This window comes from Galleria mellonella, unplaced genomic scaffold, assembly GCF_026898425.1.
Source record: "Galleria mellonella isolate WM207_F2 unplaced genomic scaffold, CSIRO_AGI_GalMel_v1 utg139, whole genome shotgun sequence".
NCBI lineage: Eukaryota > Metazoa > Arthropoda > Insecta > Lepidoptera > Pyralidae > Galleria > Galleria mellonella.
Window position 1 is genome coordinate 2,152,797 of NW_026441995.1, and position 235,590 is coordinate 2,388,386.

The 235,590-nt window shown below is 35.4% G+C and overlaps 4 protein-coding genes across 8 annotated transcripts; 1 reads left to right on the forward strand and 3 right to left on the reverse strand.

The window, feature by feature from the left end:
* The first annotated feature begins 7,983 nt into the window (after positions 1–7,983).
* On the forward strand, positions 7,984–196,801 carry LOC113509559 (uncharacterized). 4 transcript variants are annotated; one of them, XM_052903347.1, is made up of 12 exons: positions 7,984–8,252; positions 57,656–57,890; positions 60,591–60,743; positions 180,383–180,446; positions 186,980–187,137; positions 187,869–187,973; positions 191,855–192,004; positions 192,264–192,396; positions 192,823–193,089; positions 193,656–193,820; positions 194,145–194,310; positions 194,393–196,801. In XM_052903347.1, the coding sequence occupies exons 2-12, from the start codon at positions 57,733–57,735 to the stop codon at positions 195,907–195,909; spliced, it is 3,036 nt and encodes a 1,011-aa protein (XP_052759307.1). In that variant the 5' UTR covers positions 7,984–8,252; positions 57,656–57,732; the 3' UTR covers positions 195,910–196,801. The 4 variants fall into 4 exon arrangements, with proteins under 4 accessions (XP_052759307.1, XP_052759310.1, XP_052759308.1 ...); XM_052903350.1 differs by lacking the exons at positions 7,984–8,252; positions 57,656–57,890; positions 60,591–60,743 and adding exons at positions 74,587–74,753; positions 106,077–106,110; XM_052903348.1 differs by lacking the exons at positions 7,984–8,252; positions 57,656–57,890; positions 60,591–60,743 and adding exons at positions 74,620–74,753; positions 159,899–159,937.
* A 34-nt stretch (positions 196,802–196,835) lies between these two features.
* On the reverse strand, positions 196,836–204,845 carry LOC113509561 (lipase 1-like). Of its 2 annotated transcripts, none has more exons than XM_026892898.3 (5): positions 204,665–204,845; positions 201,592–201,796; positions 200,839–201,209; positions 200,317–200,466; positions 196,836–199,100 (listed from the first exon to the last, which is right to left on the reverse strand). In XM_026892898.3, exons 1-5 carry the CDS (start codon positions 204,809–204,811, stop codon positions 198,705–198,707), a joined length of 1,269 nt encoding a protein of 422 aa, XP_026748699.2. In that variant the 5' UTR covers positions 204,812–204,845; the 3' UTR covers positions 196,836–198,704. The 2 variants fall into 2 exon arrangements, with proteins under 2 accessions (XP_026748699.2, XP_031765303.2); XM_031909443.2 differs by having other exon boundaries at positions 201,592–201,713; positions 204,665–204,821.
* A 1,620-nt stretch (positions 204,846–206,465) lies between these two features.
* LOC113509562 (lipase 1-like) lies at positions 206,466–214,096 on the reverse strand. Its single transcript, XM_052903489.1, has 5 exons — positions 213,830–214,096; positions 209,126–209,330; positions 208,327–208,697; positions 207,761–207,910; positions 206,466–206,919 (listed from the first exon to the last, which is right to left on the reverse strand). The coding sequence occupies exons 1-5, from the start codon at positions 213,971–213,973 to the stop codon at positions 206,524–206,526; spliced, it is 1,266 nt and encodes a 421-aa protein (XP_052759449.1). The 5' UTR covers positions 213,974–214,096; the 3' UTR covers positions 206,466–206,523.
* Positions 214,097–216,677: 2,581 nt separating this feature from the next.
* Positions 216,678–227,491, reverse strand: LOC113509563 (lipase 3-like). Its single transcript, XM_052903473.1, has 5 exons — positions 227,309–227,491; positions 220,866–221,070; positions 219,550–219,920; positions 218,971–219,123; positions 216,678–217,901 (listed from the first exon to the last, which is right to left on the reverse strand). Exons 1-5 carry the CDS (start codon positions 227,450–227,452, stop codon positions 217,509–217,511), a joined length of 1,266 nt encoding a protein of 421 aa, XP_052759433.1. The 5' UTR covers positions 227,453–227,491; the 3' UTR covers positions 216,678–217,508.
* Positions 227,492–235,590: the final 8,099 nt, after the last annotated feature.

Consider the following 235,590-nt stretch of genomic DNA (forward strand, 5'->3'; position numbering starts at 1 on the left):
ATAAAAGAATAAATTCAGAGATAAAGAGAAAACAAAAAACTCTTAACAATGGCTTTTTTTTATGGGTGAAAATGATATGGTAACCCCGCCTACGCTAACGGGATACGCTGGCGGAGCTCCAGTGAAGGGTGATAGATGAGAATGAAAACAGGCCAGTTAGCCCATCATGATGAAGTCATCAGGAATTAACAATGATAGTTTCCAGGGAGAACCGCGAGGAGGTCGACCTGGTTGGGTATATTGCTAGCAATAGGATTCTCAGTCTTCATTACTAACAATCCCTTTCCCCCCTCTTAACAATGGTTAATAAGAGAAGAACGTTGACTGAAATGATTGAGACTAGAAAAGATGGCGGATAAACCAAAATAGTAAATGTTTTAAATTCGATTAGGTATATTTAGATAAATAGATAAATAAACACTTTATTTGAGCCATTTATGATACATGTATATGAACAAACGAGTTCATACAATCAAATTAATTCCTTTTTTTTTAAATAAAAAACAAAAGATAAAATACGAAAATTTGTTTTCGTCATGTACGTCGCAGTGACCCAAATATTTTATGTGTATGTTACACCACCAGAGGGAAACTTTGTACAAAAGTCGATTGCTTGGGTACCTCTGTCCCATTCGTGTTTCAACCGTGAAATAGTTGTGTTTGCATGGCTGTGTTTCGGTTTGAAGGGTCGGATATGGCGTGAATTTACAGGGTACAGACGAATAACACCTGAGTCCTCAGGAATGGCAACGCATAGGGGGTATCACGGGCGAAACAGTATACTCTGTTATGTCCATGGTACTGCTCATATCTATAGGCGACGGTTACTACTTTCCATCAGGTGGGCCGTCAGCTTGTTTGCCATTCAATGTTGTATAAAAAAAAACACAATCTTTCTACTAATAATGCTCCCGGCCTCGGATGATTTTGAAAATAAAATACTACATATAAGAAATAATTTTTAATAACAATTAAGTATTTATTTGGTTTATTTACAAAGAAAAATCTTTTTTCCTTTATAATATCAGTATAAATTTATTTTTAAGAGAAAAGTCTACGAATATCTTTGGAAAAAACTGTGAAAGCAGTTCACCTTCATAATCATCACTTTGATCTCTATCGTTGTTTATTTGTGTTATCGTATATAATCTATAAGTAGGTATATTTATATATGTATATTTATATTTGTATATATGTATTTTTATTACATATTTGTATATTTATGTAATATTTGTTTAATATATTCATGTATGTATATTTATATAATCTCTATTGTATGTGTTGTAATTTTTTTTTTTCACCGCATATTAAAATTTCTGTTTAGCCAAAGGTTGACTGTGAGAGAATGCTATATAGTATTAAGTCCGCTTTTTGTACCAGACATTTTTTTGTAATGTGGTCAATAAAGCATAAATAAATAAATAAATAAATTATTATAATGTATTCTTTAATCATACTAATACTGTACTCAGTACTGTACTCTTTAATCAAGTCGGTACTCCCCGTATATCACTATATCACCGTCACTATATCACTATATCCCCGTATATCACTTGACATATTACGCACTCAAACTAATAATTCAAAGATTGCTGTTCATTTACAAGAAACATATGAACATTATAATTATGTAGGCACCTTTAGAGAGTTTCAAAGCTTATTAGCACTGCTGTTTTTGGATTGGTCCAAGTGAAACGCTTCGAGCGTTTTAATATATTTGATATGGTTGTTAGAGATAATCAGTGAATGATTTAAATTATAGCAGTTATATTCTGTACATAATATATGTGTTGTTAAAAAAGAAAAAAATATTACATTAAAACTGTTAAAGGAATTCATACATCGTGTTTAAATAACTGTTAAATATGCATATTGTAAGCTGATTTTTCAAAAGATTAAAAAAAAAGGAGGTTCACAATTCGGTTGTTTTTTTTTGTTTTTTTTATGATTTGTTAAATTCATTTTTTAACTGGAAAGATATATATATATATATATACGATTGGTTTAAAAAAAATTATTAAAATCGGTTCAGTAGTTTAGTTTTTTAATCAAAATAACTGTTTTTGTCACAATTGAAATTGTTTTTTCTTTGTGTAAAATTACTTTGAATTATTTTCGCTTAGTATTATGATTAAAATTTTGTCAAATCCCTCTCTAGCAATATTTGAGCCGATTTCAGCCGATTTTAACAGAACAACAGTTTGGTGTAGGTACGTTATCCAATGTCTCCTTTTTATTACAATTTCAAAAGTATTAATTCAAGTATAATTAATTGTATTTAAAAATTATTCCCAGTTTACTAAACTATATTTCATAACTGGTTAATATTAACTTTTAGTTAATAGGTTTTGGTATTTTCTTTTTCATATTATGTTACTAAATCGGATGTTAGATATTAAAGATAAATTTGTTTTAAATCGTAAAAAATAATATAGGCATCTAAATATGTTAATATAAGTTTCTTTTATCCATAAAAAATAGGGACTTTGATTGTAATAAAATAAAATATTAGTATCGGTAGATAGATAGATAATTTATTTGCATTACTTACAGCACACAAATTACAATACAAACATACACATAATACACAGTAAAAGAGATAAAAGAATGAAAAACAAAAAAGCAACAAAAAAAAAAAAAGAAACTAAAAGCAAAATATATAAAACAACAATTTCCTTTTTTCATGCGTGTACCACAGTAACACAAAATAGACACAACTCAATTTATTGCTTTGTCCTCAAAAGAACAAAACCCTGATATTCTTGAAGCCAAGAGTCAGTCGCGAAATTCCTTAACAAAAATTATAATAAAATATAAATATTATATGAATAAAATACATTGTGTGTGTCCATTACATTTGCCTCCATTTGATATTTTATTCTAAATAATTAACACATAATAGAATGGTAACTTCACCTACGCTAACGGTATACGCTGGCGGGGCACCAGTGAGGGATAATAGGTGAGAATAAAAAGGCAGATCAGTTAGCCCATCATGACGAATTCACTTGGAACTGAACACGATAGTTTCCAGGGAGAACTGAGAGGAAGTCGAGCTAACAGGGTGTATGAGCAATGGGGATACTAATCCCCATTATTACCAATCCCTTCTCCTCGACATAAAGTAGTATGTAAGTATACTATATGGATAAATAAATAAATAGTACATATGTAATAAATAGAATAATAGAGGGATAAATAAAGGGATTGAATACCCTTCCCAAGATACATAATTTAATATTAACGCTATTAACTTATCAATTGTACCGTACAACTATCCCGTTAGTTCATAAGGATCTTGCTGCCTACTGGCACACTAGCCTGCACTAATTTTGCTGCAACCATGTATAGTATTTACTCATTAAACTGTACCCTGATATTTACAACTCGACGCCAGTTTATTCCCCATAAATAAATGGATATATACTCGTAAACTAATTATCTAGGCAATATAAATCTGGAGCACCATAAAGCTTTTATGTTCTGGAATTAACTGTCTAATTAGAGAAAAGTGTAACTACCTTACTTTGCAAAATAATTGACTTCCTGTATCAAAAATGATATATGATGTGATATTTTATAGATTACTTACATTAATGGGTTTTTTATACAACTTAAAAGGGCAAACAAGCTGACGGCCCACCTGATGGGAAGTGGTAACCGTCGCCTATAGACATGAGCCGTACCATGGACATAACAGAGTATACTGTTTCGCCCATGTCTCTCCCCCATGCGTTGCCATTCCTGAGGACTCAGGTGTTATTGCTCTGTACCCTGTAAATTCACTGCCATATTCAACCCTTCAAACTGACACACAACCATGCAAACACAACTGCTTCACGGTAGAAACTCGAATGGGACAAAGGAAACGATTTTTGAACAAAGTCTCCCTCTGGCAAAGACGAGTTCTAGAGCTTTCTGAACCGCCGTGTAAAAATGAATCTTCTTATCAGTCATCAATTGTCCATTGCTGAACATAAGCCTTCCCCATAATGGGAGTTATGCCAGTAATTACCACGCTTGGCAAGTGGGTTGGCAACCGTAGTTAGGCTTTAGAGATGTTTTAAATGGGAAGCTGCTGTCCATCCCTCCACTATAAGCTTATCCAGTAGATTAAATAAATAAATAAATTAGAATAACATATGTTAGAATAAGAAATGATAAAAGCTGCCTTATATCCTTCGATACCGTATCAAGCGTCACCAGAGAATTAGATACGGCGTTATTCTCTCTTGTAATATCATAGATAATCATTAAATTTATCTAAATATGAATTAACTAGCGGCCCGTCCCGGCGTCGCACGGGTGGACATTTTTAACATTTCCCTTCACTGCTCTGCTCCTATTGATCGTAGCGTGATGAAAAGTATACTATAACCTGCCCAGGAGTATGAGGAATAATTGTACCAAGTTTCGTTAAAATCCGTCGAGTAGTTTTTAGGAAAATTTTACTGATTGCATTTTTGGCATCATTATCGCCCCCTGATAGTTATTTTGGAAATATATTTCATGTACAGATCTGATCTCTCTACAGATTTATTATAAGTATAGATTACATTGTATCTTAATATAATCAATTGATTAATAATATCAATCGAAAACACACATCCAAGTAATGCAATTAATAATCGACTCTATAGCACATTGTATTAAGATGTTATATTGCCATGACGGCGCGTAAGAACAGCAAGTTATTAGATTTGTGATTTGCCTGCGAAGCCGAAATAAAGGGATCTGAAGCTATTTCAAATTGAATCTGGTAATTTTGTGAAATAATCATTGCTATCGTCAGCTATTCGTTGCGCGTTTTGTAACGACATAAAACAAAAAAAGAAAGAAGATTTTTTGATTCGTTTGTACCCAAAACTTTGTCTTTCGTAAACTGATTTAAGAATTCTTTTTTTTTTTTTATCTGAAGGTAATATATTTAGATTGTCTATGCGAGATACTTTGTCGAATTCCGTTCTGTAAATTTTTAAATGAACAGTCGAATTCGGTATTTTGTTCTTGTGGATGTCCATATTGTACGTGTATACCAAATTTCAGTTATTAATTAAACTTTAAATACCCTATATGGTAACAAACAAACAAACTGACCTTCACACTTATAATATTACTAAGGATTGAAACAAATTAATTAACAAAAATCGCTGTGTGGTCCCGGCATAGAATAGGCCACCCCTTCCTTTCCTGTGGGTCTCGTAAGAGTCAACTAAGGAACCAGAGGGAGACTTTGTACAAAAATCAGTTGCTTGGGTACCTCTGACCCATTCGTGTTTCTACCGTGAAACAGTTGTGTTTGCATGGCTGTGTTTCGGTTTAAAGGGTGCGATATGGCGTGAATTTACTGGGTACAGAGGAATAACACCTAAGTCCTCAGGAATGGCAACGCATGGGGGGTATCATGGGCGAAACAGTATACTCTGTTATGTCCATGGTACTGCTCATGTCTATAGGCGACGGTTACCACTTCCATCAGGTAGGCCGTCAGCTTGTTTGCAATTGTAAGTTGTATAAAAAAAAAGTGGTAACTGTCGCCTATAGACATGAACAGCACCATTGATATCACAAAATATTATATTGACATAAAGGCCACATTCTTGTTACATGCAATTAAAGTTCTTGTTTGTATCTTCATAGTATTTTGTTAAAAGAGGGACTGATTGAAAACAAACATTGTACTGGGACACTCACAGCATCAGCTGAGCCGGTTCCTCCGGACACAGCCATGCGGCTGTGTTTCGGTTTGAAGGGTGGGATATGGCGTGAATTTACTGGGTACAGAGAAATAACATCTGAGTCCTCAGGAATGGCAACGCATGGGGGGTATCATAGGCGATACAGTATACTCTGTTATGTCCATGGTACTGCTCATGTCTATAGACGACGGTTACCACTTTCCATCAGGTGGGCCGTTAGCTTGTTTGCCATTCTAAGTTGTATAAAAAAAAGGAAGGGCGAGGGATGGGCAGCAGCGTCTCTCTTAAAACATCAGTAAAAGCCTAACTGCGGTTACCAACCCGCCTGCAAAGCGTGGCAACTACTGGCAACAACTACCTCTTATGGGGAAGGCTTATGTCCAGCAGTGGACAGTTAACGGATGAAATAATAATAAAAAATACAATTAACAATAATATTTTACGTAAATTTTTATTGTAACTCTTTATATGTATTTACCTCCTTCTTACCTCATTAAAGGTACCCACATTTAATAAGGTGAGAAAAAGGAAACTTGACACTTGTCTTCGTTGCAATGTAATGTAAACAAACTTTAAAGTACGAGGTAAACGTGTCGAATAAATTAATTACAAGTAACTAAGTGTGCTGCGGCCTTATTAGTAGCAGCGCAGCAGGTTGCGCGCGCGCATCATTAGTGTATGCTTTTCTTTGTATACGGAATCGAATGGAGATTTTTGTAGTGGGATTTATAAGGTTTGATACTTGGTAAGTTTTTTTTTTTAATCGGTGATAATGAAATGGTATCCCCGGCTGCGCTATCGGTATACGCTGATGAGGTACTAGTAAGGGATGATTAGGAGACGATGAAAGCAGGTCAGTTAGTTCATCGTGACGAATTTCAATAGAATAAACTACGATGGTTTCTAGGGGGAACCGCGTGGAGGTCGACCTGTTAAGGCGTATTGCTAGCAACGGGTCAGTAAGACCCCATTACTAATAATCCCTTTCCCCCCTGATACTTGGTGATTATTAATAATAATTGTAGTGTCATAATTTACGGTGGTGTATTTTTTTAATAGGATGAGTATGGAATGATAACCCCGCCTGTGCTATAGGTATACGCTAGCAGGATACCAATGAAAGGTGATAGATGAAGGACGATGAATAATTGGTCCATCACAGCGAATTCACTAGATATTAACCATGAGGCTTCCAAGAGAACCGCGTGGAAGTCGATTTAACAGGATACATTGGTATCAATAAAAACTGCCTTTCTTATAACTAACAATCCCTTACCCGCAGTGTGAGATGGGAGGGTCAGCTTTTATAATCTGTAGCTTATAGAACTTTTCTAGTTTCGTACCATTTTCTAGTGACATTTTTAGATTATATCAAATTTTAATTAAATTTAATTGGTAATGAAATTTATACAAGAATGAGTTGTTTTGTTGGGTTCTTAAAGTCGTTGAAGCGAACATCGGATGCTCAGTAAGTATTTTTTTTATCTTTTCTATGATTGATTGAATTGATGATGATGATTATGAATTGCCAATATTGCTGTCCAAATGAATTTTACAAACTATGTTCTACAAGTTTCAACGATATACAAAGGAAATGTTTCCTTAATTCTGTCTGCAGGCACTCCGGTAGTGCAGAGATTTGGCACTGAAACAAATCACTCGGTTTATAGTTATTTTATAGTTTGTGTGTTTGCTACCTCTTAGCTCCTTAACGGCTTAACCAATTGCTATGAAATTTGATTTGTATATATGTATATAATATGAGATGGTGAAGAATATAGGCTATTTTTTATTCCAGTTATTAAATCTTGGTAAAGGGAATGACTGGGGTAAAAGCTAGTAGTTTTATATTTTGATATATATTAATAGCTGTATGTGTGTGTAATCTATTGTTATTATAGACATTAAAAAAATCATAATAAAAAAAAGTTACAATAATTTTATTTTTATTTATTTATTAGGAAGACCGACAGCTTTCTAACAACGATAGTAAAATAAGAACCAGATATTTATTTAATATAATAAATTAATAATGATTTAAAAAAAATTGCTTATGTGAGGGTGTCGCCCTATGGTTTTATAGAAATACTTTTTTTTAAAGGCTTTTTCAATGTATCAAAAAGATCACGTCCATGCGTTAAGCGCGTAACTCTGAACGGATTTCGCCTTTGGATTCGCGTTCTTTTGTAATCGCCACGGAAGATCGATGCAAGTGTCAATACCACTCAATCCTACGATATTCGAATGCTCACCCGCAACAGTGCGCATGCGCAGGCGCAGACCACTTCGCTATCAGTCAGTGCTTCGGGTCATTCCGTTGGAAGCGTACGTCTTGCACGCAACCGCGCCCCAATACGAAATTCAAATGCATTTCGATCGCGTATCATCTCGCAATCTCTGATGGTGTGATTTATGAAAATTATAGTGTCTAAAGAATAGCAGACGGCATTAAGTGTAACTTTTCGTTTTTAATTACATGTTGTGTTGTGTTCGTGGTACAGGAGAGAGCAAGGAATGTGTGATACATTTTGCATCATTGGATTCGCAGTATAGGTAATGTTTACAGTTTTTTTTTCTTTTTATACCGCATCGGTCGCTAATATACGGCCAGTATTATGATAGACTGGTGAACTTGTGAACGTGGATAACACCAGGGGTGTGACGGGGGTCGTTAACCCTAAAGAAATATTACGAGCTACGTAATGAATTCTTTGCTGTAGACTGGTTTCTTTAGAGTTTTGAGTATATATACCTAACTTGTATGGTCGCGGAAAGAAACTCTGGAGGAGAGAGCCATAGTCCCATTTGGATTCTCAAGAGTTTTTCTATCTATGGTACGTAGGCAATGCGACAATAGAAGATATAAGTGATATCGGAACTTGGAGTAAGGGATTGTTAGTAATGGGGATTAGCCGCCCCATTTTATAAAAATACCCTGTCAGGTCGACCTTCACGCGGTCCTCCTAGAAACCATAATGATTAATTCTAGATGAATTCGGCACGATTGTCCAACTGACTTGCTTTCATCCTATATATATATATATATATATATATATATATATATATATATATATATATATATATATATATATATATAAGAAAACTTTAATTTTAAGCCTCATTTGTTGCATTAAATAGTGAGTTTTATCGTCCATGTGACGACGAGTAATTTTGCTTTATTTTTTTAACTTCTTAGGTATTAAATAAAAAATAAACCGGAATTTTTCGAATCGGTTTCTAACTGAAGGAGTTATAAGGCAACAAACATAAAAAAATTGCTGTGTGATCCCGGCATAGAATAGATAGAAGACTGAAGGAGGACGAGCGATGGGCAGCAGCGTCCCTCTTAAAACATCTCCGAAGCCTAACTGCGGTTACCAATACATCTGTTAAGCGTGGCAAACAATTGGTAAAATCCCCCAAGGGGAAGCTATTTGTCAGCAGTGGACAGTCAAGGGCTGATATGATGATGATCATGAAACAAAAAAATACAACGGAGTTGAGAACATCCTTTTTTGAAGTCGGTTAAAAATAAAAACTACAAAGCAGTAGGCCCTGGCGATTGAAAAAAGAATTATCGACACTAGTAATAAATACAAAGAATGCCTACAGGAAGAATTGAAAACTTTTCGGAATCATTTAAAAATCATCCGTGAATGCAGTGGAGCAATGAAGGAATGCGCTCAAAAATGCTCTGTCTCGTAAAATGCTCTAAGCACGTTTCAAATAAACAAAAATTACACTCCGTAAATTCTAATACGTTCAAATATTTTCGTTTAATCGATCGAACATTTTGAACACTTGCTACAGTTATTTTAAATTTTTGTCAACCTTCTAAAAGGACTTTTTATTTGTTTATATTTTTTATGTGTTCCTTTTAGGATCACGTTGGCAGTTTTGAAGTGATTATGTAATTTTTTTTATACCACTGAGGTGGCAAACAAGCACACGGCCCACCTGATGGTAAGCGGTTACCGTAGCCTATGAACGCCTGCATTACCAGAGGTATTACGCGTGCGTTACCGACCCTGAAGAAACCTCTTTGATTCTTGATGAATATGGTTAATATTGCTTATCCGAGGGTAGGTAGCCTGGTTTCCACTTCATCCGAGCGCCCGGTAATATTTCACTCGATGCAATATATTGGATATTCTTATTTGCGTTTTATTTTACAAAAAAGTTCGTGTGTTATAAATTATACCGATAACTCACTATGTACTCGCTATTAATCATTGGGTGTGAGCAGATTACGCGTTACTTTTTGTCGATTACTGTGTTATTTACTTATCTTATTTATTTATTTAACTCTTTATTGCGCCATAAACAAAAATATACAATGACAAGTGAACAATTTAAGTGAAATACATAAATATAGATTAAAATATATATATAAAGGTACAAAAGGCGGTCTTATCGCTAGGGCAATCTCTTACAGACAACCTTTGGTTGAAGGAGAACAGATAGAATCTTATTTATATAATAAATGAGAAAGTTTACAGGCTACAGAGGAATAACACCTGAGTCCTCAGGAATGGCAACGCTTAGGGGGTATCATGGGCGAAACAGTATACTCTGTTATGTTCATGGTAATGCTCATGTCTATAGGCGACGGTTACCACTTTCCATCAGGTAGGCCGTCAGCTTGTTTGCCATTCTAAGTCGTATAAAAAAAAACTAGTTATCATAATAAAAGCTTTTGTCATAAACAATTTCCTTCAAATAGTCCACTACACATGTAGGCAAGTATCACCATAATTCAACCGGTTTTTATCAATCATATGTCGATAAATCAAATTGACCGATATAACTAAGAATTTACCGATACGTACAGAATCGAGTTTATTGAAATTTAATTGATTCCAATCATCATTTGGAATTGGAAATGTGACTTATAGTTAACGTTTTTATTCAATTTGATCCGTGAACGTTCTGGTAGTTAGGAAAAAATAGCGTAAATAGCTGACAGCAAGTATGTGTTGCCATATGGTCCAGAGGGGCCTACCATGAAATATTTTCCGTAATTTCGGGGACGATCGAAACATAAATTTGATGTTACAATTACATAATACATGGTGTTTAAAATTATTAAAAATGTTAAAATATCATTCCTCTGAACTATTAGGATAGGATTTATGATGAACGAAATGTTAAGCTCTATTTACTGGGTCGATTTCGATACAAACAAAAACACGAAATTGAGCCCGAAAATTTGAAATTTCATTTCATGATAGACCACCTGGCATAAAATGGGCCGTCTCTTTCTTTCCTGTGGGTGTTGTATCAGGCAATTAAGGGAACGTAAAGGTCGAGGGATGGACGGTTGTATCCCTCTTAAAACATCACCAAAGCCTAACTGTGGTTACTGTGTGGTATATATATATATATATATATATATATATATATATATATATATATATATATATATATATATATATATATATATATATATATATATATATATATATATATACACATAATTACTCTTCTCCATCCAAAGGTTTCCTGGAAGAGACCGCTTTTAGCGATAAGGTCGCTCCTTCTATTCTCAGTGTGTACCTAATTGTTTATATTTATAAGTTTACTCCTCTAATCTCTTGCAGAGAACAGTAAAGAATATCTATCTATCTCACTCTTTTTTAAGCCGCACCCTAATTGTTTACTATCTGGACACGAAAATCCCATGGATTCAAATCTGACAGATACCAAAAACTTTGTGTCAATTAAAATTTCCAAACAACTTTCTGGCTCCTGAGAGAGAACACAGCTAACAAATTTTAATTAATCCGCTAGATGGCGGTAGTCTCGACCCGCGCTGCATTCAAATTTGTTAACCGAAATAACTACAGAACGACGAAATTTGATTAATACCACTGGCTAATCCCCCTCGGATTACAATCGTGAGTATATTTTTGAGCGACTTCAAAAGCAAGAGTTTCTCGATTCGTTCATGTTTTTTTTTTTGTGATTGTATTACGCGATTACGTCACCAATTCGAAATCAATCTTTTTTGACAATCAATTATGACAATTAAAGCTACCATTTCTTTTTGCAGAACAAATAAAACTGTTTTGTTGTGGAATAAACTAATCCGGATAAATGGACGCAATTAGTGTTGCCAGTAAACTAAATATCATATGCGACCGCTTCTTTTAAGAATAAGAAGAATTTTCTCTGCTCTTATATATATTTGTGCTTGCACTGCAGCTTGCTTATAATTCGGGCTACGTCGATCACTTTGTTTCTTCTACGGATATCCTCATTTCGGATTCTATCACGTCATAAAACTCCGAGTAAGGCCCTGTCCATAGTTTGCTGAGTGACTTGAATCTGTTGCATACATGACCGTAGCTAGGGGCGGGGAGGGGGGCATTGAGGGGCAATGCCCCATCTTAAAATGAAAAGCCCCCAAAAATTAGACAGACCGCTTTTTCGAAGTTACTTTTGGCTTCTGCTCTACCTTAAACTTGGGTGTATCTACGGCCCTGGTTGCATACGTATCACAACCATGTAACCCATCGAATACTCACCAACAAATACACATTACGTTCGGCATGACGTGAACATTATATTCTTCATGATGGAAAAAAAAACTCGGCACGAACGAAGAGTAAAGAGGCTAATTGGATCCGAATTCAATCTTGTATTAACACATAAAGCTGATTCAATTGATAAATAGCTATACAAATTAATATTAGATTAATGGTTTCATTTCACGAAGAAATTGTAAAGTGAAATGTGTACGAGTATGCAGGGCCGGATTAAACATATTCAGGTCCCACTTTATATATAATTTCTTTATGTTCTTTGCTATACTTTCTATATGTTTTCCTTTAACCAAAGGTTGTCAGTAAGAGATTGCCCTAGCGATAAGACCGCCTTTGTACCTTTATGTGTATATTTTAATCTGTACTTCACGCTACTGTATTTCAATTGAATTGTTTATATGTCATTGTTTATTTTTATGTTTTTGGTGCAATACAGAGTTAAATAAATAAATAACTTTAAAAAAAATGTAAAATTTACATCATTGTCATATTAGTCAGTAGGATGGTCAATACACTGCTGAATATAGGCCTTCCCCTATGGGAAGGTTATGTCAGTAGTTGCCACGCTTGGCAACTATTCTACATAATAACTTGAAATGTGTTATAAGATACACTGAAATATGACGATAAAATATAAAAAAGGCAATTATATTTTCATTTGATGGTTCGTTAAATAAAATTTTTCTGACGTCACTTTCACTTAAAGGAACAGTTTACCTGAACTTATACATGGTATCTTTTAAGTTTAAATTTATAAATATCTGTTATGTCCAAATAAATAAATAAAAACAAAATTTTTCTAAAACATATTTGCCGGGGCGCGGGGCCCCTACCTAATAGGGGCGTCTAGGCAGTTGTCTTCACTGCCTAATGTTAAATCCGGCCCTGTGGGTATGAGAGAATGAGTTGTTCCCACGAGAGATTAGGCTTCATTCACACATCGTCGAATCATTATTCCAGATTACGAATTGATGGTTTGTTATTATTTTGCAGTGGCTCTTAAACTCTTTTGATTTTTCAACTTACGAGTTCTAAAAGAAGTTTTTTTTTTATACAACTTAGAATGGCAAACAAGCTGACGGCCCACCTGATGGGAAGTGGTAACCGTCGTGTATAGACATGAGCAGTACCATGGACATAACAGAGTATACTGTTTCGCCCATGATACCCCCCATGCGTTGCCATTCCTGAGGACTCAGGTGTTACTCCTCTGTACCCTGTAAATTCACGCCATATCCCACCCTTCAAACCGAAACACAGCCATGCAAACACAACTGCTTCACGGTAGAAACACGAATGGGACAGAGGTACCCAAGCAATCGACTTCAGTAGTAAGACAAAGTAGGTTCAGTTTTTTTTATGTTTATTACCATATGACTTTGTCAGTAGTAAATCGATTTGGGTTTTTTTATCTGTTAATATATACTTACATAGAAATTTTATTAAAATCCCTTTTGTAGTTTAGTTTTTAATTTAAAATAACTGCAATCGCCACTATTTTTTTTTGTTGGGTGAAAATGGTATGGTAACCCCGCCTGCGCTAACGGGATACGCTGCCGGAGCACCAGTGAAGGGTGATAGATGAGAATGAAAACAGGCCAGTTAGTCCATCATGATGAATTCATCAGGAATTAACCATGATAGTTTCCAGGGGGAACCGCGAGGAGGTCGACCTGGTTGGGTATATTGCTAGCAATGGGATTCTCAGTCTCCATTACTAACAATCCCTTTCCCCTAATCGCCACTAATGAAGTCACTTTTTTGTGGTTTCATAGAATTTTTATGAAAATTAGTTCAGTGGTTTAGTTCTTAAATTGAAATAACTGGCTTTGCCATGAATGAAATCAGTTTCTCTTTGTTCTTTTTTTAAACAATCTTAATTATATACAAGCTCACGAGCACTAGTAAAGAATTTTGAATATATTTATATCTGAAAACATAAATCCATTATGTACCGAGAATTACTATTAGGCTTCATTCGTGCGTGGATTTTTTTTTTTTTTTAATGGGTGATAATGAAATGGTAACCCCACCCGCGCTATCGGTATACACCGGCGGGGCACCAGTGAAGGATGATAGGTGAGGATGAAGCAAGTCAGTTAGCCCATCGTGACGAATTCAATAAGAATTATTCACGATGGTTTCCAGGGGGAACCACGTGGAGGTCGACCTAATAGGGTAAATTGCTAACAATAGGGCTGTCAATCTCCATTACTAACACTCCCTTTCCCCCCTCGTGCGTGGATTATTATTTATCATTATATTATATCGTTATTTATTAATTGGTTGTTATTTTTGTTGCAGTCACCCATAAACTCTGACGGTCGTATTTACATGTTTACATTAAAAAATAATTATAAAAAATAAATATTAACATAATATGTTTATTATTATTATTATTTCAGCCTTTAATTGTCCGTTGATGAACATAAGCCTCCCCTTTGCGGGGTTTTGCCAGTAGTTGCCACGTTTGGCAGGCGGATTGGCAATCGCAGTCAGGCTTTAGAGATATTTTAAGAGGGACGCTGCTGCCCATCCCTCGCCCTTCCTTAGTCGCCTCTTACGTCACCCAGAGGAAAGGAAAGGGTGGCCTATTCTATGCTGAAACCACACGGCCAATAAATAATATAAATATATAAATAATAATATAACATTAATGTATAAATAAAACATAATAATTTTCATATTGATATTACAACCAAGCATCAAAAACCTTACACGCTAAATCGGTTTATCCGTTTGGCAAATCACTGTGAATTTACAAGTAAAACTTCCAAGTTTCCAAACATTTAACAATCAATTAAAAAAAAAAGTGAAACATATTTACAATTTAAACAAAAAAAAAAAAAACAAATAGTCGGACTAAAGGAACTGTAGGCCTACCATGAAATGATTTCCGAAATTTCGGGGACGAACGAAACAGAAATTTGATGTTAAAATTACATAATACATTCCGTTTAAAATTATTAAAAATGTTAAAATATCGTTCCTCTGGACTATTAGGATAGGATTTATGATGAACGAAATGTTAACCTCCATTTACTGGCTCGATTTCGGTACGAACAAAAACACGAAATTGAGCCCGAAAATTCGGAATTTCATTTCATGGTAGACCACCTGGATTTGAAATCGATTGAAAATCTAATATCGGCTCTTCCTCGTTACGAAGAAAATAATTAAGCACTAACAGCATTCGTTAAACAAACCCAATGACTTCCTCGTACACGTAAATGCACTAGCCGTTGAAAGCTGACAGCTGACTACAAATGAAACGCCCGTAACTACTTCTTGTCATTACAACTTTGTTAAGTAATATATGTACTCGTACAGTATACATACGGAAACGATTACGCCATCTTTTTGTTTGGTTTCGATGAATCACGACAAATCATCAACATTTTTTGGACGACAATTACACAGCCCGAAAGATAAGCAAACTGAAGTGGCAATGGGCTGGTCACATAGCTCAAAGATTCGACAACGATGGAGAAGAGAGGTTCGTGAGTGACGACTCCGTATAGATAAACGCAGAGTAGGACAATCCCACACTGGACGATCTCGACGCATTGCAGGGAGTCGATGGAGCATCCACAGCAAGTGGCTTAAGATTATGGCAGCCTGAAATATAAAGAATCAATGCTTTGGTGATGTTTTAATAGAGACGCAGCTTTCCATTTCTCGATCATTAAGTTCGCTTAGTCGTCTCTTATTACACCCAACGGAAAGAAAAAAAACACATACTCAACTACATTGATTGCATTTAATTTCATTGCCAATATTATATTTTTAACCATTAATATAAATTTTGAAATGGGAACACCATTTCAAAACTAGAACACATTTAAATTTTGAAGACTATTATCACTAGTTCAACAACCGGTCCGCGTAGGGTTAACTGTCAAATGTCAACAACCGTTGGGATTCGAACGCGATTTGAAATTCAAATATGGAAGCACGCGGTAAACATGGTCTTGAACAGGCTCTGATGGGTGTTGGCTATGTAATTTAGAAAAAATTGGGACAAATAAATTTAAAAATACATATATGAAGAACGGTAAATGATTTATGATTTTGTCCCACAAAAGATATTTTAAACTCTACAATCTTGTAACAGTCGTAACTGAGTTAAAAACTCTGCTTGTTGCGAAGCGAAATCTATGTGATTCCACGTTCTATATTTAAATATTAAAATGTAGGGTATCTACGAAATATCTCACAGTTTATTACTATGCATACATTTACGTTTAAAGTCGTTTTTCCGCGGAACAATGGAACGATAATATGTACTTTTTACTAACAGCCCAACCCAAATCACCTCGTCTAAAATAAATAATTAGTTTAGCTAGCATACCCTATGTTATGAGGAATCAGGCAACAGACATCTGTTTGGGTACACCTTAGAACACCCAGATCCGAGCTAATTCAAAGAAATTAGTTTATCCAATTACCCGATTGACAGTCCTCTGTGTCGAGGCTGTTTTGACGCCGAAGAATTGACTGTTCACGTAATCCTAGAATGTGTATTTATGGAACGTTCAGAAATAAGTAGGGAAACAGATAAGGTCGCTGCGTGAGATCCCAGGATGCTTCTGTGCTTCTGGGCAGAGGTAGGCTGGCTGTACCAGATACGACTCCACACGTACAACAGCCCAAATAGGAGGTATAGCGCGAAAAAGAGACTTCAATTTACGTTTACTCAATCGAGTCTTGAATCCGCAACTACATTTACGTTAAGCACCATGCCATGACTTCGCCATATAGGACATGGTTAAACAATGTTGATAAAGAAGATTGAATCAGACAAGAATAGAATAGAAATAAATTTTATTGAAATAGACTTGTTTCCAAGCTTCTTCTTTCTTCTTCTTCTTTTCTGTAAATCGTCTTTTTTTAAAGAATCTATCACTAAGTTCTGAATGTCATTTGCTGAGAAGAATCTGTAAGAAATACAACTGTTACTCTTTTTTTTTCTAAATACAAATCATGTTTATTCGAATAGATTTGAGTCTTGACTTGGGCGCTTTTAAATCGTATTTTTTTTTTAAATCTACTGCAGGGTTCGGAAAAATGTTATCCGTTGAGAAGAGCCCGCAAGAGACCCAACAGTTACTCTTTCAAATCATTATGTGTATTTAATTAAATGTACTATGTCTAAAATTACATGGTCATTAAAAAGCTCAATTTTCAAATTGTTTATGTACAAAATAATTTTAATTTATTAATACAAGTACCTTTAGATATATTTACCAAAGGGAGACTTTGTACAAAAGTCGATTGCTTGGGTACCTCTGTCCCATTCGTGTTTCAACCGTGAAGCAGTTGTGTTTCGGTTTGAAGGGTGGGATATGACGTGAATTTACAGGGTACAGAGGAATAACACCTGAGTCCTCAGGAATGGCAACACATGGGGGATATCATGGGCGAAACAGTATACTCTGTTATGTCCATGGTACTGCTCATGTCTATAGGCGACGGTTACCACTTTCCATCAGGTGGGCCGTCAGCTTGTTTGCTATTCTAAGTTGTATAAAAAAATAATTATACATTAGTATAAACTATAAATATAACTAACGAGAAATTAATTTTTAATTAATAAATTTAGTGATTAAAGACAATATATAAGATAATATAACTATTTGATTGGCATTTAACCTCGTCGTTTAATTTAATGGTGATATAAATGTAATTTACACTAATCGTTATTAGAACTGAACCTTGGACGTTTATTCGATAGTTACTTACGGTAAACATGCAAAAAATGTTTACACTCGATTAAATCTGGTTCGACCTTTACTTCTACAAAAACATTAATTCCTCTAACCATAACAATTATCACGGCGTATGTAACTTTCAAGGTAAGCAGAGAGATCAAGTAGTGAAGTTTGTGATGTTCACATAAATTCACTTCATCCATAAAACAAACGAAAAGAAGCGGCTAAGGAACAAAATATGATTTACCAATTATTATTTATTATATCAGCTGTTTTCTGTCCACTATTGAACATAATCCTTTTGCATAAGGGGATTTTTGCCAGTAGTTGCTAGTCCAGGTAGCCGGATTGGCAACTACAGTTAGGCTTTAGTCACTTTTTTATTGGATAAAGGAAGAAAATTCTAACTACACGATGTCTATTTGAGATATTTAAGAGAAATTGATGTGTGGACTTTTAATACGAGCAATAGTAACCAGAACTATTTTTTTTTTTATTTTGTTTATCTGTATGTTTGTTTCGGTTTCACATAAAAATTACTGCACGAAACTGGGTGCGGTTTTCACACTTATGTTCCTCCTGAAGGTAAATTTTTAAAAACTGTTGTGTTTTATCTTGATACACCGAAGAAGATCTATAAGTGATCTATTTTACTGTTTTTTAACCGACTTATAAAAGAATGAGGTTCTCAATTCGATTGTATATTTTTATATTTATATAACAACAATAATGCATGTTACATAGAATAGTCATTATTATAATTTATTACTGATTTCGAAAATAAGGTTTTTAAATTGACTTTTTATACGACATCTTCCCCAGTTTGTGTACCGATTTTACTTATATTTTTATTAATTAAAAGAAAATAGATGTACAATACAGTTGTATATAAAATTTATTAAAATTTATATATTTTTCTCAGAAACTGTTACTGAACTCCCAAATATGGCTGTACATAAAGAAAAATAACGCTGTTATGCAGATGTATATAAAGAAAGCGTAATTATTAAAGTAATTAAAAGAAAATTGTACTTTCTTTACTACTGCAGTAGTATTAAATGGCATACAATAATCGTGTCGTTGTGGTTTGATTTTAATAAGCGTAATAATAATAAGCGTTTGACCGCAAAATTGACAGCCTCAGGACATATTTTCCGAAGAAAAGAGACGAAGGTATGCATAGAGAGGTTTTTTAATGAGTGATAATGGAATGGTAACCCCGCCTGCGCTATCGGTATACGCTGGCGGGGCACCAGTGATAGATGATAGGTGACGATGAAAGCAGGTCAGTGAGTCCATCGTGACGAATTCCACTAGAATTGACCACAATGGTTTCCAGGGGAAACCGTGTGGAGGTCGATCTGACAGGGTATATTGCTAGTAATAGGTCAGTTAGACCCCATTACTAAGAATCTCCCCCGCCTATGTAGTTATAGAATGCAACAAACGAATCATTCCTCTTATTCTGGCTAAAGAGACTGGCAAAAACCAGAGGTGCAGGTTACCTCTCAGTGAGTGGCCGTATGGAAAGAGATAGAGTTGCAGTGAAGATTCTTTAAAACCCTTCACGGGCCGACAACACGAAGATTTCCGTGCACTAGCTACAATTCGGTGATCTCTTCGAAGAGACCTAGGGTTGTGTCTGTGGACACAACCTTAACCACTTGAACCTGTACAGCACACTGTACAGGATCAGGTGGTTAAGATGGAAACCACCTGATGGAAAGTGGTAACCGTCACCTATAAACATGAGCAGTACCATAGACATAACAGAGTATATTGTTTTTCCCATGATATCATCTCCCATGCGTTGCCATTCCTGACGACTCGGGTGTTATTCCTCTGTACGACATGGGACAGAGCTGCCTAAGCTTTTGTACAAAGTCACCCTTTGGTAAATTGTGTAATTGAATTATGTGTTTTTTTTTTAAAACGTTTTGCTTTAAATAAATTAATAACGATTCCATTAATAAATTACTTTACACTTTGTCTATGGGGATCGCATTCAAACGTTATCCAACTGAACTGTCGCCTCTTACTTGGCACTGAACTATCGATGTAACATAACAATGCAGAAAGTAAATCACGTTTTGAACTCATCTGTGACATTTGGAAGAAGGCGAGGAACGACTCAGCTTCGTGTGTCGTGTCTATGTGTTTCTATCTAAATGTTATCTGCAGACCTTAGTCTTATCTAGTACCCACCTATGGGTGGAAAGGGATTGTTATTAATGGGATTTAACTGCCTCATTGCTAACAATATACTGTATCAAGTCGAGTTCCACGCTGATCCCCCTGGAAACTATCGTGATTAATTCTTCTGGAATTCCAGACAATGGACTAACTGACCTGTTTTTATCCTTAACTATCGTCTTTCACTAATACCTCGCCAGCATATACCAATAGCGAAGGTGGGGTTACCATTTTATTTTTATTCATTAAAAAAATGTACCTACCTATTGCAACTTAGAATATCAAATAAGCTAACGGTTCATCTGGAAAAGTGGTAATTGTAAATTATTGTAAACAATAGACAAATTAGCGAGAACGTTGTATAATAGACAAAAAAATACAGGAGAGATTAAAGTCTCCTTTTTGAACTCATTTAAAAAGAGAACGAGTTAATTTTCCGTTTCAAAATCTATAGGTTCAGTAAAACTATCCAATACTATTCCGATACCATCGAACAAAAAATTACTTCGTACAATTCGTCATATTAACTTAGTATTCTAATTTTGAAATTTCATTTTTTAAATTATTCTTTTGTAATTATTATTAATTTATTATTTCTTTTTTAATCATTAATTCAACTGGTGTTTTCATTTCAAATTTATATTTCAAAACATTTCTTTTCATTGTTTTTTATTTTTATTTATTACTATAAAAAGGTTTACACTAAATAAAAGAAAATATATGTAGATACTATTTTATGAATTGTACTCTATGTCGCCGTGTATTCCCATCACAGAATGGGCCGCTCCTTACTTTCCCGAGGGTGTCGTAAAAGGCGACTAAGATAACTGAATAGTCGAAGAATTGGCAAAAACGCTATGGGGGAAGCAAATGCTCAGCATTGGACAACAGCTGATATGATGGTGATGGTGATTCTAATTATGACCTTTACTGTTATGACTTAGTAAGCTACAAATGTCAGATATTTCCCTTAAATTACTCCACCCACAATTTGGAAGTGGCAAGCGGTGTGTGAGAATCTGCATCGATGATATTTTATTACACAATACCTGTGTTCCATCCTTATCCGATATTGGTGGGTAATCACACATTTTGTTCCATCAATTTTGTAGTTAACTGTCATCAGTGGATATTGCGACGACACTTGTTCGGTGAACACCTGGCAGAGCGTCCGTGAGCGCCTCCTCTACTGATTCAAGTGAAGTGTGAACGTTACACAATACGTAACATACTGATAGCCTTCCGGAAGCCGTGCTTACCGTGTTCGGTACAAATAAGAGTGTTCTCCTGTCCAACATTGAGAGGCTGCTACTCCAAACTGCTAGTGGATCGCCGTGCGTGTTCAGCAGAGCTTCGTACATCCGTGGTGAACGTGAGCCTTAAGGTTGGTGAAGCTTCTATTACTCACTAATTTGGACGAGGATCATCCTAGATACACTCATTCAATCTATATATACAGTCCAAATATCCATTCGAACTAGTGACCTTGAACTACCTCAGTGCAACAGTCGCACAACCTGGATTAGAAGTAAAACAAATCTCTATGGTGTAACAGTAACGGGTAATATGTACCTAGAAGGAGAAGGGATGGTTTGTTTTTTTTATTTTTTTTTTATGGGTGAAAATGGTATGGTAACCCTGCCTGCGCTAATGGGATACGCTGGCGGAGCACCAGTGAAGGATGATAGGCGAGAATGAAAACAGGCCAGTTGGACCATCCTGATGAATTCATCAGGAATTAACCATGATAGTTTCCATGGGGAACCGCGAGGAGCTCGACCTGGTTGGGTATATTGCTAGCAATGGGATTCTGTCTCCATTACTAACAATTCCTTTCCCCCCACGGATGGTTTGTTAGTAATTGGTATGTTAGTCCCTATTTTATTGCAGCCCGTCAGGTCGACCTTCGCACGGTCGTACTGAAAACCATCGCGGTTAATGCCTTGTTAATCCACCACGTTGGACCAACTGCGCTGACTTTATCGCCATCATTTTCGTCATTATAGCCGAATGTATCATCGGTAGATCTTCATCCATTAAAAAACACATACATAGTACATATTATAGATTGGGCGGCGGTAGTCACTTACCATCAGGTGAGCCGCATGCTCGTTTGCCCTCTGTGTTGTAATAAAAAAAAGATTGATTTAATGGTAATTTAGGATTTATTTATATAAAAAAAAACATCGATGCTAATTGGGTCTAAATCAGTTATTTTGATTTAAAAAATAAAATACTGTACCAATTTTGATAAAATGTCTATGGGAACAATACTCAAAATATATATTTTCAGATAAAACATTTTTCCAAATCTGTTTATAAACGACGGAATTATGAAGGTAACAAACATAAAAAAATTCGACCGAATTGTGAATCGCCTTTTCTGAAGTCGGTTTAAAAGGTGATCAAGTTTTATTGAAATAACCGCAGAAACAATCTCTAAATGAAATAAGTAACAAAACGCAAAATTCAATTAATTAATTGATTTTTGATTTGTACAACTATTGAATATTAGCAGATTTATACGACGTCTTGTTAAGTGTCCATTTGTGTACATTTTTTATGCAACTTAGAATGTCAAAGAAGTTGACAACCCACCTTATGGCAATCACCAGAGGGAGACTTTGTACAAAAGTCGATTGCTTGGCTACCTCTGTCCCATTCGTGTTTCAACCGTGAAGCAGTTGTGTTTGCATCGCTGTGTTTCGGTTTAAAGGGTGGGATATGGCGTGAATTTACTGAGTACAGAGGAATAACACCTAAGTCCTCAAGAATGGCAACGCATGGGGGGTATCATGGGCGAAACAGTATACGCTGTTATGTTCATGGTACTGCTCATGTCTATAGGCGACGGTTACCACTTCCATCAGGTGGGCCGTCAGCTTGTTTGCCATTCTAAGTTGTATAAAAAAAAAGTGGTAACTGTCGCCTATAGACATGAACAGCACCATTGATATCACAAAATATTATATTGACATAAAGGCCACATTCTTGTTACATGCAATTAAAGTTCTTGTTTGTATCTTCATAGTATTTTGTTAAAAGAGGGACTGATTGAAAACAAGCGCTGTGCAGCTGTACACATTGCACTGGGACACTCACAGCATCAGCTGAGCCGGTTCCTTTTGCCTAATATGAGACACTTATATAATTATTATATTTTAATATTTTCTGTTGTAACTATGTAGTTTTCACGCAAAAAATATTTTCTATTATTTCTTTATGCAACTTAAAATGACAAACAAGCTGACAGCCCACCTGATGGAAAGTGGAAACCGTTGCCTATAGACATGAGCAGTATAATGGACATAACAAAGTATACTGTTTCGCCCATGATACCTCCCATGCGTTGCTATTCCTTAGAACTCAGGTGTTATTACTCTGTACCCTGTACATTCATTGCCATATCCCACCCTTCAAACAGAAACACAGCCATGTAAACACAACTGCTTCACGGTAGAAACACGAATGGGACAAAGTCTCTCTCTGGTAAAATTCTATTCTGAAATATACATTTTCATTAACTTCAATTGAAACATATTAAATTGAGGTCTCACTAAATCCCTACTTATATATTTTTTTTGATGGGTGAAAATGGTATGGTAACCCCGCCTGCGCTAACGGGGTACGCTGGCGGAGCACCAGTGAAGGGTGATCGATGAAAATGAAAACAGGTCAGTTAGCCCATCATGATGAATTCATCAGGAATTAACCATGATAGTTTCCTGGGGGAACCGCGAGGAGGTCGACCTGATTGGGTATATTGCTAGCAATGGGATTCTCAGTCTCCATTACTAACAATTCCTTTCCCCACTTATATTTCGAGATAAAAAAGTGTAAAATTATCTAAGAGTACAGCTTATAGACCAGTGCAGCTAGTAAGCATAACAAATGGTACACGCCTAACGTAATTTCCCGTTTACCATACGGATGCGCATGCGCACCGATTATGCATTTAACTTTCCAACGTTAGATCATGGTGAAATTGATAAGAGATGCGCGATTTTTAATTAAAACTCTCACCTGAAAAGTGACAAGTTTCTTACCGCTTGGCGCCATCTCGGCTTCACCAATTTCTTTGATATTTGATGTACACGTACTATATGAGATGGAGAGGGATATATAGATACTCTTTATTGTTTCCTCCAAAAAGATTACAATAGTAAACTTATTCTAGATATAAACGATTACAAGAAATAATCACAATGAGAAAACAATGGCCAACCTTGTTAATAAATCGATGGGATATAGACTTTTTATCCCGGTTAGTAAACATATCACAGTCACGCGGACAAAGTTCTGGGTAAAAACTAGTATGCAATAATAGCACAATAATAAATGCAAGCTGATTGCTCAGGGGGGAAAGGGAGTGTTAGTAATGGTGTCTATCAGGTCGACCTCCACGTGGTTCCCTCAAGAAACTATCATGGTTATTTCTAGTGGAATTCGTCACGATGAGCTAAATGACCTGCTTTCATCCTCACCTATCATCGCTCACTGGTACCCCGCCAGCGTATACCGATAGCGCAGGCAGGATTACCGTTCCATTATAACTTATTAAAAAAAAAAAGCTGATTGCTCAAACAGTCAATTACACAGTTCATTTTTCAATTCTCTCTTACTTACCTATCATGTATATATATGCGGACGAAGTAGCGGGCATACCTTATCTATAATATGTTACTTATGACGTTACGACGAACTTATGAACATTATAATAGAAGGTTAGATAGAAGGAAGGAGGGGAAGAGGGAGACCGAGACATAGTTACATCAGGCAGATCAAGGAAGGAGTTGGTGTCGTGTCGTATCAAGAGGTGAAGAGACTCGCTGTAAATCGTAGTGAGTGGCAAGAGCTCCACCGACAAGAGCGCAGCTCTTAAATAGGATAGATAGATAGACGTTACGAGGGGGGTGAAGAGATTGTTAGTAATGGGTATTAGTAGCTCCATTGCTAGCAATATACCCTATCAGGTTTATTTCCACGCCGTTCGCACTGGAAACGATCGTGATTGATTTATTGTTGAATTCGACACTATGGGCCAACTGATCTGATTCATCCTCACCTATCATTCCTTCCCTTCATACACTGCCTCACTGATGCCCCGCCAATGTACACGGATATTAAAAAAATTACAGTTCCATTGGTCCGAGGGGAAAAGGCTAGTTAGTAATGAGGTGAAATAGTCCTATTGCTAGAAATATACCCACTCAGGTCGACCTCCACGCGGTTCCCTCTGGAGACGATCATGGTTGATTCTTGTTAAATTCATCGTAGTGAACCAACTGACCTGCATTCATTCTCACCTATCATCTTTCACTGGTGACCGGCCGGTGTATAACCGATAGCGCAAGCAAATTTATTATTCCTTTATCATCTATTAAAAAAAATCTGCAAACAATATAATTTACAGTTCCATTGGCGCCATTTCTATTCCTATCGTCACGCCGATAATTTTTTATGGCACCAAAATACAATTATTTTTAGCCTTCAGCGTATAACTTGTACCAATCAGATCGTAGCGTTCAGTCATACACTGTCACTGAGTAGGTATGAAAGAAAATAAATAATACGACTAAGAGAACAGCTGTTACATTGTTTAGGGAATGTCTCATAATATTGTTTATTTTTTTTATTTTTCTTTTTTTATACAACTTAGAATGGCAAACAAGCTGACGGCCCACCTGATGGAAAGTGGAAACCGTCGCCTGTAGACATGAGCAGTACCATAGACAAAACAGAGTATACTGTTTCGCCCATGATACTCCCCATGCGTTGCCATTCCTGAGGACTCAGGTATTTTTCCTCTGTACCCAGTAAATTCACGCCATATCCCACCCTTCAAACCGAAACACAGCTATGCAAACACAACTGCTTCACGGTTGAAACACGAATGGGACAGAGGTACCTAAGCAATCAACTTTTGTACAATTTATTCATTTATTAAACTATTATTTATTGTATTTATATATATATTTACCAGAGGGAGAGTTTGTACAAAAGTCGTTTGTTTTGGCACCTCTATCTCATTAGTGTTACTACCGTAAAGCAGTTGTGTTTGTATAGCTGTTTCGGTTTCAAGGGTGGGATATGGCAGTGAATTTACAAGGTACAGAGGAATAAGATCTGAGTACTCAGGAATGGCAACGCATGGGGGTATAATGGGCGAAACAGTATACTCTGTTATGTCCATGGTACCATTCCAAGTTGTATAAAAAAAAATTATGTATTTATGTATGGAATTAATTGCGCATATTTACATATGTCTAGCGTTACATTTATTTTTTTATGCGCCACCCATCCATTTGTTCTTCACTTCCTTCTACCTAAAGGTTGTCTGGAAGAGATTGCTTAGCAATAAGACCGCATTTTGTACTATACTATACATATTGAAAATTCTTTAACAGGTATTGTTATATTGGTGCAATAAAGTGTTAAATAAACAAATAAATAATCATTAACACAACTTGACGGTGTAAATAGCGAACTTAACACTATATGGCGTAGGGGGAAAGTGATTGTTAGCAATGGAGTTTGACAGCCCCATTGCTAGCAATATGCCCTATTAGGTCGACCTCTACGTGGTTCCCCCAAAAAACCATCGTGAACAATTCTTGTTGAATTCGCCACGATGGGCTAACTGACCTGCTTCATCCTCATCTATCATTCTTCTCTGGTGCCCCGCCGGTGTATACCGACAGCGCGGGTGGGGATACCATTCCATTATCACACATTAAAAAAAAACACCATATGGCGTTATCGACCAGTCAACCATAAACAGGAATAACAGAAAAGTATGTTTTTTTTCATTACACCTGCTCTGAATATACTACTAACTAGCTTATACCCGCGTCTTCGTCCATGTAACCGGGATATGTTCATGACCAGGGCGAAAAGTAACCTATAATCCATATTTGTATGCTGTATGTATGTTTATACCAAATTTTATGAAGATTGATTATGCCGTCAAAGCATTAAGAGGTAAAAGCAAATAAACAAACTTACTTTCACATCTTATTTGATTAATATTATGAATGCAAAAGTTTGTAATGATGGGTGAATAGATAGATACATAGATAGGATGTTTGTTACACTTTCACATAAGCCTTCACCATAAGCGGAGTTTTGCCAGTAGTTGCAACGATTGGCAGGCGGATTGGCAACTGCAGTTAGGCTTTTTTTTATGCATCTTAGAGTGGCAAACAAGCTGACGGCCCACCTGATGGAAAGTGGTAACCGTCGCCTATAGACATGAGCAGTACCATGCACATAACAGAGTATATTGTTTCGCCCATAATACCCCCCATACGTTGCCATTCCTGAGGACTCAGTTGTTATTCTTCTGTACCCAGTAAATTCACTGCCATATCCCACCTTTCAAACCGAAACATAGCTATACAAACACTACTGCTTTACGGTAGAAACACGAATGAAACAGCGGCACTCAAGCAAACGACTTTTGTACAAAGTCTCCCTCTGGTATAAGCTTTTAGAGATGTTTTGAGAGGGACGCTAGTACCCATCGCTCGACCAATAAGTTCCCTTAGTCGCCTCTTGCGACACCTTCGGGAAAAGAAGGAGTAGCCTATTTGAAACCTGGATATTTTTTTTACAACACAGGGGGCAAACGAGCATGCGGCTCACCTGATGGTAAGTGACTACCACCGCCCATGGTCACCCACAACACCTACGGCATTGCAGGTGTGCTGCCGGCCTTTTAAAAAAGAATATGCTCTTTTCTTGAAGGTTATGTTGTCGTATCGGTTCGGAAATACTGCTGCTGGAAGTTGATTCCAAAGAGTGGATTACACGAAGTTTACTTATAAATGTCAACAAATACGAGTAACAATATTAAAAATCAATTTACATTCATCATTTTACGTCGGAAATGCCGCGCGGCAAAGGAATGCACTGCAATGGCATTCCACAGATAATAAAATAACTCGTTGTTTATCAAAGAGAAACACAATATTATCCGATATTGGAGTGACAGAAATATCTTACAATAAATTCTTGAGTCCACAAATTTGGGTATTTCTAAAATGAAGAGCAAGTAAATAATCCCACTGTATTGTATAACAGAATCAAATTAATGCATTCAACTTTTTATTTCGTTATTTATTTATTTAAGGCAAACAAACAGCTAGAACAATACATAATTATATACTTAAATAGTAATTCGGCAGCCACTAAAATTTGCACAAAATACAAGTAAAGGAAACACAAAATTAAACAATACTAAATTAAACAAAATTTACTACTAGAAAACTGCATTTTGACTGCATTCGCGTACCTCCACGAACAAATATATATATTTTTTTATTTTTGAAAGTTGGCAATCAAACATACAGCCCATTTGATGGTAAACAGCCACTGTCGCCTATGGACGCCTGCAACATTAGGAGTTATTTTTAATGGGTGATAATTGAATGGTAACCCCGCCTGCGCTAACGGTATACACTAGCGGGGCACCAGTGAGAGGTGATAGGTGAGAATGAAAGCAGATCAATTGGCTTATCATGACAAATTCAACTAGGAATAACCATAATGGTATCTGTTTGGGAGTATGATAAATTTCCCAGTTTTATGGTGAATATTAAATAAAAATATAAATGTCTTATAATAATGAATTGCTTACGTATATCTATCAAACGATAGAAAATTTTGCAATGAAAAAAGAAAAAAAAATCAGTTACATAAAATAAAAATATATGGCTATAAAAATAAAAAAGGTTGCAATCTTCAACAGTATCCAGGATGAACCGCATGGAGGCGAATTGACCCAACAATTATATACCAATAATTATATACAATATTTACCAACAATCTCAAATTAAAAAAAATCCGACTCCTCTTCCTATTTTTTCAAGTCGGTTGAAAAAATAACACAGATAGAAAACTATGATGGAAACCACGGAAAGATATTCCATGTCACATAAATAAAGCAAGGTGTACACTGAAAACGCTTGTCCATTGAAGCGAGGCGGTTACACGGCGTGGTTTGTGTTACTGTCAGTGCCGGCCTTAGGGGAGGGGCAGGATCAAAGAGGGCGAGGTACAAAATTCGACGCTGGATTGAATTTTGTATCTCCAATGAATTTATCTCTGGTTCCAAAATAGTACAAAAGAATTAATTGTTTATTTTTAAACTTTATTTATAGTGATCAATGTTTTTTTTTTTATACAACTTAGAATGGCAAATAAACTGACGGCCCACTTGATAGAAAGTGGTAACCGTCGCCTATAGACATGAGCAGTAACATGGACATAACAGAGTATGCTGTTTCGCCCATGATACCCCCCATGCGTTGCCATTCCTGAGGACTCAGGTATTACTAAAGACAATGTGGTACTAAAGACGGACTTAATGCTATAGGCATTCTCTATCAGTTGACCTTTAGGAATCTTTATTTTCGCTTTATCTCAGAAACTACAAATACATACTATCAATTTAAATCCGGTACAGTTTTTAATATCGTTGGCTTATATATTATGATATATTAGATCCCAAAAGAGTAAATAATGATATTATTTACATGTATTACTCTTTTCGTCCTCCTATATCGCAATATATATACCAAATTTTGTCTCATATCGTACGGAACTCTCGATATGTGAGTTCAACTTGCACGTAACCGTTTTTTTTTCATCATCGTGTAAGACACCGGGTGCCGTCAAAAATTTGGCTTCAAGATGAATTGTGGTGACCTTGTTTTTTTTTCGTCGTCTATTAGGACACTGTGAAATATTCGCCCCTGGGCGTTAGGTAGGCTAAAGCCGGCCCTGGTTACCGGTTATTTACGACACTCGAGTGTAACTACTAACTACAGTTGAGAAAAACAACTGTATTAAGTAATAAATTTGCTTCAGTTTTAATTGACTAAACGGGTAAAGTATATAAAAAAAAAGCTATAGTGACAAAATTACAAAAAAATCCGAAAGTAAAATAACTGTGACATTGAAATTATAAATTGTTATTTTTTAGTTAGTTAGTTGATGGAAAGAGTTTCCAGTTTTATCAAAACATCTGTAAAGTAACTTAATAATAATTGCTTACTAGCAAAACGCCACGGCGTTGCGCGGTTTTCTTTTTAATAGGCCCGTGATTCTCGTAGACATAGTAACCTTATTGCAGGTGTTCATAGGATACGGTAACCACTTACCATCAGGTGGGCCGTATGCTTGTTTGCCACCTCAGTGGTATAAAAAAAAAACTATTGTAATACAGCGAAATTGCACGAAAATATATATCTAATTGAAGGCATTGGTGTCTAAGATACAGGCTAGGCCTAGCTTAGACACTAATGTGCTGGACATAGTGTTACATTTTATACATATATAATTCACTTTGAGATTACTGTAAGCCCATGATTGTACCTATATTTTTATGTGCAATAAATCTTTTATTATATTTTTACAAAATTCACATCTTCCCTCTTAAGGAGAGGAGATGGCAACTAACCCCCAGCAGAAGCACACTCGGCCGGGGTTCAGGGCCCTAGGGAGAGAAACCGGCGTACAATGCGAGCAGAATCTAAAAGCACTGCTTTCTGCATCTTTCCCGGGAGTGAGCCGCCTCGGAATCCCAACTGTCTGAGATGTTGTTCCAGACTGGCTGGGATAAGACCGTTCACCGACAAAACGATTGGAATGATTTCGGTGGATGCCACCCCCCACATTTCGGTCACCTCGTGAGCCAGGTCGAGATATTTTCTCTTTTTCTCGGTTTTCTCTTTTATTATTATTATTATTATTATCATACAGGTTATTTTTATCCCGGTCAATAAACATATATCAGTCCTGCAAACAAATTCGCGGGTAAAAGCTAGTATTTATAATTTTTAAGATGCAAGTAGACACGTTTGATACCTCGCCACTCATTACTCAAAAAAAAAAAGAAAACAGATTTCGTTTGACGAATAAATAAAAAAATTAACTTTAGTTTTACATAACCATTACGGTTATGTAAACTGTGTAATATGTATTGCGAATTTATTATATTACCGTGGATAAGAAATGGCTGTCATATATATAGGTAGGCAACACAGTGTACTCTGTTACGCCCATGGTACTGCTCATGTCTATAGGCGACGGTTATCACTTTCCATTAGATGGGCCGTCAGCTTGTTTGCCATTCTAAATTACATAAAAAAAAAAAGTTAAAATGGTCCGCAAAAAATAAAAACATGTGGATAGTTTAAGTAACAGTTAATCTGGTTAGTTAACCAGAGGGAGACTTTGTACAAAAGTCGATTGCTTGGGTACCTCTGTCCCTTTCGTGTTTCAACCGTGAAGCAGTTGTGTTTGCATGGCTGTGTTTCGGTTTGAAGGGTGGGATATAGCATGAATTTTCTGGGTACAGAGGAATAACACCTGAGTCCTCAGGAATGGCAACGCATGGGGTGTATCACGGGCGACACAATATACTCTGTTATGTCCATGGTACTGCTAATAACTAATAAACGTAGGTTAAGGCGACGGTTATCACTTTCCATTAGACGGGTCGTCAGCTTGTTTGCCATTCTAAGTTACATAAAAAAAAAAGTTAAAATGGTCCGCAAAAAATAAAAAGATGTGGGTAGTTTAAGTAACAGTTAATTTAAATTACCATACGTAATGTACACATTCAAAACCAGATGATGACCATGAGAAATCAAAGAAACGGCGCAATCATCATTAGTCAAGGTACCACGTTATTAATGATGGAACGTTTTTAGAGAACGAGCTGAGAAACAGACAAAATCGCTTCAATCCAGGGGGTCTACCATGAAATGAAATTCCGAATTTTCGAACTCAATTCCGTGTTTTGATTTATACCAAAATTAACCCAGTACTCGTAAATAGAGTTTAACATTTCGTTCGTCATAAATTATACCATAAAAGTCCAGGGGAACGATATTTATTATATTTTAAATATTTTTAAACGGTATGTATTATGTAGATTTAATATCTGTTCTGTCCTGTCAAAATCCTTATGAGGGAGGGCCTATGTCCAGCAGTGGACAATTCCTTGCTGATATGATGTTGATGAATATAAAATATTAGCGGCCCGGTACGTGCTTCGCTTTTTTTTTTACAACACAGGGGGCAAACGAGCATGCGGCTCACCTGATGGTAAGTGACTACCGCCGCCCATGATCACCCACAACACCAGAGACATTGCAGGCGTGCTGCCGGCCTTTTAAAAAGGAATATACTCTTTTCTTGAAGGTTATGTTGTCGTAACGGTTCGGAAATACTGCTGCTGAAAGTTGATTCCAAAGAGTGTTTGTGCGTGGAAGAAAGTGCCTTGAAAAATGTATAAAGTTAAAAAAAAACAAGTAATTTGGTTTGGATAGGTGAGCCCGTTCTTGAGTTATAAAATTATAACGAAAAGTGGCATTAATTTTTATAAATATATAGATTAGGTTTAATGTTACAGTTTTCACAAATAGCCATGAGTATTCAACCGTGAAGCAGTTGTGTTTGCATGGCTGTGTTTCGATTTAAAGGGTGGGGTATGGCATGAATTTACTGGTTACAGAGGAATAACACCTGAGTCCTCAGGAATGGTAACGCATGGGGAGTATAATGGGTGAAACAGTATACTCTGTTATGTCCATGATACTGCTCATGTCTATAGGCGACGGTTACTACTTTCCATCAGGTGGGCCGTCAGCTTGTTTGCCATTCTAAGTTGTAATAAAAAAAAAGCCATGAGTATCACAGTATATACTGTGACACCTATATATAGACGACGGTTTCACTTTCCATCAAATGGGCAGTCAGCTTGATTGACATTTGAAGTGGTCATAAAAAATTCAGTAGTTAGTTAAGTCATATAAAACAATTAATAATTATTAAGGAAGGAATAAATAAAATATTAGAATCATCTTTAGTTTTCATCATTCGTTTACTGGCAATAAAAATAATGGCGTAATACGTAAGGTAAAATTAAATGGGTAAAAGTTATTTGGTATTAAATGGTTAACATTCGCCATTTTATAACATAACCGATCAAGAGCGACTTGCACTCTATTAATTGGGTTCCGTACGTGTTTAATTATTTATTCACTAATTTTTACTCGCCACTTTCTCGATGTGATTAGTACAATATTAAAGATTGCGTCCTGCAAAAGACGACTTCAGTTGTGATAAAACCAGTTATTTTTATCTAAGAACTAAACCAAGCTTGTCCATAATCAAGTAACATCATGCACATTTAAAATACTAGTAATCGTTCAGAGTGTGATAAACTTTGTTGAATATTTTTTTTATTCAACTTAGAATAGCAAACAAGCTGACGGCCCACCTGATGGAATGTGGTAACCGTCACCTATATACATGAGCAGTACCATGAATATATGTTTATTATTAACTGTTTTAAATTTATTAAAATTTGAATCCAAAATGTCCTTCAGTATCTTATCACATTTAATATCCATTCCCCTTAAAAAGACCTATTAACTTTTTCTAAACGATGCTTCGGAACTGCAAGTTAGTATTTGTATCTAATGTTAAGATTATTGATATTCCCATTTTTAAAAAACCTAATAATGTGCGTTATTACATTATAAACCTGTATATTTCAAAATAACTACTACCTCAAATAAAGAAATATTGTTAAAAGAAAACTATTTTAATGCCACCTAGCTAAATTAAGTACATAGATTTTTTTTTAAACGACTTTAAAAAGGCGAAGTTTTTCGATTCGGTTGTATTTTTTTTTTATGTTTGTTACCTCGTAACTCCATTAATTCTAAACCGATTAAGATAATTCCTTTTTTATCTGAGAGGATATACTTACAGATCAGTTTAAACGACATTTTATCAAAATCGGTTTAGTAGTTTAATTTTTAAATAAAATTATAGGTTTCATCACAATTGATCGAGGGACACGATCTTTATTTATCGTAATTTAGTTACGGAACCCCAATAATCGGTTGCCATTAAACTTTATGGTTTAGATGTTCTTCATATAAATGGATGGGTGCAAATTTAATTTAAATATATTTAGTAATATATTTCTGCACATTATAATAATATACGTAATTTACATAATGGATTATTGAATTAACATAAAAAAACTACACAATTTAATATCGTCGTTAAGCATAAAATAAAAGGAAAAAATTGTTTATGCAGTTTATAAAAACATTCTGTGAGAGAAATCTTAAATGTATAAAAACAAATAACAGTTTATGCTTGATTGTTTTTTTTTATGCAACTTAGAATGGCAAACAATCTGACAGCCCACCTGATGGAAAGTGGTAACCGTCGCCTATAAACATGAGCAGTACCATTGACAGAGTATACTGTTTCGCCCGTAATACTCGCCATGCGTTGCCATTCCTGAAGACTCAGGTAATATTCCTTTGTACCCTGTAAATTCACTGCAAAATCCCACCCTTCAAACCGAAACACAGTCATGCAAACACAACTGCTTCACGGTTGAAACACGAACGGGACAGAGGTACCCAAGCAATCGACTTTTGTACAAAATCTCCCTGTGGTGTTTGTGTTGGTATGGTTTGTGTTGTATTTGTGCTAAAACTAGTAACTCGCCCCAACTTCGCGCGAATGTCTTTATGTATGATTTTTCATAATCTTTTTTTTTATATGTCAACCATATCCTGATAATTACAAACACAAAAAAATAGTAAAACAGCTGCAGCCGTTATAAGGTGTACTTTTTATTCCGTTCAATACCCCGGTCGGGAGGAAAGGGATTGTTAGTAACGGTGATCTAACTAACCCATTGCTAGCAAAACACCCCATTAGATCAACCTCCACGCGGTTCCCCCTGAAAACCATCATAGTTAATTCTAGTGAAATTCGTTACGATGAGCTAACTGACCCGCTTTCATCATCACCTATCACCTGGTGCCCCGCTAGCGTATACCGATAGCGCGGGTGTTACCATTCCATTATCACCCATTAAAAAAAACATACCCCGGTCATGCGAACGAAATCGCGGGTAAAAGCAAGTAATTATATGAAAAGACATCCAGTCAGACAATAAACCCCCGAGTGGTAGGGTGAGCACGCCATCCACCCTATCTTGAGAGAGGAGACCTGCTGTTACCATCAGGGGGCGGGTCGCTGCCGTCGGAGATGTGGTGAGTGCGAAAGCGAACCCATGTCTCCGACATATGGCACCTCGAGGGTATATCGTCTGGTTTTTGGTGGGTACACCCCCACCTTACGGGGAGATTCCCACAGTACCCATTCACCCCCCACAAGGTGTATGGGTCTGCATAAAGCATTTTACAGACGTTAAAAAAAAAGTCAGACAATAAAACAATTAAATAACAACTGCTTAATGACTAGTCCATTACCCAAATAGCTTCAATTAGAGATATGTGATGGTATTTTATAGTGAACGGAAAATTTGTACAGAAGTCGATTGCTTGGATACCTCTGTCCTGTTCGTGTTTCAACCGTGAAGCAGTTGCATGGCTGTGTTTCAGTTTGAAAGGTGGGATATGGCGTGAATTTACTGGGTACAGAGGAATAACACCTGAGTCCTCAGGAATGGCAACGCATGGGGGTATCATGGGCGAAACAGTATACTCTGTTATGTCCATGGTACTGCTTATGTCTATAGGCGACGGTTACCACTTTCCATCAGGTGGGCCGTCAGCTTGTTTGCCATTCTAAGTTGTATAAAAAAAAAATTGGAATAAAAAAGAAAAGAAAATTTGTTTATTTGTTATAATAAACTTTTCTATATGCGATTATAGTAACTTTGCTATGTTTGATAGAATGCTACTAAAATTAAGTCCGCCTTTTAAATAATATTTTCTTTTGATAAAAAAAAAAGTTATTTAAAAAAAAATACACTAGTGGAATTGAAGAAAAAAATAAACTTTAGGTAAATTATCGACATATTTTTATATTTTATTTTATATTTTAAGTTCTATTTATAATCATTTGATTGTATGAATTTAGTTGTTATATTTATATATATATATATATATATATATATATATATATATATATATATATATATATATATATATATATATATATATATATATTTATAAATATATATATAAAATATAAATTTTATATATATATATTTAAAAAATACTGCATTCTACATTAAAAGACAGCGGCCATTTCTCCCATGGCGGCTACGACATGCAAAACATAACCTACATAACTACTGTACCTTGCTAATAATAGAGCTAACATGGTATTTAACATTTTCAATGTACGCAGTGCTGCCACACTCGTGTAATTAGAAACGTTTACTTTTAAAAATTGATGTTAAATAGTTTGTGCATTAAATTTAGGATTAGCGACTTCCTATTTGAACGACCTAGCTTTACTAATGTAATTTAGTAGTCAGAAGTAGTCTTGAAGTCGGTTAAAAAAAAAGAAACAATGACGTTAAAATATTTTGCGGCTCTTTTTTCGACCAACATCGGAAAGGAGTACTTAATTTGTTTGTATTTTTATTTTTTATTTTTTTTAATGGGTGATAATGGAATGGTAACCCCGCCTGCGCTAACGGGATACGCTGGCGGAGCACCAGTGAAGGGTGATAGATGAGAATGAAAACAGGCCAGTTAGCCCCCATCATGATAAATTCATCAGGAATTAACCATGATAGTTTCCGGGGGGAACCGCGGGGAGGTCGACCTGGTTGGTTATATTGCTAGCAATGGGATTCTTAGTCTCCATTACTAGCAATCCCTTTCCCCCCGATTTGTTCGTATTTGTTTTATGTTTATTAACTAATAGCTCCGGCAGTTGTAAACCGATTTGGAACATTCTTTTCTTATCTGATTTATAAAAAGGGAGAATTTGTACAAAAGTCTTCCTTTTTTATAAAAGGAAGACTTTTGTCTTTACATTGGGGTACCTCTGTCCCAGATTGGTTAAATTGTTAAAACATAGCACTTCGAAATAATAACAAAAACATTAGTAAAGATTACTAGAGGGAGACCTTGTACAAAATAATTTGTTGGGGCATCTTTGTCCCATTCGTGTTTCTACCGTGAAGCAGTTGTGTTTGTGTGGCTGTGTTTCGGTGTGAAGGGTGGAATATGGCAGTGAATTTACAGGGTACAAAGGAATAACACCTGAGTCCTCAGGAATAGCAACGTATGGGGGGTATCATGTGCGAAACAGTATACTCTGTTATGTCTATGGTACTGCTTATGTCTATAGGCGACGGTTATCATTTTTCATCAGGCGTTCAGCTTGTTAGCCATTCTAAATTGCATAAAAAAAAATCTAAAAAGATATACTTACAGATTGGTTCTTTAGAAATTTTATCAAAATTAGTCGAGTAATAGTTTAGTTTTAAATCAAAATAACTGTATTTTTCCGTAATTGAAGTCGTTTTTTATTTTTGTGGGACACAATCTTAATTATTATCTGTGGGAATAACGTGAACATCGGAACAAAAATGCTATTAGAAATGTCCAAAAATAACTCTGATAAATGGAAATTGTCGTGAGAGAAATTTGTTCCTTTGTATGATAGAGAAAGTGGCTCCGATGGCGTCAAACAAAAACAAATGCTACAATTAAAATTCAAATGCTCTCGTCGATCGGTTGGATTCTTTAAAAAGATGCCGAGTTGCGTTAAATGTGTATTTTACGGTTTGTTTTTAAAATATTTACAAAAGGAATTGTTTCTCAATACTCGACAGCTTTGTGATTTCTAAACCAATTTAGATAGTTATTTTTCTAATAATTCTCTTTGTGCAATCTTTGTAAATTATTTAATTATTAGGTATTCTTCTTCCCACCCTTATCCCAACTATTAAATAGTGTCGGCGTAACATGTTTATTATCCATATTACAAAAAGATTTGATTTAGTTTTACGACCGGCCGCCTGCCTAACGTCAACCCTCTCTGGGACGGGGGAAAAGGATTGTTAGCAATGGAGTTTGACAGCCCCATTGCTAGCAATATACCTTATTAGATCGACCTCCACGTGACTCCCCCTGGAAACCATCGTGAACAATTCTTGTTGAATTCGTCACGATGGGTTAACTGACCTACTTCATCCTCACCTATCATCCTTCATTGGTGCCCCGCCGGTGTATACTGATAGCGCGGGTGGGGTTACCATTCCATTATCATCCATTAAAAAAAAAACCCTCTTTGGGAATGCATTTATTATTATTATTATTTAACAAAATTCACATCTCCCCTCTCAAGGAGAGGATATTGCAAACTAACCCTCGACAGAAGCACATTCGGCCAGGATTGAGGGCTCCAGACAGAAATCGGCGTACAATGCGGGCAGTATCTAAGAGCATCGCTTTCTGCGTCTTTCCCGGGAGTGAGCCGCCTCGGAATCCCAACCGTCTGTGATGTTGTTCTAAACTGGTTGGGATAAGACAATTCACCGACAAAACGATTATTATTATTACTATTTCAGCCGTTAACTGTCCACTGCTGGACATAAGCCTTCCCCATAAAGGGAGTTAAGCCAGTAATTACTTGGTAGACGAGTTGGCACTGCAGTTAGGGTTTAGAGATGTTTTAAGAGGGACGCTGCTACCAATCCCTCGACCTCCCTTAGTCGCCTCTTACGACACCCACAGGAAAGGAAGGGGTGGCCTATTCTATGCTGGGACCACACAGCATATATTTAATTATATCTTATCTTAATTAATATAATAAAATTGTCATTAGATGATGTCTGTATATGGAAAATATTTGAGAAAAAATAATATGAGCGGTTTTAATAAGAACAATAGGCGTTAAAATGATTTTTTTATTTTGTCTATCTGTCTGTATGTTTGTTCCAGCATTTTGACTTACTGCATCAAATTGAAAGGTGTTAATGGTGTTTCTTATCATCATCATAACATTAATCATTAATTGTTCACTCACTTAGACTTCCCCTATTGGCTGCCAAGCGTGGCAACTATTTGCCATTAGTTGCCACGCTGTCAGAGATACAGGTTTTATAACCTAGTTCAGACACAGATGTTTAAACTGATCCAAATGTATAAATTAATTCGTACCTACTTTTACTGTAATTTCCTGTGCTGAATTTGTTACAATCATGGTTATGCAATAAACTTTATTATTATTCTTATTAGTTGCCACGCTTGACAGGCAGGTTGGCAAGCGCAGTTAGGCTTTGGTCATGTTTTTACAGGGGCACTGCTGCCCAACCTTCGACCTTTAAATTCCCTTAGTCGCCTCTTACAACACGTGTATTTTTTATCTTGATACGACATTTTCAAATGGTCGATTTAATTGATTTTCCTATTTCTGAAATCCATTCACACGAAATAGCAAGTAAGTATTATATGTTCAGTGTGAACATAATTATTACAATAATGCCATCTATTCTGAAACTAAGCAGAGCTTGTATTGTAGCTTTTTTTTATACAACTTAGAATAGCAAACAAGCTGACGGCCCACTTGATGGAAAGTGGTAACCGTCGCCTGTAGTCATGAGCAGTACCATGGACATAACAGAGTATACTGTTTCGCCCATGATACCCCCCATGCGTTGCCATTCCTGAGGGCTCAGGTGTTATTCCTCTGTACCCTGTAAATTCACGCCATATCCCACCCTTCAAACCAAAACACAGCCATGCAAACACAACTGCTTCACGGTTGAAACACGAATGGGACAGAGGTAGAGGTTGTTGAGTTGATCAAGGGTTCCCAAACTTATTTTGTCTACTGCCCACTTTGAGAATAAGTTATTTTTTAGCGTCCCCATTTTTTCACCTACTCAAAAACCACTATTACTTCAAAATCAACAAATCACCCTCCAAGCCTCTATAAAACGCTCCCATTTTTTTCTGGTTCTCTTATCGCCCCGATTGAGCCCTGCTGCGCCCACAAGGGGGCGTTATCGCCCACTTTGGTAAAGGCTGTACTAGATACGTGACGAAAACCAAATACTTTTTTTGTGAGACAGATAGATTACAGGAAATACCCAAACCGATACAAACAGACATAATCATGTGATTAGAAGATTAACATTATTTTTGTACAGGCATCGAACCCGTGACCATTGGAAGATGAAACGGTTTGGTAATCCGCTACACGACCGACTCATTCCACTAATCCCCTTTACTGTTGTAAAGTCATCCATTAAAAACGCTTCAAAGTCGTTTAGAATGTTGATAATCCGACGTACTAATGGAACGCCTAGTATTCCAAATATTTAACGTTTATCAAACGTGTTTAGATAAAAAACTAAACCATAACATACAGGATTTATTTATTCATTTATACGGCGTACTTAATGCTAAATTGCTTGGGTACCTCAGTCCCATTAGTGTGTCTACCGTGAAGCAGTTGTGTTTGCATGGCTGTGTTTCGGTTTGAAGGGTGGGATATGGCGTGAATTTACAGGGTACAGAGGAATAACACCTGAGTCCTTAGGAATGGCACACACATGAGGAGTATCACGGGCGAAACAGTATACTCTGTTATGTCCATGGTACTGCTCATGTCTATAGGCGACGGTTACCACTTTTCATCAGGTGGACCGTCAGCTTGTTTGCCATTCTAAGTTGTATAAAAAAGCATTCTCTCCCAGTCAAACATAGGGAAGTGTCAGAATACTCGAATGCGGTACTAGTAATTATTGATATACATACATACATACTAAAATTCGCAGTCGAAGTATACAAAAATACAAACGTATATTATTCCATTTTCAACCTCAATACAAGTACATTTTGGTACAAAAAAAACCACAGACTTCGGTCGTGTCAAAACCAGTTATTTTTATTTAAAAACCAATGCACTGAACCGATTTTAGAGAAGTTTTTATGAGACCAATCTAAAAGTACATCTTCTGGGATAAAAATATAATTTTCCAAATCAGTTAACATTAAATGATGAAGAATTGAGGTAAGAAACGTAAAAAATAAGCGGATTGAGAATCTCATCCATTTTTGAAGTCGGTTAAAAAACGGACTGCTAACGTCAAAATTACGTACATAGTAGGTACATACTAGTATTATTATGTTAAAAGCACACCAATAATTGTATTTTCCTCGAAGAAGTTAATGAAGTAGGTACCTAAGTAAGCCATTCGGTTTTATAAAGAATGATGTTCACTGGAAATGTAGAGGAAAAACAAAGCTCGTAATTATATATAATCAAGTGAAATGTGTTTATTTTATTCTATTACGACGTACGTACAGACCTTACGGATGGTATCCCTTTTTTTTTCTGATTTTTTTATACCACTGAGGTGGCAAACAAGTATACGGCCCAACTAATGGTAAGCGGTTACCGTAGCCTATGAATGCCTGCAACACTAGAAGTATTACGCACGCGTTGCCGACCCTGAATAAACCTCTTTACACCCCTTTTGAAGAACCCCATGCTGTAGTCTCTTGGGAAATCCTCAGCAGGGAGCTGATTCCATAACCTGAGTGTTCGAAGCAGAAAACGTCTGTGAAACCGCGTTGTACACGACCATCTAAGCTGTTGTGTTCTATACACAGAAACGTCAATTGCTAAGCAATTGCATAGTAAAATGAACAATTATGGTTATAATTCATCATAATAATGAGAACTGTATTCAAAAACATTATAATAAGTTCATTTAAATATACATATATTATTATTATTTTCTTCTAATAAAATATATGAAATACAATTAAACCGTAGATCATATTGTATACATGCATCTAGATGGAGCAATGGGTGTCGAAAAACGTCTTATAAACGGCCAGCGAACAATTACTGTTTAGATGACAAAAATTAAAAAAAAAAACGCGTAATTATTTAGTGTTGCAAGTAATTCTTTTAGGATTAATTATGTAATTATCTCACAATTAATTATTATTATTAATTGTGAGAATTATTCTTAATTTATTGTAAAATTTATAATATTAACTGTGAGAGAATTACTTGAAATATTAATTTACTTATGTAATACTAGTTGTATCCCGCGGCTTCGTCCTTGGTCCTATCGTAATGTTGAGTAATCTATTATCTCCTTCAATAAATAAGCAATCAATTGTAATTGTTAAATACATATTGTAAGTATTTAATACAAATAAATATGCATGTATCAAAATGGCTGCCACATTAAATGATTCTGATAACGAATGAATATTTCAAATCTCTTCTCAACAATTTACCTAATTAATCGATGAAGACAAGAATTTTGGTGATGTGTTTTAAATATAAACGTTAAAATATAATTTTTATCCCACACTAAACCGATCAATAACTACATTCCAATACCCCTGTTCACAACACGCTCTGTTTTGACAAAGCGTTTATAATGAGACACTTTATCTAAACGGTATTAGTCTGTGATAAATTAATTATTTGTATCTTGACACTAATGAAGGCAATCTATTCAGAACATCTATTATATAATATATATTTTTTTCATAACAAGGAGATTCGATGGGTTTCTAATCCATGTTAAATGTACTTATGTAAAAATATGTTAAAAACTGGTACGATATAGTTTTTTTTTTATCTAGAAATATTTCCGTCTTGTAGAGAAACAAACAAAAAAAAAATACATCAGAATTAAAATAATATAATCACTGATCTTATCGGTACGTAATCCTTAATAATATTGTAAATATGAAAGTAAGTTTGTTTATCACCTTATAATGCCTTAACGGCTTAACCTATCGCTAACCAGAGGGAGACTGTACAAAAGTCGATTGCTTGGGTACCTCTGTCGGTGTATTCTGTTAAGAAAATCAATGTTATTTGCTTTTAAAGTCTAGTAAGTTAATTTATTACATTAATTTACTAGTATTCAATATGTTGACTATTGACATAATATGTTTCCCTGATTTAAGTATTTCAAATTGATATTTCACAGAGAAATAATTAATCTTACATTACTGCAATGTATCAGAGCTTATCAAAGCTTTAGGAAGCTTGCCAAAATCTCGTTCACATGTCGTACATCGTACCACATTCATTACATAAAGTAAGCTACGGTGCCCCGGCATTTGGCCGTTCATGCAACGCGGTGGCATAGTGCAATGCAGGTTTCAGGTAAATTGATGAGTTTAGAAAAGAGAAAAAAGAATTATGTAATAGAAACCTCTAGGGGGAAATGGATTGTTAGTAATGGAAACTGAGAATCCCATTGCTAGCACCTCCTCGCGGTTCTCCCTGGAAGCTATCATGGTTAATTCCTGATGAATTCATTATGATGGACTAACTGGCCTGTTTTCATTCTCATCTATCACCCTTCACTGGTGCTCCGCCAGCGTATCCCGTTAGCGCGGGCGGGATCACCATAGCATTTTCACCCATCAAAAAAAAAAATAGAAACCTCTTTTAGGATTAATGAAATGAGAATGTGTATCGATAATAAGTTACTCCAAAACATTACAGTAGTACTGTAATGTTTTGGAGGAAACAATAAAGAGTATATATAAGCATCGCTTTTAGGACATCACCAAGGCCTTACTGCGGTTGCCAACCCGCTCGTCAAGCGTGTTAACTGCTGGCAATCAGTACCAGAGGGAGACTTTGTACAAAAGTCGATTGCTTGGGTACCTCTGTCCCATTCGTGTTTCAACCGTGAAGCAGTCGTGTTTGCATGGCTGTGTTTCGGTTTGAAAGGTGGGATATGGCGTGAATTTACTGGGTACAGAGGAATAACATCTGAGTCCTCAAGAATGGCAACGCATGGGGGATATCATGGGCGAAACAGTATACTCTGTTGTGTCCGTGGTACTGCGCATGTCTATAGGCGACGGTTACCACTTTCCATCAGGTGCGCCGTCAGTTTGTTTGCCATTCTAAGTTGTATAAAAAAAAAAGATAGAAATTACTTTTTTTTTTTTTAATAAGAAATTAATATTCCAAATTGACTAGCTACAATTAATATTGATCGTCTTTCAAAACAAGTAACAAAAAAAAACAAACCTAAAACGAAAAACTAATGGAACGTAAAGAGAAAGGTTGTTTTTGGCATAAATTAAAAAGTATTAAACGAAATATGCTACTGATATCATTTAGGATAATCAAGATTAATTATATAAATTAATCAAACAAAATAATGTTACATTTGCATAAAAGCTGCTGAGCGAAATTTGAAAATATTCAGAGCAAAATAAATACGCTGTATTATATAATACCAGCTATATCCCGCGGCTCCGTCCGCGTGCATCAATACTTAAAGTATTGTATATGCTAAGTTAGGATATAACCTTAGTTAATAGATAAATAAGTTAATAGACACTTAGTTAATAGATAAATAATTAATAGTTTGTGTCTCAGCCGTTTATTGTCCATTGCTGTAGCCTCCTCCATTACGGGAGGTTCTGCCAGTAGTTGTCACGCATGGGAGGCGGGATAGCAACCGCAGTTTGGCTTTTAGAGATGTTCAAAGAGGAACACTGCTACCCATTTTTCGACTATAAGCTTTCTTAGTCGCCATACGACACTAACGGGAAAGGAAGGGGTAGTCCATTCTATGCTGGGACGTACATAGCAGTACAAAGATTAATAATTATTAATTAATTATGTAAATTTTTGTTTAGAATCGGTTAAAGTTAAGAAGCTGTTATATTGCTTATTAGGTAACGTTCTTGTAAACTTTTCGCTTGGAATATTAGCAAGTTATTATAACAAAGATAAAAGTTTTAACGAAGTTTTGTTTGTTGCCAACTATTTATCGAATCTATATAATTTAAGCTATATCTTTAATTAAGTTCCCTTAGTCGCCTCTTACGACATTCACGGGAAAGGAAGGGATGGCCCATTTTATGCTGGGACCACACAGCGACATTTCTCCATAATATAATAAGATTATGCTTTATTAAATTCCAAAATAGATAAATAAGATATATTTGATTATAAGAACTGAAGATCGTTATAAATTATCTGTTAAAAATATCATAGTGAAGGTTCATTTAAATTAATTAATTTGTTTTAGACAACTCGGATCCATTTTTGTTAGTTTAATACATTGGCGAAATCCGTTATTAGAAATTTGCACAACATTAAAGAACGATAAACATCATCGTCGTAATTATGTAAATTTATAATCTGATTTCACATTCAAGATCGCTTCTAAAATCATCACACGAAACTGTCATTACATCCGTTTTTGGAGTTGTTTTGAATTTAAAATAATACATTTTTTATGCAACTTAGAATGGTAAATAATCTGAGGGCCCTCCTGATGGAAAGTGGTAACTGTTGCCTATAGATATGAACAGTACCATAGACATAATAGAGTATGCTGTTTCGCCCATGCATAGCCATTACTGAGGACTCAGGTGCACACATCCAACCCTTCAAACCGAAACACAGCCATGCAAACAACTGCATCACTGTAGTAACACAAATGGCACATAGGTACCTAAGCAAATAGCATAAAGCGAATCTCCCTCTGGTGAGAAATATATATAAATGCATCCTTTTTTACATCCTGTCTAAGAATTAAATCAGTTTTAATAACTAGCTGTAACTGGCGGTGTTCGTCATCGTCATCATATGAGCCGTCATCCGTTCGCTGCTGAACATAGCCTTCCACCATAGACTGCCATAAGGAACGGTTCTAAGCCACCTGCATCGACTGACTCCCTGCGATGCATTTGAGGTCGACACTCCATCTAGTGGGGGGAGGTCATCCTACACTGCGTTTCCCCTAAAGGGTCATCACTTGAGAATCTGACCAACCCTTTGCCACTGCAGCTTGCTTATCCTTCTAGCGGTTTTACTCGCTTAAAAATAAATATAAAAAATAACGTATCCTATGAATCACATTAGGCGTAACATTGTAGTCCTCAGGAATGGCAATGCATGGGCATAATAGTTTGTTTTGTTATGTCCATGATGCTTCCCGGGTCTATAAGCGACGGTAACCACTTACTATTAAGTGGGCCGTCAGCTTGTTTGCCATTCTAAGTATCACAAGTCGTATGCCTACAGTCAGCTGGCCCTCTAGACAGGTGGTAAGCGAATTCATCGATGGAATCGACATCACATTGTATCTTCGAATCGACAACCGTTATTATGGGGGGAAAGGGATTGTTAGCAATAGAGTTTGACAGCTTCATTGCTAGCAATATGCCCTATTAGAACAATTCTTGTTGAATTCGTCGCGATGGGCTAACTGACCTGCTTCATCCTCACCTATCATCCTTCACTGGTGCCCTGCCGGTGTTATATTTTAATTCATAATGTAATTCATTAGTATCCCGTGTGGTCCCGACATAGAATAGGCCACCCTTCCTTTCCCGTGGATGTTGTACTCGTAAGAGGCGACTAAGAGAGGACGAGGGACGGGCAACAGCGTCTCTTTTAAAACATCTCTAAAGACTAACTGCGGTTGCCAATCCGCCTATCCAGTGTGCCAGCTACTGACAAAACTTTCCTGGAGGAGGCTTGTGTTCACCAATTGATAGTGAAATACTAATATAATGATGATCATGACTGTAGTAAAAAAAAAAGATACATTCTTTTTTATTTCGTATAAAAATAAATTAATAATGTTTGTTTAATACTGAACAGACACTACCAGATAATATCAGAGGGAGACTTTGTATAAAAGTCGTTTGCTTGGGCACCTCTGTCCTATTCGTGTTTCTACCGTGAAGCAGTTGTGTTTGCATTGTTATATTTCGGTTTGAAAGGTGGGATATGGTAGTGAATTTACAAGGTACAGAGGAACAATATCTTAGTCCTCAGGAATGGCAACGCATGTTGGATATTATGGATGAAATAGTATACTCTGTTATGTCCATAGTACTGCTCATGTCTATAAGCGACGGTTATCACTTTTCGTCAGGTGGACCGTCAGCTTTATTGCTATGCTAGGGTGCATAAAAAAATCTGAACATATTACTACACAGCCATGTTATAATTTAATATATAATATAATTTATTACCATTTAGTTACTAAGTACATTATACTCGTATATTTCTAAATTGTTTGTCAGACAGCCATGTTGGTTGAAAACATAACACCATCTCATTGTACTAATGTACTTATCTATTTCTGTATGTAATTGATGTACAATATATATCTTTGTCACCTCATTGATTACTTTTCGAGTCTCTGAGATTGATGGGAAGGGAGCCCCATGGGAATTTGTCCGCCATTGTGTCCCTTTTGTTGTACATTGTATGGGTATTACATAAACAACTCAATGTACTAGAACACAATATATTGGAAGCAAGGGATCAATTAATGGATTAATGCGAACTAGCAATATACCCTGTCAGGTTGACCTCCGCGTGGTGTCCCCTGGAAACCATCGTGCTGAATTCCAGGTGTATTCATCACGGTAGGAAAACTGACCTGCTTTTCATTGACTGACCCTCACTGGTGCCCCGCTAGTGTATACCGTTAGCGCAGGCGGAGTTTCCATTTCATTATCATCCATTAAAACATCATCTTCCTACCCTTATTCCAATTATTATTTGGGGTCAGCGTAATATGTTTTTTATCCATACGAGTATAACAAAAAGATTTGGCTTATAGTTTTACGACCGGTCGTCTGCCTAACGTCAATACTTTTTTTACCGGCCAGTGACCATATTCCGGTCACTCAAATGAAGTCATGAGCAAAAGTTAATATTGTATACATGAATACTTAAGCGACTAGTAAGTTATTTATCATTATTCATCATTACAGCTGATAATGTTCTACTGCTGAAACTCTCCCATGATCTATAACAGAGTATTCCTTATGGTTTACATCAACGGTAATATATTTGAGGTCGTCACTTCAATTAGTGGGAGATCTTCCTGCACTCTAACATATTGGTTTGTACGAGACTCATTACAGAAAAGATAATCTTACTTTTCTTGGTAATTAGGTAAATAGTAAAAAAAAATTAAACACTAGAAAATATGGGATCCATCTATACCTACCGGAGGATACAATACACCGCTAAAGGCCACAATAACTCGCTAACTTATGTGACGGACATATTTAACTCTTAACAAACATGTACGCTTGTACTGTAGATAGTAATCGGATAAGATTAGCAAACAAAAACAGTTACACGCGAAAAAATATGGGCAACAACTGTACCAAAGGAGACAATACACCGCTAAAGGGCACAATGACTCGCTAACTTCTTAACAAACATGTACACTTGTACTTTAGATAGTAATAGAATAAAATTAGTAAACAAAAACTTAGTTACACGCGAGAAAATATGGGGACCAACTGTACCAAAGGAGACAATACACCGCTAAAGGGCACAACGACTCGCTAACTTCTTAACAAACATGTACACTTGTACTTTAGATAGTAATCGAATAAGATTGGTAAACAAATACTTAGTTATACGCGAAAAAATATGGGGACCAACTGTACCAAAGGAGACAATACACCGCTAAAGGGCATAACGACTCACTAATTTTATATTCTGGACATATCAATTAAAAATAAAATATGTCTTTATTGCTGTTTATTATAATTTACAATACAATATTACATTTATTACCGACGATCGATTTTTTTCAACAACAGCTTGTCCTTCGACAAAAGCCTCTTCCAAAGATTTCCATCTATTTCTGGACATATCTCTCTTCAGTCGTACACTCTTGACAGAGTAGTCGTGGTTTTTATGATAATAGTGGATCGTCGATGAGGCCCTCCTTCGCAATTGAGGTTCTCGCAATGCGTCTCCATATACTTCTGCTCACAGCCGAGCGGGAGACTCAATAGACTGCTGTGTGGTCATTCTGATGAGGACATATCTGTCTTACATCAAACACTTGTATGCCTAATTTATATAACCGAAAATCATTACTATGGCTTCAATCACGATCGATTGAATAAGTTAACAAAAACATATTACGTATATGTTTAAATTTGCCGCCTTCTGTGTTGTTTTGACGTTTACCATAGATCATATAGTTTTTTTTTTAATTGGTGAAAATGGAATGGTAACTCCGCCCGCGCTATCGGTATACACCGACGAGGCATCACTGAAAGATGATAGGTGAGAATAAATGCAGGTAAGTTGGCCCACCATGATGAATTCGACGAGAATTAAACATGATTGTTTGACAGGGGGAACCGCGAGGAGTTCGACCTGGTTGGGTATATAACTAGTAATGGGATTCTTAGTCTCCATTACGAACAATCCCTTTCCCCCCTAGATCATATAGTTGGTTGAGACTTTTGACATATTCTCTCTAATCTGTATTGTTCACTTTAAAATAAAATGGTTTCCTGCTATTTACTGAATTTAACGTCTATTTTCAATAACAAAATAGATTAAACAAAATAACATTACGCTACGAAATATGAAACCATCTGTACCTAAGGATACAATACATCGCTAAAGGCCACAACAACCCGCTAATTTCGCAGGCAAAGCGATCCCATTCAATTGGTAATTTATTAGGCCATTGTCTGTACAAGATTTACACCCGGTATTGTACAGAGAAATTAATTTAACTAATGATACCGCACGATGGATCGGTGTGAGAAGATCTATGTTGCAAAGTTAAGGATAAATTTGTTAAGTCTTTTAACATATATTCCTCTTGAAGCACATTAAAACGGCTCCCAATCTGTCAACGTCGTGATTTTTATATTTTATTTTTCTCGTATTCTGTACTGTGTAATTGCTCCTCCCAATTTTATCTTTGCGAGCGAAACAATTTCCTTGTTCCCACTGGCATCTCTTTTTTTTTATGGGTGAAAATGGCATTGTAACCCCGCCTGCGCTAACGGGATACGCTGGCGGAGCACTAGTGAAGGGTGATAGATGAGAATGAAAACAGGCCACTTAGCTCATCATGATGAATTCATCAGGAACTAACTATGATATTTACAAGGAGAGACCGCAAGGAGGTCGACCTGGTTAGGTATATTGCTGGCAATGGAATTCTCAGTCTCCATTACTAACAATCCTTTTTCCCCCTCCACTGGCATGTCCAACAGGTCGAGTAAGTTCCTCATTCTAAAAATCCCTCCTCTAACCTCCTAATGCTATAGTGACTCATTTACGATTCCACAGGAAAGGAAGTACATGAAATATTATTTAATAACAAAGTTTCATACCAACCGTTTGGGTAAGTGGCGATCCTCGACCGTTCGTACATTTATAGATGGCGTATCAAGGTTAAACATGTACCAGATTTTACGTTAAACCCTCAGAAACCCAACTATAAAAACCACATTCAACATGCTTTACTTTTTGCGTGATATCGGAATAAACATATATACAGACATACAGATAAAAATTCTAAAAATTATTATTTTGACTTCTATTACTCTACAGAAGGGTAAAAATGTTGGGACACTTGATACGACACGACGAACTTATGAACATTATAATAGAAGGTAAGATAGAAGGAAAGAGGGGAAGAGGGAGACCGAGGCATAGTTACATCAAGCAGATCAAGGAAGGAGTTGGTGTCGTGTCGTATCAAGAGGTGAAGAGACTCGCTGTAAATCGTAGTGAGTGGCAAGAGCTCCACCGACAAGAGCGCAGCTCTTAAATAGGATAGATAGATAGATAGGTACTCTTCATTGTTTCCTCCAAAAGATTACAATAGTAAACCTATTATAAATATAAATAATTACAATGAGAAAATCATGGAAGACCTTATCGCTAAAAGCGATCTCTTCCAGGCATATATATATATATATATATATATATATATATATATATATATATATATATATATATATATATATATATATATATATATATATATATATATAAATAGGATAGGATACATTACTTTATTATATATGATATGTACAGACATCGTTCAATTACAATTTTTTATTAGTAAGATAATGTGACAGTATGTTTATTTATTAGCTACCACTTGCCATTGTGACAATTTATATAGTATAATATTCGTTTAATGTTAGTATATAAATATTTTGGGTAAAGAAAAATTTAGACTACTTCTTATCAATGTTAATCAATTGTACAGGTTACGCAGACGAAGTCGCGTGTGAAAACTAGTTTGATATAATATATATGCAGGAATAACAACCACAATAATTAATAAAGCTACACAGAGTAATAAAATGCAGTATATTAATTACTGTGTGAGTATGCGTATAGCTGTGTCCCTTCACTGGACTTTCCAACTGGTTTCCTTTCCTAGCACTTGCCTAGATCAGCAGGCACTTTCCCCACGCCACTTACTTCTGTTACTGACACTAAATTATTGGAAACTAGCGGCCCGTCCCGGCTTCGCACGGGCGTACATTTTTACAACATTTTAAAAAGCGATTTATGTGACATAACTATAATAGTTAGGCATATAGTATCGCGAAGTTTTTTGTAGTTATTGATATTTTCTTCAATATTGTAGAACATACTTTTGTTCTAACACCGATAGTTTCCGCAGCACACGCGACGAAAATATATTTTATAACATGTTTTTACACCTTGAGTTACGTTACTAAAGCTTTAGTAAGGATCCCTAATCTTTTCTAGCAATAAATATAGCCTATGTTACTTAGGGTGAATGTAGCTTTCTAATGGTGAAAGAATTTTTGAAATTGGCAAAATGGTTTTTTTTTATACCACTGAGGTGGCAAACAAGCATGGCCCACCTGATGGTAAGCGGTTACCATACCCCATGAACGCCTGCAATACCAGGGGTATTACGCTCGCGATGCCGACCCTGTAGAAACCTCATTACCCCCCTTTTGAAGAACCCCATGCTGTAGTCTCTTGGGAAAACCTCGGCAGGGAGCTCATTCCATAACCTGAGTGTTCGTGGGAGAAAATATCTCTGAAACCTCAACCTGACGGTTACCACTTTCCATCAGATGGACCGTCAACTTGTTTGCCATTCTAAGTTGTATAAAAAAAAAATAGTGGTCAATACTAACAATAATAATAATAAAATGGTTCCTAACCAAAAAAAGGTTGGGAACCCCTGCTGTAGCCTATGGACACTTGCAGCACTAGGGGTGTGTCACGTGCACGTTGAATTTCTAGAAAAACGAGGAAATTTATACGCGCGAAAAAAGCGCCCCCTATCTCGCAAGCTGTAACGGTGACTCGAATTATATACAGTACAGCAATATGAAAATAAATCGTACAGCATTAATATCGTGTTACCGCGACTCGATTGCACCGTCGCACAGTGGGAACTTTAACTCCTTTTCATCTCATAAATCTATAACTTCCGTATTAATAAAGATATGTACATGATTTTTTTTCCTGATAATCTTAAATATATATGCTTTTAAATTATGTATGCGTTGTGAGTAAAAATGTATTTCTAATAGTTATAAATAATATAGGAATACAAGAAATATAAAATTTGTAGGCTTACATTTATGTCCTAAGAAATTTATACAGGAATAAGTAAAAGTATCTGCGTAAAAAACAAAAACTCTTATAAAGATAACTTAGAAGTCACTCAAGAGCTCCTTTACTTCATCAAAAAGTTCTAAATATTTTTTATTGGAAGGTTTTCTTAAACTTGTATGTATGGGTCAGAGGTATATAAAAGTGCGTGTAGAACATCTTCGTTGGTGGCTACCCTCGAACATTGTCTTGCATGATGAAGCCTGAACTGTTTATAGTCTTTGTTCCGTGACTCTTGATCATCTTCTAAAAGTTGCCCAAAAGGCAAGACAGAAAAGTAACGTATCACACTTTCACAATGAATCAACACCTTGTGATTTTGCGGATAGCAAGATTCTGTAACTTCACGAATCAACTTGTATGATGGAAACAATAAGCAATTCTTTGCTATCAAACAACTCATCATATTTTCTTACTGTGCCTTGTTCAGATCCAATTCTATAAAAATGCTAAGATCTTCATCTTTTGAATATGCTGTTATATTTGTCGGTTCATTAAGAAAATTACTGCGTATTTCACTCTTTTTTTCTGACGGCCATGCTCGTAAAATATCAACGATGAATGCTTCATCTACTTCACCACGTGACCTTAAACCCTGTACATATGAGTTCAGTATGAAATCAAGTCCATAGGTATCAAGCAGTCCCTTGTTTTTCCGTTTCTTTGTACTCTCTGAACTGTCATTGTATCTTTTAGAAGGTCTTCCTCTTTTCTCTGTCGAAGTAGTAGGTTCAGGTTCGCATGTTGTTTTTTCTAGATTTACAGTGAAAATGACATTAAACCAATTGCTATTTTGATTTAAAAACTGTTCTTTCTTTCGACCACATTTCGTATAGCGTTGACGAAACTGAGTTATGAAGGACTTCTAAATACTTGCGAATATAGCAAAAATTCTATATTCACATCTGAAGATTCGGTAATATTATTTCGTACATAGTTTGAGATATAATCAATATAATTTGTATCACTTTCAACAATAAGAGACTTAAGTCGCGTCCGGTACACGAGACTTCACTTATTGCGGAGAGATAAGTAATTAACAATTGTTTAGAAATAACAAATGCTTATAAAGAACTGTAATATTTCATATGTAAATGCACTATTTTATACTTAATAATGATCATAGACGTGTGCAAAATTACTTCATTTAAAAAATTCATCATTATGCGGTTATGCGGTAAAGAATAGGTCTGTATGGAAATGGGAACTAAATACTATGTGAAATACTTGTTAAAAGTAACGTAAAAGATAAAATATAAAGTAATAATTGAGACAAAAGTATTTTTTTGAGTGTCCAGACAGATAATCTCAAATAAAGAAAAAAATCTTAATATACGTACTTAGAAAAAAACATTCTCACCATGATATTATACTAGATTTAAATATATTACGCAGTAAAACTGCAAAAAAAAATCTTTTGCCCTCAAATTACATTATATTTCCTAATAAATTAAACCAAAATCAGAACTTCGGCAAGCTTCGGCAACTGTCAAATCTCCAACTGAAAGTTTGAGAAAAGAAAATAATACATATAACGATATATGGTTCTTTGGTTAAGTAATATTGTACTAAACTAAATATATTTTTATTTTATAGTAAAGTACACATTCTAAGCATTTTAAAATGGTATCACACTATATGACTTCTATTGTTTTGATACTATAAAATTATACCAAACGAAATTTAAGTTTCATAATTATTTTTGTATTTTTTTCATTCCTTGACTTTAGATGCTCTGTTCTATGAAGTATGAACAGTGACAGATTTGAATCATACTTATAATGACAGAGTAACTCTTTAGCTACAATTTGAGGTATTATACATGCATATCCACAGAGTTTTAGAAAAAGTATTTATGAGATGGCTTTCTTAGGAGAGTTCCCACTGTGCGTCGCTGGTATCACGTTATATTTTTTTCTATTAATCTAGAAACAAATTGGACGATGTTATAATTTACCTCAGCTCTAGTGATGGATGGATAATATCCAACAATAGGGGGGAAAGGGATTGTTAGTGATGGAGACTGAGAATCCCATTGCTAGCAATATACCCAACCAGGTTGACCTCCTCGCGGTTCCCCCTGGAAACTATCATGGTTAATGCCAGTGGAGGAGGAAAAAGGATTGTTAGTAATGGAGACTGAGAATCCTATTGCCAGCAATATACCCAACCAGGTCGAACTCCTCGCGGTTCCCCCTGGAAACTATCATGGTTAATTCCTGATGAATTCATCATGATCGGCTAACTGGCCTGTTTTCATTCTCATCTATCACCCTTCACTGGTGCTCCGCCAGCGTATCCCGTTAGCGCAGGCGGGGTTACCATAACATTTTCACCCATCAAAAAAATATCTAGCAATATCTGTATATTGCAATTATAATTTCTATATATTGGCCCAATAAATAATATATTAAATTTTGATTATCCAATATATAATATAAAAATGAAATACCCAATCGAAATAAATATAGGTAAATGACTGTTATGGGACGATATCAAAATGAGTGACGGCCGCCCGTCCAACGGTGGCAATGACATAATGATCTCATCTGCATTATCGGTATACATTGGCAACAGATACTTTGTACAAAAGTCGATTGTTTGGGTACCTCTGTCCCATTCGTGTTTCAACCGTGAAGCAGTTGTGTTTGCATGGCTGTGTTTCGGTTTGGAGGGTAGGATATGGCAGTGACTTTACAGGGTACAGAGTACAGTTTATTTTTTCAGCCGTTAACTGTCCACTGCTGGACATAAGCCTTCCCTATAAGAGGAGTGTTTCCAGTAGTTGCCACACTTGGCAGGCGGGTTGGCAACCGCAATTAGGCTTCAGAGATGTTTTAAGAGGGACGCTGCTGCCCATCCCTCGCTCTTATTCGCCTCTTACAATACCCACTGAAAAGGTGGCCTTTTCTATGCCGGGACCACATAGAGATTTGCCTCTATAGTGGTATAAAAAATAATTAATAGACGAAATTAAGAAAGATCTTTTGGAATTTACATAAAAAATTTAGGAGTACTCGCCACAAGTTGGTCATAAATACTCATATAAAAACATCTTGCGCGCTCGCCTCGCATTTCTAATGTAAGTATTCAAAACTTTTCAGATCCAAGTCTTTAATTAAGTCAGGTATAACTCCGCGGAAGTTCATTACATTAACTACTGAATTAGTGTCATTAAACAAAGTGGAGTTAAACGAAATAGCTGCCTGTTAAACTTTGGAAGCAGGTTCAGTTTCAAACAACTAATCGAGAACCGATTATTACTATATTTTTAACTGGCTTTTGAATAACGAATCTGTTTTAAAGTATTTTTAAAGACTAACTTTTATATTGCAATCCAGAATTATTTTTTAATGGATGATAATGTGGACGAATTTGTCCGCCGGCTGGCACGCGCTATGTTCAGCCGGGCGGATAATAGCGTCCACCCCCATTTAAGGGACCTCGCCCCACTCCATGCGCGTCCCCCGGACGCAACGCGCGCATTGCCGCGAGATCTCCTGCGCACAGCAGACACAACGCAGGGCGACGGTTCAACCGGCCCTGCACGGTCGACGACGTGAATAAATTTCCCCATTTCCCATTTCTCCCACAAGAAATGTTTCCCCTAGCCGACACTATTCACAATAGTGTCGGCTCGGCCCCACGGGTCGAAAACATCGACGCGTAGGCGGCAGCCTACGCAGTATGCGCCCGGGCAAAGAGCGATTGCTCGAGGCCCGCACCTGCAACCCCGTAAAGGGCTGCGGATGAACCTTTGTTGTTGGATGATAATGGAATGGTAACCCTGCCTGCGCTAACGGTATACGTTGTCGGGTACCAGAGGGATGATAGGTGAGTCTGAAAAGGCTGGTCAGTTAGCCCATCGTGGTAAATACACCTGGAATTCAGCACGATGGTTTTCAGGGGGGACTATGTGGAGGGGGACCTGACAGGGTATATTGCTAGCAATTGGAGTGGTGGTCCGTATCACTAAAACAATTCCATCCCCCCCTCACTAATTCGTGGTTTTAGAATGTCGGCCATATTGAATTTAGTGTTTTTTATAACACGGGGCAAACGAGCACGCGGCTCACCTAATGGTAAGTGACTACCGCCGCCCATGATCACCCACAACACCAGCGGCATTGCACGTGTGCTGCCGGCCTTTTAAAGATTGAATATGCTCTTTTCTTAGTGCTTATGTATTGTATTGTTTATAATTACTCCTCTCCATCCAAAGGTTGCCTGGAAGAGATCGCTCTTAGCGATAAGGTCGCCCATTGTTTTCTCATTGTGATTATTTTTTGTAATTATTTATATTTATAATAAGTTTACTATTGTAATCTTTTGGAGGAAACAATAAAAAGTATCTATCTATCTATCTATATTGTATTGTATCCGCCATTACTTGCACCTGTAAAAGGAATTTGTGTGCAAACGACACGAGACGATATAAATATCTGTATTATGGCTCACCGCAAATAAACCTGAGTTTACTGCATCCACTTAGAAATATTTTACTTAGTAACACTTTCATATTGTTAATGCACATGGCTTGCTTTTTACACAACTGCATAAAATGGGAGTATAACGTTTTCAGGGATCGTATATGTGAGTTTCTTTATGCTATCATAACTACTAAATACCTAAACAGATTTTAATGTTTAGAGTATCGTTCAGAACGAGTATCGTTCCTTTCATTATTAATTCGTAAGTGATAATATTAATTTTTTTTTCTTATGAAAACAAGAAAACTTGCAAAATTGTTTCCTTTAGTGGGGGGGGGGGGAGGTCATACTACGTTTCCTCGTACGTGATCGCCACTAACGTCCTCATCGGTTGTAGTTACTAAAGCTATGTGACCAGCCCATTGCCACATCAGCTTGCTTATCCTTCGGCCTATATCGGTGACTTTTGTTCTTATGCGGATTTCCCCTTTTTGGATTCTGTCACACGAAGAAACTCCGAGCATAGCTCTCTCCATAGCTCGCTGAGTAATTTATAATATGCTTTATAATAATTACTTTAAAAGCACTTTTTAATAATCAGGGGCGATTCAAAATTGGCGAATTTTCGAAAGGTTCCTTTAATAAAAATGAGATTAGAATTGTCTTTAAATATAGATTATAATATTTTTTTTACTACTTATATTAAAAATATATAAATATAAAAAAATTATACTTCTATTACAAGCATGTTACACTATTGTGTGTTTCGTATATGTGGTATCGACTTTTACATCATAATTATATTATTAAATAATTAACATTTTTATTCATTACAGATCGTCTGGTCACACGTCCGAACTCTATCAACATGAGAATAGAAATGACGAAATAGTTCGAAATTCAAATCGCCGACATGGGAAGTGGGCTCAGTAGTACCAACAGCAAAAAATGGCAAGGCAAGAAACGGGAGGTGCCCCCACACGCGGAGTCCTCCAGAATATTGTTTCTTCTATACCTCATACACAGAACATGGAATGTCGTTCTTGAACATGTTGACTCAAAGAGCGCGAGGTAAGTTGACCGATTTTTATTTTTATTTGTGACTTCTATTAGCTGTAAAATTATTGTGAAAATATGACAATTATATTGCAATATTTATTGAATGACTAACTTTTACCCGCGACTCTGTTCGCGTAACCGAGATATGTTCACTGACCGATATAAAAAGCAGCCTAGGTACTCTTTTATAACCTCTTACCTAATTACGTGTATACCAAATTTCATAGTGCTTGTTTAAGCTATTATGGCGCTAAGAAGTAACAAACGATCAAACAAACTTTAACAATAGTATATGGGGGGAAAGGGATTGTTAGTAATGGACACTGAGAATCCCATTGCTAGCAATATACCCAACCAGGTCGACCTCCTCGCGGTTCCCCCTGGAAACTATCATGGTTATTTCCTGATGAATTCATCATGATGGGCTAACTGGCCTGTTTTCATTCTCATCTATCACCCTTCCCTGGTGCTCCGCCAGCGTATCCCGTTAGCGCAGGCGGGGTTACCATACCATTTGTACACATAAAAAAAAAAATATTAACAGTATTGAGTAAAGACTAACTGTAGAAATCTTATTAAAATATAAGTGTGACGTATTTATTGGTTTCGGGATGGTTTGTGGGATCATCGGCTGTAGTGTTCGCACAGTATACGTACAGTGCGAGCATTGTAGCGGATGCACCATACTAATATTGTTATGAAACCTGTAGGCCTACCATGAAATGATTTCCGAAATTTCTGAGACGAACGAAACAGAAATTTGATGATAAATTTACATAATACATGCCGTGTAAAATTATTAAAAATGTTAAAATATCGTTCCTCTGGACTATTAGGATAGGATTTATGATGAACGAAATGTTAAGCTCCATTTACTGGCGCGATTTCGGTACGAACAAAAACACGAAATTGAGCCCGAAAATTCGGAATTTCATTTCATGGTAGACCACATGGTTTTATTTGCTTAACGGATGCTTATGTTTTGCGCTGTGAATAACTATAATTGGCTAATACGTAGTAAATGTAATTTAATATGTATTTAATTTTGTAAAAAGCTGTTGTTATCACAAATAAAATAAATAAATAAAAATAATAGTCCAATAGTATAATAAAGTGATTAAAAGATTTTGAACAGGGCAAGGTTTGAATCCCGCACCTTCTACACTATGCTGGGGTCAGTGCTTTTACTAGTTTCCTTTTGTTTTGACGGATGAAAATGGAATGGTAACCCCGCCTGTGCTATCGGTATACGCTGTCGGGGCACCAGTGAAGGATGATATTTTTTTTTATACTATTGAGATGGCATGCAAGCATACTCACCTTCAGGTAAGCGATTACCGTAATCCGTTAAGGTAATCCGTTTGTTGAGTCAACAAAACCAGCTCTAGTTACAGGTTACTCAATAGTTATTATATCTTATAATGCTTATCGTTGTTTTAATTTATGTATATGTATGTATTATGTATGTGTATATATATATATATATATATATATATATATATATATATATATATATATATATATATATATTTATATATTATATTTATATATTTCATATGTTTTAGTTTATCCATATATATTAAAAGTAATGTTTATGTATTATATGTGCATTTCTTATGTGTATATTATATTTATATTGTGTATTGCCTTAATGTGTTACTATAATTGTCACATATTTTTCACCACATCAGCCCTTCATACGCTTTCTGTTTTTACCCAATGGTTAGCTGGTAGAGAATGCCATATGGCATTAAGCTCGCCATTTGTACAAAATTTTATTGTACAATAAAGATTAAATAAATAAATAAATAATCTATGAACGGCTGCAATACCAAGAGTATTGCAGGCGTTTTATTATTTATTTTATTCTGTATCAGCCGAAAACTGGACTCTGGTCCTCTCTACTTTTTTTGAACTATCATCATTACCATCATCATCATCATCGTATCAGCCTTTAACTGTCCACTGCTGAACATAAGCCATATCCCCCTTGGGGGGTTTTCCCGGTAGTTGCCTCGCTAGACAGACGGATTGGCAACCGCAGTTAGATTTTGATAACGTTTTAAAAGGGACGCTGTTAAACAATATTTTTAATTAATTAACTGAGATTTCTCAGTTTCTGTGCTGATGGTTATCTTAGTTATAACCGTTTAATAACCGAAGTTAATCCGTTATCTGGTTAGGATAAATAGATGATTTATTATGTCATAAATACTGAACTAACTACTCGTATAAGAGAAAGATAATGCTTCGGTATGATATATTGTTTTATATTACGTATTATACAATAATACTATGGTTAATAGTTAACTAGTTACATTTTACGGCTTTGTCTGCGTGATTTAGGACAAATCGCCTGAGAGAGGAATAACATCTCAGTCCTCAGGAATGGCAACGTATAGGGGGTATCATGGGCGAAACAGTATACTCTGTTATGTCCATGGTACTACTCATGTCTATAGGCAACGGTTACCACTTTCCATCAGGTGGACCGTCAGCTTGTTTGCCATTCTAAGTTGTATAAAAAAAAGGAACGATGTTGCCCATTCCTCGACCATTAAATTCCTTTAGTCACCTTTTGCGACATCCATGGGAAAGAAAGGGAGTGGTCCATTCTACGCTGGGAGCACACGGCTTCATTTGACCTTTCATAGCGAATTTTCCACAATCCTCCTCAATGTTACATTAAAAATATTGACTGTAACGTTCCAGATGGCGGGGCTCCCACACAGTGCCGAGTTCCGCCGAGGGCCTCGCCCAGAGATTCGATTCTGTCAGCCTCGCGGACTCCGACGCTGGTTCCTGCTACTCAACGTGCAGCTGCAGCTACTGCAGACTCCGGGAGTGCGCCCAAGATTGTATCAGGTATAATTCATTGAAAAACTATATACTTTCCATAAATACATATGTGAATTTACAAGCGCAGTGTGGGACGACCTTCGGTTAGGTGGAGTGAAGGTCTGTGTAAGGTGACCATGATTATTCTAGACAAAAATATGAATGGTTTCGTGAAATAAATTACCTTCTAAAGAGATAAACGGTATTTTTTTGACGGTGACGACGCCGGTGGGCTGATGATATAACAGAATATACATGAAAAGACTGGTTTGTGATAGGCAGAAACAGAGAGTTGTGGAGAAAGGTGGAGGAGGTCTTTACCCAAAGAGCGGTTCATATCCAAGAATTAAAATAAGAATTGTACTAACAGTTAGTTATTAAGAAAAATTATAAATAGATTAGATACTAACAATACTGTAAATATATTAGGGGTATGAAAATAAATACTAATAATGCGACGATATATTAAAAATGGAGTAACTTCTCCCGTTTTCCCAACATTTCCGTTCACTGCTCTGCTCCTATTGATCGTAGCGTGATGAAAAGTATACTATAACCTGCCCAGGAGTATGAAGAATAATTGTACCAAGTTTCGTTAAAATCCGTCGAGTAGTTTTTGTTTCTATAACGAACATTTAGACAGACAGACAAAAATTTTACTGATTGCATTTTTGGCATCAGTATCGGTCACTAATCACCGCCTGATAGTTATTTTGGAAATATATTTCATGTACAGAATTGACCTCTCTACAGATTTATTATAAGTTTTTTTTTTATATAACTTAGAATGGCAAACAAGCTGACGGCCCACCTAATGGAAAGTGGTAACCGTCGCCTATAGATATGAGCAGTATCATGGACATAACAGAGTATACTGTTCATGTACAGAATTGACCTATCTACAGATTTATTATAAGTATAGAAGATAGATGTCGTCCATTTTACTTGAAAAATAATCTTTCAGTGTATAAAAACATTTTGTAATTAACCATTTACATAAAATGACTTTAAACCTTTTCAAACACAGATCAGTAAGCGAATTTGGTAGTTTGAATTAATTAGAATTATTCTCTTCTTTTCCAGGTATGTGTCTACTTATGTAACGAGATAGCCTTTAAGAAGACTAATTACATCTGTAAATGACGTAATGAAACATCAAAATTCATGGATATGGAGAAATGAAAATTCTCGGAAATATCTAGAATTTACAGCGACAAGAACTGCTGAGAAATAGCTGAAATCCTTGTATTACAGAATCGTTAATATTATAAATGCGAAAGTTTGTTTGCTCGTTTGTTACGCTTTCACATTTTAAACCGCTGAATAGATTATGATGAATTCTGCTATAGAGATAGATGGGATCTTAGAGACGATTATAGGGTACTTTTTCTCCCTGTGTTTCTGTTTGAAGGGTGAGATATGGCAGTGAATTTACAGGGTACGGAGGAATAACACCTGAGTCCTCAGGAATGGCAACGCATGGGGGGTATCATGGGCGAAACAGTATACTCTGTTACGTCCATGGTACTGCTCATGTCTATAGGCGACGGTAACTATTTTCTATTAGGTGGACCGTCAGCTTCTTTGCCATTCTAAATTGAATAAAAAAAAAAGCTAAACAAATTTTAATCTCTCACTCTTTTCAGTGTTATCATTAATTCATTAATTTCTTACTCAAGAGAATACGACGACCATTGCCTTATTATCACAACAGAAAATTACCTAAAAGGTGTTTTAACTCAACATTTAAAAACGCCCTTTCATCTCTGTCCAAATGATGGATACGGAAAGTTTAAATAAACCCAGATCCAGTGACCAGATAACGAGTTAAATTTCGACCGACCATTTTTCCTGTGAGATTTAGTTTTTTTTTCGAGGAAATTATTTTAAAGAAAGACATATAAATACCAGAGAGAGACTTTGTACAAAAGTTGATTGCTTGAGTACCTCTGTCCCATTCGTGTTTCAACCGTAAAGCAGTTGTGTTTGCATGGCTGTGTTTCGGTTTGAAGGGTGGGATATGGCGTGAATTTATAGGGTACAGAGCAATAACACCTGAGTCCTCAGGAATGGCAACGCATGGAGGATATCATGGGCGAAACAGTATACTTCGTTATGTCCATGGTACTGCTCATGTCTATAGGCGACGGTTACCACTTTCCATCAGGTGGGCCGTCAGCTTGTTTGCCATTCTAAGTTGTATAAAAAGAAGAAAAAAATTGTATAGTTAAAAATATTTATTTATTTTAACTCTTTATTTCACCAAAAAACACAAAAATAAACAATGATATATAAATAATTTAACTGAAATACAGTAGCGTGAAGTACAGATTAAAATATACACATAAAGGTACAAAAGGCGGTCTTATCACTAGGGCAATCTCTTACAGACAATCTTTGGTTAAAGGAGAACAGATAGAAGTGGGCAGGTGGTGCAAGAGTGAATTAATAATTTTTACATATAATGCACAAAAACATCAAATTGTTCATTAAATATACCGCAGTTAAAGTGTTTTAAATAGCTGATCTCAGTGACTAAACCTCTGGATTTTTACTGTCTATTTTTTTATTTCAATTGCTCTGATTTCTTGTTATTCGCCCGTTGTAATATGATTTCTCGGGGGGAAGGGATTGCTAGTAATGTGGATTATCAGTCCCATTGCTAACAATATACCTTTACAGGTCGACCTCCCCGTGGTCTCCCCTGGAAACCATCGTGCTGAATTCCAAGTGTATTTATCACGATGGGCTAACTGGCCTGCCTTTTTTCATTCTCGTCTATCATCCCTCACTGGTGCCCCGCCAGCGTATACCGTTAGCGTAGGCAGGATTACCATTCCATTATCATTCATTAAAAAAAAATGATTTCTCAGGGGTAGAGGGACTATCGGCCCCAATGCTAGCAATATACACTGTCAGGTGCAACTCTATAGAACCCCCACCATTTTGAAACCATCGGAGTAAATTCTTATGAATTCATCATGATGAGTCAGTTTGCCCCATTAACCTGCATTCATCCTCTCCTGTCATCCCTCATTTGTGCTCCGCTAATGTATAGCCGATAGCTCAGGCTGACTGTTCCATTATTATCCATTAAAAAAAAAGTATGATTCCTTATAAAATTCGAATTAATTCTAAGAATAGCAATTTTTTTAATGAATGATAATGGAATGGTAACCCCATTTGCGTTAAAGGTATACGCTGGCGCGGTACCAATGAGAGGAGGATAAGTGAGAATGAAAAGGCAGGTGAGTTAGCCCATGATGTGGTGAGTGCGAAAGCGAACCCATGTCTCCGACATATGGCACCTCAAGGATATATCGTCTGGTTTTTGGTGGGTACACCCCCACCTTACGGGGGGATTCCCACAGTACCCATTCACCTCCCACAAGGTGTATGGGTCTGCTAAAGCATTTTCCAGACGTTAAAAAAAAAGTCGAGTTAGGCCATCGTGATGAATTTACAAGAAATTTCGCACGATGGTTTTCAGGGAGGACCACGTAGAGGTCGACCTGATAGGGTATATTGCTAGCAAAGGGACTGGTAATCAGCATTACTAACAATCCCTCCCCTCCCCCGCCCCTGAAAGTTTCTAGCATGACTTTACTCAAACTCAACTGGTTTATGAAGTAATCAAAACTGAATATTAGGACCGAGATTGCAACATATAACTACAATTGTAGGTCCAATTTTGGTAGGAGATAGGTTCTTAATTCACTTAAGTGATAGATTCTGAATTCACTGAATTTAGGGTTGCCAGAAGAGGTATTTGATTTTTGCCCAAAAGTTGAATATTTTTTTCTCCAAATCAATATGATTTCCTCTGCTTTTAATCACACACAGCATTGTGTCAATTTTCACTATGTTTTGCCATGAATCACAAAACGAACGATGAAAAAAAAACCGCTCTTCCGCGTAATTCTACTTTTATCTTCTTACTGATACTTTACTACTTACCAATACTGCCAAACAATTGCAACAAACAAATATACTCTGTTATGTCCATGGTACTGCTCATGTATATAGGCGACGGTTACCACTTACCATCAGGTGGGCCGTCAGCTTGTTTGCCATTCTAAGTTGTATAAAAAAAAAATTAACAGAAATTTAAAAGATTAACTGTTGAATTTCTTGTGAACCCTTCTCAGCAGATAAAAACTTTTCTAAGTCTGCAACATAAAAAAAAATTACGTTTTGAAAGTGCTTGTACAAGAGTTTGTTTGAATAAAGTCGATTTGAATTTGATAATTTGATTTTTTTAGTCCATTTCACTTACATACATACATACATACATACATATATACATACATACATATCTGTCACGCCTGTCTCCTATTAGAGTAGGCAGAAACAATGGAACGCCAAATGCTTCGATTCAAACAAACCTCTTTCGCTTCTTCCACATTCATGCATTTCACTTCTCTCCAAAAATTTCATTTCTCTAAAATTTTGCGAACATAAATTGTTTTACCCAAAATAGCGAAAAATAAAACCAATCTGGCAACGCTGACTTAACTAATCCTCGCGCGCTCCCTTTGATATATACGCAGTAGCGTCGGATATGTAGTATAAGCTCTCTCATAAATGAACAAACACAGTTCAAAGCTGCAGTTCCATTCAATCGATTTAAATCACTGAAACAAAAGGTTTTAACGACTTCCATGTTGCAGACTATTATGCGAGTAACTTATGTCTTTTACACAGATATAAAATGAAATAGATGTCGCAATTACAATAATGTTATTATATTTTTTTTATTCTTAAAAGTTCAACCATTCGAACATACATACATTTACATATATAATTTCTACAAACAATGTTTATTATTACGACACAGATTTTTCACCTTGTTTGACTTTATTTTGCAAATGTTGTATTCGAAATTAATTTTGTGCTAGAACGCAAAACAACAATTTGAGGTTAACATTTTTAATGTATTTATTTATTTAACTCTTAATTGCAGTAAAAACATAAAAATAAATAATGACATATAAACAATTCAGCTGAAATATAGTAGCATGGAGTGCAGATTAACATATACACATAAAGGTACAAAAGGCGGTATATTAAAATATTCATATAAAAGTACAAATGTATAGTGTATCAAATAAAAAAAATCACATTTTTTTTGCCTGGTAATATAAGATGTTACATACATATATAGGTACAAGTAGGCACATAACCTGCAGCACCCCGTAGAAGGAGGGAGACTTTGTACAAAAGTCGATTGCTTGGGTACCTCTGTCATTCGTGTTTCAACCGTGAAGCAGTTGTGTTTGCATGGCTGTGTTTCGATTTGAAGGGTGGGATATGGCGTGAATTTACTGGGTACAGAGAAATAACACCTGAGTCCTCAGGAATGGCAACGCATGGGGAGTATCATGGGCGAAACAGTATACTCTGTTATGTCCAAGGTACCGTTCATGTCTGTAGGCGACGGTTACCACTTTCCATCAGGTAGGCCGTCAGCTTGTTTGCCATTCTAAGTTGCATAAAAAAAATTCGTTATTATATACCAGACCAGTATATACATATTGTACCTAAAATATATATATATATATATACATATATATTGCTATTCTAAGTTGTATAAAAAAAAGTATACAAGTATTAAACTGTATTTAGTGTCTACATTTTATTAAGTTGTTAAGTATATTACAATAATAATGTACAAAAGCTTATCAAAATACAGTATTCTTTATGTAAAATCTAATATATAAAATTCTCGTATCGCCATGTTTGTTACCAAACTCCTCCGAAATGGATTTACCGATTTTTATGAAATTTTGTGTGTATATTGGGTAGTACTGAGAATCGGCCAACATCTACTTTTCATACCCCTCGACGATAAGGGTGACCCTAAATATTTTTTTTTATTTTTTAACATTTTTTTTTAATTTTTATTTTATTATGATTTAGCATTGAAAAATACATACAATTTCAAATTTTCACTTTTTTACGATCAATTCCTATTTTTTAATCGTGATTTTTATATGCCGCAATAGGATTGTAAGATGGAAATCGAATATAATTGTAGTACGATATATTTTCATGTATAGTTATAGAAATAATGTAATATGGTAAAACAACGTTTACCGAGTCAGCTGGTTATTATATAAAATTATGAATAAAAAGAACATATAAACTGGACCCAGACTCCGTGCATTTCTGAAACATATTCCAATGTTAATTTTTAATCTTTATCATAGCATGGTTTAGGATTTATATGAAAGAGGGGAATTAACGCGATCATGGCAAACTATGACTATTTATATGAGTTATCTCGACGTTGTCGAAAAATTTTTTTTTATGAGTGAAAATGGTATGGTAACCCCGCCTGCGCTAACGGGATACGCTGGCGGAACACCAGTGAAGAGTGATAGATGAGAATGAAAACAGGCCGGTTAGCCCGTCATGATGAATTCATCAAGAATTAACCATGATAGTTTCCAGGGGAACCGCGAGGAGGTCGACCTGGTTGGGTATATTGCTAGCAATTGGATTCTCAGTCTCCATTACTAACAATCCCTTTCCCCCCTGTCGAAAAGGTTACGCCAGCCCTGGCCGTCTAGACAAGTGCCAAGTGAATCCATCGATGGAATTGTTATCACAAAATATATCGATATTGCTATATATATATATATATATATATATATATATATATATATATATATATATATATATATATATATATATATATATATATATATATATTGTGAATTGTTTTCATTCAAATCTTTATTTACAAAATAAACATACTTTATTCTAAGTGAAGTTATTTTCAACAATTTAAAATCCAACAGCATTTAGAGTGGTAAGTACATAAAAGTGGAGAGCTTGAACAAACGCGTCTGCACCTCGTTTTATTTCGTAAAATAGTTCTTTAAGCTTTCAAGTACTATCCGTAATGAAGCCCGCATTTCTTCTTTGTTGTGTTCCTTTTATTCTTTCTTTTCCAATTGTTATTTATCTTCTGCTATACGAAATGTAATACGACTGGGGGGGAAAGGGATTGTTAGTAATGAAGACTGAGTATCCCATTGCTAGCAATATAACCAACCAGGTTGACCTCCTCGCGGTTCTCCCTGGAAACTATCATGGTTAATTCCCGATGAATTTATCATGATGGGCTAACTGGCCTGTTTTCATTCTCATCTATCACCCTTCACTGGTACTGTGCCAGCGTAGCCCGTTAGCGCAGGCGGGGTTACCATGACATTTTCACACATAAAAAAAAAATTTAATACGACTATGTTGAGACATTTTGTTGTCGAACCACTTGCCATCAGCAGGGAATTTATGGTTTCTGGGAAGCTTCCTTCCACGAATGTTCTGATTGTGGAATAATCTTTATGCTGAAGTTATCTTTAGAGACTGCAATTCGGGGTTCTTTAAAAAGGGCATTTTAGATGAAGTTAGACTCAGTCAGTCTCTCGTTCGCATTACAACCGCTCAAGACTAAGGGTCCCGAATGGTCCCGAAAATAGTCGAGATTTTTCGACCAATTACATGTAAGTTAAACCGGAAACTGGTAGATATTACATTCAACTTTTTTTTTATACAACTTAGAATGGCAAACAAGCTGACGGCCCAGTGTACCATGGAAAGTGGTAACCGTCGCCTATAGACCATAGACATAACAGAGTATACTGTTTTGCCTATTACACGCCCCATGCGTTGCTATTCCTGAGGACTCAGGTATTATTCCTCTGTATCCCATAAATTCACGCCATATCCCACCCTCCATACCGAAACACAGTCATGCAAACACAACTGCTTCACGGTAGAAACACGAATGGGACAGAAGTGCCCAAGCAATCGACTTTGAATGACATTTCAAATACACTTAGATCCTATCCTAAATTAACATTATATGGTATTTTTTAATTTAATCCACGTGGACAAAAAAGCGGGATGCAATTAGTTTATGCTCCATATATACTTCGTCCGTGTGGTCCCGGCATAGAATAAACCACCCCTTACTTTCCAATGGATGTCGTAAAAGGCGACTAAAGAAACTTAATAGTCGAAGGATAGGCAGCAGCGTCCCTCTTAAAACATCACTAAAACCTAACTGGTGTTGCCAACCTACCTGCCAAGCGTGGCAACTACTGGCAATACCCCCCTCATGGGGAAGGTTTATGTTCAGAAATGGGCAATTAATGGCTGAAATGATGTTATACTTCGTTGGTATATAGTTAGAACTCGTATTAAGTGTATAAATTAATTGCGTCGATTAAACGCAAAAAAATACACCAAATGGGTAACGTTCCGTGAAACATGTGAACGAAACGCAATATGGCGAGACGTATCGTTATCGGAAAATAGAGAAATGTCTACGCCTTTATATGACTTTCTCATTACTGAGCGTATTCATTGAATAAACTGCTATATCTATCTTCACGTCATGTCCTGTACGGAGTTAACAGAGTGAACAATATTTTGTAAAAAGTATATTTTACAAAGTATATATCGCATATGGCGGAAGGCATTAGGAAAGGCCTATGTCCATAAGAGTAACATAACTAACTAACTTTTAGGTAACTTCGCCCGCGCTATCGGTATACACCGGCGGGACACCAGTGAGGGATGATAGGTGAGGATGAAGCAGGTCAGTTAGACCACCGTGACGAATTCCATTAGAATTAACTACGACGGTTTCCAGGGGGAACCATGTGGAGGTCGACCTGATAGAGTGTATTGCTAGCAATGGGTCAATTAGACTCCATTACTAACAATACCTTCCCCCCGGAAGCAGGTATAATTACGCTATAAATATATTAAACCAGAATACGGAATCGTTATGTATTCACCAGGGAGCGATTTTTGTACAAAAGTCGTCTGCTTGGGTACATTTGTCCCATACATGTTTTTGTCGTGAAGCAGTTTTTCGTTAATAACCTTTCTTGTTACAAATTTATATATGATAAACGAATCTGCATTTTGTAATTTCTAAAATCTAATATTTCATACGCCATCTAGTAGTGAATATTTGCATTAACCGAATATAACAAGCAGCCTTCTACTTTCACTTTGCTTTACTTGGTTGCTTGTAATTTTTCACAGCACTCATTAGTAAAAAGTATAGTCAGATGGCGCTGTTCAATTTTATATAAATTGTAGTAATATTTACGGCGACATGCTGAAGAAGGGCCAAATTAAAAGTACCCGTAACCGGCGAGCGTGTATGAAAAGATTGATGAATGTGGAGGAAGCGAAAGAGGTTTGTTTGAATCGAAGCATTTGGCGTTCCATTCAAAGATGCTTTCCAAAAGAAACCGCATCGAGACCGACCTGATAAGCTGTACTGGAGGGAAAGGTATTGTTAGTAATGCGGACTGTCAGTCCCATTGCTAGCTATATACCCTATCAGGTCGACCTCCACGTGGTTCCCCCTAGAAACTATCGTGAACAATTCTTGTTGAATTCATCACGATGGGCTAACTGATCTGCTTCATCCTCACCTATCATCCTTCACTGGTGCCCCGTCGATGTAAACCGATAGGGCAGATGGGGTTACCATTTCATTACTCCAAATACTTTTAATTCGTCAATTTTTAATATACTGCAGGGTTCGGAAGGTTGTTATCTGTTGAGAAGAGTCCGCAAGAAACTCAACAAATACTCTTTTAAATTTCTGTTAACATTATGTGTATTTATTTAAAAGTTCTAAGATAAAATTACATGGTCGTTAAAAGCCTGTGCATGATCGACTAACACCGTGCACATTGGTCAATCAAGTAATTGTTTAGAGAGTGTAATAGGCTTTGTTCTATAAATGTTTTTAATAACAGTTTTAAACTTATTAAAGGACAGATCTAAAATATTCTCTGGTATCTTATTTTAACATTTTTTTATGAAATTTAGAATGGCAAACAATCTGACAGCCCACCTGATGGAAAGTGGTAACGGTCGCCTATAGACATGAGCAGTACCATGGGCATAACAGTGTATATTGATTCGCCCATGATACCTCCCATGCGTTGCCATTCCTGAACACTCAAGTGTTATTCCTCTGTACCCTGTAAATTCACTGCCATATTCCACCCTTTAAACCGAAACACTGCCACGCAAATAACTGTTTCACGATAGAAACACGAATGGAAAAGAGGTACCCAAGCAAACGACTTTTGTACAAAGTCTCCCTCTAGTAAATTTTGGTTAATTTAATGCCCATTCCCATAAAAGACCTTTTAACTTTTTCTAAACGATATTTTCGAACAGCCAGTTTGTATCTAGTGTTAAAAATATTAAGATGGCTGTTTTTAACTGTCTAATCAGTGTTTTTGCCGTCACAGACCTTGGCAGTCTTCTATTATCATGCAACATTACACGATGCCAATTACTTGTATGTTATTCTCACAAACGTCTCAAAACACACCAATTCTATTGTGAACTATTATTGTGTATGCCGTTTAGATTTCACAGAGCGATAAAGTAACTATAATGAGTTTTGTTTTCTGTTTATTCGAAATCAAAAATGTTAGATCAAGCGTCGACAATACAAGGGTCTAATTTTGTTCTCTCTTGTTAGACAAACAATGAAATTAATGGATTTTGTTTTTCTTGTTTCGTTGTTTTATCTGCATGATTAATTATTAAGTGTTAATGATAATTAAAGAAATTTACTAATCAGATATATATGAGTGACGCTAGGACGTTACGTTGCATCATCGTCATCATGTCTGCCGTTCACTGTCCACTGCTGTACATAAACTTTCGTGTGGAGGTTTAGTACAAGTAAAAGTAATACTTAATTCTTCCAAAAGAAATTTTATATATATATATATATATATATATATATATATATATATATATATATATATATATATATCAGGAATGGCAAATCATGGGGGTATCATGGGCGAAACAGTATACTCTGTTATGTCCACGGTACTGCTCATGTCTGTAGGCGACGGTTACCACTTTCCATCAGGTGGGCCGTCAGCTGTCAGCTTGTTTACCATTCTAAGTCGTATAAAAAAAGCCATAGTCTCACCGGGTTAGGGGAGGATTGTTAGTAATGTGGATTACCCTGTAAGATCAACCTCCATGTGGTCCCCCGAGGAAACCATCGTGTTGAGTCCCCGGTATATCCATCACAAGAGCTAACCGACCTGTCCTTTCATTATTATATTTGTCTGTTGACTGTATATCTATCTGTTTACTGTATGGATAATCTGGTAGTATTATTTTATTGTTACCTCATTGCCTTTGGCCGCAACAGAATATCAGTGCTTTGCTCTTTTAAGGGCGAAGCAATAAACTGAGTTGTGACCATTTTATATTGGCACGCGAACAAAAGGAAAAATTGTACTTGTCTTTATGTATTTTTTTAACAATTTCTCTTATCTCGCTTTTTATGTATATCTCTGTCTGTTATAATTTGTGTGCTTTAAGTAATGCAAATAAATTATCTATCTATCTATTTCATCATCTCGCTGGTGTCTCGTCAGCGTATACCGACAACGCAGACGGTTTTTTTTAATGGGTGATAATGGAAGAGTCTCCATCTGCGCTATCGGTATGCACTGGCGGGGCACCAGTGATAGATGACTGATGAGGATGAAAGCAGGTCGTCAGGATGAGCTAACTAGCTCAACTACTAGAATTCAACTAGAATTAGCCACTATGGTGTCCAGGAGGAACTAAATACTATTTCATTTTCAAACACAAAAGCCATAGTCGCACCCACTATTTCTGTGCTGTGAGTTGCATTAGTAAATCACTGAACTATGACGCCCTCACATAAACATACTTATGAATATACAAACACAATTTTTAATAAACAATTCCAACAAGTCTGGAGTTTTTACGACCGTGAAAGAAATGTGCTTAACAGTAACCGTGGCCAGCGGCGGTAATCAATGTCTCGTATGTATATCGTTATAAAATCGTTACGATAACGAAACGATATCGCTTGGATAAATAGATGTGTTTGTTTCTGTTATATATTATAAAGTAAAAGAAATTACATTGGATATTTTTTCGTATTTAAACTATTGTAAAATTTTAGACTTTCGCGTTAAATTTTTTTTTATTTACAAAAAATGTAAATTAACGCAACCATTTGGGTTAACTGTGATAATATACCATGATATTTTTCGATAATTTGGGGCCGATCGATATACAAATTCGATGTTAAAATTATATAACACATACCGTTCAAAGGTATTAAAAATGTTAAAATATCGTTCTTTTGAACTTCTATGGTAGGATTTATGACAAACAAACAAACTTTTAAGCTGTATTTACTGGACTGATTTCGGTATGAGCGAAAATAGGAAATTGAGTCCGAAATTTCATAATTTCATTTCATGGTAGAGTCCGTGTATTATCGCGACGTTTCAAACAGGTTACACCGGCCATGGTCACGAGTAGACTGATGTAGTGTGGTCATGTCTCCGCTTCCGAGACAGAAGATCATGTTTCTGTTTATTTGCCATACCTGATCAAAACATTGTCGATTTCAACATGAACATTCAATAACCTAGTTCTTTTACCAAAACTAGAAGAGAGCGTTTCATTGTACGAGGTCTGTCCGGAAAGTTCGTATAAAAGTGTTCTGGAATGCGAGAAAGAGGAGTGGGGAGGCCAGGTAAGCGCAGGACCCCTTCCTTATGTCCCTAACAATGCTTCAGTTCTGGTCTGACCGCCGTGCGGTGCGAACTGGCTTGTCACGCCATCTGTGAAGTTACCTCTTAACGAAACCCCGTCGGCATGGAGCCCGCTTCCGTTGAAGAGCAGCGCGTCGTAATCAAGTTTCTCTCGAAACTCGGCAAGAATGGCCGTGAAATTTTTGCCGATCTCAGAACAGTTTATGGGGATGATGCTGTGAAGGAACCAACCGTCCACAAGTGGCTAAAAAGATTCAGAGAGGGCCGAGAAAGCGTTCAAGATGACCCACGTTCAGGACGTCCTTCCACTTCACATTCCGACGAAAACGTGGAAAGAATTCGAACTTGTGTTAATGGGGACCGTCGTTTAACGGTCAGACAGTCGTGTGGCACGAGTTCGTCCAGAATTGGCGCGAGAGGGGCGTTGGATTCTTCACCACGACAATGCCCCTGCCCACACCTCTCTTGTTGTCCGTGAGTTTTTGAGTAAAAATTCCATTACGGTGACCGAACACCCCCCCTATTCGCCGGATTTGGCCCCGTGTGACTTCTTCTTGTTCCCAAAAACCAAATTGGTACTTCGGGGGCGGCATTTGGGGGACATAAATGAGATAAAAAAAGCTACGACGGGGCAGCTGAGAAACCTACAACCAGAGGACTTTCAAGGAGCCTTCTCACAGTGGAAACGGCGTTGGCACAAGTGCATTATGTCACAGGGGGAGTACTTTGAAGGGGATAAAATTGATTTACCTGAATAATTGTAAAATAAAATTTTTAAAAAACTTTTATACGTACTTTCCGGACAAACCTCGTAGAGTAGATTTTCTATCTTTGATTATTTAGATCAATATTTCAAGAAAGATCAAGGGAAAGCTCTTTAAAATGACCAAATCAAGTTTTATCATTAATCATATATCATTATCATATATATAATTTCTTTCTTTTTTATACTCGCTTATTTTTCTATGAAGATTTCCGTTCTTTTTTTTTCTTAATTTAAAATCCATATTAAAAGATTAATCGATTTTTGTAAGATCAATCTTTAAAATGCCAATTTTCCCGTCGTTCATACACTTCTAGATTTGAATCGACTCAGAAGATTTATATATTTGTAAATAAATTTCAGAAACCTTATTTTATTATCGATTCTAAAAGCTTTATTACGATATAAAAACGATAACAAATCTAAAGTCCATTTACAGAATAAGACCGTAAACTTGAAACTGTCAAGTTCAAGCTACCAAGCAGCTTCAGTTCGATTGCTACCCGCGGCGCGTGCGCACGTTCCGTAAATGCCGCGTGCATCCGTCCGTGAATAAAAAAAAAAATGTGTGCGTGATTGAAGTAACTGTGTTTGTATGTGTATTTGTTTGGACTAATGTAAAAGGAGTATTGATTTTTGTATTGATTTCAAGATTTGGTAAGTTTTTATTTACACGCATCTTGTATTAGTGCATTCTGTTGACAGTAAAACTGTAATTTGATTTACTTTTTGTTGTAAACCGTTATTTTGTCAATAATATGGTCTGATTTCAAGATAATCCAATAATATAGCTTCCCACTGTTGGGGCATGTGTTTTTCTTTAATAAGAGTTTATTTCCAGTATTTTTTCTCTTGCATTGCGTTCGTCTATTAATCTTTGCTATCCTAGTCACCTCTATCGAGAGTCCCCAGAGTACTGGGGATGAAAAGTAGTGTTACTACGTGTGTGACATACTGTGACGTTCCCTAGAGTTGATATTTTTCATATTTTTCATCCCCAGGATTAAATATTACTGGAAGCAAGGGATTGTTAGTATTGGGGTTTAACAACTCCATTGGTATTACTTTATCAAGTTAATTTCCACGCGTATTCCCTTGGAAACCATCGTGGTTAATTATTCTATAATTCATCACTATGACCTAACTGACCTGCTATTATCCTGACCCACCATCTCACATTAGTGCCTCGCCAGCTGACACCGTTAACGCAACGGCGTTACCATTCCATTTTCACCCAACAAAGAAAAAGTATAACTATATCTGTGACATACTCTGATATTCCTTGGGGACAAAAAGTAGTATTACTACATGTGACTTACTTACATGTGAATTACATCACACGAATTTTCTAAGGTAATAATAACATTATTTATTATTGGCGTTTGGTATATATCACGTGATCGATAAACAATTTCTACTGTCGCCTTTCTCTGTCGTGAAAACACGAAGATTGTGTTATTGCATTTATTAGTCACGTCAACTATAAGAATCTTCCGCTTTACTTTCGTGCGGCGTTTTATTCGATTTCAGAGATGTGACGTTTGTTTTTGACAGAATGGTGTCTTACAGACACTCAATATATTTATTTATTATTATTATTATTACAGCCGTTAACTGCCCACTGCTGGACATAAGCCTTCCCCATAAGGGGAGTTTTGCCAGTAGTTGACACACTTGGTAGGCGGGTTGGCAAACGCTGTTAGGCTTTTAAAGACGTTTTAAGAGGGACGCTGCTGCCTATCTCTCGCCCTCCCCTAATAGCCTCTTACGATACCCACGGGAAAGGAATGGATGGCCCATTATGTATACATGTTCGCAAATGAGATACTTTTTCAACCGACTTAAAAAGAAGGAGGTTCTTGTTTTAATTGTATTCTTTTTTAATTTTTATTACCTCATAACTCCGTCAGTTATAAACCTATTTGAAAAATTCTTTTTATTTTTATTTTAAAGGGTTCTTACAATTTGGTTTCATAGAACTATCAAAATCGGTTCCGTAGTTAGTTCGGTTTTATCACAGTTGCAATTGGTTTTATTGTGAAACACAATCTAAAATATTTTTGTTACTTGGAATGGCAAACAAGTAGACATGAGTAATATGGATACCGATGCGATATCTATATATTGGGTTCCCTGGACATTGATAAAGGTCATCACAGATTTCAATATGGGCCATATCCGTAGATTAGATAGATAGATACTCTTTATTGTTTCCTCCAAAAGATTACATTAGTAAACTTATTATAAATATAAATAATTACAAGAAATAATCACAATGAGAAAACATCTTATTTCGAATATGTTAAAAGTTTGTTATGCAATATTATTTTTTGGATAACAGAAATTTAATATATTTGTTATTGGACCAATATATACATATTATAACTAAAATATTGTTATATATTACTCAGAGGGAGACTTTGTACAAAACTCGTTTGCTTGGGTACCTCTGTCCCATTCGTGTTTCAACCGTAAAGCAGTTGTGTTTGCCTGGCTGTGTTTCGGTTTTAAGGGTGGGATATGGCGTGAATTTACAGGGTACAGAGGAATAACACCTGAGTCTTCAGGAATGGCGACGTATAGAGGGGTATCATGGGCGAAACAGTATACACTGTTATGTCCATGGTACTGCTCATGTCTATAGGCGACGGTTACCACTTTCCATCAGGTGGCCCGTTAGCTTGTTTGCCATTCTAAGTTGTATAAAAGAAAAATATTACCCAACTCTAGAAATAAACTGACGGCTTACCTGATGGAAAATGGTAATTGTTGCCTAAAGATATAAACAGCATCTCGGAGATCGCAAACCAACAGTAATTCCCATGCGATCTCATTATTTTGGACTATTGAAAGACAAGCTTTTTCAGGCAGAATAACCTGTAACACTGCGACCTTTTAATGATCTTTTGTACTCGCCCTTTTTTTAAAGTTCTCTGCTAATTCCTATCAATGATAGGAATTTTAAGATGCTCTTTGTAGCGACGTTTTTCATCTTCTCAGGGTATGGAGTGTGTTTTCCAAAGGAGATATATCGTTTATATATGAGTGAGCTATAGCCACACATTGAGTACTGCGGCGTTTCTTCCTCGTTGTGACAAAACCTGCGAACACTTTTGGCCTAGTTGGGCCATATGCTTGTTTAGTTTTCAGTATCCAGTAAAAGCCCTTGTACATATATTATTTTTACTAAAAAGAATTAATTTCTTATACTTTAGACTAAGATATTATTACATTTTTGGGTAAAAGTAGTTTTTTTTTATGGGTGAAAATGGTATGGTAACCCCGCCTGCGCTAACGGGATACGCTGGCGGAGCACCAGTGAAGGGTGATAGATGAGAATGAAAACAGGCCAGTTAGCCCATCATGTTGAATTCATCAGGAATTAACCATGATAATTTCCAGGGAGAACCGCGAGGAGGTCGACCTGGTTGGGCATATTGCTAGCAATGGGATTCTCAATCTCCATTACTAACAATCCCTTTCCCCCTGGGTAAAAGTAGTTAAACCCTGCTTGCGCTGTCAGTACAAAAAAGGGGTATCAGTGAGAGATGATAGATGAGAATGAAAGCAGCTCAGTTGACCCATCGTGACGAATTCAACAATAATTTACAACGATGGTTTCCAGGGGGAACCGCGTGGAGGTCGACTTAATAGGGTATTTTACTAACAATAGAATTGCTCTATAATTGTTTATAACAATACTACTATTTGTTTAGATATTTATTAACTTTCATAAACACAGTTTAACAAATAACATAGGACATATTATTTGAAGGCTATGCAGATCTATTTTATAAATTATAACATATTTTCCATATATTTACAACGCAAATAAAATTTTGCAATAAATTTAACTTGATTTATATGCAATAAATGATATTTGGCATTTTCACGCAAACATGAAAGTGTCTAATAATACGAGCATGAGATTTCGTCATTGAATTTCTAGTTATTAAAATTTTTAATATATTATTTATTGCATAAATACAAGTCATTTATTGCATATATTGGCCGTGTGGTCCCGGCATAGTATAAGCCCCCCATATTGAGTAGTTTTGTCAGTAGTTGCCACGCTTGATAGGCGGGTTGGCAACCGCAGTCGACCTCCACGCAATTCCCCCTGGAAACTATCCTGCTTAATTCTTGTCGAATTCATCATGGTGGGCTAACTGACCTGCATTCATTCTCACCTATCATTTTCCACTGGTGTCTCGTCGGTGTATACCGATAGCGCGTATGGGGCTACCATTCCATTTTCATCAATTAAAAAAACCGCAGTTAGGCTTCGGAGATGTTTTAAGAGGGGCGCAGCTGCCCATCCTTAGTCGCCTTTTACTATGCTCGTAGAAAGAAAGGGCAGCCCATTCTATACCGGGATCATACTGAGACTATGTATTAATTTTTTTTTTCTTTCGACAATTCTATAAGAGATGGCGCTATTTCGATTTTTAAGAAAGGCTCTCTGGAGAAATGATGCTTAAAAAGCAATAAAGATCGGATCAATTAATGGATTCTGTAATTGAAACTTTTCACTTTTTGATAAGTGAAATGCGGTATACGCGCTTATAATGCATTGATGTCTTGATTTTGTTGAAATGCTTGAAAATATGCTCAGTGGCAAATCTTGCTTTTTTTTATGCAACTTAAAATGACAAACAAGCTAACGGCCCACCTGATTCATCTCAATCATCAGGACGAGTGGCGGTCCTCCACCGTGCATTTTTCAAGGCACTTTCTTCCACGTACAACCATTCTATGGAATCAACTTCCAGCAGCAGTATTTCCGAACCGATACGACAACATAACCTTCAAGAAAAGTGTATAATACCTTTTTAAAAGGCCGGCAGCACACCTGCAATGCCGCTGGTGTTGTAGGTGATCATGGGCGGCGGTAGTCACTTACCATTAGGTGAGCCGCATGCTCGTTTGCCCCCTGTGTTGTAAAAAAAATGGCAACCGTGGCATACAGACATGAGCAGTACCATGGACTTAACAGAGTATACTGTTTCACCCATGATACCCCCCATCAGTTGCCTTTCTTGAACCCTCAGGTGTTATTCCTCTGTACCCTGTAAATTCACGCCATACCCCATCCTTCAAACCGAAATACAGCCATACAAACACAACTGCTTCACGGTTGAAACACGAATAGGACAGAGGTACCCAAGCAAACGACTTTCGTACAAAGTCTCCCTCTGGTATTATATCCTTGCTTGGATATATCCACAATCTTTATTAACTCACCTCCATATTTTATTGTATTGAATGTAGGTTAAGTATTAAAAATGTCATGTAGAATCGACGCGATCTTAATTAAAAAGTTTTTGACCGTTAAGTGAAGTTTCACTTATAGTAGTTATGTTATATTAAATACTTAAATAAAATTTATATTTTCCTTAATCTTAAATGGCATTTAATTGAAGTTTAATTGCCTTTACAATAGGCATACATGCATACGGCCTTCCTAGGCGAGTAACAGTGGAATCTGTCAATACGTATATTAGATAAAAATGGACAGCAATATTCGGCATCTTGTTCCATGCGTACGCTATTGAAAATTTATCTATTGAAATATTCATTTACCACCTATATGGAGGTAGGGGGAAGACTGTAATTAAAAAAAAATAGTTAAGCTCTATAGATTCTGTCTGTACAAAATTTTACATGAGGTTAAGAAGGAGACCAGAGGGAGACTTTGTACAAAAGTCGATTGCTTGGGTACCTCTGTCCCATTCGTGTTTCTACCGTGAAGCAGTTGTGTTTGCATGGCTGTGTTTCAATTTGAAGGGTGGGGATATGGCGTGAATTTACAGGGTACAGAGGAATAACAACTGAGTCCTCAGGAATAGCAACGCATGGGGGGGGGGGGGGTATCATGGGCGAAACAGTATACTCTGTTATGTCTATGGTACTGCTCATGTCTATAGGCGACGGTTACCACTTTCCATCAGGTGGGCCGTCAGCTTGTTTGCTGCAAGTTGTATAAAAAAAAAGGATTTTCCAATATTTTTTTATACGTATACCTATATTACGCGATAGATTTTAGTTATTCTATTTTTTTTTTTTGCTAATGAAAGAGTTTTATTACACTACATTAAATTAGATAGTTCTCTAGTACGAATACTTGTCAAGAGGATTAGATCATTATTAGTGATTATTTATTTATTTTACACTTTATTGCACCATTTATAAAATAGTAAATACATTTAATTGTAATGAGAAATGATACAAAAGGCGGGCTTATCGCTAAGCAATCTCTTCCAGACAACCTTTGGGTAGAGGATTTGATTAAGTACTAACATGCGCCATGTGATCCCGGCATAGAATAGGCCAGCCCTTCCTTTTCCGTGGATGTCGTAAGAGGCGACTAAGGGAGGGCGAGAGATGGACAGTAACGTCTCTTTTGAAGTATCACCAAAGTCACATCACCATCATATATATATATATATATATATATATATATATATATATATATATATATATATATATATATATATATATATATATAATTTTAGCCATTATCCGTCCACTGCTGGACATAGGCCATTCTTTATATCTAATCGACAATAATCCTTGAAATATATTTTCTATTAATAAAATACAATTAAACACAAAAAAAAACTATATTTAGTTAGAAATTTGAATATACAATATTTTATTGTTGCAAAACACGCTCAGCTACCAATACTTCAAAGTGAGCAAATTACAAATTACGTCGCCCCATGAAATCTCGATTTCATAAGCTAAATTCTATGGTAATTTTCTGAATTGGCAATCATTAATTGTTTAATTTCATACTTTTTTTGTTGCGAAATATAAAAATAGGCATATTGCTCTAGATATGTTACAAGTGTTTGTGTTGTATGTATCAAGACTTTCAACATTATTTATTATCTAGAATATATTTAAGAAAGTAGAAGATTGGGTTTGATTGAAAGCACAAACTTTTGAAAATCCTAGACGATTTTGAAAAATTCATTTTGTTATTAATAGCTTATTTCTTTATGAAAGTTCTAGGCTATTCAACATTACTATACGACCACGTGTGAAGCTAAGGCATACAACTAGTTCGCTACAATATATTCTTGTTAAATTTGTTTCATTGATATGATATATGTTTATATTTAGGTGTAAAGTTAAGTACTAAAGAATTATTTCTTTCTTTCTTTCTTTTCTCTTTCATTTATTCTTTGTTTCTATAATCTGTGCCCGCCACTTGCTTGGTCATAAAAGGTGTTTTTTTTTATACAACTTAGTATGGCAAACAAGCTAACGGCCCACCTGATGGAAAGTAGTAACCGTCGCCTATATACATGAGCAGTACCATGGACATAACAGAGTATACTGTTTCGCCCATGATACCCCCCATGCGTTGCCATTCCTGAGGACTCAGGTGTTATTCCTCTGTACCCAGTAAATTCACGCCATATTCCACCCTTCAAATCGAATCACAGCCATGCAAACACAACTGCTTCACGGTTGAAACACGAATGGGATAGAGGTACCCAAGCAATCGACTTTTGTACAAAGTCTCGTAACTGTAATTTAATACATAATGTACCATTTTTAAATTAACTAAATTTTTTCGTCACAATTGACATATGTCTTGATCTTAGAATATATAAACAGAGTGTTTCCATATAAATGCTTCGAGAAAAGCGGGTCAACTTGCGGGTCAAATTTTTTATACAATTTTACATGATAAATAGTGTGAGTTATGAATGTTTCCATTATAAATTTTATATTTATTTTGTTTTATAATTTTTGCATTTTTTTTATGTGTAAAAGTTCATTTTGTTTATTAAATAATTTAATATAGATACGTCAATGTATATTATGTGCGTAAATATATAGAACACTGATAAAAAAAAATGAAGTCAGCTAATTTGACAATTAGCTGACAAAGAGTATTCTGACACTTCCCTATGGTTGACTGGGATGCTTTTAGCATTAAGTCCGCCATGTACACATATTTGTACTAATGAATAAATAAATGAATAAATAAAGTTGATCAGTTTTTGAGAGTCGATGCCCTATCTATATAATCTAAGGCCGAGATGTTGTACCTTACCCTAGCGTGATGGGGTAATGCATTATTATATGATTCGTTCGACTGGTTGTATTGTAATAAAATTAAATAAATATTAAATTATAAAATTCAGTAAGCCAAGCAGAGGTTCTCTTGAGCAAAGAAGATAGCCAATAGATCGGGTTTGTTAAGACCAATTCTTAACATCAGCAGGTCGATTCCCACGCAATTGCCCTGGAAACCACCGTGATTAGTTCCTTATGAATTCATCACAGTGGGTCAACCGACTTGATTCCATCCTCACGGGCAGGATACCGGTGAAGGAAGATTCCTTCACTAGTACCTGCCCCTGTATACCGTATATACCTACCGTTAGCGCAGTCTGGGTTACCATTCCATTTTTTTTAATGGGCGAAAATGCTCTCATTAAAGATAGAAAACAAAACTCAACTAACAGAGACAGGGGAAAGGATTGTTAATAATAAGCAAGCCAATCCTTATTGCCATAAATATACCCTATCAGGTTGACCTCCATGCGGCCCCACCAGAAACCATCATGGCTTATCTCAGGTGAATTCATCACGATGGGCGAACTGATTTGATTTCCTTTAAATTCAATTGTGAAGAATAAAACATGATGAAAAAAAAAATGAATTAGATTGTAATAATAAATGGTTACAATTTGTCATTTTATCTATCTATCCTATTTAAGAGCTGCACTCTTGTCGGTGGAGCTCTTGCCACTCACTACGATTTACAGCGAGTTTCTTCACCTCTTGATACGACACGATTTGTCATTACGGTAACCATAATTCGGTACTGTATATCACCACTTGCAGCTAGTGACACTGATATATCTATGTGGTCAGAAATAGATAGACCTATACCCAAACTAAAACAATAAGTCCAATGAAAAATAACTTCTATTTTCATTACATCTTTGTTCTAAATCGATTGACCACTCGAACGTTTCGGAAATGACGCTGTTATGCAATTTTTTTACTTACACGCTTTGTCACGTAACTAGAGCTGCTCGTAGTTTGTTGCAGAACAAATTAATAAGTAGGCAGATTAATTAAAATAATGGCCGTGCATTTAATCATTTTTCTTAGCCGACCTTAAATATAGGAGGTCGTGTGTTTTACACTATATCATAACGTGAGGTTTATTCTTTTAGAACTATTTCATTGTTTTGTTAACTATATGAGTTTACTGCTTGCATACATATAATAATCGACTATGTACTTAAAATATATACACGCCTATCTCCCATTGAGGTAAGCAGTATAAATGTAATGCCAAATACTCTGGTTCAATCAGATCTCCTTCGCTTCTTTCACATTCATCAATCTATTCATACACACTCGCCGATTACGAGTGTTTTTAATTTTAATTCGAAGAAGGCTTAAGCATTTTTTTTATGCAACTTGGAATGGCAAACAAGCTGACGGCCCACCTGATGGAAAGTGGTAACCGTCGCCTATAGACGTGTGCAGTACCATGGACATAACAGAGTATACTGTTTCGCCCATGACACCCTTATTCACGTCACCTAATTGGCCGATATACGTCCATCTAAGGCAGATCCTACCGATATCTCCATTCATTTGTACTCGATAAATCTCTTCCGTAATTCTTCTTTTATCCATCCTCTAGTAATCATCAAACCAACGTAAAATGTATTTAAAATGTTTAACGTAAATAAGGCCCCATATTCGATTCTCACTGGGACTAATTTAGCAGTCATATTGCATGATTATTGGTTATGTCACTAAAGGAAGACTTTGTACAAAAGTCGATTGGGTACCTCTGTCCCATTCGTGTTTCAACCGTGAAGCAGTTGTGTTTGCATGGCTGTGTTTCGGTTTGAAGGGTCGATATGGCGTGAATTTACTGGGCACAGAGGATTAACACCTGAGTCCTCAGGAATGGCTACGCATGGGGGGTATCATGAACGAAACAGTATAGTCTGTTATGTTCATGGTACTGTTCTAGTCTATAGGCGACGGTTACCACTTTCCATCAGGTGGGCCGTCAGCTTGTTTGCCATTCTAAGTTGTATATAAAAAACACAAACAACCTGACATTTACATTTAAAATATTAATAAAAATTGTTTATAACATTTATGAAAATCATCTACCGTCCATATATTATCCGTTTCCTTCAATAATTGTGCAATACTTTTGACCTTAGAAACATTAATCTAAATAGAAATAGTTTAATATTACTATATTTAATTGCACGCCTCTCTTACATAAGATCCGCTATGTATTTCAACTGTGCATGCTCGTGTTTGAGGTATTATGCAAAACGTAGACAGACTTCCGGTGCTTGTGGGCTATTTTTAACTATTTCTTGATTGACACGGCTTATCACATTCACTCGAGGTCATGAAACTTGCATTACTGAAGTGCATCAATGATTTGAAATCATCAAAAGGAGACTGTACAAAAGTGGTTAGCTTGGATACCACTGCCCTGCGTTTTTCGAAATGAAATGAAATGAAATGAAATGAAATGAAATGAAATGAAATGAAATTTAAATGAAATGAAATTTAGAAATTAGAAATTTAGTTTGAAAAGATAAATATGGCAATGAAACTGTTAAGTACGGAGGTATAACACCACAGTCCTGGAGGGAAAGGGATTGTTAGTAATGGAGACTAAAATCCCATTGCTAGCAATATACCCAACCAGGTCGACCTCCTCGTGGTTCCCTACTATCATGGTTAATTCCTGATGAATTCATCATGATGAGCTAACTGACCTGTTTGCATTCCCATCGATCACCCTTCACTGGTGCTTCGCCAGCGTATTCCGTTAGCGCACGCGGGGTTACTATTCCATTTTCATCCATCAAAAAAAAAACACCAAAGTCCTGAATGAAAGGGATTGTAAACTATGGATTCTAACAGCCCCTTTCCTAGCAATATACCATATCAGGTCGACTTTAACGCGATTCCCCCTGGAAACCATTGTTTATCATCAGAATTAACTAATTCTTGTTGAATTATTCACAATGGGCCATCTGACCCGCTTTCATCCTCACCAATCATCTATCACCGGTGCCCTGCCAGCGTGTACCGATAGCGCAGGCGAAGTTACTATTCCATTTTCTCCCATTAAAAAAACACCACAGATATTGGGGGAAAGGAATTGTTAATAATAGGTTCTAACAGCCCCATTGCTAGTAATACACACTCTTATGAACACTTCCACGTAGTTTCCACTGAAAACTATATTCATTACGATGAGCTAATCGACCTACTTTTATCCTGATCTTCACAGACGTGTACCTAATCAGCGTATACCGATATCGCAAAACGATTTCATTTAATTTATATTTTTTTCATCCATTATTATCTATTAAAAAACGTATATTTTATTATTATTATTATTAATAGTACCTGCGATTTTGACACATTTTTTTTTAATCATAACAAAGCGCGCCCTTTCTCTGTGTTGCAAGTATTTGCATTAAAAAATAAAATTACTTTTTTGACAAAGCACATATGATTTCAGTCCTCGCTTAACATAATTGACACAATGTCCGTCGTCTAAATTTAATTTTTTTTTATACAACTTAGAATGATAAACAAGCTGACGTACCACCTGATGGAAAGTGATAACCGTCGCCTATAGACATGAGCAGTACCATGGACATAATATACTGTTTCGTCCATGATATCCCCCATGCGTTGCCATTCCTGAGGGCTCAGACGTTATTCCTCTGTACCCTGTAAATTCACGCCATATCCCACCCTTCAAACCCAAACACAGCCATGCAAACACAACTGCTTCACGGTAGAAACACGAATGGGACAGAGGTACCCAAGCAATCGACTTTTGTACAAGGTCTCCCTCTGGTAATATAAATTAAGAATATAAGGTAATATGAATTAAGAATCTCCAATTAAAAATATGATTTACATTCGTCCACTGATCTATCTCTAGCAACATTATTTATTAACTTTGTTTTTTATAACAGCAACACCGCGGTCCCGTTCTATGCATAATTTATCATAAATCTCAAAGCTAGATTTTGACACGTCTATAAAAGAAATTTCACCCGTCCAATATGCATAAATTAATGTATTAATTGCGTAACGCGTGAATTTATTTAAAGTTTTTCGAGAGAATCATTTTGTTATTCGTTACTTGCTTATCTATTCACATATCTTCTTTATTAAGACAGATACGACAACACTACGGAAATGTGTACAGTAATTTATTAATCATGTTCTTTTTCTATAGATAAATTGAAAATTGGCATTAAAAATATAGTATTTTTGATGTCAATATCAAGTCGTCTTTTTTTTTTTTTTAATATCACAAAGCAAACAATTATACAGCCCGTCTGATAATAAACGGTCACTATAGACTATGGATGCATGCAACACTAGTGGTATCACATGCGCGTTGCTTGAAGTAGCCTTAAACCACCCATTTCGAGGAACCCCATTATAAGAATATATCTTTTTTTTCCGAACATGCACGAGGATCTTGAGAAATTAATTGATTTATTATTATTTGATATACTATAGGAACAGTATTACTCCCTGTCATCATATTATTTTATTTATCTAAGGTTTTTTTTTTATTTTTCGTTATGACGTATCGCACACATTTATCGGTTGCCAGTTTGAAACTTTCATTCAAACATTTCAAACATGTGCGGTAATTCTAATTTCAAAATTATTAAATTTTTTAAGCTATAAATGTACGCGTTTACCAGAATTAAAATATAAGATGTTTTAAATCTTTTTTTTTTTTAAGCCGTACCCATCACTTTCATTTAAACTCGAATAACATATATCCCCCGAAAGACATATACATTATTCCCAGCGTCGTGATAGCTCAGAATAACTAGTTTGAGCTAGTTTTTAACCTCTCACTTTATAACATGTTTTACAGCACACTATAGGTACAATTTCTCTATTAAGCAATAGACTAGATCTTTTTTTTTCTTAATTTACATGTAACAAGTCTTAATTTATATAACTCGTTATTAACTTGTACTTGCTAATCATGTATAATAATAATTATACATTTTGTCTATAAATATAATTTATCTATTTTTCAAAGTGTTATATAAATTTAATTATAATCTCGAACAATCTAAACGAGATGAAAGATTAAAGCGCTATCAGATTGATAAATTATTCCAAGTATAATACTTAGTAATCAACCGAGTAGCAATTTTTTTTTACACATGCAAGCGTTCGATCATGCTTGTTATCTGATGGTAAATGACTATCGCCGCCCATGAACACCCGCAACACCATAGGAGTTGGCAGGTGTCTCATCTGTCTTTTAAAAAGGGATATACCCTTTTTTTAATGATTACGATGCCATATTGATACGTATTTCTGCTGGGGGTTGATTCCAAAGTGCAGATATCGATGGAGCATCGAATATAAAAAAAAAAGTCTGAGGATAAAACTATTATAATATATAGTCTGCGCATTGCGGATAGGGGCCGTGGTCGCCGTTCTGGTTCGTATCTGGCTCAAAGGATATCTCTGGCGATCCAACGCGGTAATGCCGCAAGTGTCACGGGGACCTTCGGGTCGGGTACGCATCATGAATGGGACTGATCATTAATTGAATTGTTTTTTTGTGATTCTGTGAAAAGTATTAGTTTTATTAAATATTTTTAGTTATTAAATAAAAATATATTCAGTCGTATTTGCATATTTAGTTATAATATACAGACATAGATTATTCATTCATATTTTACAAAATTACACGTCCACTTTCAATTAATCTTGTCATTTCCGTTGAAAATAACAATAAAAATCACGTCATTTCAAATTGTAATTATATTGAAAAATTTCAGAATAAGAGAGTGATCTCTAATGATCTCGTCAAGAGGGGCTTCTATTGTTTTTGAAAAATTATAGACGCCTCTCTCGACAAGCCAGTCTTTCAGTTTATTTTTAAATGAATTAAATATTCAAAATATTAATACCTACATGTACATACGTGTAAAATGATAAGGACTTGATGGTATGATAAATGAAGCAGTGATCACTTCAAATTAAAGGTCTGTTTAAAGTATACACGACGACGCATGGTATCTTGCACTATAACGATTTCCGCCAACCATTATAAATGGCTGCCATTATATATATTAAATTATCGTTCGCTGGAAAATTATTATTCTTGAATAAATCTTGGACAGATGTTTGTGGATTTTAGTGGTTGACTATAAGGAGGTATTAAAAAAGGGGAAGAAAGCTTGTATTTTTGTGTTTTTTTTTTTGCAACTTAGAATGGCAAACAAGCTGACGGCCCACCTGATGGAAAATGGTAACCGTCGCATATAGACATGAGCAGTACAATGTATATAACAGAATATACTGTTTCGCCCATGAGAACCTTTTATTTTTATTAAAAATTAAAAGTCTTTTAATCAAAATAAAAGAAATGAACATAGGACGCTGAACATAATCACCAGAACAATAGCGATTGTAAGAAATATTTGTCCTAGTTCTTCGTTGTGGCTTCCACGTTATATCAGCTGTATGATTGTTTATGGAAATCTGGGTTATGGTGTTATAAAAATTAAATGGAAATATTTGATTGTGGTGGGCGATTGATTACTTTTATTTATTTTTTTTTGTTTGTTACCTCTTAACGCCTTTGCTGTGATCTAAATCTTTATTAATATAATAAAAGTTATAGTGAGTTTTAAATTTAGTATACATATAGTATATGTATATGTATTTTTTTTTGATGGGTGAAAATGGTATGGTAACTCAGCCAGCGCTAACGGGATACGCTGACGGAGCACCAGTGAAACCCTTTACTGGTGCTCCGTCAGCGTATCGATGAGAATGAAAACAGGTCAGTTAGCCCATCATGATGAATTCATCAGGAATTAACCATGATAGTTTCCAGGGAGAACCGCGAGGAGGTCGACCTGGTTGGGTATACTGCTAGCAATGGGATTCTCAGTCTCCATTACTAACAATCCCTTTCCCCCATGTAAATGTATTTATTTATTTATTATTAATTGACTACATAAAAAAATCTGGTACAAAAAGTGGACTTGATACTATGAAAAAAAGGGAATATAATAAAAAAGAAATGTAATTGTGCGATGAAAAATTGAAAATTGTTGTTGATAAACAGTTATAGACGTATCTATATTGACTTACAAGTTGTATGTTTTATATTTATTTGTTATGTATTATGTATGTATGGCATGGAAAAGGACATAGGTTACTTTTTATTCCAGTCAGTAAACATATCCTGATCGCGCGGACGAAGTCACGGGTAAAACTAGTGACTTTATAAACAGATTATTTTACGCACAATTAAATAAGAAAATGTAAAGGAAAAGCCGCAAATCGAAGCATTTACTCGACTTTAGTATCCATAACCGAGTCAGGCATCACGTTTCTGTCCGCAGTATAAAATTAAAATGTGATTTTAGTTCTTCAGAGAAATATTAAAAACTGATTAGGTTAGCTAATATTTTAGAACCCTTATTGCGAGTTACAGATCTCTGTATTAAATTTTATTTTATTTTTTTATACCACTGATGTGACAAACAAACGTACGGCCCACCTGATGGTAAGTGGTTACCGTAGCCTATGAACACCTGCAATCTCAATAGTTCAACATAATTAGAAGTATTTACAACAGACTTCAAAAAGAACAAGGTTCACAGTTCGGATGTTTTTTTTTTGTTCGTTACCTAATAACTCCGTTAATTATAAACGTATTTGGATTTTTTTTGAAAGGTTATATTTGCAGATTAGTCTCATAGAAGTTTCATCAAAATCGATTCAGTAGAACACTTTTTAAATAAAAATTTTACCACGGTTTTACCACGATTGAGATAGTTTTTTTTTTAAAGATTTTCTTATCTCTATCTGATTGTTTCTTCATTTCAAAAATTGGCATTTTTTATTTATGTATTTATATAATTATTTATTTTATGATAGTTTGTTTTCCTTCTGCCTATAATTATTAATATGTATCCTAGTATTGGGTACATATTTGATATATTTAAAGGCCGGCAGCACACCTGCAATGCCGCTGGTGTTGTGGGTGATCATGGGCGGCGGTAGTCACTTACCATCAGGTGAGCCGCATGCTCGTTTGCCCCCTGTGTTGTAAAAAAAAAAAAAAAATATATATATGCATAGGATTATATAATTTTGTTGATTGATATGTATATGTATGTGTGTGTATATATGTATGTGTATGTATATGTATATATATGTATATATATATGTGTGTGTGTATGTGTATGTATATATATATATATATATGTATGTGTATATGTATGTATATATATGTATATAATTTTTATATATTTTTAATTTGCAAAAGATGCTTTTTTAATTATAAAGCACTATCATACCTACTTGTACAACAATTAGTCCATTACTCTAAGGTTGTCTTGAAAAGATTGCTCTCAGCAATAAGACCGGCCTTACTGTACTTATACAATTGTATCGTTGTGTTTGTAAATTGTCTTGCTTATTTCCTATATTGTATAATGCAAATAAAGTATACTCATTTCTTCTTTTTGAAATCTATTGAAACGCGTTCCGTTAGCGAAGCAAAACGTTAATCACGCAAGGAAGCACTCTTATTGAAGTATCGTTGAAAATTTGAATTTCAATGACAATAATGTAATATGAAAAATTCCAAACCATAATATGAAGTAGTTTCAAAGTTTCTGATGTTCGATTTCTCTGCAGAATATTCAATTATTAACGTTAGTTAGTTCCCTAACAGAGCACTTTATAAATAACCAGTCAGAAACGTTAAAAAAAAATAACATTGTTTTTGAAAATAAAAAAAGAAATGACGTTACGACACTTCAGTAAACATAAGTTATTAACGCTATAAAAGATAGTATTATTAACGCTTAACTATTTTTTTTATACAACTTAGAATGGCAAACAAGCTGACGGCCCACCTGATGGAAAGTGGTAACTGTCGCCTATAGATATGAGCAGTACCATGGACATAACAGAGTATACTGTTTTGCCCATGATACCCCTCCATGCGTTGCCATTCCTGAGGACTCAGGTGTTATTCCTCTGTACCCTGTAAATTCACGCCATATCCCACCCTTCAAACCGAAACACAGTCATGCAAACACAACTGCTTCACGGTAGAAACACGAATGGGATAGAGGTATTCAAGCAATCGACTTTTGTTTTGTACAAAACAAAAGTCGATTGCTTGGGATTTTTGTGATTTTATGCTTAACAGAGAAGATACTAACTTCTCTACGCATAACCGAAACTGCTTCATATAAAAATTGATTGCAAACGTCAAGTTTAGGTATTACCTACACCAAGCTCTTCATTAGACAGCGGCCTTACCGCAGCCCTAATCAAGAAAGCCTACATTGACCATAGCTAATGCATTGACAATAAAATACTGGACTAGCAGGTGGTGTCCACACCTGCTGTCAATAGGCAAGGAAATAACTCGTTCCCAGTTCTATTGTTAGTATTGAATATCTTTTTGTATATGAACGACCGGTTAGCAAACAAGGAAAATATATTCGTGAATAGAAAAAGAAAATTTTGAGGTTTTTTACTTGTAGGTAATATCGTTGTTTTTTTTTTAGAAACAGAAAAACTGGTCAACCGTATGCAATATAGATTTTCACAACTTTAAACAAAATAATACATATAATTACGTAATAATTGTGTAACGTAAGTATGCACGCACGCGCGCACGCACGCACGCTCGCACGCACGCACGCACGCACGTACGCATAGACGCACGCACACTCACACACACAATAATTAAACTTTACAATAGGGTTTACTCCTTTTTCTTTGCTGAGTAAAATTATATTTGTTATAAAGTAAAATATCCCAGTTATCTATACTTATAATAAATCTGTAGAGAGGTCAATTCTGTACATGAAATATATTTCCAAAATAACTATCAGGCGGTGATTAGTGATCGATACTGATGCCAAAAATGCAATCAGTAATATTTTTGTCTGTCTGTCTGTATGTTCGTTATAGAAACAAAAACTACTCGACGGATTTTAACGAAACTTGGTACAATTATTCTTTATACTCCTGGGCAGGTTATAGTATACTTTTCATCACGCTACGATCAATAGGAGCAGAGCAGTGAAGGGAAATGTGTCTGTTACATCAAAACCACTGAACCGTATGGAAGGACATAGGCTACTTATTTTAAGAAAAACGACGGAAACGCGGACGAAGTCGTAGGCAACAGCTAGTTATTTAAATATAATTGAAGTCGCCGTTAAAAACATTGTGTGCACAGCAGTGCTAAATGTATGGAATTGGATGAAGTTAAAGATGTATGTAAAATTATTCAATATATTTAGTTTTATAAATATATAAAATTGTGTTCCATAAAAGTAAAAAATACTCCGATTGTTGGAAAACCAGTTATTTAGATTTTAAAACTGGACTACTGAGCCGATTTTGATAAAATTATTACGGGAAAAATCTATAGGTAAATATATCCTTCCAGATAAACAAAAAATATTCCAAATCGGTTTTCAAACTGAACTAACGACAGAGTTATGAGGTAACAAACCAAAAAAAAACAACAAAATGGAATACCACCTTTTTGAAGATTTAAAAAAAGAATAATTTAAACTAATAAAACTTTTTTTTTATTTTTTTGGCTCAAAAATAAAATAACATTTTATTTGTTATTTTAATAATTATAATTCATATCGTGCTAGTAAAATTAATGGCAAGCAATCGTTTTTCATTCGCTCGCAACTCGAATGCTAATGGTATTAAAAGAAATAATGCACATAAGAGCAATAAGGTTATATTTAAATAACACTTTGAAGCGGTCAAGCACTCAATACACTTTTCTATTATTAAAAACTTTTTGTGGTTACGTCAATGAAAGCGGCGACTAAATTATGCCAAAGTGTTATTATTTGCCGCGTAATAATACTGGCAATGGGAGGAAAGGGATTGTTAGTAATGGATACTAAAAATCCCAACCAGGTCGACCACCTCGCGGTTCCCCGTGGAAACTATCATGGTTAATTCCTGATGAATTCATCATGATGGGCTGACTGGCCTGTTTTCATTCTCATCGATCACTCTTCACTGGTACTTTGCGAGCGTATCCCGTTAGCGCAGGCGGGGTTACCATACCATTATCACCCATAAAAAAAATACAGGCATTATTGATTAATAGAGCCATAAGATCGGTATTCACTGCGAACCTATTTCACATTTAACACATCTATTGTACGATAAAAATTGACTTATTTGTAATAGTTTTTTTGTGAATACACTTTATTGATTTTTTACTTTACCTTTCTTTAAACAACATTGTTATCGTTAACGGTTTTTTAAAGTGGTTACAGTATTTTTCGCTTTATCTCACGATGAAGCTAGATCAACAATCAAATTGATATTTAAACGGACTTCAAAGGAGGCTTCTCAATTCGTCTGCATTTCTTGTATTGTATTGTATTGTAAAAATCTTTATTGTACATAACTCAGATTAAATAATCTTGTTGTGATGTATAACTTCGTTAATTCGTGACCGATTTTAATAATTCTTTTTGATATCCATAGGGTTCGATTGGGTGTATTCCTTTTCCTTTGCTGAGTAAAATTATGGTTGTTGTAAAGTAAAATACTCATACAGGTACACCATTTTACAACAACAAAAACGCACAACCACTCTTTGAAATCAACTTCCAGCAGCAGTATTTCCGAACCGACACGACAACATAACCTTCAAGAAAAGAGCATATTCCTTTTCAAAACGCCGGCAGTACACCTGCAATGCCTTTGGTGTTGCGGGTGATCATGGGCGGCGGTAGTCACTTATAATTAGGTGTGACGCATGCTCTTTTGCCCCCTATGTTATAATTGCCCCCCGTTTTTGCATTGCAAAATGTATGAAATTGCATGAAGTAAAAGATATATTTAAGGATTTCACCCAAAACCTTTTGATATTGGATTCTCTCTGTCTACTCCGCAAAGGTGGGGGGAAAGGGATTATTAGCAATGGAGTTTATCAGCCTCATTGCTAGCAATATGCGCTATTAGGTCGACCTCTACGAGGTTCCCCTGGAAACCATCGTGAACAATTTTTATTGAATTCGTCACAATGGGCTATCTGACCTGCTTTATCGTCACCTACCATCCTTCACTGGTGCCCCGCCGGTGTATACCGACAGCGCAGGTAGGGTTACCATTCCATTATCACCCATTAAGAACTCCGCAAAGGTGATGACGTGATGATAGATAGGATAATTAAGATAGTGTTCAATAAAAAAAAAATGTTAAATTGTAGCAGTACCAGTTCTTGGTTCCATATTACGCATGCTTAAATTTTTTTTTAATTGATGATGATTAAATGGTATCCCCGTCTGCGTTATCGGTATACTCTGGCGGAACACCAGTGAGGGATGATAAGTGACGACGAAAACGGGTTAGTTGGCTCATCGCGGCGAATTTGACAATAATTAATCACGACGGTTTCCAGGGGGAACCGCGTGGAGGTCGACTTAACAGAGTGTATTACATCTATACATATATGTCACGCCTGTCTCCCATTAGAGTAGGCAGAAACAATGGAACGCTAAATGCTTCGATTCAAACAAACCTCTTTCGCTTCTTCCACATTCATCAATCTTTTCATACACGCTCGCCGGCACTTTTAATTTGGCATGGCCCTTCTTCAGCACGTCGCCTATTTGATCGACATACGTCCGTCTAGGGCGGCCCCTACCGACATCTCCATTCATTCTTGCTCGATATATCTCTTTCGTAATTCTTCTTTCATCCATCCTCTCCAAATGGCCAAACCAACGCAACATTCCTTTTTCGATTTTTGTCACTACATCGTCTTTCAGTCCACACTTCTCTCTAATCACACTGTGTCTTACCCAGAAGTATATCAGAGTATATTGCAAGTGGTTAATGTCCTCATTACTAACAATCCTTCTCCCCAAAATTAATTAAAACTGTAACTACAATATACATATATTGCTACGAGTGTATATCACCCATCTCTATTGCTCAGTTCAGTCGACAAAACTATTACACATAAAATTCAAACGACGCGATGCCCGCTTGAAACGGTGAACTGGCTGCTTGAAATACTTTCACGTCCACCGCCACGTCCAGATATGATGGATGTACTTTTTATATACATATTTATATGCTCGCGACTGTAATCCTGGTGAAGTAGATATAGGTATTAATTTTTTTTTATACAACTTAGAATGGCAAACAAGCTGACGGCCCACGTGATGGAAAGTGGTAAAGTGGTAAAAATTTGGGAAATACACGGGTACGATATATCCTAACTTAGCAAATAGGATATTTTATGTACTGCTTGATGCGGACAAAGTGTAGGATAGAGCTAGTCGTACATGATCAGGCATACATACATACACATATATATATATATATATATATATATATATATATATATATATATATACATACACAATAGATATTTATCTAACAGATGTTCAAAGGACGTTGTCCGGTACTTTTTTATTCGCCACAAGAACGAGGCTACATTCCTTAGACTTAGGTAGCCACAGTCTTGTGGGCAGTCCGCAAATAGTACAAATAAAAATCGGGCAAGTCAGAGTCGAACTCGCTTGCAAAGGGATCCGTACACTCAAAAAATCATAAATACAGCCTGAAACAAAAAAGGTAAGATTTACATTTCCGTATATATATATATATATATATATATGAGATTGAATGATGAAAAAGATTTCGTAATTTCGGTTTTAGCTATTGAGCGTCATCGCGTCATTTCAGTCATTAACTGTTCATTGTTGAACCTAATCCTCCGTCACAAAGAGGGAGTTTACCAAAGTTGTCATGCTTGGCAGGCGGGTTGGCAACCCAAGGCGTCTGGTGATGTTTTAAGAGGTATGCCGCTGCCCATCCCTCAACCAAGTTCCTTTAGTTACCTCTTATGAAACTCACAGGAAAAGAAGGTTAGCCTATTCTATGCCGGGACCAGACGACAACTAAAATAGATACGTAGTTATGTACTATTAGTGAGAAGATGTGCTACATACAAATATATATATGTATATAATAAAAAATAAAAAAAAAAACTAATATAATAAAATAGTTTTTTAAGGTGTATTTACATGGGGCATATTTAAGAAAAACTCATTTTATTTGTCTGTCTGTTTGTTCCGATATCACGCAAAAACTACTGCATTAAATTGCATGTGGTTTTCACGGTTATATTCCTAAAGGTCTGACTTAAAAACTAGTGTATGTTTTTCCTGCTGCGCCATTTAGAATTTATCTATTTAATTGATTTACTACTTCTGAAAGAGGCAAAAAGCTACTATATAATTCGATCAATCAAGATATCTAAGCGGACGAAGTCGCGTGTAAAAACTAGTATCTATATAAATAGAATAGAAATAAAGTGAAACACTTGACATTTGGTCGAATTTCGATCACAAATTCTGTTTTTTCAATTTTTTGTTCCCGAACGAGAGGTCGCCACACCAACCACGCCTCGCCCCCGGGTGTGCGTCTGCGCACGACTCGAGTCACGCCACGGTGCCGCCAATACGATCTTAGACTTTTGCATCTGTTAATTCGTGCTTTAAATTATATGTTCTTTGGGTGAGATAAGACGCCTCTTAACCGATTACGAGTAATTTACTGGGGTTTTTTAATTGATGGTAATGGAACGGTAACACCGCCTGCGCTATCGGTACGCTCTGGCGGAGTATCACTGAGTGATGATACGATAGGACATGGGTTCCCAAACTTATTTTGTCTACTGCCCACTTTAAGAATAAATTATTTTTTAGCGCCCCCATTTTTTCACCTACTTAAAAACCACTATTACTTCAAATTAAATTAATCAATTATTGTGTAAATTGTGTAAATTAAACAGTTTTTTCTGGTTCTCTTACCGTCTCCCTTTAGGCCTGCAGCGCCCACAAAGGGCCAACTAGCGGTTGCCAACCCGCCTGCCAAGCATGGCAACTACTGGCAAAACTCTCCTTATGGGGAAGGCTTATGTCTAACTGTCCTATCAGCCTTTAACTGTCCATTAACTATTAACTGAACATAAGGCTCCCCTTGGGGGGTTTTGTCAGTAGTTGCCACGCTTGGCAGGCGGTATGGCAACTGCAGTTAGGCTTTGGAGATGTTTTAAGAAGGACGCTGCTTCCCATCCCTCGCATTCCCTTAGTCGCGTCTTACAACACCCACGAGAAAAGAAGAGATGGACTATTCTATGCCGGGACCATGCAACGATTATTTGTTTATTTGTCTGTGATGAATAAACTCAAAAACACTCAACTACGGTTTAAAAAAAATATTTGCTATGTTATCAACGAGTAACATTCTTACTAACATTGTAAATGTGAAAATGAGTTTTTTTGTTATTTTATAACGCCTTAAAGGCTTAACCATTCACTATAAAATTTAGTTTACACTTAATATGCTATATAAAGGATATAGGATATTTTTATCCCGGTCAGTTAGCTATGTTGCCATTCTAAGTTGTATAAAAAAAAAAAAAACCGGTCATGTGGATGAAATCGTGTGCAAAAGCTAATAAACAATAAATTATTATTAAAAATTCTATCTACATTCACCTAATTCTATGTCCAGGGGGGAAAGGGATTGTTAGTGATGGGGTTAACTGCCCCATTGCTAGCAATATACCCTATCAGGTTGACGTCCACGTGGTTCCCCCTGGAAACCATCGTGGTTAATTCTAGTGATATTTATCACGATGGGCTAACTGATCTGCTTTCATCGTCACCTATCATCCCTCACTGGTGCCCCGCCAGCGTATACCGTTAGCGTAGGCGGGGTTACCATTCCATTATAATCCATTAAAAAAAATTCTATGTCCAACTTACATATCGCTATTTGTATATACTGTGCCAGGGTAATGCATGAAATTCGAAACCTTATAACAGGTTCTACAAATCAAAGTGATTTGTATAACCTGTTATAATGAATCCTCAAATAACAGTGTTAATTAATTCACTGTAATTAATTTTAACGAATGGCGTACGTTGCAACAGTGAAGATATTTCTTACCTACGTAGGTATCTAAATGTTTTGAAATTGAATAGAAATATCTGTATTCGTATTTTATTCATTTCAAACCATTTATATTGCGAGTCGCCGCAGTTGCGATGTTATTGTAATTGGTCAAACACACCGGGCGTTCTCGCTCACTAATGGTTCAGCAGTTAAAACGGTACAGCCGCTACTGGGCGGGGTCTTAACTCGACGGCTAGGTGGTAGAGATTGAAGAACCGGCTAAAATGAAATAAACGTTATAACGTTTAAACGTTTAACGCGTTATCAAAATATAAAGTTGAAAAAAAAACAGTTTTAAATAGAAATGTTTTTTATTTAACTAATTTTAATTTTATATATTTGTAAATAATAATGTATAATTCTACTAGCTAATTCGAGATACAGTTTTAACTTAACAGAATGTACAAAAAAGTATCCGAGATGCTTATTTCAAAAAAAAGTTGAATGTTAAAACTTATTTTTGTTATTCAATTTACTTAATAACTGTTATATTTATTACCTGTGACTTAATATTAAATACTTATTCAAAGCCTTTCAAGAAAATATTTCATCTTTAGATATAAAGAGGTACAGAGAAAAGGAAAAGCGTACCTACAGTGTTATGTTATTTGAATGTCATGATTAATAACCAAAACTTTTATCAAGAAGCTAACACCTAAATAACAAATGCCTAAATAATAACATATAGATAATGCCGTGATTTGTTGAATAAAATTATATTTCCTTGTAATATAATAGGACACAATTTATAATGACATTAAAAAATCAAATTAAATCTGACACGCTTATTGTAATAAGCGTTAAATAACGCTTATATCGAATAACATACTTTTAAGCGGTTTTCGTTTAAGTCAACACCTGTTCTAGATAGTGAGAATTATCTCGACTTTGCTGCTTATATTTAGACCACACAATTTTACAATTATTGTACGAAGCTCGGACGTGGTAAACCAATATATCTTTTGTGTGATTGAGGTATGAAAACATGCTTTTTTATCAGCGAGGCCAATTTGAGAGAGATAGGTTTTATTTCACTGACAAGTTCGTGTGGTCCCAGCACAGAATAAACCACCCCTCCCTTACATTTAGTAATAAAAATTCTTAATTTTACATCAGTAATTTGATAAGGAAGCGCAATAGAATGACTAATCATGAATTATCACATCATTCGTATATAAAATATAATTGACGTTCCCTTGCATTGGGTGCCGGATGGAGAAATTGTTAAAACGGTATCGCTTAGTGAATCAGCTTCTAGATAATAAGCTTGCATTATCATAATATCGGTCTACTAGCTGCTAATGTGTAAAATATTCATTTTAGTGCTTCTAAGAGTTTCGTTTTAATATAATCATCTTTTATAGAGGATATCAGCGTGTTAATACTACTGGTTGGGCTTAGTATAGAGTTTTATTTCAAGATTAGAAATCTCCATTACCATACAAGGATTCATTCTTAATGATCTTCTTGGAATGAAAGTGGAGGTGAAATGTCAAAGTAACCAGGTAATGTAGTTTTTAAACAAAATTAAAAGAAAATGTAACGAAATTTGTACAGTCTTTAATTGAAAACCGCTTTAATTATATAAAACCATACATACATATATACCTGTCTCCCATTAGGGTAGACAGAAACAATGGAATACCAGATACTTTGATTCAAACAAGCCTCTTTCGCTTTCATCACATTCTTTTATACTCGCTCGCCGGTTACGAGAACTTTTAATTTCGGCCTTTTTTAACGTGTTTCCTGTTTGGTCGACATATCGTCATAGTCGTAGAATACCGACGGATCTGATGAAGGTTACATATAAAGATCCGTCAGTATTCTACGACTATGACGATATATCCACCTAGGGTGGTCTGTACCGATATCTCCCTTTAGTCTTGCTCGAGAAATCTCTTCCGTAATTCGTCTTTCGTCCATCCTCTCCAAATGGCCAAATCAATCTGAAACCTAATATGAAACCAAAACGGGTATAAACTACGCATGAATTTTATGAATATCGATTAGATATCTAATTATTCGATTTTTTTTATACAACTTAGAATGGCAAACAAGCTGACGGTTCACCTGATGGAAATTGGTAACGTATATTTATACTTGTTCAAGTAGAAATATTGTTATTCTATAATGATATGTCGCAGCGTCGTGTGTGCATCGGATTTTAAAGAAATCAAGCATTTCCCGCGCAATACCGGTCCGTAATGTTATATCTAAATTCAAATATTATGTATAGATAAAGGTTTAAATTGATATTATGGTAATATTATGTATATTATGGCTGTCTTGTTATATAAACGTTACGTGAATTTTAGTTTATGGCAATTCATAATTATCACTTTCTTTTTACGATAAAACTTGGGATTTGTATATTAACTACGGCTGTTTAGAATTTTGACGATGTTGTTACAGTAATTTATTAAAAAAAAAAGCTACTCAATTAGCTGTCACTCATTCGAGTATTTCTTTTTTATTTCTTTTTATGCGACTTAAGAATGGAAAGCAAGGTGACGGCCCTGATGGAAAGTGGTAAACGTCGCCTATAAACATGAACAGTAGCATGAACATAACAGAGTATACTGTGTCGCCCACGATACCTATCATGCGTTGCCATTCTTGAATTCTGTACCCTGTAATTTCGTTGCCTTATCCTACCCTTCAAACTGAAACACAGTCATGCAAACACAACTGCTTCGCGACAGAAATACGAATAGGACAGAGGTATCCAAGCATTGACTATTTTTACAAAGTCTTTCTTTGGTTGTCTGATTATTATAAAAAAAAAAAAATCAATTTCATAATTAGAACTCTCCCTTAAAACGTTGCAAATGTTTTCGATTGAATTATGTGCATAATAGTATAATAGGCCTTAGAATAATTATCTAATATTAGATTCAAACATAGGATGTTATTAAACTATCTTTCCCATTTTCCATTTTCAAGTTACGTAAGTTATGTAACTTGCTGCGTATAAGTAATTAAGATATATTAACTTCATTGCGTTACGAGAAGTCGTTAGTAAACGGATACGGATGGACGGAAAAACTTGATATATGCTTACATATAAAGGTGCAACTAAATACGTTCATATCTGTAATTGTAATTAAATTAATTAGGTAATCGGTGTTCTTTTACTGTTTGAATGTGACAGAAAGTGACCTCTGACTACCCCTCATCTAATTGTATCTGTTATTTATTTTACCAGAGGGAGACTTTGTACAAAAGTCGATTGCTTGGGCACCTCTGTCCCATTCGTGTTTCAACCGCGAAGCAGTTGTGTTTGCATGGCTGTGTTTCGGTTTGAAGGATGGGATATGGCGTGAATTTACTGGGTATAGAGGAATAACACCTGAGTCCTTAGGAATGGCAACGCATGGGGGATATCATGAGCGAAACAGTATACTCTGTTATGTTCATGGTACTGCTCATGTCTATAGGCGACGGTTACCACTTTCCATCAGGTGGGCCGTCAGCTTGTTTGCCATTCTAAGTTGTATAAAAAAAAAATATAATATCAAATGGATACAAATGTAATGGACACACACAATGTATTTTATTCATATTTCTTTTTTTATTATTATTTTTATTTAGGAATTTCACGACAGACTCTTGGCCACAACAGAATATCAGTGTTTTGCTCTTTTGAGGGCAAAGCGATAAACTGAGTCGTGGCCATTTTGTGTTACTGTGGCACACGCATGAAAAAAGGAAATTGTTGTTTTATATATTTTATTTTTGTTTTTTTTTGTTGCTTTTTTTATTTTCATTCTTTTATCTCTTTTACTGTGTATTATGTGTATGTTTGTATTGTAATTTGTGTGCTGTAAGTAATGCAAATAAATTATCTATCTATCCATCTATCTATCTATCTACTCGCATTGTTTAATCATCATCATCATAACGGGTGACGTAAATTGTTCACTGCTTATATATGACATAGGTCTTTTCCATAAGGGAGGTTTTAGTAGTTGCCATACTTGGCAGGCGAGTTGACCGCAGTTAGACTTTTGGTCATGTTTTAAGTGGAATGCTGCTGCTCATCCTTCGACTTTTAAATTCCCTTAGTGATATATTTAAAATCACTTCGTCTTGTTTTATCAATATTTATTTATCTGCCGTTTTTTTAATCACTTTCCCGTGAGAGTCGTAGGAGTTGAATTAGGTAACTTAAAAGTCGAGGGATAAGCAGCAATGTCCCACTTAAAGCATCACTAAAAGCCTAATTGCGGTTGCCAAACGTGGCAACTACTGGTGAAATCCTTCTTATGGCCTATCTTCAGCAGTGGGCAGTTAACGGCTTATGTGTAATATTTATATTTTTTATAATAGCTTGGAAAACAATAATTGTATAATTTTCAGCTTGTTCGGTAATTAAATTGTTTTATTTTTATCCATTATATAATAATTTAATTCAATCTTCTATTTTAATTTTATTTTTAATTCGATAAATAATACAGAAGATTAGAAGAAGCCAGTCTCACAGACTTAAAAGCACCTAAGGTATTGCACTAGTAACAGTACAGCGTAGCGGTTCGTTCTCGCATCAAACAGCTATCATACTATTACTTCGAATGGCTTGCAACAACCAAGGAAGTCGCATCTTCACATGTGAGTAAACGACATAACTCGAACTATCAATATAGTTCGAGTTAGTTCGAGATTGCGATGTAACGATATGCGTTTGACTCAGATTAAGAACTAGTTGAACAAGATCATAATTTACCTTATCATATTTAACCTTAAATAAGATTGTTTCACAAAAATTTGTGAAATTAGGATAAAATCTGTTATTTTGATTTAAAAACTAAACTATTGAATCAATTTTGCTAAAATTTCTATGGAACCAATCTATAAGTATATCCTTTCAGATAAAAAAAAAAAAAAAGAATTTTCCAAATCGACTTACAAATAACAGAGTTATGAGGTAATAAACATTGCTATTCGTGTTTCAACCGTGAAGCAGTTGTGTTTGCATGGCTGTGTTTCAGTTTGAAGGGTGGGATATGGCAGTGAATTTACAGGGTACAGAGGAATAACACCTGAGTCCTCAGGAATAGCAATGCATGGGAGGTGTCATGGGTGAAAGAGTATACTCTATTATGTCCATGGTACTGCTCATGTCTATAGGCGACGGTTACCACTTTCCATCAGGTAGGTCGTCAGCTTATTTGCCATTCTAAGTTGTATAAAAAAAAAACTACTTCATTTTGAAATCAGCAGAAAATATAAATAAATATATCTCATACCCTTTTTTGAGTGAATCAATGGGGTTTCCATTAATTAATTTATTGTCTATTAATTTATCTTTTCTTTCTAGTTACACACAGAATAAAAAAACAACCCTAATGATATTGATTATATGTAACGATTTCATATTATCTCTCCGCCTGTGATCTCTGATCTTTAGTCAATTAACAGGGAATATTCTCAGGGAATTTATAAGCGTTTACTTATTAACATCGTTTTATATCTACGCTCGGCGTGTTCACCTGCTTCTGAGGCCAACATAACTTTAAAGGAATGCAATGTAACATCAATAAATAGTTAAATAACGTCGATAAACTGAATGTAACGAGACTCCTACCATACGGGGCGGCGAAGTATTTGGTTTTAATGGAAAAATTCCATAAAAGGTAGCGGCTAATGTTGCTATTTCGTCAAACATTGTAGGTAAACATCTTCTTTATGTGATAATTGACTTATATATACATATAATGATTAATATTATATATGTAGGGGGCAATCGAGATAATTAACTTATTTTTAATGTAACTGATACAGTTATAAAAAAAACATAGGTCAGAAATGACAAAAAATTAAGCCTTATTTATTTTGCCTGCTGATTTTCACCTCCGTACAACCCATCATAAACTAAAATTTCATCCCAACCATTTGGAGTGGCGGTCTTCCACCGTGCGTTTTTCAAGGCACTTTCTTCCATGCACAACTACTCTTTGGAATCAACTTCCAGCAGCAGTATTCCCGAACCGATATGACATCATGACCTTCAAGAAAAGAGCATATTCCCTTTTAAAAGGCCGGCAGCACACCTGCAATGCCGTTAGTGTTGTGGGTGATCATGGGCGGCGGTAGTCACTTACCATCGGGTAAACTGCATGCTCGCTTGCCCCTTGTGTTGTAAAAAAAAAATATTTAACTCTTTATTGCAATTAATGAATAAAAATGTGCAATAACGATTAGAAAATACAATTAAAAAACAGTAGGACAAAGCACAGATTTATATATAGACATAAAGATGCAAAAGGCAGTCTTGTCAATAAGGTGATCTCTTACAGTCTACCTTTAGTTAATGGAGAACAGATCAAACCTACATTACACACGATTCAAAAATTTGAAAATTAACCACATAATTGTTAAGATAATACATTTATTATATTATATTATGTCATTTTAATGATATTTCTATAAATAGAAGCTGCCTTGTAAGTACTGTATTGGGAAACGTGACTGAACAATCAATAAACATGAAATAAATCCTACAAAGGAATAGATTAAGCGAAATTGCTTCAATATACTCGTGACCTTAAATTAAGGACTATAAAACATAAGTTCACAACACAAACATCTCGCCATAGACAAACTGACAATGCTCGACAATTTGAATATAATAGAAAATTACATTCAAGATGGCTGCCGAAATGGCGAACAAAATGGCGGCCAATTTATATGCAAAAGCGTGCTTCGCAAAGGGATGCATCTGTCGGCATTTAAGGGAATAATTGCAATGGACAATGCGTCGTTTATTTTATGCATTTATGCATGCGAGTAATCACTTGGTTATGTTGTATGCAAATCTGATTGGACATATTTTTGTTACCTATATTCTTGTTATAAATTAAATTATACGTATAACTTCTTCCATCTGTCACTAATTTAGGATAATACTTTTACAAACGTATATATTTGTATGTGTATATATTTTTCACATATATATATATATATATATATATATATATATATATATATATATATATATATATATATATATATATATATATATATATATATATATATATATATATATATATATATATATATATATATATAGTCAGACAATGCTCGACAATTTGAATATAATAGAAAATTACATTCAAGATGGCTGCCGAAATGGCGAACAAAATGGCGGCCAAATTATATGCAAAAGCGTGCTTCGCAAAGGGATGCATCTGTCGGCATTTAAGGGAATAATTGCAATGGACAATGCGTCGTTTATTTTATGCATTTATGCATGCGAGTAATCACTTGGTTATGTTGTATGCAAATCTGATTGGACATATTTTTGTTACCTATATTCTTGTTATAAATTAAATTATACGTATAACTTCTTCCATCTGTCACTAATTTAGGATAATACTTTTACAAACGTATATATTTGTATGTGTATATATTTTTCACAATATATATATATATATATATATATATATAGTAGTTCTGATAGTAATAGTTATTGTTAATCTTTGAGTTTTGACAGTCACACACATACTAATGATAGCGGAATTCTAATCAAATAACCAAAATTTTTATTTTTTGACAATTTTTTTTATTTTTATTTTATTATGATTTAGCATTAAAAATTACGTACAAATTCAAATTTTCACGCGTTTACGATCAACCCCTGTTGTTTAATCGCAATTTTTATATGCCTCAATAGGGTTGCAAGATGACAATCGAATATAATAATTGTAGTATGATATATTTTCATGTATAGTTCTAGAAATAATGTATATGGTAAAACAACGTTTACCGAGTCATCTAGTATTATATAAATAAAAATATTTTTTTATGTATGAGCACGCGTAACTTTTCACAGTATATTCTGATTTGAATATTTTTTAATGCAAATATGAATTGTTGTTACAGGTAATTGCTATAAAAGGCAGACTACATATTGCAGGTAAATTATTGTAAAACAACAAACAAAAAATCAAATTAACAATGGACAAGAGGGGGAAAGGGATTGTTAGTAATGGAGACTGAGAATCCCATTGCTAGCAATATACCCAACCAGGTCGATCTCCTCGCGGTTCCCCCTGGAAACTATCATGGTTAATTTCTGATGAATTCACCATGATGGGCTAACTAGACTGTTTACATTCTCACCGATGACCCTTCACTGGTGCTCCGCCAGCGTATACCGTTAGCGCAGGGGTTACCATTCCATTTTCACCCATCAATAAAAAAAAAAACATTGTACAAGAGTCATATGAATTAGTACCTTTATCTCACTTATGTTTTGCTTCCAAGCAACTATGTTAGCATGGCTATAATTTCAATTTGAATGCCGAAATGTAGCGGTTAAATCACTAAGGAGAAGTAACATATTAAATCCCAAAAATGTCAACAAATCAATGGATATCAATGGCATCATAGCGTATTCTCTGATGGCTAAGATCCTATTCATATCCATAGAGGACGGTTACTATTTTCCACCAGATAGGTCATTATCTTGTTTGCCATTCTATCTGTACAAATATTGTAAACAGGAAAAACTTGGTTATTTCCATGGGGGACCACGTGGAGGTCGACCTGACTAGGTATATTGTTAACAATGGGACTGATAATCCGCATTACTAACAATCCCCTCCCCGCCCCGTCAATTTTGCAGTAGATATACATGTTACCTGAAAACGTATTCAGTGCAGGAACATTCGAAGAATCCTGGTACGGGCATACGATTAAATATGATTTGATTTGATTTAATTTGCGTCGGTCGTGATACTGTGATGGCAGATATAAATATGTAATGCTGTTGAACGAATTACTGGATAAACTACTAGTTCATACATTAACAGATTGTTATACGGCCGTATAACCCAACCAAATTCAGATACAACCTGCTTGCGTACTTTCTACATAAACTGTGTCGAATATATAATCCAGTAATGTAAAATTTGTTGTTGACAAGTAATTGACATATCAAACATTTTCTACAAAGTGTGATTACATGCTGAGTTTAAACTGCTAAGGTACGCGCAGTAAATTTTTTTTCTTTTTTTATGTAATACTAGTGATCCGGTAGCACAAGAGCGTTCTTTATGCCAGCCTATATGGGAGGCCTATTTTTAGCAGTAGACAGTAAACGGTTCAGGTGATGGTGATGACGATGAAAAGAAAACAACCTGATAACGATATTTCGGCATAATTTAACCCTTTTAGTGCCATTGATTTTTACTCATATCTACTTAAAAATGCCAAAGAAATCTTTGTCGTGTTGATGTCATTTACCCTTGTCTCTAAAAAAACTGTATCTCCTCCAAAAATTATCCAATTTTAATATTGTTTTTGCAGCAAGCTAAACAGCGACTGATTTTACGAGCGCTATGACGCTCGTGGCACTTTTAGTTGCAATGCGCACTAGCGCGATGGCGCTCGTCGGCACTCAAAGGGTTAAAGGTTTTGATAATATTTTATTATTGATTAATATTAGGATTTTATTATAGATCAATTGAAAAAAAAAATTAAAAGAGCGACGCAATTGCGTAACGTAGATACAAAATAAAAATCAGACGAATTAACTTCTCAATTCGTTCAAAGAGATTCCTCTTTCTACTTTTTCTTTCTTGAAAGTGGTTTTATCATAAATAGATAAATATGTAGACTCATATATATATATACATAAATATTTATTAGTATTGTATGTATAAATTAAAGATAAAAAGATTTATTAAGTTGTGTAAATATTTATAATTGTTATTTAGACATCTATTTTGTACTACTGTTGCCCACTCACTACTTCCTATGCCACTATGTTTTCTTCATCAGAGATCTTTGAGACGTAAGTTCATCATTGCTTATAGTATTTCTTATTCTTATTATTACTGTATATTACTATATAGTATTTAGTCTTAGATTATATACATAGAGTCTCGAGCCTCAAAAACGGCTCAACTTTTTGTCAACTAATAGTCAAACTCAATTTTTTTATCAGTATTATATACGTTTACGCATAAAATGTATCTTGATGTGTTATTTAATAAATAAAATGAGTGTTTACGCGTTAAAAAAAATGCAGAATTTATAACACAAAATAAATATAGAATTTTTTTTTAATGGATGACAATGGAATGGTAACCCCACCCGCGCTATCGGTATACACCGGCGGGGCACCAGTGAAGGATGATAGGTTAGTATGAAGCAGGTCAGTTAGCCCATCGTGACGAATTCAACAAGAATTGTTCACGATGGTTTCCAGAGGGAACCACGTGGAGGTCGACCTAATAAGGCATATTGCTAGCAGTGGGGCTGTCAAACTCATTGCTAACAATCCCTTTCCCCCCAAATATAGAAGTTATAAAGTAACACTAATAAGTACTTACGAGTATCAAGATCAAGTGTATGAAAAAAAGTTGACCCATTTTTCTCGAAGCATTTCTATGGAGACACTCTGTCTGTATAATCTAAGATTTCAGTATAATAAACAATATTATATGGATTACGTCATAAGTTACGAATTTCCGAATTCGTCCATCGCCTCATGTTACATTAACTGACTGCGAGTTACTGTAATTATTATCAAAACTACTATAGAGCGATCTAAAGTGTCAGTAACCTATACATTACGACGCCTTACATTGTTCATATAAATCACGAATTTGTAATTAAACCTATGATTTTGATCCAACACTTTCTAATGTTATAATTTTTTTTTTCTATAGACATTATTAAATAATAATATATAATAATAATAATTTTTAGATTTTTTGGTCCATTAAATATAATATGTATTTTAAAATTGTTAGTGCTACGCATTCATTTCAATCTTGTATTAAGTAATCAAAGATTACAAAGGCAATTTTGATGAGTCATTCTTTATGTATATAATTTATATTTGCTATAAAGTTCCGGCATAGAATAGGCCACTCCTTCCTTTCCCGTGGGCGTCGTGAGAGTCGACTAAAGAAGGCGAGGGAGGACTCTTTAAAATATCTCCAAAGCTTAACTGCGATTGGTAGGGGGGGAAAGGGATTGTTAGTAATGGAGACTGAGAATCCCATTGCTAGCAATATACCCAACCAGGTCGACCTCCTCGAGGTTCCTTCTGGAAACTGTCATGGTTTATTCCTGATGCATTCATCATGATGGGCTAACTGGCCTGTTTTCATTCTCATCTATCACCCTTCACTGGTGCTCCGCCAGCGTATCCCGTTATCGCAGGCGGGGTTACCATTCCATTTACACCCATTAAGAAAAAACTGCGATTGCTAATCCGCACAAGCGTGGCAACTATTGGCTTAACCCTCTAGGAGGAGGCTTTTGTTCGACAGTAGACAGTTAAGAGCTGATGTGATAATTCTTTATCTAATAAAATAAAAAGGCAAGTAGACGAAATCTGTACATAGGAGATGTTTCTTACATTATGAGTCGTTTTAACAAGACCAATATCGAAAAATAATTTGCAAAAGTATTGTGTCTGTCTACCTTATGCTTGCTTCAGTATCACGCAAAAAATATTGCACCAAATTAAATGTTATTTTCATGTTTTTTGCTTTTAATGCTTTTAACATTAAGTCCGCCATGTACACATGTTTGTACTAATGAATAAATAAATAAATAAATAAATATTTTTGTACCTGAAAGTCTAACTTAAAATCTGGTGTATGTTTTATCTTAATATATGACCAGAGGGAGACTTTGTACAACAGTCGTTTGCTTGGGTACCTCTGTCACATTCATGTGTCTACCGTGAAGCAGTTGTTTGCATAACTGTGTTTATATTACCCACCCTTATAAAATACTGTAATGTTGAACTACTGATTGTTGAACACTGTGGCAGATGTTTATCCACCTTGGTTAATGGCAGGCTAAATACTTTAATCATATGATAATACCTAATTTAATTTGACCACATTGTGAAATTCTCGTGAATATTAATTAAGATACCGTAATGAGTCGATACATTGGAATCAAGATGGACCCACGGTTAATTGACGATAAACCGCGCACCGGCCACGTATCTCAGTAACGCAATCTCTGAGCGTAATGAAATGGAATAGATAAATTAAGGATGGACGGCCACGTGAGTGGAATTCTTTACCCACTTCAAAAAGGAAGAGTTCTTAGTTTTTATGTTACGTTGGTGTCTTCGATAGCGAATGTAAATTTTATTGAATACAACAAAAGAAAGTCTTCGGTGGTAATCTGCTTGCATATATTTTATTTTATTTAAATAGGATTAAATGAAAATGTAAACAGAGGGAGACTTTGTACAAAAGTCGATTGCTTGGGTACCTCTGTCCCATTCGTTTTTCAACCGTGAAGCAGTTGTGTTTGCATGGCTGTGTTTCGGTTTGAAGGGTGGGATATGGCGTGAATTTACTGCGTATAGAGGATTAACACCTCAGACCTCATGAATGGCAACGCATGGGGGATATCGTGGGCGAAACAGTATACTCTGTTATGTCCATGGTACTGCTCATGTCTGTAGGCGACGTTTACCACTTTCCATCAGGTGGGCCGTCAGCTTGTTTGCCATTATAAGTAGTATAAAAAAAACTACTTATTTATATTATTATCCAACATTGTTGCAGTCGATGTTACAAAGTGGCCGTTCTGCCTTGACCGTTGTCACGGTACGGATAATGTTTTTTTTTATTTCACTCCTCACGCGGCACGGGAAACCCACTTGTTGGAATCGCACGCGATCTCGTAAACTGTCTGTTTAATGTAATGAAGATAGAAACGGTCTTAAAATAAAACTTTAATTAGGGTGACTATTATTCAGACTTCTAAAAAAAGATATTGTCGATTTGTCTGTTATATATATATATATATATATATATATATATATATATATATATATTTATTAAAAATAAGACTTCAATTCATATTACTCATTGCGTCATAGACAAACATTACGCTCCTTTTGTTGAAAGTCATAGATACATAAAGATAGCCAATAACGCGTGATGCTTGACGCTTATGAGGGAGCGAATTGACCGATCTTTTCACATACAAAGTCGCTTATGCTCCGGCATATTTCCAAAAAGCCCATCATTGCTACAAAAGTGTACTAAAACTTGTTTCTATACTTATAAAACACAAGAAATTCTATACTAGCGAATAATTCAAAATGTTACTCTAAATTCTAATTTTAAATTAATTTTAATAGTGTTCTATATTTAAATACCACAATTGTTCTAGTACCGAGATTAGTGATTGACGTAACAGTATTTTATACATTTATCGATATTTAAAATCGTGTCAGATTGATTCGATATAAAAATCTCTCTGAACTTTGGCTTCATTATATTAAGAAATACGTATTATAGATTAGTATATTTCATGAACATTTTGTAGATATTACAATTACGCGAGCAATGAGAACCAATGTATATCGATATCGGTTTGTAATGACAATGCTAGCAATCCCTAGATCAATAGATAATGTCAAGTTGACACTTGTCATATGACAGATGAGTGGCGACATCCGGTCCCCATATAAAGCGCATAGATAGAGCGATGCCGACGATCGACTAGAAAGACGTTTTTCAAACGATACCTAAATATTTCACCATCGCCGTGGATATTGTGCTAAATTCCGTTCCGCCGAGTCGTCACTTGCGCACTACTTACACACTGTTTACGCGCTTTCCCTCAAATCATTTCGTCAAATCATATCAAAAGTCATAAGTAATAAATGTATGTAACTTGGCGGATACGAGTACAATCTTTAGCATTAAGGGTGTAATGTATCAGAGAAACTGGGTTTTACTTTTCCAATTTATTTTCCAAATAATTTAAAGAAATCCACAAAAATTGATAATCTACTTTTATTTTGTTATTCTTCATTGTCCAACTGTGTTATTGTGTTATAACAAAGTTGGACGCACTGTGTTAGCAGGAGGGTGTCAAAAGTTAATAAATAATATTTTTTTTTTATTAAAGGTAACTAGGAACCACACAATTTTGGCACAATATTAATTTGTACCAAATCTAAACCATTAAATTAAATTAATATATTAATTGACGTCAATGTCAATATTAATGTTTTGTTAGCCAGCATTTATTGTTTTACTATCTGTATTTCTTTAAAATATTGTAATTCACCAGTAGTGAAACTGAACATTTTTTTCCAAAGAAAAAATAGTTTGGAAAACTTCTGTATCACCGGTAAAAGTCTCTTGAAAGGATAATTATTACGATTTCACTTTGTATACATATTTACATGCACATGTACACCATAAATACATACAATCTCTACACATCGTCACTCTGGTAAATATAGAATTATTAAACGAAATTTGCATCATAAACGCGTCGGAAAGCCACAAACCGTTTTCACCTTCATTCATACCCGTATTTATATCTTATTCAACTCGAACAATACTCGTGCCTATTAACCTTAGAAATCGAAAATTACTTTTTTCAATCCCTCTCTTTCTTGCACACTGTTATTCAGATATATCCGTCTTGTTCTAAGGTCGCAGTGAGTCGTCACTATTTCGGATGTTCTTTCCTTTTATTTGACAGTGACTTGTCATTTGTACAGAGAAAGTGCCATAGTCTCAAATATGTGCAATATTAACCGCAAATTTTGTTAAATACCCATTAAGATGGTTTTTGATTAACATAAACTAAGTTTTTAGTTCAAATCGGTATTGAGGTTATTGTGGTAATGCTATAAATTGACGATGTAAAGACCGGAGAACGTTTTTAGTTTTCTTAAATCATGTATCAGAGGGAGAATTTGTATAAGCCTTTTATATGCATACATATGTCCCACGAGTATTTCTGCTGTGAAGCAACTGTTTTTGCTGACTAAAGGATGCGATCATCTATACCATCGCCATATCTGTTGAATCATTATCATCACGGCTGAATATAGGCTTCTCCTATAGGGAGGTTTTGCCAGTAGTTGCCAAGCAAGGCGACTTGCCTGTCAAGGTGAGTTGGCAACTGCAGTTAGGCTTTGGTGACGTTTTGAGAAGAACGGTACTACCTTCCTTCCTTCATCCTTCGAGCAATAAGTTTCCTTCGTCGCCTCTAATGACATCAAAGGGTAGGATATAAACGTGAAATCACAAGATACGAAAGCATATCATTCAAGAATGAATAGTCATCAAGTATAGCAACCCAATGTGGGACACCATGGATGTCACAGTTTATTCTGTGGTATCTATTGTGGTATTCATGTTTATTCCATAGTCGACAATTACCACATTTCTTCTGGTAGATCGTTAAAAAATTTGTCGTTCCAAGTTCCAAATGTTTGTGCGCTTTTTTTTGTTTTCTGGCCGTTAATGGAATGGTAACACCGCCTGCGCTATCGGTATTGTCTGGCAGACACAAGTGAAGAATAATAGATGACCACGATGGTTTCTAGGAGGAATCGCGTGGAGGTCGACCTGATAGGGTGTATTGCTAACAACGAGGCAGTTAGACTCTATTACTAACAATCCCCTTTCCCCCTTGAAAAGGCAAGTCAGTTAGCCCATCTTGATGAATATACTTGGAATTTAGCATGATGGTTTCCAGAGAGAACCATAGGGAGGTCGACTTGGTTAGGTATATAGCTAACAATAGGCAGTAGTACACTCTATTACTGACAATCCCTTGACCCAAGTTTGTGTGCTTTTTTTTTATTGGATGAAAATGGAGTGGTAACCCCGCCTGCGCTAACGGGATACACTGGCGGAGCACCAGTTAAGGGTGATAGATGAGAATGAAAACAGGCCAGTTAGCCCATCATGATGAATTCATCAGGAATTAACCATGATAGTTTCCAGGGGGAACCGCGAGGAGGTCGACCTGGTTGGGTATATTGCTAGCAATGGGATTCTCAGTCTCCATTACTAACAATCCCTTTCCCCCCTCGACCTGGTATTTCTGGATTGAGATGTTATCGCTCTAAGTTCCCAAATAATATGAACATACTATTTTAGGGAAATTTGTTTAGTTTCATGAATACTAATGGCTTTTAGTTTGTTATATCCATTTTATAATATTGTATAGCTATACAATTGATTGGGTACCATATAAAGATGCCATATCAAGTATTAATCTACGTATAATATATTACCGGAAATGTTTATGCACTTACATAATCCATCTCAATGCAAATTAAAACAAATTAACATAAAAAGATTTTTATTAATTAAACATCGTTAGGGCGCGCGCCCACGGACGCTCAGTCGCGTGACGACTTTTTATTTCATGTTCTTGTTCGATTGTAAATAATTTTGTTTGAAATACTACAGTATTTAAAAGCATTGCCGGAGAAAGACGTGAACGTTGCCTATATGCATCTGTGACATCAATACTATATAAACGAAAGCATGTTTGTTTGATGATAAATAATACCTGAGTCCTCAGGAATGGCAACGCATGGGGGTATCATGGGCGAAACAGTGTACTCTGTTATGTCCATGGTACTGCTCATGTCTATAGGCGACGGCTACCACTTTCCATCAGGTGGGCCATCAGCTTGTTTGCCATTCTAAGTTGTATAAAAAAAAAACATTTTACTAAAGTTAAAACGACTGAATTAGACAAAAAAATGCAAAAGCCTATAAAATGTTAAAAATATTTTAATACCAAACCTTGCTTTTGAAAATCATAAATTATTAATAGGTTAAAAACATAACTTCCACTAAAACTGTAGGAATAATTTACTGATAGTATTTCTACTGTAGTATGTTACTGGGAATACACATAGCTCTCATAGTAAAGGGATTCGATTCGATGGGATTCGAATCCCATCGAATTGCCAGAAGGTATTACTTCAACCTGTTTATAGTTTACCCTATAACATGTCCTATGCTGTATGAAGTCTCCTATTATCTTTATAATCACTATATGGACACATGCAATGCCGTAGGTGTTGTGGGTGACCATGGGCGGCGGTAGTCACTTACCATCAGGTGAGCCGCATGCTCGTTTGCCCCCTGTGTTGTAAAAAAAAAAACGATCATTTTGACACAACTAAATGATTATACTACTCAAAAGAATTATATTTATTTACTATTATAATAGGTTAAAATGCAATCTGGATAAAAATGTAGTTGTTTCTGAACCCTTCATACACCGTTAACGTAACTGCGCTCTTTCTTTTGATACAAATGTTTCATATCGAAACCACAAATTGCCAGTATATTGGGAATTGATAAACACTTTTAGATATAAATGCGAGAGTTTGTAAATATGGATGTTTGTTATTCTTTCACACAAAAACTATTACACATATTCGAATGAAATTTGGTACACAGATAGATTATATCCTAACTTGGCATATAGGATACATTATATACTGATTTCTGTGTGAAAAGTCATATAATACACAAAATGGGCGAGTATAATCAGGACTATCCGAGCGCACGTACCAAACCGGTTATAAAAAGACACCGTTTGTCGTATCTCCTCACTTTCAGAGCACTTCTCTCGATAATAAGTCGAGTCTGGGGATTCTTGGCGTCGATATATCTAGCGACGTCCAGTTTTGCGGTCATCTGGAGGAAAAAGCTAAGTTAGCTTTCAAAAAGTTGGGGGTGCTCAATGACATATTATAATGGCATATATGGGCAGGAGCGCCACAGTACCAACTCCTTCCGTTAGACCACATTCAAAGTCGGGCAGCTCGAATTGTTAACGATTGGCGCCTTACAGTCCGGCTCGACCCACTGAAACTGCGTAGAGATGTTGTATCTCTATGTATCTTCTATCGAATTTATCATGGTGAGTGCTCTGAGGAATTGTTCGGATTGATACCTGCTGCTAATTTTCACCATTGTTCAACCCGCCATAAACTAAAATTTCATCCCAACCATCGGACGAGTGGCAATCCTCCACCGTGCGTTTTTCAAGGCACTCTTCCACGCAGAACCACTCTTTGGAATCAACTTCCAGCAGCAGTAGTTCTGAGCCGATACGACAAAAAGGCCGGCAGCACACCTGCAATGCCTGTGGAGTACAGGCCACATATATTATTTATAGCTATATTATTATTTACCAAATTCGAAATTGACACGCATATCTATTGTTTTCCTTTTGGCTTCCCTTTACGGTCCTAGTCTTCTAAGTTCCTTTGACTATTATATACATATTTCCAATTTCCATTCCTGGTTTCCTTTGTCGCCCACAATGCCGTTAGTGTTGTGGGTGATCATGGGCGGCGGTAGTCACTTACCACCAGGTGAGCCGCATGCTCGTTTGCCCCCTGTGTTGTTAAAAAAACAGGTTATTATGACGGAATTGAAAAACTGCAAGATCAATGTAATAATAAATAAAATACAAATAACGTTATTACTTCACGCTTATACCATCTGTTGAGCATTCACAGTCTGTTTGACATTTTCATTCTGTAAAAAAGTCGCGTGTCACTGCGACAAATCGCCCACGTGCGTTGCCCTTTCCCCTCAGTGTCGTGAGCACTATCGCTTTTTTAAATCACCTGTGTTAATCATTCATTCTGCATATTATTTTAGAATGATAAAAATCTTACCATTAATTCAACTTAATTTGCATTTAAGTTGACCTAATCCGTTATAAAAAATGTCTTTTATTCAACTTTATGTCTTAGTTAACAAATGTATGTCTATGTTTACTTTTTATAATGAATTAAAACACGTTAATCGTTATCTAGTATGAAGCTTATATAAGCATAAAGTTGTTTTTTTTTTTCTGTGGATGATAGTGAAATGGTAACCCCGCCTGCGCTAACGGTATACACTGGCAGAGCACCAGTGATGGATGATAAGTGGGAACGAAAAGGCAGTTCAGTTAGCCCATCTTGACAAGTTCAACCATAAATTAGTCATGATGGTTTTCAGGGGGAACCGCGTGGAGGTCGACCTGATAGTATATATTAATAGCAATAGGGACTAACCTCCCAATTGATAACAATCCCTTCCCCCCTGTTAAATCAGTTGTTATTACATTAAAATAGATCCAGATCCATAAAGCAGGTCAGTTGGCCCATGATCACGAATTCATTAAGAATTCATCTAAATGGCTTCCAGGAGAAACCGCGTGGAGGTCGACCTGATTATACCTGACCTATTAGAGCCCCAATACTAACAATCCCTTGCCGCCACAGTTATTACATTAAAATATTCCGTTTGTTTACATTTTTCATTAAATTCGATTGAAACATACTGTAACTGCAGTAATTTGATGCTATTTTTTCCTCTAAAGGAAAATGGTATTTAATTAAAATGAATTTCCTTTCCACTCCTATTATATAATCTACAAAATTGATTAATTAAATTATCGAAATATTGATCCTTATTTATATGAGCCTTAAAGTCGAATATCACATACGGATGCGTTAATCCTTAATTTTTATTACATAACTATTATTAAAGTTTCACAAATAAACAAGGAAATACTGATTTCCGTCAATTTTATAAATCGAACACTCTTGAATCGTTATTACCACTTCCCAATATTTTTTTACTCAAGAGAGACGAACTATGAACGCATTATTATTAACACAGCCACGTGGTCCCGGCATAGAATAGGCCACCTCTCCCTTTCCCGTGGGTGTCGTAAGAGGCGACTAAAGGAAGGCGAGGGATGGGCAGCAGCGTCCCTCTTAAGACATCTTCAAAGCCTAACTGCGGTTGTTAATCCATATGCCAAGCGTGGCAACTACTGGCAAAACTCCCCAACGGAATGGCTTATGTTCAGCAGTGGACAGTTAAAAGCTGATATGATGATGATGTAGTGACCTTCCTGAGGACTCAGGTATTATTCCTCTGTACCCTGTAAATTTACTGCCATATCCCACCCTTCAAACCCAAACACAGCCATGCAAACACAACTGCTTCACGGTTAAAACACGAATTGGACAGAGGTACCCAAGCAATCGACTTTTGTACAAAGTCTCCCTCTTGTGCAGTCCTTCGTTTTTCTTGGAAACTTTTTGGCCATAAGTCACCGTATTGAGCAAGCGGGTTGGTGATTGGAGTTTTTATATTGAAAGGGGTGTGGAGGAAGGGATGGGATGTCACTATGTGGAAGGATGTGGATGTTTATGTTTTATGTTGGCAAGCCATCAAGTAACGATACCATATTCCCACGAATACCTTAAAAAATATAGTCGAATTGAACCCCCTTCTTTCTAACTCGGTTAAAATTAACCATTAGATAGTAATAATCATCCATTTGACCCAAGTATACATTTACTAAGACCGCACGCTTCAAACGACCATAATAATTTAGTATATTTGCTATAATTTCTTCATTACAAGAAAATTATAGACATAAATGCTTTATAACTTTTTGGGGTTCCACAAATAGTTCGAATAGGCCACAACGAACATTATAGAATGCTGCAACATTTTTAACGAGATTTTTTATATGATAACCTAATTTTCTATACTTAACACAATTAGTAAAAGAAAACAGGTTCATGTTTTTTACAAGTCTGCTAATTTACCTGATTACCTATTTTTTTAAATATAGATCATTAAGTTTAGGTAACAGGTATGATAATAGTTGAAAAAACGTACCTTCCTACAGCTCAATCCAATGGGAATCGAACCCATATCTTTAACAGAAGGAAAATTTTTTTATGGGTGAAAATGATACGGTAACCCCGCCTGCGCTAACGGGATACGCTGGCGGAGCACCAGTGAAGGGTGATAGATGAGAATGAAAACAGGCCAGTTAGCCCATCATGATGAATTCATCAGGAATTAACCATGATAGTTTCCAGGGGGAACGGCGAGGAGGTCGACCTAGTTGGGTATATTGCTAGCAATGAGATTCTCAGTCTCCATTACTAACAATCCCTTTCCCCCCACAGAAGGAATATTATCAGTTGACAAACTTTTAATATGTTATTACATTTAGTTAATTAACTTTGCATTGTTTACATATATTTTAAATAGACAATCGGAACTTAACGTCGGTAATAAAGAAGCAGGTATGTAGGTACTATTTACCTGTAAAAGCTTTTACATCGCGTTAAGTCGCGATTGCGTATTTTAAATATATTTTGTATATATTATGTTACGTTTCTCTTAATCAAGATAAAGCCTATTAACGATTCAACCTATTATTTAATAACAATTTGTCTCGGTTTCCCACGGGTAAATATGCTCTCCAAAAGAGTGTATTAAGATTACTTTTTTTTTTTACAACTTAGAATAGCAAACAAGCTGATGGTCCACCTAATGGAAAGTGGTAACCTTCGCCTACAGACATGAGCAGTACCATGGACATAACAGAGTATACTGTTTCATTCATGATACCTCCCATGCGTTGCCATTCCTGAGGACTCAGGTATTATTTCTCTGTACCAAGTAATTAATTCACGCCATATCCTTCAAACCGAAACACAGCCATGCAAACACAGCTGCTTCACGGTTGGAACACGAATGGGACAGAGGTACCCAAGCAATCAATTAAATAGATTGCACAGTAAGTTGAGATTTTTCATGAATTTCATAGGTCAGCGTAGAGTACACTGACCTTTAGCTGTCTCAACACAAAGCGAATTAGGGTCAATTTTCAAGCTTTGCACTTTTGTTATATATTCACACATATGTCTGCACACTCTCCTTAAACGTCGACTATTTTCGATTGTGAAATTCACATATTATAATTCATTATTGTAGCTTTGAGAATAATAAATTTCATGCGGAACCCATTCAATTTGTTACACTCTTTTTTTTTATTTAATAGTGTATAACATGCGAAGAGGTGTTTAGTAACGCGTGCTCTATTGTTTTTTATGGGATATAATTTTGTAAATTCCACTTATTACATTAAAACTCTTTATATTTTATTCTAAATGGCAATGAAGGTTAACATTTAACTTGATTTAAAGCAAATTACCAAAGTACCGTATTGCACCAAGTAAAACGATTAGACTTGAAACCCAGAGATGGACATAAAATATTTTATGGCGCCATACTCGTTAATAGCACACAAAGTCGCGGGTATTAAGTTTTAGTAACAACATCCAAACATTTATACAAAAATTTTAATGGACTTTACAACTAAAGGACTGGATACTAATTAAACATTTTAATTAGCATTAATGGGGAATAATGGCCTTGCTCATCATATCATATCAACTTTTAAATGTCCACTGCTGGGAGAAAGGAATTGTTAGCAATAGAGTTTGACAGCCCCATTGCTGGCAATATGCCCTATCAGGGCGTATTTTACCTTTTTTTTAACATGAGGAGCATGACGTAGTTCTACGATATATATATATATATATATATATATATATATATATATATATATATATATATATATATATATATATATATAATAATAAAATAATATTTATTAGGACGATACTATAAATCATAATATTTTAAAGTGAATATATGTATAGAATGGAACAATTTTTGTGTTCTTCTTAGCTGAAATTGCATTCCGAACTGGGCGGTAGATTCATAAAAAATGACTAATTTAAAATTCTTAATTATAATAATTCTTAATTAAAATAACTTTAAATAAAAACGATCTTTTCTTTCTTTCTTTAAAAATAAATAAAAAACAGGCAACATCCTACAGCCTAAATGGTCGCGTACAACGAATTTTCAAAAATGTTTTCTCCCTCGTACACTAAGGTTATGGAATGAGCTCCCTGCCAAGATTTTCCCAAGAGACTACAGCATGGGATTCTTCAAAAGGGGGTAAAGAGGTTTCTTCAGGGTCGGCGATGCGCGCGTTATACCCCTGGTGTTGCAGGCGTTCATAGGCTATAGTAACCACTTACCATCAGGTGGGCCGTATGCTTGATTGCCACCTCAGTGGTGTAAAAAAAATCACGACACATGGCCAGTGTAGCATAACTAGGTGAGTGGTGGTGTCGAACAGTTTTGTCATACATTAGCTGAACGTGAGAATGTGGTCTGTGTCCACTCGCGCGCACCGACATGTGTCGTGCCAATACTGTCTTGCCTGCAATGACTTCATGACCGACAGATTGAATATTACATTACTTTAATGAATTTTAATAATAATAACGATGAACGGTCTTATCCCAACTAATCTGGAACAATATCTCAGACGGTTGGGATTCCGAAGCGGCTCACTTCCAGGAAAGATGCAAAAAGCGGTTCTCTTAGACTCTGCCCGCATTGTACGCCGGTTTCTCTCCCTGGAGCCCTGAACTCCGGCCATCTGTGCTTTTTCCCGGGGTTAGTTTGCCATCTCCTCTCCTTAAGAGGGGAGATGTGATCTTTTGGAAAAATTTAAATAATAATAATACAATAGCAGAGAAAATATCCAAATACACCGAACTCCAATACAAAATAACCCGGCTGTGGAACTTACAAAAAGTGACAATAGTTCCAATTGTACTCCACAACAGGTGTGACACCGAAGCAACTGCATCAGTTGATAAATGCCCTAAAGTTACCACCCAGTACGTACCATCAAATATAATACAGAAAGCCATAATCCTAAATACATGCCGAATTGTCACGAAGTTTCTGCAAATTGGACTAGAAGTTCCTGGTACATCTACAGGTTAACAAAATATTATAAACAGGGGATATGGGATTGTTTAGTAATGGGAATTACTGGCCCCATTACCAGCAAAACACTCTGTCAGGGGCACCTCCTCGCGGTCCCCCTTGAAAGTTCTGAATTCTAGGTAAATTCGTCAAGATGGACTAACTGACCTGCCTTTTCATCCTCGCCTATCTACCCCCGCTATTGTCCCGTCATAGTATACCATTAGCGCAGGCAGGATTGCTGCTCAAAAATCATCTAATAAAAAAATCATCCAAAGTTGTGATGATAACAATGATGGCAATAAAAATATCTCTGTTACCCCAACTTTTGATACAAACAAATTATATTTATACAAAAAAACATAGTACACAGTTATGCACTTGACTTAAGCCCGTGTACACCTGTAAAGCCATTTTTAAGTCTAAGATATCGTAAATTTAAAATATAATAATAACTTATAAAATATAATAGTATATTGTATAAATCAGCTTACAATTTTCTTCTTTCTTCTTTTCGTTTAAGAGTTTCCTCCTATCGGTGCAACTAATTCATGCATCTTCCTCCAGCCAGCTCTATCCCAGGCCATATCCTTTATCTCCCTATACGACATGACGCCTAGTGTTTCCTTTATCTGTCCCATGTAGTTATTCCTCGGTCTTCCTCTTCCTCTTTTGCCCTCTATCTTTCCTTCTACTATGCTCTTAAAAAAATCGTCATGTCGTATAAGGTGGCCCAGCATTTTGCCTCTTCTATTCTTTATTATTTCAATCAATGTTCTCTTCTCGTTCACTCTTTTTAGGGCTATTTATTTTATAGGTTCGTTAGTTTTTCTGTCCAGCTTACAATTTTATGTAGTCCTAATTCCTGAAATAGCATTAACTGAGTATTAAAAATCAACTCTTGCGCATGTACAAATCAATTCACAACAACAACAGTGTATGATACAAAACAATCGTGGTATGCATAATAGCTTAACAAAAAAGACAAATGTGGGACAGAAGTCCCCATGGCGAAGACCAATGTACCTTGTGTAAATCAATGTACATTAGTAGGTTACGATGATGATGGACTTCGATTATTAGATTACATAATATTGTTGGCTTAATTCGACGTGTTCCGGTCCAACATATCGGCTGTTACTGACTCGTCATATAGGCGGTGATCATCAATCATTGTCTTGTCATAACTGGTTTTGTTAATTTTAAACCTATTAAGGACATCCGCAGACTATTCACTTTTAGGTACATAACCTACTTAAATGGTTACTGGGACGTATTTTAAATTAAAAGTTCCACGTGTGAATTTTTATTATCCCATTTTTATTTTTATGCACCTTTAGTAGATTCTAAATTCCTTTGGATTGTTCTTTTGATATCTTCACTGTTTCTGAACAAATTTTGATAATGTTTTCATTCAAACGATAGTATTGCATCTACTATACATTCTAATTTTATCAGAATCGAGGTCACTGTAAGAATTAAAAATATTACATTACTTTCACATTATTTGACTAATACTTTACCAGAGGGAGACTTTGTACAAAAGTCGATTATTTGGGTACCTCTGTTCCATTCGTGTTTCTACCGTGAAGCAGTTGTACCCTTCAAACCGAAACACAGCCATGCAAACGGCTGTGTTTCGGTTTGAAGGGTGGGATATGGCGTGAATTTACAGGGTACAGAGGAATAATACTTGAGTCCTCAGAAATGGCAACGCATGGGTGTATCATGAGCGAAACAGTACACTCTGTTATGTCCATGGTACTGCTTATGTCTATAGGTGACGGTTACCACTTTTCATCAGGTGGGCCGTCAACTTGTTTGCCATTCTAAGTTGTATATAAAAAAAAATAGTATTGAATATAAATCAATTTCAAAAAACTAATATACATATTTACATGTTAATAAATCGGATTTAAAAGGTCACCATTGTTAGCAATTACAATGAATATCGCTAAGGCCGCATGCAGACAGTATTCGAGTTGAGGTATTAACACTATTTCTAATCCGAATTTAATTATTTTTAATTAGTTTAAGACTTGATGAGTATCATGGGCGAAACAGTATACTCTGTTATGTCCATGGTACTGCTCATGTCTATAGGCGATTTTTGCAGTGATTTCAAAACTGATAAATGTAATACTTATAGAGGTGACATTTAAAGCAGAGACATGTTTTCTAACTGCATTGGGTTGACTGCGGACTTATCCTTTAATTTTATTTTAACCTTATGATTGGCCGTCGGTTTGTTTCTCATTTCAAATTACATAATAAAAATGTTACATGATTTTTATATATATATTTTTCTTTGTTTCAGGTAAGCGAGGTTTTATCTTCAGATAGCGGAATAACTTATTCTAATTATTCAAAACAAGTAAGTAGCTATTTGTAAGATAGATAATATAAAAAAACTGATTAAGTGCGAGTCGGACTCGCGCAACGAGGGTTCTGTACAAAATCATCAACTTTTCTTGTGTGAAATTACTACATATTTACGGTTTTCGAATTATTTCCTTCATTAATGCTACACGATGTTGCTTCTTGCTAAATTTTATGATACTATATCAACGGGAAGTACCCTATAGGTTTTGATTCCTTTTGCGAATGTCAAAATATGCGATATAAATGGAACATAAACAGCCGTATCTTTTGATTGCATCGATTTAGAAGCTTGATTTTTTCGCTGCTTTAAGAGATCGCACATCTGAGTATATGATATTAATTTGAACTTGATACCTCCACGCGTTCCTGAGAAAAAGCGTCTTAACAGACAGACAGACGGACGGACAACAAAGTAGATCATAAACAGCATAATTTGTTATAAATAATTGATGTTAGTTCTTATGTCATCCGTATAAAATATATTCGAACAAAAATGTTTTAATTATGACCAACTTTCTCATTCACGTTTCTAGCACATGATCTATAGGGGTTCCGCTTTTCCTTTTGGAGGTACGGAACCCTAAAACTAATTAAATTTTAACTAAATATTTATTACACGTGAAACCGTATATGTAACATGTAATTATACATTCTGGAGTTAGTTTTTACAATTTTATGGACATATTATTCATAAATTGAATATGTAAAGGCTTTAGAGGTGGAAAAATTTCACGTCACACGAATTTCCATTCAAGTTTCCTATTTTAATTTAATTTCCATTTAACATAAACTATATATAAAGTTATATAATTTAATAGTTAATCTATGAGCGTATTTTTTTATAAATAATTGATGATAGGTCTTATGTCATCCGTATAAAATATATTCCGACAAAAATATTTTAATTATGACCAACTTTCCCAGGTTTCTAGCACATGATCTCACCAGAGGGAGACTTTGTACAAAAGTTGATTGCTTGGGTACCTCTGTCCCATTCGTGTTTCAACCGTGAAGCAGTTGTGTTTGCATAGCTGTGTTTCGGTTTGAAGGGTGGGATATGGCGTGAATTTACTGGGTACAGAGGAATAACACCCGAGTCCTCAGGAATGGCAACGCATGGGGGGTATCATGGGCGAAACAGTATACTCTGTTATGTCCATGGTACTGCTCATGTCCATAGGCGACGGTTACCACTTTCCATCAGGTGGGCCGTCAGCTTGTTTGCCATTCTAAGTTGTATAAAAAAAAAAGATCTATATAAGCAGTTTTAAATTTACAGTTAACTTGCATAATCTTATATAACTTGCATTCGACTCATCATCGTCATATCTTTTTTTTAATGGGTTTATCACCCATTAAAAAAAAGGTTGGAATGGTAACCCCGCCTGCGCTATCGGTATACACTAGCGGGGCACCAGTGAGGGATGATTGGTGCGGATGAAAAAGCAGGTCAGTTAGTCCATCGTGACGAATTCATTGATAAATTAGTCACGATGGTTTCCAGGAGGAACCGCGTGGAGGTCGATCTGATAAGGCATATTAACAGCGATGGAGACTAACCTCCCCATTACGAACAATCCCTTCCCTGGATGGATAGTTGGATGTTTGTTACTCTTTCACTCAGAAACTACCAAATTGGTTCGAATGAAATTTCACACACGGATTGGACCTTAGCAAAGTATATTTTATGTACTGTTTCGTGCAGGCGGAGCTGCGGAATACAACTTGTTAATTATATATAAATAATTTTATGTATAATCATGAATCAAAAACACTAGTTATTTTCATTACCAGGACATCATAAAAGGGCACCAAGAAATAACATATATGGCAGCGGTTCCCAAACTTAATTTGTCTACTGCCCACCTTGAGAATATATTATTTATTTAGCGTCCCCATTTTTTCACCTACTTAAAAACCACTATTACTTCAAGATCAACAAATCACTCCCCAAGCCGCTACATAACGCTCCCATTTTTTTTGGGTCTCTTACCGCCCCCTTTCACAAGTGGGCGTTATCGCCCACTTTGGGAAAGGCTGATGGGAATTTAAAAGTTTATAAATAGCAAGTTGATAAACCAATTAGTTCAATCTACATAGTTTAAATTTGAAATAAACTAAATATACGGTAATAAATCATGATCTCGTAATATCATATTTAATAGTCTACGCTCCAGTGAAATTTGAAACTAGTGAAAATAAACTTGATTGGAAAATTTTTATGTTAGTATTAACCAACGTTTTAAACAAGATCTACCGGATATGAGGGCGGTAACTCTTATAAAACTATGTTAAGTACTTATGTATATTCACTTTTTTTTAATCCATAACTAACAAGCTGACCATTTGATGGAATGTGGTAACCATGACGGAAATACATCAGCAGTATCATAACTACAAAGTATCGGGGGAAAAGGGATTGTTGGTAATGGAGACTGAGAATCCCATTGCTAGCAATATTTCCTAACCCAACCAGGTCGACCTGCTCGCGGTTCTCCCTGGAAACTATCATGGTTAATTCCTGATGAATTCATCATGATGGGCTAAGTGGCCTGTTTTCATTCCCTTCTATCACCCTTCACTGGTGCTCCGCCAGCGTATACCGTTAGCGCAGGCGGGGTTACCATACCATTTTCACCCATCAAAAAAAAAACAAGATCTACCGGATATGAGGACGGTAATTCTTATAAAACTATGTTAAGTACTTACGTATATTCACTTTTTTTTAATCCATAACTAACAAGCTGACCATTTGATGGAATGTGGTAACCATGACGAAAAGACATCAGCAGTATCATAACCACAAGGTACTTTGGCGTCCTATTTTTTGATTTTACCTAAATGTGTTTTTAAACGGCTTCAAAAGGAGATTTTCTATTCGTTTATTTTTGTGTTTGTAACTGCGTTACGTAGTTACGTCGATTGTGGACTGATTTTGACGACTCTTGTATTAATTGAGGATATTCCCATGATATCCATCCATACCCCCATAATACAAAATAATTCAGCTTTACGGCCAAATAAAAAACGTAAATGTATGGAATTTATTTGTATCTGTACCTAATACTTAGATACAGGGGGGAAAGGGATTGTTAATAATGTGGTCTAATAGCCCCATTGCTAGCAATATATTCTCTCAGCTCGACCTCCACGCGGTTCCCCCTGGAAACCATCAAGGTTAATTCTTGTCGAATTCATCATGGTGGGCTAACTGACCTGCATTCATTCTCACCTATCATCTTCCACTGGTGCCTCGTCGGTGTACGAGTATACCGATAGCGCGGGCGGGGTTACCATTTCATTTTCGCCGATTAAAAAAAAAAATACTTAATTGCTAGTTTTTACCCGCGACTTCGTCTGAGTAACAAATATAAGCTAACAGGGTTACCCCCTGTTTTGAATTGTAAGTAATGAGATCTAACATCCCCATTGCTAACAAATATATAACCTGGAATTCAACATAATGAATTGGAATTCTCATAATCTCCTCCTCATCACCCCGTCACATCATTCCGGATTTATGTCCAATTCTTTTACTGTCACCGCTATCAGCCTTTAGAATAAAACCCCTGTAGATCTACGCAGAGCCTCAAGTAAAGATATTTTTAAAAGAAGACTTTCAAATTATTTGTTGAGTCAACAAAACCAGCTCTAGTTACAGGTTACTCAATAGTTATTATATCTCATAATGCTTATCGTTGTTTTAATTTATGTATATGTATTAATATATATATGTATGTATATATATATTTCATATGTATTAGTTTATCCATATATATTAAAAGTAATGTTTATGTATTATATGTGCATTTCTTATGTGTATATTATATTTATATTGTGTATTGCCTTAATGTGTTACTATAACTGTCACATATTTTTCACCACATCAGCCCTTCATACGCTTTCTGTTTTTACCCAATCGTTAGCTAGTAGAGAATGTCATATGGCATTAAGCTCGCCATTTGTACAAAATTTTATTGTGCAATAAAGAACAAATAAAAATAATGGTTTCCAGGGGGGACCACGTGGAGGTCGACCTTTTTGGGCATATTCCTATGCAATGAGACTAGTAGTCCGCATTACTAACAATCCCCCCTCCCACAAGGGAGCAGTTAAACCCCATTACTAAAAATTCCTTTCCCCCTTCCCAACTCGTAGACGTGGTTACCAGTCCATTTTCACCTATTTAAAAAAAAAACACAAACTAACAAACATACTGAAAGTATGTTTATTAGTACTAGTAAAAATAATCAAGCTAAATTATCTAAAATAATATTTTTAAATTCATTTATACATAATTATTTCTCGCGTATACACGTGCTAAGATAAATCAAGATTAATCTATCCGCAACAAAACACTAATTGCTTGTACGAAAATCGTTATTAAAAAAAAAAAAGAAAAATGAGCAATAACAAAAGATCGTGTACAGAGTACTGTAGCATCATTATCAACTTTCAGAGTCGGCAGTTCTCACGAGAAACTGTTCATATTGTTCATACGATTCCGCTTTATCATTTTTAATCTTTCAATTTGCTATGTGGAACGAAAGTTGAATAGTTTCAAAGAAATTGGCTGTTTACGAGCAAAGTGTGTGTATAATTTTGCATTATTTTTATTAGAACACAGGGGGCAAACGAGCATGCGGCTCGCCTGATGGTAAGTGGTAACCGTTGCCTATAAGACAAGAGCAGTACCTTGGACATAATAGAGTATACTGTTTTGCCCACGATACCCCTATGTGTAGCCATTTCTGAGGACTAAGGTGTTATTTCTCTCTACCCAGTAAATTCACGCCATATCCCACCCTTCAAACCCATGCGTTGCCATTCCTGAGTACTAAGGTGTTATTTCTCTGTTTCCTGTAAATTCACTGCCATAACCCACCTTTTAAATCGAAACACAGCCATGCAAACACAACTGCTTCACAGTAGAAACACGAATCATGGGCGGCGGTGACTATCATCCATAACACCAACGGCATTGTAGGTGTGCTGCCGGCCTTTTAAAAAGGAATATGCTCTTTTCTTGAAGGTTACGATGTCGTGTCGGTTCGGAAATACTGCTGCTAAAAGTTGATTCCAAACAGTGGTTGTGCGTGGAAGAAAGTGCCTTGAAAAACGCACGGTGGAAGACCGCCACTCGTCGGCTAACTGACCTGCTTTTATTGTCACCATCATACTTAACTGGTGCCCCGCCAGCGTATACCCATAGCGCAAGCTGGTTTACCATTGCATTATCACCCATTAAAAAAATACTTACATACAACAGGAGAGAATGACGAAGGAAAATGTAGAGAGAACACAGGAAAATACTACCAAAGGGGTAGGGTAGGATTTAACAGAGGTTTTGAAACTAGTGAGAGTTGGAGCGCACCGAATGGAAGCAGGTAGTGAGTTCCGCAGGCGAACAGCCTGGACAGTGAAGGAATTAGAATAAAAGGAAGAAGACTGAGCGGGAAATTTGAGCCTACTCATATATTTTATATATTTGCAAATTTACTATAAATCTGAGAAAATATTCAAATATTATTACACGTGTGAACCCATGACTCTTGCACGTGAAGCGACCACTCGCACCGCTAGATTATCGGGTACAGGGTTTAATGACATCACCGGACATACTATGTCATTACACATCGTCATATAAAACTGGCCGGTGTGTATGGTCACGTCTGTTGACATGGTTAACATTGCTCGGCGTACTGACGAGTGGCCAATGCTATTTATTCATTACTTGAATACCAGAGTAGACAGAAATATGTCTATAATATATGACGTCAAAGTTTTTACAGTTTTTTAAAAAAAACTGCAATTAGGCTTTTAGAGATGTTTAAAGAGGGACGCTGCTGCCCATCCCTCGCCCTCTCGACACCCATGGATAAAAAGGGATGGCCCATTCTATGCCGAGACCACACGGTAATTGAAGCTTACTAGTAAGAAAATACCTAATATATATATATAGCTACCTATATATATATATATATATATATATATATATATATATATATATATATATATATATATATATATGTATATATAGCTACTATGCTTGAAATCTGATCACCAGGTTTATTATAAACATACTGTAAATCTAACGGTACGTCTCTAACTGATATTTTATAATTTGTAATAACAAGATAACGCAGATCTAGATATGAAATAAATGCATCAGACTGCAATCAGAAGCGAAAGTCGACTATAAGTGTTTATTGTCATACTAGCTTTTACCCGCGACTTTGTCCGCGTGACCGGGATATGTTTACTGACCGGAATACATCATTTCAGCCGTTAAACGTTAATTGCTGAACATAAGTCTTCCACATAAGGGGAGCTTTGCCAGCAGTTGCCACACTTAGCAAGAAGGTTGGCAACCGCAGTTAGGCTTTTAGAGATATTTTAAGGGGAACGCTACTGCTCATCTCTCTATAATTAAATTCCCCTAGTCGTCTCTTATGAGACCCACGGGAAAGGAAGGGGTGGCTTATTCTATGCAGGGACCACGCGGCCAAGACCAATGTGATCACGTGATCACGATACTTAAATGCCAAATTCTATAGTGATTGGTGAAGCCGTTAAGGCGCTATAGAGTAATAAACGAATACATTTTCACATTTTAAAAATGTTAATAAGCATGTACGTCAAATTAAATGTCTAATATCTACATATATGTTGACCCAATAACAGATATATTAACAATTGATTATCCAATATATAATACAAATATATTGGATGTATTCTCTTTATTGCAAGGGAATCGAATTCAAAACCATTGGAACGTGACGAAGTGTTTTTTTTTTGATGGGTAAAAATGGTATGGTAACCCCGCCTGCGCTAACGGTATACGCTGGCGGAGCACCAGTGCAGGGTGATAGATAAGAATGAAAACAGGCCAGTTAGCCCATCATGATGAATTCATCAGGAATTAACATGATAGTTTCCAGGGAGAACCGCGAGGAGGTCCTGGTTTGGTATATTGCTAGCAATGGGATTCTCAGTCTCCATTACTAGCAATCCCTTTCCCCCGTGACGAAGTGTAAAGCCATCAAAACAGGTACATACACCATGCACATAGGTATCGAAATAAATACACACGCATCGTATCCATGTAATTCGATCCGCTTAGATAATATCATATGTGATACCAATATGACCAACAAAACTATTATATGAGTAAGCGCATTTAGAATTAGAATTAATCCACTGAGAAGTGGGTACTCACGTTTTTTACTTATTGTGTCAACAGCCTAGTTCATTCTTAATATAATATTACCAATAAATAATCATACCAAAGTAGCACCTAATGCAAAAGGTTTACGGTTCATATTTGTATGCAACTATTTTACGCGTTCAAGTAACGGTCAGCCACCTTCTAGTTGCTCGTGAGCGCCTGGTAGCGAGTAGCGTTGTTCAGAAAAAAATATATCAATATCACCGTAACCGCTGTTACGTCACCTTTTTTTTTATTGGTTGATTTTTAATGAGGACGGTATTAGATTCCCATAAGAGGTCGAATGTTTATTTTTTTTTTCATTTTGTCGTTAAGAAGGAAATTATGTTATAGTCACGATTTTATAAGATGGATTTAGATCAAGCGAGCAAATATGCTAGTTCTTCCCTTTTTTCCAATGTTCGTTTAACATTTACAATTCTTTCGTTACGGGACTGCATTTCTGTATAATGGTGTAAATTACTCAAAACCAATTTTATTTAGTTTAAATCTATATTTATGTATGAGAATAAATGGTCGCCAAGGAAAGTCAACCCTAGTGACATTTTAGGTAGATAGATAGATACTCTTTATTGTTTCTTCCAAAAGATTACAATAGTAAACTTATTCTAGACATAAACAATTACAAGAAATAATCACAATGAGAAAACAATAGGCGACCTTATCGCTAAAAGCGATCTCTTCCAGGCGACATTTGGATGGAGAGGAGTAATTATAAACAGTTTGATATAGGTTGTTCTTAAATTAATTTTATATATTTATCAGAGTTCCGTACATCCTAATTAATGACTGAACATTTGACCCTTATCATCCTCATCATCATTCCAGCTGTTAACTTTCCACTGCTGAACATAGGCATCCTCAATAAGGGGACGTTTGTCAGTAGCTACTACGCTTAATAGGCGAGTTGGCAATCGCAGTTAGACTTTGATAACGATTTAAAAGGGGCACATTAAGTTCCCTTAATCGCCTCTTAGAACACCCATAGGAAAGTAAAAGGTGGCTCATTCTATGCCAGGACTACATTTTTTTTATACAACTCAGAATGGCAAACAAGCTGACGGCCCACTTGATGGAAAGTGGTAACCGTCGCCTATAGACATGAGCAGTACCATGGACGTAACAAGGTATACTATTTCGCCCATGATACCCCCCATGCGTTACCATTCCTGAGGACTCAGATGTTATTTCTCTGTACCCAGTAAATTCACACCATATCCCACCCTTCAAACCGAAACACAGTCATGCAAACACAGCTGCTTCACGGTTGAAACACGAATGGGACAGAGTACAGGTACCCAAACATACTACATGGCAAACATTTGAACACTCAGTGTGAAATACCTTGCAATTTGCGACGCGTTAACCAATAGTTGGTGTAATGGTTTTAGTGTCGTTTTTTGACACAATAGTGAAATTACATGGTACAGAGGCATAACACTAGTTCGCAGGGGGGAAAGGGGTTATTAGCAATGGAGTTTGACAGCCCCATTGCTAGCAACCATTAGGTCGACCTCCATGTGGTTCCCGCTGGAAACCATCGTGAACAATTCTTGTTGAATTCGTCACGATGGGCTAACTGACCTGCTTCATTCTCACCTATCATCCTTCACTGGTGCCCCGCCGATGTATGCCGCTAGCACGAGTGGGGTTATATATATATATATATATATATATATAACCCCACTATGTTATTTAAATTAGATACGCCCTTTTACTAACACCTTTGAAAGGGATTTGAAAGTAAAAAATTTTTACCCGTAAATAGTTTGAAAATAAGTACAGCAATGCATAATTTTCTCTAAGTGCCATCATGATCACGAATCATCATCGGAACGTCATTACCATCTTGCCATCGAGCGGTGCTCCAGTTTATATGGACTTTCTAACTTTACCATTTCACCTTAATTGTGTAGTAACTACGTTGCTGCTATACAGTAATACATAATTATTATTATCGCATAATAATAATCATATGAAACGGTACTCTTAGTAGCGTAACTAACTAAAAAACTAAGTAAACTAGTTAAATAACACAACATAAATTTTTGAGTGTATCAATAAAATAATTCCATTAAAAAATCAAACAAACGAAACTATTAATATTACCTATGCGTTTAATTTAATTACCATTAAAATCATTACTAAGTAAAAGAAAATAAAACAATTCATTACAATTCATTAATAAAACAATTCCAATAAAAATAAAACATTCCATTACATTATTGCCTACGCATGTAAATAAAACATTTGCAAAAGTAATGAAATAAAACAAATCATTTTGAATGTAAAGCAGACAAATAAAACACTCGATAATAAATTACAAAAAAAAAACTTTGTATAAAATCTTACGCAACTGTCATTATTGGCGACCGGCCGCTTGCAAACTCTTTAGACATTATTATACTTTTTTATATACATTTACTTTTAGAATGTTCTTATTATTTGTAATTTCAATTTTATATTTTTTGACATATATCATATTGTTCTGTTCCTTGCCCACTATTTAATACATTTGTATCGCTACTAAATTCGGTGTCTACATCATTTCATCATCTCATCACAGTCCACCGCTCAATTATCAGTTTAGATTTATTTTTCCCACCAATAAATATAACAGTAATAATATTAGCTCGGTGATCAAGATGGAACTGTATAAAAACAAATATAATTCACATAAAAACTTACGATGCAACTTGTAGTAACGATGTCAAAAAATTAAAATGTAATGAAAGTACTAACGAACTACGTTAGTAGCAATATATTTTGCCAGGTTGAACCTTCTGGAAACTATTATAGTAAACTTTTGGTGAACTCTGGTTAAAATTATTCATACGCAACCTCGTCCTCGTATTTCGTTAGCGCAGCTCAAGTCGTGCTACCATTTTTATCCATTTAACATGGCGAATTTCTTAGAATAAAACTCTGTATTCTTGAATTTTACATACAAGATATTAAGTAACTTTTAAGTATTATAATCAGTGAAAATATTAAACTAACTTCTGTTTAGCACTACTACTGACCACTCACTACTTCCTATGCCACTGTGTTAGGTTGACTGGAAGAAATCTCTTTTAGAGATAAATTCGCCTTTGCTAACATTGTTATTAACTTATTGTTGTTACTATATATTTTAGTGCAATAAAGAATATATATAATTACTTGCTTCGGCTTCACGCCGTTTTTTTTTTAATAATAAAATACAGCCTATATTTCTTGATGATAATGTTGCTTTATATAGATGAGAGAATATTTAAAATAGCTTTAATTTTTTTTGTGTTCATTTATCACAAACAAAAATTCTAATCTTTTTTCTTTATAACATTAATTTAGACAAGAGATAAACTTTAAAACAACATATCTCGTGTATTATTCCAAGTAAACCTAACAAGAATACTGTAATTCTCGCAAATCGCTTTCGCGTACGGTTATAAATTTTGATAGTACAAGATTCTTGAACTTACATGAACTAGCAAAAACATTTCTGAGAACTCGAATGTACCTGACATTCTTTGTTGTTTATGTTCTAGGAATTACAAAAAAATATTTCTAAAAATAATAATAGCTCTTGACTCGGAAAAAAAAAACTATATTTTTCCATTTATTATCAGTGTTGGGACGTATACCGATTTATGAATTCCAAAGGTCATGAGTTCAAGTCTGCATGTCACCAAAAACTTTGTATGACAGACTAAATTAGACTTTAGTCCTCAATAATTGCAACGCATTATGGACATCATGGATATATGAACTCCATACGTCGTGAGTTCGAGTCTGCATATCAACAAAAGCTTTGTGTAGACAATTAGACTATATTAGACTTTAGTCCTCAGTTATAGCAACACATTAAGAATATCAGTAACATCACAGTCTACATATACACTTTACTGTACTATCCAGAGTCTTGACCTAATAGTATACTTCATTTTATAAACTCCAAAGGTCGTGAGTTCAAGTCTTTATGTGTATCAAATACTTTGTGTGACAATTAAACTAGACTTTAGTCATCAGTAATTGCAACGAATTAAGGATACTATAGATATAACAGAATACTAGTACATTTTACTGTGATATTCAGACTCGCGATCAAATGGAATACTTACTTCGATTGCTAAACTCCAAAGGTCATGACTTCAAGTCTGCATGTCATCAAAAGCTTTATGTAAAAATTGGACTAAATTAGACTTTAGTCCTTGATACGTATTAAGGGTACCTTCACATAAGGATCATCGCAGAATATATTTTATTGCAATTTAGAGTGACAAACAAGCTGACGGTCCATTTGCTGGAAATAACATGCTGTGGTGTCTAAGGTATCTAATAAATTTATTATCATATCGCACACTTCGAACTAAAATACAGTTATGCATAGCTACTTCACGGCTGAAACACAAGTGGAACAAAAGTACCCAAGCAGACTTTCAAATAACCTTTAAAGTCTTCCACTGATGTTGATAAATGTATATATATCATTAGAAGGGATTTCCTCAAATTACTGGTTAATCGATCAGAATTATTTTATTGGGATATGGCGTGAATTTACTGGGTACAGAGGAATAACACCTGAGTCCTCAGGAATGGCAACGCATGGGTGGTATCATGGGCGAAACAGTACTGCTCATGTCTATAAGCGAGGGTTACCACTTTACATCAGGTGGGCCGTCAGCTTGTTTGTCATTCTAAGTTGTATAAAAAAAAAATTCCTCCAATTTTCATAAATTTGAGAAATAACGCTAAAGTCGTGAAATGAAACTGGCGTAATATATTGCAGATATCAGTTCCGACAGTGGATGATAGCTTATAATATATTGAATATAGGAAGTAGGAAAATATTGCAGTTTCCATGGGAAAAAATTAGGGTGTCATGCAAATAGGAAACAATGAATTGAAACAGTTGCAATAAATTGGGTGCGAAGACAAAGCGATACGATTCCTTGAATCAATTTCGTTGGCGCTCGTATGCACTGGCGAGAACAAAAGTGACTTCTCAAAATAAATTCCTATTTTTTTTATTTTTTTTCCCTATATATAATATTAATTTTATTGTTAATTTACATATATGACATACAGAAGACTCGAAGAAACATTTATTCATCTATCTATCATAACATTAATATATTTTATTAAAATAAAAAATCCATTGCAAGTATTTAAATTTAGAACGGTTGCCTAGAAACACTAATGAGGTAAAAAATTATCTTTTTCTCTATCAACCCCTGTAAAGCTGGGGCAGATCTTTTTTTTTTTACAACACATGGCGCAAACTAGCATGCGGCTCACCTGGTGGTAAGTGACTACCGCCGCCTATGATCACCCACAACACTAAAGGCATTACAGGTGTGCGGCTGGCTTTTTAAAAAGGAATATACTCTTTTCTTGAAGGTTATGTTGTCGTATCGGTGCGAAAATACTGCTGCTGGAAGTTGATTCTAAAGAGTGGTTGTGCGTGGTCACTAGTTATATCTAAAGAAAAGGACTGTCATTGTGTAATTGTATTCAAAACAATATTATATTCTATTACTGCTTCTGAAAATCAGTTAATGAATACCTACAATTAAACGAACAAATGCACATCGTATCGTATGAGGTTCTTTCCAAACTGTCGAAACTTTTTAATCACCTTCCAGTAAATATATCATTCATTATCCTACCTTTATCCCAATTAGGGGTTGGCGTAATATGTTTTGTGTCCATATTACAAAAAGATTTGGCTTATAGTTTTACAACCGGCCGCCTGCCTGACGTCAACCCTCTCTGGGATAAGGGTAGGATAATGAATGATATATTTACTGGAAGGTGATTAAAAAGTTTCTACAGTTTGGAAAGAACCTCATACGATACGATGTGCATTTGTTCGTTTAATTGTAGGTATTATATATGTAATATAGGTATAATTACTCTTCCAGTAAATATATTCTATGTATAATTTTTATTTTGATAATTAATAATCGTACGTCATTCTGTATTGTACTTATTTATGTCAGTTAAACTCACTTTTTAAATTCGGAATGGACCGACTAGTTCCGAACTCGACAGGAGCCCTTATTCATGAGCGCGATTCACGGCAGCGCCGCGTGCATATCTTCTTTAATATATTTTTTTTTAACTAGCTGTTATTTTGCAAGTTCATATCACTGACATTCCCAAATTTAAAACGTGAGTAAAGTCAACATAAGTAAGTTGCTTTATGTTAAAAGAATCAGACCAAATGAAAACTATGAGTATGAATATAAGTATATATAATATGAGTATGAATGTTTATTTCATATAAGATTTTTCCCAGGTACCTGTGTTCTACTCGTATTTCAACGTCCACAGAGCCAACTATTTATTTCTATACGGTCTTTTTTTTTTATTTATTTATTTAAGGAACACCAACAGCATATTGCATTATAACATATAGGTATAACAACATTAAATACAATACAATATTAATGCACATGTCTTTTTAAAAAAGACCTTAATTCTTTTATCGAATGTTAACATTTTTGTCCTCGCTATTACCCTGAACAAGGAAATATCAATGAGTCGTGTGGGAAAGTTCGACAAAGAACAATCGTGTGTATACAGCCTAAGCGAGGTCGAGCGAGTTCTATCCTTTATTTTGTGAGTCAAAGTGGTGAACTTTGTATACTTAATTATTTATTAGCTGGTAGATTTGTTATTTTCTCACTGCGTTGTAGTGAACTAGCTTTTACCAGAAACTTCGTCCGCCTGCCCGAGATATATTTTTTCAAGATTGGTCAAAATTTATTGTTTGTTTCGTGTTCGTTTCGTCATATATATTTATTAATTTACTCTTGCGCCACCTACCCACTTCTATCTATTCTCCTTTAACCAAAGGTTGTCTGTAAGAGATTGCCCTAGCGATAAGGCCGCCTTTTATACCTTTATGTGTATATTTCAATCTGTATTTATGTTACTGTATTTCACTTGAATTATTCACTTGTCATTATATATATTTATTTATGGTGCAGTAAAGAGTAAATTAATAAATAATTATAATAATATTTTATCAACTTCCCATCCTCATAAATCACTTTTACAGTACAAGAAAGAATATCCACTATCAAAATAACAAAATATTTATCACACTTTGAGAATTGAACTCCGTACGACCGGTAGAGTGCCGTTATCACGCTATTTTAATTATCACGCATCTAATTAATTTGCGTTCATTAAACTTTTAAAGGGAAATAAAAAATAACTATTTCCGGTGAAGACCGTGTTCAAATGTGTTGTAATTTTATATATGTATGGTATATATGGCGTGAATTTACTGGGTACAGAGGAATAACACCTGAGTCCTCAGGAATGGCAACGTATGGGGGGTATCATGGGTGAAACAATATACTCTGTTATGTCCATGGTACTGCTCATGTCTATAGGCGACGGTTACCACTTTCCATCAGGTGGACCGTCAGCTTGTTTGCCATTCTAAGTTGTATAAAAAAAAATGTATCTATTTATCATATTTTTTTTTTTTATTTATTTTTAACTGACCCCAAATAGAAAGAGGTTCTCATTTCGGTTGTAATTTTTTTTTATGTTTGTTAATTGTAAACCGATTTGGAAAATTCTTTTTTTTATTTGAAAATTTATACTTACCTGAATTTACTGAAATATTATCAAAATCGGTTGAGTAGTTTAGTTTATAAATTAAAATGATCGATTTTGTCATAATTGAATTTTTTTTTTTATTTATTGAAGACAATCTTATTTTTTTTTTAATATTATTTTAAGGGCTTTTACCTTCTTCAGGTATATCAGTCCTATTGTACCCTGAACTGATTTCTCAAACGAAACTTTATCTACTTTCCCTAGACGCGGAAAGAGAAGAATTAATGGGCAACAATCTTATTTATTAAAAACGTAAAACGGGTCTAATATGCAAGTAATGTTCGGGAACTGACTGACGTATCCTACCTTGATGCAACTGAGGAGCTTTTAAACAAATTAAAGGGATTGCAGAATTTGTGCATACGTTTTACATATACATATGATCTGCGTAAATATGATCGTGTCTCCGCTTATAGAACAAAATTGAACTGGCTACCAATTTGAAGGCGTCGAGACTGTCATATAATGTCGTTTTTATATTCCGTTCTATATAATCCTTCTTTCCCCTCCTATCTTCGTGAACGATTTGATTTTCTACTTCCCCATGACGTGTCCTCCCGTTCGACGAAATCTCTTATCCTCAAACTCCCTTCACACTCATCTACGCGCTATAGTGGATCTTTTACCGTCCATGCTGCTAGATTGTGGAATTCTCTTTCCATGTCTATCCGTGAGAGTCAATCCCTAAATATTTTTAATAGTAAACTTAAAGAGCATATTCTCTATGAACATATATTTATTTATCTATATATGTACGTATATTATATGTATATGTGTGTGTGTGTGTGTGTGGGTGTATCTCTTCCTGCCAAGCGTGGTAGTTACTGACAAAACTCCCCTTATAGGGAGAGGGTATGTTTAGCAATGGATAGTTAAGGACTGAAATAATAATAATAAAATAATGAAAAGTCAATGATCTAGACATGATAAGTGGAGGAATTGACAAGGAAGATTTCTTTAGTGTTAATAGTAATGAGGTAGATCTAGATTTTTTTTTTATACAACTTAGAATGGCAAACAAGCTGACGGCCCACCTGATGTAAAGTGGTAACCGTCGCCTATAGACATGAGCAGCACCATGGACATAACAGACTATACTGTTTCGCCCATGATACCCCCCATGCGTTGCCATTCCTGAGGACTCAGATGTTATTCCTCTGTACCCTGTAAATTCACGCCATATCCCACTCTTCAAACCGAAACACAGCTATGCAAACACAACTGCTTCACGGTAGAAACACGAATGAGACAGAGGTACCCAAGCAATCGACTTTTGTACAAAGTCTCCCTTTAGTGACATAACCAATCATCATGGAGTGGGGCCAATCCTGTAGCATCATTCTAAATTTATTTCTAAAATTAAACTTTTAATTTAACATTTTAGTGAAAGAATTGTTTTATTTGTTTTAATTAAATTTATAGTAACTTTAAAAGTAACTTTATTATATAGTTAATAAAGTAACTTTCCTGTTCCCACGATTGGAATAGGTGATTGATCTTTTTCAACTGGAACGTAATCTACTATAATTCCGCATAGATGGAGCCACCGTCCGAAGCTATCTATACACTATTGAGTACACCTGACTTAGCAATTATTCAGCTACATTCACCGCTCTTAATACATTCTAATGCAACTAATATATCGCCTGTTATAAGCTATTATAATCAATTTATTACTGCCTTAAGGCATCACAGGTTATTTAACTATTTTGTCCTACAAACTTTTTGGTTATCTACACATAATTAATTTAATATGACTTACAGAAAGAACGACTATAATTCCGACAAAATTTCTATTTGACCATACAGAAAGTAGGACCTTTGAATTAATAATATGATATTAAAAACTGTGTTTAAAAAATGTATTTTATATAGAAAATTTAGTTTTGGAATCAGATACTAGATGGCGTTATTAATAAGGTTCTCTTGTATATAATGGTCTTTTTTTTTGATGGATGAAAATGGTATGGTAACCCCACCTGCGCTAACGGGATACGCTGGCGGAGCACCATTAAAGGGTGATAGATGAGAATGAAAACAGGCCAGTTAGCCCATCATGATGAATTCATCAGGAATTAACCATGATAGTTTCCAGGGGGAACCGCGAGGAGGTCGACCTGGTTGGGTATATTGCTAGCAATGGGATTCTCAGTCTCCTTTACTAACAATCCCTTTCCCCCCTGTATATGATGGTCTATGTGACAATTTTTAAATTTACCTATCATTCCTATTGAATCGGTTGTTTTATTCGACACGGCACCTAGTTGTTTAAACTATTATTGGTTTATATTTAATTAGGCATAAATGTCGCCTATGACATACAAAACTGAACAAAAATAAATAGAAAAGTACATCTTAAAATCGATTAAAAAAATGAGTATAAAAAAATCATTTGCTAGATTTTCCCTACAAATTCGTATACGTGAATTGCAGAAATAGAAAATACAAACACGGATAAACAATAAAATAATCGTGGTATGTAATGTAAATAGGACTCTATTTTCCGCGCTTAGCCTCTCATTTGGGCCGTTGTGCGTATGAGTCGTGGTTAGTACAGCCAACCTAGCTCTGCTTTTTTTTTTCTTTCGTGGGGAAATGTCTCATGCAGACCCATAAGCCCCGGGGGAGGCTTACGGGTACTGCCGGACTCCTACCGGCTAAAACCACCACGGCATCCCTCGCCGCGCCATAGTGTTGGGGACCCGGGTTCCCTTTCGAAATCCACCGAGCCCCAACGGCGTTGGCCCGCACCGGCTTGCGGGCCCCGACTCACATATGGGACGGGCACCTGATGTTAAGTGCCCGTCCACTCTTCAAGCTCTGCTACACCAACCTAACCTAACCTGGGATCTTCACAGGCCTCATGGAGTGACCTCATTGTTCCGAGGATTTCTAAACATTATAAGGTCGTGTATAAAAGTGATAAAAAAATAATTTTCCATACCAATTTAATTTTGACAAAATTAGTAGATAACAAACAAAAAAAAATATAAGCTAATTGTGAATCTCCTTATTTTTAAAGCCCGTTGAAAAAAAAAGAAACCAAATAATAAAAATTGACATATAAAACTCGGAAGTCGTTATAAAGACAGACGCGGTCATCGCTAGTATGTAAGTAACACGGTCAACCAAATGTTCACTCTACCGGAAAACACAAATGACATAACTTTATTATAAATACGTAACATATTATTGATAAAAAATATCAATCAATAACTACACTTCTCGTTTTTCAATCTTCGCGGCACATTGGCTGGTTTTATTATGGAATTTATAATATTAAAAAAAAATCAGTCAAGTGTCAGTTGCTTCTAGTTCGATATTTGAATTTATTGAACTAGATAAAATGTGGTTATGTTTCTATTTCAATTATTATTTAACGAAGCGGAAAATAGCGTTGTTTCAATAATAGATTTGAAAAATAGTTATTTTCTTAGTTAGACTGTATTTTTTATTTATTTATATATATAGTTTTTTTTACTTACAACAGTTACGCTAAACAGAGAGACAAAATGGCGGTGCATTGATTTAAAAAAAAATTGAAAATTAAATAAATATTTTAAGAAATAACAACATTAATACATTTTAAGATGAATGAACATACAAACATATAGAATAATGTTTGTACAAAAAATATACATATATACATAAATACAATTCAATACATATGTAAATAACTATACACAGTGTATAATTATTTTTTCTACATTTATTTATTTATTTAACTCTTTATTGCAGCAAAAACATAAAAATAAACAATGACATATAAACAATTCAGCTGAAATACAGTAGCGTGAAGTACAGATTAAAATATACACATAAAGGTACAAAAGGCGGTCTTATCGCTAGAGCATTAACACCATATCAGCCTTTTAATTGTTCATTGGTGAACATAACTCCCTAGGGTTTTGCCAGTAGTTGCCACGCTTGGCAGGCGAATTTGCAACCACAGTTAGGCTTTAAAGATGTATTAAGAGAGATGCTGCCCATTCCTCGCCTTCCCTTAATCGCCTTTTATGACACCTACAGGAATGGATGGGGTGGCCTATTCTATGCCGGAACCACACAGGAACACATTTCTGCATTATGTTACGCAGTAATTCTGACTGGAAAAATTAACCTGAGTTAAATCCTATTATCTCTTCCTTTAAGTACTATTTTCCCGTGTTCTTTCTTCATCTTCCAGTTTCTCTCTCTCTCCTGTTGTATGTGTACTTTTAAGTTTGTGTATATTTATGTATACGAGTATATTTGTTTATATACTTATGTATATATCTTTGTATATATTTGTTTATATATAAAAGTACGCCACCTACCCACTGGCTTTCTCCTCCTCTCCTTCCTCTACCCAAAGGTTGTCTAGAAGAGATCGCTTAGCGATAAGGCCACCTTTTGTATAATTTCTCGTTAGAATTAAATGTATTTACTATTTTGATTACTTTTTTTTTGTTGTCACGATAGCCCAACTGACCTGCTTCATCATCACCTATCATCTCTCACTGGTGCCCCGCCAGCGTATACCGTTAGCGCAGGCGGGTTAACCACACCATTATTATCTATTAAAAAAAAGGATAAATCTTCACGAACGCTTATCTACTGTATTGGCAAGTGAGTCTTGTGGCACGTCATTGTACTTCACGCTTCGTGCATACGAGAGTAACGACTCCGAAGGGCGTCTTGTGCATTGCCTGTAGAATTTATTTTATATTATACTTGTATATGGTATATCTTGCACTATTTTGAATTAAGTTCTATACTCACTCCAATACAATTATTTTGAACAATAATGTAGAATAGTAGGCGTGTTTAACTCTGAATGAGTTCTCTTCCCGCAAACTCATTGTGGAATACATACAGACTTTATAGAAATAACTTTTTTTTGTGCAACTTAGAATGGCAAACAAGCTGACGGCCCACCTGATGGAAAGTGGTAACCGTCGCCTATAAACATGAGCAGTACCATGGACATAACAGAGTATACTGTTTCGCCCATGATACCTCCCATGCGTTGCCATTCCTGTGGGCTCAGATGTTATTCCTCTGTTGTACCCTGTAAATTCACGCGATAAATCCTTACTAATATCTTATTAATATTATAAATTCAAAAGTTTGTAAGGATGGATGAATGATTGTTACTCTTTCACGCAAAAATTATTGAACAGATTTGAATGAATTTTGACGTAAGGATAGATTAGACTTCAAAAAGAAAGAAGTTCTCAATTCGGTTGTATTTTTTTTTTATCTGAAAGGACATACTTACAGATTCGTTTCATAGAATATTTTCTTTTTTAAAATCGATTCAATACTTCAGTTTTTAAAGGAAAATAACTGCCTTTACCATAGTTAAAATCAGTTTTTTTTTTCTGTTTGAAATATAGAAACAAAAACAGAAATTTATAATTTGACAATAACACAAAGTTACAAATACAAGATACAGTGGGCCCCGAACTGGGCAAGCCTATATCGTGGATTAACAATTCACAAACTGTTATAATAAAAAGTACATAGTATTAATAAAAAAAGGATCACAAAAAAACAATCTTAATAATTTTATGCATTCTGATTTTCTTTTTTATTTTTTTTTTATTTTTGTACATGTATCGTTTTTTTTTATCTTTTTTCACTTTGTATTTGTATCTTGTACTGTTTGTGTGCAAATAAATACATATAGTGATGCAAATAAATTATTTATCTATCTATCTATCTATTTATAGTGTGTTCAATTGACCAGTGTCTGATACCCAAAGATTGTCTGTAAAAGACTGCTTAGCAATAAGGCCGCCTTTTGTATCACTTCTCATTAATATTTACTTATTTTTCTTTTTACTTGGTGCAATAAATTGTAAAATAAATAAATAAATTCCCTATACACGATAGATAAGAATGCATCGGCCGACAACGTCTCCTATTTACACCACAATCGGCTATTCTCCCACCAGAGGGCATTCACAGGCTGCATTACAGTGCAAACGTTAACACCAAGTGTAATGTCCATTTAGAACAATAGATGGTACGAAGTTCGATGGAAGCGTTTCATGGTACAACAGACAATGGCCTGTTCTGCGTATCGTGGACAATGAGGTATTGATCGTGTCATACGAGTATGTTTAATCTAAACTTAACTTCCAAGTGTCCAGGTAGGTGAGAAATATACTACACTAGTTTCTACCTGTGATTACAACCGCGTGACCGTGCGAGTTTTGGATCAAAATTCATTAAAATCTCCTTTTTTTATACAACTTAGAACGGCAAACAAGCTGACGGCCCACCTGAAAGAACATGGTAACCGTCACCTATAGACATGAGCAGTACCATGGACATAACAGTGTACTGTTTCGCCCATGATACCCCCTATGCGTTGCCATTCCTGAGGACTCAGGTGTTATTCCTCTGTACCCTGTAAATTCACTACCATATCCCACCCTTCAAACCGAAATACAGTCATGCAAGCACAACTGTTTCACGGTAGAAACACGAATGGTACAGAGGTACCCAAGCAATCGATGTGCACAAAGTCTCCCTCTGGTAAATTAATTCCATATAGTATGTGTATACCAAATTTTGAAGGCGAAAAGGATCAAAGGGCGAGGGATAATCAACAGCATCTCTCTTAAAACATCTCCAATGTCTAACTGCGGTTGCCAATCCACTTGCCAAGCATGGCAACTACTAGAAAACTCCCCAAGAGGGAGGCTTATGTTCAGCAGTGGACAAAGTGCTAAAAGGTAAAAAACCAACTCACTTTCTCGTTTATAACTAACTGTATACCGCAGCTTTCCCTGCGTGAATCAGTACATACAATATCCTATGTACTAAGGATATAACATACCATTATATTCAATAGTTTTTACGTAAAAAAGATATTTATCATTACCATCGTGCTGCGCATAGGCCTCCCCCATAGACTTTTTTTAATGGGTGATAATGGAATGATAACGCCGCCTGCGCTAACGGTATACGCGGGCGAGGCACCAGTGAGGGATGATAGATGACGATGGAAGCAGGTCAGTTAGCCCATCGTGACAAATTCCACTAGAATTAACCACAATGATTTCCAGGGGGCACCGCGTGGAAGTCGACTTGATAAAGTGTATTGTTAGCAATGGGTTCATTAAACCCCATTATTAACAATCCTTCCCCCCCCCCCCCCATAGATGGCATAAAGAACGATCCTGAGTCACTTGCATCCACTAACTTCCTGCAATACATTTGATTGGGAGGAAAGTGATTGTTAGTAATGGAGACTGAGAATCCTATTGCTAACAATATACCCAACCAGGTCGACCTCCTCGCGGTTCTCCCTGGAAACTATCATGATTAATTCCTGATGAATTCATCATGATGGGTTAACTGGCCTGTTTTCATTCTCATCTATCACCCTTCACTAGTGCTCCGCCAGCGTATCCCGTTAGCGCAGGCGGGGTTACCATACCATTTTCACCCATCAAAAAAAATACATTTGATTTGAGGTCGTCACTCCATCGAGTAGGGGCGTCCCACACTGCGTTTGCCCATACGGAGTCGCCACTCAAGATCCTTCCCCATCGGATATCAGTTCTTCGAGCTACGTGACCAGCCCATTGTCACTTCAGCTTGCTTATCCTTCGGGCTATATCTGTTTACTTTGGTTCTTTTGCGGATGTTATTTTAAGAATAACAGTAATTTTTGTATCAGTTATAAATTAACGACTATAGTTACAAATAAAGAAACAGGAAGGTCAACGACCCTTTCTTTCCCACAAAATTCATTAGTCGAATTATAACAGGATTACAGAAATGTACCGTAATACTGGTACATACTTTGAAATTGGACCAGAACGTTTTTTATTTCGATCCAAACATGTTTTTATTATTGATATTGACCGTCTCGTCTTGAATTATCGGAAGGTAGTTTTATTGCTATAATAGTATAGAATCCACGTAATCATTACACACTGTGATAGACAAACGAGTGTGGCCGACATCTGAAACTCTGTGTCAGTTTATATTAACGATTAACTCTCCGGTGATTGTAAGCACTGATAATTAATTAAATTATGGTAAGATAGTGCCTACCAATTTCAATATGTTCAACGAAATGTGGCCATATGGAATGAACACTAAAGGCATAATAGATTGTTTTACATACATACATACATATCTGTCACGCCTGTCTACCATTAGGGTAGGCAGAGACAATGGAACTCCAAATGCTTCAATTCAAACAAACCTCTTTTGCTTCTTCCACATTCATCAATCTTTTCATACATTTCATAGATTGTTGTTCAAAATCTGAACAATTAAAAATGTGTCAGTGTAAATATTTATACCAAGGTATATAAAAGCTGTCTAGGTCCCGGCATAGAATAGTCCACTCCTTCCTTTCCCGTGGGTGTAGTAAGTGGCGACTAACGGAACTCATAAGTTATAAGTATGAAATCGAAAAGTAAATAAAATGTTTCAGTTAAAAAATAAACTATAAATAAAAAAAAAACCATCATCGAAATCGGTTCTCGATTCTTTTTTTTCCTAAAAACAAAAGCGTAAACGTGGAATCGCCATGGTCTATTGTAACTCGACCATGTTTTCACGGCCCATTAATTTTAACAAGGAACGAAGTGTCCACTTACAAGTCACTCGTCCAAACAAACTAGAAAACCACGCTTTCGCATCGTTAATCCGCCATTTTCCCCAAGCGATTTTTAACTCTATTTTAAATAAGCATTTTAGTGATTTCTTTTTGTAAAATCTTTAAAAAAAAATACCAGTTTTTTATTTCTCCTCTGTGTTTTAACATAAATAAATTAAAAGTGGATTTTTTTGAAGAACCGTTTTTATAAAGTCATTGTGAAAATCTGCTAGTTATACCACTACGTATATACATACAATGTTTTTATTTATATATTAAGAAGAGAATATAAAGCATTTCTTATAAATAAATACATAATGCTTGACATATGACCAGCACAAGTAATAGATGTGAATATATGAATGTGTATATAGAAAAAAAGAGATACATATATATATATATATATATATATATATATATATATATATATATATATATATATATATATATATATATATATATATATATATATATATATATATATATATATATATATATATATATATATATATATATATATATATATATGTACATGTATGTAAATTCAAAAATAATTTAGATTATATATATGATATAATGCTATAAGTATGTACTTTCAGATAAAAAGAGAATTTCGAAATCGGTTTACAACTAATAGAGTTACGAGCTAACAAACATAATATAAAAAAGAATTCACAAACCAGAACCAAAGGGAGACTTTGTACAAAAGTTTCCTTGAGCGCCTCTGTCCCATTCGTGTTTCTACCGTGAAGCAGCTGTGTTTGCATGGCTGTGTTTCGTAGTAAAGGGTGGGATATGACAGTGAATTTACAGGGTACAGAGGAATAACACCTAAATCCTCAGAAATGGCAACGTATGGGGTGGTATCATGGGCGAAACAGTATACTCTGTTATGTTCATAGTACTGCTCATGTCTATAGGCGACGATTATTACTTTCCATCAGGTGGTTCAGGTGCTTCACGACAGAAACACGAATGGGACAGGGGTGCCCAATCAAACGACTTTTGTACAAAGCCTCCCTCTGGTGAGTTTACCAATAACAGACCGCTCTAAAAACATTACAGAAACGCTGCGTCATATGTACAATCAATTTTTAACGAGATTCAAATAATTATCACGTGCCTGGTATACGAACGTAGATGCCACACTTTCTAAATCTCACTTCTAATTGTATATAACTCGAGTAATTTAATATAATGAGTTTAATATTAAAATATATAATATATAATCATAATAAATGTTAAGTAAAAGCAATGTTGGAGTTTTACAAAATGTTATTGAGTAACACAGTTGAAAGTTGTCATGTTATGAACGTGCTGTATGTAGTTCAAAAATACAATACAGATTTCACGGTGCCTATGTACTCCGTAAATGCGTCAAGTTTCTTATCTGTTTTTTTTTTTTACTGGACGTTAGAAAGAAAAAAATATTACATTATGATTTTTTACATTATGCTTTTTGACTTCTACTATAAATTATACGTAATGTCACGTTTATTATGTTTCTTTTTTTTTTATTAAAAATATACCATAACTGTACCATTGGAAATGTATAGAATAATATAGAAAAGAATAGAATTAAATGTAATAAAAAACATCATTATTTAAATAGATTCATCTGAATTGTTATTTTTATTGTTTCCTTTTTTTTTAATTTTTAATGATTCGCAAGAAACTGAATATCGGTAGGGACACTACAAATCAATTTGTGTACAAAATAATTTTGTGAGTAAAATAAATTTGTATTTTTTTTATACAATTTAGAATGGCAAACAAACTGACGGCCCACCTGATGGAAAGTGGTAACCGTCGCCTATAGACATGAGCAGTACCACGGACATAACAGAGTATACTGTTTCGCCCATGATACCCCCCAAGCGCATTAGCCGTGTGATCCCGGCATAGAATGAGCCACCCCTTCCTTTCCCGTGGGTGTCGTAAGAGGCGACTAAAGCAGCAGCAGCAGCAGCGTCTCTCTTAAGACACCACCAAAGCCCAACTGCGGTTGCCAACCCGCCGGCCAAGCATGGCAACTTCTAGTAAAACATCCCATTGTAGTGGAGGGCTATGTTCAGCAGTGGGCAATTAACGGCTGATTTATGTTTATCATTTTAAGATAAATATATTTTCCGACCATACGTTGCATAAAAAAAGGAGTTTTTTATGCAACTTAGAATGGCAAACAAACTGATGGGAAGTGGTAACCGTCGCCTATAGACATGAGCAGTACCGTGGACATAACAGAGTAAAAATAAAATAAAAAAATAATAATAAAATTTATTGCCATTCTTCACAAATTATAATGTACATATATTAATTAATCAATATATTGTCCATTAATCGTATGCGCCTGGCAATAGGTACAAACTCAGCTTTTGCTGGACTGATGTTCGTTCAGCGCTGATTTTCAGTTTGCACCTACACGGGGCACCGTTTCATTATCAAATATATATATTGATGTAGATATTACATAAAAAATAAAAGAAAACAATACAAAAACTAAAATAAACAAGTATAAAAACAATGAATAAAAGAAAAAAAAATATAACAGAACAAGAATCCAATGTACCAAATTAGTGACAAGAAAAAAAAAAACCCTTAAAAGTGATATACAATTTCGATGCACTACATTCGATGACGAGAGCCAGCTCCACGATCCGAGGGTTGCTTCCGCATAAGTAAAATCCTTTTCTTCATTAAGTTTTTAAAATGTAATGGTGTTAAAGGTTGGTGTAATGGTGGAGGCAGGTCGTTCCAAATTTTTGCGGCTGTAAATTTAAAACCTCCTCTATAATTTGCAGATCTGTGTGGTGGAATTTTTAATATATTTAATCTGCACTCTCGAAGTCCTCTATGATGTCTATTTCTAACCCAGTCCAGTTTCTCGTACAAATATTCTGGCCGTCCACTATGAACAATCTTCTGAACAAAACAAGAGAAATGAAGCTCTCTTCGTGAAGCCATATTCAATATATCATTTTTGTTGTAATATGGTGTAATATGTTCTCGTTTAGTGATGTTATAGCAAAAACGTATGCAGGCATTTTGTACTCGCTGAATAGATCCTCGAGTTCGCTCTAGCAATCTAGGGCCATATACTGTGTCGCAATAGTTGAAAAGGGACAATACTAGAGACTCCACTAGAGTTACACGAACTGGTATGCTCAAATATTTCCTCACATGATAAAGTGTTTTAAGTTTATAAAATGCTAATCTTATCTTTGTATTTACATGTTCTATGAAGCGTAATTCCTCATCAAATAAAAGTCCAAGATTTTTTGCAGTTTCAACTCTTTCTATTGGCTGGTTATTGACAAGAATCTGAGGACATTGGCGTTTAGTTTTCTTGCACTGCATTTTATTACCCAATACCAAAAACTTGGACTTCGTAGGGTTTAGTACAAGAGCATTACAGTGACACCATTTGAGAAGCGAATTCAAATCATTATTTATATTTATTTCCGCCTGTCTTAAATTTTCAGGTTCGAAAGAGTAGTAAAGTTGGGTATCATCCGCGTAAAGATGTAGCTGGCAATTTCTAATGTTAGCAGGAAGATCAGATGTATATATCAAAAATAATAAAGGGCTCAGTATGGAGCCCTGCGGCGTTCCTCTATTAACAGCTTTTATTTGAGATTTAGTTATAACACCCTGATCTGTCCGCATCTCCACGTATTGGCGTCGATGCTCCAAAAACGAAGCAAACCATCTACATGCCGCAGACGACACGCCATTATATGACATTTTCGTCAAAAGAAGTTCGTGATTTATACAATCGAAGGCATGTGAGAAGTCTAAAAGAACCAGCATACTTGCCTTTCCATCATCAGATGACTTTAGTATGTCATCAGTGACTTTGGAGAGGGCAGATGCCGTCCCATGATTACTTATGAATCCCGATTGCAATTTTGGTAGCAGATTTTCGCTTTCAAGATACTCTGCGAGCTGCTCATAAACCACCCTTTCTATTACTTTGGACAGGATCGGGAGAAGACTAATAGGCCGCAGATCTTTAAAATCATTAACTTCTGATCCTTTTGGAATTGGTTTAATTTTAGCAATTGACCATTCTTGGGGAAAATAATTGGATGAGATTGAATCGTTAATTAATTTTGTAATAATAGGAAGGGTAACATTGAGTGTCATTCTCAGCATTTCTATAGTTATTCCATCGTGGCCGCAAGCTTTAGTATTGACTGCATTGATTATTTTAATTATTTTCTCCTCGTCACACGATGTGATATTAAATTCATTGCTCACCATTTTCCTTGATATGGGTTTGTTATTCACTCTGTTACTTTGTGGATCATTGGGAACATCAAGAAAAAAATTGTTAACAGCGTCGGGGTTCATAAGATGATCTGGTATCAATGACTGGTCTACATTATTTGTAGTACATATTTGAATCCTCTTATATATATATTGCGGACTTCGCTGTGGTTTATTCATTTTAAGTTCTGCCACCACCATGGCATGATCGCTAAGCTTTGGGTTGTGATAGACGTAAATTCCGGAGCAGATGGCCGGTGTATCAGTAATTACAAGATCTATTTGTGACGAAGTATTATCAGTCACCCTTGTTGGTTCATTAACAAGTTGGTAAAGATTTCGTTGAAATAGAAAGGTTGTCAAAGCAGATGTAGACGAGGCTCCCTTATTATTTATATTTACATTGAAGTCTGTGAGTATATAAATTGAATCATAACTCGAAAAAGTGTCCAACGAGCTACTAAGATTTTCAATAGCAGTATCTACCGAAACTGACTCTGGTCTATATGCTGTTCCTATAGCTAAACGAGCAGTTCCCGGAAGGTGCAATTCCACCCACATCTGCTCTAAATCAGAAGTGGGATGTGGCAGTACTCGTATCCGCAGTCCTTTTTTGTAATAAAAACCTACACCTCCACCTCTCGAACCCGTTTTTCTAGCCTTGTGTTTAAAAACGTAACCCGGGATCGCAGGCGCTAGCCCCGTCTGATCATTCTTTAACCACGTTTCGTTTATTGCCAACACATCTAGTCTATAGTTATTCACTGCTGCCACTAGCTCATCCTGACCGGTATTTAAAGAACGTATATTTATGAGACCTAATCGAAAACTGATTGACTTTTTAATCATTTCCTTCACATTTATTAATTTTAATTCTACTGATAGGCAGCAAATATCTGTTACAAGAGTTATGTAATTTCTGTTCACACATTAAACCATATTGACACATAATTAGAGATCTATCACAATAATGTTTGCATTTCCAATAACAAGTGGTTAAAAAATATCTGAATATTCTCGATAAATTACTGGATAGAAGTGATAATACATTATTATCCATAGATAAATTAACCACATTATTCCCAGAACCTACAAACTGATATTTAATAAAAAACATCTGTAAGTAGGCACTACAATCAAAATATAAATACAGGACGCAGCCTGTCGACTGATATTTAACAAAAAATATTATTAATGTGGTATTAATATCCATGAACATACATAAAAAATCGTCCCAATGATTTATATATAGATATGCAACAGAAAATAATAGTAAACTATTGTTCCAATTAATAAAATATACTACTACACTTTTTAAATATTCATACTCGTATTGAATAAAAAACAATAATAACCAGGTACACCAATCAATACACAAATACACAACACTATTTATATGATATCTAGATTGATATTTCTTAAAAAAACACAGTAACATATCACTACAATGAAAAAATATAATAAGCTATTTTTACAGGTACCAGGTTGACATCTAATAGAAAACAATAGTAAAAAAAAAACTCCATGATCAATGCTTAAGATTACCACATTGTTTTCATAATTTAAAGATTGATACTTAACATAAAATAATAGTAAAGAGGCACTGTAACCACCGCATATACGAGGTCTGTCCGGAAAGTTCGTATAAAAGTGTTCTGGAATGCGAGAAAGAGGAGTGGGGAGGCCAGGTAAGCGCAGGACCCCTTCCTTATGTCCCTAACAATGCTTCAGTTCTGGTCTGACCGCCGTGCGGTGCGAACTGGCTTGTCACGCCATCTGTGAAGTTACCTCTTAACGAAACCCCGTCGGCATGGAGCCCGCTTCCGTTGAAGAGCAGCGCGTCGTAATCAAGTTTCTCTCGAAACTCGGCAAGAATGGCCGTGAAATTTTTGCCGATCTTAGAACAGTTTATGGGGATGATGCTGTGAAGGAACCAACCGTCCACAAGTGGCTAAAAAGATTCAGAGAGGGCCGAGAAAGAGTTCGATGTTCGGGGGATTGTCCATCAAGAATTCGTCCCTCCAGGCCAGACAGTTGATGGAAAATTCTACGTCGATGTGCTCAGACGCCTCAAAGCTCGTGTGGCACGAGTTCGTCCAGAATTGGCGCGAGAGGGGCGTTGGATTCTTCACCACGACAATGCCCCTGCCCACACCTCTCTTGTTGTCCGTGAGTTTTTGAGTAAAAATTCCATTACGGTGACCGAACACCCCCCCTATTCGCCGGATTTGGCCCCGTGTGACTTCTTCTTGTTCCCAAAAACCAAATTGGTACTTCGGGGGCGGCATTTGGGGGACATAAATGAGATAAAAAAAGCTACGACGGGGCAGCTGAGAAACCTACAACCAGAGGACTTTCAAGGAGCCTTCTCACAGTGGAAACGGCGTTGGCACAAGTGCATTATGTCACAGGGGGAGTACTTTGAAGGGGATAAAATTGATTTACCTGAATAATTGTAAAATAAAATTTTTAAAAAACTTTTATACGTACTTTCCGGACAAACCTCGTATATACATTTTTATAGCATACAGATAGACATTTTAAGTAAGACTGCACTGATAAGGCTATACTCTTAACACATTCAAATCTACATAAATACACTATTCCATAATTTTTATAACTTACTGAATTATATTTAACTTTAAATCGTTTAAACATTAAAGGAAATAGCTTATAAATAAATTTAAGATATATAATAAAGAGATATTTATTATTGAACGGCCGCCGATCCAAAAACCCTGGTAAGATCTTTATCTGTACTTATACGATACCGTGGTGTATCCTCACCTTGATGTTGCCTTACAAATATTTTGCCGTCCCTTGTCCATACGTATCGCCAGTTGTGGCGTACTCCAAGCTCACGTGCTCGCTGAAATAACTGTCTGTTTTTTAGTGTCAGTCTTTCGTTTATATAAAATTTACTTGGTGGCCCTGGAATCTCTGTGCCTTCTGTAGTGGCACCACGACGAACCCTTGCAGCCTGGAGCAACTGATCACGCAGGGCGCGACGCGCCAGTCGTACCACCACCAAGCGTGGTCGACCCGAGACTTTATTATCAGAATCTAATAACCTTCCGACCCGCACTGCACTGGTTATATCTTGCACTGTCAGCTGCATGCCCAACTTGCTAGCTATGCTAATCACATTATGCGTGACATTTTCTCCCTTTTGTTCAGGTATGCATGAGATCTGAAGGTCATTGAGCAACAAATCTTGATCCCTATCATTGAGCTCGATTTTTAAGTTTTCAATCGACTATAACAATGATGTGTCACTTTGGAACACGGAATCAGTGCTAGTGCGTCGTTCCATTTTATCCATACGTATACCCAATTCATCCAATCGGTTTTCACATGCATCTATCCTTAAATTTAAACTACTAATAGTATCGGTAAACGATTGCATCTGCAAATGCATCTCCCTCATGTCATCTCGAAGAAGACGTATTTCCTTTAGCAGCATTTCATTTGTAGTCGTGTTCGCCATATGTTCCGGTGAAGCCGAAGAACGGTCCGGTGAGAGCGCACTACCCCCGCGTCTCTGTGTCACGTTGTCTGCCTCCGGTCTGATAGGAGTATTTGTGTTGTCCTTTTTTGGAACCCTTGACTTGCATGAGAGACACTTCCAGGAGTCTTTATGCTTCTGTGTCATGGTGTTATAGAAACGTGACTCTGATACATTAGCACATTCCAAATCATAGTTTTGTTTACAGGCACTGCAGATCAAACATCGCTTATTTTCGATACCATTCAAGCACCCAGCGCAGACAATATTATTCTTCCTTAGCGTATTCATTTTGAATTGTGCAATATATATATATATATATATATATATATATATGTATATACAACAATAATAACCGTTCGAATCGCGATTTGATCCCGTACTCACTCACAGGCCTGGTATGCAGAGCCACAATGTTATAATGCTATGAAATATAATTAGTAATAATCCATACAACCAGTGAGCAAAAAGGTGATATAATCCAAAATATGTGGGTAGATGATAATGTCACGAATCACACTCGATCTAAGTCACTTATTAATTTACTAATTTCTACTATGATACTTCACTGCAGTAAATGCAAACCGTGTCACTTTGAAGATCCTACCATTAGAATTATTCCTCTATGAAATTTATATGGAACTAGTTGATTTTTATAATAATTTCTATGTTATTACTTGGAGCGTAAACAAAACACGTCACGAGTATACTGTTTCGCCCATGATACCCCCATGCGTTGTCATTTCTGAGGACTCAGCTGTTATTCCTCTGTACCCTGTAAATTCACTGCCATATACTACCCTTCAAACCGAAACACAGCCTTTCAAACAGAACTGCTTCACGGAAGAAACACGAATGGGACAGAGGTGCTCAAGTAAACGACTTTTTGTACAAAGTCTCCCTCTGGTAAACAATGTTTCAGAATGAGTGTATGTGATATTCTACCATAACTTCTATATATATATTTAAATAAATCATATTTTCCAAATTTGCGAAATAAAATGTGTTATTGCAAAACACGCAGACAAAGCTGAGAGTGTCAACTAGTTATAAATACTGGAGTTAAATTTAAATAAACAAGTCGATCTGTTGAGACAACAGTTACTGGACAGTGCCAGATAACTGTGAAACGACATAATCTCTTTATTGTTTACTGCCACATACCTGATATGTAACGGCTGTTACAGACTTGCGAATATATGTTTATCTGTCTGTCTATTTAGAAATATTTCCATATATTATAATATGCACGTTTCGGAGAGGAGGGAGATATTGTTAGTAATTCGGACTACAAGTCCCATTGCTAGCAATATACCCTGTCAGGTTGACTTCCACGTGGTCCTCCCGGATTGCCCTTCCATTATCATCCAATAAAAAATATACTCGTTTCGTATTAAATTTGGTAGGAATCAAATGACGAGAATTGAAAATGATGAAATCTGTCCAGTGCTGAACATAGGCTTCCTCCATAGACTGTCATAAGGAACGGTCCTGAGCCACATGCTTCCACTGATCTCCTGCAATGCAATGTAAAGAATAAAAAAAAAAGTAAAATCTATCGATTACAAAAAAAAAAAATACTTAATTCAAAATAAATTAAAAATTCGCGTTAAAAACGCGAAATAACTGTTAAAAATTCGCGTTTTTGTATCTGTAGAAAAATACCTATATTTCAGTCATGTTAAATGTTATATAATCTATATAACATTAGAGTAATGATTAGTATAAATTTAAAAAAAATATCATCATTGACGAAGATTCTATGTACTCATACATTACATACTCAAGAAAATACTGTCTAAATGAGAACCTCCACTTTTTGAAGTCGTTAAAAATAAAATAATGCTTTCTTAAAAACACTTGCTTTTACAATGTACAATGTATCTACACTCTCAGTAATTAAATTCAATTGATAATGTCAATTGAAGAGTTAATGGTGGCCATAAATCATAGAACGATCACAATTAATTTATGTCTCTTTTTTGTTCTAATATCGATAATCGTTAACACATAATAACTTGACATGTTCCGTTAATGTCACAAATAATTACTTTCCACTATATTACCGATATATACAAGAATTACTTACTTTATTTATTTTATATGGGTAATAATCCTACTTACCCATACAAAGTAGGTTAAATACTAACTCGAAACAATCCCGTTTTGGGTTAAAATTTAAAACTAATAAAATTTTGTTACAAAATAATTATTATTTCAGCCGTTAACTGTCCACTGCTGGACATAAGCCTTCCTTATAAGGATAGTTGTGTCATTAGTTGCCACGCTTGATGGGCGGGTTGACAACCGCAGTTAGGCCTTTGGGAATGTTTTAAGAGGGATACCCATTTCTGGACGTTAAGTGTCTGCCTAGCTTACCCTATAATACTATGTCCAATACACCCAGTAGCTAGTACAGCAGCTAGCGATGTACAATAACTGACTTATTACGCACTTCACCATAATACATGATATAAATACATGCAATTCAATGGGGGATAAATCAAAACGGAAGCCGCTCGTATGTATTCGTTCCTATGGTTTCCCGGTACGATTTATTCTATGAATAGACATGCTTATTTATCTGACACAAGATAAGTGTCTGTATGTATAAGTTAGTTTAATATTTAACTCATTTAGCTTGTAAGTAATATTAACTACGTTTGTAATAAATAATATTAGAACGGAAAATATTGTACAAAATGTTTATGTACATACATAACTAGCAATTTCCCACAGTCTTCGGTTCCCACAGTCCCACAGTTCGGTCAGTTTTGCGGTCATCTGGAGGCAAAAGCTAAGATAGCTTCCAAAAAGTTGGGGGTGCTCAATAGGGTGAGACGGTATTTCACGCCAGAAAACCGCCTGAAACTGTATAAAGCTCAAGTGAGGCCACACATGGAATACTGTTCTCACCTGTGGGCAGAAGCGCCACAGTACCAACTCCTTCCGTTAGACCGCATTTAAAGTCGGGCAGCTCGAATTGTTGACGATTGGCGTCTTACTGTCCGACTCGACCCACTGAAACTGCGTAGAGATGTTGCATCTCTGTGCATCTTCTACCGAATTTATCATGGGGAGTGCTCTGAAGAATTGTTCGGACTGATACCTGCTGCAGATTTTCACCGTCGTACAACCCGCCATAAACTAAAATTTCATCCCAACCATCTGGACGAGTGGCGGTCCTCCACCGTGCGTTTTTCAAGGCACTTTCTCCCACGCACAACCACTCTATGGAATCAACTTCAAGCAGCAGTATTTCCGAACCGATACGACAACATAACCTTCAAGAAAAGAGCATATTCCTTTTTAAAAATCCGGCAGCACACCTGCAATGCCGCCGTAGGTGTTGTGGGTGACCATGGGCGGCGGTAGTCACTTACCATCAGGTGAGCCGCATGCTGGTTTGCCCCCTGTGTTGTAAAAAAAAAAAGTTTTGCATACGAGTGTTGTATTGTATTGTAAAATCTTTATTGTACATAATTCAAATTAAGCACTGATATATGATTTAATATACAATGGCGGACTTATCCCATAAAGGGATCTCTTACTACCTTACCTTACTACTCTTTATACCTACATATGTAAATAATAAAAGTGTTCTATGTGTTAAGTAGGAATGTAACCTATTCGTGTATCAAATTTCATTTAAATCCATTCAGCCATTTAAACGTGATTGAGTAACGAACATACAATCATTCAAACATTTTTTTTTTACAACTTAGAATGGCAAACAAGCTGACGGCCCACCTGATGGAAAGTGGTAACCGTCGCCTATAGACATGAGCAGTACCATGGACATAATAGAGTATACTGTTTCGCCCATGATACCCCCCATGCGTTGCCATTCCTGAGGACTCAGGTGTTATTCCTCTGTACCCAGTAAATTCACGCCATATCCCACCCTTCAAACCGAAACACAGTTATGCAAACACAACTGCTTCACGGTTGAAACACGAATGGGACAGAGGTACCCAAGCAATCGACTTTTGTACAAAGTCTCCCTCTGGTCCCCATCTTCATGAACGTATACGTTTATAATATTAATAGGATCTGAAATGGTACCAGAAAGAATTTTTTCGTTACCGATTTTGATGATAATTTTTGCAAGCAATAATGGAAGAAAATGTAATGGTAATTCCACCTGCACTATCAATATACGCTGGCAGAGCACCAGTGTTTTTTTTTTTTATTGGATGAAAGTGGAATGATCACCACACCTGTGCTAACGAGATACGCTGGCGGAGCACCAGTGAAGGGTGATCGATGAGGATGAAAACAGGCCAGTTAGCCCGTCATGATGAATTCATCAGGAATTAACATGATAGTTTCCAGGGGGAACCGCGAGGAGGTCGACCTGGTTGGGTATATTGCTAGCAATGGGATTCTCAGTCTCTATTACTAACAATCCCTTTCTCCCGCACCGCAGTTAGGTTTTGGTGATGTTTTTAGAGTGACGCTCCTACCTATCTTTCGACCATTAAGTTTCCTTAGTCGCCTTTTACGACACCTATGGGAAAAGAAGTGTTGACCCATTCTATGCCGAGACCGCACAGCAGTAATAAGGTGACAGCCCATACCAATTTTGTCCCTATTGATTTTGTATACAATATAATAAATATAATGCAACTACTTATTTTTTTTTTGTTTCAGGTAAATCAAAAGGAGTGGATACAGCATTTCAAAGTTTAGGTACAAACACTAAGTCAAGGTCGAATTGGCTAGTTGCTCCTTTTTGCTCCGCAAAACACGTAGAGATCGATTGTACTTGATGGTTGATGATAGAACCATAACTTTGTTTGTGCTATCGGTGTACCTGTGAGTGATGGTGATAAGTGAGGATGAAGGCAGGTCAGTTGCAAAAAGAATAGTGAAAATCGGTTGCCAACACGATCACGTGAAACAATTCCAAAAAGATCAGATAAAATTCGTTCTATTTGCTCTTCTAATACAGTTAATTATTTGTTATAGTAATATTTTATATATTTATTTATGTATACATTATGTGTATGTTTCTATTAGTCTAAATATATCATCATAGTCGTAGAATACTGACGGATCTGACAAATATTACATATATAGATCCATCAGTATTCTACGACTATGACGATATGTTTATAATATATAAATGTACTAAGTATAGTCATAGGTTTCCTCAATTCATTAATGCATCGCCATCTTATTTGTCTGTTTGCCCAATCATTGACTAGTAGAGAACACCATCCTGTGTTAAGTCCACCAAATGTAAATAGGATATATAGGACGATATTTCATGCCAGAACACCGCCTGAAATTATATAAAGCCCAAGTCAGGCCGCATATGGAATACTGTTCTCACCTGTGGGCAGGAGCGCCACAGTACCAACTCCTTCCGTTAGACCGCATTCAGAGTCGGGCGACTCGAATTATCGATAGTCAACGCCTTACTGTCCGACTTGATCCACTGAAACTGCGCAGAGATGTTGCATCTCTGTGCATCTTCTACCGAATTTATCATGGGGAGTGTTCTGAGGAATTGTTCGGATTGATACCTGCTGCTGATTTTCACCACCGTACAACCCGCCACAAACTAAAGTTTCATCCCAATCATCTGGACGAGTGGCGGTCTTCCACCGTGCGTTTTTCAAGGAACTTTCTTCCACGCACAACCATTCTTTGGAATCAACTTCCAGCAGCAGTATTTCCGAACCGATACGACAACATAACCTTCAAGAAAAGAGTATATTCCTTTTTAAAAGGCCGGCAGCACACCTGCAATGCCGCTGGTGTTGTGGGTGATCATGGGCGGCGGTAGTCACTTACCATCAGGTGAGCCGCATGCTCGTTTGCCCCCTGTGTTGTAAAAAAAAAAAAAAAAAGGATTTCACTGTGCATTAAAATTTAAATAAACAAATAAATAAATAATAATCTTTTTCTCAAACATGCTTGGAAATGTGAGCATTATTTTGACAATCTTCTTAGAGATAAATCAAAATTGCCGTGCTGGCCAGATACATGCGGGCAGCGGCCGGCAAAAGTTGTATGAAAATCCATATCTGTCGTGTTTTGCGGCCAGATAAATTACTATGTAAACTCATATCTGTTCTGTAATTTAAAAATGGAATGACCTTTTACTTCGAAACATGGCTACCAAGGAGGTAACTAATATAAGGTTTTATTTAAATTTCAAACTGGCTTGCAAACAGAAAGCTGTTCATTGAAAAAAAAATAAAGGAACATTATGGCGCGTGAAAAATTATTATTGTTCGTTATTCGTCATTGAACTTAAAAAGTAAAATTGTGTTTTTGATTTCCGGGCATTGTTTGAGAAAAGTACTATACAAGCCTTGGCCACAACTAGGCATTGATGGACTCACGTAAGTGTGCCTCGGCTACGCCTCGGCCCACATTTGAAATGAAATGAAATGAAATGAAATTTATTTGCTAGAAACATTGTAGAAAAGGTGTTGCATTTGTGAAGTTTATAAGATGTCCATTATGTTTCGCCACATCAAATGGCATGCAAATATTAATTATTGAATTTATCCATTTTCTATTTTATACAGGTACATCATATATTTAATTCTCAATTATATATACAATAAATCACTATTAGTACGAAGTGTCACTTTGGTCATGCATTACAAACAGTCAATAAAGCTACTACAAATAATAAAATGATAAAAATGTCAAATAAAATTAAAATTACAATTTAAATTTCAACTAAGTCAATGTCACAGCATTTGTATTTTACAAAAACTCATTAATATTGTAAAAATTATTTTCTATTAACCATGTTTTCAATTTTAATTTAAAATAATTTAATGGCAATTCTCTTATTTTTTTTGGTATCCTATTATAAATTCGAATAGCCATTACACCGCAATTTTGTTGATGCAGCGTTGACTTACAGGTGGGTAGTTTCAGTTGTGTGGGGTCTCTGGGTGTGAATTTATTATATTCTGTCATTGTTGTAAATAAATACAAATGTTTTTTTACAAATATTCCCACCTCATAGATATACATTGAGGTAAGCGTCAAAAGCTTTAATTTTTTAAATAGAGGTTTACAAGATTCTGTTGGACCAACACCACAAATCGCTCTTATACATTTCTTTTGCGCGATAAAAACTTTTCTTACTAATACCGAATTTCCCCATAGTAGAAGTCCGTATCTCAATATCGATCCTACATAACCGTGGTAAGCGGTAAGGACTGTGGTTTCATTGGCTTCTCTTTTTAACCTTCTTAGAGCATACACAAAACTGTTTATACGCTTCCTTACATTATTTGTATGTCCTTTCCAATTACAAATTTGCACGTTCGTCCATCAATGCCTCATTATCTAAATCAATTTTATCCCCTTCAAAGTACTCCCCCTGTGACATAATGCACTTGTGCCAACGCCGTTTCCACTGTGAGAAGGCTCCTTGAAAGTCCTCTGGTTGTAGGTTTCTCAGCTGCCCCGTCGTAGCTTTTTTTATCTCATTTATGTCCCCCAAATGCCGCCCCCGAAGTACCAATTTGGTTTTTGGGAACAAGAAGAAGTCACACGGGGCCAAATCCGGCGAATAGGGGGGGTGTTCGGTCACCGTAATGGAATTTTTACTCAAAAACTCACGGAACGATCTTGGCGCAAATTTTTTTCATTTGAAGTTCGTTTCTTAGAATTTCGTGGACCACGGTTTTGCCCAAATTAAGCTCTTCAGCCACCTGTCTGACCGTTAAACGACGGTCCCCATTAACACAAGTTCGAATTCTTTCCACGTTTTCGTCGGAATGTGAAGTGGAAGGACGTCCTGAACGTGGGTCATCTTGAACGCTTTCTCGGCCCTCTCTGAATCTTTTTAGCCACTTGTGGACGGTTGGTTCCTTCACAGCATCATCCCCATAAACTGTTCTGAGATCGGCAAAAATTTCACGGCCATTCTTGCCGAGTTTCGAGAGAAACTTGATTACGACGCGCTGCTCTTCAACGGAAGCGGGCTCCATGCCGACGGGGTTTCGTTAAGAGGTAACTTCACAGATGGCGTGACAAGCCAGTTCGCACCGCACGGCGGTCAGACCAGAACTGAAGCATTGTTAGGGACATAAGGAAGGGGTCCTGCGCTTACCTGGCCTCCCCACTCCTCTTTCTCGCATTCCAGAACACTTTTATACGAACTTTCCGGACAGACCTCGTACTGCTCATGTCTATAGGCGACGGTTACCACTTTCCATCAGTTGTATAAAAAAAAAATACAATATTTTATGGAACTAGGTATTATTTTGCGGAAGTCCATATCACCAGTTAGTGGATCTCTTTCGTTTAATTTCTCTACCAATTAGTATGCGTGCGACTGTCAACATTTAAAGATTGGCTACTGTTATTATTAGTAGAGGTTCTACCATTAAAATATATCATTAAAAACGGTATAAATGGCTATAAAGATGTCGTCGAAGCATTTTTTGACATTAATTTCTAATGAGAACTAAAAATTAATTTTGGTCGAATGAAATACACTCTTTGGAATTAATTTAATGCGCAGGTAACTCCAAATCGTTATTTAGGCTGACTGAAATGAGTTGTTTGTACTTATTGTCTTATTTTAAAACCAAACTATAATGAAACCTTATTGTCATGTTTTTAGTAGATATAAATGTATGCTTTGTTGATTGTCCTTAAATAAATAAATAAACGTCAAGATTTGGCTCAAATCAAAATTTATATGGAACCATCAGGAAACTACAACTGCACGAAGAATTCTCAAAATCATATCAGCATTGGCGAAAATATCGCATAAATTTCTTAAATTTCATTTTCGCCAGTTATAATCCAAAATAAAAATACTGGAAAATTTACCTTGGTACTTTTAAAAATAATAGAAAATTCATATTTAGTTGCGACATCTATTTATATCTACGTCTGTGAAGGCAGGACTGGCATTTGTTCTGAGAAACAGGCCGGATGGTTGGATTTGTTTGTTACTTGAGGAAGTTGTTTGTTGAAAAACAACATGTTTTATTACACGACTTTGAAAAGGGGAAAGTTCTCAACTCATCTGTATTGTATATGTATGTTTGTTTTATACGACATTCAGTCAACTATAAACCTAATTTGCAGGCGTGAATTTACAGGTTACAGAGGAATAACACCTGAGTCCTCAGGAATGGCAACGCATGGTAGGTATCATGGGCGAAACAGAATACTCTGTTATGTCCATGGTACTGCTCATGTCTATAGGCGACGGTTACCACTTTCCATCAGGTGGACCATCAGCTTGTTTGCCATTCTAAGTCGTATAAAAAACATACTAAAGAAAATTAAATAAAAATTTGTAATAATAGATCCGTATGGAAAACACATCGCTTTGCACGACCCGAGAATCGAACGCAGACCTCACCGTCACAAAGACGCTAACCACTGAGATGTGCGACAGCGAACTGACAACGTTAAATTATTTCCGCCGCGCAATATTTTTCTATAGAATCCCACACCGTCAGAAGGAAATTCTAATTACTGTGGTGCTCCCGCCGTGCGATCATATCTTGCACTCGGCTACATTTTATAACAATACCGAATATACCACCGCCAAACGAATCCCGCGCATATTTGTTAACTTTTAAAGTTGAAAGTTCTCTAGCAGATCTTGTAACCCGATATCAACATTGACTAAGTGTCAAGCCAGGAGCTCAGGTAGATATCGGATCCTATAATAGGCCTGGAGCTAGGTAGCAATTTTAATGCGATATTAACACTTGGGTACTGGGTACAATGTGCCATGGACCGGTTAGTTCAGTGGTTCTCAAAGTATTCAAAATATGTTTGTTAGGTTTTTCGCGATTGAAAGAAAATTCCTTAGTGTTACTTCTTATGCCCTTATATTTTCTAAATTTCTCATGTCGTGAGTTTTTTTTTTTATTTATATTTTTTTTTATCTTTAAATATATATATATCTTAAATTATAATTACTTGTATATATGTATTATATAAATAATAATATGTTACCTTATATCATCCATTACTAAATGTAACTTCGTATTTAAACTTTGAGCACATCTGCACCTATAGATTCTCTAGATTTAACTTACTTCTACGTTCTAATTTACTTAAGTACGCACTTAAGTTGCGATAAAAAAGTATGGAAATCAACATATATTTAATTACTGCTTTATGTCTAAACCAAATGATATCTATCATGTATCTAATATCGTAGCGTAGTTAAGGTGTTAACAGGTAACAAACACACAAACTCACTATAACATTTTTTCCGCACGCAGTCAGGCTCGTGCTCTTGTCAATATCGCTCACGATACGACGAGGTGGGGAAGGGATTGTTAGTAATGGAGGCTAAAGGCCTCCTATTACTAGCAATATACCCAACCAGGTCGACCTCCCTGTGGTCCCCCCTGGAAACAATCGTGCTGAATTCCAAGTGTATTCAACACGATTGGCTAACTGACCTGCTTTTTTCATTCTCATCTATCATCCCTCACTGGTGCACTGCCAGCGTATATCGTTAACGCAAGTGGGGTTACCTACCATTTCATTAAAAAAAAATATCGCTCATAATTAAGGATCACGAAATGATTCCGAAACTAGTTGAGCTTTTACGAACTAATTACACGTAAGTCAAACCGGTAGTAATTGTATTGTATTAGTTAATAAAAAAAAAATATGAATATGAAACTAAAAAGGCCTAAAAAATAATCATCGAAATCAGTTCAGTATTGGCAAAAATATTTTTTATATATATATATATATATATATATATATATATATATATATATATATATATATATATATATATATATATATATATATATATAAAAAGATTAATTTGGAACCATTATACAATAAAAATCTGTGTATTATATTATTATTGTATGTATGTATGTATTATTAACATATCCTCATAAATAACTAATAAATACTCATAAGACTATTTTAAAATACTCTAACCTAAATTCCTGTAGCATACAAATTAAGCACACATAATATAAAAAAAAAAAAAAACTAAAACATTGAATAAAAATTGGCACTCCGCTACGTTAAATTCCATGAGCGTACTCGTATACGGTCAGGTTTGTATGTAAATTTATTCATACAACTGAGTAAAAAAAAAATAAAACATACAACTCCTGGGAAATTCGTTGGTGTTCTTGATAGCTCGTGTGAATCAACTTTGTGGGCATCATTGTTTTCCGATGACCTTAATAGTGTGGTCCGGTATCGATATCGATAAAAAAATAATTTATAATTATACATATATATATTGAGAATTTCCGATTTGAATAAAGAACTCAATTGTGTGCATAGAATACAGAATGAGATGCATCTCATGTTATTAGAATTATTACAGATTAGCTTTTTGCATGCTACTTCATACTTGTGGATTTTAGAAGCAGGAACACTAATTAATTACACCAATTCTAATTAACGTAACAAAATAAAACATATATCAGTTTTAAAGTTAGACGTCGCATTTAATTTGATTTTGTAGTTTTTGCGTGATGCTGGCACAAACATATATACAGACAAACAAAATTTCCAAAAAATATTGGTTTAACATCGATTTGTCTTATTAAAATTCCTCATATTATTTTTTCTTCAATATCTCCCATATACAGACATCACTTGGCTATAATTTTATTATATTAAGAAGATAAAATGATTAATACAATCAATTTTTTGTCCGATTAAGTGAAATAACATTAATTAACTGCCTTTTTATTTAACTATTTATAATATCTGTAATAGTCTTTATGATAGTCTTGATTCTATATTGACTATATGAAGATTGAAGTACAGCATATTTGCAGAGCAAACAACTGCTTACTGCGAAGTAAAATTACTCGTAAACACATGAGTCTGCATTTTAAATTCATATATTTTCTATATAATGTTTGTATCTCGTCGCCGTTTATAGGTGTATTTTGTAAGAATCGAAAACCCTGTTTTATGGGACAAAATGTATTTGTTTTAAATGAATACATATCTCTACACTCGCATTTCTATTTCACCTGATGAATTAAATGGCTAATGGCTTTGGTTGAACTAATAGGACCGCTTAAAAAAAATTATTAAAGTTGAATCTATGAAAAATAAATCGAATATACTAATGACCAAAATATCTATTTAATTAACATTTGGCACTGTCGAAAACTGACGTTAATGGCTACTTTCAAGTTCATAGGAAGTCGTTAGTTAGTAATGACAGAACGGTGTATAGCGTTTAAAAGTACATTTAATCATTTTATATTTTCTAACCATTACCATTTTAATGCCTCATTTAAACAAGCTCAGTATGAAACAGGTTTGTTCAGTATAAATATTGTAATATAAACAGAACTAGAAACATGACAGTAAGCAAGGATTGCTAATCTTAAAACATTAAGAATATTTGCAATTAATTACTAATGCAATATGCAAAAAGGTTCTTGAACATATGTATACTCACATTTTTAATTATTTATATATTTTTTTATTCACATAATTTGATTATAGACCAATTTAACATTTTATATCAAGGCAGCTGTTACCTTTTAGGTTAAGAAATTTTGAAGGTATTTGAAACAGATGATTTAATTGTAATTGTGAACCCATGGAGTTTTTAAATATATTAATAATATTTATGAAAAAAACATCTGTATAAAAATTAATTATATCAGCAAATTAATTTGAAATAAATGACTTGTCGATAACATTGATGTCGTTACATCACTAAAATCACATGGGAAGATCAAGGACCTATCGCGTCATCGGACAATAATTCATGTAAAATTTTATGTTGATGAGAATGCAACGGAGAATGTACATTGTTTTTTTTTTTTTTATTGCCAATTTTGTTTTACAATACTTAAGCAATGAGTTTACTACTCAAACAATGTGACCCTTTCGTAAAGATTTTCCAAGTTCAATGACCGACGCCTGAGCAGTGTGTTAATTTAGATTTTATAATTGTAGACCCTTATTACATAAAACATGGTATACAATAGGCAGGTGTTATAGCATTTAATTACATTAATTCTTTATGCAAATAGATTTTGCTTAACAAAAAAAAACAATGTTGCAAAAATTCGTGATAAAATTAACATTGACTAGTGACCCTAATGCCTTGTGGTTCCAGCACGAAATAGGCCATCCCTTTCTTTTCTGTGGGTGTTGTAAGAGGCAACTAAGGTAGGACGACGGATGGGCAGCAGCGTCCCTCTTAGAACATCACGAAAACCTAACTGCAGTTGTCAATTCACCAGCTAAACGTGGCAATTACTGGCAAAACCCTCCTTTTGGAGGATACCTATATTCAACAATGGACACTAGATAGCTGGTATGATAAAGATGATGAGTAACCTTATTATTCTTACTCTTATTTTATTATCTAATTTGATTTTATGTTTTCCTAAAAATAAATATATATAGTTATTATAAATACAAGAAATTTATCGATATTACACTACATTACATAATCGACTGTCGAGATCGTTCACAACACTATCACCGGATATCCCTTTATTTTTAAAAAGATTGCAGATAATTCATAAATTGGATCATTGACCTTTTCGCGAATAGAACAAAAAAAAAACTAATAGTGATGTGTCTCATAAAGTAGATAATGTAAGTTTTGTTGCAAACGGAAATCGTTTGAAAGTCGAGAAATAAATTCAAATTGATAGTAATGGCAAAAAATATCGTATGCCCCATAATATTATTATGTGATGACCTTTTTAGTCTATTTCTAATGGAAGGAGGTTCTCCATTAATCAGATTTTTATAGTGTGTATATTACGCGCTGATGTCGCCAATTCTAAATCGATTTTGACGATTCTTTTTACTATCGATAGAGAATGCTCCCGTGGTGGTGACTTTCATCATCATCATCATATCAGCCGGTAACGGTCCACTGCTGAATATAGACCTCCCCCTGGTTCTCCCTGACAGGCAGGTTAACAACCGCAGTTAAGATTTGGTGACGCTTTAATTGCTTCGGTAATGCATATAATACATAAATTTAATACACATACATAACCGTGGGCAAAAAAAAAAAGAATAACCCCTTATTCATTTTTTTTACAACACAGTGGGCAAACGAGCATGCGGCTCACCTTGTGATAAGTGACTACCGCCGCCCAAGATCACCCACAACACTAACGGCATTGCAGGTGTGCTGCCGACCTTTTAAAAAGGAATATGTTCTTTTCTTGAAGGTTATGTTGTCGTATCGGTGCGGAAATACTGCTGCTGGAAGTTGATTCCAAAGAGTGGTTGTGCGTGGAAGAAAGTGCCTTGAAAAACGCACGGTGGAGGACCGCCACTCGTCCAGATGGTTGGGATAAAATTTTAGTTTATGGCGGGTTGTACAATGGTGAAAATCAGCAGCAAGTATCAATCCATATAAAAAGGCCAAATTTCTCATAAACCTGTTGACTCTTGTGCTAAATTCTCAATTCGTATGAATGATAAAACACTGTAATAGTAGAAGTAGGTTTGTAAGTTTGTTTTTATGAATAAAGGGTTTAGGTTTTAAGCGCAGATGAGCCATAGTACAGAATTACACAACGCGTCGTCTAAGTACCGCAAGCTAATAATAGATTGACGTTAGCGGCGTATGTTCGTATTGTTTCTAAGAAGTGCGGGCCTATTGTTCGTACTTGGGAAGAATAAAAAGTTCACCGATCGGTTACTCGGCCTATTGACCTGCGGTTTGGGGTTTGGTGCCCGCACGATGCATTGCGCATATTGATCTAGCGTTTATTTTATTTTTCTACCGACTTCAGGAATACGACATTCTCGATGGTGTTTTTTTTTATATTTATTACCTCATAAGTCCGTCAATTATAAACCGATTTGGGTGATTCTTTTATTTTATCTTTTTTAACTTTCAAATTGGTCCTATAGGATTTTTGTTAAAAATTAGTTCAGTTTTAAAATGAAAATAACTGGCTTTTTTTAAATGAAAATAATTTTTCCACAATTGAGGTCGGTTCTTTCATGGAAGACAATGTTATAATAACTGAATTACGGTAAAATACAAATAAATTGTTAATTGAACACACACACGCACACACACACTCACGCACGCACGCACGCACGCACGCACGCACGCACGCACGCACGATTACTATGTACATACATAAATACTGTTGGGGGGTATTATCATGGGCGAAACAGTATACTCTGTTATGTCCATGGTGCTGCTCATATCTATAGGCAACGGTTACCACTTTCCATCAGGTGGGCCGTAAGCTTGTTTTCCATTGTAAGTTGTATAAAAAAAAATTGATTTATATTATTAAGCTTTTTAAATAAAATTTGCTACGAGAATGCATAGTTTTCATCGTCATCATATCAGCTTTTGACTATCCAGTACGGAACATAAGCCGCCCACATACAAGGGGGTTTCCAGTAGTTGCCATGCTTGGCAAGCGGGTTGGCGAGCGCAGTTAGATTTTAGTGGTATTTTAAGAAGGACGCTGCTGCCCATCCCTCGACTATTAAGTTAATATAATAACGATCACAAATTCACCATATTGATTGCTTGTGCACGGCGCGCGGTAGGTCAATGGACAACGGTACTTCGCTATTTAAATCTAATTTCCATTTATTATATTAAAAAAAAATTAAACAAGTTTTTTTTATTAAGACATAATGGAATGGTAACCCCGCCTGCGCTATCGGTATACGCTGGCAGGGCACCAGTAAAGAATGGCAGGTGAGGATGAAGGCAGGTTAGTTATTAGTTTTTTTAATGGGTGATAATGGTATGGTAACCACGTCTGCGCTATCGGTATACACTGGCGGGGCACCAGTGATAGATGACTGATGAGGATGAAAGCAGGTCAGCCCATCGTGACATATTCAACTAGAATTAGCCACGATGGTATCCAGGGGGAACCGCGTGGAGGTCGACCTGACAGGGTGTATTGTTAGCAATGACTGTTAAACCCCCTTACTAACAATCCCTCTCCCTCCCCACTCCCCACTCCCAACCCCTGTATACACGTCCTATATAAGATAAAGAAGGACATAGGCTATTTTTATCGCAGACACATGAACAAAGCCACGGGTATAAGTTAGTAAATAACATATAAAAGAAAATTAGTTAAAAATATCAAATTTTGTTCTCTTGTTTCTTTATTCTATGAATAGTCCTCTTTGATCACAGTATATATATTAACGATAGCAATATTGTTCGGTCGTGCACGTCGTGCGGTAGGTCAAGTGACAACGGTACTCCGCTACCATAAATTTCACTATAATTTTGTTTATCTGTGTACATAAATTATTATGGTACGGAACCCGTGAAGTGAATAAGCTGTTCTGATATTTCATATAAATTAATAGGATTCAGTTATAAGTGGGAAACAATACAGCTACATTTATATGAAATTTTGTTATTAAATTAAGTTTATTATTTATTAAGATCGAAGGGTGGGATATGGCGTGAATTTACTGGGTACAGAGGAATAACACCTGAGTCCTCAGGAATGGCAACGCATGGGGGTATCATGGGCGGAACAGTATACTCTGTTATGTCCATGCTACTGCTCATGTTTATAGGCGAAAGTTACCACTTTCCATCATGTGGCCGTCAGCTTGTTTGCCATTCTAAGTAGCTTAAAAAAACATACATACAGTATGTAAAATATTGTAAATTTCTGACTAACTCTTCAATGATGGTAAACACCGTTAAATCTCCTGCCATATTGGATTCCAGTGAGACAGTTAGTAATATACCCTGTCAGGTGAGCGTACCCTTTGGAAGTCATCGTGGTTTCTTTAATAGATGATAATTGTGAGGGGTGATAGATGATGATAAATGCAGGTCAGTTCACCCATTGGAAGGAAGGAGCTGTAAGGATAATAAAGTACCCCTTTTTGAAGTAAGTTCAAAAATCACTTGAAATTATAGTTTGTTTGTTTGTTTGTAACACTTAATTGTACAATAAAGTTTTAAATTATAGTATACAGAGTTTTTAAGAAAAGGTAGATAGATAGATAGATAATTTATTTAAATTACTTACAGCACACTAATTACAATACAAACACACACATAATACACAGTAAAAGAGATAAAAGAATGAAAAACAAATAAAAGCAACAAAAAAAAAACAAAAAGCAAAATATATAAAACAAGAATTTTCTTTTTTTTTCATATATATGTCATAGTAACACAAAATGGTCACAATTTATTTTTTTTGCTTTGCCGTCAAGACAGCAAAACACTGATATTCTGTTGAAGCTAAGAGTCAGTCGCGAAATTACTTATTAAAAATAATAATTAAAAGAAATATGAATAAATGGTAGTGTGTGTCCATTACATTTAAAGAATGAGTACAATGGCGGACTTGTATAGTCGTAAGCATATTTTATACACATGGTGAAAACATACGAGGTCTGTCCGGAAAGTTCGTATAAAAGTGTTCTGGAATGCGAGAAAGAGGAGTGGGGAGGCCAGGTAAGCGCAGGACCCCTTCCTTATGTCCCTAACAATGCTTCAGTTCTGGTCTGAGACTGGCTTGTCACGCCATCTGTGAAGTTACCTCTTAACGAAACCCCGTCGGCATGGAGCCCGCTTCCGTTGAAGAGCAGCGCGTCGTAATCAAGTTTCTCTCGAAACTCGGCAAGAATGGCCGTGAAATTTTTGCCGATCTCAGAACAGTTTATGGGGATGATGCTGTGAAGGAACCAACCGTCCACAAGTGGCTAAAAAGATTCAGAGAGGGCCGAGAAAGCGTTCAAGATGACCCACGTTCAGGACGTCCTTCCACTTCACATTCCGACGAAAACGTGGAAAGAATTCGAACTTGTGTTAATGGGGACCGTCGTTTAACGGTCAGACAGTCGTGTGGCACGAGTTCGTCCAGAATTGGCGCGAGAGGGGCGTTGGATTCTTCACCACGACAATGCCCCTGCCCACACCTCTCTTGTTGTCCGTGAGTTTTTGAGTAAAAATTCCATTACGGTGACCGAACACCCCCTATTCGCCGGATTTGGCCCCGTGTGACTTCTTCTTGTTCCCAAAAACCAAATTGGTACTTCGGGGGCGGCATTTGGGGGACATAAATGAGATAAAAAAAGCTACGACGGGGCAGCTGAGAAACCTACAACCAGAGGACTTTCAAGGAGCCTTCTTGGAAACGGCGTTGGCACAAGTGCATTATGTCACAGGGGGAGTACTTTGAAGGGGATAAAATTGATTTACCTGAATAATTGTAAAATAAATTTTTTAAAAAACTTTTATACGTACTTTCCGGACAAACCTCGTATTTTCGTGTTTTACCTTGTTTTATATTAAAAAAAAGTATACTTAATATTTTGTATGAACTCATGAAATTAAATTACGTGTGTCATGAACTCATGAATGGCTCAAATAAAGTGTTAAATAAAATCTATCTATCTATCTTTTTTCTTTTTTTTTGTACATAGATAGGCTGTATTCTAACTTTAACACGTAGAATATTGATTTACTCACGCGGACAAATCCACGAAGAACGCCAAGTATTATTATAATTTTATAAATAAACCCTTATTGTATGTATGCACGTTCGCATCTCAGTGTTGCCAGTGTTACGGTAAACTGTCTTATATTGCCGTACGCAGCTTTATTTATTGTTCAAGATAGTTTAGATTACATCCAGCCGGCTACAACTAGCTATGTCGATTTAGCGATGCACGGCTATGGGAGTTTTAGTCTCCGGGCTTTTAAGCGGCTTGATTACAGTTGACATATATAATATGGTTGAATCAATTGCTAATTGGCAACGCATGAAGGATCACACAGTAAATATACTTTGTTATGGTCATGGTACTGCTCAAGTTTATAAACGACAGTTACAGCTTTCCAGCTGGTGGACCGTCAGCTTGTTTGTTATTCTAAGTTGCATATTGCATCCGTATGCAATTGCAGCCATTGTCCGTCCACTGCTGGACATTAGCATCTCTCATAGACTGCCGTAAAGAACGGACCTGAGCCACTTGCATCCACTGACTCCCTACAATTTCTCTCTATATATATATATATATATATATATATATATATATATATATATAAAAGAAACAATGAGATCGATTCCGAGGTTTCGATTCGATTTCACTAAACCTTTCTCTAAAATACAAATTTCCAATTTAAATATTTATTGACCGATATGAACTATTTTTTTAATAGATTTAAGTCAAATTTTATATAACGTTATTTAGTTTATGGATGGTCCATAAAACAGTAATCTTAAATGAATTTACAGTAAAATAACAATTTAAAATGTTATTTTAAGAAATAGGTTTCGAGAAATCGCGCCTCAAAATCGGTCTTAATGTGAAAGGAATTAATATGAGATTAGGTTTTAATAAAAACGAGAAGAAGCGAAAACAATATTTTTTTCATAATTTTGTTTGTCTCTCGGGGTAGATGCGAAATAAAATAATATATTAGGGGAACTTATTTTGGTTTATTCATAAGGTTATTCACTTTCTATCAATGTTAATGTTTTCTAATAATGTTAAGAATATGTGCTCTGAAAACAAAAATAGCAAAAAAAAAAGAAACATTAAAAAGAAACAAAAATTTACGTGGTATAAATCGTGCGTAAAAACTTGTACCTACTACATATACATAGGCCTTTTTGAATGGATGATAATGGAATGGTAGCTCAATGGTAGGACACCAATGAGGGATGATACGTGAGATTGAAAATCCAGGTCAATTATCGTGATATATACACCTGGAAATCAGCATGATAGTTTCCAGGGGGGACCACAGGGATGTCGACCTGATAGGGTATATTGCTAGCAATGGGTCTGGTAGTCCGCATTATCATTATCACTTCCTCCCCACACATATACTTAGTTATAGGTTCCGTAGTCTAGTACCTATTACCTGTATTTATTTGACAACCCTAAAATTCCAGTAGCTTTCACCTACATAGTTTAAATTCTTGATACTACATGTACTCGTAACAACATGTTATGTATAGGGTTGCCATAATCGAGTTACGGGACCCGTCGGCGCAGTGAGACGAATGCACGACCTCGATCGTGTAGCGGGTTCCACTCCGAGTTTACGTGATTTTATTTATGCTATTACTCATGTACAGACAGCAAATACGACTAAATCCTTATTATATTATTACTAATAATATTATAATATATCAAAATTTGTTTAGGATGGTTTTATACTTGATTTGATAATTCTTAAGCATCTAAACAGATTTTATTAAAATTTTATACACATACGCACACACACATATATAAATATGATAATTGTTATCTTAGATCAAGAAATTTAAATTTAGTTGTATGTAAAAAATTAAATTTGGTTGTATATATATTTGTAACCTCAGAACTCTATCATTTATAAACTGGTTTGATTTTTTCTTATGTAAAAAAATATAATACACTCTCAGATTATTTTCATAGATATTTTATCAAAATCTGTTTAGTAGTTTAGTTTTTAAATCAAAGTAACAAATTTTAACATGATTCGAGGTGGAACAAAATCTTTTTATACATCGTCATATTCACGTGACAATATAACAAAAACATGTCGAGAAGTTTGATGCTTTTTGTTCCAATACATGTGTTTTGGAACAAATATTTATCCATCGTGGGAATTATTTATCTTTAGTAACGTTATTATCGACTCAACAAGAACACAACATATAATCAAACAATCGTTGTTTCTTTTATTACAGATAAGTGTTACTTTTAGATTATAAAGATAGAGCTTCGTGTATCAATAACGTGTCAATATTTAGTCACTTAAATTGACATTTGTTTGACTCAATTTGACATATTTTTTTTAATCAAGCCAATACGCGACGTTAACCAGTGTTGCAAGTAATTAGATTAAAATTTCCCCAAACAAAGTCGATTTCTTTAATTTAAATTGAGGAGTATTTTTTCTGATATTATATATGAATATACATATATTCACATTGGCTCCAAATTAATATACATTTATTAACTCAAATAACGGACATTTTTAGTCAAATATTACATTTATTTTTACAATATAATTTCTCCTATATACTGAGTAACAAATGTACATAATAGTAACCCTATTCACGCATGGATAAAAAATATGACCTGTTTAAGACATAAAAATACAGACTAAATATACATTTTAAAAGTTTTTGATATTGTTAAACAATGGTGTAAAAATTTAATTAGCATTTTATATTTTGGTGGGCATCAAAAAGAATGAAGATTCTTTACTTCATTGACTTGGTTTAGATACAATTTCATTACATTAGTAAGAAATAGGATATGGGACATCTTCGCTAATCCGGAACCAGGGCCGTAGCTAGACCCATGTTTAAGGTAGGGCAAAAGAACATTTTGCTAGGACAAAAGCAATTAAGCGACTTCGAAAAAGCAAATCTAATTTTATTGAGGCCTTTCATTTTAAGGTAGAGCATTGGGCCTTTTAAGGTAGGGCACTGCCCCTCATTGCCCCTTCCCCTTCCTAGATACCGCCATGTCCTGAACCGATATGTGATAAAATTTATACAATAAATCAACTTCCATATTGGTTCTATTATATTTTGATACAATTGAACTAGTTTCATTTATTTTTTCAATAGCGGTCAAACCTACAGTCAAACAATGACCATATTTGGGTTTTTTTTTTAATTTCCTCTGTATGTTTACACACAGTTTAGTCCACAAATATGTTGATACAGTAAAAATTGCTCTTTCTATTTTACAGTACTTGATACTGTTAGTGCCTGGAGCTGTCACGGTAGCTACCGTCCATACCTCGTCATACATCGAGATTGGCTAGTGATCGACACACCTAGTGGGCGCAACCTAATACTCCGTACGCATGGCTTTCAGGAGTAAGAAACCAAATGACGTAGATCATTTCTAGATAACGTATTAAGATAAAATATAAATCAGATTTTAAATTAAACCTTCAGAAGGACAATTGTGAAAATTAAATTTGGTGCAATAGTTATTTGCGTGATACCGAAACAAACAAATAGACAGATAGAGAACACTTCTTAGTAACACATTTACATTATTTTCGAAGGATAATGGAATGGTAACCCCGCCAGCTCTATCGCTATACGCTGGCGGGCCACCAGAGAGGGATAATAGGTAAGAAAGAAAGCAGATCAGTTAGCTCATCGTGGAAATTTAACTAGAATTAACCAAGATGGTTTTTTTTTCATGGGTGAAAATGGTATGGTAACCCCGCCTGCGCTAACGGGATACGCTGGCGGAGCACCAGTGAAGGGTGATCGATGAGAATGAAAACAGGCTAGCTAGCCCATCATGATGAATTCGTCAGGAATTAACCATGATAGTTTCCAGGGAGAACCACGAGGAGATCGACCTGGTTGAGTATATTGCTAGCAATGGGATTCTCAGTCTCCATTACTAACAATCCCTTTCCTGGGGGGAACCAAAATGGTTTCCAGGGGAACCGCGTGGAGGTCGACCTATATTGCTAGCAATCACCAATCATAGTTCTTCATATCATAGTTTATTTGAAAGATTAAGTTTATTCTCGGCTCTTATAACCCGAATACTAGCACTACTTAGTTTGGAACTAGTTAGATGGCGCTGTAGCACATTTTCAGTCGCTTTAGACTTCACCAAGTGATACCAAATAATAATAATACAAGTATTTCTTTTCTAATAATATATTGAATACTTTACTACCTTGAGTTTATATTGCACACATACTTATGGTGCAATATTTTCGAATTGCAAATAACTTGAAATGCATTTCAATATTGCATACTATTGCAGAGTTATGAATAATGCACTTAGTAGGTAATATTTGTTAGAAAATATAAATAAGAAACCAACGTTTTCTCATTTCTGTTGACAATTTAGTTTTAAATATATCTTGTAATTGTAAATATTTTATATACGACAGCTATTTTCATAGTTACATTTGTAATATACATACATACATATCTGTCACGCCTATTTCCCATTGGGGTAGACAGAAACAATGAAACGCCAAATGCTTCAATTAAAAAAAAACTTCTTTCGCTTCCACATTCATCAATCTTTTCATACACTTACTTATTTTTAATTTGGCCCTTCTTCAGCACCAGAGGGATACTGTACAAAAGTCGATTGGATACCTCTGTCCCATTCGTGTTTCTACCGTGAAACAGTTGTGTTTGCATGACTGTATTTCGGTCTGAAGGTTGGGGTATCGCAGTAAATTTACAGAGCACATAGGAATAACACCTGAATCCTCAGGAATGGCAACGCATGGGAGGTATCATGGCAAAATAGTATACTCTGTTGTACTACTGCTCATATCTATAGACGACGGTTACCACTTTCCATCAGGTGGACCGTCAGCTTTTTTGCTATTCTTAGTTGCTTAAAAAAATAGACATTTTTCTTTTTTATTTTTATTTCATTACGATTTTAAATTGAAAAATACATACAAATTCAAATTTTCACGCTTTTTCGATCAACTCCTGTTTTTTAATTGTGATTTTTATATGCTGCAATAGAGTTGCAAGATGGCAATCGAATATAATAATTGTAGTACGATAAATTTTCATGTATAGTTCTCCAAATAATGTATGTATATGATAAAACAACGTTTGTCGAGTCCGCTAGTATTAAATAAATTGATTCTTTTTTTGTGTTTTTGTTCTATGTATGTTCATAAGTGTTCATATCAATGGTGAACAGTTAAAAGCTGATATGATGATGATGATGATGATTTAGGTGGTGCAATTAAGAATAAATAAATAAATAAACTCTAATCTTTTGTCACTGACGTTACACATTTAATTATAAAATCAAACGGAATGACTTCACGCATAATATTTTTTATGGTGTTTATTATCTAACACGTGGTCACTTTCGTCACACATTTTTTTTTTTATATAATCGATTCGTAATATCGATTCTCGCGAGTAAATCACAAACGGAAATGATTATCGAGATTTGACGTTTTATCGAATAAATCAAAATTATTTAAAAATGGCAAAGTCTGGCGTACACTTCGAAAATCGTTCTTATTCTTTATATGATTAGGTTACTTTTAAATAGTTACATAATTTTAAAATATACTGACATTAAATGAAAACCGTAATTAAAGATAATTTAAATAAACAACATACTATTTTATGGGCAAATGTTACAGAGTCGCGTAACTATTTGTTTCGTTTACAATTAAAACTAAACTATAAACGCTCACACTGTATTACGATTAAAGTTAAATTTTAATTGAGCTACCGATGGTTATTAAAACAATTATAACTCAGTCACTGCGATTTGTATCATTAAAATTTCAACTTTCACGATTTATTGTTATGGTTCTTAAAGATTCCCATACTTGATGAGCGGCCCTTTAATTCAAATAGCCGTGAAGAATCTATGAACCAGTTACCTACTGTACTTATGCAAAGCACAGTACTGTACTATCCCCACTGACCGATTAAAGTTATCCTACTTTCGATAAAATGATAGCTATTAAAGTCACCAGTCAGCGCGAAGACCTCAAGAAAGAGTAAGAGTTTAAGTGCACAGAGGCCTACTTAAACTGGTAGATTGACAAATAGTAGAAATCTATATTATCTGCAGGTAATCTCAATATTGTTATAAGTTTCTGCTCCAACGAAAGTATGCCGTGTTGAAATCAAAAGTACAGAATCATCAAGCGTGCGGAAATTTCCAAATTTTGCAATGTCATTCCTATTTGTAATTATCAGGGCAATTTCAAGGTGTGATTTTAGAACTTTTGTTTTATCAGTGGTGTAACTGTTATTTAATCTCTGGCATAGAACAAATAATCTAAAGACAGATACTATCCTTAATCTATGTAATAATCACTATGTTTTTTAGGAGTCGGCACTGCCTCTATATTAACGGAAGTGAATATGAATCTATGCAACCGCCTAGAACTGTCAACACAAAAAAATAAATGAATATTTACAATATTATATTATATAATTATTTATAATATGAGTCTCTGCATGATATATTGCACATATATCGTTATTTATCATAAAATACCTAGCTACTGAATAAACTGATTACCTAGATAGATATATCATAGTGATTATCATAATTTTAATTTATGATTTTTTTGTACTAAATAGTAAAATAACCAAAAGTTTTGGTAAATTACAAACTAGCGTGCTTGTCTCTTATCTACTAAACATTTGTTTAGTATAAACAAATCTCATTTTGTTGCAGTGAACTGACGCTTCTGGAAGGCATGGCCAACTCCGGTGGATGGAGCGATGAGCCTGTATCAAAGGTACTTAACAAATTATTATTATTATTTAAAACATAATATATTGGGTACTATTGCTAAATCAATAATACGGCTAGTAAGCCGTAAATAATTTACTAATGTATTAATTTACAAAAATGTCAAAACAATACCTAAGTATAAAAAAAAAATTATAACTGTAAGTAACTTCAGATTCTAATATTCAACAGGACAAAAACAAAAAAGAGCATTAGATTTGTTTCATAAATTGGAGTTATTTTTTTTTTTAGGTATGTAATGTAACGTATATACGTTTATTTATTTTGATACTTAACTGCCATTCGTCGACAGTGGGCAATATATAGATATAAAATATGTAAAAGCCCGATTTTGATAAATACAAAATATTCTAGTAAAAAAGCTTTATATTTTAAACTCATCATCACATCGCTTTTACATATGTTTATGATACAAAAATAACGCAATGTCATTTCTTAATAGAAACCACACTTTTATGTCTCTGTACAGATATGTTTCAACAAAAAATAAATTAATAGTTACTACTTAACAATGTACGTATAAAGTTCACATATCATTTATTTTATTAGACATTTTAGACATTAATTGAAACAGCGTGTCGAAAGACGCAAAAACTTATTGAAAACGAGAGCGTGAGAACTGCTAATACACATAAATGTAATTGTAATAACCGTAACGTTATTAACGTTACGTTTTTAATTAGAACTGTTACCTAATAACCGTTAATTGGTTATTGTTGAGCATAGACTATAGTTATGCCCTTTAATATAGATCTAACGTTTCGCGCCATTTTACGCGCATTAACTACGCGCACAGATTCAGCTGTGCGCGTAGTTGTCATTTGTTTTTTTTTAATCTCTCACGTATTAAGACAAGAGTGCAAACTTTATTCAGCCCACAATATAATAGCTCCTGAAATGATTTTGTAATTGAAATATTTAGAAACAGATTCAAATGTTTCTATACTAATAGCTTGTATGTAATTACTAATAGGTGTATTTTATATAAAAACTGGTAAATTTATTAATTTCTTTTCATATTAAAGTAATTGCTATGTAGGTAAGTACCATATATATATAATTTTTACAGATTGTGTCCCACAAAAAAAGAAACCTTTCTATTTAAAAACTAAACTACTGAACTGATTTTCACAAAATTTCTATGGAATAATCAGTAAGAATATCTATCCTTCCAGATAAAAATTTTCCAAATCGGTTATTTTTAAAAAATCCACAACATTTACGTCTGTAGATACTTAAACTACAAGTATGAGCATTAACGACTTGATGGAACATAGATAATAGTTCACAATTATATCAAATTAAAAGCTAATTTTGCAAAATCGCCCCATAGGGGGAGGCCCATGTCCAGCAATGGACAGTTAATAACTGGTATGACAACAATCATGAAAAGAAAGAATAAATTAATAGTTTAATATCAATCAGTGTTATGGAAGTGGAAAAAGGATGCTAATTCAGCGAATAGTTAATGCAGCAACAGCAATTCTGTTTTTCTATTAGCATTATTACATAATTATAAAAAATAAAACTAAAGATAAAATACAAAAATATGTTTTCGCCATATGTGTCGCAGTGACCCAAATAGGCCACAGCTCAGTGATAGTTTTGCTTAAAAACAAAGCACTGATTTACACGGTCCATCAGGATCAAATGTCTTTACTTTTGTTTCTCGGCACTAGATCGTCAATTTCGTCAATAACGGCTTACCCAGTATCTCTAAAGTGGCCTAAGCCTATGTAAGCAAATAGGTACATTTCACTTTCTTAAAGTAGTGAAACTTAGTATTATGTTTTTCCAACAGTACAATTACCCTATAAGCATACACTTTAATCACACCGCACTTCAAGTTTATCGTACTTTCACTATAAATCATAAACCATAAAAATCTAGATTAATAAGCCTAGATCATTTATGGCATCCATTTTACACGTTTACTAACAAATATTAGATAGATAGATAAATACTTTATTTGCAACACTTTATAGATAACCCACTTGCCAAGAATGGTAGCTTGTGATAAACTCTCCCCAAATGGAGTCCTATGTTCAGCAGTGGACAGTTAAAGGCTGATATGATGATGATTATCATTTCTTTATTTTTTTATCAAACATCTTTTTCATTTTTTGTAAATTCGTACTGGTTACGGTTATTAAATGTTTTTATTTTTTCTAAATTTCAAACTAAATTTATTTACAATAAGTACAAACAATAAGCATCTACTAAGTTATAAATGTCGTAACGCCATTTAAAAAACACGAGCATGAACATAATAACACATAACTGTATGTTGTCGCTTCTCAGGGCTCGGAACGCAAGGTTTTAATTTAAAAAAAAAAAGTGCTTCCATTGTTGGAGTAATGCGCGCCATTACACTCATAACTGGACAATTAGGTCTACAATTAATTATAATATATTTAATTATGCGAATGTGGAAACAGTTTGACAGATATGCAGTGGTTTTTTTTTTTTTTAACTACATATTATATTTATACTGCTTACACGTCTACTTATTTTTTTTAATGCCAGACAACAAGATCTATTTTGTTAGTAGTAGACCGCCTGCGCTAACAGTGATATTCATTGCTATGCAGACGACAGTACAGGAGATGTATTATACACCGGTCATGCAAAGATCTCGCGGGCACATACCGATGAGTGCCGGAACAGACTTGTGTCTGAAATCGAAACATCACTCCATCAAGTTTCAATCTGGAGTGAACAAAATCTTGTTCAATTTAACCCTAAGAAGACACAAGTCTACGCGTTCAACGCAAAAAAGACGCCGTTTGTCGTATCTCCTCACTTTCAGGGCACTTCCCTTGATAAAAAGTCGAGTCTAGGAATTCTGGGCTTTGATATATCTTGCGACGTCCAGTTTTGCGGTCATCTGGAGGAGAAGGCTAATATAGCTTCCAAAAAGTTAGGAGTGCTCAATAGGTCGAGACGGTATTTCATGCCGGAACACCGCCTGAAATTATATAAAGCTCAAGTCAGGCCGCTATGGAATACTTTTCTCACCTATGGGCAGGAGCGCCACAATACCAACTCGTTCCGTTAGACCGCATTCAAAGTCGGGCGGCTCGAATTATTGATAGTCAACGCCTGTCCGACTTGACTCACTGAAACTGCGCAGAGATGTTACATCTCTGTGCATCTTCTACCGAATTTATCATGGGGAGTGTTCTGAGGAATTGTTCGGATTGATACCTGCTGCTGATTTTCACCATCGTACAACCCGCCACAAACTAAATTTTCATCCCAATCATCTGGACGAGTGGCGGTCTTCCACCGTGCGATTCTCAAGGCACTTCCTTCCACGCACAACCATTCTTTGGAATCAACTTCCAGCAGCAGTATTTCCGAACTGATACGACAGCATAAACTTCAAGAAAAGAGTATATTCCTTTTTAAAAGGCCGGCAGCACACCTGCAATGCCGCTGGTGTTGTGGGTAATGATCACCGGGTGGCGGTAGTCACTTACTATCAGGTGAGCCGCATGCTCGTTTGCCCCCTGTGTTGTAAAAAAAAAACGGCTAATTATGGGGTAATATTAGTAAATATTACATACTTGTAACCCTATTTACGCACTCATAGATAAAAAGTTGACGTGTATTTGCAAAAGTATTAGTAGACTTACTCTGTCTATAAAATCGAAGGAAACAAGCAAATCGAACACACGCCCTCTTTCGGTAAACGCTTAAAATTATATGAGAAAAAAAAAAGTAATATTGCAATAGTGTTATAACACGCCCATAAACTATCATCATGTAATACGGTCCACATATTAATCTCGTTGTAATTAAACTAAGACAAATTATCAAAACAGAGGGAGACGATAACAATCGCCTTTCTCTTTTGCGAACCAACACAATCTGGGTAGAAATTCATACGCTGTTATTATGAATGTGTAATTAACGATTCAAGTATTCGGGTGTTTCCACAAAAAAAAACACCTCCGCTGTTACATCAAGTTCAACAAGTGATACAATCTAAATGAAATAAAAATTACACTATTTTGTTCGTAATATAAAATATGGAGTGTGCTAGAGTCCAATTCATGAGCGCCAGCGGGTAAATAATTTATTTACAACGCTGAATTTTTGATTCATTTTATTAAATAATACATTAATTAATCAATGGATGCTAGTTCACGTAGTGTTTGAGTATTATAGTATAATCTGTGTGATTTAACCAAATATTTGGTATTAATATTTTTGCAGTTATTATAGATTGACTTCTATACAAATTTTTTGCGGTAAAAACTATCAACATATAAATGTATTATGTCTGAGTCGTGGAAATTCATCCTTGCATTTTCTTCATTTAAATATTTACTTACAATCACTAACATTACTATCTAGTATTCGTCACCAAAAAAGTAAATAGCGACAGAGTAGAAGAAAGAAGAAGAATGCTAAAATATATAAATATGTAATTTTATCACTTAGACCAAAATCTAAAGGAGATTTCACACTAGACGTGCCAGTCCGTCACGCGGTAGTCACCGTTCCGTTCATTGACCTAGGAAAATATAACGCTGCTTTCTACCAACGTTGGTTAATTCGATGATAATTGACGTGCATATATACGAGATACGTGTTATAAAAATTCGCTTTTATTACTTTTGTTTTATATAACAGTTCCAATTCCAAACGTTATTAAGTACAAAATGAGTTGAAAATTATATTGTCATTTATTAACTGATTACTAGATTTACTCTCAGCCAGCGGCACAATGTGCCAGTTGCTAAAACGAAACCCTTGATTTCATCATGCCCCTCCGTCTGCTTATTTAACAGTCTCTCTGTACGTTTTCTATTTCAAATGTCAAACAAGCGAACCGCCCTCTGAACTAAAAGCAGTGCTTGCTATATATATATATATATATATCTCTATATATCATGAACGTCACTAAAATTATTGTATCATCCTTATAACGTGAACAGTAAGAACTGCTTGTTTAATATCTGTAAGTACCAACTAATGTATTATAGCTTTGCAAAGAAAGAGTTCATCTCTTGCTTCTTTACTTGAAAGGTAGAATGACTTTAAAAGGACAAAGAACTTAGAATAAAATTAGATTAGTCAAGAGCTAGAATATAGACTTTTGTAAATTTAGACTGAAAGCACGACTACAAAGCAAACAGTGAAACAATCTTCAGTTTTCGAGTATGTTCTACTGTCTTCTTCTACGCTTTGTTCTGTTAATTCACTGACTCTTGTTATTTTATTGTTTAAGACACAGTTGACACAGGTCGACGTTATGCTAACTGCTATGTCAAGCAAAAGCATTTAAATCACAAGGAATGTGAGCATCTTCTGCAAAAGTCCAAGCTAGTATTCTTAGAACATCCTACAAAATTGTTCGTGGAAGGAAACATTGCTCTTAACACGTTTGAACTAAATAAAGTCAGAAAAATGGAGAAAGAATAGAATCATTCGTTTGATGCAATAGATACCTAATTCGATTACGCCTTTATCAAATATACGCAACTTCTAGAGACTTAACTTTTAAATTGGACAATATTAAACCATTTATCTAAATACATAATCTTAAAACTGAAGCAATAAATGCAAACTTGAATGTTGATGATCATGAATACAGAAAAGGAAATTGTGACTTTCACTCAGAGCCCAACTTCCAACAATCATCGCACTACTCCTACAAGTCATCACAAAATATGTAGTAGCACTGATTAAATGATTTCTCCACGGTGTTGTCATAACGAGCCCATTGTTACAGCATGACGGATGATCGCGTGGATGCTAAAATATAATAACATTCTCTACTAATGATATAGTACGACCCTGGTGTTAGCAGTTATTATATATTTCTTTGCAGGGCTCCGCTGATAGATAATATCACTTTCTTAAAATACTTTAATCCTTACCAATAAGATGTTATAAACGTGAAAGTAAGTTTCTTTGTTACCTTTTTACACTTCAACATCTTAACCAGCCACTATGAAATCAGTTTTGCATGTAGTATATGGTATGGAAATAGACATAGGCTACCTTTTATCCCGATTATGAAAGATCCGGAATCGAGATGCGATTACGCGGACAAAGTTGCGGGTAAAAGCTAGATCTTTTAAAAAAACTTTAATTTTAACATCATGTGTAAGGAAGATCTACGCCTAGACTAAACCATCATGAATAGATTATGTATATGTACTATCTGAAAAAGCATTCTAGTCTTTAGAACTGCCATGTATGGATAAGCCTCTCTTATTATGTAAGCGAAGAAAGTGAGAAAGAAAAGCTTAAGGTACTCAGTTATATCACATAAGAGATTAGGACCTAGTGAATAAAGTAATATGATCTTCAAAGTAAACTCCATCGGCGAAGATGTAAAATAATAAAACCACAAAAATTTTAAAATAAACATGTATATTGAGTTTTATTCAATTAAATACCAAGAATAAATTCTTTTAATACGCTCTAAAATAATAAAGCATGACAAGCAGTGATTTTACACATAATTTTTCTAAAATCTAAAGCATAACGTTTTTTTTTTAGGACAAACAACGTCCTCCTATTTACAATCCTGAAGACTACGCGACCTCCTTGAAGAAATGGGGGAAGAAGAGTGGCGGTGGGAGTCTTTACGACGCAGAGAGCGCACAAGACGCTAACAAATCCAGGACATTGCCCAGCCAAAGCAGTAAAGACTTCAGGTAAATAATTTATAACTCAATCATTATCATCTCAAAGGCTTTTTCTTTTTCTGGAGTAGCTAATTCATAATCTAGATTCAGTCTTGCATATGTTATTGTCTTATGGTCTATGTTAGTTAACCATTTTTTTTCTGACAGGAAATACATAACCTCTTACTCAAAAATTTCGGAAGCTTACCCATCAAGAGTGATATCGTATAATTGGCTACTTATTTATATGCTGTTTTTTATGTCAGAAATAATAGCATAATTTCGTTTAATAATACATATAAATAGAACTTAATGCTAATTATAGTCATGGTACCCATACACATGTAAAATTATCTTATACATAATAATCAAAAGAGAAACTGTTGAGTTTCTTTCGGATTCTTCTAATCAAATAACAACATTCGGAATCCAGAAGTAGAATTATAAAAAAATAACGATTTAAAAGAGCTTATAAACAAGTCTTATTTCAGTAAAGATTATTACTATTAATAGGCTTCTTTCAGTTTGAAATTTGTTCTCTCTACCTCGGTGGGGTTTTAAAATGGTTTAAAATCAGAAGAATAATTTTATTTATTTTAAACTTACGACGTATTATGTTTTCCTATTTTATTCTCATTCAAATTCATCTCTGCATTCACTTCTTTTTGGGTATATAATTTTTCACACAGTTTTTAGTCCAAATTATCTACTACTGTTCTTAAACTTGCTCACAAGAGTAAATTGTGATATATTTATTCTAGAAACCCATGTTTGGGCGTCGGTGAAGAGATGACCCTGCGCCAATTTGGAACACCAAGCGAACTGCTCACCAAACTAAGGGCAGATCTCAGACTCTCATTTCCAAGGTAAGAATGTGAGCAGAGAAATATGACGTTCATACCAATATATATACGAAGATATTTATCGATGTAGAGGGTGCAAAATTATGTGTTTGCATAGAAGTATAGTAAATCGTGTGGTCCAGGTGTAGAATGGGCTACCCCTTCCTTTCCCGTGGGTGTTGTAAGAGGCGACTAAGGGAACTTAATGGTCAAGGAACGGGCAGCAGCATCCCTCTTAAAACATGACCAAAGCCTAACTGGGGTTGTCAACCCACCCGCCAAACATGGCAACTATTGGCAAACCCCCCCTTATGGGGGAGGCCTATATACACCAGTGAGCAGCGAACAGCTGAAAAGGGATGACATTATATAGAGTTAATTATTGAGTCATTAGGAATGGCAACGCATGAGGCGTACCATAGGTGTTACCGTGTACTCGAAGATATTTATAGGTGACGTTTACAATTTTCCATTAGATGGGTCGTAAGCTTGTTTGCCATTCTGAGTTGCATAAAATAGTAAGATTGTGTCAAAGGCTTTAAAGTGGAATAAAATCAATAAAATTACTGAGTTTTTTTTTATACAACTTAGAATGGCAAACAAGCTGACGGTCCACCTGATGGAAAGTGGTAACCGTCGCTTATACACATGAACAGTACCATGGACATAACAGAGTATACTGTTTCGTCCATGATACCCCCATGCGTTGCCATTCCTGAGGACTCAAGTATTATTCCTCTGTACCCAGTAAATTCACGCCATATCCCACCCTTCAAACCGAAACACAGCCGTGCAAACACAACTGCTTCACGGTTGAAACACGAATGGGACAGAGGTACCCAAGCAATCGACTTTTATACAAAGTCTCTCCTCTGGTATCACCCTCTTTTCCTCCATCCTCATTTCATAAAAGTGGCGACTGATGTCTCTTGTACGATGAGTCAGGTGTTCATAGGCTACCATGATCACTTACCTTTAAAAGAACCACAAAAATGATTTATGATTCTTAATTAAGGTGAAAAGGGAGTAGGCTACTTTTATCCCGGTCAATGAACCAATCCCAGTCACGTGGACGAAGTCGCGTGTAAAAGCTAGTGTTTATATAACATGCGACATCAAGTGAGCAGTCATGTCACTATATAAAGTGTAATCTCGAGTTTCAAAACAAAACTTGAGCAATCTTAATGGAAATTAGTAAAACTTGATAATATGTGAAAACATAGGCAAATACATTTTTTTTTATTTATAAAATGGATATTTATTCTAAGTACTTGCTTGGTTCGTAAAAGGCTCACCGCTATTATTAAATTGAGTACATTTTTAAGATTATGTCCTATTCTATGCTGTTGTTATGTTCATATTGTTATTAATAAGCACTAAACTATTTTAATAGTTACAAGGCTCATAAAACTTGCATTAAAATTATCAGAAAAAGTAAAAATATAATTTTATTAGTAAGCGCTTCGCTATTGCGAAGACTTAGGTTTATTTATTAGGAGTAAGTTACAAGCGTAAGCGGAAAATTTAAAAAATTAAAAGTAAACGTTATTTTAAATCAATCTTTTTTAATGACACATTAAATATTTTTATTTTTATCTTTTTTTTTTTAATATTTTCTACAAATATTTTACAAAATGAGATATTTTTTTTATATTGATTAATGTCTGCAATATTGTTATAACGCAATTGAAATTTAGAACTTCTTTAGATTTATGTGTACTCTGTATTCCTTATTTGTATATTTTCATCTATTTTTGAAGCCACAACTCATTTTAACTGTGCATTTAAAATTAAACAACCAAAAAACTTTTAATGTCTATGAGACAAGATATATAAAGTTTTTATTGGCTGCTACCAAGTTTTACGAGTGCACGGTAGCATTATGCTAGCATGCATGGGTTTATGATCGTTATTTAATTTGCGAGAAAAAGGAACATAATGGACCGTGCATCGTTTAATCGGCCATTATCAAGTCATAAAGTTGTTAAGTTATAAGGTTAAGGGAATCATCTTATGGTTTATCTTCATTAACTTCGTTGTATAAAGTCTGGAGCGCCGCGGCTTAGTGTTTACTAACTTTATTTATAATTCTAGACATCCTTGTTTCAAATATGGCCGACACCACTTAATTTTATGTCTTCATTTAAATGTGCATGTGTCGGTATACATTTTTTGATAATGGAAAACATAGTTAAAAAAAATACAAAATAGTAATAGATTCATTGGATTGTTGGATCGAAAATTATTCACAGCGAATTACGGCTAAATCGAATCCAACACAACAGCAACAGTTGACCACTTCATCTGAGATTACAGTTTCAAGCATATTATGAAACACTATAATAATCCATAATCCAGTGATAACATGATTATATAATTCGTCTATATTTTCATATTAAATACTCGTAATATTTAAATTATAATAGGTAACTCGTGAAAATATAGGATTGAAATAAATAACAAAAAAAAAAAAGAATTTCAATGCTAATTATTATCTATAATCTATACTGCGATAAATAATGTTGACTCTTCTGCATTAATTATTCAAATATGACCCCTTTCTGCGAATCTACGCATAACAAAATGTTATGAATATTAATTTATGTAACAGTATAATCACTGTTATTATTTTGTTTACACTACATAAGTATTTCAAATTTTAATAAAAACGAATAAGTATATTTAATATTTAATATTTAATATGTATATTATATTTAATACTTTATTTGCACATAGTCAAATAAAATATGAAATCTTGCTAGCATTTCACGTAGCATTTCGAATTCCAGAGAAATGTTGACTAGTTAAACGCTGCCGCTTTTACATTGCGCAACGAGAAAGAGATTTTTTTTTTTTTTTCAATTATATGACATCTCTAGTGAGTTCGCTGTGCCCGCTGTCTGTGACCGCAATTATTGTTTATGCCCATAAATTATACAGTGTCCAGGACTCCACATTCCGATTGAATGGAATATTTTCTTTTAATATTCGTCTGGCGCCATCGTTGTAAATAAATTTTTATTACTCGACGAAAACTTTTAATGTCGCATTAAGGTGTTTTTGGTGTCGTATTATAGTTATAAATGATATCTCAGACTCATCACGTCAAGATGCGACCATGACAGCTAGGATTGTAGTGATGGACTAATTTTAAGCATGCCAAATTGCTATGATCGAGTCATTCGTGTCAATGGTGGAAACATAGATTATTAATATTTTATCATTACAATAAAATAAAACCTCTTTTGCCGTTTAAGTGACCACAATAACTTAGATTGATTTCCTATAATTTGCAAAAATTTCAATTTTTCTCAATTTATACAAAGTACAAAGTATATAATATTATATTTTTTATTTTTCATTGATTGTTTAGTTGATTTCATTGATTAGTTGTTAATTTAAATACAGGAATTAAATATTAATTGGATGACTATTTGTTGTTAACTGTACTTGATCCATAAGAATAAGTGTACTTGAAGCATAGGAACGTTTGATGTGTGTATATCTGCCGGCGTCCAACAGGTGTAACTTTTCAGTTTTCCATACGAATTTTTGCAAACATTTTCTTTTATACAAACCATAATTATTTATAATTATAAATATAATTAAAATTAATTAGCCAAATCGGTACAGCATTTCTATAGTGATGTGCTTGCATACATTCGGCAATTGATATAAATCTCTTTATATATATGTAAATATATATACATATATACAAAGAGATTTATAAAAAAAAAAATTAATTGGCTCAACGGATTCAAATAAAATTTTAATATTACGTTATAGACAAAACATTGTACTTTAAGTCCTAATTCAACCGTACATTTAAAATTACATCTTATTAATATCAGTATTATTTTAATTCTTATAATTATTTCTTTATAATTTTATAATATCGATTTCAGTTTCGTGCAAGAGTTCGCGTGCGAACCACTAGATGGCGTTACACTGCTGCTCGAACTCCTGCGCAACGTACAATTGAGCCAGTCCGGAGAAGGGGCCAAGGGTCCACCTGCTGTTAGGCGGAGACCGCTCCTGGATGAGCTGGCCTGTTTGTAAGTATTATTGTCATAATAATATTCAATTCATTAACGACCTACTTCTGGGTATGGATAATTCTTCATCAAACCTCTGCAAAAGTAATACATATTAAACTATCTTACTGTTATTATGCTGTACCTGAAATATTATTGCCTCTTCTTTCCCGTGGGTGTCGTAAGAAGCGACTAAAGAAACTTTTACACTGCATTTGTACGAGATCGTACCAGAATTAGCTACTCTGCACCAGTTCACGAAAAAAATCTTAATTTCCAGACAATGCCTTTGGAGCTGTTGTACCCGGTACCCTGACTGCGTGAGGAGATTGGTTGCTGGCTCAAACTGCGTCTATACCTTGACCGTTTGCATCATGTCCACAGTTAACAAGTCTCGAGTTTTGGCATTGCAGGTAGTACTACACTCATTACTACATTTATTAATATATCTACATAAAGCTATTTATCATTGACAATCTTAAAAGACAAATACCTCTAACGACCTCTTTAAAGATTATATTCATAAGTACATAGAAACATTATAAAAGAAACAAAAAAAAAATACTACAAAATTTAGTAAATAATTTATATAAGAAATGCTACAAGAAACTGTAATTAAAAAAAATTAATAGGTAGTATTTACTTTTTTCTATTCTAATTTTTAAGACTCCCAATTTCCTTTTAAAAAAAATTAACTTCACAAAAATATAGGTCCATATTACTCTTTATGGGCATTGCTAATAGAAAAATAAGGTAATCATGAAGATTAAAGGACATAAAAATAAATTTTCAAATTCAATAAATGCATCTAGAACTACTAATTCCTTCTTATCTTCCAGCTGCTGACAAAAGCATGCTTCCCACCAGTTAATGGTCACAGCATGATATCAGAAGCACTGTCAACGTTGCGCCTTCGTTACGGGGAGCCAGTTCGCTTCAGGTTCCTGGTGGGAATGCTACAAAGTACTGGTGGTTCAGGGGAGCTGCAGGCCGCAGGCTTGGCCTTTATCAATGCCCTACTCATAAGCGCACCAACTCCCCAGCGAAAGTTGTATATACAAGCTGAATTGGAACAGGCCAGCTTCGATATTGTTACTTTGAAGAAGGTAAGTGAATATTTTATTTCTTTCACATAAACAGAATCGCATTTACAAATAATAAGTCTAACAAGACGATAATTGCAATTTTTTAAAGACCTTTGGGAAGAATAATATTATCATCATCTCAAAAAAAAAATAACTGTTCCTTTACTGAACACGGATCCTTCCCATCACAACAGAATAAGAGCCTACTGTAACCTTGCTGGTGAGATGGTTTGTTATGGATTTTAATTTAGTAGTTTATTTGTGGGTTCTCTTAGTCGATTCTTTGCAACATCCCCAAGATAAAAAGGGATGGTGATACTTTCAATCTTTTCTGGTCATAATTGCTTCAACTGTTGATCAACTTAGCTGTGTTTTTATATGACGGGAGATAGAAAACAAAAGTGGTACTCCGTGATGCTTTTAATATCACTCATGCATACTTCAGCACCAAGTGTCATGTTCCTTGCCCACTAATTTCACTGCTTTATTTTTTTAAACTAAACACAGCCATCCAAGCACATTTACTTGTTCGTATCATTTGTTTTAGTTATCTATTTGTACTTGAATTTGTATTTATTTCATTTCAGATGATTAGTAAATTGCCTAACGCAAATGAACAAGTGGCAAAAGAAATAGAACATTATGAAAAACAACTAATTGATATAGACACGTTGAGTGAAAAAGCTAACGAAGCACTGAAAGAGAAAGATGATCTCCGTAACAAATTAGATCTACTAGAAAAGAGAGTTAAGGTATTCAATAACAATTTTATAAGAAACTACCTGCAAACATAATGCTGTACAGGCTAGAGATAAAAAGTTGTATTCTTATACTGTGATCAAATAATCAAAAATGTATCAAAATCAAATAATCTAACAACAGGCGCAATAAATAATTTCTAAATTTTGATTTCTTATCTTTCATCGCTAATCCTATGAATTTGACAGTATATCTGTAAACTAAATTTCATTCAAATCTATTCAACAATCAACATGTAGCCGAGTATCAAACAGCCAAAAATATTCAAAAACACTACATAAAATCCAGTTTAAATATCATATTTTTATACGTTGCAGATACTTCAAGAAGAGAAAGGAATATTATTATCTTTAGAGAAATGTTTGAAGGAAAAATGCTGCGAACTACAGGAGGAAGTATCCTCACTTAGATCTGAACATGGCAATAGCAATAGGAAGAAGACGTTCGTCATTAAGAAAAAAAATTCTGCTCATAAGAATCGAGGTAAGATTAAATCTAAATATACACATAATCACCTTACAGAGATGTCACGAATATAATAAATATCAATCTGTTTTAATTTCAGACGAATCTTCACCACCTGAAGATGAAGGCATCAGTTCATCAGAAAGATCTCTCAGTCCTGATGGCGACCCTCAAAGAGACTCCGTGGTTTATGAAGTTTTCAACGTCAAGAATGAAACTTATGATTTGATGCGAAACAAACGTAATCTTCATAAAAAGTTCGAATCAACGAAAAAAACTGATAATAAGAAATCATCTGATGAAGAAGAAGAAACAACCATAGATGAAGTTATTCAAGAACTCAGAAATATAGTTAATCATGCCGAATCAGAGCAATACAAGAAAACGCCAGATGGATATATGGATAATCGATCATCTAGATGTAACCAAACATCTGAAATCAACGTATCTGTAAAAACATTAGAGTGTCAAAAACACAGAGAAGACGATAAAGAAGATTCAGTCACAAGTACCAGACACAGTATTCAGATAACAAACAGCAGCAATGAATACCTAAACGATAATAATGAAGAAGAAGACGATGAAGTTAAAATAATACCCAGCAAAATTTTTCCACATCCACCAAGGAAAGCCAAAAGCTTGATACATTTATTCATCCCACCGTCTGACCAAGGATTAATTTTCAAGCGACCTGATTTATACGACGACACTTTTTACTCGAGCGATGAAGGATCTGATTCTTTATTAAGTGCTTCACATTGCCAAGATCAAGTAACTAAAAATATATCAGGGTCAAGTTTCGATTTTCAAGAATGTCGAGCATTATTCAACTCTTTGTCTGAAAAAGAGAAAATAGACAATAGAGTGAAACGCTCCAGAACTTGTTCTAGAGAAGAACCGAAAAGAACTTCTATCAAACGAAGCGAGTCTTTTCAAACTTCAGAAAAAGGTTCGCGCCAACGAGAATATATTGATAGTATGTTTTACAACGATTCGAATACCTCTATAAGCAAGTCCAATTTACAAAGATCCAATTCCAAATGCAGCCGTGTAGATGAAATAGTAAATTTGATAGAATCAAAAAAGCTGACGAAAAGTTTAGACAGAATTGATGAGGGATTGAATTCGATGGTTGATATAGTGATGTTGGCGGAACCTAAGAAACCTTCCTGGCCCTATGAAAGGAGGCAAAGGTCATGTTCGAGAACAAACAGCGACGCCGGTAAAGAATCTCCAGTAGTACCAGTGACTAGATCAAACAGTAAACTGAATAGTTTCCACCAGAGATTCGACTTGCGTTCTAATAAAACCAGAGACGAGGGGAATAAAATTGAATCACAGAAATTCTATTTGCCTCAACCTAAACGAAGTACTGGGTCTTACGATAACCATACTCCATCCTACACCAGTCCATCGTTTCTCGTGAAGCGTGGTCATAGTAATGCGGGATTCTATTCTGGAACACACATGTTAAGGGATGCGCCCGCTAGTATGACGAGTCTCGTCATGACTGGAACTCACAGCCACGCCGATTTAAAAAGAACTTTGTCGCCGATGGGGACATCTAGTAACTTCGGAATTCATAAAGTAACAGATATGCCTTCAGGATTGTATTAATAGTCGCCTTTTCATCGATATTTATGTAATCAAACCAACGATTAATTTAAGATATTTCGTACCTAATTACTTCGACTAGTGCAATATTATAACCTCTAAGGAATGGTAGTGTCAACGTAGAAATACGTTGATTTAGGAATGGATATTCGTTAGTTGGTTACTGTTAAAAAATATTGCTAATTGTTAACTAAAATTAGGATAATCAAGTTTAAAAAAAATTGGTGCATCAAGTATTTCCTCTTTAATTTAAATGTTTTTTTTAGATTCTTCGAGTATTTTGAACAGAATCTTGGTAATTTTGTATGTGAGCAAAATTGGCTTAAGATCACAATTTAGTTTTGATTGCTGCCAGTTTTTGTTTTGGTTTTTTTTTTTTTTGTTATAATTATTTTTTTTTGTACCTACTTCTTTCCTCTTGTTTGCTAATTTTGGAGAAAAATATTCTTATTGATTTCTTACGATATTAGTTCAAATTGTGTTTTTTATCTATCAAACCTACTCGTGTCATGGCTGTTATTTTTAAATGTTATCGTATTTGAAAACATTCAACAGATATTGTTTAGCTTTTTCGACATTTTTTTAAAAATAGAATGATGTTGATCATACCAAAGTCAAACTTCTTAAATTCACGACTAAATATGAATACGATGTAGGTACGAGAGATTTTATTCATAAGGACAATATACAATACATACAGACTGAATTGTAACGAAGTGGATTATTTTTATTTCAACTAAAATAATTCATTCTATTCACATAATCCTTTATTGAATAGCATGCTAAGTTTTCCTTCTTTGTAACTTTATACTGTAAATATTAAATTTTTCTTAGCAGCGTAGACATGTATAATGTGATTGTTTTTAAACATTAATTATAAAGCAATTCTTACTTACTTTGCCTTTTATTTGTGATAAAAACACTTTGCCTGACTAATGAAATAAAAATATTGGAGGATAGTAATTCATTTGAAAAAGAATTACGAACGCAAGTTCGCGATTATATTATGAATATAGGTAGATAGATAAATAATTTATTTGCATTACTTACAGCACACAAACAGCAACAGAGACAAATGCAAAGTAAAAAAAGATTTAAAAAAGATACATGTACAAAAAATAAAAATAAAAAACAAAATCATTCTGCATAAAATTTGTAAAAATTTTTTTTTTCTTCATGCGTGCGCCACAGTAATACAAAATACAAAAATATATTTAGAAGAAAACAAGTGTTCCATGAATCTGTGCAACCAAATTTGAAAATTTAATACTTTAAATTAAATTTTTAATTTTTTTTTAATTTTTTAATAGTATCTAATAGTAGTAGTTTACTACTAGATAGGTATTTTAAGATACGTAATTTCACATTCATACGTAATACCTTTTTTATACGACTTAGAATGGCAAACAAGCTGACGGCCCACCTGATGGAAAGTGGTAACTGTCGCCTATAGACATGAGCAGTACCACTGACATAACAGAGTATACTATTTCGCCCATAATACCCCCCATACGTTGCCATTCCTGAGGACTCAGGTGTTATTCCTCTGTACCCTGTAAATTCACGTCATATCCCACCCTTCAAACCGAAACACAGCCATGCAAACAACTGCTTCACGGTTGAAACACAAATGGGACAGAGATACACAAGCAATCGACTTTTGTACAGTCTTCCTCTGGTGGTCCCTCTTTCTTATCACATTCTCTTCTCTTCGGATCGTATTTACACTATTTATAGTAATTCACTTCAGATTGAGTGGTGTCATCCCAAACCATTGCACAAAGATACCTTTGACATTCTCTATCTACGCATTTGGCGTCAATCAAGAAATGAAATTCCAAATTTTCGGTCTTAATTTTGTGTTTTTGTTCATACCAAAATCGATTCAGTAAATGAAGTTTAACATTTATATCCTACCATAAAAGACCAAAGGAACGATATTTTAGCATTTATAAACGGTATGTATTATGTAATTTTAACATGAAATGGCGTGTTTCATTCGGTCTCGTAATTTTGAAAAACATTACATATAAGCCCTCAGATACAATCACAGACATAGTACAAAACTACAGAGATAATTACCGAAATCTTTAAGATAATCCTTTTTTAATCTTCATGTTTCTTTTTTAATCTGTCAAATATGAAATTCGTAGATTACGGTTCTGATTCCGTGATTATTGATGTAAAAATAGATATCACACAAATTACTATAAAAAAACATGTCTGTATTATTTAGATGGATTCACGGAGGAGATAAGATAAAACGGCAGACAAATAAGTTTAGAGATTTATATCTAGCTAACTAATAAGAAATACTTACGTAAGCCTAAATAAAACTAAAATATTTTGTACAAAAGTCGATTGCTTGGGTATCTCTGTCCCATTCCTGTTTCAACCGTGAAGCAGTTGTGTTTGCATGGCTGTGTTTCGGTTTGAAGGGTGGGATATGACGTGAATTTACTGGGTACACAGGAATAACAGCTGAGTCCTCAGGAATGGCAACGCATGCGGAGTAACATGGGCGAAACAGTATACTCTGTTATGTCCATGGTACTGCTAATGTCTATAGGCGACGGTTACCACTTTCCATCAGGTAGGCCGTCAGCTTGTTTGCCATTCTAAGTTGTATAAAAAAAAAAGTTAGTAATTGTAGATTGTGACGAAAAGTATAAACTTAGTTTGTCAGCGATTGCGTGAGATAGAAGCAGTTGAAGAAGATCCTTGTCCAGCAGTAAGACACAATAGGCTATAATTGGTTGATCGAGTACAGTTTACATGCTTAGTCTTAGTGACCATTTTTACTTAGCATTCGCTTCAGCTTCTCTCATAAGTTGGATTAGCTTATTATAAACTTGCACCTTTGCATCAGTTGCCCAAAGGTAGTCTCGATGTGAAAAAGTCGATCTCTGTATTAAGTGCATACCGGCTACATTGGGCAGCCTTTCAGCTAAATGCAATACATCTCTGTAGTCAGTAGTTACATCACCAAAAGAATAATGCAGGTAGACTGGGGCTGTAACTTGTGAGAGATTGTATAACGGTGCCACAGGGCGATCGTATGTTTCAATGTTGAGGATGGGCCGGTGATGATCATATCTTCTGAATTCTTTTATGTTTACGCATTGAGCGTAATGATTCACTTGTCGTATAGACGATCCCGCTGGCATGTGACCGAGAAACACTGGCGATAGTGTCTGCAGAAAAAAAAAATAACCAATTGGCATAGACCACAGAAGTGAATTCTTTTTTTTATCATGTTTAGGGTGATACTAAGTTCTAGCTTTTAAAAAAATGCTATTTCAATCACGGGGAAATTCATTTTTTTTCTTTTTTTTTTATACCACAAAAGTGGCAAACGTGCTTACAGTCCGTCTGATTGTAAACGGTCACTGTAGACTATGCCTGCAGCAACAGTAGTGTCACGTGCACGTTGCGACCCTAAAGAAACCTTAATATACCCTTTTTGAAAGAACTTTTTTTTTATTATTAAAAACTTATCGAATTTACTTAGCAATAAACTTAGATATTATTTATTTATCTTACTAATGTAATAAAATTGTAACTAGACCATGTCTATTTTAAACTTTTGCGTTGATTACACATATTTTAAATACTTAATCGGGTTTTTTCATCACGTCATATATAGGAGATGTTTAAGAAAATTTAATAAGATTAACAGAGGCCATTCATCATTAATAACCATTAATAAATTTGTCTGTCTATATGTTTATTCCGGTATCACGTAAACTACTGCACTAGAGATGTGATTTTCCGAATTGTATTTCTGAAGGTCTAACTTAAACTGTGTGATCTTGATACACCACCATCTAAAAATGGTCTCGGTACTTAATTTTTTTTTTTTTTTTTTTTTTTTTTTTGCTTTTAAAACTACTTAACTTATAAATAATGTGTTTTCTTGTTTGTTTATTTTCTCTTGGCACATCAACAGCTCAGACAATCGTAGAAAAAAAATTATACGTACTATTGGAAATGTGGATACCATAAGAGGCGACTAAGGAAACTTAACAGCCGAGGGATGGGCAGCAACATCCTTCTTAAAATATCACAAAACCTTAACTGTGGTTATTAATCTACCCGCCAAACGTGGCAACTACTGGCAAAACTTCTTCTTTAGGCTTATATTTAGCAGTGGACGTTTACCATTAAACCATTAGATGGGTGTGTGCTTGTTTGCCACATTCATGTTATAAAAAATCCTATCTTTATTAGTTTTGGCTTTCTCTTTGTATGGATAGTAAAGTATATCCTTTTAGTTAAAAAATAAATTCTCAAAATCGATTTATAAATGACGGAGTTACGAGATAACAAAAATAATAAAAAAAAGATACAACGGAAATGAGATCCTTCATTTTTTGAAAAAAAAAATTTGAAAAAAAAGTACACATTTACCGTATTAAAATAGTCAATGTCACCGTCCATCAATAGGTAGACACAGAGATCGTGGAATATGTCGCCCTCCTTACAATATCTTGTAGCAAACCAAGTAAATGCAGCCCTATTTCCCAATATTTCACTAAATCCCAATTTCTCACTAGCAAGCTGCAACAATAGAAAATATTTAAATAAGATAACTTAAAACTAATATAAATAATCTGAGAATACTTTGAGACTTGATATGGATTTGTAATTGGTTATTGATATAACATTATGGTAAATCCCCCTATATGGGGTACGCTATGTTAAGCAATGACTACCAGAATAAAGGTACTATTAAGAAAATATAATATCACCTGTGATTTGGATCTAGAAGGTGCATTATATTATCTGTGATGGTGCTATGCAATATATTCAAGCGTGTTTATTTCATTTTTATCATTTATATTTATATTATTATTATTTATTCACATTTTTATTTATAATAACCATATTAGAAAAGTACATCACAAAAATTGCAATGAAAAAATTTCATACCTGCGTAACCGCTTCATACGGTGATATAACTTTATTAAACGGCACTTCGTTATAAACGAAAAATGCGGCAGGTGCCAGCCCTTGAAATGAAATGAACTTCTCATTGTACTCAGGCCTTAAAGAGTTGAGAACGAAAAACGATGTACAACCCTGCGAGTGGCCGATGTAATGTAACTTCGAATGGCCAGTCAGTTCTAAGATATAGTCGACAATGGTAGGTATATCAATATTTCCGATTTCATCCCAGCTGAACCTCCAAAAATCTTGATTACGCCGGTCATCTGGGTCTAAATACAAATTTGCTCTGGAATAGTAGTTTCCACGGGCATTGGCCAACCATACGTCATATCCGGACTCTGCGAGTATATAACCTGTCGAATAATGTCTTGCTTGCAATATTCTATTTAGATAAAACACTTGACTCAACTTTCTCAACAAAATGGCAAAAATAAAAACAGATTCATCCATATTTTATCTTATATAGGAAAATTGTTACTAGACAGTGTTTATTCCAGTATCATGCAAAAACTACTGTACCAAATTATATGCACTGTACAAAAATATGTTTTTGAAGGTGTAACTTAAAATTTGGTGTATGTTTTATCTTAATACATCGTCTATTTCACTGAAATGATCTATTTCACTGATCATCCTACTTCTGAAATCCACACGTAGTAAGTAATAAGCAAAAGGCTAATCTACAATAATATTTATTCAATTTATTTGTATAAATAGTTTTCAAATCATCCTCACCTAAACTTACGTTTGGTCCTTGTGTGATAAAATCAGCAGATGAAGATATAAGGCCGTGCATGGCTAACACAACAGGCCTGGTAGGGTCCGATTCATTATTCTGATCTCTGCCATGAGGGATTCTGTGAATTTCCAAAATGTAATAATCGGGTGTAATCAATTTGTGAATCTCAACCGGATAGCCATATTTCTCGATCAAACTAGGCTGAAAACAAGATGCAAAATATAAGTGATTTAATTAATGCATCTACGTTTTGTGTTGCAACAGAAGATCATTCTCAGCAAATCACATATATTCTTAATGCAATTTAGCAAATAAATAACTTAATGGATCACCTGCTAGAAAAAGTTAACCGTCTCCTATAGACATAAACAGTAGCAGGTAAGAACATCACAGAATATAATATGCCATCTATGATACTCATATATGTTTCCAATTTTAAAGATCTTTTGCTTCCATTCTTCAAACTGAAACACAGCCATACAAATTCCTATACATGGCTTACACCTAAATGATGCGTATGCAGATGTCTTCTGTATAAGGGCTCTGTTTGGGACGTTATAATTATTACCAATCAAATAAATGATACTCATGATGCCCTGCATCAGGTTTATCATATCATCATGGCAATATATAAAATGCCATGATGATGCATGGCAACTATTGGCAACCCCCCTTATAGAGGGATGCCTAAGTTCAGCAGTGGACAATAAAGGCTAATACAGGGTGGCCCATAAGTCCTTAGTAATGAAAAAAATTAATTAAAATAAAACTAATTACACTATGAATAATATTTTTATTTGTAAATATAGCTAGAAAAACGGAAATTATTTTTTTTGTAAATAACGTCGTCCAAATGTAATCCGTTTAATTCAAATTTTACTTTTCTAAGGACTTTTTGGCTACCCTGTATAATAATGTACTTATTATTAAGTTTATTTATATTTTGTAATCTTGTTTCTGTAACGCCACCAATACTTTGCACTACCCATTGTTGGCATCTAAAAAATTATGGGATTATGTCCGTCATATGTACAACTTGTCAATTGTGTACATTAAGGTAAATAAATAAATTTATATAATTTTAATGTAATTAGCTTCTTTGAAAATTTAAGTTTCTACTACGATAAAATTTCAAACAAGTCATATTACATATACATATATAAGGCGATTATCTCTGTCTGAAAAACAATTGACAATATCATATTCATCAACAAATATTTTGCAATAATGACTATTACTAATTGTAGTAACTTTCCATTAATGCCTAAACAATTATTATTAATCTAATTGATGAATGGGCAATGACTATTATAACGGGAATCTAATGCCTAACTAACTTATTATCGCTACTTCGTACTATTATAAGACATAAGTAACTACTGCCTGATGATTTAATCAATAAGCGACTATCCTACTTATTTTTATGTCATCATCATCATATCAGGCTATTAGCTGTCCACTGCTGAACATAGGCCACGAGGAGGATTTTGCTTATAGTTGCCACGCTTGTTAGACGAGTTTGTAGCCTGTTTTGGCTTTTGGTAGTATTTTAAGAAGGACGCTGCCGTCCATCTCTCTACGCATCTATAAGCTCCTTTAGTCGCTTCTTACGACACTCGCGGGAGAGGAGTGGGTGGCCTATCTTGTGCAGAGATTTACACGGCAGGGCACGGTTTCAGTGATTTAGCAGTCGAATAAGAAAATTAGAAATTACTAAATTATTCTAATAACAAAATCATTAATTAATAATATACTACCAAGAACGAAAATGAACCAGATTTTTTTTGGGGTTTAATGCATAATCCGTCACCATCGTCATATTCGCCTTTGGCTCCACAGTATTGGCCACAAGTCTTCAACTAAAAGAGAGTTTTGACGGTAGTTGCCTCGCTTGGCAGGTGGATTGGCAACTGCAGTTAGGCTTTGGATATGTTTTAAGAGAAACGCTGCTGCCCGTCCCTTGCCAATCCCTTTGTCGCCTCTTACGTGTAATATATTTTTATGTATCTTATACTACGATCTGTCTCCTTGCTGGGACAATAAATGGTATGTTTGACGTATACTTTAATGGCGTGCTCAGTATGCGACCTGAGTCGCATCCTACTTTATTTTATTGAATCATGTCTTGGGGCATTTTGCGTATCAGCCTGCGAGTTATGTGATTTACATCCATAAGATCTCCTGCCAGTCTAGTATTGTATTTTGTAATCCTCTCCTTGTAATAATATTGTAATATCTTTTGTCAAACAGTTCCAATATTTAGATCATGATGCAATTGCTCGTTTGTGATAAACCAAGGAGCACTGGTTATTATTCTCAGCATTTTCTTTTGGAATCTTTATAAAATCTGGATATTGGAGTGAGACGCTGTTCCCCAGAGCTGGATTCCATAGGTCCAGATAGGTTTTAGTACCGTCTTGTACAGAATGAGTTTATTACTCAGAGACAATTGTGACTGGTGACCTAATAACCAGTAAAGCTTTCGCATTTGTAAACCCAATTGTTTGCGTTTGGTCATTATATGTTTTTGCCAGGTAAGTCTTCTATCCAGGTACATACCTACATATCTTACATAGTCTGCTTGTGAGATTTCTAAATTGTTAAGCTTCACTGGGGGCCAATACCTTTTTGCAGTGTAAAAGTAACATTGACAGAGGAATAACATCTGAGTCCTCAGGAATGGCAACGCATGGGGGGTACCATGGGCAAAACAGTATACTCTGTTATGTCCATAGTACTACTCATGTGTATAGGCGACGGTTACCACTTTCCATCAGGTGGACCGTCAGCTTGTTTGCTATTCTAAGTTGTATAAAAAAAAAAATTTAGATTCATTATCTCTGATTCTCCACTTTTTTCACCAGGACGAAATGTTATCTAAAGCCATTTGCAGGATCTGCGTTGAAAGCCTATTTCTATGTTCCTTATTATCACGGTGGGCTAACAGACCTGCCTTTTATCCTCATCTATCATCCCTCACCATCACTTAGGGGGCACTACCCCGCTATCGTAGACCATTAGCGCAGGCAAAGTTTCCATTCCATTATCAACCATTAGAAAAACACTTACAGCATCAAGAAGTGCATCTTCGATTATATTCGACGAATATCTATTGTTGCCATCCTCCTTCAACCAGTTCTCGACGTAATCAGCACCGGGCGACCGTCTCGCTGCCACTGCCGTCGCCAAAAATACAAACAATAACATATTGTACATTTTGCAAATTCAAAATGTATAACCAATTCCACACGCAAATGCCACTTAATAACTACGAAAATTATAAAAGTTTTTAACCCTTTTATGTCGTTATCTGTGTCTGATATATCATATTTAAAAAAAAAAGATAATTAATGTATTAACAAGATAAATAGGTACCTAATAATAAAATTCTAATTTTTAGATTTATTGTACGAGTAGGCATAGGTAATATCAAATAGGCGATATGAAATAATACCGAGAATGTATTTCGTTATTATATATTCCGATATATACATATAGCCTTTCCGGTTTAATATCTAAACATTAGATTTCTCAGAATTTTAATAACGAAAACCAAAAAAAGATCATTTTGATATCACCCTTCCGGTCGTATGTCTGTGTATATATTATAATAGATTCCTCTAATGTCAACAAAAATTTGGACTCTTTAAAGGTGTCATTACACCTTTAAAGGGTCCAAATTTTTGTGAACATATTTTGGCCATATTTTATAGTTAAGCACATTTAAAACTGAACTAGATGAGAGCCAATCTTCAAGTCAAATGAAATACATTTTAAATTATATAAAATTCATGCGCAAGTTTGCGTACTGTTTATGCGCAGGCGCTTAGTCTTATACACACCTAATGTCTGTTTTAAACATTGTTACAAAAAAAAATTTCCAAGATCTTCCTCTTTTGCACTAAATTCTTAGTTTAAAATAAAGTATCAAAATACTTCAATAATTAAAGAGACGAATAAAGAAGGTTACATTACTACTGCGTCAGCGTTTACATTGCCTACTGGTCACAGAGTAATAAGGACAAGTGGAACTGCCCGATAATTTCAATTAAAAGCTTATCTGTGCTTCGAGATGGCTTCGAAAATGTCTTTAGTTTTTCTACTTTCTTAGATATAGTAAAAATATATCTAAATGTTTACAACTGAAACTAGCCATACTCATTTCATAGAAGCGTTTAATAACTGATACGAACTTTGCTAGCTTCCTTTTTTAATACCAATTGGTAAAATTATTTATTTAAGGACTAATAAATTGGAGTACAAAGAAGTTATAATATATAAATATATTCACAAGTATAATTCCCAATGATCCTATATCATCACCGGCGCTTTTTCACTATTGCCGTCAATCATAATTCGACCATACAGAAAAACTGTTACCCTCTTTTTCATGAAGACATTAAAACTCTCATTAACTTATTTTAGCTATAGAAGTGTTATATCCTATTCTTTTGCTCTAAATTCTCAATTTAAAAAACAATCTTATAATTCAATTAGATTTGTAGAACGTTTTAGTTTTAATGAATAAGGTGTTAAAATTATTACGGCAAGATATGATCAAATAACCCGTGTTAACTAAACACCGGAGAGTGTAGTCAAGTCTCCAGAACTAGCATGTTACAAATGTGAAGCAATAGACCCTCACCATCATCATATCAGCTGTTAGATGCCCACTGCTACGTCACCACACTTAGCAAAGGAATTGACAAACGCAGTTAGACTTCGGTGATGTTTTAAGAGGGACGGTGCTGCTCATCCTTTGACCATTAAAGAAGCAGGAGATGTATGTAAGGATTTACAATAGAGTCTCTAAATCGATTCTCTTCGCACAGAAATACGGCTCGAAGATAGATAAAAGTAAATACATATATATTTTAAAATACCATTAGATTTATTCAAACATAATTAACATACAATGAGTCTTAGAATTAATTTTTATTTGTTGCTTCAGCCTTCTTCATAAAAGTGATCAACTTATCATACACTTGTTCTTTTGCATCAATCGCCCAAGCATAATCCAGATGAGTGAAACTTGGTCTTTCTACTTGATACAAACTAACTACATTTGGCAATCTATCGGCTAAATATAAAATATCTCTATAGTCCGCAACTGTATCACCCAGAGAGTAATAAAGATATACCGGTGTGGTGATTTGGGAAAGATCGTAGGAGGGTGGTACTGGGCGGCCATATTTAGCTATATTGGTGATCGGTAGATGGTTGTATCTCCTGAATTCTTTGCTATTGGCGCACTGGCCGTAGTGAATAACTTGTCGTATAGAGACGCCGACTGGAGTGTGGCCGAAATATATTGGCGATAACGTCTGCAAATGTAAATAATGACACTACTTGTAATAAATATAATAATAATAAATGGACAAAGTTACAAAAATCCTGAATCTAAAATGAATTTTATAAAAATATTTGTTCTCAGAAAGATGAACATATGAAAAATTACAATGGTTACCATGAATTCTGACTAACCACCTGATGTAAAGTAACTGTCGTCTGTAGACATAAACAGGACTGTAGAAATTACAGAATATATTCTGATGCCTATGCATGCATAGAGGGAGATGGATTTTTAGTTATGGGGATCTAACAGCTCCATTGCTACCAATATCGACCTACCCGCGGTTTCCCCTGACAAACATCTTGGTTAATTATTTATGACTTTACTATGGGTCAATTGACTTGTTTCATCCTCACCTATTATGTTTTCTCGTTGTGATTATTTCTTGTAATTGTTTGTATCTAAAGTAATCTTTTGAAGGTAACAAAAAAGAGTATCTATCTATACTCTTCTACTGCATGCTAGTGTCTCGCCAGCATAGGCCAATGACGTAGGCGAGGTTGTCATTCCATTATCACCCATTAAAAGAAAAAGCGTTACCATTCGTAAGGACAATTATCTTACGCCTGTGTACTCTGTTACTTCACCGCCATTTTCGACCGAGTGGATCAGAGCTACTAAATTTATCCATTTTTTTATGCAACTTAGAATGGCAAACAAGCTGACGACCCACCTGATGGAAAGTGGTAAGTCGCCTATAAACGTAAGCAGTACCATGGACGTAACAGAATATACTGTTTCGCCCATGATACCCCCCATGTGTTGCCATTCCTGAGGACTCAGGTATGTATGGTGTACTCTTACACACTTACCGTATTGAAAAAAGTCGTATCACCTCCTATCGCGAGTATGCTGCACAGACGGTGAAGTACGCTGCCCTCAATGCAATGATTTACAGCAAACCACATAAAGAGCTCTCTATTACCTAATATCTCACCTATACCTAACTTGCTGGCAATATCCTGAAAAAGCAATAAATTTATTTGTTTTAAATCGTACCAACTAAATCATTAATCATTTATGATGTTTATAACACATAACATGTGGATTATGCATTTTGTAAAAATATAAATATTGTCATAAAAGTAAAAAAATCTTATTGTTAAAATTTTCGTAAGTAAACATTATTTTTTAATGTCAGAACTACTGGTTTAACTTGCGTGTAATTTAGTTGAGAACTAGTTTCAGGGCCCTCAATCTTAAGTGGCTGTGACACAAGCGCAGCCTAACTGCGCGCCTAGCTTAGATTAAAGGCAAAATTAAAGGTCCCGAATGGTTTCGAAACTAGTCGAGCTTTCTCAACCCGATTATACGTAAGTTAAACCGCTAGTTATTACATTAAAGGAAATCTTGTCAAAGATAACAGCAAAGTGATTACCTCAAGGGATGCTTCATATGGTGGAACTATGTCCAAAAAGGCATTTTCATTGTATACGAAAAATGCAGCCGGGGCTATGCCTTGGAATGAAATGATCTTCTCATTGTACTCGGGTCTCAAAGACGCGAGGACGAGAAATGCCGTACAGCCCTGGGAGTATCCGATATAATGCAATTTTGACTGGCCAGTCACTTTTAAGATATAATCTATGAAAGCTGGTAAATCAATATTGCCGATTTCATCCCAGCTGAATCTCCAAAAGTCCAGATTACGCCGGTCATCTGGGTCTAAGTATAAATTTTCCCTGGAGTAATAATTTCCTCGAGCATTGCCCAACCATACGTCGTATCCAGCCTCTGCGAGGATATAAGCTGAGAAAAAGAAAAAATTTGCCGTGAGAAATTAAATGTCAAATCTACTTAATATATATATAGACATGAGCAGTACCATGGACATAACAGAGTATACTGTTTCATCCATGATACCCCCATGCGTTGCCATTCCTGAGGACTCGGATGTTATTCCCCCGTACCCAGTAAATTCACGCCATATCCTACCCTTCAAACCGAAACACAGCCATGCAAACACAACTGCTTCACGGTTGAAACACGAAATGAAATGATCTATAAGAGAACTTGACTTTTTGCAAGTAAGACTTAATATTTATTATATATAATATGATTATTCGACTAACAGCAAGCACGTTTTGAACCTCGAATGCTTTTTAATATGGTTGTTAAGGTATACCATCAACTGAGAGAAGAATCAGTTTTGAAAACAATTTTCAAAGCATTCTTACCCAAAGCACTGGCCGGTCCCACAGCAACGAACTCAACCGACGAAGATGAAAGACCGTGCATGAGTAACACAACAGGCCTGTTAGTGTCCGACTCATTATTCTGATCTCTGCCATGGGGTATTCTGTGAGCTTCCAAAACGTAATAGTCAGATGTAATTACTTTGTGAATTTCAAGTGGATAACCATATTTTTCGATTAAGTCAGGCTAAAAGTAGATAAATAATTTCATTTACAGATTTTATTGTTTTTAACGGAAATATCAATAGAATTATCGTCAAGTATATTTTATATCTATAAGATTTCTTCTTATTGCGTGAGAGGAAGTAAAATTTTGAATAGAATTATTCCCAGTAATTTATTAAACATCTACTAATATGATAGTACCGCATTCGAGTACTCTGACACTTCCCTATGGTTGACTGGGAGAGAATGCTTTTAGCATTAAGTCCGCCATGTACACATATTTGTACTAATGAATAAATAAATAAATAAAAATGATCTTTAAAACCCAAAAGCAGATAGTATTATAGAAGTCATCATCACGATATCAGCCGTTATATGTCCACTGCTGAACATAGGCCTCCCCCATAGACTGCCATAGGGAACGATCCTTGGCCACCTGCATTCTTTGACTTCCTGTTTTAAAAATGTTAAATATGGGATGTCCTCTCTATTAATCTGTCCGATTGTGGAGTAAGGGCATACGGGTACGCAACCCCGGCCTCCATAGCTACTACAGTTACAAAACCTATGTCCTCTCCGTAGCTGTAGTATCCCCCATTTTTCCTATAGTTCCTTTCCACTTATCACCTCCTTTTCTTATAACCTATTCCTTTCCCAATGTAACCTATTTCCTTTCCCTATCCGATGTTAAGAAGAGCAGTTCTTTTTCAAAATGATAAGAGAAATTAAAACGCAACTACCCCAGGAGGGTACCGGCACTGCCGGAGAATCCGTCCCTGAGTGCAACTCAGGCAGTCCCATCGTATCTGGGGGGGACAAATTTCTCATCGACGGCGATGCGTTATGCCACGGGTCACGTCATGTCTCCCCTGTTTCCCCAAATGGCAAAAAGAGGGCAAAGGAATGCCAAATTGCAACGATGAATGTTTGTGGAGGTATGGATAGTAAAATAGACGAAGTATGTGAGATGATGAGTGAAAGAAGAATTGATGTATTAGGAGTAAGTGAAACAAAAAAGAAAGGCTGCTCTATTACTACTTATGACCGATATACTGGGTACTGGTCTGGAGTTAATGACTCTGAAAGAAGCAGCCAAGGAGTGGGAGTTATTTTGTCAGAGAGAATGAATGCATCTGTTAAAGAATTTGAATTTGTAAGTCCTAGACTCCTCTGGATACGACTGAAAGTTGGTTTGACCCGTATTTTTCTCCTTTGCGCTTATGCCCCGGATATGTCCAAGCCACCAAAGGTCAGAGAGGATTTCTGGGATAGTGTAAGAGAGATTATGACTAAATGTAAGGAGAATGAAAGAATTATTTTGATAGGTGATTTTAATGGCTGGGTGGGAATCCGTCGCGATGGATATGAAAGGAATTTAGGAATGTTTGGAGATAAAAGAGTGAATGAAAATGGTGAAAGTTTATTAGAAGTATGCCTGGAGAGAAATCTGGTGGTGACTAATACTTTGTTTAGTCACAAACTGATTCATATGTATACATGGCAAAGGCAAACTGAGAGAAGTATGATTGATTTTGTAATTGTGGATGAACGATTGAGAGCGAAAGTGAAGGATACAAGAGTCTATCGTGGTACGAATGTCGGAACCGATCACTTTTTGGTGATATCGAGAATAGGTGGCTTATTCAATAAATGGCGACATCGTCCACGTGTTCGTATGTCAGAAATAGAAAGAGTAAGAGTAGAGAGACTGACAGAAGAACAGGTTCGAAATCAGTATCAAGAAAGATTGAATGAAAGATTTAGAGAGCTACTGAAGAAAGATAACTATGAGATAGAAGAATTTTGGAAGGAATTTAAATGCGGAATCTTTGATATAGCTACTCAAGTTTGTGGTGTAAGTAAGAGGAAGGATGTTAAGATGAGAATGAATGTATGGTGGGATGGCGAAGTGAAAGAAATGGTGGCTCTAAAGAAAAAGGCATGGATGGATTTGTTAGCTACCAGAGCTAATAAGAGAATGCAAGGTAATGTAAGTGACATTGAAAAAATTGCAAAAGAGAAGTATGATGTAATGAAAAAGAAAGTTAAAGAATTAGTAAACAAAAAGAAAGAGGAATGTAAGGATGAGTATGAAAGGAAATTCTCTAGAAATTTTCGAGCTAATCAAAAGCTTTTCTGGCATTTAGTTCGAACAGCTAGAGGTAAAAAGAGAGATCCGAAAATGGGCGTGATAAGGGATATGGATGGTAATGTTATCACGGAACAAAAGGAAGTCTTAGATCATTGGAAGAGATATTTTGAAAGTTTATTTGAACGTGGAAGTGAAAGAAAGAATGTTGAAAATGAAATAATGGACGAAGAAGTTGACAGTGAAAGTGATATAAGTATGGATGAAGTAATGAATGCAATGAAGATTATGAAATTTGGTAAAGCAGCGGGATTCGATAGAATATCTGCCGAAATGCTTAAAGAAGGTGGAGAAATCATTGTAGACCTGCTGTGTCTGCTGTTCAATAAATGTTGGCGGTTCGGTTGTGTTCCAGGTGACTGGAGCAAAGCTGTTATTGTGCCACTATATAAAGGCAGCGGGTCACAGCAGGAGTGCAAAAATTTCCGCGGAATAAGCCTTCTTAGTGTTGTAGGCAAATTGTATGCTAGGATTTTGATTAAAAGAGTGATGAATGAGACGGAAAGTAAAATTTAGGATGTGCAAGCAGGGTTTCGAAAGGGTATGGGATGTACGGATCAAGTCTTTTCCTTAAGGTGCATAACAGAGAAAACCTTAGCTCAACATCAGAAGGTTTTCTGCGCCTTCATTGACCTTGAAAAGGCTTATGATAGAGTGGAGAGGAATGAACTGTGGTCAACACTGGCAATGTATGGGGTGAGCAGCCATTTGATACGGGCATTCAAATCTTTATATAAGGATTCAAATGCCTGTGTCAGAATAAATGGAGTCTATACAGACTGGTTTGGCATTGAACGCGGTGTTAGACAGGGCTGTGTAGCGTCTCCTTGGCTGTTCAACCTATTTATGGACAGTTGCTTGACCGATTTGAAAGGATCTAATTGTGGATTCAGGATGAATGAGTCTCTGTTTAAGACTCTTTTATACGCCGACGACCAAGTACTTTTTGCATCGTCGGAGTATGAATTACAACAAATGGTGACTATAATAAATGAAGCGTATGCAAGAAAAGGTATGAAAATAAATGCGAAGAAGACGAAGGTAATGGTTTTTGAGAGGAATGAAAGTTTAACGGCATGCCAGATTATGATAGGAGATGAAAAAGTAGAGCAAGTGAGTGAGTTTCTATATTTAGGTTCTTTGTTTACGAGGGATGGGAAGTGTGACAGAGATATTGAGAGGAGAGTAAAAGCGGGAAACAGTGTTAACGGTGCACTGCTCTCGATTATGTCAAGTAAAAATGTATCGAGCAAAGCTCGCCTTGCTATAATTCAAGGAGTACTGACACCAACACTCATGTATGGAAGCGAATCGTGGGTATGGCAGAAGAAGCATGAAAGTAAGATAAATGCTGTACAGATGAGAGCTTTGAGAAGTATGTGTGGTATTACTTTAAAAGATAGAGTAAGAAACAGTGTGGTTAGAGAGAAGTGTGGACTGAAAGACGATGTAGTGACAAAAATTGAAAAAGGAATGTTGCGTTGGTTTGGTCATTTGGAGAGGATGGATGAAAGAAGAATTACGAAAGAGATTTATCGAGCAAGAATGAATGGAGATGTCGGTAGGGGCCGCCCTAGACGGACGTATGTCGACCAAATAGGCGACGTGCTGAAGAAGGGCCAAATTAAAAGTACCCGTAACCGACGAGCGTGTATGACAAGATTGATGAATGTGGAAGAAGCGAAAGAGGTTTGTTTGAATCGAAGCATTTGGCGTTCCATTGTTTCTGCCTACCCTAATGGGAGACAGGCGTGACAGATATGTTAAATTTATCTCATGCAGTGCCATACCTGAGGAATATGGTCTTGTTTATGTTTCCTGCAATTTCACAGCCATTACTGTCATATTAAGTGTACAATCGCCAATGTATTTTTTTTTGTAAAAAAAACAGTCAATACAATAGTAAAGTAAATTAAAAAATCAATAAGATTTTTATATTATGAAAAATAATTTATATATTTAAAATAAATAATTTATATATTTATATATTTAATTATTTTAAAACTAATTTTAAAAAGAAGTTAAGTTCTTAATTCGGTCGATTCATTTGTGTTTGTTACCTTATAACTCTGTCAGTTATAAACCGATTTGGACAATTCTTTTTATCTGAAAAGATGTACCAACAGATTAGCATTGTAGAAATTTTATCAAAATCGATATAATAGTTTGGTTTTGAAATTAAAATAATTGATTTTGCTACAATTGAGATATTTTTTTTTAATTACAATCTTAATTATTTATGTTAATCAAAATAAAAAGTTGTGCCATGATTGAAGAGGATTTCTTTTGTGGAACACGATCTTAAAATTGTCCATTTTATTTTTAACACACATATACCATTCCATTTTCACCCATTAAAAAAAAACACTTACAACATCAAGAAGTGCATCTTCGATAACGTCTGATGAGTACCTATTATTACCATCTTGCTTCAACCAATTCTCGACGTAATCAGCACCGGGTGACCGTCTTGCCGCCACCGCCGTCACTAATGTTACGAACAGTAACGGTAACATATTAGTAAACCAAAATGTAACGTCCTGTACTACCTAGCAATTATAACTTACTGATTACAATAAATAATTATTTTGCCTTGTAATTAATCTATCTAGATATTATGTCTACGCTGTTAATTGATATTATCATTAATTATATATATCAAACAAAATAGTATACACATTAATAGCACTCTTCCTCTCACTTTAAACATACACACACTCACACTGTTCACCTTCTCACACACCACACACTGAACGTTACAGATTAAAAAAATTAATTAACTGTAGTCTTCTAGATAAACAATAATTTCTTTATTATTGTTTATCTGTAATTTCTTATTTATCATCATGTTCATCATCATATATATATATATATATATATATATATTTATTGTAGTTACAATACCTATATTCTGGTCCGAATATGTGAAAAAGTATGTTATCCAAAAAATTATAATGGATAACAGACTTTTGACATATTCGAAAATAAATATGATATGGGCGATATTGAAATAGATGAGGACCTTTTTTCCGCATCAATTTCCAGAGAATCTCAATAAATAGATATTGGATCGGTATTCACTTTACCCACGCTTAGTTTGAACACGGTAATCAATTTCATTTATTTATTTGTTAGCTAATAACCTTTTTATTAGCCTGTGGTCATATTAAGATATTAACATCACAGGCGAAGCTGTAGAATATAGCTACTAGCACAGTGGTATATATTTTCAATTACAAAAATCATTTAAAGGGATATCTCAGCCCTAAGGGAGGGATGGATTGTTAGTAATGGGGATGTTAGACTTCATTAATAAGACTTTACACACTGTTCACCTTCTCACACACCACACACTGAACGTTACAGATTAAAAAATTTAATTAACTGTAATCTTATAGTTAAACAATAATTTATTTTTTTTCCCCTTATTTATCATCATGTTTGTTATGTTTGTAGCTTAATATTGTTAGTTCTGCATGTACAAATACAAAGTACTAGTTCTTGTGTGTTGGAAGGAACTGGCTTACAAGGCACAGGTTACCCTAATTTGTAAGCTAGGGCAAAAAACATGTAACTGTGTAACCCTGTATTTGTTAATAAAGTTTATTATTATTATATCAAAAGATATTTTTATACGAATATAACTTAGAATGGTATGCTTTTGGACGGCTCATTTGAAGGAAATAGGATAACGGTTTAACTTTTTTATTCAACTAAGAATGGCAAACAAGCTGACGGCCCACCTGATGGTAAGTGGTAACCGTCGCCTATAGACATGAGCAGTACTATGGACATTTTTTTTATACAACTTAGAATGGCAAACAAGATGACGGCCCACCTGATGGAAAATGGTAACCGTCGCCTATAGACATGAGCAGTACCATGGACATAACAGAGTATACTGTTTCGCCCATGATACCCCCCATGCGTTGTCATTCCATTTTTACATTATTCCGGGCATTTTTCTAATTCTTTCTTTACAAAAACCTTTCATAGATTTTAACAATAATAAAAAACAATGCTGGATTAATAATCCCGTTGCTAAGAATACACCCTATCAGGTATACCTCAGCACCGTTCCTCTTTTATACCAACATGATCATTTGAAACTAGTAAAGATGGGCTAACTGACCTGCTTTTATCTTCATCTACGTACACTGGCCACTGAATACTGATAACCTAATAATATTCCATTATCACGCATTAAAAAAAACAATGCCTATCGTGTAAGTAGGCCTTATTTATCATAAAGCGATGTACCTTATCAATTTAGATATTACACTCGTCTTATGGGACCTAAGACTAAGATTTGGACCATGATTGCTTTATCTTATCACAGGGTACATAGATTGTATGTAATACGTATTTAAAAAACGAACAGAGTTTCGTGTCTTCAGTCTATAATTACACTTCTCCATCCAAAGGTTGCCTGGAAGAGATCGCTCTTAGCGATAAGGCCGCCCATTGTTTTCTCAGTATCTAATTTATTCTTGTAATTGTTTGTATTAATAATAAGTTTCACTATTGTAATCTATTGGAGGAAACGATTTATATTTAAGCTTTGTTTGTTCTCACTTATAGAGGTGGCACTCCCAGCTGAAAAACCTGTAACAGTAGTTTACCATCTCGCTCTACAGAGAAATAATCTCAAAAACTGAGATTATTATGTTATCTAACCTCGGAAAGGAATACAATTTAAACGACGTTACTGTCACTAAATAAATAAATCCTTAGCTATAATCCACAGCGCCATCTATGTATGATCGTTTATAGGAGTTAATAGCTAATAGCTTTATACAATTTTTATATACTATATATTCTATGTTTTAAGTTGAAATATAACTTATCTTTTTACCAAATTTCATTTAAATCAGTTCAGTATTTCTTGCGTGAAATGAAACAAACAATCCGTTATTATCAACTTCCATATATATTATATTAATAAGATTTATAAAACCTGCACTTAAATAAATGTGAGGGGTTTTTTTTTTAATAGATGATAATGGAATGGTAACCCCGCCTGCGCTATCGGTATACACCGGTGGAGCACCAGTGAAGGATGATAGGTGAGGATGAAGTAGGTCAGTTAGCCCATCGTGACGAATTCAACAAGAATTGTTCACGATGGTTTCTAGGGAGAACCACGTGGAGGTCGACCTAATAAAGCATATTGCTAGCAATGAATGTGAGGGGTTAGGGTAAATAACAGAAAAACCAAAAAAAAAATCCAAAATAATTGTAATACAATTAAGTAACATTGTAAAACAATCAGACATAATTCAAACACAGATACATATAATCAACCTATATGAAATAAATCTATACAATTTATATATCTTTTTTTATATTTGGAAATAGCTAATGGCAGTACAAAACGTCAAAGCCAAATAAGGAAAAAAATACCACTTAGTTTAAGAGACCTAAAGTAAGCCATATTATAAACCTCTGTGACTGAAAAATTAATTTCTTACTGACTTTCTGGTAATAAAAACACAACTAACAATCCGCGTGATAGTTACAGACTTGTCCTCAACTATATTGAAAACCAATAAGTCGACAAAGTACCAAATCAACAACAAACGATAACAATAAATGTAATAATTTTTTTTTTTTACTTTATTAAAAATTAAGTAAATAAAGCAGAATCGCTGTTTACATCTATCACTTTATCCCCTTCATCAGCGTCATCATCATCATCTCAGAAGTTATATGTATTTATAGGGGATAAAAATACTTCTTTTAAATTATACAACAGATTTTAATATAATTTTCACGATTATTTACATATTGTTTTACAGGACTTCTATATTTACAAATTGCACCTGTGCAAAGTCAATACAGGTACTAACTTACACATAATAGTATATATGTATGCAAATTAGTAAGTATTAACACTAAAATAGTAACATCATTTTTTTAATCACAACTTTTGTATCTACCTACATATATAGTATCCTAACCAGATCAAATAAAAAAAATATCAATATTATGATAAATATTTTTTTTTTATTATTTTAAATTATAATTTTACTACATTCAAATGCTTCATTCTCATTGTTTATTCCCATCTAGTTCTTGTAGAATACCGACGATAGTATCATACACTTGCTCCCTAGCATCTACGCCCCAGACAAAGTCGAAATGATTGAAACTCGGTCTTTTCACTTCATACATACCAACCAGATTGGGTAATTTGCTAGCTAGATGATAGGTGTCCTTATATCCTGTCACGATGTCTCCCAATCCATAATGGATGTATACAGGCGTGGTGATTTGGGAGAGGTCGTAGGAAGGCGGTACTGGGCGACCGTAACGCTCAATATTCTTGATTGGTAGATGGTTATATCTTCTGAAATCTTTGCTGTTGTAGCATTGGCTGAAGTGTCCGAGCTGGAGCAGTGATGATCCGGCTGGTGCATGTCCGAGGATTAAAGGTGTTAAAGTCTGCAAATAAAATTGTTATATCAATGATACCCATACCCATAGGCGTATTTGAGGTGAGGTCGTGTGGATCCTGCTCATCCCAGAATTGACAAGTGCCCATCCCGGGATCTTGTAACAATTTCCAGTTATACGCAAAAATATACCTGAGGATAGGCATCCCATGCAAAATAATCTTTAATATGTCAAAGAAGATATCAGTCAGTTTACATCTACACTAATACAATAAAGATGAAGAGATTGCTGGTCTGTTTGAACTAGGGGTGGGTATAGCATATATATATATATATATATATATATATATATATATATATATATATATATATATATATATATATATATATATATATATTGTAGTTACAATACCTATATTCTGGTCCGAATATGTGAAAAAGTATGTTATCCAAAAAATTATAATGGATAACAGACTTTTGACATATTCGAAAATAGATATCCGACTGATATGGGCGATATTGTAATGGATGAGGACCTTTTTTCCGCATCAATTTCCAGAGAATCTCAATATATAGATATTGGATCGGTATTCACTTTACCCACGCTTAGTTTGAACACGGTAATCAATTTCATTTATTTATTTGTTAGCTAATAACCTTTTTATTAGCCTGTGGTCATATTAAGATATTAACATCACAGGCGAAGCTGTAGAATATAGCTCCTAGCACAGTGGTATGTATTTTCAATTACAAAAATAATTTGAAGGGATATCTCAGCCCTAAGGGAGGGATAAATTGTTAGTAATGATGATGTTAGACTTCATTAATAAGACTATACTTTAACAGGTTGACCTCCTGGCAGTTCTCTTTGGAAACTATCGTGTTTGGGTTAACTGACCTAACTTTTTGTTATCGTCTCATAATCCACTTTAGCTTTTTTATATTCATTTATAAAAAAAAATCTGAATCCAATTTGTGTTCCTTTTGCCAAACATCTGTGCTTGTTTAAAAAAGGAAGTGGAACTACGAATAGAAGGTATGGAGGTAACAAACTTTAATCTTCAAGAATAGGGTAAGCGGACCTGTATTGAAATTAATATAACATGTGTCTTACTTACAGAATTTATATAAGGCTCATTATCTCCTTTGATTCTAGTGGTACAATAGTCGTGAAACGGGGTGCCTTCCCGGCATAAATGTACAATAATCCATGTTGTAACTTCATTTTTACCTAATACCTCGCCAACTTTCAATACCCCATAAGTAATATCCTGCAAACAAATAGAATACAGTTGCAAAATAGTATTATTAATTTTTTAAAGTCAATTTAAAGAAAAAATATTACACTCTGACAGGTAATTATAATTGTATGCAATTTCAACACGAAGTTGTCGTGGTCTATTAGTATCTGAAAGTCATTTCGATGAATCAATTGATCTCACTTTATCCTCACCTATCAGTATCATGGTAATGTAAATCCACAGTAAATAAAAAAATCTGCTTAACAAATTGCTCATTCCAATTTAATTTAATGTAGCAGTTTTTGTTTATGTTAATCCCAACACACAAAGACAGATTTAAAAAATATATATTTATGATGACTCTATATGTATGTATTTTTTCTTATATATGTATTAAGTATAAACATTGTCATGTTAGGATTTATTATATGGCATTATATAAATATACATTCGTACCTTAACAGGTGCCTCGTATGGTCCCAAATTTCGGAGTAGATCCATCTCATTATATATGAAGAATGCAGCAGGCGCCATAGCTTGAAACGATAGGAACTTCTCGTTGTATTCAGGTCTTAAAGAGTTGAGGACAAGGAAGGCGGTGCAGCCTTGCGAGTGCCCGATGTAATGCAATTTAGATTTGCCAGTCACCTCCAGAACATAGTCAATGAAGGTAGGTAAATCAATATTACCGATCTCGTCCCAACTGAATCTCCAGAAGTCGGCGTTACGCCGATCGTTCGGGCTCATAACAAGATTTTCCCTAGAGTAATAGTTGCCACGGGCGTTTCCCATCCATACATCGTAGCCAGCCTCAGCGAGAATATAAGCTGCAAGCAAAAAACTAATTAATTTTCTATCCATCTCATAACTAGAAGAAAACTTTCAAAGCCCATATTACTGGTTGTTTGAATAGAACTACTTTGTTTAATTCCGCTAACATGTGTGTGACTGCCAACACTCGAAAATTGACTACCACAAAACTAACTAACACTAGGCTCCGAGAAGCAATCTCATAATCTGCCTGGAGATGCCTCGTTTAGAAGTGAAACATGTATCGCAAAAGACGCGTGAATAAAATGGCATTTAGAGATTTATATGAAAGAGAAGGTTGTGGAGCTTCTGATGATAATAATGGTGGTCATTCTTCAAGTGTTGGCAGTCACACACATACTAATGTTAGCGGAATAAAACAAAATAATTCTAATGAAATAACTTAGAGAAGAAAACCCACCGATCTTTCATTACTGAGTGAATCTCCATTATAAACCAATTATATACGAATGTAGCTTTATTATTCTAAAAGTATGAATGAATGAAAAACTCTTTATTTCTCCCTTCAAATAATTATACAGATTATTAATATAAATAATATGCACACAAACAAAATGAATACTGAATTACATAAAGTTAATTATACAACAAAGCAAGATAAAGAGGCAACAATGGGTGGCCTTATCGCTAAATAGCGATCTCTTTTAGGCAAGCCTAGAATAGAGAGGAACGTTTAAAATTGTTTCTGGTGAAGGCGTAACAAAAAAATAATAAGACTAACGGGAGAAAAGAAGAATTCAGAAGAATTAGACACGATTTTCAAGCCGCGTGGAGATCGATCTGATGATGATGAGAGTTAGTTTGGCAAAATTATAGTTAACATATGAAGCAAACGAGCATGCAGTTCATTTGATGGTAAGTAACTATCTTCACTTCGTACGTTTTAGGTTTGACTAATATCATAGTTTATTATTAGGATGATAATCTTTAAAGAATCTCACCTAAAGCTCTCCTAGGTCCCAGAACAACGAACTCAGCTGACGAAGACAAAAGACCGTGCATGATGAAGACAACCGGTTTATTGGGGTCGGGCTGGTTGTTCTTGTCTCTGCCGTGAGGGATTCTATGTAGTTCCAGAACATATTTATCCTTTGTAACCAGTTTGTGTACTTCCACTGGATAGCGGTACTTGGTAATTAGGTCAGGCTGGAAAAGAAATAGGAAATTTTAAATTAATATATGGATATTTTTATTAGTATAGCCGTGTGATCCTGGCGTAGAATGAGCCACTTCTTCCTTTTCAGTGGGTGTCGTAAGAAGCAACTAAGGGAACTTAATGGTCGAGGGATGAGCAGCTGCGTCCCATTTAAAACATTACCAAGACAACTGCGGTTGCCAACCCGCCAGCCAAGCGTGGCAACTACTGGCAAAAACTCCACATGAGGTCTATGTTAAGCAGGAGACAATTAACGGCTGATGTGGTATTGTGGTGGTAGTAAAATTACCAGAGGGAGACTTTGTACAAAAGTCGATTGCTTAGGTACCTCTGTCCCGTTCCTTGTTCCGTGTTCCGTGAAGCAGTTGTGTTTGCATGGCTATGTTTCGGTTTGAAAGGTGGGACATGGCGTGAATTTGCAGGCTACAGAGGAATAACACCTGTGTCCTCAGGAATGGCAACGCATGAGGAGTACCATGGGCGAAATAATATACTCTGTTATGTCCATGGTACTGTTCATGTGTATAGACGACGGTTACCACTTTCTATCAGGTGGGCCGTCAGCTTGATTACCATTCTAAGTTGTATAAAATCCTTTAATCTAATGGATATTATATTCTTACATTATAATCAGTATTAATTTTTTACGACACTTAAAATGACAAATAAACTGACGGTCTACCAGTTGGAAAGTGGTAACCGTCGCCTATAGACATGAACATAGACGTTACAAAATACACTATTATGCCCATGATACTCCTCATGCGTTGCCATTTCTGAAAGCTAAGATGTTATGCCTCTGTACTTTGTAATTTCACTGCCATATCCCACCCTTCAAACCCAAACACAGCCATGCAACCGCAGGTACAGAGCAGAAATACGTGTGAGAAAGAGATACCCATGCTAAGGACTTTTGTACAAAGTCTCTCTCTGGTATCATATCTCTATGTATACATACTATCTACACATGTCAAATAATTTACAACTATCTATTCTAAATAATCGATCTATACACCGGAAATATTAACATATTTATAAATATTTATATACGCATACATTTGTTTCATTGTGTTATTATCTAAATCCTCATTTGTTATTTATATTAATACATATAATTGATAAGTACGTCAATTCCACACATTCAAGGTTTCAAATGTACGTTGTATTCATAGGGTCCAATTGGGCATTTTATCTGTAAGATCCCAGTATAGAATGGGCCATCTCTTCTTTTCCCATAGGTATCGTAAAAGGCGAGGGATGGGCAGCAGCGTCTCTCTTAATACATAACTAAAGTCTAACTTCGGGTGCTAATCTGCCTGCGAAGCGTGGAAACTGTTAGCAAAACCCTTCAATCTATGGAAGAGGCCCTTATACAGAAGTAGACAGATAACGGTTTATATGATAGATACAATACGAACTTCACGATATCGTACGATTTTACCGTCACGATACAATATATGCAAGATAAATAAAAGTTTATAACAATAAATGATAGCGTCAACATTAAATACAATAGAAATCCACGATCTAATCGAATCTACGATTTCGTGGAGTCGAATTTTATTGTATAACTATACACTGCTTAACGTAGGTGTTGCCAGTGGCTGTCACGCTTGGCAAGCAGGTTAGGGGTTTTTTTTAATGGGTGAAAATGGTATGGTAACCCCGCCTGCGCTAACGGGATACGCTGGTGGAGCACCAGCGAAGGGTGATAAATGAGAATGAAAACAGATCAGTTAGCCCATCATGATGAATTCATCAGGAATTAACCATGATAGTTTCCGGGGAGAACCTCGAGGAGGTCGACCTGGTTGGGTATATTGCTAGCAATGGGATTCTCAGTCTCCATTACTAACAATCCCTTTCCCCCCGGCAGATTAGGGGTTAGGCTTTTAGCGATGTTTTAAGAGGAACGCTGTTGCCCATCTCTCGAGTTCCCTTAGTCTTCTTTTACGACATCCACGAGATAGGTAGTAATAAGTCCCATAGTCCTATGATGAGATGCCACATGCCACATTACTATGTAACGTCAGTCTATAGCCCTGTCTTGGTACTTATAAACATCCACTTTATTAATGTATATCTCAGAATCTTCATAAAATTTCTGTGTTAAATATTTTATATAAAATATTTTTGAATACGTCTTCTCTTCTTTAAATCGCTGCATGAAGGTGTTCCTTTCTTCGTGCAGCGATTTCTTCAAGAGAGAATTCACTTTATTTATTCGAAGTGTTTAATCCCTAGTTACCTCAATACAGTAGTTATATGCCACTAACAAATAACTCATATTTGTTATCGTTTAACCAAAGTCAAAATATTGCCCTACCGAATATTATATTTTGTTATGTATATACAATAACAAAAGATGTCCTACTACATTGTAATTCCTAATTGTCATTTTATATTTTCAATCGACTTCAAAAAAAAGTTCTCACTTTGGTTTTATTTTTTAACATCGGAGGACACCTCATAACTCCATCATTTGTAAATTGATTTAGAAAATTCTTGTTTATCTGAAAGGATATACTTACAGATCGGTCTCGCAGAAATTTTACCAAAATCGGTTTAGTATTTCAGTTTTGAAATAAAAATAACCGATTTCTTTACAATTGACTTCTCATTTTTGTGGAACATGATCTTAAATTGTATATATATAAGGTGCAATATAAAGTTAAAAATGAAGGTATAAAGTACATTATTTACTAGAATATAAACAAAATCTTCTATTGAATTTACTCTTTCCTTTATTACCAGAGGGAGACTTTGTACAAAAGTCGTTTGCTTGGACACCTCTGTGTCATAGCTTAGAATTTACAAGGTACGGAGGAATGACACCTTAGTCCTTAGAAATGGCAACGCATGTCCATGGTACTACTCATGTCTATAGGCGACGGCTGCCACTTTCCATCAGGTGGGCCGTCAGCTTGTTTTCCATTCTAAATTGCATAAAGAAATACAAATATTAGCTTCAGAATAAGATCAACTTTCTCTCTACATCTTCATCTTTCTTTCTCTTATATATTTATTTATATATATATATAACTATGTATGTATCTATTTTTATATTATAATGCGTCATTTATCCTATCTTTAACCTTATCTTTGTCTTCTAATGTCCTCTATCCAAAGGTTGTCTGGTATTGCTTAGCGATAAACCGCCTATCGTATCATTCTGTATACCTAAATTATTTTTACCTTTTTATTGAGTTGCGAAGCGCAACAGTGCAAATATTATAAAAAAATAAGACGTAAGACAATTCATTTCAAGGCCATGATTCTAATGATAAAAAATGGTGACTTTTATAGTCATAGAAGAATTTTTTTTTTCAAAATATAGTTTTAATATTGTGTTTTTTTAATGGTTCTAGGTCGTGTAAATAACTGTGCGTTCTGTCCTTGCTATAGGAGACCGGCTACAGGTCAACTCGAATTAAAGGAGATAGCGTCAAAAATGAAAATAGAACGAAGAAAATGGTCAAAAGAGAGTCTTAACATTGTCTATTAAGTTTATTATGGACAATTCACCACGAAAAATAATATTTATAATAATATAAACGTGGATAGATGTAAAAGAAGGAAACAACCGAAAAAATGGATAGATATAAGAAGGATGATATGGTTCAAGGTGAAGTGAGTCCAGATTTGGTAACTGATAAAAATCTGTGGAGGGGAAAGGAAATGCTTGATCACTTTTCATCTACCTTTAAGTTTATAGATACTTTGGATAGGAGGAGAGAGATTGTTAATAATGGGAGCTTTAATTCCCCTTGCTAGCAATATACTCTGTCAGGTCAAATTTCATCGCAGTTCTTCCTGGAAACCACTGTGATTAATTCTTGTTGAATCCATTGCAATGGATTACCTAACCAGGTTTCATTCTTACCTATGGCACTCATTGGAGCTTCGTCAGCTTATAGGTAACGATAGCGCAGGCGGGGTTACCGTTCCATTATCATTCTCTAAGACCGTAACTTGGGGGGAAAGGGATTGTTAGTAATGGAAACTGAGAATTCCATTGCTAGCAATATACCCAACCAGGTCGACCTCCTCGCGGAACCTCGCGGTTTCCCCTGGAAACTATCATGATTTATTCCTGATGAATTCATCATGATGGGCTAACTGGCCTGTTTTCATTCTCATCTATCACCCTTCACAGGTGCTCCGCCAGCGTATACCGTTAGCGCAGGCGGGGTTACCATACCATTTTCACCCATCAAAAAAAAGACCGTAACTTTGGATATTTACATTTCCCTTTCAATATCAGACTATTAGACGAGATAAGATTTTTCATCCATATGCCATAGATATGCCAAGGGGTAAAACTCTCTCTCTATTTATTTTTTTCCAGCCACATATAATCTATATATATTTTTTATACAACTAAGAATGGCAAACAAGCTGCCGGTCCTCCTGATGGAAAGTGATAACCGTCGCCTATAGACATGAGCAGTACCATGGACATGACAGAGTATACTGTTTCGCCCATGATACCACCCCATGCGTTGCCATTCCTGAGGACTCAGGAGTTATTCCTCTGCATTCTGTAAATTCACTACCATATCCCACCCTTCAAACTGAAGCACAGCTATGAAAACACAACTGCTTTACGGTTGAAACACGAATGGGACAGAGGTATCCAAGCAATCGACTTTTGTACAAAGTCTCCCTCTAGTAAAATATTAATTTAAGGCAAATATAAATAGTCATATTCATGGATCCGCAAGCTCCATCTTTAAACCACATTATCACTTCCCATCAGTATCGCGATCAGTCGCGGGTTTTTAAAAGTGAAAAATAAATTGCACCAAAAAAAATGAGACAATACAGAGAGTATACAGGAAACATGTGATAATAAACAGACATACAGACAAAAATTATAAAAATCAATATTTTGAGTTCTATTGCTTTCATAAAGTCCCCCTATAATAGATTTTCTTATATATCTTCCATATATAGACAGTGATTTTATTATATATATTATATATATATAATAAAATCACTGTCTATATATGGAAGATATATACATATACATATATATATATATACATATATATATATATATATATATATATATATATATGTATATAGAATAGTTTTACTGAACTAGGCGTTATCTCACGGAAGTCCATATTACTGGTTGTCCGATTAGAATTATTTAGTTTAATTCCGCTATCGTTTCGTTTCCTAGAATAGATTGAGCCTGTACTGTAGGAAACAGGATTCGCACTGTCATGTTTTATTTTATCTTCAACCGTTAGAGTCAATTATTTTCTTTTAAAGGTGCACCATTTGTAGATATTTCCAGTTGTTCAGATATTTAATATTACCCGAGGGAGACTTTGTATAAAAGTCGATTGCTTGAGTACCTCTGTTCCATTCGTGTTTCAACTGTGAAGCAGTTGTGTTTGCATGGCTGTGTTTCGGTTTATGGTTTGAAGGGTGGGATATGGCGTGAATTTACTGGGTATAGAGGAATAACACCTGAGTCCCCAGGAATGGCAACGCATGGGGGGTACCACTTTACATCAGGTGGGCCGTCAGCTTGTGTGCCATTCAAAGTTGTATAAAAAAATATACCTACTATTGTTTTGCTATTCAACCTTTTAGTTTTTGACATTCCAAGTTCTAAAAGCAAATAAAATAATTATAATATAAATATATAAAAAAAAAATAGTTCTGAAATATGGGGCTATGCGCTAAAGTAAGATTAAATAGATTAATAACACATATCGTAAACGTCTTTATTTGTGAGAGACTATGTACACTGATCTCCATAAATGGCCTGACGTAAGTCGGTGGCATGTATTTATGTATCAATCTTTGAACGGACTTGGGTTGAAATTTTCAGAGCAGGATTAATAGCTATCACGAAGCAGTCTGCGTTAACGTAGAACCTATACAGTGATAGGGATCGAAGGTAGAGGCAATTCCAAATGTCCTCATTTAAAAAATAACTCATTTAGGATTGTCTGCCATGTGGTCCTGACATAGAATAAGCTAACATGCTCTTGGGAATCGCAGTGATGAATTCACTGTGATTTCCAAGCAATTGTTGTTTTCTTTGTTGGTTACGTGGTTATCACAGAATGCTGTGCTAACCATGGTGCTGTAAATATAAATATACGTCAGTTACTACTTTCTATCAAGTGGACCGTCAGCTTGAATGCAATTCTACGTATTATAAAAAAAATATAGAATAAAAACAGCACAAAAATGACCAAGACTTACGACATCGAGAAGTGCATCTTCAATCACGTCGGTCGAGTATCTGCCTCCGTATTTTTGGAAGTACTTCTCCGCGAAGTCGGCATTGGGCGACCGCCGCGCTACTGCCGCTGTCACCAGCACCGCAAAGATTAGAAACTTGAACATTTTGCCCTCGCCTACCACTGCCACAGCCACCACTGACCACAACAAACACATGTAACTCGCTTTTCAATAATTCATTATCAAGATTATCTTGATAGTTGTTTTTAGAAACGACCAATCAATCATGTTAATTACAAAGATAAATTCTACTTAAACATTTGGTTGGTTTGAAAATAAATAAATAAATAAAAAGTACACACATGAAATCATTAAAAAAATTTAATGTTCACAATATGAACTCATTACAATCATCTTTTATATTTGATTTATTTGTTTATATATTATTTACATTTTATATATTTATCTATATTAGCCAGTATTTTTCAATATTTTACATGGCGCGACTACATTTACGACCCTCTACTAGGGTGGGTCAAAAAAACACTTTTTTTGCATTATGTATTCTAATAGCCATAATATGTTGTCATTTGGGATTAGTATGACGTATATAAAATATAATTGAAATCGGTATAGTATAACTGCCTCCGGATTAGGTTCAAAGTTTCGGTATTTTCAATGAATTGAAACTGATTTATCAAAGTAACCTGAATAATAAATGTACACCATTTATACTTTGATAAATGCTTATGTTTACGTACAACGTCTATTATTACAAACGGCACCAAAAACGTACACACAACGATTGTGGGTACGAGTATAAATATTTTATTAAACTAACAACCGCAAAGAGTATAATTTAGTCGTATAGTTGCGCTGCATTTTGTTAGAACAAAGGTGTGTTACTGTGATTTTTTAAAATGAATCGTACTTGAAATGCTAGAAGCTTTTATAATGTTCATAATATTCGGTGATACAAGTGACTTGAAAGATAATATGGTTCCGACTTATGAAGAAGTAATGAAGTGCTATGAGTGACGAGATTTGAATTTTTTTTTTATACAACTTAGAATGACAAACAAGCTGACGGCCCACCTGATGGAAAATGTTAACCGTTAAAGTATACTGTTTTGCCCGTGATACTCCCATGCGATGCCATTCCTGAGAACTCAGGTGTTATTCCTCTATACCCTGTAAATTCACGCCATATCCAAAAATACAAAAAAGAATCAAATTTTCAAGAATTTACAAATATTGTCACCGTAAAAATAGAAAACATATGGCAGAAAGGGTTTAAGGGTGCAACAAATGCTTAAAACTAAACCTCAAATTAAAAAATATTTTAAAAAATCATCCTAAAATAATTAAAAAGCGTTTAGAAGACTTTCTCGCACCCAGCAAAGTTTTATTTGATATTTCTTCTTGCAAATGCTTAGATTTTACCACCTGTACTTACCCTAAAGAAAATAAATTTCCTCATAGTATTTCTATGATAATAGGAAACACAAATGTTTGCGTGCAACAACAAGGAAAAACAAAAAAACGTATAAAAAAAAACCAAAGAGGAAATGTCAAAAAAAAAAACTCGCACACAAACGAGTACCGAAGCCGAAACTAACACTACTCCTATAATCAATAGTTCACCATCTTCTGTGTGTAATACATTCAGCGAAAGCGAAGATTTTCAACCCACAAAATTAAGAAACCCGAAAATAGAATTTTCTGTTTCTATGAACTTTATTACATTGTACCAAACCTGCGATCGGTACGGAGTATCAGATAGAGCAGCTGTAGCTATAGCCTGCGTTATTCTACATGAAACCAACAAGCCTATCCGGTAATACAACGCAACAGTTACTGGAAATCTACTGCTAGCAATGTTATCAGACCCTGAAAATCATATAAGAGAATTGGCTCTGCGTCGTATTCTGAAATCACGCGGTGAATAATCTCAAGAATTGAGGCTATTTCAGGTTCCAGATGTAAACATGGACGCAAAAGTTTATAATGATCTCATTGACTGGCAGAATCATGTTACAGAATCACCTTTCCTGAAGCAAATCTCTAGCGACGTACTGAATTCTCTCATTGCTTGAGAAGAGGACAACAAAATAGAGTTTTTGTGCGTTTTACCTTGTCACACTCAAGCCGTGGAGAGGTCAGTGAAAATTGTAACTGAAGCTTCAGAAAGGTTGCGTATCAAATCAGCCAGTAAGGGTTTCATCAAAGCCAAGATTGAGTCTCGTAAACTTATGCTAAAATTTGATTGTAGAAAAGATTTTTATGTAGAGTAAAATACTTCATAACTAAAAAAACTTATTTTAATAGTTATAACTTTACAATTAATTAAAATATAATATTCTAATATAAAGTTATATTAATTACATTTATCCTACAACAAAACAATAATCAGTAAAAAAAATTAAGAAACATGATTTTTATTTAATTTTTCGAAATTTCAAGGTCAATCCGGAGGCAATAGTTAATGTACTATATACTGCAGCGGCCAGCAACTGAGGCATTGACGGACGAACGTCTAAATGTGGGCTGAGGCGTAGCCGAGGCACGCATACGTGAGTCCATCAATGCCTAGTTGTGGCCAAGGCTTGTATAGTACTTTTCTCAAACAATGTTCGGAAATCAAAAACACAATTTTACTTTTTAAGTTCAATGACGAATAACGAACAATAATAATTTTTCACGCGTAATGTTTGTAATGTTCATAATGTTCCTTTGTTTTTTTTTTTCAATAAACAGCTTTCTATTTACAAGTCAGTTCCAACTTAGAAAATTTAAATAAAACCTTTTATTAGTTACCTCCTTGGTAGCCATGTTTCGAAGTAAAAGGTCATTCCATTTTTAAATTACAGGACAGATATGAGTTTATATAGTAATTTATCTGGCCGCAAAACACGACAGATATGGATTTTCATACAACTTTTGCCGGCCGCTGCCCGCATGTATCTGGCCAGTACGGCAATTTTGATTTATCTCTAAGAAGATTGTCAAAATAATGCTCACATTTCCAAGCATGTTTGAGAAAAAGATATTATCCGATTGTCTTAAAATTTTCTGAGTTAGTTCTTATAATAGTAAGACACATTTTTATTGCTATTACAAGTAAAAAAAAAACTTTTTTTTTTCTCCATACTGAGAGAAAAAAAGAGCTTGTACGTATTTAGTTAAGTATCTGTTAATAAATTTTTAGTCCCCAAAATACAGGTCTGGCCTAGTTTAGGCACTGATGGTAATGCAGAGTTTTTCTCTCTCTATCTAATAGTTTTTGACATATATGTAAATGTTCAAATGTTCAATTTCATTCAACACTTTTACCACTGTGAACAACTGAAACTTGTCGGGTTGTCAGCGGGTGTCAGTTCTCTTTAGTCTAACTTGAATCGTATCTGTTAACGAGATCGATGTAAAATTGGAGCAATGATTTGAACGTTTAATATGTAATATTATTAATTAATTGATGAAATGTTCTTGCAAAAATAATCTTATTATTTGTTATTTAATAAATGTACATAATTTGTACTTAAAACAAACATCGATTGCATTGCGATTGCATTTTTATTAGCCTACCTACATATTTTTCATACAACTTAGAATGACAAACAAGCTGACGGCCCACATGATGGAAAGTTGTAACCATCGCCTATAGACATGAGCAGTACCATGGACATAACAGAGTATACTGTTTCGTCCATGATACTTCTCATGCGTCGCCATTCCTGTATTTGCACATTCTGTATAAATACTCCTTGTGTACATCTCTATTGTGCGCAATAAAGAGTTTATTCTTATTCCTGAGTACTCAGATATTATTCCTCTGTATCCTGTAAATTCACTCTCATATCCTTGTAAATCTACTGCCAATCCGCCTACCTACTGAAATCTAAGAAGATTCGGTATCTGATGTCCTTTCGTTTTTTTTTTTTATTTGATAACAAATAAGACGTCCTGTCTGTCTGCAAATAATCCGATAATATTGATAATGCATTAAATTAATCACACGGTTTTAAATTTAAATTAAATATCTAACTAGGAAATAATGCATAGTAACCTATGAGGTTACGTGTCTAATTTTTATTACAAAACCAGCTCATTGTATCAAGAACAAGTATTTATAAATCCCTACTTACCGTGTTGTTCCAGCGTAAAATAAGCCACCCCTTCCTTTCTCGTGGGTGTCGTAAAAGACGAGTAAGGGAGGGCGAGGGATAGACAGCAACGTGCTTCTTAAGACTCCAACACTAAACTACGGTTGCCAATCTGCTTGCCAAGCGAGGTAACTCACCAAGGGGGAGGCTTATGTTTATTAATGGTAAGTTAAAGGCTGATATGATGATAAATCTCTAGTACCATTATGTGGGCTTTTTTTTGATGGGTGAAAATGGTATGGTAACCCCGCCTGCGCTAACGGGATACGCTGGCGGAGCACCAGTGAAGGGTGAAAGATGAGAATGAAAACAGGCCAGTTAGCCCATCATAATGAATTCATCAGGAATTAACCATGATAGTTTCCAGGGAGAACCGCGAGGAGGTCGACCTGGTTGGGTATATTGCTAGCAATGGGATTCTCAGTCTCCATTGCTAACAATCCCTTTCCATATGGGAGGAAAGGGATTGTTAATAAATATGATTTCGATATGATATCGATCTTGCGGAATCTATTTTTTTCTGATGGTAAAAATATATTTGAGTGTAGTAAAAAAAAGTTATCTATCGTTGGTTGGATTGGTAACGGCAGTCAGGCTTTGCAGGTATTTTAAGAGGGATGCTGCTGCCCATCCCTCGCCCTCTCTTAGTCGCCTCTCACGACACTCACAGGAAAAGAAGGGGTGGCCTATTCTTTGCCGGGACCATATGGGATATTGAATACAATTATTCAGCAAAAATTTGCATTAATATTAGTATAACTATTCAAAAACTCCTCACATGAATGGGTGTGCGATATCCATACAAAAGTAGTAGCAGTGTATGACAGGATGTGATTATTTTACGTATAATATACGATAATATAATATGTAAGAGATAACAGAGTCAATCAATTCAATCATACGTAGATAATTGTACAAACAAATCGTTTTATAATCTTCTATGATTGATTATTAATCGATGGTACATAGTAAAGATAACATGTGAAAAAAATAGTACAATAATAGAAAATAAATAATAAAGCGATCAACACATAGAGTGGTTTTTTTTATGCACCTTAGAATGGCAAACAAGCTGACGGCCCACCTGGTGGAAAGCGGTAACCGTCGCCTATAGACATGAGCAGTGCCATGGACATAACAGAGTATACTGTTTCGCCCATGATACCCCCCATGCGTTGCCATTCCTGAGGACTCAGGTGTAAATTCACGCCATATCCCACTCTTTAAACCGAAACGCAGCCATGCAACCACAACTGCTTTACATTTTGGATTTCAACTAAATATTACTCACTTTAACATACTTAATGTTAAGCTTATAATGTTTTTGACCATTCTGAACCGATTTTTATATACATATGTACGTACATATTTGTCACGCCTGTCTCCCATTAAGGTAGGCAGAAACAATGGAACTAAAATCGATTATTAATCAGATTATAAGAACAGCAGGTGTTTAATCTAATAATTTTGTTTTTATTTCTGTTTTTATAATGCGCGATAGTCAAATGATTGAGATAGTAGGATATGATATGAATATAAATAATTATAAAATACAGAAAATATTAAATAACTATATAATACTAATAACAATTACGATATGAATAGATACACACCGATACTTAAATAATGAATAATAAATAATAAGAAAATACGTACCTATCGTGATACAATTTCAATGACTGGATAATATTGTAACAGATCCTTAAACTATTCGTATTTCTAAAGTAAAAAAAGTGTTGTCCTACCCTCTCCTACTTGCTGTGCCCAACAGGGTCCATAATTGAAATGTTATCTACAAATTATATTATGGAATGCAATAAGAAATAAATAAAAAATAAATAAATATCTTATTTATAATACTTGTAATCTTAATTGTTTGTATAATAGTGCCAACACCGTAGGGTGAGGACCTGGTGATCTGTAACACAGGTTTATCCTACTTCAGACACCAATTCTTCACAATACATTAAATTGTGTAACCTAGAAAAATAAATCTCTTGTAATAAATTATATTTATCAGAGGGAGATGTTGTACAAAAGTTGTTTGTTTCGGCACCTCTGTCTCATTAGTTTTTTTCCCGTGATGCAGTTGTGTTTCGATATGAAGGGTGGAATATGGCACTGAATTTACAGAGTACAGAGGAATAACACTTGAGTCATCAGGAATGGCAACGCATGGGGGGTATCAATGGCGAAACAGTATACTCTGTTATGTCCATGGCACTTACTGCTCATGTCTATAGGCGACGATTACCACTCTCCATAAGGTCCATAAGGTCGTCAGCTTTCGTGTCATTCTAAGTTGCATAAACAAATTGAGTATAGTCTATTAGTTTCACTAGGTACTACTGGTATTCTGAAGAAAATAAACTACTTATTATTGCTAATCTTTACTAATATTATAAATATAAAGTGAGTCTGGTTCTTTGTTTCTCTTGGCGCCTTATCGGCTCAACCAATCGTCATAAAATTTTGAATACACGTATTATTTGGGATAAAAAAAGATAAAGGCGTTATCGGTGTCCTTTTTTGTAAATCTGTCCGATTCTAGAATAAGAGCATACGGGTATGTGACCCCGGCTTCCCGAGCCACTGCAGTGTCCCAGTCCTTTCCGCAACTGCACTGTCCGCCCCTTACCTTTCCCACATACATCCCTTATTCCTCTCATTCACCATTTTCCTTTACGCATTTCTAACGTTCTCTGCCTTTTTTCCTCAATCCTTTCCTCCATACCGTAGTTAGAGGAAACCACCAACAAATGCATTCTCAAGGAGGGTTGAGGTCAGCCAGGCGGCCGGTCGTAAAACTATAACCCAAATGATTTTGTAATATGGATAAAAACATATTACGCCGACCACAAATAATAATTGGAATAAGGGTAGGAAGATGATGATGAAATAAGGATAAAGGCTAATACTATTCCTGTGATGCGGACGAAGTCGTAGGTAACAACTAACACTAACTGACGCTTGATACACATACAGTAATACCTACAAATATAACAACATTTTTATTTAATTTGAACGTTGCTATACGAGGTTTGTCCGGAAAGTACGTATAAAAGTTTTTTAAAAATTTTATTTTACAATTATTCAGGTAAATCAATTTTATCCCCTTCAAAGTACTCCCCCTGTGACATAATGCACTTGTGCCAACGCCGTTTCCACTGTGAGAAGGCTAGTTGAAAGTCCTCTGGTTGTAGGTTTCTCAGCTGCCCCGTCGTAGCTTTTTTTATCTCATTTATGTCCCCCAAATGCCGCCCCCGAAGTACCAATTTGGTTTTTGGGAACAAGAAGAAGTCACACGGGGCCAAATCCGGCGAATAAGGGGGGTGTTCGGTCACCGTAATGGAATTTTTACTCAAAAACTCACGGACAACAAGAGAGGTGTGGGCAGGGGCATTGTCGTGGTGAAGAATCCAACGCCCCTCTCGCGCCAATTCTGGACGAACTCGTGCCACACGAGCTTTGAGGCGTCTGAGCACATCGACGTAGAATTTTCCATCAACTGTCTGGCCTGGAGGGACGAATTCTTGATGGACAATCCCCCGAACATCGAAAAAAACAATCAACATTGTCTTGACATTTGAGCGGGATTTTCTTGATTTTTTTGTTCGTGGTTCCCCGGATGTCTTCCACTCTTTGCTTTCACAGCCATTCTTGCCGAGTTTCGAGAGAAACTTGATTACGACGCGCTGCTCTTCAACGGAAGCGGGCTCCATGCCGACGGGGTTTCGTTAAGAGGTAACTTCACAGATGGCGTGACAAGCCAGTTCGCACCGCACGGCGGTCAGACCAGAACTGAAGCATTGTTAGGGACATAAGGAAGGGGTCCTGCGCTTACCTGGCCTCCCCACTCCTCTTTCTCGCATTCCAGAACACTTTTATACGAACTTTCCGGACAGACCTCGTATAAAATCCGCGGAGTCTTTGGGAAGGGATCGTTGCTAATGGAGTCTCATTTCTCCATTACTAGCAATACACCCTATCAGGTATACACCTTCACGCGGTTCCCCTGATAACTGGCATGTTTACGAGTAATTCTAGTTGAATTCGTCATGACGGGCTAACGGACCAGCTTTTATTGTTACCTATCCCTCACTGGTGCCCCGTCAGCTTGTATCGATAGTGGAAGTGAGG

Bases quoted from the DNA above. Each gene is read 5' to 3' on its own strand.
- LOC113509559 (XM_052903347.1), top strand. From the start codon at position 57,733: ATGGGAAGTGGGCTCAGTAGTACCAACAGCAAAAAATGGCAAGGCAAG. The intron at 192,397-192,822 runs GTAGTACTACAC...CTTATCTTCCAG, and splicing joins CTCGAGTTTTGGCATTGCAG to CTGCTGACAAAAGCATGCTT. The intron at 194,311-194,392 runs GTAAGATTAAAT...TTTTAATTTCAG, and splicing joins TTCTGCTCATAAGAATCGAG to ACGAATCTTCACCACCTGAA.
- LOC113509561 (XM_026892898.3), bottom strand. From the start codon at position 204,811: ATGTACAATATGTTATTGTTTGTATTTTTGGCGACGGCAGTGGCAGCG. The intron at 201,797-204,664 runs GTAAGTGTTTTT...TCTTGTTTTCAG, and splicing joins AAGATGCACTTCTTGATGCT to CCTAGTTTGATCGAGAAATA. The intron at 201,210-201,591 runs GTGAGGATGATT...ATTATTCGACAG, and splicing joins AGGACCAAACGTAAGTTTAG to GTTATATACTCGCAGAGTCC.
- LOC113509562 (XM_052903489.1), bottom strand. From the start codon at position 213,973: ATGTTACCGTTACTGTTCGTAACATTAGTGACGGCGGTGGCGGCAAGA. The intron at 208,698-209,125 runs GTAAGAATGCTT...TCTTTTTCTCAG, and splicing joins GGGACCGGCCAGTGCTTTGG to CTTATATCCTCGCAGAGGCT. The intron at 207,911-208,326 runs GTAATCACTTTG...TTGCTTTTTCAG, and splicing joins CATATGAAGCATCCCTTGAG to GATATTGCCAGCAAGTTAGG.
- LOC113509563 (XM_052903473.1), bottom strand. From the start codon at position 227,452: ATGTTCAAGTTTCTAATCTTTGCGGTGCTGGTGACAGCGGCAGTAGCG. The intron at 219,921-220,865 runs GTGAGATTCTTT...TTTTGCTTGCAG, and splicing joins GGGACCTAGGAGAGCTTTAG to CTTATATTCTCGCTGAGGCT. The intron at 217,902-218,970 runs GTAAGTAAGACA...TTTTATTTGCAG, and splicing joins ATGAGCCTTATATAAATTCT to ACTTTAACACCTTTAATCCT.